The sequence below is a fragment of the Falco cherrug genome, chromosome 4 (genome assembly GCF_023634085.1).
Source record: "Falco cherrug isolate bFalChe1 chromosome 4, bFalChe1.pri, whole genome shotgun sequence".
Classification (NCBI taxonomy): domain Eukaryota; kingdom Metazoa; phylum Chordata; class Aves; order Falconiformes; family Falconidae; genus Falco; species Falco cherrug.
The window spans coordinates 27,798,452-28,058,235 of record NC_073700.1 but is presented as its reverse complement, the minus strand read 5'-3'; the positions used below and the strand labels follow the sequence as shown (position 1 = coordinate 28,058,235).

At 52.9% G+C, this 259,784-nt stretch overlaps 15 protein-coding genes across 39 annotated transcripts in view; 9 read left to right on the top strand and 6 right to left on the bottom strand.

The window, feature by feature from the left end:
- Positions 1 to 5,239: 5,239 nt before the first annotated feature.
- Positions 5,240 to 29,388, top strand: MYO15A (myosin XVA). The gene is made up of 64 exons (XM_055708468.1): positions 5,240 to 8,347; positions 9,318 to 9,400; positions 9,624 to 9,687; positions 9,794 to 9,903; positions 10,138 to 10,212; positions 10,417 to 10,507; positions 10,634 to 10,639; positions 10,974 to 11,077; positions 11,611 to 11,674; positions 11,761 to 11,874; positions 12,085 to 12,246; positions 12,342 to 12,455; positions 12,567 to 12,625; positions 12,891 to 13,014; positions 13,103 to 13,198; positions 13,290 to 13,421; positions 13,868 to 13,993; positions 14,167 to 14,244; positions 14,639 to 14,793; positions 14,954 to 14,999; positions 15,115 to 15,239; positions 15,491 to 15,608; positions 15,697 to 15,872; positions 15,942 to 16,026; positions 16,316 to 16,369; positions 16,553 to 16,634; positions 16,724 to 16,854; positions 17,594 to 17,689; positions 17,782 to 18,017; positions 18,461 to 18,639; positions 18,763 to 18,835; positions 19,011 to 19,202; positions 19,357 to 19,451; positions 19,548 to 19,636; positions 19,731 to 19,857; positions 20,016 to 20,077; positions 20,198 to 20,261; positions 20,365 to 20,503; positions 20,802 to 20,892; positions 20,977 to 21,073; positions 21,330 to 21,451; positions 21,572 to 21,631; positions 21,885 to 21,960; positions 22,331 to 22,446; positions 22,530 to 22,648; positions 22,753 to 22,894; positions 23,160 to 23,271; positions 23,421 to 23,495; positions 23,888 to 24,093; positions 24,165 to 24,298; positions 24,377 to 24,443; positions 24,603 to 24,675; positions 24,906 to 24,979; positions 25,063 to 25,145; positions 25,361 to 25,491; positions 25,633 to 25,727; positions 26,126 to 26,203; positions 26,448 to 26,544; positions 26,629 to 26,789; positions 26,891 to 27,024; positions 27,109 to 27,242; positions 27,724 to 27,857; positions 28,194 to 28,334; positions 28,415 to 29,388. The coding sequence occupies exons 1-64, from the start codon at positions 5,258 to 5,260 to the stop codon at positions 28,514 to 28,516; spliced, it is 9,870 nt and encodes a 3,289-aa protein (XP_055564443.1). The 5' UTR covers positions 5,240 to 5,257; the 3' UTR covers positions 28,517 to 29,388.
- Positions 29,389 to 29,516: 128 nt separating this feature from the next.
- On the top strand, positions 29,517 to 48,417 carry ALKBH5 (alkB homolog 5, RNA demethylase). 5 transcript variants are annotated; one of them, XM_055708469.1, is made up of 5 exons: positions 29,521 to 29,832; positions 30,054 to 30,873; positions 37,388 to 37,468; positions 41,811 to 41,966; positions 43,673 to 48,417. In XM_055708469.1, exons 2-5 carry the CDS (start codon positions 30,152 to 30,154, stop codon positions 43,854 to 43,856), a joined length of 1,143 nt encoding a protein of 380 aa, XP_055564444.1. In that variant the 5' UTR covers positions 29,521 to 29,832; positions 30,054 to 30,151; the 3' UTR covers positions 43,857 to 48,417. The 5 variants fall into 5 exon arrangements, with proteins under 5 accessions (XP_055564449.1, XP_055564444.1, XP_055564446.1 ...); XM_055708471.1 differs by having other exon boundaries at positions 30,051 to 30,873; XM_055708473.1 differs by having other exon boundaries at positions 29,572 to 29,593.
- A 1,268-nt stretch (positions 48,418 to 49,685) lies between these two features.
- Positions 49,686 to 62,386, top strand: LLGL1 (LLGL scribble cell polarity complex component 1). 2 transcript variants are annotated; one of them, XM_055709813.1, is made up of 23 exons: positions 49,686 to 50,013; positions 52,768 to 52,865; positions 55,012 to 55,093; positions 55,182 to 55,297; positions 55,711 to 55,869; positions 55,947 to 56,109; positions 56,199 to 56,334; positions 56,423 to 56,477; positions 56,633 to 56,790; positions 56,872 to 57,089; positions 57,167 to 57,234; positions 57,552 to 57,705; positions 58,114 to 58,218; positions 58,436 to 58,728; positions 58,801 to 58,954; positions 59,034 to 59,187; positions 59,284 to 59,567; positions 59,829 to 60,093; positions 60,206 to 60,320; positions 60,427 to 60,521; positions 60,634 to 60,757; positions 60,853 to 60,932; positions 61,169 to 62,386. In XM_055709813.1, exons 1-22 carry the CDS (start codon positions 49,933 to 49,935, stop codon positions 60,929 to 60,931), a joined length of 3,156 nt encoding a protein of 1,051 aa, XP_055565788.1. In that variant the 5' UTR covers positions 49,686 to 49,932; the 3' UTR covers position 60,932; positions 61,169 to 62,386. The 2 variants fall into 2 exon arrangements, with proteins under 2 accessions (XP_055565788.1, XP_055565786.1); XM_055709811.1 differs by having other exon boundaries at positions 55,182 to 55,312.
- A 412-nt stretch (positions 62,387 to 62,798) lies between these two features.
- On the bottom strand, positions 62,799 to 72,566 carry FLII (FLII actin remodeling protein). The gene is made up of 30 exons (XM_055709810.1): positions 72,438 to 72,566; positions 71,544 to 71,654; positions 70,293 to 70,364; positions 70,037 to 70,117; positions 69,451 to 69,536; positions 69,131 to 69,292; positions 68,923 to 69,026; positions 68,642 to 68,817; positions 68,402 to 68,559; positions 68,205 to 68,289; positions 67,759 to 67,906; positions 67,517 to 67,650; positions 67,186 to 67,398; positions 66,925 to 67,104; positions 66,770 to 66,852; positions 66,617 to 66,691; positions 66,294 to 66,377; positions 66,054 to 66,225; positions 65,866 to 65,970; positions 65,446 to 65,637; positions 65,116 to 65,304; positions 64,876 to 65,015; positions 64,565 to 64,790; positions 64,229 to 64,383; positions 64,054 to 64,114; positions 63,830 to 63,958; positions 63,626 to 63,732; positions 63,276 to 63,381; positions 63,104 to 63,169; positions 62,799 to 62,944 (listed from the first exon to the last, which is right to left on the bottom strand). Exons 1-30 carry the CDS (start codon positions 72,498 to 72,500, stop codon positions 62,810 to 62,812), a joined length of 3,798 nt encoding a protein of 1,265 aa, XP_055565785.1. The 5' UTR covers positions 72,501 to 72,566; the 3' UTR covers positions 62,799 to 62,809.
- A 133-nt stretch (positions 72,567 to 72,699) lies between these two features.
- MIEF2 (mitochondrial elongation factor 2) lies at positions 72,700 to 77,179 on the top strand. Of its 2 annotated transcripts, XM_055709823.1 has the most exons (4): positions 72,700 to 72,944; positions 73,087 to 73,239; positions 73,724 to 73,901; positions 74,762 to 77,179. In XM_055709823.1, the coding sequence occupies exons 2-4, from the start codon at positions 73,093 to 73,095 to the stop codon at positions 75,778 to 75,780; spliced, it is 1,344 nt and encodes a 447-aa protein (XP_055565798.1). In that variant the 5' UTR covers positions 72,700 to 72,944; positions 73,087 to 73,092; the 3' UTR covers positions 75,781 to 77,179. The 2 variants fall into 2 exon arrangements, with proteins under 2 accessions (XP_055565798.1, XP_055565799.1); XM_055709824.1 differs by lacking the exon at positions 72,700 to 72,944 and having other exon boundaries at positions 73,110 to 73,239; positions 73,705 to 73,901.
- A 1,143-nt stretch (positions 77,180 to 78,322) lies between these two features.
- Positions 78,323 to 90,157, bottom strand: TOP3A (DNA topoisomerase III alpha). Its single transcript, XM_055709814.1, has 20 exons — positions 89,981 to 90,157; positions 89,328 to 89,568; positions 88,111 to 88,170; positions 87,621 to 87,694; positions 86,939 to 87,014; positions 86,271 to 86,379; positions 85,824 to 85,967; positions 85,114 to 85,284; positions 84,786 to 84,886; positions 84,575 to 84,649; positions 84,375 to 84,457; positions 84,049 to 84,256; positions 83,692 to 83,877; positions 83,131 to 83,260; positions 82,601 to 82,714; positions 82,355 to 82,520; positions 81,776 to 81,919; positions 81,363 to 81,485; positions 80,352 to 81,070; positions 78,323 to 79,304 (listed from the first exon to the last, which is right to left on the bottom strand). Exons 2-20 carry the CDS (start codon positions 89,511 to 89,513, stop codon positions 79,126 to 79,128), a joined length of 3,048 nt encoding a protein of 1,015 aa, XP_055565789.1. The 5' UTR covers positions 89,514 to 89,568; positions 89,981 to 90,157; the 3' UTR covers positions 78,323 to 79,125.
- Positions 90,158 to 90,204: 47 nt separating this feature from the next.
- On the top strand, positions 90,205 to 100,121 carry SMCR8 (SMCR8-C9orf72 complex subunit). 3 transcript variants are annotated; one of them, XR_008732155.1, is made up of 3 exons: positions 90,205 to 92,889; positions 95,093 to 97,879; positions 98,063 to 100,121. XR_008732155.1 is itself a non-coding variant. In XM_055709815.1 (2 exons), exons 1-2 carry the CDS (start codon positions 90,548 to 90,550, stop codon positions 95,544 to 95,546), a joined length of 2,796 nt encoding a protein of 931 aa, XP_055565790.1. In that variant the 5' UTR covers positions 90,205 to 90,547; the 3' UTR covers positions 95,547 to 100,121. The 3 variants fall into 3 exon arrangements, 1 of the variants encoding a protein (XP_055565790.1); XR_008732156.1 differs by having other exon boundaries at positions 95,093 to 97,883; XM_055709815.1 differs by having other exon boundaries at positions 95,093 to 100,121.
- SHMT1 (serine hydroxymethyltransferase 1) lies at positions 99,969 to 106,683 on the bottom strand. Of its 6 annotated transcripts, none has more exons than XM_055709819.1 (12): positions 106,611 to 106,683; positions 104,970 to 105,094; positions 104,308 to 104,453; positions 103,870 to 103,985; positions 103,620 to 103,780; positions 103,376 to 103,457; positions 102,974 to 103,186; positions 102,585 to 102,701; positions 102,101 to 102,223; positions 101,690 to 101,806; positions 101,395 to 101,505; positions 99,969 to 100,890 (listed from the first exon to the last, which is right to left on the bottom strand). In XM_055709819.1, exons 2-12 carry the CDS (start codon positions 105,069 to 105,071, stop codon positions 100,721 to 100,723), a joined length of 1,458 nt encoding a protein of 485 aa, XP_055565794.1. In that variant the 5' UTR covers positions 105,072 to 105,094; positions 106,611 to 106,683; the 3' UTR covers positions 99,969 to 100,720. The 6 variants fall into 6 exon arrangements, with proteins under 6 accessions (XP_055565794.1, XP_055565791.1, XP_055565792.1 ...); XM_055709816.1 differs by having other exon boundaries at positions 106,576 to 106,675; XM_055709817.1 differs by having other exon boundaries at positions 106,591 to 106,675.
- A 270-nt stretch (positions 106,684 to 106,953) lies between these two features.
- On the top strand, positions 106,954 to 110,947 carry LOC102046123 (chemerin-like receptor 1). The gene is made up of 2 exons (XM_005435707.3): positions 106,954 to 108,034; positions 108,599 to 110,947. Exons 1-2 carry the CDS (start codon positions 107,987 to 107,989, stop codon positions 109,700 to 109,702), a joined length of 1,152 nt encoding a protein of 383 aa, XP_005435764.2. The 5' UTR covers positions 106,954 to 107,986; the 3' UTR covers positions 109,703 to 110,947.
- A 2,237-nt stretch (positions 110,948 to 113,184) lies between these two features.
- On the top strand, positions 113,185 to 134,539 carry PRPSAP2 (phosphoribosyl pyrophosphate synthetase associated protein 2). 8 transcript variants are annotated; one of them, XM_055707884.1, is made up of 16 exons: positions 114,096 to 115,229; positions 115,366 to 115,475; positions 117,452 to 117,502; positions 118,052 to 118,612; positions 118,722 to 120,958; positions 121,039 to 121,158; positions 121,751 to 121,901; positions 123,037 to 123,089; positions 123,210 to 123,276; positions 124,253 to 124,425; positions 125,388 to 125,503; positions 129,065 to 129,120; positions 131,490 to 131,638; positions 132,405 to 132,475; positions 133,184 to 133,330; positions 133,852 to 134,539. In XM_055707884.1, exons 7-16 carry the CDS (start codon positions 121,783 to 121,785, stop codon positions 134,008 to 134,010), a joined length of 1,110 nt encoding a protein of 369 aa, XP_055563859.1. In that variant the 5' UTR covers positions 114,096 to 115,229; positions 115,366 to 115,475; positions 117,452 to 117,502; positions 118,052 to 118,612; positions 118,722 to 120,958; positions 121,039 to 121,158; positions 121,751 to 121,782; the 3' UTR covers positions 134,011 to 134,539. The 8 variants fall into 8 exon arrangements, with proteins under 8 accessions (XP_055563856.1, XP_055563859.1, XP_055563853.1 ...); XM_055707881.1 differs by lacking the exon at positions 114,096 to 115,229 and adding an exon at positions 113,185 to 114,081 and having other exon boundaries at positions 118,052 to 120,958; XM_055707878.1 differs by lacking the exon at positions 118,722 to 120,958.
- Positions 134,540 to 137,077: 2,538 nt separating this feature from the next.
- SLC5A10 (solute carrier family 5 member 10) lies at positions 137,078 to 178,445 on the top strand. Its single transcript, XM_005435679.3, has 15 exons — positions 137,078 to 137,198; positions 137,909 to 137,980; positions 138,825 to 138,929; positions 139,557 to 139,616; positions 139,807 to 139,911; positions 146,078 to 146,183; positions 147,597 to 147,677; positions 151,274 to 151,479; positions 153,808 to 153,943; positions 173,342 to 173,449; positions 173,903 to 174,053; positions 176,368 to 176,536; positions 176,897 to 177,112; positions 177,290 to 177,371; positions 177,559 to 178,445. Exons 1-15 carry the CDS (start codon positions 137,085 to 137,087, stop codon positions 177,723 to 177,725), a joined length of 1,878 nt encoding a protein of 625 aa, XP_005435736.2. The 5' UTR covers positions 137,078 to 137,084; the 3' UTR covers positions 177,726 to 178,445.
- Positions 151,497 to 169,099, bottom strand: FAM83G (family with sequence similarity 83 member G). Its single transcript, XM_005435678.3, has 5 exons — positions 168,447 to 169,099; positions 161,678 to 161,845; positions 157,938 to 158,062; positions 155,660 to 157,106; positions 151,497 to 152,003 (listed from the first exon to the last, which is right to left on the bottom strand). The coding sequence occupies exons 1-5, from the start codon at positions 168,939 to 168,941 to the stop codon at positions 151,584 to 151,586; spliced, it is 2,655 nt and encodes an 884-aa protein (XP_005435735.1). The 5' UTR covers positions 168,942 to 169,099; the 3' UTR covers positions 151,497 to 151,583.
- GRAP (GRB2 related adaptor protein) lies at positions 178,064 to 184,988 on the bottom strand. The gene is made up of 5 exons (XM_005435682.3): positions 184,767 to 184,988; positions 183,471 to 183,568; positions 182,082 to 182,204; positions 180,609 to 180,777; positions 178,064 to 178,907 (listed from the first exon to the last, which is right to left on the bottom strand). Exons 1-5 carry the CDS (start codon positions 184,842 to 184,844, stop codon positions 178,722 to 178,724), a joined length of 654 nt encoding a protein of 217 aa, XP_005435739.1. The 5' UTR covers positions 184,845 to 184,988; the 3' UTR covers positions 178,064 to 178,721.
- An 85-nt stretch (positions 184,989 to 185,073) lies between these two features.
- Positions 185,074 to 249,659, top strand: EPN2 (epsin 2). Of its 5 annotated transcripts, XM_055706747.1 has the most exons (10): positions 201,741 to 201,904; positions 212,981 to 213,090; positions 223,479 to 224,252; positions 234,482 to 234,594; positions 236,105 to 236,197; positions 236,462 to 236,618; positions 239,697 to 239,870; positions 241,475 to 241,567; positions 242,499 to 242,714; positions 245,111 to 249,659. In XM_055706747.1, exons 3-10 carry the CDS (start codon positions 223,658 to 223,660, stop codon positions 245,446 to 245,448), a joined length of 1,779 nt encoding a protein of 592 aa, XP_055562722.1. In that variant the 5' UTR covers positions 201,741 to 201,904; positions 212,981 to 213,090; positions 223,479 to 223,657; the 3' UTR covers positions 245,449 to 249,659. The 5 variants fall into 5 exon arrangements, with proteins under 5 accessions (XP_055562723.1, XP_055562722.1, XP_055562721.1 ...); XM_055706748.1 differs by lacking the exons at positions 201,741 to 201,904; positions 212,981 to 213,090 and adding an exon at positions 185,074 to 185,211; XM_055706746.1 differs by lacking the exon at positions 212,981 to 213,090.
- A 6,659-nt stretch (positions 249,660 to 256,318) lies between these two features.
- The window catches only part of B9D1 (B9 domain containing 1), a 4,920-nt gene continuing 1,454 nt past the window's right edge, over positions 256,319 to 259,784 (bottom strand). Inside the window, exons 5-7 of the mRNA XM_055706751.1 lie at positions 259,735 to 259,784; positions 258,414 to 258,481; positions 256,319 to 258,225 (exon numbers count right to left, since the gene is read on the bottom strand). The exon at positions 259,735 to 259,784 is cut by the window's right edge and continues 13 nt beyond it. Of these exons, the coding sequence (XP_055562726.1) occupies positions 258,080 to 258,225; positions 258,414 to 258,481; positions 259,735 to 259,784 (264 nt within the window). The 3' untranslated portion in view covers positions 256,319 to 258,079. The remainder of the gene's footprint in view (positions 258,226 to 258,413; positions 258,482 to 259,734) is intronic.

Below are 259,784 nucleotides of genomic sequence, written 5' to 3'. Positions count from 1 at the left end.
TTGTAATTTGCAGTTAAGCCCTTGCTTTCTGAGGAATCAGCATAATAAATACCCACCGCATTACAGCAGGGACGTGTCTGCACGGAGGAGAAGGAAGCGGAGGTTTTCCCGGGTCGGGTGGCGCAGCGCCTGCGGCAGGATGCTCTCATTGCCCCTGGCTTTGGGAGAGCCGTGGGCTCCATCGCTGCTGGAAAACGGTCCCCGGGTTGGGGTGGGGTGGGAACCCCGTGCTGGGGAGGAGGAAGCTTCGAGGCACTCGGATGCTTTGTGAAGGGAGGCGGGGATGCCCTGCACATCCGAGGAGGAGAGGGCAGTCCGGTGGTGTCGGGATGGAGGGTGTCTAGATCCCTTCTCTGTGCCTGGCCTCAGGACCACTTGGTCCCAGCCCTACTTTGGAGGGGGGGTGTCTGTGTGTCCACCCCCATGTCCCTGTGAGTTCTTCTCCTAAACTTGCACCCGTTTGAGGGCAGGAATGGGTCAGGGCCATTCACCAGCTGCTCACATCGAGGGCTCGTGACGCTGCGAGGTGGCACAGCTCTACCTCCTGGGAGGAAAGGGGCTGCAAGGCTGTCCAGCCGCATCACCAAGGGATGAGGACCAGGCTGGGGGGCACCAGAGCTGGCTGCCCCTCCAGCCGCTCCCTCCCTGATGCTTCCTGGCTCTGCAGAGGGAAGATTAGCTCTCATCCCTCCGCTCATGAGTGGAGATGAGAATAATAGCAGTCATCAAATATGCATTGGATGGCAGCAGCCTGCAGCTGCCACGCAGCAAATATGGTCCCGTGGCTGCCGGGGGAGTGACGGTCCCCGGTAGAGAGCGAGGCCGAGAGCACGGCGCTGGCAGAGCGGGGGGCTTTGGGCAGCGCCGAGCTGAGCCGGTGCCATGCGGGTGAGCTAGGGTACCCCAGGTGAGTGGCTGTGAGCCCCCCAGCTGGGCGGCACGTTGTCTCTTGGGCTCGTGGAGGCTGTGATGGGAAGGACCAGGGAGGGACCTTGGTGTGCAGGGTTGGTCCTTACGGAGACACTGGCGTGGGGCTTGGTCCTCTGGGTGCGAGTGTATGGTGTCCTCATCTCTGCTTCTCCTTGCCTGTCTGCTCGCTGCCTTTAGGTCCCTTATCTCACCTTCTGACTTGCACCTTCCTGACAGTCCCCGCATTCCCACTGCCCTCCAGAGCAAAGCTTCCCGCCCTAAACACCCCTTTTTCCCCAGGAGCCTCTGCCCCACGTGTTCTACCACCCTGTCCCCAAATTCCTTTTACCTTGGGGCTCTTTTACCCCAGGACAGCTGCCTGGCCCCGCAGCTGAGCTTCTGCAGGACCCCTGGGCTTGGCTCCGGGGCCAAGGTGGTGGCATGGGGCTGTGACCTGGCTCCGGGGCTGTCAGCCAGCGTTCCTGGGTGCACGCCAGCACTGAGCCCAGGACGCGTCATGCCCAGCTGGTCTCTGCTTCCAGCATCTGCTCCATCCTCTCTCCTTTCCACAACACCTCCCTTGCGGGCAGCTCTCGGTGTCGGGCAGCAGCTGGTAGGCAGGGACGTGGTGTGCATCACTGGGAGGTGCTGGGTCCCTGTCCTTGGTGTGGAGGGTGGAAATTGGCCAGTTCAGGGGGGTGATGGGTGCTCGGGGAGGGGCAAGGGGAGACACCCTGCAGTGCCTCGGGGGCTTGGAGGGCCACGCTGCTGTCATACTGCCCATTGCTGGAGGTGTCCAGCCTGTCCACGTGCTCCCAGCGTCCCAGCGGCTCATGGCTGGAGCAGCGAGAGCTGTGGTGGGGCTGCCCGCTGGGCACGTGGGTGCTTGGAGGTGGGTGCACAGCAATGCAGAACTGGTGGGTGCACAGCAATGCAGAACTGGTGACAGGAAGGGGATGTGATGAGAGGTGCCGCAGCTGGGAGGTGCCTGGCCAACTGGGCTGGCTCCTTGGGGCTGGGATGCAGAGTTCTCGTGAGACACAGCAGTGGTGAGGTGGCATGGTGTGATGTGGCTGGCATGGCACGATGTGGTGGCACAGAGCCCTGCTCTAGCTGTAACTGGAAACAGGATGTAAGCGGACCCGGGGCTGGCTGGTGACCGCAGACCTGCCTGGAGACGGCAGAGCTGCCACCCTGGGAGCTCTGCCTGCCGATGCCGGTGTTCCAAAGGTACAGTCCCAGGCAGCTGTGCCAGGCTGGGGCGAGCGAAGCAGAACGCTGGTGGCCAGTGTCCCTCCCCTTTCTGCACCCAGCTGTGGCACAGCCCTGAGCTGCGATGGTGGGACAGGGGCTGCCCTGGACCACATCCCTGGGACGAGGGGCTTTCCTGGCTCATCCATGTGGCTGGAGCTGTTCAGGGGTGACTGGATCAGAGGATGTTCTAGGCACCTTCTCCCAGAGTCTTGGTCCCCATCACCACCCCAGGGAAGTGCCCTTACTGCCAGGTTTTGCACCCAGGGTCCCTCCCCTGTCCCGCTGCTGGATGCAGCTGTGCCCAGACACCCTGCAAACAGCTGCCAAGTGTGGGTACCCCACGGTCTGTGGTTCATGGTCGTGGGTTCCCCCACCAACCCCCAGCATCTGCCACCATGCCACTGTGCCTGGGCACGAATGCCCCTTCCCCAGCTCTGCCAAGGCAAAAACAGGTGAACGCTGTGCCCATGGATGAAGAACCTGGGGAGGTGTGTGTGGGAGTCCAGTATGGGGACTGGGACCATGGCAGGCAGCCCCTGCGTGGGTGAAGCGCTGGGCAGACGCCAGGCTGCCCCCTCGCTCTTGCTCTCCCTGGAGAGCCCTGATCACAGGCAGGCACAGCCATGGCAACGGCACGGAGAGCCATGCCAGTGGCGCAGGGCATGGAGAGCACTGCCAGACCCTCCTTTGCCCTGCCCAGCTTGGCTGAAGATGGCGGGGACCAAGGTAGGGACCACTGAGGGCAGTAGGATGGAGATGGGGATGGTACGGGTGGTGGGACAGAGGTGGGGACTTGCAGCAGCTTCTCATCAGCTGGGTACCCCTGTGCTCCAAGGGAGGGACTGTGTCCGTGTCCGAGGTGGTTCCTCGCCACATCGTGGTGCCCAGGTGTTGCTCTGGGCATCCATGCTGGGAGGAGGGATGGTGTGGTGGCATGGGCAGAGCAGGTGGCATCAGCCCCGCAAGGCACAGTGGTGATGGCAGACCTGTGCGTGGCCCATGCAGGTGCTGTGGTGGGGCTTCTGCGAGGCAACGCTCCCCGCACGGCTCAGGCTCTGCTGATGCTCTGTCCCACTGATCCCATGTTTGCGTCACCTCATAGACCCTCTCCTGGGACCTGCTGGGTGCCTCTCCTCCTGCTCCGTCCGTCTGCTCTCCTTGCAGCTCCAGGGCAGCCCTCCTCCGTGCAGACCGTGCTGGGGTGTTTCCAGCCCAGAAATTAATGCAGGGAGGGGGCCGAAACCATCAGATCATGGTGATACCCCACCCCCACTGCAAATGTGGCAGGGAGGGACCAGGCTCAGAGGAGACATTGCCACAGGGTGCCAGCCGGGGGGCTCTCCTGGTCCTGGAGAGGGCCAGTGGGTTCAGTCCAACAACTGCTGCTGATTCTTGGGTTCCCCAGCTGCTGCACAGCTGGATGCTGCTGCTGCTCCTCCCCTGTGTCTCCCCAAATACCCCCTGCAAGGGAGTGAAGCGGGTGCTGCCCCTGCCTGCTGGCAGCCCCTGCCCGCAGCCGTCCTGCTGCTGCCCACAGGTGGTGCGTGCAGGGCAGCAGTTCCCACCGCTTCTGCTTAAACTTTTATGAACCTGCAGCAGCAGGAATCCAGCCCTGGCATTAACATTTGATGCGGTCACCCCACGCCTGGGCACATGTGTGTGCAAACACGCTGCTGGCACTGCCACGGGGGACACGTGTGGCACATGCGACTCCCCTTGCCGGCTGCATGTGGGCATGTGTGGCATCCTGCACGCATACGCACCGTGTGTGGCTTGGCATGGGGGGGACCCCTGTGGGCTCCCAGCTCCTCTCCGCTTCCCAGTGCGGCTGTGGGATTTGCTGTGGTGTTGGGCTCCTCCCCAGTGGTGCTCCCCTTGGCCATGCTCCCGGTGCTGGGGCAGCGCATGCCTTGGGCTCTGCAAAATTGTCTCCTCTCCCTTGATGCTTGGTGTGTCCTTGGCTTCATCCTCCTCTGCGCTGACCAGAGGAAGAGGCTGATTCTCCAGAGGAGAGCACAGGGAGCACCATGGTGCGGGGAGGTGGCAGGGTCTGGTTTTGGGGTGTGATGGTACCGTGTGCTGTCCCCCTGGGGGATGCTCCCAGCAGCAGAGGCCCCTTTCTGCTGCTTCGGAAAAGTCTCCGGCCGGTGTGGCGCATCCCTTACATTATTCATGCCGCCGCGAGCCCCGGCGGTTGGGTTACAGACAGAGCCCAGCTGCCAGCACTGCGCTGCCCAACTCGCGGGGTGCCGCGGGAGCAGGAGGCAGCTCCCGCCGGGCTGCACCAGGGCTGCCGTCCCGCCGCCCCAGCGCCATGCCAAGCTGGGGGCTGCCAGTGGCCGAAGGAGCCACGCACGGGCATGTGCCTCGCCACAACCCAGTGCAGGTAAATACCCTCCTGGGGCAGGCTGCGGGGTCGGGAGCCAGCCGGTGTGCCGGGAGCTGCCTCGTGCCGGCGCGGGGCACCATCTCCCAGGGCCCCGCCGGGGCTGGAGCATGAGCACCCACCACCACCGGGATGGCTGGCAAGAAGGGGGAACCCAAAAAGGATGCGGGGGGCAAAGGGAAAGGGAGGAAGGGCAAGAAGGAGGCACCCAGCGAGTCGGAGGAGACCTCGGATGCGGAGCTGCTGAAGGTGGAGGAGAACGGGGAGACAGAAGCGGTGGAGGAGAAGGAGGATGAGGAGGTGGTGGCTGTGGAGGAGGTGGTGGCTGCAGAGGAGGCAGCTGCAGAGGAGCCCAAGAAGGGCAAGGGCAAGGGGAAGGAGAAGGGGAAGGAGAAGGAGAAGGAGAAGGAGAAGGAGAAGGAGAAGGAGAAGAAAGGGGTGCTCAAGGGCATGGCAAAGAAGCCAGGCCGGGGTAAGAAGGTGCAGCTGGAGCCAGAGGCGGAGGAAAGCGAGAGCGATGCTGCACCAGCCAAGAAGAACCTGAAGGGCACCTCCAAGCTGCTGATGGGGCTGGCGCCCAACAAGAAGAAAGGGGCCAAGGGCCAGCCCAAAGAATCTGTAGAGCCCGACCTGGTCAAGGAGGAGGCGGCGGCGGCAGCACCGAAGGCTCCGATTCACCCGGGTCTCCGCAGCACCTCGAAGCTCTTCATGGGCTTCAAGAAGCTGGGGCTGCGTGGGCCCAAGAAAGGGCAGTTCAAGAACACGTCCCGCTTCTTCTGGGGGCTGCAGAAGCACAGCACCAAGGGGCGGCGGAAGAAGAAGAACAAGGCGGTGCTCAAGTCCACATCCAACCTGATGGTTCGCTTCAAGCGCGTGGGCAAGAAGAGGAAGGAGGCAGCCAGCGATGCCCCACTGGCGAAGCCATCCTTCCTGCTGCTGCGGCGGGGCGGGCAGGCGGCCGAGGACGGCGTGTCCCTCTTCCGCCGGCGCCCGGAAAGGAAATTCAAGCCGCGGGCGCAGGTGCTGAGCAAGGCGGCTGCCGCCACGGGCTGGCTGGCCAGGAAGGTGCTGTCCCGGCGCGGACGGCTGGTGGGGGGTGGCCGGGCAGCCGATGCAGCCTGGCTTTCCCGTATCGGTGCCAGAAAGCTGCCGTTCCCTGCAGAAGACGAGATCCTTAGGCACCGGGCCAACATGAAGCGGATCCCCAGCGGCAGCGGGCTGTCAGCCCCTGGTGCTGCGCGGCACGTCCAGGAGAGACGCAGCAGCACAGTGCAGCGTCCATCCCGGCGGCGTTCCCGGCACGCGCCTGCGGAGCCACCGGTGCCGCGCTATGGGTGGGCTGAGGAGGAGGATGGAGCCTACAGCCGCCGGCGAGGCTGTGCCAAGGAGGAGGATGGAGACTACAGCTCCCGCCGCAGCTATTGCAAGAAGGAAGATGGAGACTATGGCCCCCGGCGTGGCTATGCCAAGGAGGAGAGCAGAGCCTATGGCCCCCAGCATGGCTACGCTGAGGAGGATGGAGCCTACAGCCCCTGGCGTGGCTACACTGAGGAGGAGGATGGAGCCTACGGCCCCCAGCATGGCTACACCGAGGAGGAGGAAGGCTACATCCAAACCCCAGCCTATCCACCAGGGTACGGCTTTGAGGATGCAGTGCTGACCCCCTACGCTGACTACCCCGGCTACGAGGCAGATGAGGAGTACGGCTTCTACAGGGGGGTTTGGGAGGAGGATGACCCCCTGGGGCACCCCTACAGCTACGCGGAGCTCGAGGATGAGGGACCGTTTGGCGGTGGGTACCCCGTCACCCTTTACGACCCTTACAGCAGTGACCCAGAGTATGGCGAGGAGGTGGCGGGGCCCTTCGGCTACAGGGAGGACCCCTATGAGGACTTTGGGGAGCCCCTCACTGGGGGGTACCCTGGGGGCGAATACCCCGAGCATCGCATCCAGTACAGCGAGGGGGGGTGGGCACCGCATGCCCAGTCCTCCTGCAACCCCTACGCTCTGGCCCTGGAGGAGATCGCTGAGGCCGAGGAGCCCGAGGAGTGGGAAGAAGAGGAGGAGGAAGACAAGGAGTATCCCCTCTCCATCCTCAGTGCCTCCTCCCTCCGGGGCATGCGGGAGACGCTCTCCTCCAAGCTCTCCCTCAATAGGAAATTCAGGCTCTTCCCCAGGCCCCAGGTCAAGATCTTTGGCAAGGACCGCCTGGATGTCCCCCTCCTTCCGTCTCCCCACCTGCCTGCCGCCCACGATGAGGATGACTACGATGAGTACGAGCCACCGCCAGCAGCCCCCAGCCCCACGGCACCCTCAGGCCGCTGGGTTTCAGCAGCGCGGGCGTGCGGGAGCCCTCTGGGGCAGTTCCTCCAGCGCTCCCTCTCGCAGTCGCGCAGCCGCCCGCCACGGGGTGTGGGGGCACTCCGGGACCCCCACGCCCCCCAGCCCTCCTACAAGCGCTCTGCCGGCAGGCTGGCGGGAATGGAGAGCGCTGGCTCGGGGGGCCGGGATCCCCTGCCACGAGCATCTCCAGCTGGTGGCATGGCCGCGCAGCGGCTGTCGCTCCGTAACCCCTTTGCCAACCCTGGGCGCTCCCCATCGCTGCCGCCAGCCCGGCAGCGCCCCAGCAGTGTGCGGGGTGAGGGGCTGCGGCGATCCCCCTCCCTCGGTACCAGCCTCAGGCAGCTTGGCCCCGAGCCCCCTACCCCGCCGCCAGCCTCCCCCCGCTCCCCGGGACCCGTGGGGAGGCGTTTGGGGGTGCCGGCGGCGGGGTCGGGGAGGCCTCTGTCATCGCGGCGGAGCAGTCCCCCCGGGCTGCCGCTCCCCCAGGCCTGGCCCCGGCTCCCTGAGCCCCCCACCAAGGCTGTGAAGCCGCTGCAGAGGAGTCCCTTCCTGGCACCCAGCCCCCGGCCCGGCAGCCGCCGCCTCAGCCCCCCAGGCCTCTCCTGGGACCAGGACCTGCCCCCCTGGCAGGGTGCTGCACGGGGTCGTGCCAGGGTGCCGCCCCCCCCCAGCCCCGCTCCTAGCACCCCTAAAAGCTTCATCCAGCGCATTGGGCAGCCCCTTGCTGGGATGGCCCCCCGCTCCCCCCCGGTGAGGCCATCTGCTGCTGAAGCGGGGGGCCACAGCCGCTCCGTGGGGCAGTCCTTGGCATCACTGCTGGTGGAGAGCATGGCCCCTGCTGAAAGCCCTGCGTCCCCCCCACCTGCCCGCCGACCTTCCTCCCGCTCGCCCTCCCTGCCCCGGCACCCGTCCCAGAGGAATGGCAGCTCTGGCAGATCACCAAGCCCACCGCTGGGGCGCCAGGGCTGGGCTGACACTGGGCGTTCCACCCTCCCCTCCATCCCGTGCAGTGACCGGAGCCCCTCACCCCAGCGTCGCCCCACTTTCCTAGCACCCCGTGGCCAAGCCCCTGGCTCGCCGGCCACCCACCGCCACGGTGCCCGCGGCCTGGGGCCAGCGGAGGCCATCGAGGGCGATGGGGCAGCCGGGGAGGAGGGCGCGGGGCGCTACGCGGTGGTGACGCCGCAGGTGCAGAGGTTGGGCTCCTTCCGCCGGGCGTCCCGCATGTACAAGCAGCACTGGTCCACGCAGCACGTCGTGCGGGTGCGGGAGATGCCGGACGCCTGGACGGCTGAGCAGGGTTCCCCCCGGCAGCCCTCCCAGCGCAGCCGGCGGTGGGCGAGCCAGCGGGGAGCCGGCATCACCCGGTACCTGAACCAGGCGGCGGGCGGCTGGCGGGACAGGCACCCCTGGGCAGACGGGTACCTGGGCACCAAGCAGCCCTGGCACAGCAAGGTAATGCTGGCGGGGAGGGGAGCCCACTGTGGGGGCCGGCGGTGGGACGGGGACGGGGGGCGAGCCAGCAGCTGGTGGGACCCAGGGTGGGTGGCATGTTGATGTGGCTGCTGGCTCGCTGCGGCACAAGACCACCAGTGCTGGGGGGTTGGCAGCACCCGCGGTGGGGGGTAAGTGGGTATGGGTGCACTGGGTGCTGTTGGGGGTCCTGCCGCAGGAGGTAGGCTGGGGGGGGACGGTCATCGCCCATTGTGTGTCCCCCCCATGCACGGCCCCCTTGGGGACACTTGACTCTCACATATGGAAATGCTGAGACCCGATCCCTGGCTGGGGCGGGCGCGGGTGGCACACTGACCCGACGGGTGTCCGCTTTCCTGCCGGCTGCCTGGCCACCTGCCAGCATGGGCTCCTGCATGCCACCCACCCGGCATCCCCCCCTGCACGCCACCCACCCGGTGTCCCCCCTGCACATGGCTGTGGGGCACGGTCGTGAGGAGCAGCTCCCAGCCCTACAGCTCAGCCTCCTTCTGTCATCTCCCCTAGAGGTGCCACCCTGCTCAGGGGTCTCCATCACCCACCTCTCGCAGCACCCTGTGGGGGTAGGGGTGAACTGTGGCGTGTTGCGGTGGGGGGTGGCACAGCCGCCTCTGCCTGTTCCCACCTGCCCATGGTGAGTGGGACTGGGGGTCTCTGGGACCAGCCTTTCCCAGGACAGTCCCCACAGATGCCTTGGTGGCCCCACGTCCCCCCTTTCAGCACTGCTGCTCTCCCCTAACACACAATACTCTCGGTGGGGAACCTGTTTAGGGGCCGTGTGATACTTGCTCAGGGTCCCTGCCGTCACTGGCTGTGGGATCCCTGGCTTTGTCACAGATGGTGGTTTTGGGGTGGTGACGGTGACGGGGTGGGATGCCAGAGGGTGTTGGCACAGCCCTACCGTGACGAAGCTGGGCTGGGCTGCTCTGTGCAGATGCAGTCGCTGTGCAGCCTGCCCATCGTGCGGTACCAGGAGGCACAGGAGGAGGATGGGCTGGAGGACATGACCCAGCTGGAGTGAGTGTCCCCATCCCCTTTGCCCACCCACCGTGACCCAGTGCCACGGGGACCAGCAGGGCTGTGCCCTTTGCCCAGGCACCCTACAGCCCCCACTGCTCCCACCCTATCTGGTCCCAACACAGAGTCTGCTCTGGCCTTGTGGGGCTGGGGACATGCCTGGGGACAGAAGACACCTCCTGTCCCCCTGCCACCCCCTAAGGCAGCCTCTGCTCCATGCCAGGGACCTCCAGGAGGCCGCGGTGCTGAGCAACATCCGGACGCGGTTCGAGCGCCAGCTCATCTATGTAAGCTTAGGGGTGCACAGCATCCCCTGAAGACCCTGGGCGTAGGGACTTTGGGGGGGTCATCGCACTCCAGGAGCTCACAGCCCCAACCCCCGCTGTCCCACAGACCTACATCGGCAGCATCCTGGTGTCAGTGAACCCGTACCGTCTCTACAACATCTACGGGACGGAGCAGGTGCTGCAGTATGAAGGCAGAGCCCTGGGCGAGAACCCGCCGTGAGTACCAGGCTGTCCCCAAATGCTCTGTGGGGACAAGGGCACCCCTACCCGCCATCACCCACCCCTGGGTCCTACAGCAGCCCCCCGGGTGGTCCCAGGCCCTCGAGGACCCTGGGCTGCAGGGTGCTGGATCATCTGTGTCCATGCATAGGGATGCTCGGGGCGCAGTAGTGGTCCCTGTGCTGGGGTGACGTGGCACCACCCCCCCCACCTCTGCTTCCCCCCCCCCAGGCACCTCTTTGCCATCGCGAACGTCGCCTACTCCAAAGTGATGGATGCCAAACACAACCAGTGTATCGTCATCAGGTGGGACAGGGCTGTCCCCACACACAGCGCTCAGCTCTCCCTGGGGTGGCCCCAACCAGAGCTGCCCTAATGGCCGGTTGCAGGATGCTGCTGCCACCCTGGGGCCGACGGGTGGCCCTGGGATGGGGCGCTGGGTGGGTTTGGGGTGGGTGCACCCTGCTCAGCTGGTGGTGGCCCCGGCCATGCTCCTGCTCTGCATTTCAGTGGGGAGAGCGGCTCAGGGAAGACTGAAGCCACCAAGCTGATCCTGCGTTACCTGGCGGCTGTCAGCCAGAAACGCAGCACAGCCCCACAGGTAGGGTGCTGTCCTGGGGATGTCACTGTCCCCATCCCCTTGTCCCACCTCCCTGCACTCTCCTTCACCCCCTGCTCATGGTCTTGCTCTCTCTTTGTCCCCACGCTTCCACCCGGACCATGGCAGATAGAGGTACCGGGGGGGACACGTGGGCTGGGACGGTTCAAGGGGACTGAGCATCATGATGGCATCTCTGTCACGTCACCCCAGCTGCGGGGGGATGGCAGGGATGGACAGCAGGAGCTCGGTGCATGCACGTGCATGGGGTCCTTGCGCTCTCCCACATCCTTGTGCATCCTGGCTGCAGTGCACACCTCGAATTTTGGCAGCCATGGGTGTCTGCATGGGGCAGGGGGTGGCAGGGAGGGTGGCAGGGTCACAAGGGGGGCTCATCTGCCATGGGGACAGCCCGTGGTGCGTTGGGGTGGCCGGGCTGACCTCCTGGCTCTCCCCATCACTGCGGCAGATCCTGGAGGCGACCCCCTTGCTGGAATCCTTCGGCAATGCCAAAACCGTGAGGAACAACAATTCCAGCAGGTTTGGGAAATTTGTGGAAATCTTTCTGGAGGAGTAAGTAATGCTAAACGACACCCGCGTGCAGCCGGCCCCCACCCCCTGTGTGTGTCCCCTGCCCCAGGGGTGCCCAGCCCAGCCCCAGCCCTGCTGCCAGGCTGCCCCTCGGCTCTGGGGTGGGACACACGTGGGGACACTTGGGGACAAACCTTGGTGGTTGAAAAGCGACATCACCTGAAGATGGGCAGCGTTTGCTGTCCCTGGGGCAGGGGTGCTGTGCCCTGGGCTGACAGCCTGACCACTCCCAGTCCCTGTCCCCATGGCCTGTCCCACCCTCACTCAGCCCCACTGATCCCAGTTTAGGGGGGTGCCCAATTTCACGCTGGGGTGCAGCAGCTCCAGCCCTTGCTTGGGACCTGGGTGCAGGCACCTCTCCCTGTCCTCCCATCCCTAGTGCGGGGCACCTGGGGACCAGCACTGACCCCAGAGTTCCAGGGGGAGCATCGGGGCAGGGGTGGGCACCATGACAGCGGGCACAGACCCTGCCCGTGCCAAGGTTGCCAGCTGGGTGCCTGCTCTTGCTCCCGCAGTGGCTTGATATGTGGTGCCATAACCTCGCAGTACCTGCTGGAGAAGTCCCGTGTGGTCTTCCAGGTGGGTGGAGAGAGGGGTCCCAGGCTTTGCCCCCCACCACTGCCCCCTCTGCTGCCCCCGCCCCAGCTTGGTCCTCTGCTCCCCAGGCCAAGAGCGAGCGCAACTACCACATCTTCTACGAGATGCTGGCAGGGCTGCCCGCCCAGCAGCGGCAGCGGTACTGCCTGCAGGGCGCCGAGACCTACTACTACCTTAACCAGGTAGCAAGCCCCCTGCCCAATCCCCCCCCTGCTGCCTCCTCTTTGGAGGGGCTGGCCAAGCTCAGGGTGCCAGTGGGTTCCTGAGTTCTCCTGGATTCTGTGTGCGGATGGGGAGGGTGCTCAGGGTGGGGTGTCCCCCCACCACCTCTGGGTGCTGCCCCTGGGTGCTGCTCCCCGGGACCCACTGATGCTCCGAGGGGGCCATGCCAGGGTGGGAACTGTGAGATCCCCGGCAAGGACGACGCGGAAGATTTCCGTCGGCTGCTCAACACCATGGAGGTGCTGAGCTTCAGCGTGGAGGAGCAGAACAGCATCTTCCGCATCCTCTCATCTGTCCTTCACCTGGGCAATGTCTACTTTGAAAAATACGAGGTACCCTATGGGGAGCCAAGCCACGTTCCTCGGGCCTGATTTGGGATGTGGTGGAGGAGGGTCACTGCATCCCACCGCCTCACCATCTCCTGCAGACCGACTGCCAGGAGATCGCCACAGTGGTGAGCGCCACAGAGATTGGGACAGTAGCTGAGCTGCTGCAGGTCTCCCCTGAGGGCCTGCAGAAAGCTATCACTTTCAAGGTGACGGTGAGTGCAGGGGGGGCACAGGTGGTGGTGGTGGGGGTCCCTGGCCCCTAGGGACCATGGCTGGTGTTGCCAAAACTCCATTGTGCCGTTGGTTTTGTGTGCTCCAAACAGGAAACGCTGCGGGAGAAGATTTTTACCCCTCTGACTGTGGAAAGTGCCGTGGATGCCAGGTAGAGGGGAAGGGGGCTGTGCTGGGGGTGGGGCGCCCCTGGGAAATGGTTGGGAGGGGCAATGCCAGGCTGGGAAAAGGGATGGTCAGGTCCCCCAGTGCAGATTAGGCTCTCTAGTGATTAAAACTGCAGCTCTAAGGGCTGCCCCATGCACTACATGGGGCTGTGATGAGTGCTGGCCACGGAGGGTGGGGGTGTATGTGGTGCCGTGCCATGCTGTGCCACGCCGGAGCTCCGGCACTCTGCTCATCCCGCCTCTTCCCAGGGATGCCATTGCCAAGACCCTCTATGCCCTGCTCTTCGGCTGGCTCACAGACCGCATCAACAAGCTGGTGTACCCACGTCAGGAGGCCCTCTCCATCGCCATCCTGGACATCTACGGCTTCGAGGTGAGCAGGATCCATCCCTGCTCCATCCCCCCGGCTGCCAGCCCCAGGACTGTGGGCTCTTGGGCTCCACGGACCTTCCTTCCCGCAGGACCTCAACTTCAACAGCTTTGAGCAACTGTGCATCAATTATGCCAATGAGTACCTGCAGTTCTTCTTCAACAAGATCGTCTTCCAGGAGGAGCAGGTGAGCCAGCAAGCAGTGCTGGGCTCTGCCCCCACGCTGAGCATCTCCACGGGGCCAGGGGCATGGGGCTGACTGGGTGCTGGCCCCGCAGGAGGAATATATCCGGGAGCAGATCGAGTGGAAGGAGATCCCTTTCAGCGACAACCAGCCCTGCATCGACCTCATCTCCCAGAAGCCCTACGGCATCCTCCGGATCCTCGATGACCAGAGCTGCTTCCCCCAGGTGAGGGGCTGCTGGTGGTGAGGTGGTGAGGATGGCAGCACTAGGCAGTCACTGTGGTTGGGGAATCGCTATGGACAAGGGCTGCTCCGCTCCTGTGCTGTCCTGGACAACCTGGGAGATGCTCTGGGTTTCTCTAGGCTGGACAAGCCCTGAGAGGTCCCAGGTTGGTGCCACAGGAGCAGCATCCCCCAGAGGACTTGCTTTTGCAGGAATTAATGAAAAAAGCCCTCTCAGCTGCCCTGTAAAAGAGGGAAGGGTGGTTGCACCCTCTCTGACAATGGGGAAACTGAGGCACAGAGCAGCAGATACCCATGACTGTGCAGCTTCTGGGTGGCAGAGCTGACAGCAGGGTCTGGACAGTTGTCCAGGCATCCCCATCCCGGTGCTTACATTCCCAAGGCTGCTGAACTGCTTGAGCCATGTCTCACCCCTGTGCCCGTCCCCAGGCCACCGACCACACGTTCCTCCAGAAGTGTCACTACCACCATGGGATGAACCCGCTGTACACCAAGCCGAAGATGCCACTGCCTGAGTTCACCATCAAGCACTACGCAGGGAAGGTGACCTACCAGGTATGTGGCAGTGGGGTACCCAGCTGGGGTTTTAAGGAGGCTTAAAAAGAGCTTTATGGGGTTGATCCCTGGGGCAGGTGGTCCAGCTGGGGCCCCTTATCCTGGCCTGGAGCTCCTTGCCTCCCCCCACCACGCCACCCGGCTCCTCACCATGAGGTTTTGCTCTTTGCCAGGTTCACAAGTTTTTGGATAAAAACTATGACCAGGTCCGTCAGGACGTGCTGGACCTGTTCATCAGCAGCAGGACCAAGGTAGGGCCCTGCCTGGTGGTGGCTCTGCTGATGGGACACCAGGCACTGATAGCCCCCTGCCGTACACATCCCTTTTTATGTCCCCAGGCATGTGCCCCATGGCCAGTGAAGCCCAGGGGGACCAGAAGCAGGGGATGCCTCCAGCTTCACCCTGTGCCCTTTTCCCACAGGGTCTTCTAGGCTTGACCCCTCAAGCATTGGCACCAAATGGGCACATGGGCTGCCCTTGTGCTCCCCCATCCCTATCCCCATCCCTGTTCGGGGAATCCAGCCACAAATAGGGGATACAACTCGCTCAGGGCTGGGCAAAAAGGCAGCAGCTGGTCTGGGAAGCCAGGAGAGCTGCACCATCCTGGTCACCTTCCTCCTCCCTAACCCTCGCCATCTCCCCAAGGTGGTGGCCAACCTCTTCTTCGGCCATGCCCAGGTGTTAGCCCGGCAGAGGAGCCTGGTCAGGAGGAGCAGCACCAGGACGCGGCGGTACAAGGCCCCCACCGTGGCTGCTCGGTTCCAGCAGTCACTCCTGGACCTGGTAGAAAAGATGGAGAGGTCAGGGCAGGCAGGGTGGGCAGTGCGGGCAGGCTGGGCAGCCAGGCCATGCACTGGAGCTGGCAGGAGCAGGGTGGACAGCCAAACCCAAGCCCGAGGTGGCCAGGCTGGCTTTGTCCCCTGTCCCTGATGGCTGATGGGGTGGGTACCTTTGACACAGGTGTAACCCCTTCTTCGTGCGCTGTCTCAAACCCAACAACAAGAAGGTGAGAGCTGCCAGTGGCAATGCCAGTGCTGCCTGCCCTTGCTGGCACTGGGGGTGTGTGGTGGGCAGGGATCTGCCTGCACGGCTGCCGATGCTTCTCCCCATCTTCTCCCCAGGAGCCAGGGCTCTTTGAGGCAGACGTGGTCAGCAGCCAGCTGCGGTACTCGGGTATCCTGGAGACCATCCGCATCCGCAAAGAGGGCTTCCCCATCCGCATCCCTTTCCTCGTCTTCATCGACAGGTGCCTGGGGGATGTGGGTCGGGTACCACCATCCTGGCATGGGGACACCACAGAGCTTGTGGATGTTTTATGGGGCGGTGTTTGGCCCAGGGTTCCCCCATGGTGGGAACTGGGAGCCGCCTGTTTTGGTGCACAGCACTGGGAGAAGGTGCTTTCCCAGGCGTGGTGCTCATCACTGCAGGGAGGGTCCATGCCGGTGTCCCAGGGGGGATCCCGTGTGGTGATGGTGACAGTGTCATGGGCTCGCCCAGGTACCGCTGCCTCGTTGATATGTGGTCCAGCGTTATTCCCAATGGGGCCAACTGCGTGGAGATGCTGAGGAACCTTTGCCCCGTCAGCCCTAGCATGTACTATGTTGGTGTCACCAAGGTACTGTCCCACGCTTGGCTCTGGTGATGCCCAAGGGGAGGGCAGCTGAAGTGGAGGGCTCACAGCATCACCCCCCCCACCTTCCCAGCTCTTCCTGAAGGAGCAGCTGTACCAGGCGCTGGAGAGCAAGCGAGCCCGTGCCCATCACCTGGCCGCACTCACACTCCAGCGCTACGCTCGCACCTTCTTCATCAAGAGACGCTTTCGCTCCCTCCGCCGAAAGATCATCCTCCTGCAGAGCCGGGCACGAGGCTACCTGGCCAGGTGGGGGTCCTGGGGGGGCAGTGGGTGGGCACTGGTGGGTGGCAGAGGGTGATGAGTGCCCTCCCACAGGCGGCGGTACCGGCGCATGCGGCGCACGCTCATCAAGTTCAGGTCGCTGGTGCACATCTATGTCAACCGCCGGCGGTACCTCAAGGTGAGGTGGGGAGCTGGCACATCCCAGGGGGGTCCCGGGCACCCAGTCCCACCCTGCTGCATGTGTGGTGGTGTGTCTGGAGAGGGCACAGTGGCACCCCCAGACCCTGAGGCCCCCCAGACACCATCCCCACCACCTCCTCCATGCCCCATGGGGCATGGGCAGTGCCTCTTTGGGGTGAAAGCCTGGCAATGCTGGAGGGGGCAATGGCACCCAGGGGGGTCCTGCTGCCTCTGGGTCTCCCTCCTTTGCTCCCATCTGGGGCTCAGTGTGGCTGTTCTGCTTGCAGAGGAAGGAGGACGCCCGCCGGCGGGCAGAGGAGGAGAAGGAGAGGATGAAGCAGGTAATGGGGTGCAGGTGGGCAGCATGGGGGTGAGCACACGTGTGATGTACATTGCAAACCGTGTTGCTGTGCTCTGGTCCCTGCCATGTGCTCGCCCATCCCTATGCTGCCAGCTGAGGCACCTATGGGTGCTGGGGCAGGGAGCAGCGTGGCAGTGGGTACATCCCTGCGCTGTGCCACCAGGAGCTGACGAGGAGGGAGGTGGTGGATGTCACCCACCTGGAGATCCCAGCCGAGCTGATGGGGCTGCTGGAAGCCGCTGCAGGTGAGTGTGTCCTGCACTGCCGCCGGCACCACTCCCAGCCCCTTGTCCCCATCCCTGCGGCCGTGCCATAGCTGCCCGCTGTGCCGTAGCTGCCCGGGAGGTGAATGCCGGCTGTGTGGTCCTGGTGCCACCACCGGCGCTGCAGCCCGACTCCCAGCTCACCCTCCCACTCGACATCAACGACTACCCCATGGCCAAGTACGTGCGGGGCCACTTCCAGGTAAGGTGGGCGCCGCGGGCTGGCGGCGGGGAGCCTGCCCCAAGGGGCAGCCAGCTTTCGGGGGGTCCTCGATGCCTCGGTCGTGGCTGAGCGGTTAGGTTCAAGGTCCCCGCAGTGGCTCTGCCCGGCGGCTCCCCGCACCATCCCACTGTTCTCTGCCCCGGCTGTGGCCCCAGGGATGCCGCGGGGTGTGAGAGGGGCCGGATCCGGGGCGGCTGTGGTGCTGCAGGGAGCCGGCCGCCGCCTCCCTCCCTCCCCGTGGGTTCCTGTCGTCTCCAGAGGCCGGGGGGACCCCGCTGAGGTTATCGGAGAGAGACCCGCCGAGCCCTCCTGGACGCCCGACGCGGGGCAGATCTTGAAACGCTGGGGCGGGAGACCAGGTCGCTTTGCTCCTGGGACCCCGGCCCCATCAACGATCGCTTTACCCCCTTCCTCCTCCTTGCCCCCTATTTTTTGCCGTGTGTTTCCCAGTCCCTGGCATCCCCAATGCCAGCACTGGGGCCGGATCCTGCTCTCAGCCTCGCCGAGGTGCTGGCACCTGTGGTGCTGGCAGCACAGCTAGAGCCCGTCCCCGTCCTGCTGCCAGGAGGCTGCCGGCCCCATCCTGCACCCCAGCCCTTTTGCAGCCCCATAGTCCCCATTCGGCACCAACGCCATGCTCAGCGCCATGGGGCCGGCCCCTCGTTTCCTGGGGCTGTCCCCGGGGCCTGGGTAGCCACGGGTGCGGGTGTCACCGCAGGAACCGGCGTTCGGGATGCTGACGGCCCCACTGGCAGCCCCCCTCACCCGGCTGGACGAGGAGCTGCGCCACGAGGCGCTTAGCCTCTTCCAACTGGTAGGTAGGGTCCAGCGCAGGATCCGGGGCTGTGGTCCCCTGCCCGCTCCCTGGCCGGGACTGGAGGGAGGACCTCGCTGTCCCCGCGGCAGATCCTGCGGTTCATGGGGGACCCGGGGCTGGGCGGCCCACAGGAGACCCTCTTCGGCAACTACATCGTGCAGAAGGGGCTGTCGGTGCCGGGGCTGCGGGATGAGCTCCTGGCACAAGCCGCCAACCAGGTCTGGCGGAACACCAACGTCAACAATGAGGAGCGGGGCTGGCTGCTGCTGGCCGCCTGCCTCAGCGCCTTCCCCCCGTCCGCCACCTTCGAGAAGTACCTCCTCAAGTGAGCTGGGGCTCGGGACAGGGACGGGGACCGGGGCTGGCTGGGACTCTCAGGGACAGCCTGGCACTCTTGCCTGGGGATGCTGTGGGGGCTCTCCAGGGGCTCCCCGGGCCAGCCTGGCACATGTGCCTGAGGATGCTGCCCAGGTCCCTCCAGGTTCCCTTGGGTCAGCGTGGCACACGTACCCAGGGATGCTACCCAGGTCCTGCTGGGGATGCTCTGAGCTCCTCCGTGGGCCCCAGGGCCAGCCTGGCACATGCAGCCAGGGATTATGCTCAGGTCCCTCCACGATTCCTCTGGCCAGCCTGGCACAAGTGCCCAGGATGCTGCTGAGGTCCCTCCAAGGATGCTCTTAGTCTCTCTGTGGTCCCCTGACCTGGCCTGGCACACGTGCCTGTGAGTGCCACCCATGTCCCTCCTGCAGCATTCTTCCTTCCCCACAGGTTTGTCTCCGACTACGCCTTTGCTGGCTACAAGCCAGTGTGCCAGCGCAAGCTGATGCACGCCATGGCACAGTCGCAGCTGGGTGCTGCGGCTGCCCGTGCCTTCCCCCCCTCACTGCTGGAGTGGACGGCGAACCGGCAGCAAGCCAGCATGGCACTCGACCTCCACTGCTTCAACGGTGCGGGGTGGCACGGGGCTGAGGGCACGGTGGCAGCAAGGGTCGGTCCCAGCTTGACCACCCTGCCGCTGTCATGGGCAGAAGGGGACTGGTGGGACTGGCTCGTCACCTGTCCCTCCACAGGTGACCAGTTCTCCTGCCCCATCCACTCCTGGAGCACGGGCGAAGACCTGGCAGGGCATGTCCTGAAGCACAGGTACGCGCTGGCTCAGCACCCACCCAGCCAGCACAGTGAGCACCGGGCACAGCATCACCCTGGGGCTCTTTCAGGACCTGGGAGCCGGGATGCCCAGCTCATGGGCAGGGTGTCCCCCCAGAGCCAGGGCACCGCTGGCAGCCCGTGCCTGTCCCCAGCGTCCCGCTGTTGGCAGGGGGCTGACAGAAGGCTGGCGTGGCTGGTCCGTGGCCATGAAGGCGGGTGCCCAGTGGGCCGAGCTGGCCGGCCACGACTATGTCCTGGACCTCATCTCTGACCTTGAGCTGCTCCGGGGCTTCCCCAAACAGAAGTCCTGCTTTCTCATCGCATGGGAGGGGGCCGAGAGCCACGGCGGGGACAGCTGGGCGTAGGTACCCGGGAAGGGACTGGTCCTCTGCTGCGGGGCTGTTGAGGGAAACACCAGCACCAGGCTGGATGGGTGCTGGCAGAGGTGTGGGGCAGGGTCCAGGGGGGTCTGGCACCCAGTGGGTGCGCAATGAGCGCATCCTCCCTCTCTGCAGGGTGCTGGGACACAGCCTGGACTTGGATGATGTGCCTCCTCCCCCAGCTGTGAAAGCCCCCACGCTGCCATCCACGGAAGCATACCAGCCCCATGGTAAGGGATCACCCTGCCGGCCCCTCGGAGCTGCTGGCAGGGCTCTGCCGGTGAAGCCCTGCTGCCGGCAGCTCATCACTCCTCGTCCCCCAGCAGACGGGGAATTTGGGGAGCCACGCAGCCAGAAGGGTCTGGACCGGTATCTGGACAGCCTCTTCGACCCCGTGCTCTCCTGCGGCAATGGGGTGAGGGGGACATCCCTCTGCCTTAGGCAGAGGGAGCCCAGCGTTTTGGGGGTGCAAGGGGCTTGGCCTCCATCCCCTGACACCTGCCCCCCAGGAGCTGGAGAAGCCGGCTGCCCTCTCACAGAGGATGAAGGGAAGAGGTGGCGTGGGAGGTGGGGACAGCAGTGGTGATGCCAAGCGGAGCGGACCCCCCGTGCCTGTGGAGATGCGTCAGCCGAGGGGTCAGCACCTTGATCACTTCTGCATCCCGACGCAGCTCCCTGCCTCAGTTTCCCCACCTGGTCCCTGGTGTGAGGCACAGCCCTGCACCCAGCACCCCACAGCTGTGATATGGGGCTGCAGGACGCCCCGGCTGAGCTCTCCTCCTTTGCTGTCGCAGCCCCGGAGCCAGCCCCATCCCCGCAGCGCCGGGTAGATGCCAACCAGCTGCCTGGGCCCTCGGTCAGTGGGGCAGGCAGGGTGTGTGTGTGTCAAGTCTTGCAGTCTCCACTGCAGGGCAGCTCCCTAGGGATGGGGGCATCTGGGGGGTGCCAGATGCTGACAGCGCAGTGTCCCTTGCAGGGAAGAGCAGCGGAGGGGACGCCAGCCCGTGCCCCCCAGCCCCGGCCCTACTTGCAGAAAGCTGGTAAGGGGTCCCAGCTCAACAGGGTGGCAATGGGGACTTGTGGCACTGAGCCAGGCCCCAGGCATGCCTGGCCCCTGCCCAAGATGTGTGCTTGGCCCCACAGTGCCCGTGGGCCGACAGTGGCCGGGTGAGTTGGTGCAGCATTCCCGGCTCAACTCTGAGCACTTCCCACGGCCCACGCATGACATCCGCAACATCATCCGGCAGTGCCAGCCAGCCCCGCGTGGATCTCAGCCCCCCAGGTACCCACCCCAGCCCCCAGCTGAGCCACCGGCCTCTCCTGCCTGTGGGTGCGTATGCTGGGGTACAGGTGATGCCAGGTCACAGGTGATGCTGGGGATGCAGGTGATGCCAGGCACAGGTGATGCCAGGGTGCAAGTGATGCCAGGGTGCAGGCAACATCAGGATGCAGGTGATGCTGGAGGTGCAAGCGATGGTGGGGTTGCAGGGGTTGCCAGGTACAGGCAATGTCAGGGTGCAGGTGATGATGGAGTTCAAGTGATGCCAGGATGCAGGCAATGTGGGGTGCTGTCTTTGCAGCAAGCTCTTTGGGAAGAAGCTGGACCCCCACGAGGAAGCCATGCAGATCCTGAAGGAGCAGCTCTCTGCAGCCCGGGTCCCGGCAGCTGTGGTAGGGATGTGACCACCCTCGTGTCCCCTGTGCTGGGCTGGGGGAGTCACCGGCCCTGGTGGCAGCCAGCTCTCTGCCTCGCAGGGGCCCAAGGAGCCGGTGGCTGCGGTGAAGCCGGTCACCAGCGGCAGGTACCAGCTGCGAGCACCAACAGGGCGTCTGGCAGCCACTCGGCCCCCAGGTATTGCAGGGCAGAGCTGCAGCACTGGGCGGGGCGGGCAGGGCAAACTGATGCCCCTCATCCTCCCCAACAGCACCGGGCGATGCCTGATGCAGCCAGATGTGGGTCTGGCTCTACAGCATCCTTATGGGATAACTGCTGTGTCCAGCTAAACCCTCCCTGCCCCACAGCTGGACCCTGTGTCTGTTTACCCTGGTGGAGGGGGGCTGTTCGTGGTCCCCCCCAGGGATGTGCAGGGTTTTCTGTCCCTTCACAGTCTCTGTCTCGCGGGAGCTCCCATCTGAGGCACAGCAGGTCCAGACCCAGCTGCACCGCAGCTGCAGCGAGGACTTCTACACCTACCACAATGTGCCCTGGAAAATATACATCCGCAAGGAGGTGCGGGGTGCGGGGAGGACAGGCTGGTGTCCAAGGGGGATAAAAGAGGCTTTTCGCCAAGCCTGAGCCCCTGCAGAGTGGGTAACGCCAGTAATGCTGCACTGGTCTCGCTCCTGGCAGGTTTTCTACCCCAAGGACAACATTAACAACCCATTGCTGCTCGACCTCATCTTCCGGCAGGTGAGGCACCGAGCTGGCCCCAAAGCCCCCCTGGGGTCCCCCGGGAGCTGGGGGGTCCCCCCACCAGGGTGATGGTTTACTCATCCCACTATGGCTGTCCTGTCTTCCCCTGCTGAGCTGCGGTGGAGGAGCAGAGGGTGTCCCTGTCGGCTGTCCCAAGCTGGGGGCCGGGGGGAGGCCAGGCAGGGCAGAGGGGCTGGAGGGCACACTGCTCCCCCCACACTGCCCCACTGCTCCTCACCCCCTTCCCTAGATCTTCAATGACACGCTCTCCGGCACCTGCATCCGCATCAGCCAGGAGGAACGGCTCCGCTTGAAAGCCCTCTTTGGTAACCCTCGCCTGCTGCTCCTGGGCTGGGGGCTCACACCTGGGGACCCCAAACCTGGGGGACTCACACCCAGCTCCCCCGCCTGCCCATCCTCACCTCCTGCGTATCTCCAAGCCACAGCTGGCTCTGCTGTTTTGGGGTAGTTTTGCCTCCAAATACAACGAGCCCTCTGTGGTTTAGTGCTCCACAACAGCATGAGTTGTGTCAGGTCTCAGCCAGGCTTGCTGCACTGAGGGGGACACCTGGCTCTCCATCATGGTCCTGCCAGGCTTGGGAAGGGGATGAGCATCCCTGCTCTCACTGTGAACCCTGTGTCTGCATCCCTCCTGGGGAGGGGGGATGCTCACGAAGTGGGTATTTCTCCCCACAGCGGAAAACAAACTGGACTCCTTCAGCCCCGTGGCCACTGAGAGCGTCAAGAGGGAGATCATCGCTGCAGCCCGGGACAGCTGTGAGGTGTATTTCTCGCGCCTCTTCCCCGCCACGGTGAGGGTCCAGCTACAGAGCAGGGCAGGGTGGGGGGCACCGCAGCCCCGAGCCCGCAGCTGAGGCAGCGTGCCGGCCCGCAGGGCAGCGTGGGGACAGGCGTGCAGATCCTGGCTGTGTCCCACGCTGGCATCAAGCTGCTGCGGCTGGTGAAGGGCACCAATGTCCCTGGGGAGCAGCTGCGGGTGCTGCGGGTGTACAGGTAGGGATGAGGAGCCTGGGTGGTCAGGGTAGGATGGGTGCTGTGGGTGCTGGGATGGGTGCTGTGGGTGCCAGGTGTTACAGCCTCCCCTCACCCTGCCCCAGCTATGCCGACGTGCTGTTCGTGACCACCCCGTCCAGGAACATGCTGGAGCTGAACCTGCGCAGCGAGAAGCTCATCCTCTTCTCCCCCAAAGCCCCCCAGGTCAAGGCCATGGTTGACCACTTCATCACGGAGCTCAGGAAGGTGGGGAGGGGCTGCCCCAGGGCCAGGGGGCTGGTGGGGGGCACGTCCTGGGGGCTGTACCCTGCCTGTGTGCCCACATTTGGGGGGCTGCGGTGAGCAGTAAAGGCACCCTGCCAGTGGGACTGTCTGGGGTGGGCATGGGCACCCTGGGGTGGTCCTGCAGCCATGGGTGCTTGAAACCCCAGTGCTGGTGGGATGCAGGCGTGCGTGGGTGTGCATGCATGTGCCCGCGTGCACGGGCTGTGCCAGCCCCTGCTGTGCCCAGGACTCCCAGTACGTGGTGGCCGTGAGGAACTACAGCCCGGAGGACGGGCGCCAGCTCAGCTTCCACAAAGGGGACATCATCCACCTGCAGCCACTGGAGCACCCAGAGAGAGGTGAGCAGCCCTGCCACAGCCCCCTGTGCCAAAACACCCTTGATGAGGGGCACAGGGGCAGCAGGACTGGTGGCTTCCCCAGCCCCCAAGGTGGCTGTGCCCTGGCCTCGCATCCTGGGACACCCTGTGTCCCCATGATGTCCCAACAGACCACTACTATGGCTGTGTGGTCCGCAAGAAGGTGATGTACCTGGAGGAGCTGAAGACAGGCACCCAGGATTTTGGTGGGTGTCACGCTGTCCCTGCGTGTGTCCCTGGTCCATCTACACTGCCCGCAGGCATGTCCCTTCCTGGGGCTGGGGCATGTGGCAGTATCCTGTTTCTGTCACCCCTCAGCAGGATGATTTGGGCTCCTTTTGGTACCAATCCAATGCAGAGGGATGTTCCCCTGCCATCCCCACCCTGGGTGGCACCGGGTGCTGCCCCACGTGCCTGCAGGCAAAGGGCTTTGTGGCCCCTGGTCTGCACCTTTACCTCGAGCAATGCTCAACCGCAGCCGTCTGCAGCCAAAACCTGCAGCCAGACCCCTGGAAAGGGCTCGGGGAGCAGAGGCTTTTTAGGGGGTGACCCACGGGGCTGCCAGCCTGGGGCCATCCTCACCACCTGCCTGGAACAGGGTGGAAGTTCGGAGCCATCCATGGCAGGTCAGGGCTCTTCCCTACTGAGTATGTCCAGCCCGTCGCGGCCCCTGACTTCGTCCATTTGCCGGTGGAGAGGAAAGAGGAGCCCAGGGACAAGCAGGGCAAAGTGGCAGCTTCGGCGGCCGTGGCCGTGGCTGTGGCTTCCACCGCCGTGGCCCAGGAGCTGGACCGGAAAACCGAGGTGGGTGCTGGCCTGGGGCGGTTGCCAACACGGTGCCGGCTGTGCCTGGCGCCCACGGCCCCGCTTCACAGGCATCCCAGGCCAGCACCGCCTTCGTGGAGGGTCCAGGGGGAGATGGGGGCGAGCAGCTCAGGGATGCCGCAGGGACCCGGCCCATGCTGGCTTTTGCCCGGCAGTATTTCCGCGTGGCACAGCACGGGACCACGTGAGTGCCCAGTAGTGGGATGGGGACACCCCGAGGTGGGGACACCCGTGCCCAGCTGCTCCCTTGTCCCTCTCCTAGGGACTTGGGCGAGATGAAGGCCAGGAGAGACGTGCCAGGTGTGCTGGAGATGCTGACATTCACCAAGGTATGGGGAAGCAGGGGACCTCGGGGTGCCCCTGCCCTGCTGTCACCTGCAAGTCCCCCTGAGGTCCCAGCGTGCTCGAGAGCTCCCCGAACGCCACCCCAACAGCCAGCCCATCCCTCTGGCTGCTCCCAGGAGCTGACCCTCTTGCCCCATCCCCAGATCCCCATCCAGGAGTCGCTCATTGAATTTGTGGATGGTGGCATCAACAAACTGGCCACTGAGGCTTTCCAAGGTAGGTGGGGGCACGAGTGCCCCGACCCCCTGTCCCACAGCCACCCCCAGCCCCGTCCTTGGAGAAGGGTGGGGACAGGACCAGGGTGGGCAGATGGGGTGGCCTGGGGGGGGTTTAGCTCCTCTGATCCCACGCCCTATGTGGCCGAGTTGTTGCCCCCACTCAGAGGACCATGTCCCTGGGGAAGTAACAGGGTGAGCTGTGTCACCGTGTGGCTTTGTTGTCCCCAGCCGTGATGAAGTTTATGGGTGACCACCCTCTGCGGGGACAGACGGAGCTGGATGCTGTCTGCACCATCCTCAAGGTAAATCCGCCACTGGGGCGGTGCGCCTGGGGGTGGCTTGGGCAGGGGGTGGCAGCCATGTGGCAGCCATGCCTGTCCCCCAGTTGTGTGCAGAGCACGAGGTCCTGCGGGATGAGGCATACTGCCAGATCATCAAGCAGATCACCAACAACACCAGCTCCAAGCCGTGAGTCCCTGCACCCGTGCCATCCACCCCAGCTGGGACAGCAGAGGCTGGCACTTGTGTCCCTGGCCAGGCTGAGCTGCCCCAGCGTGGGGGGAGACCAGAGACCCCCATCCTGGCAGCAGGCTGTGCTGCTCCCTGGGGCGATGGGTGCTGTTGCAGCCCACCGCAGGCACCCTTGCCCTCCCTGGGGGCTCAGCCTCAGCTCTTCCCGGCAGGGACAGCTGCCAGAAGGGCTGGAGGCTGCTCTACATCCTCGCTGCCTACTACAAGTGCTCCGAGGTGTTCAGGCCCTTCCTCTTGGCCTTCCTGCAGGATGCCAGCAAGCACCCGGAGCTGCCTTTCCATGGTAGGGGCTGTGCATGCCCCAGGGTGCTGGGTGCATGATGGAGGAGGACACCCAGGGCTGTCATGGGGCTCAGGACGTGCTTTAGCAGAGCCAGCATCACAGCTCTTCCCCGTCCTTCACCCTGGTCCCTGTCCCTGCCAGGCATCGCCAAAGCCTGTGAGCAAAACCTGCGGAAAACCCTGCAGTTCGGTGGCCGCAGCATCTTCCCCAGCAGCATGGAGCTCAGGGCCATGGTGGTGAGGCTGGGTGCTCATGGGTGCCCATGGGCGTGGGGCAGGGCTGATGCCAGCTTCGGATCCCCTCGGAGGTTCTGGATCCCCCCATGGGCTCAGGATCCCCCTGGGACAGCGCCCTGGAGCTGAGCTTGCTGGCACGGGGAGCACAGTCCTTTTTGGGGTCTGCTTTCCAGGAACACCGCTTTGGGGGTGCCCTGAGCTTTCTGGGGTCCCCAGTGGGGATGCAGCTCTAGGCACATGGGGTGTGGGGTATGATGGCTCACTCGAGCAGGGTGGGCAAGATACAGGATGATCCCCATGGGATGGTCCCCACGGGATAGCTTAGGGGCTCGGGGTGTCCTCTGGGGTCTTGCTGTGTGAAGGGCCCCCCTGCACCCCAGCGTGTCCTCCCCACGCAGGCTGGACGCAGTGCCAAGCGCCAGCTCTTCCTCCTGCCCGGTGGCATCGAGAGGCACCTCAAGATCAAGACGTGCTCGGTGAGTCAGAGGGAGCAAGAGGCTCGATGCACCTGGTGACCCCTGGCTGTGGGCGCCCCGAGGGTGTGGATGCTGGGGGGCTGCACCCCTTGGCTGTCCCTGAGCTGGGGGACTTTGTTCTCTGGGAATGGGAGATCCCTCCCTGGGGACCTGCATGGCATGAGCTGCAATGCAGGACCCGTTGGTGGCCCTGAGCGTGGCAGGGGGATGTGGCCACGTCCCAGCTGCCTGTCCCCGTGCCCAGGTGGCTCTGGACGTGATCGAGGAGCTGTGCTATGAGATGGGGCTGCAGCACCCCCAGGCTTTTGATGAGTACATCCTCTTCGTGGTGACCGACAGAGGTGAGGGGCTGGTGGGGACGGGATGGCCATGCCACTGTTGGGTTCCATGTATGGCAGCCGTGCTCAGGCTCCTGGGTGGCGCAGGGCAGAGCGTGCGGCCACTGACCCGCCGGGAGTACGTCCTGGATGTGGCCGCCGAGACGGAGCGCCGGGATGCCACCTACACCTTCTGGTGCCGCCGGGTGGTCTGGAGCCAACCCCTCAAGTTTGACAATGAGCTCTACGTCACCGTCCACTACAACCAGGTCGGGCCACCCCTCCAGACTCCCCCGGAGCCACCTCCCTGGGTCCCCCCCCAGAGCGTGCCCCATCCCCAAGCCGTGTCGCTGTGCTCTGCCTCCCTCAGGTGCTCCCCGACTACCTCAAGGGGCTGTTCACTGTCCTGCCGCCTGCGAGGCCGGGAGAGCAGCACTTCCTGCACGTGGCCAAGCTGGCTGCCCTCCAGCACCGCGCCAAGGACCACCACCAGCTCCCCACTGCGTATGGCTAGGGTCCGGGGGGGCATATCCCATGGGGTGTGGGACCCACTGGCCGGCGCCGGCCCTGACCCCTGGCTCCCTGCAGGCGGGAGGTGCAGGACTACGTCCCCCCGCAGCTCTTCCGCCTGCTGAAGGCCCAATCCTGGCTCCAAATGGTGACCCAGCACATGCAGCAAGCCCAGGCGCTCAGCACCCATCAGGCCAGGGCACAGTTCCTGGGTGAGTGGGGATGGGACGGGGACAGGGAGGTGATGCTGCTGGCGAAGCGATGCTGCTGAGGATGCAGTCCTGCCAGGGATGCAAGGCTGCTGGGGATGTGGTGCTGCCCAGGAGGCAATGCTAACGAAGACGAGATGCTGCCTGGGGTGTGATGCTGCTGGGTGGCTCCTCCGTGGGGAGCCTGGGACAGGCAGACCTTGGCCCCATGTGGAGCCTGGGTCGCTGCATGGCCAGGGGAATGCTGCACACGGAGGACAGGACTGCAGGGGCAGGACAGGGCAGGCAGCTCCCAGGACCCCTCGACTGCTCCTGGGTCCAATCCTGTCCCTGATCCAGAGCCTGAAGTGGTGCAAGGCTCTGGGGGCTGACCCAGCTGCTGCCAGGCATAGGGATGGCAAGGACCCTTGGCAGAGCCCCCATGACGGGGCCCGGGCAGGAGGGGGTGGCAGCAGGTGCTGAGCCCCCATCCTCCACCTCGCAGGGCTGCTGAGCGCCTACCCCATGTTTGGCTCGTCCTTCTTCTACATCCAGAGCTGCAGCAACAACGCCATCGTCTCACCCTGCATCCTGGCCGTCAACCAGAACGGCCTCCACTTCCTCAGCAAGGAGACCCATGTAGGTGGGGGCTGTGTCGGGGATGGGGTCCCGTGGGCACCACCTGGCCAGGGCACCCCCCGCTCCTGCCCCCACCCCGATCTCACTGCGGGGACAGAGCCAGGCACCCCGTGGGGTGTGACAGCAGGTGGGGGAGTGCTGTCCCTCGCCAAAGCGGGCAGGGGTCCCAGGTCTGGCCCCAGCTGGCCAGCTTTGCCTGCCCGCGCCCACCCTGTGCACGGGGCTGCAGCACCAGCACCCTCCATCCTGCCTCCATCCGCACCCGCTCCCATCTTCAGTTCCCTCGCTGGGGTCCCTGGGGCACTCGGGCCACCCCTCCTGTCCCCCCATCCCCAGGAGCCCATCGCCAAGTTCTCGCTGAAGGAGATCCAGTCGACGCGGACGCAGCGGCCGACAGCCGGATCCAGCTACCCCTACGTGGAGATCACGCTGGGTGACCTGCTGGCCCAGGGCATCACCCAGCTGCAGCTGGAGCAGGTGGGGGGGACCCATGGGGGACCCCCTGCCGGGAAGCCCACAGCGGTTGCCCGGCCACCAACAGTGTGTCCCCTCGGCAGGGCCTGGAGCTGTGCCGCGTGGTGGCCGCGCACATGGAGATGCTGCTGGGTGCCCGGGAGAAGAGGCTGACACTGCCGCCCAGCGAGATCACCCTGCTCTGAGCCTGCCGCGGGGCACGGCGATGGCGGCCATCCTGGGGTGGCCCCAGCTGGGCCCGTGGCTGCCGTCCCCCGTCCCCTCGGCGCGGCTCACCCTGCGCTGTTGTTCTTGGCTTTTATACACCCGTCAGCCCAGCCCGGGGCGGCCTTGGTGGTTCTGTGCTGTGCTTGCTGCTGGGGGGGGGCTGCTGTCCGCTGTGCCTCAGTGTCCCCGTGCCTCAGTGTCCCTGTGTCCCCAGACCTCGGTGTATCTCTGTCCCTGCACCTCAGGGTCCCCATGACTGTGTCCCTATGTCACATACCTCAGTGTCCCCATGCCTCAGTGTCCCTGTGTCCCCAGACCTCAGTGTCTGTGTCCCTGCGCCTCAGTGTCCCCATGACTGTATCCCTATGTCACCATGACTCAGTGTCCCCATGTCCCTATGCCTCAATGTTCCTATGTCACCATACCTCAGTGTCCCCATGTCCCCGTGCCTGTGTCCCCACGCCTCAGTGTCCCTGCACCTCAGTGTCCCCGTGTCCCCATGCCTCAGTGTCCCCATGTTCCTGCGCCTCAGTTTCTCCTGCCTCAGTGTCCCTAAGTCCCTGTGTCCCCGTGCCTCAGTGTCCCCGTGCCCCAGCCCCTGCAGTGCCCCGTCTCCCCGCCCGGGGTCTCGGTACCGGCGGTGACTCCCAACCGGTTGTGCTGCACCTCCCGCCCGCCAGGGGGCGCTGGCGCCCCGCCTCCGCGCTCCCGCCGGCACCTCAGCGGCCACCCCGACCCCTCGCCGCCCCCCGCCCCTCCCGTTAGGCCCCCGCGCCGACCAATCAGCCGCCGTCTCGTGCCGCTCGCGCTCGCCCCTTCGGCCAATGAGCGCCGCGCCGGGAGGCGGGGCGGGGCGGCGCTGCCGGTACCCGTTAACGGCGTGAGGCGAGGGCGGAGGTGGCGGCAGCCGGGTGGGGCGGGGCGGGGACGTACGCTACGTCCGGGGGGCGGGACCGAGGGGGGCAGCGGCGGCGGCGGCGGGGCGCGTGCGCGGCGGGGCGGGGCGGTCGCGGTGGGCGGCCCCGCGGCGATCCGGGATGTCGGGCTGGCTCCTGGTGACGTAGCGCGCCGCGGGAAGGGCCGCGCGAGACCCCCGGCAGCCGCCGCCCGGGCCGGCCCCCTCCCCCTCTCCGTACCCTCCCTCGCCCCCGCCATGGGCAGCGCCGCGGCGGCGGGAGCGGGCAGGGTGCCGCGCAGCGCCGGGGCCGCCGCTGGGCATGTGCCAGGCCCGGCCGCCGCGTGAGCGCCACCGCCGGCACCGGCAGCATTGTCCGCGCCCGCCCCGGGCGAAGCCGTGAGTGTGGCGTCCGCCGGGCCGCCCCCAGCCCCACGGGAGAGGCGTCGCGGCGGGAGGGAGGGGGCGGGCGTGAGCCGTGCCGCCGGCCGGGAGGGGGGTCCCGTTTCCGCGGGGGTGGGGGGGGTAGGCGAGCGGAGCTCCCGCGGGCCGGGTCGCGGTGCCGGTGGTGGGGGGGGTCCGGTCCTCACCTCCCCGCTCCTCCGGGGTTCTCCCAGCAGGGCGGCGGGTGCCATGAATAGCAGCTGCGCGTCCCCCGCCGCCGCCCGCCGCCGCCTGCAGCGCCGGGATCGATAGAGGCGGGGGCTGCGGACGCACTATGGCCGGCAGCGGCTACACGGACCTGCGGGAGAAGCTCAAGTCCATGATGCCCTACCGGGACGGCCACAAAGGCGGCGGCGGCGGCAGCCTCCCGCGGGAGCCCCCCGAGCCCCCCTACGATCGCAAGCGCCGGCACCAGGAGGACTCCGGTTCCGAGCCCAGCGACTACGAGGAGCAGAAGGAGGAGGAGGAAGCTCGGAAAGTCAAAAGCGGCATCCGCCAGCTTCGCCTCTTCAGCGCCGAGGAGTGCGCCAAGATCGAAGCTCGGATCGAGGACGTGGTGTCCCGGGCGGAGAAGGGGCTCTACAAGGAGCACACGGTGGACCGGGCGCCTCTGCGGAACAAGTATTTTTTCGGGGAGGGCTACACCTACGGGTCCCAGCTGCAGAGACGAGGCCCTGGCCAGGAGCGCCTGTACCCACGGGGAGAGGTGGACGCCATCCCCGAGTGGGTGCACGACCTGGTGATCAGGAAGCTGGTGGAGCACCGGGTGATTCCCGAGGGCTTTGTGAACAGTGCCGTCATCAACGACTACCAGCCGGGAGGCTGCATTGTCTCCCACGTGGACCCCATCCATATCTTTGAGAGGCCCATCGTCTCCGTCTCCTTCTTCAGCGACTCGGCGCTCTGCTTCGGGTGTAAATTCCAGTTCAAACCCATCAGGGTCTCGGAGCCCGTTCTCTTCTTGCCGGTGAAGAGGGGAAGCGTCACGGTGCTCAGGTAACTCACCCGCATCGCCAAGGCCTCGGCCAACGTGCCGGGGCTCGGTTGTGTAACGCTGGTTGTGAGGCACGCGGCTGCACACCCCGACGGTGGCTCGGGCTTGATCTCACCCGCCTGTAGGCGTGCAGGGTCTTGCTGCAGCAGAAGGGGTGAAGGAGGGATTGGCGGGGGGAGTCGTGCCGCTGCGGTGGATGGCGATTTGGGTGGATGATTGATTCTGGGGGGGTGCCCGCTCCATGTGGCTCAAGGCGAGTCTGGCGGGAGCGTGGCCACTTGCGGAGCCGGGCTTTGCCATAGTTCCCATAAACAGTTAAAATAACGCATTGAGACACAAAATGGATCCTCTGCCCAGGAGTGGTCAGAGCGGAGCAGCTGGTTGGGACGGGGCTCCTGGGTCTATTCTTAGCTCGGCCGGTGCCTCCACGACCTGACCTTAAGCGTGGAGAGGAGGTGTGAATGGCCTCGTCTTCCCAGTCTGTAAACTGGGAATACTAAACCTTCCCCTGCCCGACGCTGATAGGGAGACCAGAGTGCAGAGCCCTGCGGGACTGTCACTTGGAAGCATGGCGGGTCACAGGCACGAGAAAGGACTTGACATGTATTCTCGCAAGCGGGGAAAGAGCTGTGGAGGTGAAATGACCTGCCCAAGGTCATGCAGCTGGTCGGTGGCAAAGCTAGGATTGGCACTGGGAAACGCCTGCTTCCTAATCCCGGCTGCCTCCCGATATGCACTGGGCAGGCAGAGCAGGCAGGTAAGGGGGCAGGCAGGGTGCGCGCAGCCCGGTACGCACGGACCCACCGGCGTCCGGCTCTTGGGGAGGCAGCTCGAAGCCCAGCGCTGGCTCTGCCCGGTTCGGTGAGCACCAGTCCCTCGTGTCCCTGAAGGTCAGAGTGCTGCCTGCCAGGCATGGGGATCGGCTGGACTCTGCCAGCAGTGCTCTGCACTACCAACTGTATCCTCATTTGGGGTTTTATTTTTTGGATCGGTGAAGTTCCAGGCTGGTTTTCAGGGCTCCCAGGCCGTAACACAATCCCCTGCTTTGGCTTGTAAAGTGATCGCCGCAGGGTTCGGGAAGGAATTTTTTCCCCCCACATACACACAGCCTCACACCGTTGACTAGTGCATCAATAATAAATGCTGAGATCTCGCGTAGCTTTTATCTTGGAAAAGCTGCACAAACATTAACTAATCCTTGCCGTACCCCCGGCGTTAGGTAACTTCTGTGGATTAGCGAGGGGTGAGGGAGGCTGCGGAGGGAAACGGCAGCGGCACTGAGGACGTTTTCTTGTTCTCTGATGGCTTGGCTGGGGCAGGGAGTGTGTCGGGGTGTCGGGGTCAGGGTGATTTTGTGAAATGGGACCGGGTGGGACCTGTCCTGCCCTGTGTCCTTTTACTGCAGAGCAAGCTCCGTCCCCAGGGATGAAGACTGCTGGGAGGGAGCCGCTCGCTGACTTTCCTTAATCGCCAGGAGAGAAACTTTCTACCCTAATTTTCCTGCTGGTGATGTGAACCCCTGTGCTGCCTTTCCGTGGCAGGCCTGGAGTAAATAGTTGTGCTTCCTTTCACAGCCAGAGGTCTTTTTCTTTTTTTCTTTTTTTCTTTTTTTTTTTTTTTTTCTTTCAGGACTGAGAGTTTTTGCTTGTTCAGAAGCATGGTGGCAGAGCCCTTAATGCAGGGTCAGCCTGAAGTCTTGTAGTCAAAGCCAGTAGGAGAACTTGTGGCCTTATGTCTGAAGGAGGATTGGGACTTTGCAGTGGAGGATGGTGGGAGGAGGGAGAGAGGGAGAGGTGAGAATGATGTTCTCTCGTCTCAGACACTCACTCTTCCCTCAAAACTGCCGGGAAGACGTGGGTGGCTCAGGGCTCCGGGAATCGCAGTGGGGTGTCTCTTGGGCCTGTGCATTTGGGTTGTTGGCCGGCATCACCTGGGTGCAGTAGTCGGTTTATTAATGTGGCTGAAGCAATCATACGAAGTAATCCTACAAATCAAACGAAGATACCTTTCCCCTCCAAATAGAAGGGTTGCATTCTGACTGACCTGCCCCAGGCATTTTCTAGCTTAATCCACGGTTAGATGTTCTGCTTTCTAGCAGATAATGGACTTTAAAACGGGGATTATTTCAGTTTTGGTACAGCAGTTAGCAGATACTTAGCACTTGCTTAAGAGAGATTCTGCCGAAGCGATTGTTCTGTGATGATAGGATGCTGGCTGGATTCTAGTTCCTCGACTCCACTTTGCAGATCTCCTGGGAGGAGCAGGGAGAGGTGCAGACTTTGGTAGGCCCTCAGGGATGTACCTCCAAAATCCAGCCCTTGGTCATGTTTAAGTTAACTCCCCAAACTTGCCTTTTTCTCCTCTCAGTAAACAGTTGCTGAAGGCAGTTGCCCTGGAGATAGGGAAACGGCGCAGATAGAACCAGCATGCTTGCAACGTCTGTGATTCAAATATTGCTGGGTCAGTGGCTGCTGCTGGCGTGCTGCCTTTCTGGGGAAGTCAGGGGAGCTGCGTGTGTTTGGTTACCTTGTGGAAATCGTGAGGACCTGAAGAAAGCTGTTGGATCTCCCTCTTTGCCCCCACGTTGTTCTTGGGTTGTCCCCAGATCACACGTGTCCTGTTCCTGCTCTCAGCAGCCTGTTCCACATTGTCCTCCCGGTTTTGTAACCACCTACCCAGCAGGGAGTTTGCAGAGGGGCTTTCCCCATGTCCTCCGCTTGATTTCATTGCCTACTGTGAAGCAGGCTGTGGTGTTTGCAAACACTGAACCCACCTCGAATTCACTGGAAAATACTCAGACCTCAAAGGACACAGGTTAGTGTTTAAAAGGTGGAATGGAGATTCTCCTGGCTGGGCTGTGCGCCTCTGCCAGCAGGACAGAGGCTGAGCCACCCTGTGGCCTGATGATGAGCCCTTCGGTTTTCAAGCCAGGCACTTACTCCTCTCCTTATGCATCTGCGGTGAAGATCTGGCCTTGGAGGTTTTGACCTCCTCTGGTCCCCTCTTCTGCTGCAGCCCCGGCAGGTGGGTGCTCCTGCAGGTTTGTCCTGCTTGCCAGCCCGGCCAGGAGAAAGCAGCCGCAGCACCTCAGTCTGTGCTGCTCCTCTCAGGCACTTGGCGTTAAGCTGGATTTCAGTCCTGTGGGCCAGCAGCTCTCTGTTGGGGGCTGCTGGCTGGACCGTGCTCATGGGGTTTCTTTTTTTAACAGTAATTTGATAAGCATCAATCGATAGAAGCAGCAGGGAGGAGAGGGAGGAATTTGCCCATTCAGCTGGGGAATACGTGCTGTGACAAATGCTTAGGCTGGAAAAAAGGGAGGGAGCTGAGGGGGGGTGCAGAGCTAGCCAGGGCAGACCCCTGCAGCTTACTGTGCCCCACAGGCGCTGTCGTAGGTAGCAAATCTCAGCACCGAGCCAGCTTTGTATAACTGCCGGGTGCTACGTCTCAGCACCATCGTTGGAAATTTGGAAATAGTGCAGCTGCAGGTAGCCAGAGGAGCGAATGACCAAAGGGAACGTTTCCCAGGTTCTGAGAGCTTGCATGCTCTACGGGCATCCCTTCTGCAGCTGGTGAGTGCTCCAGGTTGTCCCCCCATTGTTTGTAACAGCAGTGGAAACATCGTGATGTTTGTCTCTCCTGTTGTCTCGAGGCATGCCCGATGGTAGCATAATCTGAGCTGGCTGGAGTCTCTGGAGGGTGAACCTGCTTTCTTCCCAGCTGGAGGAATCTCTCTGCAGCTGCCTGAATTAGATGCTTTTCCAGAAGAGCCTGGTCCTTCAGAACAGGCCGTTGGTGCAGAGGAAGTTCTGCATGTGCGTGCCAGTGGTGATGAGGCAAATGGATTTTTTCAAGCTCTGCTTGAACTGGTTGGTGTCACATCCGTGGTTTGTGGCAGCAGCTTTCCTGAACAAGTAAAGCCTCGAGCTGCTCAAACCCTGTTTGAGAGATGGGCTCTCTGCCTCTGAGCTGGCCTGGCTGTCGTCAACCCCTAGAAATATTTCTCATCAGAGACTCTGCAGAACTTCAGGGCCTCCTTTCTGGTGATGTTTGTACAAAAACATCTACTTTCATCTTCACGTGCATCGGTTATGTTATGGCTCAGCAGCAGCTCTTCTGGACTGAGGAAGAGACTTGGGGAGGAGATGGGGGTGTAAGATCCCACAGGTTAGTTAGGAGTTGGGGTGTTAGTTTGAGGAGTGTGTGGGTAGCATCTGCACCTCCCTGTGTTCTTCTGGAAAATACTCTAAGGTGGAGACATGCTCAGGTGTTCTCTCAGGCAGGAATTTAGGATTTTGTTTACCAAGTTAGCTGTCGCCTCCTGTTTTGGGTTTGTTCTCTGGGCAAGAAATCTCTGGGGTAGACCCTTGGTACCATTACGGGTGTTTTGTTCCAGCCTCTGCCCCATCACCCATCATCAGGATGCGGCAAGGCCAGGCAGTGGGCAAGAAGTTCATGCTGGCATGAAGTGGAACAAGCGTGACACAACCAAATTATCTTTTTCTTCCATTTCTCTGCCTGGTGTCTGTGCACACCCTTTTGCTGGAGGGCCCTGCATAACTATATCTGATGTGGTGCATGCTAAATTTTTCCACACCAGCATGGCACTGGTGCAGACCAGTGGGTCCCCATTAGGGCCCCAGACTGGAGTACTGGGGCTGTTGCTGTGGTGCTGCCCGTGTGCTCTGCCTCTTGCCGCTCTGCAGGTGAGCCAGAAGGCAGGTTCTTGCCTGGGGAATGGGAATGAGTGGCCAGGCTGACATCTCGTGATGGAGAGCGCAGGTCTGGAAGCAGACCTCGTCCTGATGTTCAGGGTGTTGCTGAGGATGTGCTGAGTTGAATGTTAACAAGTGGGTGATACTAATGAATTTGCTGGAGCTTGACACGGAGATTCCTGCAACATAATAGAGCATCATTATAAACCCCTTAGCATAACACTGTCTTGTTCTGCAGTGCCCCGGGGGGTGGTGGTGGACATCAGCCCCTGTTTTAACTGATCAGGTCTTAGACTCTTACCTCTTCTCAAAGCAGTAAATCTGTCTTTGAGAGGTGTGCATTTCTCAGCGAGTGGGTGGGTTATCTAACCAGATAAAGGAAACCCGGTCCCCTCCCCAGAGAAGACTTGCATGTGAGCGATCTGTTCTCTGCTCTGAGTGTCCTGAATAACCAGCAAGCCGGTGACCCGGGCTGTGCCCCGGGAGGGCTGGCTGGCAGCTGGCATGGTGGTAGCTTCACGGTAAAGCCTCGTGGGGAGAGTGGGCTCAGTGATCTCCACTTCAGGTTAAACCAGCGTGGGGGTGTGCTAGCTTTGTGTGGCTTGACCAGCCTTCCCCCAAGTCCCTTCAAAGGTATTCCTGTCTTTGTCAGCTGTTTCAGGAGGCTCTGAAGGTGTTTAACTTCTCTTTTCCCCATACTGGACTCTAGAAGGCTCTTTTGTGAACAGACACTCTCCAAACAGCAGGTAGAGGGCAGGACCACCTCTCGGACCTGCTCAGATGTGCTCCTGGCAGGGTGGTTTCTGTGTTGGAGCAGCTGTGATAGCAGCTCTCCACGGACCCGCCGTGACCTCATGTGCTGCACTGGACCCCAGGAGTTGTGCTGAACAACAGAAGCAGCCACAAGAAAACCACTCCTGTGTTTTGTGGGCAGCTGGGGCCCTCATTGGTGTGGCTTTTCTGCTGGGAACTTGGGGTGGGTGAAGTCATCTCATAGAATGAAACACTCCTGCCGAGAACAGCTGCTGTGTGGCTGTGTAGCTGCTCAAGCCTGGTGTGGTTTTCCTTGGCCCAGGTGGCTGTCTCGCCTTGTGAGCCCTGTGGCAGGGAGGTTTTAGGGGTGCAGCTTGGTTTGCAGGTCTGAATGTGAAGGTTAGCCCGCATGCATTGTGTTGGGGTTGGGCTGTGCCGGGGGGTGATGTTTGTGTGGTGGCTGAGGACGTGCCACGTGGGGGGTGGCAGGGAGGGTGAGCATGCTGAGATGGCAGCATCTGTGCCCAGGTGAGGGGGGCGACACACTCAACTCTTACCTCCGCTAGCCCCCTCCTCAACTAACAAGTTTCATCGATCCTGGTACATGTTTGTATCTGGGTATCTCAGCCATGAGAGATGGTTTTTGTCAAGAACACGCATGAAAAGATGCTTTGGTGCAATGTGCTGATTTTTTTTCCCCTGTTGCTCTCTAATTTCTTGATAAGTGAACCGGCTGAATTTACACTTCATAAACTTATTTCCTAGAGGTCTTATTTCACGGTGTTGTGGCAGGTGGCAGTTTCCTCTGGTGTATGTTAAAAAATTGAGTAAAAAAAAAAAAAAAAAAAAAAGTCCTGATTGTCCTCATTCTTTGTGAAGCTTCTTCTTTCCTATAAGTCTAGCTCCCGTGTGCCTGGGGAACAGTGTTTAGAGGAGGAATTCCTGGTGGAAGTTAGGAGGTGACTGGCCAAACTGAGTTGTTGAGGATGGCAACCACTTTCTACTTCTGCCTGTCATCTTTCTCACAGTGGCTTTTTGTTTTTGTTGTCAGTGGATATGCAGCCGATGAAATTACACACTGTATTCGACCACAGGACATAAAGGAGAGAAGAGCTGTCATCATCCTTCGAAAGTAAGTGTTGAAGCCCTCCAGACAGTAAGATAACCTTGGATGTGGCATTGTGGTGTTTCCCAATGTGCTTCTGAAGAAACACTTCAAAACTGCCTTGCTTGTTAATTTGCTGGCTCGATCTTCTATCTTGATTTAGGTGTCATTCTGATGCTTACTTGTGTCTTGCCGTGGAAATAGAAGGAACTTGTTACTGCAGAGTTAATCACTTCTTGGCTCTGTGCAGCAGCATTTCATTGTAATGTCTGGGTTTGCAAGCCCTGTTCATGTCCAAACACCTGGCTTTCACTGCCTGCCGAACTCCAAACGTCTAGGGTTTCAAACTGTCTTGTTTTGGGCTGTGTATTCAGGTGTCATGATCATATGATCATATGATACCCACATGCTGCGTGAGTTACCTGGACAGTCCTTTGAAGCTGATGCTTATGATGAAGAATCTCCTATAAAGCAGATAGTTTTCTTTGTAGCATGGCTTTTGTCTCCTGGGGAGGGAGAGGAAGATGCTGGCTTCGAAGGGAAGCGAATGCAGTGAATTTAGCGATCACTTTACAGAGTATGTCCTTCAAGTTGGTGTTGGGATGTCAAGCTCTGTGAGCTGTTTTAAAAGATTACGCTGTCTTGATGGCGTCTTACCAGCTAGTGCTTGTTCCTAAAGCTCTTAAGAAAATGGAGAAAAAGATAAACTAACCCCATCCCAAACTCCCTCAGTGTAACCTTTTGTTTGCTGAGAGACAGCCTCTCTCATCAGTTCCTTCTACTAGGCTACCAAAAACTGTGACTACCACACGTTGACCCATGTCGATTGCTAACACTTTCTGAGGCACAGTAATTCTGCTGTCAAGAAACCTTTTTGCAAGTGAAATCACACAACTTGAGTCCTGTAAACCCAGCCGAAAGCATGGGCATTGGTGGTAGGGCTGAAGGTGTGGCCCAGGCTGGCATAAGGCTAGCAGGCAAGCGGTCTAAATTCAGATTTGCTGAGCTTTCAGGTGGCTTAGTTCGTTTCAAAACAAGTCTGGCAACGTTACGAAGATATGGCACAAAGCCAGTGGAGTGGAGTTGGACATCTGGTTAGAGAGACCCATGAAATGAAGGTAGCAAAACCAGCAGCCCTGAGGCGTTAGCCAGGCAAAATCAGCTCAGACCCAGGGAGCCAGGATGAGATGTGGCAGGTGATAGAGTGGGATGAAAGAAAGATTATAACCAAACCACCCAGTCACTGGTTATTGCCACGTGAGGCTTAAGGTGAGAGTTGTGATAAGAACTAAAAGGCGGTTACATTCACATTGTTGTTTACTGCAGCCAACAAAAAGCAGCGTGGGCACTGACGAGCATGAGTGGAAGGCATTTCCAAGTCCTGTAGCTGCTTTAGTTGGGCTTTGGGGTAGAGAAGCTGCCTGTCCTAGGCTGTGGAGGAGTTTCCTAGGAAAGACAGACTTGGCTAAATAAGCCAAAGTTGCCCAGACTGGTGCAGATGTCTAACATACTCCTTTAAACTGGCTATATCTCTTGCTTTTGCCAGCCTCTGTAAGCTGAGGCTGTTGAGTTATTTCAGCCTAGCCCATCTGCCCTCAAAATGCAACTGGGCAAGCACCTAGCTCTGGCTCAGATGCACCTGGCTGACCTGGTGCATCACTGCTGAAGAGACAAAGCCTGTTAGCTCCTAGCAGAGTTGCATTGGCTGTTTGCTTAGCCATCCTTTTGTGGCAGCGTGTCCTTCTGTCTTCCCCTGATTTTAGGGGCCGGATTTGCTTAGTGTTTGAGCCGAAGTGTCTCTGCCCAGTCATATGCAGACAGCAATGGGCTGACTTGACTGGCAGGCTGAATGAAACCACAACAGGATTTTTTTCTCTTGAGCAAAGTGGAAACCCCCTGGTAATTATTTTTGTGTAATCTCCGTAGAGCTTAGCAGCCCTGGTGAATACATGGCAATTGCCCGTTTGCCAAAGGGTGCACTCTGCTGCCAAATAGAGCTTATTAATTGCTGCTTATCCCTTGTGACGGCAGCCATCTCCTTGCCGAGTCCCATGTGCATGCATGCATGCACAGCAGGGCTGCGGTGACCTTTGTCTGTGCTTGCATCCCCGCGGCATGTATTGCTGCAGCCAATGCCATTCCCTAGCCCTGTATCATGCGACTTTGTGTAGTCTGAAATAGTGTGTTATGCAACCAGGAAAACAGCTCCTTCCGCTGGTAGCCTGCTAGCACGAGAGGCTTGGGAGCAGCCAGCGGCCGTGTAAAACCCCGCTTCCTCATCTTCGTGGTAAGGCTCAGCCCTGAGCTTTCCAGCAGGATCAGATCAGCTGGGTCATAGAGCAGCCTAAACTTTGCTGCAGCTTGGAGCTGAGATATTCAGCTCTGAACAGGCTGCCAGAGCCTGCTGAGTCCCAGACGTTTGAATCTGCTCTTGCCTCTACTCTGTGTGATTCTAGAGACAGTTTTTGCTGGCAGCGGCAGGAGAACAAAGCTGGGCGAGCTGGAGAAGTGGCTGGGTTTCGCAGGATGCTTGAGAGCGGCGTGGTTACCAAGTAGGTCATAAACACTTCAGTGTTGTAGCGTGGCGATATTTACAGTGTTTCCTGCGTATCGGAGTGCAGGACTGCGGGGAGCCAGCAAGGTTTGGAAGCGCTTGGAGCAAGAGGCTGGGAGGGGGGAAGAATGGTGCTCTCGATTTCATGAGATGCTGAAAGAGGTGGGAGGTGGGGACAGAAATGAGACCTATTGAAGCGGGTCTTGAAAGTCATTTTAGAGGGCTTGTGCTGCCATTTGTAAGCACGTCTTTGTAAGCAGTTACATCAGGGAGTTACTCTATTGAACTTGAACTTTGATAGGTAATCGGCTTTCCATTTTAGTAGAGCCTCTCCTCGTACCTGCTCCTGCAGCTCATACCTGCGTTGCTCTGTGGACAGAGTGAGTGTGGCTTGTGTTCCCTTGCCCTTGCAGTATATTTGGTGGTTTGTTTGTTCTAATTGCAGGCCTGTAGTTGCTGTTGTATTTGAGAGGTGTTTAAACCACCTAACTTGTCCAGGGCAGGATCCACAATGCCTTCGGTGTTGTAGCTGGACTGGGTCCAGTCCTGGAGCTGAGAACAGCTCAGGACAACAGCACTGTGGACTTGTGCAGCCTCCAGCCTGGTATCTGCCTGTGGAAGTTCCTTGTTTCTGGCACGCTGGGCAGACTTTGGCTGCCCTGCCCAGCTTCGCGTGTGCCAGCCTGGCATTGTCCTGATTAACTGAAGAGGTGGTGGTGGAGAGGAGGAAGCCTGGCAGCTGGGTCTGCTTCCTAATGGGAGTTTAGGTTGGGATTCTCCTGTGGAAACCTCCCTCAGGAGTTCAGTGCTAGAGAGCAAGCAGTGATTCTTCCCTTTCTTTCACCCAGACCGCTTTCATATTCACCCATGATCCCAAGGACGGAGACAGGCTGCAGCAACAATGTCAGGGTGCCTTTCCTTCTGGGAAGTGGCTTGAATCCTCCTGAGATCAGCAGCTCTGGAGCACCGGCACCACCTTTTAGCATGTTTTGCCCATTCTTAGGCTTCAGTCTGTGTTTTAAAATAGACATTTAGCAGAGCTTGTAAGTTGAGACTGGTAACTGTGCTGTGCTTGGAGATGGTGATAGCACTGCGATAAGATGCTGTGCTGTTGAGTTTTCGTTGCTGCTGCTCAGCCTGCTGCCTCCCTCCACGTGTGCATGGCTACAGTTGTGCCTGGGCCAGTGACAGTTCTGCTCTGGGACATGCTGTGCTTGCTCTCTGGTGTACCTTGAGTGTGTGCTGCACTGCTGGAAGGGATGTGGTACAGCTTCGGTTTGCCAGACCTTCTGACTCGTACTTCAACTCTTTAAACCTCTTAGTCAAGTTGAGAAATGCCTGACCCCGTGAGATCTCTAGGCAGTAGGGAGTTTCCAGATAGAAGCAGTTGTTACTGTTGTAGGTGATGATGGATTTTGCAGGGCATCTCCCAGGTGGCTTAACTGGAGCTACGAGTTACTGACGAGTCACTGTGATTTCATAGGATTTCACAGGTGCTCAGTGCCTCTACTCTGTATCCCATAACTGGCATTGCAGTGAGCCTAGCGCCGTTTGCGGTTGCCTCATGACTACCTATGTCCCTAAACCTTCCTCTTCCCTCTAACTGAGGCAGCAAAGGTTAAAGCTGAAGCTTCAGGTACCAGAAAAGCTGCAGTTTGTTCTGCTGTTGAGTGTAATAGTCCTGACCTGCTTCCTGAGCTGTGTGGCTGGGATTGAGGGTTCTGCTTCAGCACATCTAGGACAGACGTCTGCTGCAGCATGCTAATAGTTCTGTCGAAACTCCTTGCAAATTCTTTTCTCTTTAAATATTTGCAGAACAAGACTAGATGCACCTCGATTGGAAACAAAATCCCTGAGTAGCTCTGTGTTGCCACCAGGTTATAACTCTGACCGTCTATCAGGAAGCAACCGGGACCAGATCCTGAAACCGAAGCGGTCCCATCGCAAAGCAGACCCTGATGCTGCTCACAGGTAGGATGGATGATCTCTCCAAAGAGCCATGTTTTGGATGGTATTTCTAGGTCAGTGTGTATCTGAGGTTCCTGGCCTCTGACAAGAGGCTGCACAGCACACTTAAAAACACATTAGCTTGCACCTCTGAGGTGCTTTCTGTGGGGTACAGATCTGTTTTATCAGAATGAGGTTCCTTATATATTCCTCCTAGGCTTGTGGAGGCTAATCTCTGGCTGTAAGCAGCTTACATTGTTTATCCTGTGAGTGGCATAATGAAGAAGCAATAGATTTGGCTGGCTTTTGATAATGCAGTCATTCAGAACAATAGTTTCCCTGCAGCTAATTATTTTTGACCTCTATTGCCAAGCAACCTGTGCAGCTGCGTTAAACTATATTATGAAAACAGTCTTGGGAAGGAACGTGAGGTTTTGCTATCTGGGAAAGGTGAAGGCCGCCTTGGGAAGCTTCTTAGACCTGTTTTGGTTCCAGAGCTGCCTGTGTATATTTTTGTGTGTGTAACCAGACCATGTGAATGTGTAAGCGTGACCTTCAGGGTTGCTCCTTGCTGGGGTTTCGGACAGCTTGAGCTCTGCAGCAAGGCTTCCCTTAAACACCACCTTGCTCTGTGTGAACGTACTGATAGCTGTCAGCGATAGCCAGCCTGCCAGCTGTCATGCAGCGTTGCTGGTATTCTCCAATTCCAAAGCTTCCCAAGGATCAAGACTGTTCTCTGCACATCATGTAAAAACCAGAAGTTGGCTTGGTCCTGGGGCTTGGCTGCAGTGCGGTCCCAGCCCGTGTTTCAACCTGTCCTGGAGGGAGGAGGGTGGGGATGGCTTGTTTATGAGCAGTGTTCATTCACCTGGACTCGGGCTGGCTGGGAGGATAGATAGAGAAGGGAAGGTAGCCTGCAAATGGAAGCTGACCTCTGAGCACGCAGTGGGCTGGTGTCTGAGTAGAGAAGCGATCATGCAGGACAAATTTGCAGATCTGAGAGAGCTGTTTTTCAGCTTGATGTGACCTTACAGGGGTGGGGGAAATCGCATAGACTCCTGCAGCAGATAGGTATCAAAACCACGGTTTTTTCTTCCTTTGGCCTCAAAGACTCCAGTGTAACATAGGCAAACAGCTTTAGAGGAACTTGGCAGTTGCCACCTAGGATAAAATAAGTGGTCTGTGCAGCCCACCAGCCCAGTCCTGCGAAGGGATCACAGGTGTGGGCAGAGGCAGCTTTGCAGAAGTAACAATTGCAGTGTGCTCATGTTTGAGAGAACTAGCGAGAGGACAAAGGAGTTGGGAGCTGTGGTTTGATCCTGCACCGCAAGCACCTCAGCAGCTTCAAGAGGAGCTCAGCTCTGTGCTGCAAATTCTGCTGTAGGAGAGACAGACCTCTCTGCCCAAGGGATGTTTCTTGGGGCCACCAGCTGCACTTAGAAATAGGTGACTGGGCTGTTAGGAAGTGTTCCTGGTGGAGGTAAAGACCAAAGCTTGCACTGGTAAGGGGAAGGACTTGCGCCATGGAAAGCAAAGTTCTCAGCCTCCTCATGGGAGGTGCAGCTTGGTGATCTGTTCCTGCTCTGCTGAGTGCCCAGCACTGGGAAAGCAATGTGGAAGCAGTTGGTCATATTGCTCAAAGTAGGCAAAACTACAGATATTGTCCATACAAGGAAGGTCTAAATCCTGCTGTGAATGTACTCTCACTCCCTCTTTCTCCCTCTCCTTAGGCCACGGATTCTGGAAATGGATAAAGAGGAGAACAGGCGCTCAGTCCTCTTACCAAAACATAGGAGACGGAGCAACTTCAGCTCCGAGAACTATTGGCGAAGGTCTTATGAGTACACAGAGGACTGTGACGAGGAAGAGGAGGATGGCAGCCCAGCCAGGAAAGTTAAAATGAGGCGACACTGAGGATTGCACTTTCCAGGATCGTGGAGCTGATGAGATTGGCCTCCAGTCTGTGAAGACTTTCTCCTCCCTCTGGCTATCTTCCATCTAGCTTCAGTTTTGGTTTTTCCTTTCAGGCTGAAGAGTAAACAGGAAGGATCTAGCGATTTGTTTTTATGAATGGAGGAATGCTGAGACATATGTAAGGATGGAACATGTCCAGTGCACATGGTGTCCTGAGTCATGGGTCAAACGGGCATCTCTCCCTTAGGAAGCAGATAAAGTTATGCCAGGCTGTCTGTTGGGATTTCTTTTAAGAACACCAAAAAGTTTAACTGTTTCATTGCGCAAGGTTCAAGAATTGTATTTTTGTTTTTTTTGCTTTAACTTTCTTCCTTTCCAAATGTTCTAAATATGATGTTTGACCCCAGGAGCTGAAACTTTGTGGTGGCCTCATATTCCTTGTTTCACCAAAGGGCTCCTTGGTCTGTTCTTACCTAGTTGTTGTTGGGTTTGTTTTAAGGGTGCCCTGCAGTAACTGGAAGTCTAAAGCTTTGCAGACCCCTCTTACTGCGATTGATTTCAAATGATTTAGGACGTTTTTGTTGCACTTTAGTACCAGTTTTAAATGCCGTAGGTTTCCTTTCCAGTCCCTTTTCCCAACCCAGCGTGGGCTCGCAGGCTTGTGTCCCTGTGCTGCCCTCTCCGAAAAGAATGTACTTGAGCTGAGCTGTGGTTTCTCAGTGCTGATCTGGCCAGGCACGTGTTTTGGTTGAGGAGGGAGGAAATGTGACTGGCTTCAGAGGCTGGCCCAGCATCCACCCGAGGTCCATACTGGAGCCTCAGGGCTGCCGAGTGAGCGATCGCATTGAGTACGTGCTGCTTCCCAGAGCTGGAGGTAGCAAAGAGGAGTAGGAGTGATGCTGTTCTTGTGAGGATGCTTGCCTTGGGACCCCCTGAGAAGAGCCGGGGGGACTGGCTTTTGGCCGCTGCCCTTTCTAGGTATAGAGATTTGAGACTGCGCAGCATCCCGGCACAGCATGCCATCCGAGGGACTTGGCTGCACTCCGCCAGAGCAGGAACGGATGCTGCCGTGGCCTTGGGGGAGCCGGGCAGCCAGTCCCCTCCGAGGCTGGCTCTGGGAGTGGGGACACTGCAAGGGTCTAGTGTGGCCCCAGTGCAGTGCATTCAGCAGCTAGTGCTGCAGTGGTTGCCGCCTCCTCCTGGCTTTTTCCTGCCCACGTTCCTGGGGTAAGGAGTTTTCTGGTTGCTACAGAAAATGCTGAGAAGAATTGGGCGTTCGGCCTTGTGGAGCTAGTGTTAGAAAGCCTGCCTTCTTCCTCCTCTTCTCCCACCCGGTTTGCATTAGCCCAGACCAAAGCCTCGGCATTTTCAAAGTTTGGGGCCCAACAGCATATTTAGAACCATACTTTTAGGAAAGTTCCTCCAATTGATACTTTGAACCCAAGTGTTGGCAGTTGTAAGGAGTAGTTCTTATTTTAAAATTTTTACTGCTTTGCCCTCCCTCAAAGTGTAGTTTTTCTTAGTGTTGTGTCCCCCACACACTTCATAGTCTGCACGCTTGGCAATAAAAAGATGTAATATATTTTGAAACCCATTTGCTGCTGTCTTGGGGGGCTCCTGGTCAAAAAAACCCCAACAAAACAACAAAAAAACCCCCCAACCCCAGGCATTGTTCCCTGGAGCGCCATTCCTTGGTGACTGAGCACGTTTGTTGACATCTGGGTCTCAATGTACTTTTCCTTCACCACCAACTTATGCAGCTCCCACCACTCGTCTGTTGTTGGGGTTACTGCTCAGGCTGGATCTAGCGGTCGCATCAGTACAAAGGAAATGACAGTCACCTTCAGAACAGCGTTGGCTGTGGGGGGTCGTAGGTGAGGTCCCCCAGTACCTGTCTGTGATTATCCAGTTGCTTTCCTGGTGAGAGCTGCTCGTTGGCTCTGTGCGGAAGTACAGGCACAGCCTCCCGGCCAGGCTTCAAAGGAACCTCTTGTCTGCCCAGAAATCTGAAAGTTCATGCTTCTGTTGCTTCTGAAACCTTTAAAAAGCCATTTTCAGATCACACTTAGCATTTGAAGTGCTGTTCCTCACTCTCCCAGCGTTTTGCAGATTCCGGGCCAGCTCTTAGCCTCAAACCCCCTGTTTGGGAAGGCTTGGCATTCCCCTAATAGCAAAACCTGGTGCAGGGAGCAGCGATCCCTCTTCCTCCTCCTTAAGGCTGGTGCAGACATCTCCAGCAAGCTAGAGACCTGCTAGCAGGATGCCTAGCAATGGCTGTTTCTAATTGTCTTTCTGGATTCATCCTGGACATGCCCCGTGCCCTCCATGGTGTCGGGCTCTGCTGTGGATGCTGCTGATGGTGGCAGTGGTCACTGCCAGAGGTCTCAGCTCTGCGCAGCCTGCTCTCCCCCTCTCCCCTGCCAGCTCCCAATGTTACGCCTACCTCTGCAATACGGATACCGTACCCTGCTATCAACTCAAAATGAAGCTGGAGGCAGGCTCCAGGGCTGCTTCCCAGAGCAGGACTCCCATGGGACAAGGTGTTGGCCCTATCTCCACTGAAGGCTGAACAAAGCATCATGAGGTCTTATCTCTAGCCTGGTACCAACCATCATCTCATTCTGGTCCTTGTGCGGTCTGTATGTGTGCCAGTATCCTTCCTCTCCTAGTTTATTTTGGTATTCTTGCATGCCATGGTTGGGAGCTCTCCCCTCCTGCCTTCCTGCCTGCCCTGCATCGGTGCAGTGTGTCTGAGCTGGCAGCCATGGCTGGAGAGGCAGGAGGAGCTCCTCACCAGAGCCGCTCTCCAGTCACTGTCTGTTCTTGCGTGCAGTTGGTTTTTAACCTGACTGGTTGGGGCTTGACACTTTGGAGAGTGAGTGGGACGCAACCGGTCTGACCCATGGCATCTCTTGGGTGAGGAGTCCCCAGCATGTAGGCAGGCCATCTCCCCCACTTGTACAGACATTTTCTATAGACACGGATGTATATGTGTAGATAACATGGTTTTTTAACTCTTTTGCACTGAACAACATCGGAGTGAAACCTTGATTTGAAACCAGAAGACACATTTTACATGTGGATCCAGATGTCTAGATCCCTTACTGTAACCTGTCTGGTGAAACTGTGGCACAAAAATACTGGCAATGCCTGTACCTGTTCTCTGTCACCGGCCGCACTGGGCTGCCTGCAGGCTTCGGGTCAGGCTGGTGGCATGGGCCTGGTGCAGAGGATGGAGAGTGGTGAGCTCTGGTTCGGAGGCAGAACTCCCCATCCGCTCCATGGGATGGGCTCATGCACAAACCTGACCCTGTCGGCTTTGTCGTGTCTGGTCCAGTGGTGCGGTCCGACCTCCTCTCCATCCACCCCACCGGCTTTGTTCGTGTAACCTGCTCAGCCCAAAACTGGGAATAAGGCTATGTCCGACGTGACGATCCCATGCATCCAGACCCACAGCCCAGACCATGAGAACTATCTTTCCTAAGGAAGCAGGAGGAAGGGTCAGCCCTGCTTTGGTGGGATTTGTCCCTGCTTTTCTGCCAAGAGCAGGAGGAGTTTGCGTTTGTTACTGTTGCCCGTATCTCAGGAAGGCTCAGTGATTGAACTAAAGCTCTTGCATCAGTCCTGTGGGCTCAATAAATCCGTAGGAAGAGAAGGAAAGGCTGATTGCTGGCGGTGAGAGGTGAGCTGGCCTAGGGAGGGGCTGCTGGTCTGCGAGCAGGTCGGTGCCCGGCTGGGCTTGGCAGGCCAGCTGCCCGCAGCAGGGGAGCACGGGTTGCCACATCTGGTTCCACGCAGCTCTCATCTTGCTGTTTAGTCAGGCAGGAGCCGTGGTGCCTGGGAGCTGTGATCCCGATACTGAGGCTTGGCTCATCGCAGAGGTCGGGGGGTTTGCTGGGGCGCGGCGCTGCCAACCTGCTCTCCGGGTGAGCCGGCATCAGCATGAGCCGGCTTCTGCCGGGGTGAGAGCTCAGGCCTTTGGCTTTCAGTGCTGTTAGTACCTAGCGCTCACCACTACCTGGTCCGAGGCCCATGGGTGGAAATGGCTGCCATGCTTTGAGGGGGGCCGGGGTCTGAACCCCTGCCAGTGGCAAATAGTCTTTTATCTGCCGAAAGCGTTCCCTTTCCCAGTCAGGAGAAATGTTCAGCCTAGAAGTGTGTCTCTGCTCCTTCCCGTGCCCCTGCCCACACTTACAAGTTCCGGCTGACTTCAATTTTGTTTTTTAAAGATTCTAATTTTTTTTTTGTTACGAATAAAAATAAAAAAATAAGAAAGTGGCAATATTTTTTTCTGTAAGCTTTTCCTAGGAAAAAGCGTGGTTTGTAACAAAGTTGTACAGTTCTGAAGTTTGAGATACGAGAAGTACTGTGTGAAACGCTGTAAATGGGGCAGAGATTATTTTATGTACAGTCTGACATGGGGGGAATCTTTTAATTCTGGTTGATTCTTAGGAAGAATTTGGTTCTTCACTGTCAGGGTTTGGAATTTCATGGTTTCATTATTATTATTTTTTTTCTTGTATAGATTGCTGCATTAATTGAATAAAAGCAGAAAGCATCACTCTGCCTGCCTGTGTGGTGGTGCTGGTGGCTGGGATGTGTGCCTCGCTTCACTGCTGGCAGAAATGAGGTTGCGGGGAGTGGGGAACAGCTTCTAAATAAAGGGAGTCTCTGACTCCCTGGGGACAGGGTGGCCAAATGCAATGTCTGTTCCTCCTGCACTGCCCTAGAAAGCGGGGACGGGGCTCGCTGCTGGCTCTTCTCCTTTTCTCTCCCTCCCCAGGGGCTGGGGAGCAAATGTGGATATTTGCCGTAGCTGGTGCCTAAGTGCCCCAACGGCCCCAGTTCGCTGAGGGGGGACTGCACCCCGTGCTTTGATCCCATGTGGAGCTCCTTGCCCTCCCTGCCCTGCACCTTCCTCCTGCAAGAGGGAGATGGCAGTGGATGGGTGCCAGAGAGGGGATGCCATGGCTGGATGGCATCTGCTGACCTGGCATGGTGGCCTTCTGTTTGCCAGCAATGAGCTCCTGTCCTGGAGCCCTAGTGCTGCATGTGGGGTTAGCCCCCTACCCTCCATCCATCTGGAAGCCCATTGCTAGGGCATCCCCTGCTCCCCCCAGGCTCTTTTCCCACCCCAAAGGCTGCGTCACCCCAGTGTGGCATCTTCCCTGGGGCTGGGGTTAGTCAGCAGGGAGGGGAAGCCCTGCCCTGCCTGGGGTGACTCACCCCAAACCCGGGCGCAGGGCAGGGTGCTCCCCCACCCTGGGCCACTGCTGTGGGAGAGCAGGGCATGGCGGTGCCAGCCGCTGTGGTGGGAACAAGCAGGTGCCAGCCGGGGGACAGGGCCCGAATACTAATGGTGGGAGCCGGCAGGGTGCTGAGCACGGCCCCGCTCAGCATGTCTGCTGGCACAGGGCCCCGTAGCCAGGGTGCCGCCATGTCACTGAGGCGCCCCATGGCGTTGGGGCCCATGGGGCAGGATGAGGCCCTGAATCCCCGACACCTCATGGCTGTGCAGGCCCTGTGGCTGGGAGCGATGGCCTGGGGGTGCCCTCGCTGTTCTGGCCCGCCCCACCCCGTACGTCAACACCATCCCGGAGAGAAAAAAAAAACGGAAAAAAGAGCTAACAACAACAACAACAACAACAACAACAAATAAAAAAAAAAAAAAAGCGCCCACAGAGGGCGCCTCAGGGTGGGAACTACATATCCCATCGTCCCCCGCGGCGGGGCATGCGCAGCGCGGGAGGGAGGGGCTACGCCGCGCGGTGTGCGTAGACCTACGCTGATTGGTGGTTCGATCTGTCAATCAAGATCGTGCCCCGCCCCGCCGCGGCGGTGCCTGCCCGGGCTCGGCGCGCGGCGCTCGGCGCTCGGCGCGCGCACCGGGACCCCGCAGCGGGAGCGGGACCCGCACCGGGACCACCCGGCCCCGCCCCCCGCCCCGGCCCCGCCCGTCCCGGGAGCGGCCCCGCCCGTCCCGGGAGCGGCCCCGCCACTGCACCGCCCCGGCACCGGCCCCGGGATCGCCGGCCCCGCCCGCCCCGCCCGGTACCGCGCCGCCACCGGCCCCACCATGATGAAGTTTCGGTTCCGGCGGCAGGGTGCCGACCCGCACCGCGACCGCCTCCGCCACGACCTCTTCGCCTTCAGCAAGGTGCGTCCGGGGCGGGGGGGCACGGTGCCGGAGCCCGGGCTGGGGGACACACACGCCCCCCCCCACCGAGAGCCACCGGGGGGGTCGGGCAGGGTCCCGGGAGCGGGGTGCGGGCAGCTCCCTGGTGGCGCAGGCTCCGGTACCCGGGGAGGGGAGCAGCGCACGGGGCACCGCCCCCCCCGGTACCGGGGTGCAGCGCCGGGAGGGGGGCGCGGCGCACCGGGCCCCCAGCTCCCCCGGGAGCAGCTCTGAGGCCGGGCAGCGGCCACCCCCTGGAGGGGCAGCGCCCCGGCTGCGGGGGACCCCCGGCTGCAGGCTGGAGGGACGCCCCGCGGGGGATGCACCCCCCCGGAGGGGTACCGGGACCCCCGGGGGGGCGCGCTGGGGGGCTGCCCTCCTCCTCTGGGGCGCAGTGGGCACCCCCGCTGCAGGGTGCAGCCCCTCCTGCACCCGGGGGGCTCCCAGGGGCAGGATGTGACCCCTTCACTGGCACAGCACCCCCCTTCTCCAGCCCCCCCGGGGCGGGGGCTCCCCTGAGCACCCCAGTGCCCGCACTGCCCCTGCCCCGGGGCTTCCCCAGGCATCGTTCGCCGGCAGCAGTGTTTTGGGGTGCCCCACGGCCCCCCGCCCTGTCTGGCCCCGGAACACCCCGGGCTGCAACCCCTATGGGAGGGGGGCTCAGCCCCTCACCACAGCCCTTCCAGGGGTGGGATATGGTGGGGCTGGACCCTTGGTGCCAGAGGAGGGGCTGTGGTGATGGGGCCTGGGGCTGGGGCGTCCCCTTGCACCCCAAAGATGTGTCTCTGGGGGGCTGGAGGCATTGAGAGCCCAGAGCTTGGCCCCCCCTTGCCGCTGGCACTGGGGACGTTTCCTGCTCAAGTCCCATGATGTGTTTTGGGGACCCCCCCGGGATTGTCAAACAACCAGGGAGGGACCCTGTGAGCCCTCGGGTGCCGGACCCTTCCCTCGGCGCCTTGGCACAGCGGTGGGTGCCCCCCTGGGGCTGGGTGCGCCCCGTCCCGGGAGCCCCGCGGTGTTGGGACCACCCTCCTGCCCTGGCCCCGGGGCTGAGGAACTGGCCGCGGCCCCGGCTGAGCCCAGCCCGTGTCCGTCCATCCTTCGGCAGCATCCTGGCACCGGCGTCGGGCGCTTGCCCAAACTCACGGTGGGAACTGTGGCATGCACCGGAGGGACCCCCGGATCCCCTGCAGCGCAGCCGGGCCGGGAGATGTTCGGGTGTGCCGGGGGTGGGTGGGGGGTCAGAGCCGGCACCCACTGCCTCAGCACAGCCCTGCCCCCCCACACTCACCGCTGTGGGCAAGGGTCCAGCTGCGGTGCGATGCTCAGCCCAGCCGGAGCCCCCCCTTGCTTTTGGGGACCGGGGTCCCACGGTTGGATCCTGCCTGAGCGGGCACTCTGGGGGGTCTGCACCCTGGGGGGCATCCCGGGGGGGCCGGGAAGCAGCCCAGCTCCGGCCGGCCCAGCTCTGGGGCCGCTGGCTGCCCACCTGCCTCCCATTAACAGTTGTTTTTCCTCCCGAGCTCCAGATCTGCCTGGGATTTGCTGTAATTTGGCCGGCAGCGCGCCTTGGCTGGGCCGGCACAGCCTGCCGGATGCGGCCCCGCTGCCGGGCGGAGGAAGGGCTGCGTGTGGGGGGCTGCCAGCCGGCTCCCCGCTCCGGGCTGGGGGTGCAGGGCAGTGGGGAAGATGCTTTTAGGGGAGTGCTGCTGGGTCTTCGCCATCATCGGCGTGTTGGTCCCCAGCCTAAAGCATCACCAGGGCGTCCCCACGCTGCTGCTGCTGTCCCAGCTCCCGCCGCCATCCTGTGGCGCAGCGTGCATCCCCGGGGGGATTCGGGGTGACCCTGTGTGGGGCTGCCACAGGGATCGGCACCCACAAGCATCCACTGACTTGCCCCCCAGCCTGGCTGGGATCCCCTGGATGGGCTGGGGATGTTGGCACGCTCCTGAAGGTGGCCCTTCGGAGGGGACCGGGGAGCCACAAGGGTGATGGTGGCTGTGCCGGCGGGTGTGAAAAGCCACCCCGCTGCGCCTCTCAGCCGCCCCAGACAAAGGGAGCGGGTCAGGATCCGGCCAGTCTGGCTCCAGCGGCCTCCGTATCGTCTGATCGCGCCGCGGCTGCTCAGCGTAGCTGCCCCCGGGAGCCCCGCGGTCCCCTCGCCGCGGGCCAGGGCGGTGGGTGCCCCCCGCGTCCCCCTGCTGCCAGGCGGGCAGCCCTTCCCCAGCCGGCAAGCCCGGGCACGCCGTCACCGGCCGGGACTTCCTTGGGAAGGTGCCTGCGGGCCGCATGCGGCTCCGGCGGGGATGTCCCTGGCGCTGGTGGGTCCCGCTTGCCTGGTTCTGCCACCCTGCACTGCGGACCCCTGGGGATGTGTGCAGTGGGGTCCTGCCTGCTTGTGGGGGGCAGCTGGACCCTGCTAACCGCGTCCTGGGGCACCCGTGCCTGGGGCAGGGGGTTTGGAGTAGGGGGTCCCTTCCGCAAAGTGGCAGCATGTGCTCGCGGTGTGGCTGTTGGGTTTGGTCTGGTTTGGGGTGTCAGGTGGAAAGTGGGGGAGGAGTGATGTCCCCCCCTCCCCGTGGACCCCCTTGGTGGCAGTGGGGCACGAGGCAGCATCCTCAGGGTTATCCACCGCAGGGGTGAAGCTCAGGCTGGTGCAGGATTGGGGCCGGGGGGGCTTGGGGGGGGGGTCAGGGGTTGGGGGTCCCGGCTCTGACGTGCCTGTCCCCGCGGCAGACGGTGGAGCACGGCTTCCCCAGCCAGCCCAGCGCCCTGGCCTACGACCCTGTCCTGCGTGTGATGGCCATTGGCACCAAGGCGGGAGCCGTGAAGCTGTATCCTTTTCCCCCTGCCAGGGCAGGAGGTAAGGACCCCCCCCCCAGATCCCCCCATCCTGGGGGATGCCGGGAGATGTGGCCATGCTCCTGCCGGCCCATCCAGCAGCGCCGTCCCCCAACTCTGCTGGCTGCTGTCCCTCCGTCCAGCTGGGCTGCAGCTGGGGAGGGGGTGGCCAGTGGAAACCCCAAAACGCCGGGGGAGCAAAGGGGCTCGGCCACCCCGGGGGGCATCCTAGGTGGCGGGTGCTTCCCACTGTCACCCCCCTTTTCCCACCAGACTCGTGTCCATCCTGGCCTCCTCCGTGCAGCCTTTGGGGAGCGGGGCGGGGGGAGCAGCGGGGCCTCTGGCCAGCCTGGCGCCGGGGTGGGGGGCTGTGGTGGGCGCAGAGCCTGGTCCCGGGTGGGGGGTTCGGGGGGGCTGGACGACGACGACACAGGGCCCGGCTGGGCTTTGTTGCCGGCGGCGTGCAGGGAGACTTCAGAGGGCTGCTGGCGGGCGGCCAGGGCTGGATGCGGCCGCGCTCGGGGGCCCCGCGCCGCAGGAATGCGGGGTGGGCGTGCGGGGGGGCGCGGGGGCGGCTGTGCCCGGGTTGGGGTCAGGGTAGGGGGGGGCCCGCTGCGCTCCCCCTCCCCCAGGCCAGCAGCTCGCCGCCTTCTGAGCACAAAGATGGCGATTTTTTTTTTTTTTCTTCCCCCTGCCTGGGCCGCCCCAGTGCCAGTCCGGCCGCGATGTCGCCGGCTGCTCCGCTTGGCCGCCTCGCCGTGGGACGCTGGCTCCAGCCACCGCCCCCCCCCCACCGTTAAACCCCCTCGGGGGTTGCGGAGCGCTGTTTTGGGGAGCTACGTGCCCTGAGCATCCTCTGCGGGGATGCTTTTTGGGGTGGTACCCGGCTCGGGGCTGGCAGTGGGGTGGCACTGTCCTGCCCGTGGCACTGCAGCTGGTGCCCACCTGGCCCCATGCCGGCTGCTACTAAGAAGATGCTTCTGGAGGCTCATGGTGCCGGGGCCAGACGAGGCAGCAGCTGGAGCTGGCTTGACTGGTGCTACTGGTTAGTGGGGGCACCCATGGGTGCTCCCTAGCCGGGCTGGGTGGATCTGGCTGCAGACAACCTGGCATCACAGGGCTGCCAGCGCCTGAGGCATCTCCTGCAGCATCTGGGGGTCCCTGGGCTTGGACCCACATTGCAGTGAGCTGGTGCCACCAGCATTCCCTGGCCACTTGCCCTGAGGGCTGCCTGCCTTTTGGCCTGTGGCACCGTTTTGGGTGGGGAAGGACCCCAGGGCGAGCGAGGCTGGGTGGCATCCCCTGCCCCCATAGTGCCCAGAGCCCCCTGTGCACTCCCCCTCAGGTGCTCTGTATCTGGCCTTCCCAAAGCCTCTGTGGCTCTGGCCCGGCACGGCCAGCCAGCTCCTGCTTGTTGGTCTGGGCAGAGCTGCCGGGCTGGTTGCCTGCGCCGAGGGCACCGGGGTGACTCTTGGTGGCGAGGACCACAGGGGCTGGCTGGCATGGCTGGCAGAAGCCCCCGGCACACTGTGTGCCGAGCCATAGCTGTGCAGTGCACCGGCGACGCCGGGCTGGGTGAAATAGCTGGCTAGACCTGGGGGTGTCGGGGGGGTGACAGGTTGGGGTGCACGGTGGGGTGCTGGAGCTGCTGCACGGGTCCTGCCCCAGTTCCTGCTGAGCAGCGTTGCCGGCGGAGGAGCTGGGACCAGTCGGGTGAGTGAGGCTGTGCCGGTGCATGCCGAACCCCACCCTGCTGCCCGTGTGCCGGGCTGGCCGGGGCTGCTGGCGCCTTTGCACAGCCATGGCCCCGCGGCCGGGAAGAAGGAGTTGGCAGAGGGCAGGAGCCAGCTTGGCCTTGCACACCCACCCCGGCCACGTGTCGGCCGCATCCTGACCCGGGGCGTCGCGCTCGGAGGTGCTGGGTGGATCCCAGCTTGGGATGGTGGTACCAAAGCCGGCTCCGGCGTGGCATGCCGCCAGGGATGCTCTAGCCCTGCCTCTCCCGAGGGCCATGGGGCTGAACTGGTGCCTGCTGGCAGAGCTGTGTCCTGGGGGAATTTTGGGGGGGTCTGGGGGTTTGCTGAGGGTTGGGGGGTGGGGTGGGCTCTACCTTCGTTATTTCTTTGACGGTCCCCCCAGATACGGTGCGCCGGGCGTGGAGCTGACGGGTTTGCACAAGGAGACGGCCACCGTCACCCAGCTGCATTTCCTCCATGGCCAGGTAGGTGGGTGTCCCTGGGGGGGCCTAGCAGCAGCCCCCCAACTCCCCCACCCACCCCACTGTTGTGTGTCCCCCCCCCCACCCCCAGGGCTGGCTCCTCTCGCTGCTGGACGACAACACGTTGCACCTCTGGGAGGTCTGCCAGAAGGAGGGCTGCTCCCACCTGCAAGAGACCCGCAGCTTCGGCCTCCCGGGACGCCCAGGGTCCGACAGCGCTGAGTACTTGCCTGGGGGGGTCCCCACCGCTCCCCCGCGGGGCTGCGGCTGGGAGCGATACTGATGCCGGCTGGGAATGGCGCGTGGGAGCAGCCGTCCCTGCTTGGACGGGATGGTGGCCAAGGTCCCTTTGGTGGCGGTAGTTTCCTCACCGGGACGCTCCTCTGATCCTGACTGGGATGCTGCGGGGGGCGGGGGAACACAGCCCCGGGACTGTTATAGGTGCTGGCAGGGCCTGAGGGTGATTAATGGCTCTAATTGCTATTAGCGCTGAGGCTGTCCCTGTCCTCCTGGGGCAGGGGGGTTGGGGATGCAGCATCGGGGCAGGGGAGGTTTGGGGTCTCTCTGCCCTGCCCCAGACCCAACTTGGGGCTGACGCAGCCCCCCGCTCCCCCTTCCAGCTGCTCCCCCGGCATCACTCGTGTGACGGTGGTCCTGCCGATGTCCACGGGCGCAGTGGCCTGCCTGGGCACCGAAGGCGGTGCAGTGTACTTCCTCGCCCTGCCTGCCCTGACGCTGCTGGAGGACAAAACCCTCTTCCCAGATGAGATCCTGCAGAGGTGAGCCCTGCCAGCCCCACACCCCCTCCTCACCACCCCCAGCGCCCCCTCACCTCCTTGCGTTGCCCCCCCTTCAGTGTTCCTGATGACTACCGCTGCGGGAAGGCGCTGGGGCCGGTGGAGTCCATCCAGGAGCACCCACGCGACTGTAGTCGGCTCCTCATCGGGTACAGCCGGGGGCTGGTGGTCCTCTGGGAGCAGAGCACGCGCGCCGTCCAGCACGTCTTCCTGGGGAACCAGGTACCGGGGCTGGCAGGGGGCTGGCAGGGACACGGCCTCATGTCTGTGTCCCCCATCCTGGGTATCGAGCCCCCTGTCTGCCCCCGCAGCAGCTGGAGAGCCTGGCCTGGGAGCAGAGCGGGAAGAGCATCGTCAGCTCCCACAGCGACGGTGGGTACATGGTCTGGGCGGTGAGCGGTGCCGGCCAGAGGACCCAGCAGCCCGTCATGTCCACCATCCCCTATGGTACGGGGGTCAGCTAGGGGAGTCGTGGGGTTGGGGGCCGGTTGCCCTGTCCTGGTGCTGTAACACAGGGTGGATGTTTTCGTTTCAGGTCCGTTCCCTTGCAAAGCCATCAGCAAAATCCTCTGGCGGACCTGCGAGTCGGGGTATGTCCCTGAAGCATGGGGGGGATGCTCTGGTGGGCACCTCCCCAGCAGCCAGGGTGGGCTGGTGATGGACATGGGGACGGGGGGCACGTGGGCTGCAGAGAAAGTGCCGTGTGAGGTCTGGAGTCTGATGGAAGCTGCTTCATCCCACCCAGGAACCCCTTCATCATCTTCAGCGGGGGGATGCCGCGGGCCAGCTACGGCGACCGGCACTGTGTCAGCGTGCTGCAGGGCCAGACCCTGGCCACGCTTGACTTCACCTCCCGTGTCATCGACTTCTTCACCGTGCAGAGTGCCGAGGTGCCCGAGGGAGGTACGTCCCGCTGGGGCGGCCCTGGGGAGCGAGCGGTGCGGGGGGGTCTCTGCTAGCAGCAGCTGTCTCCCCCTTGACCAGGCTTTGAGAACCCCCGTGCCCTCGTGGTGCTGGTGGAGGAAGAGCTGGTGGCCATCGACCTCCAGACACCGGGCTGGCCCACCATCCCTGCCCCGTACCTGGCGCCGCTCCACTCCTCTGCCATCACCTGCTCCTGCCACGTCTCCAACGTGCCCCTCAAGCTCTGGGAGAGGATCATCAGTGCTGGCGAGCAGCAGAGCCCCCGGCTCTCCTCCGCCGTGAGTGATGGGCATGGCGGGGAGGGGGGATCCCCAAGCCCCCCAGGACAGGCTGACTGGTGAATCCCTCCCTCCAGGCTTGGCCTATCGATGGGGGGAAGAACCTGGCCCAGGAGCCCACACAGAGGGGGCTTCTCCTCACTGGGTGAGTGACCTGGCAGTGGGGAAGGGGCCTGGGAAGCCCAAAATGTGCCGGGGAGGTGGGGGGATGCACATCCTCAGCCCCTTCCTGCGGTGGGGAGTGGGATGGGGTTGGGGGGGGGGGTGTGTGTCCAGCCACTCGTGCTGGGTGGGCTGACCCGCTCTTGTTCAGCTTGATGGCTGGGCAGGAGTGTGTCATCCACTGCGTTATCCCCCTTGTCCCCCTCCCTTCTGGCACGGTGGCCGCCAGCACACAGGCGGCTCTTGTTAGCTGGGCAGATGTCAGGGCCCTGCGCTCACAGGGCCTCCCCCCCGCCCCAGGCACGAGGATGGCACGGTGCGGTTCTGGGACGCCTCGGGGGTCTCCCTGAAGCCCCTCTACAAGCTGGGCACCGCCAGCATCTTCCAGATGGACTGTGAGCACAATGACAGCCTCAACCAAGCGGGCGAGGAGGAGTGGCCGCCTTTCCGCAAGGTGAGGTCCCTGGGGGGACACTGCTGTGGACCCCAGCATCCCCCTGCCTCTGCCGTCACCGGGAGGGGGGCACAAGCCCGGAGGCGGGCACAGGGGATGCACCTGCCGGAGCCATCCCGGCTGGGCCCCGGGGACGTGTCCTGGGGCTCGGGGCACAGCTGCTGTGTGATGCCCCGTGGGGACACAAGGGACATTTGTTCCACATGCCCTGTCCTGCCGGGTCTGCCCCGGCACGGGGGGAGAGCTGGGGGACACGTGGGGACAGACCTTTCCTGGGTGCGATGCCCGGAGCAGCCCGTGCGCCACAGCCGGTACTTGCCAGCTGGTGGGGGGATGTGGGGGTGCACCGGGGGGTTGCCCCACAGCTCTGTGAAGGTGCCAACGCCCCCCCCCCCATCCCTTCCGCAGGTGGGCTGCTTTGATCCCTACAGTGACGACCCACGCCTGGGCGTGCAGAAGATCGCGCTCTGCAAGTACACAGCCAAGATGGTGGTGGCCGGCACGGCAGGGCAGGTAGGGTGCTGGGACGCAGAGCAGGGGGGCTGCTGGGCACCTCCTGGCTCCCCACCTTGGGACCCACAGGACAACGGGGGGCTACAGACCCTGCAGAACCCCACGCCGGTCCACGAAGGGCTCCTCCCTGCTGGGTTTAGCCCCTGGCTTGCAGTGGAGTGGCTGTCCTGGGTGGGTCTGGCATGTGTCCCCCGCTATCCGTGCTTGTCCCCTGCAGGTGCTGGTGATGGAGCTGAGTGACGAGAAGTCAGAGCATGCGGTCAGCGTGGCCACGGTGGACCTGCTGCAGGACCGCGAGGGCTTCACCTGGAAGGGCCATGACCGGCTGGCCCCCAGGAACGGCCCCCTGCCCTTTGCCCCCGGCTTCCAGCCCAGCGTGCTGGTGCAGTGCGTGCCCCCCGCCGCTGTCACCGCCGTCACCCTCCACTCCGAGTGGAACCTCGTGGCCTTTGGCACCAGCCACGGCTTTGGACTCTTCGACTATTACCGGCGCAACCCCGTGCTGGCCAGGTAAGGGGGGATCTCGGTGCCGGGGGGCGACGTGGTGGGGGTCCGGGTGCTGAGCGGTGTCGGTGCCTGCAGGTGTACTCTGCACCCCAATGACTCGCTGGCCATGGAGGGGCCCCTGTCCCGCGTGAAGTCCCTCAAGAAGTCCCTGCGCCAGTCCTTCCGCCGCATCCGCAAGAGCCGGGTGTCGGGCAAGAAGAGGCTCAACGCCAGCAGCCCCTCCAGCAAGGTGGGCAGTCAGTGGGGGCCGCCACGGCTGACCCCCATCCCCGCTGGGCAGGGGCTGACCCCCGTGTCCCCCTCCCCAGGTGCAGGAGGCCAACGCGCAGCTGGCAGAGCAGGCAGGACCCCCTGAGGTGGAGATGACACCTGTGCAGCGGCGGATCGAGCCTCGCTCAGCTGACGACTCGCTCTCAGGGGTGGTGCGGTGCCTCTACTTCGCCGACACCTTCCTCCGAGACGGTGAGGCTCCCCCCTCCCCGGGAAAAGCCCCCAGGCTGTGTCTGGCCGGTGCCACGCTGTGGGGAGGGGGCTCTGACGCCGCTCCCGTCGCTGCAGCCGCGCACCACGGCCCCACGATGTGGGCAGGCACCAACTCCGGCTCAGTGTTCGCCTACGCCCTGGAGGTGCCGTCGCAGGAGAAGTTTTCGGAGCGGGCGGTGGAGGCGGTGCTAGGGAAGGAGATCCAGCTGATGCACCGGGCACCGGTGGTGGCCATCGCGGTGCTGGATGGGCGAGGGAACCCCCTGCCCGAGCCCTACGAGGTCTCACGGGACCTGGCCAAGGCCCCCGACATGCAGGGCAGCCACTCCATGCTCATCTCCTCTGAGGAGCAGTTCAAGGTGAGCGTGGGGCTCAGTGCCGTGCCATGGCAGGGATAGGGCCCACCACACACACGTGTCCCATGTCCTCTCTGGGTGTCCTCTGGGTGCAGCAATGGGGCTGGAGATGACTGGCCAGGTCCCGGGCACCCCTGTGCCTGTCCCCAGGGTGCTGCCCTTTGCCAAGGGTTTCCACTGCGGGAGGCTGCTCGGGTGTCCCCCAGAACCAGAACTCTGCAGGTTCCTGTTCACCCCAGCACCTGGCTCCTCCTGCCCCCCCAGGTCTTCACGCTGCCCAAAGTGAGTGCCAAGACCAAGTTCAAGCTGACGGCGCACGAGGGCTGCCGGGTGCGGAAGGTGGCCCTGGTGAGCCTGGCCAGCGCCGGCTCCGAGGAGCGGCTGGAGAACTGCCTGGCCTGTCTCACCAACCTGGGTGACATCCACATCTTCACCGTGCCCAGCCTGCGGCCCCAGGTCCACTACGGCTGCATCCGCAAGGAGGACATCAGTGGCATCGCCTCCTGCGTCTTCACCAAGCATGGCCAGGGTGAGGGCACCAGCCCGGCGCTGGGGGTGATATCCCTTGTAGATGGGACGTTGTCTCCAGCTGCAGCCCCACGAGGGGGTCCCTGAGGCTCTTTGTTGTCCCTGTTCCTTAGGTTTCTACTTAATTTCACCGTCTGAGTTTGAGCGCTTCTCGCTGAGTGCCAGGAACGTGACGGAGCCGCTGTGCCGGCTGGAGATCGCCCGGCTCCAGGACACCTCCTGCTTCAGGTGGGACGTGCCGTGGTGGCATGGGGGCTTTGCTGTGGCAGCACCCCTGTGCACCCGCCCTGCAGCACCGGCTCCAGCAGTAACTTCTCCCTGTCTTTCCTTCCAGCAACAGCTTGACCGTCACACCGAAGCTGCCGCAGGCGAATGGCACCCACGTCCCACGCAGCCCTGAGGGCCAGCACTCCCCCACCGACAGTGACCGTGAGTGACCACCCTGTCCCAGCCATGCACGCTGCATCCCCGTGGGCCCTGCTCCAGGGGTTGCCCCATGTCGTGGCTGCCCCGCAACACTTCTGTCCCTGTGGCTCCCCAGGGTCCCCCGAGGAGCACCCAGACACCTTCTCGCCCGGCCCCATCGACTCTCCCAACAGCAGCATGGAGAACCCGCTGGACACCACCGGGGACATCACTGTGGAGGAAGTGAAGGATTTCCTGGCGTGAGTGGGGGTGGAATGGTGGGACCAGTGCCCACGGCCAGCGGCAAGGGGCTGCAGCGGTGTCCCCGGCTGCCTCTCACCCTGCTCTGCCCCAGGTCCTCAGAGGAAGCGGAGAGGAACCTGAGGAACGCCAGCGAGGATGAAGCCCGGCTCACGGGGATTCTCATCAAGTGAGGTGTGTGAGGGGCCGGTGGTCCCCAGGGTGGGCACAGGGCGGGGACATGGCTCTGGCTGCAAACCCTGGGGCACGTTGGGGTTCGGAGCTGGGACCCCAATGCAGCGCCCCGGCATCCCCGTCCATCACAGGGAGGATGGGGCGGTGGTCCCTGGGACTCGTAGAGGAAGGGGGAGCGGGGGGGGATTATACCCTGGGGCCCCCCAGCCCCTTCTTAAGGGCTGTGTCACCCGCAGGCATTGCTGGCCTCCCCGACCCATCTCAGTGCTCGGATTCCCGGGACGCGCGACTCGACTGGACCCCCCCCACGCCCCCTCCCCATGTAACGTAGACGTGCCTCTTGTCTAACATCCACGCTGGCTGCCGGCTCGCCCCGGCTCTGGCTCACTCCCCCTGCGCCCCCCTGCCCGGCCGCCGGCCCCGGCCCCCCTGCTGGCCCCGAGCCGAGGGTCGTGATGCACAAACTCTTCCCGGGGAAGATAATTTTCTTTTTTATACGTGGTCGAGTGTCACTGTCCCCTGCTCCAGAACCCCCTTCCCGCGGGATGCTGCTGCTTCCCTGGCTCCGTGAGGAGGGCTGGGGCTCGAGGACCCTCCTTGTCCCCTGATTCTGGTCCCTCGGGGAGGTGGGGGGCTGGGAGCCCCCAGGCACGGCCCCCCACTACCCTGGTCTGTGTTTACATGCCCGGCTCCCTGCAGTTTACAGCCCCGTCCCTGCCCGCCGGGAGGCTCTGGCTGCTGCACAGGGACTGTCCCCTTCCCAGGGGAGCCCAGCGTGGTCCCCCTGGCTCCCAGGTGGGCACTGGAGGGCTTGAGCAGCCCGGGGAGGGGCACGGTGGGGGGTCACAGGTGGCCTTTTTCTCAGTGGCTTCTCCAAGGGCTATTCTCCAGGTTGGGCTCCGTGCCTGCTGCTCCTTTCTGACACTAATTCCTGCCACGGGTGGGTTTGGGATGGGACGGTGCTGCCGGGGACGTGCCGGCTCCTGCCCCTGGACCGTGCTGGTGCTGGGGGGGGTGTGGATGGGGCATGGGGCTGCCCCAGGCCGGGCTGCCCGCCCCCCCCCCCCCCCTTACCCCAGGGTGTCACTGTGCCAAATCCCCCCTGGGCTCCCCTCACAGGGGGCTGTGGTGATGCCAGCTGTCCCCCAACCCATGGCGGCTGTCCCTATGTGGCTCTGGGGCTCAGCCTGGCACCTGCCCCTCTCCTTTTTGGGGACCTGTGGTCATTCTGGACCCCCCAGGCTCTCTTGCGGTACGTGTGTGGCGGGGGGTGGGGGCCAGGCAAGGCAGTGCTGCCCTGGGTGCAGGCGCTGCCTGCTGAGGCCGGGGCTGTAGTGTCCCTGGTAGAACCCCCCCCCCACCTCATCCATTTTTTTTGGTAAGATGAATTTAGCATTGTTTAGATATTAAAAATACTGGTTTTTAATATTGAAAATAAAGCATTTAATATCAACTGCCCGGGCTGCAGCTGTTCGGGGAGCCTGGGCGGTGGGCCAGGAGCGGGGTGGGCGCCAGTGCCCCCTGAGCTGTGGAGGGGCAGGATTGAGGTGGGGGAACCCCCACTTCGGAGCGAGACAGGCGCAGTCAGAGCTTGGCACGGCCTCAGCGTGAGAAGTGCAGCCTTTATTGATATGATACTGACAGGCTGGGCCCCTCCTTGGGGGTCTGTGCCCCCGCAGGACAGCAGGGCCAGCTGTAAGGCCCAGGGCTGAGCCCCCTTCGCCCCCCCCAGTGCTCTTTAGCAAAGCATCCTCCCACCCAAACTGGGAAACACTCCTGTCCCCCAGTTGTAGGGGGAGCTCAGCACTAGCCTGGGGCAGCATCATCCCAGCAAGGTGTAACAGGGGCCCACACCACCATGTATGCGCCCCCAGCCCTTAGGCAGGCGGCTTGCGGAAGACGCTCCAGGCGTGGAAGCAGCGGGTGAAGGGCCAAGGCTCGTTGCCTTTCCGCACCAGCCGGAGCTTGCGGGGACGCGTGGGGTCCTTGGAGCGCATGTGCTGGATGTAGACCTAGGGCAGAGCACAGCTGTGGCGGTCCCCAGCGCTTGCGCACCTCCAGGGCTGGTGCTCCCATGCACCGCCGTCCACGGGGGCAGGATGAGGGCCCCGAGGAACAATGGAGATGCCCAAATCCTCACCCCGCAGCAGCAGGCAGGAGGGAGGCCCTACCTGGCACGCCTTGAGGCTCAGCTTGATCTCCACCTGGCTGGTCTGCGTGCCCACCCACATGTAGACCTGTGGGAAGGATGTGCAGCCACGCTCAGCTGATGGAGCCACCGGCAGACCTGGCCCCCCGCTGCGTTGTCCCTGGTCCCCTGACAGCCTGCCGCCCTCTGCTCACCTCCCGCCCGTTGTCGAGCAGCATGATGTCGTCATCAGCTAGATCGTCCTGGCAGAAATCAGAGCACTTCTCTGACACGGAGAAATAACCCTTCTCATTGGAGCACCTGTGGGGAGAGGTGGAAGGTGGTGGCATCGATAACAGGAGTTTGTTAGGACTCAGCTTGTACAGAAGGAAGGGAGATGACGGAGCAGTTCTGTTTCGGCTGGATGATGCCTGGGAGATGTGGGAAACTGCCCTGGCTAGCTTGGGAGAACCGAGCCCCTGGCAAAGGCCAGCATGGCCTGGGACACTGCAGGAGGATAGGGAACAGCACGGATCGGACCAGCCCCTCCTGGGCCAGGACCCACCTGAAGAGCCGGGAGTGCTTCATATACTCGGCGTCTTCATCGTAGGGCTTCTGGCTCCCAATGCCCACCCAGAAGAAGTTTTCAGGCTCTTCTCCCTCATTGATCACCTGCAAGAGCAGGGACAGGGCTGAGCGCGGCTGTCCCCTGCTGCAGGGGTCACAGCCACCCAGGTAAGCCAGGGCCCAGCCCCGCTGTGCTCCCAACCTGCTTGCTGTAGGAGTCATCAAACATGTGGTTCATGATGTCCTCAGCCAGCTTGGCCTCATCGGGGTCGGCTGCCCGGCCCACCCAGGTGTAGACGATGCCCTGGTTGTCCGTGCTCTCAAAGGGCACCTGGGGGAACACAGAGAGGCAGGGTGGCCCAGGTTGGGGGGGAGGGGGGGCCAAATGGCTGAGCATCCCCGAGGGGGCTCAGCCACAAACACTACCTTGAGGATGAAGCAAAACTCCGAGTTGAGCAGACCAGCATCTGTGTTGATCTGGATGCACCTAGAGAAACACGAGGCAGAGTCAGCCAGAGACCAGGCAGCTGCACGCTGTACCCCACCAGCAGCCTGGCACCCATGGGTGCTGCCCGGCCCGGCGTGGCCCCCGGGGGCTGACCTGGTGCAGAGGGCCCCCCCGTTGGTGCGGATGTGGTAGAGGCTGGGCTGAGGTGGGCTGGTCCTCTCCTTCCGCTTGCCACGGTGGATGACAAACCTCCTCTTGAAGTGCGAGAGGAACTTGGGGTTCTCCTGCTGCTGGGTCATGCGCACGACCTGGCCAGGGGTGGGTGTCAGCAGGGCCGGGGGGGGGGCCCAAACACAACCCCAAGCCCAGCTGCACCCCTCTGCCAGTACCCCCTGCCCTTAGCCTGGGGGGCAGAGAGGGGATGGGGGAGCAGTGAGGCAAAGCTGGGGGACCCCTGTGTCACCCCCCAGGAGCGTGCAGTGGCGTCACCTCCAGCTTGCCGGGGAAGAGACTCTCAAACTTCTTCTGGAGGCTGAAGGTGAAGGTGAGCCAGCCCATGTTGGAGGCCTCCCGGCCTTGCCAGAAGTAGACTATGCACTGGAAATCTTCCTCAGGCTGCTTCTCCTCCTCCTCTTCCTCACATTCCTCCCCTGCTTTGCCTTCACCCTTCTTCTTCTTCTCCTCCTCTTCCTCATACTCCACTGGCACCCAGTACCTGAGGGCAGGAACAGGGGATGATGTGAGTGATGGGGGAGGTTGGGGGTCTGGGGAGGAAGTCGAGGGGACGAGGTGGCTGTCACCTGCAGAGGAAGACGTAGCAGTCATGGGTGTGGAAGTGGCCAAATTCCTCCTCGGGCAGGCGAGCGAATTTCTTGCCCTCCAGCACGAAGCCCTCCATGCCGTCCAGGTCCTCGTTCCACTCCTCCATCAGCTGCTCTGCCTGTGGCCCCACGTGCTGCATCAGCCAGCGGCCACCCAGCCCCTCTGTCAGCATCCGGCCCAGCACCGCGGGGGACGCACGGGATGGTCCCCAGCCCTACCTCGCTCAGGGCCATGGGGGGCTGGCGGGGCAGGAAGAGCGCCGTGAGGTCGGCCTTCATCTGGTCCTTCTTCTCAGCATCCTTGCGGACCTTCCCGGCGAGGCCGCCCTCCTGCAGCACCGTCTCAGCATTGCGGGTGTAATCCACGCGCAGGACGTCGTCCCAGTTCTTGAACTTGGACTTGAACACCTAAATCGGAGAGCAGGTAACACCGCTGGGGCCACAGCACCCTCCCCAGCACCCTATCCGAGGGGTCTGTGCCATCATCTGCCTCCCTGGCACTGCTGCCCAGGGGTCCGTGCCCCTTCACAGGTACGGGGGCTGCCCTACCTGGCACTCTGTGCCCTCCAGGTTCCGGGTGACCATGGCGTGCTTGGGCCGGTGCAGCATGCCGCACAGCTCCTGGCTCAGCTTCAGCGCTGCCGCCCGCACCAGCCGCGGCGACTTCCTCCCAATCCAGATGAAGACGTCAGACCAGCAGTCCAGGATGTACACGCTCTTGGTGTCCAGCAGGCTCTGCAGCTGTGGGCACCGCAGGGAAAAGGCGGGGAAGGGGGGGTCAGGCACCTGCAGGCTTTCCTGCCTGGAAAACGCCCTGCCTGCTCCCAAAGAACAGCCAGGAAGAGCAGAGCATCCCCCAGCTGGGCCCCGCTGGCCAAACCTGCCTCTCCCAGGGCTCAGCTGGAGGCAGAGGGGGCATGAAACCAGTCTCACTCGTCAGACTGGGAGAACCTCCCCACCCCATCCTACCAGGCGCATCTCCGGCATCAGATCAGCCTTCAGCCTCTTCTTGTGCTCCACCGAGAGCCTGTAGTTGATCTGGGGCAGCTCCAGGTAGCCCAGGCCCAGGCCGACCTGCGGAGGGGATGGAGACACGGGTGAGGGGGGCCTGCGGGGCGCTGGCAGCTCCACCAGCCCCACAGGTGGCAGCTCCCCACCTTGTAGAGCTTGGGCTTGTGGGGCTGGAAGTCATCGGGGACGCAGGGCCGGATCTCCTCGGGCTGCCCCCCCAGCGCCTCCCAGAAGTCGGGGGTCTCCTGGCCCTGGGTGAGCAGCGTGATCTCTGCCTTGCCCTTCCGCTCATTCTTGTTGATCTTCTCAGCAAACAGCCTGCGGCAGCAGCGTGTGAGATGGCAGGTGGGGGCTCCCCGCACCCCCAGCCCCCTGACCGGCCCTACCTGGCCTTGGTGGTGCTGCTCAGCGTGGCCTGGCTCCCGCGCCACACGAAGAGGTTGAGGCCATGGTCCAGGAGGAAGACGAACCTGGTGGATACGGAGGTGAGAGGACAGTCAGGAACGGGGTGCACCGAGTGTGCTCCCCACCCGGGGGGTCCTTAGCTGCTGGGGCTGCCAAGTGGGGTTTGGACCCACATCCTTGTAGGAAGGTGCTGGCATGGCCAATTTTCACCATGGAGCTGCAGCTATGAAGTCTCGGGTGGACCCTGCCAGCACCCCGTCCCCCCGCAGGGACCCTGTGCTCCCTGGCTGCTCCCCCTGCTCACCGGGGATCCAGCGATGTCCCTTTCAGTGCCACCGGCTCCAGCTTGACATTCTTCTTCCCGTAGACACGATACAGCCTGGGGGAGAGACAGCCACGGTAGGACACGGGGCACCCCCTGCCCCACACATCCCCCAGCCCCATGTCCCAGCGGTACCTGGTGATGTACTGCGTGTCCTCGACAGTGAAGAAGCCGCTGGCCGTGCCACCCTCGATGTAGGAGATGTCATTGTCAAAGACCTAGGGACAGGGACAGTGTGAAGGTGGGACAGGGAGGGCTGGGGGCTATGTGGGGCCAGGGGTCAGCCTCACCTGGAGGAACTCATCGCTCTCATCCCCCATCTCTTCGCGGATGCTGCGGCACTCAGCCCCCAGGTAGTTGCGGAGGTTGACGGCATGGATGGCGGAGCAGGCCTTCTTGTCCAGAGTGGCCTCCTGTCCGATCCAGTAGTAGATCTCCCAGTTGAGGGAACCGTTCTCATCCAGGAAGGTCTGGGGAGGTACAGGGTGTGAGATGGGATGGCTGCAGCCCTGGGTTGGGGATGTGAGGGACCCTGGGTCCTCCCCACATACCTTGAGCACGATGTAGCAGTCGGCCTCGTAGAACTTGCCGTGGAAAGCCTCGTCCACCAGCGTGGGCACAAAGTTCTCGATCTGCCAGACGCAGAGGCCAGGCAGCTGCCCCACATCCTCGCTGAAGAACTCAGAGTAGTCCAGCTGTGGCTTCTCCAGGCCCTGGTCCCAGCGGCGCGTCTTCAGGTCTGGTGCCTTCGCCTCCCCGCTCTCCTGTGGGGATGGGGACAGGTCACCAAGCTGGGGGCAACTAGGTCCCTGCCAGCACCTGGGTGGGCTGGGGGCACTGCTGTGATGCCGCTCGGGGCCCCTCTCCCACCCCAGAACTCACCTCTATCTTCTTGTTCTTCTCCTGGGCCACGTCTGACATCCCTTTCAGCACCTGCTTGGCCTGGTCGTCCTGGGCAGAGTCCTTGCGCCGCCGGAGCCGCATCTTGCGGGCCAGCGGGTCCTTGGTGCCGCTCCCTGGGGACACAGGGACAGGGTGAGAAGCAGCCAGGACACCTTGCGTGGGGCACAGCTCATTTCCCAGCTGCTCCCAAGGTGCTGCCCCCCACATCCCTGCACGCTCACCTGCTGCAGCAGCCGCAACAGTGGCCGGGGAGGCTCCGGCCAGGCGGAGCTGGTTCTGCAGGGAGAAGTCGATGTTGTACCACTCCGACGTCCGATCCACCGGTTTCGGGGGCATCACCAGGTTGGGGTTCTCCCGCACATCCAGGATCTGCCAAGGAGAGGGGACAGGAGACCTCTCACTGCTCTGCAGCATGGGCTCGTGGGGACACTGAAGATGTGGGGTTGGACAGGAGACCTCTGGAGCACCCCGGGCTTTGCTGAGGGGATGCAGAGGGAGGCCCAAATCCACCGCCTGCCCAGGCCACACCGGGGGCCAGACTGCATGTGTTGGCCCCAAGACCCCCTTGTCCTTACCTCACCCATCCCACCCTACAGCCCTGGGATCCCAGGGACATGCTGGGGCTCTGGTGGACCCAGCCAGGGTGGAGCAGGCACTGGGCTCTCACCTCCATGTCTGTCAGGAAGTGGATGGCTTCTGGCAGCGTCACCAGGCGGTTCTTGTTCAGCACCAGCTTCCTCAGCTTGGAGCACCTGTGGGACAGAGACACTGGTGAAGGGCCAGGCTGGGTGACACCCTGTTACCACAGAGCCTCCGCGTCCCCTCTTGGGGACAGAGCAGATCTAGCTGAGGGCTGTCCTCTACCTGCACAGGCTCTCGGGGATGAGCTCCAGGTTGTTGTTGGCCGCCATGAACTCCTCCAGGTTAGCGAGCTTGCCAATGCCTGAGGGGATCCCGTCAAAGTCGAGCTTGTTGGAGTTCAGGTACATCTTCTTCAGCTTGGTCAGCTTACAGATGGCTGACTGGGGAAGGAGATAGCGGGGTGAGGGACACCCAGTGGCATGGAAGCATGGGCAGGGACACCATGTACGGGCAGGGACATACAGGCAAGGAGGTGAGCTGGTTGCGGGACAGGTTGAGGGTCTCCAGCTGGGTCCACTGGTCGATGCAGAGGGACAGCTCCGTGATCTGGTTACTGCTGAGGTTGAGGCGCCGCAGGCTGCCCAGGGTGTAGAGGCACTCAGGGATGCGGATGAGGTCATTGCAGGACAGGTCCACGTCTGGGGGAGGACAACAGAGTGACACCGCCGGCCGGACCCACGCCAGGGCTTAAGAGAGCCTGTGGAGGGCCCCACGCACCGTGGGGCTGGGCACCCCAGCCCTACCTGCCAGGTTCACCAGACCCTCAAGGCTGGTGGGCAGATTGCTCTGTGTTCGCTGGGTGTTCCTGAGGTGGAGGGTCTGCAGGGCCGTCATCGCTGGGAGCTGCCTGCGGGCCATGGAGAACCACGGGGCAGAGACAGGTCAGGCCTGGAGCAGGCACCTGGCCCAGCCCCGGCATCATGGGATCCAGCCTGGAAAAAGGGGCCTTACCGGAGCTGCGCGTGCAGGAGAGGGTTGTTGTTGAGGATGAGAGTCTGGAGGTGGACCAGGCGTCTCATCTGCGGTGGGAGGCTCTCCAGCTTGTTGTCGCTCAGGTCGAGGTAGAGCAGGTCTGTCAGGTTGATGAAGAGCTGGTTGGGGATGGTCTCAATGCTGTGGGGATATGGGGATCGTCAGGGCTGCCTGGGACCTGTACCAGCCCCAGGTCTCCCTTGAAGAAGGGCAGACAGCAGGATCCGGAGTGAAGAGGAAGGTGGCGGAATGGAAGTGGCCATGGCTGGGGAGGGATGGCTGCTCTGGCCTGGACCTACCTGTTGTGGCCAAGGTTGAGGACCAGCATGTTCTTGGCATTCTCCAGTTCCCGGGGACATTCTGTGAGCTGGTTGTAGCTCAGGTCCTGGGACAAATGAGAAAGCAAAGGAAGGATCCCCCTCTGACCTGCCTGCAGCAACCGGCACCCACACCTGAGGACAGGGGCACCACCAGGGACGAGGTTGCCTGCAGCCACACTGCGCCCTGCCCTGCGGACCAGTGCCCAGCAGCAGGAGCGGGATGAGTGTGTGGGAAACCCAGCCGTGGCATCAGCCTCTAGAGGAGACATTGCCACAGGGTTATCCTGCCCGCAGCCAGCTTCCCCAGTGCTCGGGCACAGGGCCGGGACTGGCGCTGAAGGGGCACAGGAGCTCTTGCTGCAGGGAAGTTAGGTATGGCCTGGGCACCTGAAAGTCAAAGCGGACCAGGCAGCACTGAGCCCTGATTTACTCGCTGCACCTTTCCCTCAGACGCTCCTCAGCCCCACTGAGTTCCCCAAGAAGCGTGAGGGGCCACCAAGGTGTGGGAATGGGACCCCAGAGCCTGAGCTGGCTCCTGCGCTAGCCGAGGAGGCTCTGCACCTACCAGCACTGAGAGGTCATCCAGCTGGAAGATATCATCGGGGACTCCCGAGTTCTTCAGGCTGTTTGCACGAGCCACGATCGCCTAGAAAGGGGAGGGAGAAAGAGGCACGACTGCAGCTGGTGCCAGCTCGATGCCTGCTGAGCCCCTGGGGGTGGCCAGGCACGATCCTCACGTGTCCCCAGAACCAGGGGCTGGCCAGGAGGTGCCTAGGGACACCAGCCCCGATGCAGTTGGGACACACAAGGGGGACACTTACCCGGAGGCAGGGCAGGCCGGAGAGTTCCCCATGGAGTGTGGTGAGGCTGTTGTGACTCACGGAGAGGTGTTCCTGCAGGGAAGCCCCAGACAAGCTCCAGTGAGCAGAAAGAGCAGCCGGGGCTGCCCAAGGCAGCGGTTGGGCCCCCACACCAACATGGGGGCTCCTCGATCCCAGGAGAGTAAGGGCCTTGTGGAGGCATGGGGTGAGCTCAGCCCTGACCCACACAATGTGGCTGCTGGGACACTCTCCATCTCAAACTGGTTGGTTGGCCCCAGTATGCCCACGCTGCCTCCACACCCCTCGTAACTTGGGGCAGAGCTGGCTGAGACACCCCAGCCCTGCTGCAGGGTTTGGGGTGCTCTGAGCCGCTGCTGAGCCAGCTCGCAGCACTCCCGTATAGTCCCCGAGCAAACAGACCCCAGTTCTTGGGAACACTTCTCACTGGGTGATCTGCAAACGGGCAAATGTGTGGGGACCAGCAGGGTGGGAGGAGGGCCCAGGGGAAATTTTTTCCTCTGGACATCACCAGCCCAGCTGTTACCTGCTCTGGAAAAGGAGGAACTGTCAGGCTGTGGGCAAGATGCCAGGCTTTAAGTCTAGCCGTGGCCCCTGAGCATCTGGCAGGGCTGGCAGGAGCGTGGCTTCGAGCAGCACGGAGGGCTTCCCCGCTTGCTCCCACTAAGCAGGGCGCACCAGGCACGGTGATGAGGACTTTTGGCAGCATTTAAAGCATTGCGTTTGTCTACGCCAACTGAACAACGTCCGTAACGTGCTGCAGGACACTGCCAAAGCAAAGCTTAGCCACGGACTCCACCAAGGGCCTGGTCGTGGACAAAATTCGAGCCACCCAAAAAACAAAGCCAGGCAACTGCCAGCTACTGCTCTTTGTATCTTTAGCAAAGGAGGAGAGAAAAAAAAGCCCCAAAACCTTAATCCTCCCCTTACAAAACCTTCACCTTCCCCTTCTATTAAAGGGCAGAGGATCTAAGCATGGTTTTTAGTCTGGTTTTCTAGGAAAACAAGGTGAAACCGAGTACAAGCCTGTCTCAGCCCTACTCCCAACAGCTCCTGCATCCAATTTCAACCACACGTAGCTCAGCCCTATTATTAGACACCAGAGCATCCGCTGATGAGCCACGAGGCTGGCAGGCACCAGGCTCTCGGCACTGGCGTGCAGGGCCCCATCCGAGCCCGCAGCCCCACTGTGAGCCGTTGCGACCCATCCCCTGCCCAAAACGTGCCACTCACCAGCTTCTGGAGGGCAGCGAGCTCCTCGGGCAGGTAGCAGAGCCCCGTGTGGTTCAGCTTCAGCCAGCGCAGGCTGGTCATCGCCTTCACGTGCTCTGGGAAGTAGCCGCCCTGTGAGGAGGAGGAAGGTGAGGAAAACACCTGGCCCACAGGGTGAGGGGTCTGGGGACCTGAGTCTGACTGACCCTGCATGGTCAGGGGGTGGTTTGGGATCGCCTGGCCCTATGGGATTGGGGGCTGGGGGCTGGGATTGCCCAGTCCCATGAGATTGAGACCTGGGGGAGCCTGGGATTGACCTGGGGGTCCTGGATCACCTGATCGTATGGGACTGGGACCTAGTAAGCCGGGATTGCTTAGTCCTATGGGACTGGGACCTGGGGGTCCAGGATCACCTGGCCCTATGGGACCAGGACCTGGTGAGCTGGGATTGCTTAGTCCTATGGGACTGGGACCTGGGGGTCTGGGATCACCTGGCCCTGTGGGACTGGGACCTGGTGGGCTGGAATTGCTTAGTCCTATGGGACTGGGACCTGGGGGTCTGGGACCACCTGGTCCTAAGGGACTGGGACCTGGCGGCCGGGATCGCCCGGGGCTGTGGGACCGGGAGCTGTGCGGGCTCTCGGGGCCCCGCGGGCTGGGAGCCAGGGGCTGCCCAGCCGTAGAGGCCGAGGGCCAGGGCCCGCCAGGCCCCACAGCGCTGTGGGGTGCGGTCAGATTCCGGGGCTGCCCTGGGCAGACACCCCCGCCCGGGGGCCGAGATCACCCCGCCCCGCGGCGCCGGGGCCGGGCCTAACCAAGCCCTGCGGCCTCCGTGCCCGGGCTCGCTCGGGGCCTGCGGCCGGGCTGCCCCCCGCTCCCGCGGCCCCCGTTCCCCCCACTCCCCCCGCCCCGCACCTTGAAGTCGTTGCCGCTGAGGTCGACGCCGCGGACGAAGGGCAAGACGCCGGTGGCCGCCATGGCGGCGGAAGGGCGGGGGGACCCGGCGGCCGCCCGGCCACGCCCCCGCCTGACCACGCCCGCGCCTGGCCCCGCCCCGGCGGTGATGCCCTGCGGGGGAGGGTGGAGCCAGGTTCTGTTTCCTTGTGCCGGTGGGCGGGGCCGCGCCGCGCTCCAATTGTCTGGGGCGGCGGAGCGGGGCGGGGCGGAGTGGCCGGGCAGTGGGTGAGTGCGGGGCCGGGAGTCGGCCCTGCCCTTGAGCGGCTCGGGGGCCGCCCGTGGCCTCGACAGCGCGGGGCTCTCCGCCCCAGCCCTTCCCGGGGGCACGGGCCGCGGTACTGTCCCCCCCCGCGCCGCCGCTTGCCCCCCAGACGGCTGCGGCAGGGCCGGGCGAGGAGCCGGTGATTCTTGCCCGGGTGACCCTCGCTCCCCCGCCGCGTCCCGGCGGGACCCTTTGCCCTGGAGGTGAAGGGCAGCGGCGGGGCGGGCTCCGTAGGGTCGGGAGAAACCCCAGTTCCCCAAAAAGCTCCCAGCCGGCGGGCTCCGCGCCCCCCGGGGCGGCTGGTCCCGGCGCCGGTGCCACCTTCTGCTGCTCTCCTCTCCGCAGGGCACCATGGCCGGGCTCGGGCGACCGCGGGGCGAGCGGCAGGCGGGCAACGGGCTGGGCAGCATCCTCGACGTGCTGTTGGCCAACGCCAGGCTGGTGCTGGGTGTCAGCGGTGGGGCTGTGCTCGCCATCGCCACGCTGGCCGTCAAGCGGGTAAGGCTGGGGGCTCAGCGGCGGGGGGCAGCCGGCCATCCCACGGAGGGGAGCTGCTTTGGTTGTGGCTGCAGCAGGGGAAGATGCACCCAAGGCCTCACCGTGCGGCAGAGCTGGTGCTGTGAATCAGGAAGGCTGGTGCTGGGGGCACGGAGCTGCCCACTCCCACCCTGCAGGGGCACAAACAGCCCCACGCCCCGTTAGCCCAAAGCAGCACGTGCTTGGGGTACAGTAACCCACCTAGAAAGGCATTTTGGGCTTAATTTACATTTGGACGCCTGGTTTCCGCTTAAAAGCCTACAGGAAGAAAATATGCACCTTTGTGGTCCCATAAAATACATGTTTTTGCAAGCAGAGGCACCGCATGGGGCTGTATTACCCCATGTGTGTACCAGAGGGGCTGTTGTCCCCCTTAGTTCAGGGTGTGACTGGAGAAATGCCACAAAGGCAGTAAGTTGTCCACAGGGGTTTTTCTTTCCTCCAGCTGATAGACCGAGCCACCAGCCCTCGCGATGAAGGCGACCCTAAGGCTGAGCAGAAGATGCTGGAGGAGAGCTGGCAGGACTTGGCCTTGATCAAGGCAACACCAAAACCCCCCAAGAAGCAGAGAAGGGAAGACCTCAGCCAGCCTCTACTCCCTCCGGTTCAGCCACCGGCACCAGGTAAGGCTCATGGTGTATGTGCCAGCTCCCACTGCGGTCGGGAAGATCACCTTGATGTGCTCTGGGTTGGCTGCACCGCTGCTTGTGGCGGTCTTGGAGCTCTGCGTTATTTTTAGCTGAGTGCCCCGAAAGCCGACCTGGTGAGCCTCCCAGGAGGGCAGGCTCAATAAGCCACGGCCCCTTTTTAGGCAATGCCTGTGGTAACAGCACTTCTGATAATGTCCAAGGCGTCTCGGCCACCGTGGTGTGGTGGAGGCTGTCGGGGCTTTGTTTCCTCTGAAGCGGTGTCTGCTCTGTTCATTTTCTGGGTCAGCTCTGCCTGGAGGAAGGTGTGCTCAGGAGCTGCTGCAGACAAAGGCTGCCTTGTCCGGCTGCCTACGAAGGCGGCATTTTTCCAAGTGGGAAAGCAGCCCAACTCAGTGCAGTGCAGGTCCTGAGATTCTGGGCCAGGAGCAGGATTGTTTGCAGGACTTGAGCGATGAGGCAGGCATTGGGGTGGGCTGGATCAGCCTGAGCAGTCTGTGGGGCTGAGGCTCGTAGGGACCCTGGCAGTGAGTTGAGTCCCTTGCCCAGCTGCTGGTGCTTAGCCTGATTTACCCATCTGGCTGGGAGGTAAGGCCGGGCACTGTTGGGTTTTGGGGTTAGTTTGGGCTCTGCCTTGGCTGAGAATCACTGTTAACATCAGAGGACCACCTGGCAAGGTCAGTCTTGTGTCCAGAGGCGGGCTGAGAGCTGGGCGCCCAGCTCACACCTCTGCCTCAGCCGTGGCAGGAGAAGCTGCTGCTGTAGGTTGTAGACGATCTGCTCAGAGCTGTGACTTCTCTCTTCCCTCTGCCCCATCGTCTGCTCTACCTCTCCAGAGACTCCTCAGGTCAAATCCATCTGCCTCACACTGCAGGAGAAGCTCCTCTCGCACTACAGCAGCTGGCTGGCCGTGCCTGAGGTGCAGGTGTCCATCGCCCCACAGCTGGCCAGGAGCATCGGCACCCAACTGCAGAACTTCTTGTGGAGCAAGTGCCCAGAGATGCCCTTTGGCAGACTCTTCCTCAGCGGTCCTCTGCTCGATGGCCTCGGAGCTCTGGCAGCTGACCATATCCACCTCATGCTGCCGGTGGTCCTCGACACTGCGCTGTGGAGCCTTATCCCGGGAGAGGACACCGTGGTGAGGAACCCCCAGTACTGGCTGATCAAGAGGACTGATCTGGAGTATTTCCCTCGTGGGTGCAGCCCCTGGGACAGGTTCATCGTGGGCCAGTACCTCTCCTCCAATGTGCTTAATGAGACCCTCCACAAGATGCTGGTGGCCTCCATCAACTGGCCTGCCATAGGTAACCTGCTGGGGAGCGTCATCTACCCGGTCGTGGCCTCCCAGGAGCTGAGGCTGGAAGTCAAACATGATCAGGTCGAGCTGAGCATAACCCTCTTCCCAGTGGTGGAAATGGAGGGCAAGGTTCTTCTAGCTGTTCCTCCTGAAGGACTGGTGGAAAACCTCTGGCTTGAGAGCTTTTACAAGGCAGAGGTCTCAAAGGTGAAGGAGCTGGATGCAGCTGATGCTGGGGCTCGACAGCACTGCCTCCGCATCCTGAACGGCATCTGCAAGAGCCATCCTGCCCTGCACAAACTGAGCGGCAGCCCCTTGACCCATGTCATTCTTCACCTCAGTGCCACCAGTTCAGACTGGGCAGAAGAAAGCCTTGCTGACAGGTTCCAGCAGGTGCTTGAGGAGCTGGTAGGCTACCTGGAGAAAGGGGTCCTGCCTTCCTATTTCAACTGCAAAATCAACCTCTTCTGTGAGCTGTTGGAAGAGGAAATCGATGAGATGGGCTTCCTGCTTTACAGGGCCATATCGGAGCCAGAGCTCCTGCTGAGGGAGAAATGACTGGGGTGTTGAGAGCTCCCGAACACGGGGTGTTCCTCGCCCATCTGCTGCTCCTCGCTGCGAGGATTGTGATGGTTCTAGTTGAGTAGTCAGTAAGAGGCAAAGTTCTTGCACTTTAAGAGAAAAAAAATATATTTAATGTTTGAATAAAATGTGTCTGAGTGGAGGTGAGCGTTGGCGTATGGAGCCTCTGGCTGGGAGGCTCCGCCAAACCCGGGGTGGGTGCAGCCCATACCTCGAGCACCTTCAGGTGAGTCCCATCCACTGGGCATTGCGAGCCAACACAAAGCATGTTTGGTCTCTGGTTCCCAGTGTCCCCTGCCTGTCCCAGCCGTCAGGTTCCCCTGTGCTCTGAGACCAGCTGGAACTGGAGAAGAGCAGTTCCTTGCTGCTGCTGTGTTCTGCAGCATGCTGGGTGGGTCCTTGCACCAGCACCCAACCGGTCTTACTGTGCCATCCCCTCAAGCCAGCCTTTGGGACAGGGTGGGAGCCTTATCCTTCTGTAGCATGTTGCCAATCTGAAATAAAGCCCCAGCGATGACCTGGGTGGTTGTCTGGGCACTTGAAGGTACAGCCATAGCAAGCGGGGCTGGGGGTTTATTCTTTGGAAACCCTTTCAGCTGCCAAAAGGGGCGAGCTGAGCCCTACCTCTTCATTCTGCCAGTATTGGCTCTGTCCCGAGGAAGGGGCGTGCTTCCAGCACGGACCTGGGGCTTCGTGGCCTTTGTCCCACACGGTGTTTTGCTGGAAGATGTCCTGAAAAAGACGGAGGCAGGAAGAGAGCTGCTGACTCCTGGGAGGCTCCTGGAATTGGTCCCTTAGTGGAGGCTGCAGCAGTGCTGTGTGTCCCCTCCCCGGTAGGTAGGTTGCTGCCAGCACCCATCTGGGGGTACTCGCTGCTCTGCAGTGTCCCCTTCCAGTCTGTCCAGTGACCTTTTCACACATGTATCGCTGCTGTCTTGAGGTCCTGTCCTGGAGCTCCAGGGTATGGGGCAGGAAAGTAGGACAGAAACGATGCTCTGAGCAGAGCACTTGCAAGAACTGAAACTGTTCATGCTTTTTATTAAGAAGGTATGTTTTGTTTGGGTATTTTGTTTTGTTTTTTTCCTTTGAGTGGCTGCTAGTAAGCTTTGGTTCTGGCCGTAGCCCCAGGGAGATGAAATGTATTCATGTATTTAATGGGAAGAGCTAGGTTTGCACAGTGGTGGAGGTGGAGAAGTCCTGTGGACTTCAATGTGAGCAGCTGTTGCGGTTTACTTTTCTTTACAGCTATCATCTTGTTTATGGGAGGAAAAAACGCACTGCTTTTCTTCCCAGTCTGAGGATTGCTTACTTTGTTCCTCCAAACCACTTCCGAGGTGTTAGTGATGAGAATAAACCTTCCCTGTGTATATTGGTTCTCTTGTGTCACCTCTGTTTTGTTTGCTTTCCTGTGATCAGGCTGAAGCGATCCCCCAGCTGTGCTGGCATGCCTGAGAACCACCCAGCACTGCCCAGGGCATCCCCCGCTCTGCGTGGAGAGCTTGGTGGCAGTCAGACCCCATCCCGCAAGGTCTTCCTCCTCTTCCAGACCCCTATGGCTGCAGAGTGCCTGGCTGCAGTACGTGAGCTGTTGGGACACTGAGCTTGTGCCGCTGACCCAGTGGCTGTAACCAGCTGCCTGAATGCTGACCAGGGTTAGACCAGTAAAGCTGGTAACAGCTGATGCCATCAGCAATGCTTAACGTGCTGCCTGTATGCTACACAACTGCATTCTCCTGCTGTTGCCGTTCAGAGGCTGCTGCCCGGGCTTTTGCCAGCTCAGTGATTGCATTACAAAGCCTCATAATCCTGTTATTTTAGCCTGTAGGGCTGTATTTTTAGGCCACAGCTGTTAATCGTGGGAGTGAGGGGTACAGGGAAATGCAATCCGAGCTCTCCTGACCTCACTCCATAGATTTAGGCCTGATGGCAACTGTCTGCTGCAGAATTAAAGGCTCTCTCATGCAGACCTTAAAGCGAACTGGTGCTGCTGTGGTCTCCTTTGCTTCAAGCTAGCCTCTATAGAATGTGCTTCAGGCTCCTGCCCACCCTGGCTCCATCTGCTGCATGTCACCTCAGTACTGACCCAGGGAACTGCTCTGTGCCCAGAAGTAGGGTCCCAAACATCAGAGGCCCCAGGGAAAAACTGAATGCTGTCCCCTGGCAGCAGAGGACACAGGAATCTTGGGGGTCTACTTTCTTTGATGTACAGAGGAAGCTCCAACAGAGAGGGAGGAGGTAGCCTGGCTTCCCAGGGAGTTGTCTAAACGAAGCGCAGGAAAACAGAACCTCTGTTCAGTTCAGCCAGCTGGCTGGCTGTCTCTGGGCAGCAGTGCTACAGCAGATGCAGCTGAGGAGATAAAACCACTTTCCCTACTCCTCTGCAGCTCGCTTCTAAATAACTGCAGGGAGTTTCTGCCAAGAAAGCTTCCATATTGTTTGAATGAGTGAGTGGAAAGAGCAAGATTTAGGTGAATGCTTTTACAGTAATAGCCTAACTATTTTAAGTAAGAAGAAATAATACGGCAAGGTTAAGATAATTAATTATTAATAAAATAATCTTTTAATAAGAAACTTAATAGTTTCACAAAAGTAACTTCCATTAGCTAGCAGCATCACAGAGGCATGTCTCAAGGTTTGAGGAATTGCTTGGTTTCAAATTCAGGAACTGTCTGAAGTGAATGCTCTTCCTCAGCACTGCAGCTGAGCTTCCTTGTCAGGGCAAGCACCAGACCCAGCTGCTCTGCACTGGCCCTCTTCCACAGGCAGGGACAACCAAGGCAAGGGGTAGACGCTGTGACCAAAAAGAAAGGGGAATGTTGCTCAGGTAATGTTAACTTAGAAAAGAACTTAAAATGAAATTCCACACTGTGGAAAGCCAGGGACTGAGAAGTGCTCAGCAGTGCTGGTGTCTGTCCTTGTGGCGACAATCCACTTCTGCCTCGCGTAGAAAGGCTGCGTACAGCCACCGCTGTGACAGGAGCTGCAGGTGGACTAGATCCAGTGCTGTTTTCTCTGTAGGTTCAGTTTCCAAATGCTTCCTTGCAATGTTCAGACTATCCCAACTTGCTCAGCAGAAGAGCAACTGAAAACAAAGGCTAACGGGTAGTGGGGCCACCTTTCAAAGCTGGTTGAACGCTTGCTGCCCTGGCACGTAATCGTGTGTGAGGGTGGTACCCCTTGGCAGGAGCAGCCTGCAACCAGCCCTTCCAGAAAGCACTGGACAGACTTGTTTCTAGACCCCAGTTCCTGTCAGCAGGAGTTGCTCCTGTAGCAGCTCACAGCCCTGGACCTTTCAGGCTCTCAAGAGATGTCCATCCAGGCTCAGTGGTTTTGAGGGCAGGTTTTTCTAGTGTGGCCAGGCTGGTGGCAAATGCTACAGGTCCGTGGTTTCTTGGCAGTGGCTCCTGAGGAGAAACTGTTTGGTCTCTTGGCTTTACTTCCCAGCTCTCTTGAGTATTCACTGTTGCCAAAGTGGTTCAAAGAGGCATCTCCAAAAGGGCCTAGAGAGAAACAACTTGTGTGTAAGTACCTTTGAAAATATAAGCGGGTGACAAATGGAAGATAAATTCAAAATGGCAGATCAAGGATTTTACTATCCCACCCTCTAAGATTATTCCTGAAGTTACAACAGCTTCAGATTTGTCTGAACAGTTAAATCTCACCCATCTGTCTTGCAGCATTAGAGAAAAGTGGGAACGGAACAGGGGAAACTGATCTGCCTGGTTGCATGCTCTGGTCTACAGCTGAAGCAGAAACAACAAAATATGCCAGAGGAAAACTTGGGTTTTATGTAGTTTTGAAAACTTGATTCTACCCTTTCAGGCTCAAATGTCTGAGGGGGAGGCAGTGTTGAAAATCTCTCTCAGACCACATCTCCACCTCTGTGCTTTGCTTACTGTCCCTTTGTGTCAGAGCTCTTTCTTTCACATCCTTATTTTGTGATTATTTATTTTTTAATGGGTACTTTTTTTCAGCATTTTTCCACAGCAGCCACACTCAGTTTCTCAGCTCTAATCAGAAAGGCTTGGCCTTTCACTGCATTCCTGAACCTAGGGCAGAGGGAGTAGCACCGTTTCCTTGGCATGACAGAATGGGGTTTAAGATCTCCAGAAGTGGTGCTACCACTTCAACTCTATACCAAGTCAGTGCTTGGCTTTGTGAGAGCTGTTACTCTAATTTGGGAGGACAAACTCCCAAAGAGACTGTTGGAAAGAGTGCTGGGCTTCACCCAAGTAGTCATGGACAGACACTTGAGCTTTACTGCACATGGAAGCAAAGCATCCTACTCGGAGCTCAGCAGATGTGTGCTATGAGGACATATCCTGCTAACACTTGGAAAGGTAAGCCAGACTCAGTTGTTACAAGCAACATTTGAAATGCTATAATGCTGCTGACAGAAGTTCTAAGACAAACGAAGTCTGTTAAATATATGAGTTGTTACAAGAGCTCTCACACCGTGGAAGCATTCCACATGTGTGAAAAGTGTGTTCAGTTTAGCTTCAAGAATAGCCTCCAACCCTTGTGTCTCACCCCAAGCCCAGTCTTACCCGGTGCCACATTTTCATCTGCCCACTGGAAGAAGCCACACTGCTGCTCTCGGGGTTTAGAGCAGGTGTGGAACTGCCGTCCTTTGTTGGGCCCATCCTTTTGGACCGTGCGTGTGACGGCTGGCTGGTTGCACTTGCAGACTGCGCCGCCTCCTGAATTGGAGCTGTTGCTTCCAAAGAGTTCTGGGCCTCTCCTTCCTCCTGGGCGCTGAAATCCTGCTGGGTCCCTTCCTGCAAAGGGCTGGGGCAGTGCAGAGCCCTGTGGAGCCATGTTACTTCTGTCCTCTGACTGCTGATCAGCCCAGAGAAAAAAGTTGCAGGTACCGGCATTGCATTTGTAAAACTGCCTGCCTTGATTGGGCCCTTCTTTGCGCACCGTTAACAGCAGGGCTTCGTTCCCACAGTTGCACACCACTGCGTTGTTCCCATCATCTGGAGCAGGCCTGGGTGTTCTCGTTGAGCTCAAGGAGAATAGATGTCCCGGTGCCGGGTTTGTGGTCCCCCGCACATGCCTGGTTTCACCGCTACCTCTGTGAAAGGAGTTGTTGACCTGCACGTGATTAGCTTGCTGGCTGGCTGATGATGTGGATTGGGACGACCTGTGTAAATACTTCAGGTCCAAGAGCTCTTTTAGCATGTCGTCACAGCCTCCAATGCAACCAACAAACTCCAGGGGCATAGTGGGTGGAACACTGCCTCTCTTGAATTTAAACTTCAGTCTAAAAGGAAAGGAAGAATAAAAGTATCCCAGTTTATATAACTTCTCATCATCAGACCTTGATTTGGAGTTGCATTTTTATGTTTGGTTGTTTTTTTAAATTCTGCTATACTTACACCGGTTTCCCCAACCCCTCTTCTTTCTATCCCCAAGCCATGAGTGCTGCTCCAGCTTTCCAAGACTGGAATGGAAAATGGTTGCCCAGCCTAACCCATGGACATTTCCAACCCTGAAGGCTAACACACAGTGTCTGAAGAGCTGCATTTCCCCAAAGGACAACTGGTAGGACCTACTTGTGAACTGGATGTGGATTACACACAGCACAGATGCTCTCGTCCCTGGCCACGTCCAGCACGAAATCAGGAAACCAGACGGCAGTTTTACAAGCTGGGTAGCCCATACAGCTCAGATAGAACCTGCCATGGGGCAAAAGCACCGGATGAGGAAGAGGCAAAGTCAAGACAGTCAGTGATCTGTTCTGCCGTCTTCTCAGCCATCAGAAATTGTCAAAACAACAATTTTTAAGGGCAAATATGTACTTGAGAGAGAGGTTCAGCTGAGTCCACACACCTTATGTAGCCGGTGGAGTCAGCTAACTGCAGCCCAAGTTTTCATGCTTGCTGCAGAGGGGAGGTAAACTAAAAATGCCTAGAAACACACAAACCAGCAGAGAAGGCTATTTTTTACAACAGGGAAGATCACCAACCCGCCATTCTTCCTGGTCTTCAGGACCATGTCATTGTTGCACTGTGGACACTTCCGAACAGAAAAGGGCGTTGCTGGGTAGACCTCCTCTTGCTCTGCAATTTCTGTGGCTTCTCCAAAATACTGAGCCAGGGCCTGGTCCAACCTATGAAGAAACAAGCAGAGCATCCTGTGTGTCTCATCTGCAGTGATCAGGTAGGGCAGTGAATTAGTGCCTGCTGCTCTCTACACAGCCCCTCTGAGCTTCTGCATGAGTATGTTGATTCAGTACCATGTCTCTGGAACAGGCTAGGTGCGGGTTCAACGTGAAAGGAGGCAGTGCATGCTGCCATCTCCTTCAGTCAGCTCTGGATTTAATCTTAAGGATTTAAACCAAGATGAGCAGTTAGTTGGCACCAACCCTAACTTGTTGTGTTATGTGCCAGGCTGCGAGTCATCCCTTCCCATGAAGTGCCTACACACGCTGGGCAGAGCTCCAGGGAAAGTGTGACAGGATCCCACTCCAGGCTGAGCCTCAGATGAGAAGCTAGTACCTCCCAGAGCAGCAAAGCAAATAGAAGAGGGCAAAGGCAGGGCTCACTTGTTGGCTCTAGCCACAGCTTCGATGAAGACTTGCTTGTACTTTTGGAGCTGCTGCTGCAACACTGCATATTTGTCTTTCTTCCCCTCACAGATCAGTTTCAGATCAGCCTCCAGCTCAGCTCGAAGGTCAGGCTTGGACATCTCGTAGCCCATGGAATCATAGCCTGAGGAACATAGTGCATGGTAAGCGAAACAAAGGAGCAGGTAAGGACCTTGCCATCTTCCTTGTGGGCACTGCCCTTACCTTCAACCAGCCCCATGCCCAGGTGGCCTGGGAGGAATCGCTGATCTGCTGTAAGGCCCACATACATCCGCGTCTTAATTGTCTCAATGTGCTCGGCATGAGTGGCATCCGTCCCTGAAAGCAGACAGGTTATTTAGTCGAATTAGGTGCCAAGAAGTGATTTCCCCTGTGCCTAGGGAAGAGTGCAAGGTGGTAAAGGGACAAGGAGACAACTTTCGGTGAGAGGCAGCACTGCCCTCATGTCTCCCACTGGCACTGAGGCCAACAAGGTGCTGGCAGGCACACCACAGATCCTAAACTGCATGTCTCCCTAGATACTGGAGACACTGCAGACTCCTCAGGATCTCCGGACCTTGCCTACAGGCCTCTACTAACCCTTTGTTCTGTGCATTTAAGTGATTTTTTTTACCTGAAGTGACATTTAGAGCATTCCCTGCTCTTGAGTGTGGGACAGAACTGGTGTAAAAGAAGCTGAGAAGCTTATGAACAAAGCTCTCCCAAAAGCAAGAGGCCACACTGCCAATACTGACCAATGCCATGTTTCTCCATGAGAGCAATGAGATCCGCTTCTGTAAGGAGCAATGGAGGGCTGGTTTCCCCATCCACCATCTCCACTGTAGTAGGCTGAAAGCGAGACCCTTTCTGATACAGTGGGATAACCTGAAGGGAAGGAGAATCTCTTTGAAACTGCCTTCTAGTTCATTCACTGAAGACAAAGTGTCACACTAACGACAGGCCCGTGCAGTAACAGAGCAGCACCCTGTTCTGGAGGAGATCCAGTCCCAGGATCCTTGGGATTAGCTAGTAATGAGCTCCCAGACCACGGAACAGAAATTTCAGCTCCTAGTGAGTAAAGCCAACCCCACAGCCCTGTATGGTCTCTGCTTTGGTATCAGAAGGGGAAGAATCTATCCAAGGCTGGCACAATAAAGCTGCACAGGTTTTTAGCAGAGAAGGCTCTGAATGAAACAGCCAGTGGGCCAGAAATTGTCAAAGGACCTTCTGTACAGGGGTCTGAAGCTGGCAGTGAAGTGCTGTCTCAAACTCCAGGTATTTTAGCCTCTCCTATCTATGTTATTCACGTGTATTACCTTATCGCTCCACTTCTCATAAGGATAGACTTCCAGATAATTTCGGGCCAGGATCATTAGTCCTTGAGCAATGAATCGCTCATTAGCAATGTCGATCTCCACAGTTGTTTCCTGTCCTTTGGCATCTTCAGAGCAACAAGCCAAAAAATGGCGCACAATAAATTCATATAGTCTCTGCTCATTGCCCTAATATCAAACAGTAAAAAAGAGTCAGTGTCCTCCTGTGTTAATGATATCAAGAAATATTAGTGAGATCTCAGATGAGTATACTGTGTAATGACCATACTATTAAGACTTCTATTTTTATTTATCAAGCAATACAAACCATCCAGTTACCTCTGCCTTCATTAAACTCACCTGCAGGTTAGCAGTGTATTTTGTAGGGTGGATGGGAGGGTGAGCCTGATCCGATTTGTTTCCACTCCGAGGGGTTGGCCCACCCTGATCCAAAATCCTCTGTGCAAATGCTCCCCAGTTTGGGTCCTGTATCTGCTCTTGTACTAAAGCAGAGAGGTTCAGCTCCTTGGGGAAAATGTTGGTCTCAGTTCGGGGGTAGCTAATGAATCTTAAGAAAGACAGAAGAGCACTTTAAGAGGTGCGCTCCAAGATGCTTCCCATTTTGAACTAAAGGCACTTTACTCTTGAAAGAATTGAGTTTACCAAGCCAAGTCTTGCTTTCTTACCCTTGAGTATAGAGTACTTCTGCTATTCTCATGGTTTCCTTTGCATTTATTTTCAGTTTGCGGGAAGCCAACTTCTCAAGTTCCTGTGTTGAGAGAAGCCAGGGAAAAAAGAAAGTATTTGTGCATAATTCAGAGTGGTGAGTAAAATATCTGTTCAAAGTTTCTTTCAGATAAGTCCTTTTAGCATAGTTCAAACGTACCACAGTGTCCAGGGGCAGGGGCCTCCATTTGCTTTTTGGCTTGCTCCCAACCTCAACAACAGTTGCTACTGGATCCTAAATGCAGAGTAAGGAAAATGCAAAATCTCCTTTAAGAGTTTATGTAAACTGTTCTTGAAACATCTTGAGCAAGACAGATGCAGGAGATGTTTGGCTGATACTGGATTATATAACTATTCACAAGCTTTCCTACCTCCATACACATGTGGTAAAGGACCAGGCATGCTGTGTGATTGAAGAGCCGGTTCCTCTTCCAGTTGAAGACCACGTTGCCGTCTTCATGATCATGTGTCACTGTGTTGAACAACAGATCTCAGTGATAAAGCAGTAATACAGTGGAAATATAGCAGAGTCAGTGGGGCCACACTGTTGGGAAACCTTTAATTCCTGCTTAGTGGTCAAAGCAAAGGAAGACGAAAACACCTCTGCAGCATTATTTGTTTGTTGCCCCGATGTTTTCCCTTTCTATGCACATCAAGCCCTTTAAGATGGAGCGCAGGACTCGTTTTCCCCAAGCATACCTTTTATTTTATAGAAGGCTTCAGGAACAAAGGCCTGGATGGCTTTAAAGCGTTCAACTACAAACCCCAGTGTTGGGAACTGGCAGCTACCATAGCTGATCAGCTGATCTGCTAAAATATTGGGAAAGATCTTCCGGAGCCTCAGTGTTTGGAATCTGGTGAAGGCAGCGCCTAAGAAAACAAAATGGGCACTAGAACTGAATACAACAACACTGAACAATAAACACAACGCTTCAGATGGTTCTTTTTAGCATTCTGAGTGTTGATTTTACTCTTAAGTTTAATACTCGGTTGCAGAAACTTGTCAGTGCTGCATGAGATATAAACCCAATATTTGCTTCAAATAGCACATTTCCAGTAAAACATGAGATGTGATTTAGTTGCATCTGATCTAAAAATCCGATTTATGACACTACAGAGGACATTCCTGTCTTGTGTGGAGGATACAGAAACAGATGATTTCTAAACACCCCTCGCTGAGCTTTAACAATGTGCATTCATTGTGGTTAGGCGAGAAGCGAGGAAGAGCCTGATGGATGGCCATCTCATTTGTACAGCAGTCTAAGGGAGTATTTATAGACAGTAAGCTATACACTGAGAACAAAGCTGTCCCCTGCCTACCACACTCTTCCTCACTTTCTTTTAGGAGAGGAGTATGCAGCAGCTCAGGCTTGGCAGCCTGCTGTTACCCCCAGCACGTGTTTACATACCTATCCTGAGGTCCAGCTCCTGCCTGACGTCAACAGCATCACTTGTTTTTTGATCTGGTTGGGTGAGGTTCTCGCAGGCTGTTCTGACGGCATGCAGTGTAATCTCTGAAAAACGGGCTCGGAAAACCTGGAGGTTTGGCTTTACTGTCAGATGCACACAAAAACCCCACAAAAAATCAAAGAGCAACTCAAACACCAATGGAAAGGAATAATTAATAAATAGCTATCTTCAAAAGAGCATGCTGTCAACCTATTCTGTAGCTTTCCAATAGCTGAATATACTTCTGGTCTATCAGAGCCACGTATTTATCAGAACTATATTAAATATATTTCACCTGGACACAGTAAGATTGAGAGTATGCCTCTGTTAAGAGACCTCTGAGCAGTGATACCTGTTAAATCAGTACTTTAATGGAACTCAGGGTGATGAATATGATGTCTACGCACCAGCTTTGCAAACATGAATTATCTCAAAGCCGATGTTCTCTCCTTCTCGATCGCAGTCAGTCCAGATCACCAGAGCTTGGCACTGCTGGATTTCTCGTTCAAGGGTTCTCTGAGATGAGAAAACAATGCAGAGTGAGACGCACCAGGCCACTCTGTCATTTTATTTTAGAATGACTCACTAATTGAACATGAAATGCAACGTGTATCCATAGAGATAGATTGTTGCAATAACATTTTGTAATTGTGTGTCTCATGAGATTAGGCAGCTTTCAGAAGAATTGAGTCATTTATTTGTGTACATATGAGTACATCTAACTCTGCAAAAAAGCATGGCTTGGATTGGATTGCACCACAATCTGTTTTCTGAAAGTGTCGGGTTTTTGTAAAATTGAGATGCAATTAGCAATTCCACCTTGTTGAAAAAAAAACATTTCTACTTTTAGCAAAGTAGTTGTTCCTTTACCGTGCTAATTTTACATGAGCAGGAGACTTCCAATGTCACAAATGAACAGCATATGTAGACCTAGGAAACGCAGGAGGAATTTGCTAAACTCTAGAAACTCAGACGTTAAGGACAAAGGTACAGTTGTCCTTCTGTCTGAGACAATATTTGTAGAACTAACCTGTGAACTCAAGTGTTTCAGGAAAACTCTTCAAAAACAACATACCTTGATAGCCATGTAATTTTCAGGGCAATACTTCTCGATTTCAGCATCAAAAAGAGCTAGAGGGTTGCAGCCATACCTGGTAAACAGAGGATGAACAGTGTGAATAACAAAAGCGAAAACATACGTTGTGAGACACTAACTGGTGCTGTCTTGTGAGGAAGTGCTGTTCAAGTACTGGAATTCATAATGTTTTATTACAGGTCTCGTCTTAGTCAACTCAGGATTCAGATCAAATGCCAAGTTACACTTAAAAGCAACAGAACCAAAACGCAACCAGAGAAAACAGCAGATCTGCAAGGCCACCCTGAACAAGCAACTTCTCTTATTCCAAGCATAGAGAACAAATGGGAGGGAAGCTAGAGAAAGCACCTCATATCCCAGGACAACTCCTGGTTGAACAAAGAACACAAGAACATCAATCAAGTTTTGGAATCAGTTTAATTCCTTGCATCTGCCTTAATGTATTTTAACCAGTATTATGACCTTGGGGTTTTTTAGTGCTCTGAAGACAGTAATTTGAAACAGTATTTTAGCTATTCAGTGTAAAATTTGGTACTCATCACGCTGCTCTGCAAGTGATGTCAGAGACCCAACGCTTCGAACTCGCGGTGCCCCCCTCATCTTAGGGCTGAAAGCGGAAGATGACAGCCCTCCTTCCTGTGAGGGGCTAGTAAGTACTAACCATTTGCGAAATGGCATCTTAAAATCATGAGCCAGTAAGTGTCCCGACACAGATGTCATCACCATAGTAACGTTCTACAAGAGACAGAGCAAGGTAATTAGTGCCTATCATTTGCTAAAAACTGCCCACAGCCCCAAGATCTTCATGCAGTTCTCAATTTACACCACCAGTGACACCTTCCTCCTGCTAATGCATCGTAACAAGCTCTTCTCTCTACTGACAGCTAAATCTATGGCCTTATCCTCAATTTTTGTAGGAGGTACCCTGTTCTAAATAGCAACATATTTTTGACGAATTTGACAAATTTTGACATTTGAACCCAGAATATTCAAAGACTTAAAGCAACAAAACAGGTCAGTGGTTGACCCAAGAAAAGAACATCTGACTTCCCCGTCACTGGATATGTGTTTCGTAACTTCTGACAAATGGCTTTTAATAATTAGTATTTTGCATGTCTCTAATCCAGCAGTAGAATGAAAGAAAACTCTACCTGGCCAAACATCTGGTAGTCATATTCGTAGATCTTGTTGAACTTGGAAAACCCTTCTCGCTAGAAGGAAAAGAACAACTGCTGAGTTTCTGGCTTCTAACAGAAACCAAATGCATTTTGCCTCACTTTATACACGCTCTTATGACAGAGCACAGAGAAGTGTGGGGCAAGTGAAAACCAGGTACTGTAGCTAATGGAAATTACAGCAGGATGAATGGAAATTGCCTGTATTGTTTATGGAGACATTGAAGTGGCACTTTACAACGTAAGAGTATTTTAAACTTGTCTGAAGGGGATGCCAGGGTTAACTCCCCATGGATAGCAACAACATTGAAGAACAGATTTGTTTTCATGGGGTTGGCCAGTTACAGTCCCAATAAACAAATGTCCTGCTCCAAATGACAATTAGTGTGCCCGCTCCAGGTCCCCAAGACTACGCTCCACATAACTGAGATTTGTGGAAATTTCTAGATTGTGTATTTGCTGCTTTTACTGCAGAAGCAGGATGATATCTTCCTTGACTGGGACTGTCAGCAGTCAGGTTCTCAGTAACACCTTCCATTCAAATACAATTCTGGTCTAGAAGCATCTTCGAGCTCCTTAGCTTGGAAATACCAAGTAATTATGCAAACTGTTAAAGGTCACCCAAAAAAGCAAGAGATCTTCGAACTCCTCTTCTCCAAACCACAGACCATCTTGGCTTTATTATGTGAACTTCAGCAAACCTCTGACACTTGCTGATGCTGCAGAAGCAGTGCTTTTTGACTGGGAGATACACGCCAACAGATGGTTTCAGTTCCCAAAGCCTTCTGCATACACTGCAAATCTAGGAATGACACTGGGAGCCCTCACGGTGGAGTCCAGCAGAAGTGCAGCCGGGGAGCTGAATTCCAACAGGAATTAAGTCACAAGGAAAAAGGGGTCCAAGATTCTCAAATACATTTGGGCAAGTGGTGTTTGTCCACGAAAAAAAGCCATTCTTGTACCCTTAAGCAGACAGAAGTGGCCAGAGACAAAAACAGCGTGAGATGTTGCACATGCCGATGTGAGATGCCCGTGCCAAGCACTGCCGAGTGTGCTGGTGTGGCCATACAAGACACAGACTACACCCAAGACCTGGACTGTGCTGCACAGTGACCCTGGTGACCCTCTGCAGCCAGCTGAGCCGGACCCGTATGCCTATCAGGAACCTGTAAGGAGATGCGGTGCATTCCTACCCGTCGCATTCTGCTGTTGGAGAGCAGATCTGCAATCCCTCGGGCAGCATCATTCTTCTCAGCCACGCACAGGACCTTCCGGATCCTCTGCAAAGCCATATCATCTGCAGCCCGGGAGTAGAGACGCCAGGGCTGCAGCAGCATCCTGACCCTGCAGCTAGCGAAGAACCTGGCTTGAAAGTTCATTACAAGGGATGGTGACAGCTCCCGCGGAGCCAGGGCATGCTGCTGGGGCCGGATCCTGCCGGGGGTGCAAAGCGATCGCTGAATGTCCCGCAGGACCCTGATCTGAGTTTAACCGTTGACCGCGGGAGGCCCCTGGGCACCCTCTGCCCGGCTGCCCCGGCGCCATTCGCAGTGCAGCCCCCTCAGAGCGGCAGGAGCTAGAGGCGGCTTCTCCCCCCGCCAGAAACCCCCACCCGGCGGGTGCTGCCCGACCGCCCCGCTGGGCCCTTCCCTCAGGCCGCAGGGCAGCCTCCCGCCGGCCGCTGCCGTGCTCCCCCTCGCCCGGGGCAGCCCCACCCCCCCCGGCAGGGCTCTCCCTCGCCCCATACCCCCCAGCAGGGCTTTCCCTTGCCCCGCCCCGTCCCCCCCGGCACGGCTCTCCCTCGCCCCGTTCCCCCCCGACCCCCGGCAGGGCTCTCCTCACCCACCGCCCTCACTCCTACGCTCGCTCTGTCGCAAAGCGGCGGGACGCGGCGCGCTTTCCCTCACTGTTACGTCCTGCCATAAAGCGCCACCGTGGCGGGAGAGAACTACCGCTCCCAAGGCGCCGCTCGGCAGCGCCCCCCCGCCGGCCCGCCACCATTTGCCATTGGCCCCCGCCGCCGGGCTCGCCCCGGGTTAGGTAACGTCAGGGGATGGGGATGTTTAAAAATAAACCCAAAACAACCTCAGAGGGCTGAGAGGAGGTGACGGCTTCGCTTCCGGGTGTCGGGGTGAGAGGTCGTGGCGTCATGTGACCCCAAGATGGCTGCGGGGCTGCGGCGTCCGTGAGGGAGGCGGCTGAGCGGGGCCCGGTGGGCAGCGGGGCCATGGCGGCGGCGTGAGGCGGCGGCGTGAGGCGGCGGCGGCGGCGGCGGGAGAAGGGACGACGGCGGGGGCCCGGCGGCGGGCGGGCCGGGGCCGGGGCTGCGGCGGGGCCTCCCGCAGGGCCCGGCGGTGGCGGGGGGGGCTGGGGGGGCCTCGCTGCTCCATGTCGGTCCCCTCCTGCGGGAAATATGATCAGCGCCCCTGACGTGGTGGCCTTCACCAGAGAGGAGGAGCTGGAGGATGAGCTGTACAGTGAGCCGCCCCTGCCCGAGGAGTACTCGGTGCCGCTCTTCCCCTTTGCCGGCCACGGCGCCAACCCCTGGGCCAAGGTCGCCAGCTCCAAGTTCACCCGAGACTTCATCCTCATCTCCGAGTTCTCGGAGCAAGTGGGGCCTCAGCCCCTCCTGACCATCCCTGATGACGCCAAAGTGTCGGGCACTTTTGATCTCAATTATTTTTCCCTTCGAATCATGTCTGTGGATTACCAGGCTTCCTTTGTGGGTCACCCTCCCGGCTCTGCCTACCCGAAGCTGAATTTTGTGGAGGATTCCAAAGTGGTACTGGGGGATTCAAAGGAAGGAGCCTTTGCGTATGTGCACCACTTGACTCTGTATGACCTCGAAGCCAGGGGTTTTGTGAGGCCCTTCTGCATGGCCTATATTTCTGCTGATGAGCACAAAATCATGCAGCAGTTTCAGGAGCTCTCTGCTGAGTTCTCCAAAGCCTCTGAATGCCTAAAGACGGGGAACAGGAAAGCTTTTGCTAATGAACTGGAAAAGAAACTGAAAGATCTTGACTACACCAGGACTGTCCTGCACAACGAAACTGAGATACAGAAGAAAGCCAATGACAAAGGGTATTACACGACCCAAGCCATCGAGAAGGCCAATGAGCTGGCCAGTGTGGAAAAGTCTATCATTGAGCACCAAGATCTGCTGAAACAAATCAGGTCATATCCCTACAGGAAGCTGAAGGAGTCTGACTTTCACCCCTACGAGCCGGAGAGTGCGCTGGATCACGCCAACGTGGGCTGCAATCAGGACCTGACTACCTCCGACCTTGCTGAGCCTGGCGAAACCCACCTTTACACCCACATGCCATCCTATACCCCCAAGCTCATCAAAGCAAAATCTGCCAAATGCTTTGACAAGAAGCTGAAGACACTGGAAGAACTCTGCGATATTTATTTTTTCACCCAAACCCTTGACCAGTTGCATCAGATCGAGAGGACTTTCAGAGGGGATGTGTGCTACCTCCTGACAGAGCAGATCAGCAGGGCACTTTTAAAGCAACAAAGCGTAACTAACTTCCTCTTTGAGGATGTATCTTTTCTGGATGAAAAACAGTACAGAGGCTGCCAGGGCCTCAGTCAAGATGCCATGGATAGGAAGTGTTCAGAAGAGTCCCCCGCTCCTAAAGTGGTCATCAGCCTGGGATCCTACAAGTCCAGTGTGGAGTGCGTGCCCATCAAGATGGAGCAGGAAATCGAGGACTCCCAAGAACCAAAAATGACTGAGTCTGTGACATTCGAACACCAGGAGAACCTGGACTATCTCGATGCAGATATTAAAGGCAGCATCAGTAGCGGTGAGAGCATTGAGGTTCTCGGAACGGAGAAGTCTGCACCTGGCTTGACAAAATCGGAGAGCCAGGCCAGCCTGCCTGTCAGCCCCAGTCCCCAGGCAGGCAGGAGCAAGGTGGGCAGCCGGCGGACCGTCAGCGAGGACAGCATCGAGGTTCTCAGTACATGTCCCTCAGAGTCACTCATCCCGGAAGATTTCAAAGCGAGCTACCCAAGTGCCATTAATGAGGAACCTTATGTGGATGATGAAGAGGGAGGCCTTCATTTCACCCCCAAACTAAACCCTGACAATGCTGATGAGCAGGAAGACATTTCAAAACAGGAAAACTTAGTGCAGGTGGATTCTGCCTGTTGTATCGGGAAGGAGAGTCCCAACTTCCTTGAGCCTTTGCCTGACCTGGGACAGAAGCCCTGCGATGACGACGGGGTGGTCAGGATCCCCCCACAGCCATACCGGCAGGCTGAGCAGGGGCTGCGCGGGAGCTTTGGGGGCTTCCCCTCCCACGATGGCATCTCCGGGGGGCTTCTTCCCTACGAGCTTGACCCTCGCTACCTGACGGGCAGCAGGGAGGTCAGTAGGAGCAGCTTGGACGAGTGCTCGGACTCCACAAGCTATATCAGCAGCGCCGCCTCCACGTGCTCCGACAGGACCCCTTCTCCTGCTCACTTTGCCTGCCAGGCGAGTGAAAGGCACAAAAAAAAGGCTGGCCAGAACGCACTGCGGTTCATCAGGCAGTACCCCTTCGCTCACCCCGCCATCTACTCCCTGCTCAGTGGGAGGACCCTGATCGTGCTGGGGGAAGAGGAAGCGATAGTCAAGAAGCTTGTGACGGCGCTCTCGATTTTTGTGCCGAACTGCGGCATTTACGCCAAGCCTGTGAAGCACTGGGTCACTTCCCCTCTGCACGTTGTGGATTTCCAGAAGTGGAAGCTGATCGGACTCCAGAGGTAAATCAAGGATCTTTGTGCTTTATTGGTGTCAAGATGTATGATAAAAACCTCATCTCCTAAGCGGGAATTTCAGAGGGGCATGGGTGTGCAGCGGGGGTCTCTGTCTAATTACCTACACAGCTGCTGTGAATTTCTGCTTACGGGATATATTTTGAAAGGGGATAGATTTGTCTGTCTCTTTATATCTAGCCTCACTTGAGAGAGAATACTTCAAACATCTGCTAGGAGGTTGCTGCCTGGCTCATGCTAGTTATTTGGCCAGGAGGTTTCCTTCTGGTTTAAGCCTTAGCCTGGCAAGCAGGAGTCCTGCTGGTTTCATGGATGATTTGATAAAGAGTGCTCCTGGAGTCCCTTGTGTGCTCTGCTTTCCCCCCATCTCCTGCTGAAACTCTTCCGGATTTCTAGCTAGAATTTCGTTTTTTAAATGGATGCTTTGATATAGGGAGTATTTTTCCTTCTGGACCTTGAGGAAGTGATGATGCACTGTTGATGAGATTGGTAGCTCCAAAATTGGAGTGCCAGCACCTTGGGCTGTGTTGGTGTGCTGGCTGGGTGTTGTGGGGAAGGGCAGAGGCGCAGAGCCTGCGGAGCTGCTGGGATCTCTTCAAGGAGGTGTGGATGGACAGACACTTATTTATAACAAGCCTTAGTGCAGAAAAAAAGGTCCATGGAGCTGTGCAGGCTGCAGTCTTGGGATTGCAGTTCAGATGCAAAGGAAACTTCTGCTCAGGGTGAGGACCATCACAAAAGCAAGCACCCAATCCTGAAACATGGCTTCATAGTTTGCAAATAGCAGTTGCTCAGCTCTCAAGATTTTGGCCCTGCCTTTGTTGCTGTTATGAAAAGGTTTTTCTCTGTGTGTTACCAGGATGTGTTTGGCACTTTGGGTGCAGGTATGACAGGGAATGGCCATTGCTGTCACCAGTGTGGAGAACATGAGTCAGAGTGGCAGCCCATTGCTCAGAGCCAAGCTGGAATAGCTCCTGAAAGAGTGTTTCTGAGCGGCATGAAAATCAAAATACAGACATCTGCTTTCTGGGCTGCTGGGTATTGTGTTGTTGGAGGTTGTGGATGATGAAATTATCCAAAGCTGTGAGTTTACCCTCATTCCTGTGCTTGTGAGGCAGGATGACAGCTCTGCCAGCAGCTGCTCCTAAACTTCTCTGTCTGTCGGTGAGGTTTTTAAAAGCCCAGAGTGTTTAGTCATTGCTCAGTGTTTGTGGTTAGATGCAATTTTTATAAACAAAAGTTTTGTTGGGTATTTTTTTTTAAGAACTGCTTGTGAGATGTGTCAGTCATTCAGACTCCTCTATGGAATGTTAAGTGTTGAGTTTAATGTGGGTGCTCGCAGCAAACCATTTATACAAGGGCTTTGGAAAGGAATTTCCAGGCTGAATTAATTATTCTGGTAAGGGTGCTGCATTTCCTAAGGCCAGACGCTGCCTGGGCATGGGGACAGCCCTTACACCAGCAGCTGAGCTCCTGGTTTGAGGCTGGGAGCTGTGTCTCATCTGAGCGACCTTAACCACGCAGAATCAAGGAGCAGAAGGTAGAGTTTGCGTAGGCTTGTAATTTGCATTTAAATAACATTAATTTAGACTTGTTGGATAATCGTATGTTGTGAACATGCTGTGGGTTTGCACCTGAGTGAAAAATGCCCAGGCTCAGCCAGGGAATGTTCTGGTTTAAGGATGGCTTTGTTAAAGGAAGGGCAGAAGGTTTTGCTTTACTCGGGACTTCGACCACCTCGGAGCAGCTCCCTCCCGAAACAGCGATATGGGGGGAAAGTGGAGCTCTTGGCAAGGGGGAGCTGGTTTGGGTTTCTGAGGCCTGTTTGTCACATCCAGGAGCTACCAGCTGCTGCAAGATTTGCTTCTGTTCACCAGAGATGTCCTGTCACTCCCTCTCCGTGTCACTGAGGGAGGAAGCTGCCCCGAAGCGGGGTGGTTTATGCAGTAGTGCACACATGGTGTGGATCAGTGCATGTGGGGATCCCAAAGAAACCTTGATCCCCTGGATCTGGCAGGCTGGAGAGACTATTTGGCCATTCTCTTCCATGCTAGGCTTTATTTGCCTGCAGAGGCTCTCGCATCATCTCATGAGCTAAAGGGAAAATAAGTGCAATACAGGGGCATGGACACAGTCTGCTGCTTAACTGTCGGGTTGCCTCCAGCTGTGACCTCTCTCTTTGCTGTTTCAGGATGGTGTCGCCTGCTGGGGTGAATGTGCTGCACACCCTGAGCCGATACAGCCGGTATGTCAGCATTCTGGACGCTGACAGTAAGACTCTCCGCTGCCCGCTTTACAAAGGTACCTTGGTGTCCCGGCTGGCAGACCACCGCACACAGATCAAACGAGGAAGCACCTACTATATGCACGTCCAAAGTATTCTCACCCAGCTGTGTTCAAAAGCCTTCCTCTTCACCTTCTGCCATCATTTGCACCTTCCCATTAGCGAAAGGGAATCGGAAGAATCCATTGTGAATCGCAGGATGAACTTCCTGAAGCTTCAGCTGGGCCTTGCCAATGAAGATATCAAAATTGTACAGTATTTAGCTGAGCTGCTGAAGCTGCAGTACATTCAGGAACCCAGCCAGGGGGTGAACCCTATGCTCAGATTTGACTATGTTCCCAGCTTTTTGTACAAAATCTAGCCTTGCGCAGGCTGTCTGCCTGCGTACCTGGAGTCTGACAAAGCTCATCCATGCTTGACATTGACACTGTCCGCAGTAGCTCTCATATGTCGGGAAGGGGTGAAGAAGCTAATGCGTTCGCAAGAGTCTCTGCTCCACAGAAATCAGTGTCTGAGGGACACCAATTCTGTGTGGTTCCCTGTAGCCAAGAATGTAGATGTTCCATCACATAAAACACTGGGCACTCTTTTTTTTAAATGTTAGAAGGGGCGCTAATAACATTTGAAGAGTATCATGGCAGCATCCCAGGGGGATTATGGCATGGAGAGAGAGGTGGGCTGTCTTGGGGATCAATACTAGTGTGCAGCCCCTGAAATAACACAGTGCTCTGCATGCTTCTGCCAGAACCCTGAACTGATGGTCCCTTCTGTGGAACCAGGGTGGAGACTAGAGGGGAGATGTAAAGGCCACGTGCAGTTTTTTAATCCACTGGTGTCTCACATGAGTGTAGCTCTTGGAAGCTCCCTGGCAGGGTGGCAGCTTGCAGTTACCTGTCTGTGCACAGTGGTAGCGGATGGTGTCCCTTCCTGCATTTTTCTGAGTTTCCTGGTGCTTCCCAGGAAAAGGTTGTCCCTGGGTGGGTGGGAGTGCAGTGGAGGCACACGTGCTTCTCTCCAGAAGGTGTTTGCCAGTTTCTCTCAGTTTTGTTAAAATCTGGAACGTGGAAGGACTCCTTAATGCTAGCGAACACCGAGGCACCCATTGCTGTGAATGTAGAGCACTGTGCCTTGTTAATTTGTCATGTCCTATTTGCTGGGCCACCTCCGAGAAGGGGGGGTGGGAGACTGGGAATCCTCAAAGCGTGTGAGGTCGAGGGTGGCCTTTTAAGGAGAGAGAGGAACTGACCCCTCATTTGGAGGTGCTTTTTGTGATGGGGAAACAAACAGTGCAATTCAGCTGAAGCTACGCGGTGAGACAGCAGGCTGTTAGAGCAGGCTGCCTGCCTGGTGAGATACGAGCACTCAGGAGAGATCGGGGGTGAATGTAGTGGATTCCGCGTTGTAGCCGTAAAGTTTCTTCTCTTTTTAGTTTTTTTTGTTGCTGTTTTTGTTTTTGGGGTTTTTTTTGGTCAGAGAGTTGACTTTTGTGCTTTGTGGTAAAGCAGGGTCAGCATCGCTGCATGCTGCTTCTGGCCAAGCCTTCGTCGTGTCTCAACTACCTCTCCCAGGGCGCTCCTGGGTAGCTCTGGATGGGGCAGAACTGACACTCTGAGCCTGGATGCCAAGAAGCTTCCTTTCAAAGCTTCTATGCTGCTGCCTGTGCCATAAAGGTTGTGCTACCGGCATGGTGACACTCCCAGATTGTTCCTGGCAGTGCTGAAAGCTTTGTGCCCAGGCACAGTGCTTCCCTCTGGAGTCTCATAGGAGATGCTGCTCCTTGGCCACCCGTCCTGGGCTGCGGGCTGCTCTGCCCGGTGCCAGGTGGCAGCAGCAGTCCCCATGGTACTTCTAAGCAAGAAAAGCCTTGCTAGGAAAGATAGCCTTGTTTTTATTTGTTTTTAGCACTCTTCTGATTATGGAGTGAGAACAGCTGAGATTGTACAAGATGAGCCAATGTGTTGTTTGGGTTGGGTTGTGGTTGTTTTTTTTTTAAACTTCTGTTTATTCTGATGATGTGAGGCAGTGCTGGAGATGAATATGATGTTCCTTCTGTGCCCAGGGAAGTTCCTGTGTACAGACAGGTGCGTCAGCGTGGCTGAGACCCCACTGAAACTTGCTGTGAGAACCACGCTGCTCTGAAACCTGTGTCCTGAAGGCAAGGAGGCTCTGTGGGGACATTGTTGTCTGGCACCAGCATCTGCGCTTCCTTGCTGCTGCTGCCCCTTTCTCTTCCCTGGAAAGGGCCCTCTGGGGTAGCGCAGGAGGTACAAACCAACTGGGCAGAAAGGCTGTTTTAAATGTTACTGTTGTTTCTGGTGGCGTACGGTGAGGCCAGCTCAGCTGGGCAAGTTGAGCTCGTGGTACGGTCCAGTGGGATTTCCAAGGTCAGGGGTTGTTTGTGATGGTGGTTTTAGGTTGCAGTTGGGAAGCAGTGTGGCATCACCCTCACAGAAGGTGAGCAGTGTGCCTGTGCGTGGGGCTGCGCACTTTTAAAGCGTGTTTTAAGGCCTTTTCCTTTCATAACTGTGCCCTCCTGTCGCATGCAAACTAGGTATGCTGGTGAAAGACTTCAGTGTCCATCCAAAACACCTGCTTTCTGAGGTGACTTGAGGTGTCTCCTTATCGATTCAAGTGCACCCAGATGGCTTCCACACTAAAGCTGAGGAGAGATTCCCTGGGGGAAGAGGCATCCCAGTAAGTGAGTAATGCAGGTGACACCGGGCAGATGAAAGCTCCCTGCGTCCTGCCTGACACAGCTCTGGAGAAGTGCTCAGCATGGGAGCTTGTTTCCTGCTGCAAAACAACCTGATGCTATTTGGGGGTTTGAGGAGGGAGGGGCGAACCTTTTTCTGCTGCCTCACTGATGTCTTCCTCCAGGCTGACAGCGCAGGGCGGTGGAGCGGGATGGATGGTCTCTTAGACACACGTGGTCTCAACCTGTGGTGTTCAGCTGCATTCAGAAATTGATAAGTAACTCAATTCTTGTTGCTCCTTCTATCAAACCTGTAGTATCTGATATTCGAGGCTGTGTTGAGCAATACTTGCACTATATCACCTGTCTGACCTGCTTCATTTCTTCACCACAAAGCAGCTCTGATTTGGGAGGGTGCCCTGGGGGCTTTGCTGGGACATCACCCATTTCAAAACCGTGTTATCTGCAGCTCAGCTCTTAAGCAGGAGCTGTGGGGAAACATGCCCTGGAGCGCTCATCCTCCTAAAGCTGGCTCAGGCAGGGTAACCTCTGAGCTCAGACTCTGGGAGGAGGGAGTTACATCAGGCTGTGGCACCTCGGTGCAGCCGGAGCCCGGCCTGCCCTTGCTGCTTGTGCTGCCCATGATGGCAGCAGAAATCGGGGGGAGTCTGAGCACAGCTGGTGGTTTGGGAGCTGAATTCCTCTTTGCTCAGTAATTTCTCGGTCTGATCTTCTGCTCCTGTACAGTAAAGATCCCTGTATTGGCACTTTAAGACTTTTTCCTCATCTTCACTGTGTTACCTCACTAGTTTCTGATATTAGCAGACTTACAACAAGTTACGATCTTCGCACTAACAGCTCCCGCAATGAATCTTGGCATGTGTGTTTGTCGGCTTGCACCGCCCGAGCGCTGCTGTCCAACCGTCCTTCCACCACAAGCAGGGCGGGTTCCTCGCAGCGGCGGTGCAATACTCACCAGCCCTCCTGCACCAAGCTGCCAGAGCCAGCGGTGCTGTGCATGGCTGTCGCCTGCTTCTGTGAGTGCTACCAGCATGCTCCCGCCTCCCGCATGGCTGGCTCTGGCTCCCTCCTCTCCCTGCTGGCTGCCAAGGAGAGGAGGCTTCAAGCCTGACCAAGAATTCATCAGAGCAAAAGTCTCCCCCAGCTGTCTGCTGCCTGGCCAGGAGGGCAGGGCTCCCTTTTCTTACTCCTCCGCTTTCCTGTGCTGCTGTGCTCTAGCTAGTGCTGCTTTCCGATCCCACCCTGAGGAGGGTCAGCCATAGGAGTAGGCAATATTAACCCTACACAGGTTTCATTTCTCAGAGAATAGTGCTCGGATTTACTTTCATCCAGTAGCAATCGTTTCTAAGCAGCTCCGAAGCTGCCTTGCCTTGACTAGGGAAGTACTGCCTATACTCTAGCAATATTCACCATTTTGTAAGGGGTGGGAGAGGCGCTTGAGGGGTGCGAGCTGACGGCTCCGTAACCCAAGGCCAGTTCTTTCATTTTCATCGAGCTAGGAGGCCCTGAGCCCCCGGTCTGGTGTTGGTGACAGCCCGTGCTGCGGATTCAGCGTCTCGGGGAGCTGGGGCTTGTAGCAGCACTTTGAAAAAGCTCCTGTGAGAAGGTGCAATGGGAAATGCAGGGAGCGGCCCAGGCTGAAGGAGTGCCTGCTCCGCACGGTGCCCTGGTAGCACAACGTCAGAGCAACAGACTGTACCCCAGTATTGGAAGGGTCACAGACCCACTGCACACTGGTCCCCGAGATGTGTTTTAACTGGAAGGCAGAAACACAGGGTACCTGGTCCCGCTGGCCGCCTCGCTGCCGGCACGGGGATGGGGCTGGGCAAAGCGCTGCCTCCAAGGGGTGCGAGGAGGCTGTGATGAATTCTCATCTTATTTTAAAGCACTGTATCCTATTACTGCATGTGGAGTTACGTGTGTGTGCCTGTGCGTGCCGAATGCTTGCGTCAGTAGTTAGTGCGAGTGTGACCGGGAGAAATCAAAGAAGCATGTCTTAGTGTCGTGCTGTAAGTGTTACTGCACAAGAGTTTAACAGATGTTAACACCAAATGACTAGTCTGAGAAATGTACTTTTTAAAAAAAAATTATTTATTTGGGTTCAGATATTTTTGAAATACAAAAAAAAAAATTGGTTGTATTTTTTAAAGCTTATAATTCTTGTCATACATTGTGGTTAAATTCTTAATTTTACCGTGCTTATTAAAAAATGGTTCTACCTAAGCTTTGTGCTCAGAGGTGTGAGGAAATACCAGAGCTGCTGGCTAGGATGGGATGGTGATCCCAGGAGGGCTGTTAAGGCCAGACCTTGTCCCTGTCAAAGCCTGTGGAGGCTGGAAGGGACAAAAGGAGAGCAGGCTTGTGCGCATGAAGGCAATCCTCAAGGCTGAAACCGGGGAGGCTTTCAGCAGCTCTTGTGCAGCTGAGCACAGTGTGTGGGACTGCAAGCCAAGGACGCCCAAGGAGGTGGGCCCCCACGACCATCCTGGTGCTGCGGGCAGGGGTGTCCGGGTGACCGTGGGCAGGCCTGCCTAAACCTCGTCTGCTGCTTCCCCAGCCAGCCAGCGCCGCGTCGGAGCCGGCTGTGGGGCTGAGGGTTGCCTGGTGCTTGGTTCCAACTGTAACACTGAGTGGTGAAAGGGCTGGTTTCCCTGCGGGGGGGGGCTGTGCCCCGAACGGGAGGGGAGAGGTCAGTAAGAGCCAAACCAGGAGCTGCTGCTGCACTGCAGCCAGTGTCAGCAGGGAGAGGAAGCACCGGGGTGCGAGTGTGCCGTGATCCTGGGTACTTCCTCGGCTCCTGGCACAGCCAGGGGTACCTCCCCTTACAGGACAGGCAGCCCCGGGAGTGGGAAGGTCGCTGCAAAGGCCTCAACCTCTTCCTTCAGTGACTTCAGCTCCCTCCGGTATTTCTCCTCCTCCAGTTTCTCCTTGAATTCCTTCAGTGTGGCCTTGGGGCTCATGTCCTTCTGCACGCGCAGCGTCAGCTCGATCCCTGCCAGGATGGGAGATGGTCAGCCCTCGCAGCGGCAGCACCTCTGCCTGCATCCCACACTGCAGCTGCCGCATCCCACGGCTCTCCCAGCCCTGCTGCAGGGAGCCTGGGCTGCGGGCTTAGCCCTGCACATGCCGCAACAGGGCTGAGGCTGGCCCCGAGGCATGTGGGAGGGAAGGAGCAGGGCTGAGAGGGACCTGCTGCCCCGGGAAACCAGTATGGGACTCCTGAGGACAACTGGAACAAGATTGCAAAAGGTGCAGGCTTTCAGCCCGCTGCCTGTGCAGTGGGGAGGGTTTGGCCAGATCCAGCTGTGGCCAGATGTTCTCTCCCACATCCAGATGTGCAAGTGGGACAGTTACTCCTCATTTGTGCGTGTGCGCTCCCTTGGCAGCTGCTGGGGAAGCCACCCAGCCTGGCTCAACTGGTGCCTCCTGGCCCTGGGGTGCTGCTGGAGCTGACTTGGCCCTGCGTGCCCCAGCCCGAGCCTGGCCCTGGCCTCACCTCTGTGGATGTACTGAGCCACCATGCGGAAATCATCCTGTCGGAAACCGCGGGAGGTGAGAGCCGGTGTCCCAAACCGTAAGCCACTGGGGCGCAGGGCGCTGACATCACCTACACCAGAACAAGTCACGTGTGACCAAACCCAGTACCAAAACTGCTATGCATGGGATTTCAACCTGGTTCCCAGCATCTGGAGTGGACCGAGAGCTGGGAGCCCCACGGGAAGCTCTGCATAGGCCGCGGGAGATGCCCAGCGTGCGGGGCAGGACACAACAGAGCTTGTGGGATCCCTCACCAGGGCACGTGTTTTTGTTGCAGGCGATGGAGCAGATCTCCAGCACCCGCTCAGCCCGGCCTCCATCTGTGCCTCTGCTGCGCAGGTCCAAGAGAATCAGGTGGTTGTCGGAGCCCCCTGCAAAGAGAGGGGTTTGGTGGGGGACGTGGGATGGGGGTAAATGCTGCTCCCATGGGAAACCAGCGCAGAAGGCTTGGGACTGCGCTGGGGCCTGCCCCCTGGCTTTGGGGGCAGAAGGGTGCTTGCCCTTGGGAAGAAGGGCTGCTTCAAAATAGTCGTGTGGATGCCCTGAGGAACTGATGGCAGAGCCCTGCCTGTCACCTCCCTGCATGTGCTGCCCTCACAGCCTGGGTCGGAGCCTGGGCCACACACAGGGGTCAGCCCCGTCCTGCCACCGAGACCTGTCCTCACCCGTGACGATGTCATAGCCTAGCTCCATCAGTGTTGCCGAGAGTGTCTTGCAGTTGGCGACCACCTGTTGCTGGTAAGCCTTGAACTCGGGCGTCATGGCCTGCCGCAGCGCCACAGCAATCCCTGGGGGGGAAGGCAGACAGCGTGAGCTTCTGGGGGGCTCCTACCAGCAGCAGAGCTCGCAGAGATGTGTGGCACCGCCAGCAGAAGTCATCCTGGAAGCTGAGCAAACTGACAGACAGTCCCTTCCCCTAACCAGGCTGGCAGTGGCACTGTGAGCCAGGAGGCAGGATGGGACCAGCCTGGTCACTCCCTGGGCAATGCTAGACCAAGATGGCTGCTCTTTGCCATGGCATCTCCAGGCTGCAGGCCCCTCAGGGCAGCGGGAGCCCCCTGCACTGCTGCTGGGGCTCAGAGCCCAGCCAGGACACCTTTGCCAGCTCCTTTTGCCATCCTGGAGCTGCTGGCCAGCCTGGATGCGTACCTGCGATGGCATGGTTGTGCGGGCCTCCCTGCAGCCCAGGGAAGACTGCCTGGTTGATGAGGCTCTCCAGGTTGTAGAGCGTTTCTTTGCCTGTCTTGGGGTCCACGCTGCGGGTGCCTGCGGGAGGGGAGGGTGGGGTCGGTCGTGAGGCAGCATGGCTGCCCTTCTCCGTGAGCTGCTTTCACCCCCTGGCCACACAGCAGGGATGGTGGCTGTTCCTCTTCAAATCTGGGCCACAGTTGGCTCTGGGAAGCTCCCCAGATCCTCCCAGGAGGCCTCAGACCTTCCAGCCCTCCCTCCTTCCCAGCTAAAGCAGGAAGGAGCTTTTCACTCACAGCCCCCCGGCCTGGGGTGAACATTTCTCCTAGCTCCGTGGCCAGGTCAGGCACCTTTGCGGTAGAAGATCATGCCAGCTCTGCAGCCCCGCAAGGTCTTGTGTGTGGTGGTGGAGACAATGTCACAGTGGTCGAAGGGGGAGGGCACCACGCCGGCGGCCACCAGCCCACTGATGTGGGCCATGTCAGCCATGAGATATGCACCATTGGCGTCGGCAATCTTCCGCATGCGGGCATAGTCCAGGTTGCGTGAGTAGCAGCTGACACCTGCAGGGAGATGGGGGGGGGACGGGGCAGGAGCAGATGCGCAAGGACCCTCAGACAGCCCCGGGTCCAGCCCTACAACGGGGACACACAGGAGCTCCTGCCGGCGTGGATGTGTTAGAGGTCTCCTGCAGCATCCACGGGCTTACCAGGGTGTGTCACCAGAGCGGTCAGGAAAGGTTTGATCCTTACCTGCTATGATCAGCTTGGGGTGGAAGAGGCGGGCATTCTCCTCCAGCTGGTCATAGTCAATGTAACCAGTCTTGGGGTTGACCTGGGAGAGGAAGAGGAGGGTTCAGCCACCTTGGTATGGGTGAAGATGAGCTGCAGCACCATCGTGCAGAAGCGGGTGCCAGGAGCCCGATGCCAGTACTTTAAGAGGCACCAACACTTATGACAACCGCCTGCTGGCTCCAGCTGGAGCAGCTCTCTGTACCTTGTAGGGCATGGACTCAAAGAAGACAGAGGTGGCAGAGATCTTCTTCTTGTCTGTCATGAACCCGTGGGTGAGGTGGCCCCCATCGGGCAGGTCCAGCCCCATGATCCTGCCGTGGGGTTCCACCAGGGCCGTGTACACCGCAAAGTTTGCGGGTGACCCTGCAGCGAGGGCACACGGGGACAGTTATGAGTGCTGGGATGTGCGGAGGCCAGTGAAACTGGCCTGGCTCTCCTTAGCGCCCCATTACCTGAGTAAGGCTGGACATTGACGCCCCACTTCTGGGGGTCAAGCCGGTACGCCTGCAGGGCTCGCTTCTGGCACAGCCTTTCCAGCTCATCTACAAACTCTGTCCCACCGTAGTACCTGCCAATAAAGGATGGGGCAGGGGTTAAAACCAAACTCGTTACTCAGAACGGTCCAGGTGACCAAGCTGGGGAGAAACCAGGGTGGTGCCATGTTTGTGGCAGCCACTGGGAGAGAAGCTGTGGCAGACATGAACCTCTGAGCTTATCCCACGTGTGGCCAAGGGCAGAAGCAGAGATGATCAGATCCTGCCCTGGAGGAGCTTGGCTCCCAGCACAAGCACTTTGCTTCCTTCGCAGAGGTCCAGGTCTGGCAGCATGGATGGTTCCTCTCCCTCCCTGTGAGGGTTTGGGTTGAGTGGGACTCAGCCCCAGCCCCATACCTCTGTCCTGGGTAACCCTCGGAGTATTTGTTGTTCAGGCAGGACCCCAGGGCCTCCAGGACTGCTCGGCTTGCAAAGTTCTCTGACGCGATTAACTCCAACCCCATCTTCTGCCGCTGCTTCTCCTTCTTGATGATGCTGTGCACCTTTGGGAGGGGAGAAAAGCAGCTTCATCCATGCCGGCTCTGCACAGTGATGTGGATGTTCCACCACAGGGGATGCACCCTCAGAGGGCACAGAGTGTGGAGAGGGGCCTGGAAAGGTGCTGGAGAAGGGAGACGAGATCCCTTCTTGGTACAGGTGATTCCAAACAGTTCATATGTCCAGTCACAGGCCATGTTTTGGGTTTCTACCTGCCAGGAAGGAAGCTGCCAGATAATTCAGCTGTCATTTGTGCTTGAGAGTCAAGGGCAACTGCTGTATGGCCTGGTGGGCTGGCTGCTCTGGTGTAGACATTAGAGCTTCAGGCAGAGGGGTATGAGCAATAGATGCAAAGTTATGACTATGTTATCTGCAGATGGTTGGAGGATGCCCTCCCTCTCCACCTCTTGCTGCAGGACTGTCTGCCTGCCACATCCCTGGCTCAAGGAAGTCAGCATCCCCACAGCTGTCCGGGAGATGGATGAAGCAGCTGCTGGGCAGGGGCCAGAAGGGGCTCTCACCTCTGGGTCATTGGTGTCAAGTGGCTCCAGTACCATCCTGTTATGGGAGCACCAGAGTTCTGCACTGGGGAGGCCCCTGTCACCCAATGTTGAGTTTGCCATCCTTCTGGTGGGTCCAAGATCACCTGCCAGTGGAGAGGGGAGTTTTTGGGATGGCAGCAGGGCTGGATGCCATTGCACTGCATCCCTCAGTGCTGCCTGCTCCCATCCTGTGTCTTCCCTGGAAACACAGAGGGGCCAGCCATAGGCTGGGGCCCCTTGCGTGAGGAAAACACAGATAATTGTCAGGTTTCCCCCACTGATCTAAGACCAGTTCATTAATGATAGTGCTTTGATTATTTCTGATACTCTCTCATCACCGCCCTGCCCTGCCTAGTTCTGCAGTGCCTGGCCAGACACCTGGGGACGTGGTGAACCTGTGCACGGACCAGACTGTGTCAGCAACATGAGCAATGCCTTTCCTTCTCTCTCCCATATATCTGTGAGTCTTAGGGCTTCTAGGAAATTCTAGCAAATGTCCTCACAGACAGAAAGGTGTCTCATTAAAAGTGCTGTTTCCTTTCAAGGGCAATGAAGCACTCATACCCATAGACCTCAGTTTTAATGCACCTTGCATTCCCCAGCACACTTAAACCTCTCAGCTCCTTTTCCTTGTGTGTAGCTACAAGGGCAAACCCCAGCAGGTCCTGCCCCAAACCCTAACTGAAGCAAGCACGCCTTGTGGAGCAGCAGCTCTGCTTCAGCATGATGCTCAGGCCTGGCAGCAGCCCTCCAGCTCCATCAGTAGGACTGCTGCTCCCAGGCAGCCGGAACAGCGCAGCTACTGCCTTGGCTGAAAACAATGGACCTTTTTACTCATTAACCCTGCAAGGCCAGCAATGGGCCGTGAGCAGGTTGTTAAGCAATTGCACTTTGTTTGCTTGCGCCAAGCTGCTGAAGTCCGTTCAGCATGGGCCTGTTGTGTGCTGCCCTTGCTGGACAGGGATGCTTGGCCGCCCTCCTGCCCAAGCCCAGGGCCTCACTGGCAGGGTGGGAATTCCCATTGCCAGAAAAGCTGGGTTAGAATGGGGAAAGCGCTGCAATGGACAGGGCACAGCACAGTGCTCTGGCTTGGAGCAGGACGCCTGGGTCCAGTCTGTCCCTTCACTGCAGGTCGCAGCTGTACTTGCACCCAGCACTTCTGGCAAACCTGCAGAAGGCTGCGGGGGGACAGAGCTCCCTGTTCCCCAGCCAAGATGAAACATCCATTTTCATCCTCATGGTGGGACACCACTCCAGCCCTGCCAGTTTCCCCGCTGCAGGGGTGAAGACCACCCCAGAAGCTCCAACCCTACCCGTCTCTGCACCCCCAACACCCCGGCTCCATCACTCCCCTCCATCCCTGAGAGGGTCCCACTGACGCACTCCCCCTGCCCTGACACCGGTGGTGGAGAGCAGCGCTGTCTGCCCGGCTCCCACCCTGCAGCAGCGTGCCTGGCTCCTACCCTGCCCTTCCACGCACCGCACCGCACCGCACCGCACCGCACCGCACCGCACCGCACCGCACCGCACCGCACCGCACCGCACCGCACCGCACCGCACCGCACCGCACCGCACCGCACCGCACCGCACCGCACCGCACCGCACCGCACCGCACCGCACCCGGATCCCAGTCCCGCTGCACACCGCGCGGGAGTCCGCGCGCCTAGCATAGACCGCTCAGACACGCCCCCTCCGCGCCTCGGCCAATCAGCGCCTCCCTCCGCCCCTGTAGGCCGGCGGCGGGAACACGCTCCGGAAGTGCCTGGACCAATCAGCGTCGTGCTTTCCCCCCTCCCCGCATCCTATTGGTCCGCACTGAGGCGGGGCTGCGGCGCTGCCCGCACGTGTCTGTCGGGGCGCTGGTGACCTTGGCCGGGGCGGGCGGCCGGCAGGGGCTGGGCTGCTGTCACCGCTCTGCCATCGACCCTCCACCATCACCCCTCCTTTGCCATCACCCCTCCTTTGCCATCACCCCTCTGCTGTCACCCCTGTACTGCCCCTCTGCCATCACCTCTCTGCCGTCGTCCCTCTGCTGTTACCCCTCTGTGGCCGCTCTGCTGTCACTCCTCCTCTGCCATCACCCCTCTGCTGTCACCCCTCTGCTGCCCCTCTGCCATCACCTCTCTGCCATCGCCCTTCTGCTGTTACCCCTCTGTGACCCCTCTGCCGTCACCCCTCCTCTGCAGTCACTCCTCTGCCATCACCCCTCCTCTGCTGTCACTCCTCTGCCGTCATCCCTCTGCTGCTCCTCCACTGTCACCCCTCCTCTGCCGTCACTGCTCTGCCATTACCCCTCCTCTGCCATCACCCTTCTGCCATCACCCCTCTGCCATCACCCTGCTGCCATCTCCCTGCAGCTCTCCGGCCCTGCCTGCCACTGCCTGCTGTGCACCCCAGGGGACCTCTTCCCCAGCCCCGGGGTGCTCCCTGCACTCCCAGCCCTGGGGTGCCTCTCGCTCTCCCACCGGGCCGAGACCAGGAGCCCCCCCCCCTGCCCTGTGCCAGGCAGGGAGCACTTCCAGCCACCCCAAGGCCCCCCTGGCCGGGCTGCTGGCTGAAGCCATGTCTCCAGGCGAGCAGGTGTGCTGGGCCTCGGCACAGGTTGGTGGCACCGGCATGGCACCACTGCCGTGGGGAGCAGAGCCTGCCCCGTCCCCCAGCTGCAGCAGGGCAGCCCCTGCACCCAGTGGGGTGTCCCGGTGCTGGGGAGGAAGGAAGCTGCCTCGGGGGGCTGAGTGGTGCAGGCAAGAGAGGGGCCATGTCTGCTTCCTACTTTGAATCTGGGTTAGTGGGTGGGCTTGGCCAACCGGCCTGAGGGAGCCTGCGAGCGCTGGGGCATCAGGGGTTAAATCAATGCACCACAAATTGAGGAACAAGATTAGGGAATAAAGTGATCCTACTAAATTCCTCGTGATCCCAAGCCATGGGAAAATGGGACGAGGCAGCATGAATCACTCCAGGGAGGAGCAGCGTCTCAAAGGGGAATCAGCCAGGAGATGAGACCACCTACTGCGGGCAGAGCAGCAAAGGAGCACGGTGCCGCGGTGAGTGCTGCCAGGACCTGCTAAGGCAGGGTGCTGGGGCATGCAGCAGGTGAGGAGAGGAGAACCGTGGGCTGGCCAGGAGGGTGGTTTGTGGGTAAAGGGCTGAGGGTTACACCAGAACACACCTCGGGTATGGTCCTGCTGGTAGAGCGCACCACCCAGGAAGGAATTTGTTGAAGGAGTAGTCTTTAAACTTAATCTTTATCAGTCTAGATGCTTTTTGCTATCTTAATTTGTCATTGGTCATCTGATGAGGACTGGTCACAGCTGTGGCATTTGTGTTTCCATGGTTGTCCTGCTGGCTCACATCAGACTGCAGCTGTAGGCCCTTTATGGAGATGCTCTGACAGCACCCACACCAGCAGCAACACCTGGGTCATTTCTCTGGCAGTGCTGGTTTCTCTTAACTTGCAGATCCTATAGAGAAGGACTTAATATTAATTATATATTGTTATATATCTGACTTTGTGTATACATTTTGTGTGCAGTTGCTAGCAAAGATTTTCACCTCTTTTGAGCTGTAGGAGCTGCAGGTAACAACGGTGTGTACTGTTATGGTTTCAGGACTCTGGCTTGCAAGCGATGGACAGTGTCTCTTCTTCCCCTTCACCCTTCTCTGCCAGCTCCCCCACCACACAGTTTGAGAATGCTACTGCCGAGGACTACTACTCTGGCCTCCAGAAGAGCATGCACATCCTCTCCATGGTGGTGTACAGCATTGCCTGTTTGCTGGGGGTGACAGGGAACGGCCTCGTCATCTGGATTGCAGGCTTTAAGATGAAGAAGACAGTGAACTCTGTCTGGTTCCTCAACCTGGCCATTGCTGACTTCATCTTCACCTTTTTCCTGCCCCTCAGCATCACCTACACCGCCCTGGGCTTCCACTGGCCGTTTGGGAAGCTCCTGTGCAAGCTGAACAGCACCATCGCTTTCCTCAACATGTTTGCCAGTGTCTTCCTTCTGATGGTCATCAGCATGGACCGCTGTGTTTCTGTGACCTTTCCCGTCTGGTCTCACAACCGCAGGAGTCCAGAGCTGGCAGCCAGGATCGCGCTGGGGACATGGGTCCTGGCTCTCCTTCTCAGTTCCCCATACCTTGTTTTTCGGGACACTGTGGTCAGTTCCAGGAACGTCACCAGCTGCTATAATAATTTTGCACTGTCGGATGACTACACATCCGAGGCAACACGGAGGCTGTGGAGGATGCGGCATAAAGTGATGATTGTAACACGATTCTTATTTGGGTTCCTCATCCCTTTCATGGTGATTCTCATCTGCTACAGCATTGTGGCTGTCAAGCTGAAAAAGAGGCAGTTAGCCAGCTCTGCGAAGCCATACAGAATTATCATTGCTGTCACAGTCTCATTTTTCCTCTGTTATTTCCCCTATCATGTCTTCTCCTTGTTGGAAATATCCAAAAACTCTTCCAGTCATGAGATGAAAATGGCCCTTTACATAGGGATCCCCTTGGTTTCCAGCCTTGCTTTCTTCAACAGCTGCATCAACCCCATCCTGTACGTATTTGTGGGGCCGGATTTCAAGGAGAAGTTTCGCCAGTCCATCCTGTCGACCTTTGAAGGGGCCTTCAGCGAGGAGTCGGTCCTGGGCAGCCTGACCAGCAGGCGAAAGTCCAGGTCTGCTTCGGAAGCGGAGGTCCCGAGGGTCTGAGTGGGCACTGGTGTGCAGGGGGCAGTTCTTTTCTCTGCAATTTCCCCTCATTCCAGAGCTATAATCGCAGGACTTTGGGCAGCAAAGGGTTGTGCATGCTAATGAAGATTTGATGGTTTAGAGGTATCTCAGATATACTATGACTTAATACACTATGGAAATGAAACAACTTGCTGGAGCTGCAGCAGGGTGGGTTGAAGTAGCAGCATTTTACTCCTTGTGCCACTTCCTTGGCTGCCTTGTTTCCCTGTACCATTTCCATCCTCTATGATCCGTCACACCTGGAAAAATGTCTCCCCGGCTGGCCGTGCTGAGAGGGCAACCACAGCCTGGGGGGTGGCTGCGTCATCAGACTTGGCTGCCTCAGTGCTGCTGATCTGTTCCAACTTCCAGTTTTTAACAGGGGATCCTTTATAAAATTTGCTGGGTTTGTGACTCCACTGGCAGAGCTCCCTTTGCTTTCCTATCCTCCTGGCTCCCAAGGAGGGAGCCCTTAGGTGCTCTCCACACTGCCCCCCAGCCCAGGGTCACTTTGTACACTCCAGGGGGAGGCATCTGGGGAGAAATTCTTTTTGCATGTCTGTTGGGTTCACCTGCCTGCAGCGCTTTTGCACATGGTGAGCCGTGGGGAGACCTGTTCCCTGCCCTTACCAGACTTCCTGGCAGCTCATCTTTCCTGGGGTTCCACTGGGGACAAAATCAGGTGCAGCTGCACAGGTGGAGTAGAGCTGTGGCAGAGGTGTACGGCTGCACTGGAGGCATATGGCTGTGCTGGAGGAATACAGCTGCACCAGCATTTTGGCTGTCCAGAGGGGAAAAGGAGGGAGGGGAATGATATTCCATAAATCCCTTGTAGTTAAATGAGTAAAGAAAATACAATAGTTTCCCATCTATCATTCCATGTTGGGCTGCTAATGCTTAGGGAGAAAATAATTAAAAAAAAAAAAAAAGCAGCTTGAACGTGCAGTGGGATCCATCCAGAGGCACTGTTACACTAGTATCTTTTAAAGATATAGGGTTAAAGGAAATGGCTATACATATTTTTGTAGAGTCTGGAATAGCTACCTCACCTTTTCTCTCCCCAGATGTGTGGTAGGACAAATTATTGGTTGTGCTCCAGTTACTCAGTTTGATGTACAGCATAACTATTTCTGAGCAATGCTTTGTGTTCGTGTTTGACAATGTTTCCGGCCCTCAAACAGTGGAGATCTGACATTTTGTACTGCTGGTGAATGAATATTAAATCCCAATAAACTTATGTAAAACATACCCAGCCTGTTGTGTTGCCTGTCTGATAAAACACTTGTTGATCTAACCTGACTGAGCATGCTCATCCTTGGTAACAGAACAATTAGATAAAAAGATAAAATACCCAGAATTTGGAAACAAACCACTGGCATTAGGAGCAACTCTAATGACTGAAGCAGACACGACTCGACCTGGATGTGAGGACTTGCCTGGGGCACTCTGTCCACGTGAGCCTGATTGCCAGACTGCAGTTTTGGCTTATCGTTGGGTTTCAGACCTTCTGGTACATTTGAAATCCAGTGGTTCAGAGAAGAAAGAAGAGCAAGTGTGGCTGAGCTGGGCCTGGTCAAGCTTCACATTTGCAGACTGCTCAGGATGAAGATGGTGGGGGTTTTCTTTCCAGGCTTTGCCAGCCTCTGAAACTCTTGGATTTTATTAAGCAGAAAACGTTGGTCACATAAAAGGGAATGGCAGTGTTGAGGTGCTGCCATTCCCAGCCCATCCCAGGCAGCTGAACAAGCCAGTAACTGTATCACACCTCCCTCTCCTGGCCTGCCCAATCCGCCTGTAAAATGGCCCAAGCTACCGTCTGTCCATTCATCCTGCCAGAAATCTGCCCCAGAGCCTTACTGCTCTGATAGCTGGAAAATCTCTGACTCCCAGCCGGAATGTACAAATTTACAAGTACTTCACGGTTCTGCATGGATGACATTACTGAGTGAAAGCTATCATTTGAATGTGTTAGGGATTAATTATGGGTCTGTTGGGCCATGCAATATTAAATGAAGGTCATGATCCTACAGGCATGCATGCACTTAACCTTAAATTCATGCATAAGCCTGCTGAGAACAGGGAATGTAACAAGACCATCCATATGTCAAGCATGAGTGAGGAGAGAGATTTACCTTTTGCCACAAATTACTGCCTGTCATCAGATAAAACTGCAATGTTTGCTATGCAGCATGCAATTCTAGGGCTATTTACTTGCTCCTGGTGGTAAACTACAACATCGATTACCATGTCAAGGTTGTGCAGACCAACGTTTGCTCTTTCTGTTTTTCCTTGTCTGTTTGCAGAGCCCACGTAATTCCTTGTGACAAGAGCCTTTGAGAGTGTTGCGCCAAGGCCTTGGACTCCTGCCATGCCTCTCTCCTCACCCCAGCACCCTTGAAGGTCAGGACTTGAAGTATTGACATGGTTTGTGGTAGGAAAGCAAATAATTTTCTGGGTCATATGGACATCCAAGGTGGGTACAGGATTTCCATGAGACAACATGACTTGAATGCAGCAGAGCGTCTGGGTGATCTAAGGGATTACCACTGGAATACCAGTAGGTAATTAACTACAGAACACCATCTCCTCCCTGGCATCCTAGCCAAGCGCAGCATGCCTCCTGCACCGCAGCTCTGTTTCATCAGCTCACCCCATTCAGCTCCAGACCTGAGACCAAGCTGCTCTTTCTCTCTCCCTCAATAACCCTCCCAGAAGTTACTTCCACTCTAAGTGGCATGTTATTATGGCTGAGCGAAACAGCAATTCTGTACAAAGCTGAATGTCTCTCTGCCTGATGGGGAAGGGGCTGAGAAAGCTTTTAAACAGCCATTCCTGAGAACGCTTGCCAAAATACTTTTGGGAGAAAAAAAGAGGGAAGTAAATCTTTTATCGATGGTAATGGCCATTGCTGTATTACAGGATGCACTTGAGATATGGGTCTGCCATGCCGGGTCTGATCTCTAGCCTTTGTGCAGTGAGAAACCGTGCTGACATCAACGCAGGGTCAGGCTGCCAAGGGAGTCGTTCCAAGATAAATCCCCCATTGTACTGAATTCCCTCATATTCTGACTATCTCATTATCACAGCAATAGTTGTGATAGTCCCTTATTCCCAACCAGGAGGCAGGCTGTTCATTCTCTCTGATACTTGTGCATGTCATCCGCTTATCTAGAAAAGCTTGAATGAAAAAAGAAAAAAAAAAAAAGAGGAGGAAAATATTTTCCAAAGGCATGCAAACAATCCAAAGAGGTTGAATGACTCTTTTGGCAGCTGTGCCCCCCTCTGACGCAGCTTTGCTCTCAAGGCTCTTTCAGATGCGATCGGAGGGGTGGAACAGCCTGAACCCCCCAGTATTTGCAGTCATTGGGAAAGGTGCTGAACCTGCTGCCCCGCTGGCGTGAGGCCCTCATTGGTCCCGCTGAGGGGCCGATCCAACTGCCCCGCTCATACAAACTGCGGGCAGGGATGTGCAGAGCTGTTGGGGCATGCGGGGTTCAGGCTGTGCACGGCAGAGCCTCAGCTGACAGAATAAGCAAGTTTTGATAGTCAGAGCATTTGGTATGAATTAGCAGGCTTTAATACTTTGGTATTGAGCAAGGTAGATATGGAATCACCAAAACATCTTGGGGAAGAGCTCAGAAAGACTTGGCAGGTGATTTTTGGCTAGAGGTTTTGTCACAGGATGTGTCTTCTGAGTGCAGAAACTGCGCTGGCTGGAGCTGTGGTCCAGACCTACCTTCCAAGAAAGGTGGCAAGGGACAGTGACACTTCACTAGCTGGCACAGATGAGAAGAATCACGTCATGGGGCCAGTTCGGGTGATGGATGACAGAACTTTGTATGCTGAAAAGAGAATTTGCAGAATCCAATTACAGACTGGTTGTGTCCTGTACTGATTCAATCACAGACCTAAGTGGCACTGGATCAGCGTTACACTTTTGGTCAGACTAGGGTCTAGCAGATGGTAAGATATTCTTATACTTTTAAGCAAGTGAAAGTAACTGTGTTTTTTAATCATGCTGAGGGACAACCATGGTGTAAGTGGATCTTGCAACAGAGCTGCTTCTGTAACAAAGACAGGATCTTAGATGATGATGTATGAAGAATCTCAAGGAGTTAAAGTCCTTGGGTGAATCGCAGCACACAGTGGGTCCTCAGCCTCTGTGGATTATTGCTACGTCTGGCAGTTCTATGCTGTTTTAGCAAGCACATAAGTCAGGGATCTCAACAGGAGCTGTTGCTGCCTCGCTTTGGAGGAGAGAGCGCAGCAGGTGACTCTGGAGCTGGGAGAAGCAGCAGAGGTATCAGGGAGGAAACCAGCCAAGAAGGACGTGGCAAGCAGTAGCTCAAGAGGAGAAGGTATTTTCTCCTTGGAACCTGGATGAAAGCACGGAAATAGAAACTGGGCTTAGAACATTAAAGAGGGAGGAAGGAGTGGGAGCTGAGACAGCCTTGAAAGTACCAGCAGCATGATGGTGGGTGCTAACGAATGGGAGGGAGACTGCAGCAGATGAGGAAGTTCTCATTAAGGAGAACTTAATGAGACAATAAAAGCCTTTGTGAAACCTAGTAGTTCCCATGCCTTTCCTCTGGTGAAGCTCTCCTAGTAGGTAAAACTTTTAAGTGTCCTACTCTTGAGCTTGGGGAATCAACTTGCTAGGTAAGGTCAAGCAAAAGATAGTGCATGAAGGTCTGACAGCAGAACCTCTTCCAGATCTTGCCGAAATCAGTCAGGTAACAATATGGCAAATTAGAGGACTGATATTAGTAAAGAGCTTCTCTATGAAGGAGAGATGTTGATAATAGTGTTAGTAAGTGGTGCAGGCCAAGTGTTACCCAGGTCTCTACAGCATTTCTTGGTGTAGCAGCTGGGTGAGGGTCCCACCCAGCATGGGAGTTAACCTGCTATCACTCATCCAGGATTGGTCCTGATGGCACCAAACCGGGAAGGGAACAGGCTGCTCTTTGCTGGTTGCACTTTGCTTCTTCCCTGCACCTCACTCAGCTTCTGTTGAGCTGTACAGGGCAGAGTTGGTACCAAATCTTTCTTTATGCTCCCTAGTCTGTCTGTGTGCATGTAAAGCACTGGATCTTTTCTCCCGTGCTCCTGAACTCTGGTTTAATTTGCAAGCTTGCTGTACAGTGACCAGTGATGAACTCAGGCCCTTCCTGTGTGTTTGCTAAATGCCCGTACAGGGCATGATGCATGTGTGCTCTCTGTTCATAAAGGAACTGTCGCTTAGTGCAGTAAATGGAAAGTCAATGCTGGGACCCAGTAGGTAGAGCAGAGAGGAACAGGGCACTAACCTAGTGTTTGGCTCTAGCTGTGTAGCTGTTCAAATTCCCTAAAACGACATGACTTCGCCATCCAGTTCAACTGCTTTTGACTAATGGCAAACCATATCCGTGAACGGAAGGTGATGGATGTTAACTGGATGTTATACAGACTTTGCAGGACAGAACGGCACACAGATGCAGCAAAGCAGAGAATCTGAACAAAGCAAGAGGTGCTACTGCTGGTTCTTGTTTCAGGGTAGTGTTTGTTCAAACCCTTGCCCTCTCACCCAGCCTGAGAGGTTTGTCTGTGCAGTGACCTGTTAAATGCTGGGTATTCTAACAAGCCTCTTGTCTCTTTGTTTGAAGGCTGGTTGGAGATAACCCCGTGTTGAAGCTGATGCGGCAGATCTGTTAGTCACTGCAGACTGACCCAGAACTGAGAGCGTGGTTAGAAACAGGAAAATAAACTGAACTTGGTGAGTATTTGGTCAAAGCCTTATGACTCAGGAGGAACAGACTGTAACAGAGTAAGTCTGTGCCTATTTACTGCAGACAGCCAAGCCATGGCTAGGCAGTAATATTTGATAAAACAATAAGAGAGTGCTGTCTGCTTACCGAGCCCTTCACAAGGGTAAGACATGTTCTCTGCTCCAGGGCCTTTTTTTAAGGCACTTAGATTCCCAGACATGGGGAATGCTATTTTCCAGCTGACTCTTCAGAAATGATAAAGCTACTTTTCCTTCCCTTGATTCAGAAATGCATTTATAGCTGCTTTGAGTTCTGCCTCCCTAGCTGGATAATATCCAAGCCATCATCTTCTAGAAATTAGACCCGGTTGTTCCCAAGACAGTAAAGCTCAATGCAGGGAAGAAGGGAGGTGGTGGCTGTTAGGCTGTGCTCATCGTGGAGGTGCCAGTATGCTCCAGAATCCCCCAGCAGGCTCAGAGGGGCTGTGTAGGGTAGAGGACACTTTTAGGATACCTCGTAGGATCAACCGTTGAGAGAGACCAGACCTATTCACACAGCTCTGTTGGATTAAATAAAAACATTTCTTTAGTGTACTATGTCTGATAATTCTCACCATCAGGTGGTTTGGTAAAAAAAAAAAAAAAAAAATCCACTTTTTTTTTTTTAACCCCCGCTTCCCAGCCCGAAACAAACAAAAAAGCCAATCTGGCTGAGCAGTGTGATGGATGGAGCTCAGGAAACTGGAAGACAGTAACATTTGTCTTCTCTCAGGTGACAGATGCAGGCTGTCGTCCAGCCAAGCACTGGATGAGCAGTGCCCTTCACCTTGGCTGGACTAGGTGCAGGGGCTTGTTTTGTACAAGTCTGCTTGCCAGGGTTGCATCTGGATTAAGAACAAGAACCAGTATATTCACACCCAGCAAATTTTCAGAATTCCTTAGATGACCAATTGATTCATTGTAAATAAAGTAAAATCTGGGTGTTCACTCGAAGCAACTATTTCTTAAACTCCTAGCATTTGGATAGCATATTGTAAAATTAACAAATCCCTCTCCCTTGGGAGTGGAGATTTAAATTCACATTCCTCTGACCAGGAAGACAGAGGTGGGAAAGAAATTGATTTGCTCTGAGAAAACAAAGGCAGTAGCCTTATAAAAAGGATCAGAGGATAGAATCTTTTAGTTCCTAGTTCTGTGGTTTGCTTAAGCAATGTCAGGAATTTGGGGCAGCACAAATCAAATAGTCAGCAAATTTTGGGTGCCCTAGGGTATTGAAAAATGCTTCTGGGGAAGGCTGCTAATTGCATTATGGGTCAGTGCTTCACCATGTGTTGTTTCTAGCTGTTCTGCCTTAAACTGCTCTGCCATACCAGCCTGTAGTGAAATCCTGTGATGAAGACTGATGCTAAGAGAGAAATCTCTGCTAACAAAAAGTTCAAAACACCCTTTCCCTTTGTCCTAAAACCCCCAAAACAAAAAAAAAAAGAACTTACTAGGGTCAATGACCCCAAATCAACTGTGGAAGCACCAGCCATAAACAGAAAAATACAGACTGAGAAGGGTAGGGGTGGTGAGGTGTTAAGAGAGGTCTGCTCTCTTACACCTAAGCGTAGTTCAGAAGAGACTCTAGGCAAGGCAGAGGATCGTTGTTGCATCTCTGTGAGGGTACAAAGAGGCTTATGGCCTCTCTGCTCACATATTTCAAACAGATGTCTTTGCTTTGTATGAGTGCTGCAAGTGGAGTGCTCTACATCTGGCAGCTGCCCCGCAGCTCCAGGTTAAAGTGCTCTCCTTCCCCATCTCTGAGTCTGTTGAAAAAGCAAAACAGGAGACAATTCATGCAGTCTTGGAAGGCATGAAGCAATAAGCAAATATTGTGAAATACGGGGAAACACTGGCCTGTGAATATCTCAAATGGAAAATGCAGCTCATAATGGCAGAAACCGCAGTTTCAAAATATGAATATAAACGTGGTCCTTTTGCAGGCAAGATTGGAGAGCAGTCCCGGCAGCTGTGGCATTTCTTCCTCTTTCACGGTATGACCAGCACAAACAGGGCTCTCTACGGGGGTGCTCAAGGCCTTGCTCCAATGCACCTTGCAGTCCGGCAATAACTAAGCTTAAATGCTTTTTGTCAGAAAAACTGCAACAGAAAGTACCCAATTTGTACCTTTACGCTAAACGTTAAAATTCTGATCCATAACATGCTGTTCATCTTGGGCATACTGAAAAGTGTAATTTAAAACAGCTTCTAGCTACCCAGGTAGTGGGAAAACATGGTGCTTGGTTTTTTATTTAGAAGGTGGTGGGCCCTGGCAAGAGCTTTGTCCTCCTGTGTCTGTGCAGGGTGACTGTAACTTCGTCAAAGCAGTGAAAGGACCCAACTTTTATCGTGGGTGCTGTCCTGCGTATAGCTGGGCTTTTAAACAGGGCAACTAAAATAAGTGTCTTGCTGCAGATGTCAAATGCATCTTCATCCAGTTTAGCCTATGTATATTGCAAGGAGGGCCCTGATATGTATCAGGGCCAAATGACGTATGCTCTTGACAACTGAGACCACTGCTTGTTTCTCTTCTTTCTTTCCAGAAAAGCTTCCTTCTCCACAAACACCGCTGGGCCCGATGGCAAAGGCGGTGCTCGGCGGGGCTGGTGAGGACCCACCGCTGTGGTGGCGGTGCCCGGAGCAGCGCGGCGCTCGGCTGTCCCTGACAGGGACGTGATGTGGGACCTCCGCTCCCCGGCACCCCGCAGACTGGTTTACTCCGTATAGACTTTGCATCGGAGCTCTCCCAACCCTGCTGGGGGGCCTTACCCACCCATCGTGCTCTTTTCTTATTTTTGGGGGGGGTAGGTGGGAAAGCTGAACTGCGGCTCTGGTACTGGGTCCCCCCAGCAGGTCGGAGGCCGGGGAAAGATGGCGGCGGCTCCCCTCAGCCGCCTCGGGGCCGGGGCGGGAAGGGGGGCGGGCGGGGGGGAAGGAGAGCGTCGCGTCGCCCCCGCCCCTCGCGTGCCCGCCCTCCCTCCCGCCCTCGCCGCCATCTTGCAAGCAGACAACCGGAGGGGCTGAGCTCCGCTGCTGTCTCTGCCTCTCCCCCTCCCCTCCGGCCGGGCTGCCTTCTCCCGGGGCCGGGGGGCCGGAGCCGGCAGGTAAGGCCTTCAGAAAGTGGCACGCCCGCCCGCACAGCCCACTTCAGCCGGCTGTGTGAGGGCAGGACCATCCCCCTTCCCCAGCGCCTCTCTCCCCTTCCCCGGACAGGTTTCCGCCGCCTGAGGAACGGGCTTCGTCGCCCTCCCCTCAGGGCCCTTGTGGGAGGGGGCACTCTCCTTGGCGGCCCCTTTCCCGGGCTGCTCCGGGCTCCCCGCCGGCCGCCAGCCCTACAGGTGAAGGGGAGCGGCGTGCGCGGAGCCACGCCGGGGGCTGCGGCGTGCCCAGGCCTCTCCCTTCGCAGGAGGGAGCGGATTGTCAGGTACCTCGGGGAGCCAGGGCCGGCTTCCCCTCCCAGGGCTGTGTATCCCACCTGGAGCAGCTGAAGGACTTGTAGGGAGGTGTGGGGTGGAAGGGTCTGCCCTCTCCGTTTAGCCCAGGGGGACAGGTTAGTGTGGAGGGCCCTTCAAGGCCAGGGAAGTTCCCTGTGGAAAGATGGGTGAGAGGGTTGAGCTTCCCTCCAGCCCGTGGGCATCAATTCTTTAGTACCAGGGTTATCCTGTACAGTTATTCCTGCCTCTGTTGCTTTCTGTGTGAATGTGCTCCGTTCATGGAGGTGTAAAAGCCAGTAGGAGCAGGGCATCATGCGTACCCAGTCCAGTAATTGTCATGTTTATCATGATGTGTCTGTGTAACTGCAGCTCAAAAGAAAGCATGGGAGTTCGTGGGCTGCAGCCTGCTCTGGTGCATGTGTTCTCCCAGATTTGATGCAGGCTTGGAAGATTTATCCACCTCAAACCAGAGGATTATGGTCCCATGTACCCTTGTGGAGTCATGTCTTTACACATCTAATAAAGTTTTTTGAGCTTGCCATCATCCCAACACCTGTTTCAAGGCTGATACATCAATATTACTCTACAAATGCCACTTCTTCCCCCGCCCCCATCTGTAGCCCGCTTGTTGCTGCTGAAGTACATCCACGAGGTAGTCATTGGCCTGTGGTTATCTGAAGAGCTATGTTCAGTGTTGCTTGTGAATATGTCAGTATCTTATTGTGGTGTAAAATGCACCCTGAACAATAATCAGGAACTGACAACTCTTGTCTTTCAGCAGATCTCTTAATTCTCCTCATTTCCCTAATCCATGGAGCAAAGACAGTAACACAGTTGGAAAAAACTGTCTCCAAAACACCATATGAATGTTTTTAGTAACATTGGAAGTTGTCTCTATGCTGCTCCCATGTAACCACACAAGCAGGGTGCTTTCAGGTGGTGTTTTGAGACCTAAATGCATTTTTAGTGCATACTCACTTCGTTGGATTTAAGATGTGTCTTTAACACCATTATGAATATTTGATGAGTGATGGCCATTAGTTAACAGCTGGGAGTTATGGAGAGTAAGTGTGCAGCAGAACAAAGGAAGAAACACTAGCCAAGGGATGGGTTTCTCCTTAAATCGTTGGGTACTTAGTTTGGGGGGGATATAGTGATATAGTTGAGCTTTAGACTGGATGCCTGTAACCATAACTGCTTTCTGGGATTTTTTTTTTTAAATTGTCTTGTCTGAAAGAAAGGGGTGAAAGGGGTAGAGTCTTGCTTTAAGTGGTATAGGGGGTGCCACCAGGTTCTAGTAGAGCTGAAACATCTAGGTGTTCAAATTCTGTTACTAATGCTCTCTTTGTGCGCGTTTTGGAAGTTTTGATGACAAGCAGGTTTTCGTACACAGCAGTTGAGTGTAGCTCAGCCTCTTCATGAAGAGATTTGTTGTTAGGACGTTCCTGACTTCGCTTTGGCTCTTAATTGAGAGTGAATCGGGTGCAGTTTCTGTGGCAAGGTCAAACTGAGCAAGAGTGTGTGTAGTTGCAAAGGTGGGCTGAATGAGTTTCTTATATAGAGCTAGCCAGCTGTTCCTGTAAGTATGAAAACTTGTTTTCCATTTAGATGCTGTTTTGGAGTACGTAATAGTACCATCAGTTTTTTATAACAGATAACCTGTGACTATTGGATAATTATATTTCTCAGCAGGGGGATGTTTACCAGGAAAGAAGCTATTGGTTTATCTAACTTCCCTTCACTTTGTTTTGAATTATGCCACTTGTATTTGATATTTTCGGTTTCACATGTAATGCTGAAATGGATGATGAAGGAGTGGGCTATTTATACAGCAGAAGTGAAGTGCAGTAGCCTAGGAATTTTTGAGTGGAGTGTTACTTTGATCTATCAGTGGCTGCTGGTCAATGTGTTGGTTTTTTTCTTTTATTTGAATAAAATGTTATAGTAGAAGAAGTCATGAAAATGTGATGTTACAAAGGATAAAAGGTGTCAAGATGGAATCCCATCAAATCCTTGGTGAGATTAGTGGTTTGTGTCTTTATTTGGAAAAAAAATTGTATATATTTCCTCTTGATATTTTTCTCCTGTTTTCACAGGAGAAATATTAGTATCAAAGAATGACAGCTACTGCTTCACCAAGTGGATGCATTGTGCAAGAGGTCATTATTTACAGCTACCAGCTTTATTGAACTCTTCTTTACATTTCATCCTTATTTGTAAGTTTATAATTTATTGCAAAGTGATGGAAAGATATGCAGCTATGGAAATAGACTCTTGTAGCCAGTTTAGCAGAGCCAGGACCCAGGAGCTCTGTTCAGCTCAATTCTACCTCTGACTGGCTTTGTGATCTTGAAAAAGTCAATAAATGTTGCTGTGTTTTGGAAAATGAACTGGACAAGTTGATGGAAAAGAGAAACAGTATTACTAGATGGTAGGCTGAGGAAAACATTTTAAAAAAGGAAAAAATGTTGAAATTCAGAGGTTGTCTAGGGTGGGGTTTGGAGACCTTGAGGGAGGCATTCTGGTGGAGGGCATGTAAAGCTTGGGGGCAGGAGAAGGAAGGCAAGGCAGGCTGGAGTCCCTTTCTTTGTGCCTTATTGTTGGGTACGCTGAGCTGGGTCAGTAAACAGTATGGCTTGTAGGTCACAACATTCTGTCTGGATATATTCATGGTACTGTTAAAGTGGTGATAGATATTAAAGGTGCTGGAAAATACAGGCTTATGAGAAACTCATCACTTTCTAAACAGAGCAGATTTGTTTTTTGTTTTTAACAATGTGGCTCTAACAGACCTTTGATCTCTTGCAGTCTTTTAGAAGCGGAAAAACAACTTAGGTTTGATGTTTTGTGTGTCATCGACTGAAATTGGGGCCATCATGAATATAACCAAGGGTGGACTGGTGCTGTTTTCAGCTAATTCCAATTCGTCATGCATGGAACTATCGAAGAGGATTGCTGAGTAAGTAAAATCTCCTGCAGGGCAGCTTAGGATCTTGGTGTTGTTATGATGGGACTAATTTTACTAAAGACTGATTTCTCTGTTTAAGGACAGTTCCATGGGGAAACTGCCATGGTTTGCAAGAACATCTAGTGTGCTGTATTGCACAGTGTGTTTCAACAGGTCAATAACAAAGGAAATAACTTGTGTTTAAATTGTTTGATGGCAGGTTGTGATTGGCTGCAGTATTTTAGACACATGGGAAGGCTAATGTTTGGATAGCGTTAAATAGTCATGGCAGAAGTTTTTATCGTTTACTTATTCTATATAGCGGAATTTTCTTAGATGGCAAAACTGCATCCTGCTCACTGTGTATTTTAGGTGGGAACATTTGTTGAGCTTTAAATGCATGAATAGCTTCAGCAAAACTTTTATGATGTAAGTAAATTTTTACCATGCTACTGTAATGGTATTAGGATGCATAACATAACCAGGAGTCTTGCACGTGATAGTTTCTTCCTGAGGCTTATGTACCCATGGCTAGGTGTAGATAGGAGGAGAAAGGAGAGTGCCAAGGAACTCAGGTTACGCATGGCAAGGATTTGGGCATAAGTGCACAGCATACTTGGCTGTCTCCTTTGTTTAGTGATGGGGGTCTGTTCTAGTACTAAAGTGGAATAAATACAGCAGACATTAGTCTTCCATTATTCATCTAGTAGAGCTCAAAAGTATTTCCTATTCTCTATGTTGATGTTTTTTCTATAGAGAAGAGCGATGTAGAAATGGTCTTTTAAGCATTGTGTATGTTGCCATGCATATGTACATATCTATGGCAACATATATAGAAATATGTATTAAAAAATAGAAATTGTTACATGATTTAGTATTCATTATTTTTTTTCTGCTGCCTGTTCTTCTGAGCTTGACTTGATAACGAGTTTAGCTTAGCCTGCAGTGGAGCTTCTGGAAATTGTAGCTGCTTTATTAAGAGGTTTTCACTATAATTACTGGTTTTATGGTGTGGGATTTTCTTCCCTTGGTTTTCTTGTATGAAATACAGCCTTTTCAGTAATTGTTTTGTTGTACGGGCTTTGCATTTGTTTTGCTCTTCATATTCCCATATTGACTTCTACTTTTCTTTTTTGTGCTCCTGCAGGCGCTTAGGAGTGGAGATGGGGAAGGTTCAGGTTTATCAAGAGCCAAACAGAGGTGAGCATTTAACTGGCAAACCTGGAACTTGCCTAACTGTGATGTGCATGTATTGGCTACCCTTTTCTTAAGAGTTTGAGTTTTGCTATTGCAGATATTACATATTTCTCTTCTTGGCAGAAACAAGAGTGCAGATTCAGGAGTCTGTGAGAGGAAAGGATGTATTTATCATCCAAACGGTTTCAAAGTGAGTAACTGTTTAGACACTGTGCTAGCATTTTGACATGGACTGTACATAGGAATGCTTCTGGTTTAGATTTTCTTCGCATTTTATGTATATGATGCAGTATAATAAGCTTAGATTACCTAGATAGAGGCTTCTCTGTTTTTTTTGTTGTTTTGGTGTTTTGGGGTTTTTTATATGTTCAGAATGAAGACTTCAGCATAAGCTAACTGCTCTTGTTTTAGTTTTCAGTGACTGTGTCAATGAAACTTTTTCCTGGGTCTCTGCATTCATTTGTTAAGTGCATGCTTTTGCTTATCTTACTCTCTTTAAATCCTTTCCTTTTCAGCTATCCGTCTCCAGCACCATTACAAAACTCTAAATATAGGAGGAGCATTTCCTAGGCAATGTGTCCTGTGATTCAGAAAAAAACTTTTTTTTTAATGTGAAAAGAACTTTACAAATTCTAAGTCTTTTTTTAAATGGCAACAGAAGTAGCAGGTCTCTTAGTTGATGACTAGTTCTTATCTGAAAAGATACCCTCTCAATCTTTCCATTTAGGGCAGAAAATGGATAGTAAATATTTAGCCTGCTGTTGGCTTGAATAAGAGGAATGTGTTGTAAAATGTGAAAATTTTTTTTTTTAAAAAAAGCTTATCTATATCAAAAATACATACATACTGGTTTGTGCACGGTACAAGGAGATGTTGGAGATAAATTACAGACTACTTTGTTACAGCAACACAGTATAACAAAAACTGCTGAATTGCCCAAAGTAGCCAAATGAAAAAGTGAATGAAGTGTAATTCTAGTGAAGAATTAAAATGCTGGGCCCAGGGCAATTACCATCCTGAGGTGCACAGCTGGATTCTTAGTGAAGATTGCTCAGTCACTGTAGGCTCCACTACCCAGGAGTGAAATTCCTGGAGTGGGTATAAGTACTGTGTTGAATACAGGATTTTTATGCACGAGATACAGAACTAGATGCTTCTCGTTCCAGGGATGTGAATACTACGATCATGGAACTCCTCATCATGGTGTACGCTTGTAAAACCTCCTGTGCCAAAAGCATTATTGGAGTGATTCCTTACTTCCCGTACAGCAAACAATGCAAGATGAGGAAAAGGGGCTCCATTGTCTCTAAATTACTGGCTTCAATGATGTGCAAAGCTGGTAAGAATGCAGGCTGTTATGAAATAATCAGGGCAATGGGGGCTTCCGCTGTCACCTTGCAGGTTTTGAGAGGTCTCTGCAGAGAGGTTGTTTAAAAATAACTGCCAAGTTTTTTGTGCATTTAAAACCCACATAAGAAAGGAGAATGTAATTAGAAATGTTTCCAAATTACAAATTTGTAAAAAAACCCCAAACTTGTAACAGCCATCTTCCATTGTGTCCCACTAAGCTGGCAATATCAGTCTGCTGGACTCTGCTGCTTTGGGCCATGGTATCCATCTCTCATAATACTGTTGTCTGCCTTTGTGACACTCTCAAACAGTTGTGCCTTGTCATATCTATTCTTTTTTTAAACTATTGGGTGAATGCACTTTGTTTCCATCCTTTACATTTGAGATAACATGGGAGAATGGGATGATTCATTTTCACAGCCTTCTAGCACGTTTTCTGCTCCTTTCCTTTTGCTCCTGTCCCTGGGAAAAATGGGCAGCTACAATGGACACTGGGATCTGGTTTCTTATTTGGAGAGAAGTGTTTTGATGATTATGATTTGGGCCCATTTTTCAGGAGTTCAGAACTCTAATGCTAGCTGTGCTGGGGTCTTGCTATGTGGCATAGGACAATTTATCTTACTAGTGCTTCCATTTTGTCATATGTTGAATGGAGAAAGATCTTACCTGCCTCAGTGTGGCACTACTGAGTCAGTTATGTAGTGTTCTGAGGTTCTTTTAAAAGCAGCACTGTAGAAATCTTGAAATGTGATAATGCTGCTGTACTTGAGGCACACAGTTAATATGGTACATACATTCACTAAGTATAGTATTCTTGTTCTAATGCAGTTTAGAGATTTTGTTCTGGGCAAACTTCAGTGAAACTTTATAGAGAAACAGAGTGTATCTATTGTTCTCTCTTACTTTTCTTGACGAGCTTCTCCATATGTCTTTTAATTTCTTTTTTAAAAGGACTGACTCATCTTATTACCATGGATTTACATCAGAAGGAAATACAGGGCTTCTTCAATATTCCAGTTGATAACTTGAGAGCATCTCCATTTTTACTACAGTACATCCAAGAAGAGGTGAGGAGGGCCTGCTGTTACAGTTGCTTTTCTAAATCATTTTTTTGTCATGTCTCAAGGCTTCTGAAACAAAGTCCTCTGAAAAGACTAACTCTTCAAACAGAATTTTAAAGGGGGAATGGTCATGTTGGGGTAACTGGTTCTTTTCTTCCCCACAGGTTTAAGTTTTGCTTTTGTGAAGAACTGGCATTTTCTTATCCATGCAGTGGTGCTGTTCTGTCTTCTTACATATATTCCCCTAACCAGTATTAAAAAAAAAAAAAAAAAAAAAAAAAGGGATTTTCTTGCTCTTGATGTCCCCTTCCTTTCCTGTTTCCAGTTTCCTTGACATTTATAGGATGGACTGCTTGTGTAGGTGTAATTTATACTGCATTATGAAAACACTTTGAAAGTAAAGCTGTAAACTATGAGAGGGCCTATCGGTCATGCTCTGAAAGAAAGAACAGATGACTTCTTGTGTGGAAATCTACACGTGCTGTTTGTTCAGCATGCCTTGACTTGAGGAGCTTAACTTCTGATGTTCCATACGTCCATTTCTCCATTTTATTTTTATAAGTACTTTGAGAAGTGCCACCAGTAGATTCATATATACAAATTGTGCAAGTGATAATTGTAGGTATAAGATGCGTATTACACTTCTGACTAATGAAAACTTGGAATAAAGCAAATGCTTTTTTCCTGGTGAGAGAAAACATTTAGCTCACACTTGAATCCAGGTTATTTATTTCTATAGAGATATTAATGTCTCAATTTAAAAACAAACAAACAGAACCAAACCCAAACCCAAAGCAACATGATTTTATTATGACAGTGTTAACATCTGTTTGGGGAATCAGTTACCATTTGAATCCATTGTTACAATTTCTTTTGGTAATAAGAGTCAAAGAGGATGATAGAAAAAAACTCCAGGCTCTGCCTTTGCCACAGTCATTCATCATGTATACCAGGAGAGAGGAGTATTGCACACTGTAAGCACTTCAGAAGTTAAAAAAAGAATAGTGGAAAACCAAGTATGCAGACACAAGCAAGTTGTGCCTTTATATGTTGCTTGAATGTATGGAGTATGGTTGTTCACAACATCATGGTCCTGGTTTAGTCTGGAAGCACATTTTGATACATGAACTCTTAATGGTTTCCAAAGAATTGTTGCAGCTTTGAGTCTGGCACTGCTGTGCAGTCTAACAAATTAACATTTGTAGAGATCTGCTGAGGTATGTGTAGAGAGGTCTTAAAAGATCCTTTCACATTTTAATTTCTTTGTTCCTCTGCTTGTCCATGAGACGACTTGCTAAAACTAGAGTTGACTGAATGTATCGATCACCTGGGATCTATATTGGCAAGTACGTACGTTCACCAGACAGGTCATATCTTTTGTTAAAAGTTTCATCCAGCGCTGCTCAGGAAGAATGTAGTGTTTATCTTAAGTTCACAGTGGCAGCAGCTTGCTGTATGTCCTGCACTGTGGATGCCAAAGCATGAAAAATGTTTCTAATAGGAGTTGTGATGGGGTATATTGAGTAGCATGAAATAGAGTCCAGCTTGATAAGAATGAAGGTCACTTAAAAGGGATTTAACTGAAAGGTAAGAGGATGAGGGCTTGTAGTTGTTCCCTGTTGGAAATTTATGCATAGGTGTAAAGAGAATTCCTTGGTGTTCTGGGATGAAGACAGGCCAATCAGTGAAATTAATGTGGTGTAAAAATAATTTGGTGTTTCTCCTTTGTATGCTTAGCTAATGTTTGATACTTAGTGACCTCTCTCTTCTATGTGTACATGTTAATCTTAGAGTGATGTAGCTCTTTGTTACAAGGAGTTGTTGATGTCTTACTGTCTTTGGATGACACTTCTAGCGTTCTGACTTCATTTTTGAAGAGCTGAGAACAAATTTGATAATTTGGCAGGGGAAAAATGAGGCAACTGTCTGAACAAGATCAAAGCGCTTATTATGTCAAGTGACAGGCCCTGCCTTGTCCATACCTTCCATCATGTTAATCTTTATAGCCTGTTGTATAACTAAGTGTTTGTAAAGGACAGAGCATGCTGAATTCCCAGTATTATAGGTGGAGTTAGTAACAGTCGGGATTATTAATGTTGCCTGACATGTCCTCAGAAAAGCTCTTGTTTTCAGTTGGTTAGGCCCATGCCCAAGTTCAGAACTTTTCCCACAATGTATTTCAGGTAGAGTACTTTTGGAAATACTCAGCCAGTGTGGTTTGTATGTTTGATGATAAGATTGTGGAAGAATTTACCTTGCTTGTGTTTGAACAAAACCCAAGTATTTCTATGCTCTGGATCTGGTATTTGACATCTGACAGCAAGGCGACGAACTGCATGTCAGGGTATCATCTTCAAAAATCTGTGAAATTACATTTGTAACAGATAATCTGCAGGTATTTAATAAAGAGTCTTCTGTCCCTTAACACTGGGATTCTGAGGATTGGATCTGCTCTGTAGGACTTTGCTTGCTATTGCAGCTGAGAGTGGCTGTGAACTATCGTTACAGTGACTGATAAAAGGACAGAGGTTCTCTGTACGCTCTGTGGCAGACAGGTTGTCTCAGGGCAGCACAGTGAAGAACAACACTGAGTTTGCAAGGAAGGGGGGTAAGAGGAGATATTGGTAAGACGAGAGATTAGAGGGAGCATAGATTGCTGCTGGAAAGGAGGACTGACAGGGCAAATGGTGGAATACTTGAGAGTTTAGGGAACAAGGAAACATGAGTCTGATGTGGAAGATGTGGAATCAGTGTTGGCAGGGAAAATGGAGATGAACTTTTGAGAGAAGGAGACTAAAATGGTGGCTAAATGGAGATGAGGAGTCTGGAGTGAAAAGCCAGTGTGAGAATGGGGCAGGACAGGAGCAGCAAACTTTGGAATGGATTGTGCTTGTGAAGACTGACTGAAGGACCCATCAGACCTTGAAATGAAACTCTTGACTTCTTGGCCTTACCACTTTGCTGCTGTTGGCGTTTGCAGCAGCATCCTCTAGTGCTGGCTGGTGCGGAAGCCGCTTTGCAGCAGTGTTAGACTGTGATGGCAGGATCAGTGCAGCAAATAGGGGATTTTTATCCCTTTTGATAGTCGATATGAAGAGTCACTATGATGTGATGGATAGGCATTACTTTTTTTGGTGTACTCTGAAAATCAATAGGAAATAGATGAAATGCTGTGTTTTCAAGTGATTAAAGACTGCCATGGGTGCACACAAGACAATTTAAGTTGAACTGGAAACTTCTTTCTTTGATGGTTTCCTGTTTCTTTTAACACTTGTCAGTGTAGCCCTGATGTTCTTTTAAAGCAGTTACTTTCGTGTGATCTACAATATAACATGGTGTTTGTGAAAGGTACAGTTTTTAAGTTAATACCTGAATTTCCTAAATACCTGTTTTTACTGAGCTGTGAACTCTGATCATGTACCATGGATTCTTGAGGTTGCTTTCTTATGTTAGGTGGAATGTTCGATGCTTAAAATTCTTCTGGCAAAATAAAGTTCTCTGATTCTTACTGAGTTTAAATTTGTCTAAAGATATGAAGTAGACATTGCTATCTGTTATTTACTACAGATACCAGACTACAGGAATGCTGTAATTGTGGCCAAATCACCTGCGTCTGCAAAGAGGTGGGTAAGATCTGCTCTCTTGTGTTAGAGCAGGAAATCTCTATCATGATTTTGTTCTTAGGATCAAGTGAAGGACAGATACCTGGTAATTAGAAGATGCAGCCTTCAAATCCCTCCCAATACTGTTAGATGTGTAGTTCTTACATCATTGTTATAATAAATCTAAGGAGAGTAAAAACCAAACAAGTGAAAGGATGAGGTAGATCAATTTGGCTCTTAGGATAAAGGAGGTATTTAATCATATTATATTTCTGTGCTTTTACATTATAAATTTCCTCCTGTAAATGAAGAAAAATTGCTGGAAGTATAATGCCATTAATCCAAAGTATTTGCTTAACATGGTCGTAACTTGGAACATGGTTGATCAGACCCTAAATACAGATGGCTTACCATTTCGCATGGTGAAACAGGATTTGATGTTGGAGATTATTTTGACTGTGAAGTCCTTGTTGGCTGAACGACTGTTATTAATCCATGAAGCTTTTTGGTTGACTGTTCCTAAACTCTTTGGGATTACACTGCTCTCAGCAGGTGGTGAAGAGTTGGATGATGGTTTAAGAGATACTGTATTTGCTGTGGTGACAAACCAATAGTTTGTTGAAAAGTTATCTAGACTTTCCTGCCAAGGAATCAGGGTACTCTTTGTAAGAAAGGTTTTTGTTGATTTTATATAACAAATCAGAGAGACTTTAATTTGTAGAAGTATAGTGAGGGGAACAGTCTTTGTCATCTTTGTTTTCCAGCAGTACTTTTAATGTGATTTCTTTTCTTTTGACCAGTTATTTTACATTTGCTTGTCTTTGATGGTTTCTTTTACTTGGTGTCCGTATTGCCTCTTGGGTGTAGGCTGGCATTTGTTGAGGCATTTTCATACTCGTCAAGTAATTGTGCATGCCAGCAAATAGTCTACACATAACCTTTGATCAGACAGATAGGTTGCACACGTAACTGATTTGTGTAGGAGAGGATCCCACAGCTGTATTGTTAGCTTCTTCATGTGTACATGTGAGCATTTAAGAGCAGTATTTGAGGAGGTATTTTGTATTTGGAAAAGGGTGATTGAATGTTTCAGCCTAATCAAGGAAAACACTTTTCAGATGAATGCCTACTTGTGAAAGAGAACCTATGCTTGCTGAAGTTCAGAATGTTTCTGTAGTTTCTGAGCTTACTGGAAAACGAATAAATCATTTTACAACATTTGAACTTTACTCAGTTTAATGCTGCATTTTAAAGTAATTATTATAGTTTCGTTGATAGGATTATGACTTCTAAGTTATAACTTACTGTTTTGAATCATAGTTTATCTGTAATTAACTACTTGGAAAAAATATCCTAACTGTATGATAACCACAGGGCAGAAGATTCTTCATGTTTAATTAACTGAGCATCATGATGGGCAAATTATTCTCTGGACTTCGAGTTGTTTGGATAGTGAAACAGGGCTTAAGTGTAAAGGAGGTGATTTAGGCCACAGGTCTTAAATGCTGATATTAGAATGGAGTGACTCACTGTAGACATAATAGAGGCTGGCTGGCTGGCTGGCTTAGGCTGGATACCAAAATCTTTGGTGTGCAAGGTAAGGTAGGATGAATCTGCTAATTTTTACTTGCTGCTTCCAGTATTTGGGATACAAGCTCTATCTGTGCAATTCCTATTTTCCTGACTCTACTTTCCCTACTTCCCCAGATAACCTTACACTTTTTTACATAGATTTCTAATTTTAGTTGAAGAAATACAACATGGTGAAGGAACTTCTTGTAAGCTTGTAAAAATCCAGGCTGTTTAACTTTGAAGTGTGGTTTGTCAAGTGTGGCAAAATGATCGTCTGGATTCTCTTTTCTGTAGGATTTCTAAGGTTATGTCTCAGAAGTTCAGGGATACTGTCCTTAGTGCCCGTCTTGCTTAAAAATAAATAGGTGGACACTTGTTTCTGTTTTCATGTGAATATTTTTTTCCTATTAAATGTAGACAATCCAGGCATCTAGGCTATTCTTGGCTACTGTTAGATGAGACCTGCTAAAGTGTGGGTGAAATCTCAAGAATGCTGAAGGCTAGGAAATGTTTTTCTGACTGGGCAAAACAGAAGGGAGTAATCAGAATTATGTGACTTGCAGCATTTATCCTTTTGCTTCAAGGCCAGTATGGGTCCTTTCAAGGTTATTCTGACTCTCACAAGCCTGGTGAAAACAAGATACTAAGGGGCAGGTGGGTTCTTCTGTGTGTGTTCCTAAAATTTTAGGATCATTCCATTTTTCCTCTGAAACATGAGAAATAAAATGGAAATAGGTTAGGACTGCATGTATGTGAATTATTTTAAATGTAACGTATTTCTGGTTTTGTGGTTTTCTTTTTTAACCCTTTCCCTACAGGGCACAGTCATTTGCTGAGCGCTTACGGTTGGGAATTGCTGTGATTCATGGGGAAGCTCAAGATGCAGAGTCTGACATGGTGGATGGTCGGCACTCACCACCTACGGCCAAAAACGTAGCTGCTATTCATCCCAGTTTGGAGATACCCAGTAAGTAAGTTTGTGTGTGAAAGTTTTCACCTGTTGTATTTTGTGGGTTTGGGGAATGGGACTGGCAGTGATGGACCATCAAAAATGAGTGGTTCTTTAGGGGGAAAAGAAGATTATTTTTTTCTTAATAGGGAGAAAAAAAGATTCCTTTTTGATGCTTTATCCTTGGTTTTAGTGCTAGGCTGTATGTGAGTTCTGTGCCCTGGGCAGGAGGCGCTGTGTCATTACAGGCAGTCAGAAAAGCCCTTGGCAGAGGGTCCCACTTTTTTGCCATTTACTTTTCCTGTTGGAATTTTTCTGGGACACAGAGCTAATAAGCTGAACTGAAACTGTTTTTGCGTGTGGCTGTAGCTGTATAGTGTCGTGGACCTTGACAGAGTAACTTTGCTGAACGTGGATCTATAGCTGTGCATGTAAAACTTCATTGCATAAACCTTAGCATGGATCTCAGTAGGGTCTGCAGACTGGTTGTATCTGCAAGCTGCTATATTCTCTGAACTAAAATTAAAAATTAATTGAATTGGTTGAAGAATGTGGGTATAAATGAATGTAGTTAATACTTTGGCTAAGCCTAAATCATTTATGTATTAAAATCCTGCTGATTTTTCCCAGTAATGCTGTGATGATTGAAATAGTTGTTGCTTCTTTTCTGTCTGTAACAGTGATGACCAACACAAAGTGTATGTTTCCATGCTTGAAGTAAATTGTATAAACTCTCTCTTTATTTCTCTTTTTTACCCCTCTAAAAAAATTTGCCATGAATCAGTGCTGATTCCCAAGGAAAAACCACCCATCACAGTTGTGGGAGATGTAGGAGGAAGAATAGCTATCATTGTGGTAAGTAAGATGCTGTCACTTCTGATAAATTATATTAAAATGTTAAAGTTGCAGGAATCAAGTAGGTACTCTGCTGTATCAGCAGCTAAACTTTTGTTGATGGTGAACTTTTGATACTGCGCTTTTTGTACCGTGAGGCAGTATTCTGCAGTCACTGAAGCTGACTGTGTGAACTATGAAGTGATCCGTGCTGAAAACCAGCATTTGGGCCTTGTTGCTATGAATAGACCAGATGAAATTCTGTTCAAGTGCTTGCCTGAAGGTGAGAAGTTTCAGGTGGTGCTTACACATCAGATTAGGGGGAAATTACCATGTTTCTATTCTGTGAATTTAGAAATGCCAGTGAAGTAGAGATGATGCAGTTATACTGTTTCTCCAAAGCAGAGTGTAATCTCTGGGCTTGTCACAGAAAAGGGCAATTTTCTGTGAGTCTGGTTTTTGAATGAGTGTTGGTTATTTTGGCTTTTCCCTCTTCCCCTCATGGAGCAATCCTTTGGCCCCTTGATGTTGCAGTAGTTTAGGACACTCTTGTGCTTTTTCGCCCTCACCATCTAGCTCAGGTCTCAAGAACAGCATGAATAAAAATGTCTGTTTTGCATCGGCTGTAAACCATTACACTTGAAGAAGATGTGATATCGGTCTGGGTGTGCTGTGCTGATCTGTCTGAAGACGTGGTGAATCTTCACTAACTCAATCTTACTTTGACAGGATGACATTATAGACGACGTTGACAGCTTTCTTGCTGCAGCTGAGACCCTCAAGGAGAGGGGGGCTTACAAGATCTTTGTAATGGCCACGCATGGCCTGTTATCTTCAGATGCTCCCAGGCTGATAGAGGAATCTGCAATTGATGAAGTAAGCACGGATTCTGAGTTTCTGGTCCAATGATTCAGTGTTTTTTAAGCAAGCAGTTTTCTCCTGACTTGATTATTAAAATGTACTGGTATTAAGAATTTAGCTGGGAGATTCCTGGGTTCAGGCTTTTTTACCAAGGAATTGCATGTTAAGAGTATTAGCATCTCCGTGTCCTTAAACTATAGCGATGGGAAACCAGGGAAGTAGTGAGCTGACAGATGCCAGGATTAGCAGACTTTTCTCTTCAGTGCAGGGGATATTTTTCATACCTTCCTTTGGGCCTGCGCGGCAGAATGAATGGAAGGAAGGGACAGTGCCATTAGTATCCATGGATATGTGCTATCCTATAGCAACACATGGTTCTTCCTAAGATTTTGACCCTGACAGTAATGTAAAATCTTGTTCTTTTACCAGCAAGGGTGGCTTCACAGGATCTGGTGCGTGTACATGCCCTTTTGCAGTTCTAATATGGGGAGGAGGAAAACATAACAGAACTTTCCAATCATTTTTTCTTTCTGTAGGTGGTTGTTACAAACACAATTCCACACGAAATACAAAAACTCCAGTGCCCTAAAATCAAGACGGTGGATATCAGCATGATCCTCTCAGAAGCCATTCGCAGGATCCATAATGGGGAGTCCATGTCGTACCTTTTCAGAAATATAGGACTGGATGATTAATGCTTCTTTAGTCTAAAGAAACATCCCGGGCCAAACTGGAAGCGAACAGATAATGAGCTGTGAAGCATCATGCTTACCTTAATATTTCTATTGAGCCACTTTTTATTTTCTCTTGGTTTAAGTATCAAGGTAGAACAGTTTTTAAGAGCTTTTTTTTTTTCTTTGCAGGTGGTTATTTTTTTGGGGTGGGTGGGTGGGGAATAAACATTTTACAAAAACTGTTCTAGTTGCTTTTAGGTTAGTTGCACTATATACATGATGGAAAAAATCCACAAAACACTTGAGGCAAGAATTTGGCTTCTAAATTAAGCATTCCTTTTCCAAAGCTGCTTGCTACAAGTGCTTTAAAAGATAATAAAATGAAGTGACTGTATAATATTTTCATTTTAAAAGCCAAAAAGGTTGTACTGTTGTATGCAGTTCAGTGATTTTGTAGGAGTGCTTTTATAGAAAAGCATATGAAATATGCACCTGTATTTATTTTCTGCGACAAAGAATAAAGACTTGTTTTGTGTGAGCTTTCTAAAAATCTTCATGTACTGGTCACTTGTCTTATAAAGTGTGTCCCCTTAAAAATGATTTGCAGGTATGAAAGAATTTGAGGTGAATTGATTCTTTTATGCTAATGTGTTACTTTGGAGTACGAACAGGTTTCAGGCTTCTTGGCAGTAAGGAGAGTAATGTGTGTTTTGCTTGTTGTTACAGTGAAATGCCTGCAGAGGAGGTGTAGAGGCTGCTTTTCCCTAAAACTGATACTCGTGGCCATTTTTCAACCTGTCTTCTGCTGAACAGTCTTGTAAAATGCAAAATGCAACCTTTCACCATCCAGTTGCAGGTGCTGTTGAAGTGTTTTAGGTTAGTTGTAATTTGGCAGTTACGGCACACTTCCAGTGCACTGCTTTGCTTTGGGGAATGTGGGAGGGAGTGAAATCTGTGGCTGGATGTCAGGGAGCAATGGGGACTTGGGAATACTGGTGGGGCAGAGGTCCCAGCTGGTAAAATCCGAATCGGCTCATCACAGGTAAACCTGTTTTTTCAGAGGTTTCTGGCCTGGCCTTAATGCATGAATGAGCTAAAAAATATGGCCATAGTGCAGTGCTGAACTTGTTCACGTTTGTTTTTCCAACCGTCCTTATGTACGTGCAAGTGGAGTGGCCGGCTAGCTGCCAGACTGAGCTTCCAGCCTCAGAGACTTGAAGTTCCTGACCTGTTGTGGAGAAACCAATGGTGGAATTAACGGGCGTTTAGGGGTGGCTTGGTCTAATCTCTCCATCAGAATGGCCTAGAAATTAGTATAAAACTTTTGCCATGTTCAAAGCCAGAAGTGAAAATTAACCTTTGACACGATTTCTCTCTGTTTGAGACAAACTTCCAAGGGCTTCAGAAGGTTCATTTGCTTTTGAAGGTAAAACCTGGGGTTTTCTTCCTTCCCTTGTCTGTCTTGGTACAGCGCCGGGCCCAGTGGAGGCATGTGTCTGAAGAGCTAGATATTGCTAGTAGATCTATAATACTTGATCTTGGTGCATTCAGCAAGTGAGACGGTGATTTTGTTTAAGCAGCTGCACGCTTCTGTTCAGATAATGCTGTTCTTCATTCCGTGAACTTATTTTTCATAAGGTTATTTTTTGATTTTTGCAGAGTCCTGTCCAGAGGGGTATGTTCTGCCTCTCTGAAATGACCAAATGCAAGGCTGTACCTGGTTGTACTTCAATGACAGTCAGTTATTAAACCATTCAGCGATGTTAATAGATATACCAAGCTGATGTATTAACACTTGTATGTACTTTGAAAGTGTTAATGCAGGTTAAATTCCAGCTGAGCAGTGAGGGAGACCTTCAGTTCCTCTCCCAAGTGTACAGACCTGCTCCTTGGTGCGTTGGCGGCTGTTTCAGAGAGAAATATGCTGAGCTGTCTCGGTGATGGGCATATTAGTTGCAGTGTCTTTATTTGTTAGTGAGACCTTGTGATACATGGTTGGAAAGCGTGCTGCCACTTGAAAATGCGCCAGCCAAGCATCCAGTGCAGCCAATAGTATCATTACTAAATACCCCAAACCATGACATTGAAAGGTAGTTTCCGGCTGCTTGGTTTGTGTTGGCTGTTGGAGGAACAGCTTCATCTCTTCTGTAAGCATTTCTGCTGGCCAGCCCTCACTGGCATGCTGAGGCTCCGCCGTGTAACTCCTGTGTTCGATCGTTGCTTTAGCATGTAGAACCCCCCCAGGTTTGCCTGGTTTTGTGCAGTGTGATTACTGTGTTGTTTAGAACTCAAGAATTTGGGAACAAGTTGCACTCCTAAGACGGGGTTGTTGGTCCTTTGGCTTTTCATGGTGTTGGGAGTGGTTGAAGAGCAAAGCATGTGCATCTTCACTTGGACGGTTTTTCACACCCCTTTCATTGCAGCATACAACTGCAGAGCTACCTGATCTCTACATGCTTTTTTCAGAAGCAAAATCAGATCACCAGAAATGCTAGCTATTCTTAGAGGTATTTCTCTGAGAGCCTTCAAATGTAAAGAACCCTTTAAAACCTCTGCTTTATTCAGCAATTTCTACAGTAATTCACAAGTCAGAGGATCGTGCAAATTCTTTCCAGATTTAGCATCTGCAAGGAAAATATTGGGGTTTGGTTTGCAGTTCATAGAAGGCAAACCTTAGCAGTTTCTTGTCCAGCAATAGCTGGATTTAAGGCACCTCTGCAAGAGGCTGCTGGGAGCCCGTGTCCCGAGAGCCTGCATTGCAGAAACGCGTTGGTGGCTTGGGCTGCAGCCGCTGCTCTTTGGGGTCAGTGCAGAAGGAACAGAAACCCCCAGGGAAATGGGGATTAAGTAGCTGCTTGTTTGTGAGACACTAAAATCAAGAGATGCTCGCCTGAACTGTGTGCGCCTGGGGTGCTGGCGGGAAGGGCGGTGGGGAGGCTACAAGGGGAGGGAGGCAGCGGACAGCCTGGCTGCCCACCCAAGCGCCTCTGGAAGGAAAGCTGCTGCCGACTTGTTTAATGATAAATGCCCCTGAGCCACTGACGAGTTACTGATTCAGTGACTGTGAGGCTGAGGATGAAGAGGGAGGCAGAGGGATGATGGAGGGCAATTCCACTGCTGGATCCTTTACGCCTTCGCAGCAGTTCAGTGTTGCTGACCTTGTCGTCATAGTGGTTTATTTTTCCTTAAATGTTGCAGTGGGAATATGGGTAAGAGTATTTCCTCTTGTTCCTTTCTGCTTTCCTTTTTTTAATAGTTATTTTTTTCTTTTCAGGGCTGGCTTTTCTGTGTGAAATACTTTGAAAGCCTCTTTTATTTTCTTGTTGTAGTTTGCGCTTGTTTGGGTATTTTGTGTGTTGTGCTGCATTTGCTCTGTGCTGTTGTACAAACCCTCTGCCTCTTTCACCCCCTATAGAGGGACTCCTGTAGCCTGAGAACGAGCTGGAATCAACCACGGCACAAACCTCTCCCCCGGCCGCCAGTCTGCTGGGTGTCAGCAGATCTGCTGCTCGTCTATTAAAGGGTGCTGAGACAAATGCCCTGTGTAACAGAGAGAGCCCTGGGCTACCCACGGTTCCAGACAAAGGCTCTCCAAAGCCATTTATTCTGCCTTGCAGAAAAATCGTAGCCAAAGCCAGGCCCTATTAGCCATCCTGTCTGCTCGGGATGGCGGTAGGCTGGGCGCATCCTCCATGCTTCCCCCTCTTGGGGTGCCTCCTTTGCTATTCATGGCTCCAGGTACTTGGGGTGGCAGCCGCTGTTCCGTGTAATTAAGCTTGTGTTGCAGAGCTCCCATTAATTATCCAGAGTCTCCTGTCTCTTGGCTTCTTGTCTGGGAGACTTGGGTCTTGGTTTCTTGGGGTGTCTTGTCTGGGTTTGTAGGGAAAGGGTGCTCTGTGCTGATCTTTTCTCCTCCCAGTCTTCGTGCAGGGTGAACAGGAACACGATCAGTGGCTATTTCCTTGCTGGCAGAGACATGGCGTGGTGGCCAGTAAGTAGAGACCTCTGTCCCTCTTGTGACACCCTGGTCAGCAGGGACACGTGGCACCACTGTCCCACCCAATTCCCTCTTCCACACCCCTGCTTTCTCCACCACGCCCATGCTGTATACCCCCTCCTGCCAGGATTTGTGTCCTCAGAGCTGTTTCCCTTACTGCACGGTGGATGCTAGAGCCCACCTGGCTGTTGGGTCTCCTCGTAGGCTGCTCTGAACTTGGGGAGGGGTCATTGGGGTCAAATGTCTATCTTCACCGGCCCCGTGTATTCCTGGTGGCTTCAACAAGACATGGGTGTCCCAAGGTTCCTTTTTTCCCTCCTCTTATTTTGGTATGATCTTGACAAACTGGTTGTAGGTCCTTCCTGTGTCTGGCCCTGGCTCCTTGCCACAGGGTCACCTCTGGGCAGGGTGCGTGGTCACTGTGGCAGATGCAGCATCGTGTGGCTCCTCCTCATACTCCCTGAAGACAAAGTCCATCCAAACCCACCAGGGCTGCCCGGATGAGCAGAACACGTGGGAGCACTGGTTGTGGGGCGCATGGCTGCCTGGCTCAGAGCCTGTCAAGGTTTTTCTTGCAAAATACATGCACGTCCCTCACCACACGTGGTGTGTCTTTGGTCCCACTTTGCTTTTAGCAGTGGCAGGAGGTCTGCGCTCTGCTGCTCCCGTTCAGACATTGGTTTTGCTGCCTCCTCTTTACCGAGTTGCCCCCTTGGGGCTGAGCTGCTGGGGTAGTACCAAAGCTGGTCCAGCTGGCACAACTGCTGTGCCGTGCAGGGGGGGCCGGCGGCCAGGCACCCCACCTGCCGGCACCCGCAGCGCCTCCTTCCCTCCGCAGATCGGCGCCTCTCTCTTTGCCAGCAGCGAAGGCTCGGGGCTCTTCATTGGGCTGGCTGGGACTGGTGCTGCTGGGGGAATTGCTGTCACCGGCTTCGAGTGGAACGTAAGAAACGTGTCGTGTTATTAAGGAAATTAGTTTCTCGAGCTGTGTCATAGCAGATGGCCCATTTCGCAGCAGCGTCGTGCAACGTCTAGAAAAGGCTTGGGAGGAGCTGTGCAGGGGGTAATTAACACAACCCTGCTAACTCAGCTTCTCCAGCTCGTGTCTAGTGCACATATGGTGAGTTTAGAGTCAACACAAGTCCACGTGCACAGGGAAACGGACATTTCAGAGCACAGCTTCCTAGTCCAGACCCCACCAGTAAGATGGCTGAATAAGTCACCCATTCCCCACTTCCCCACACCTTGTATCCAAAGTCCTTGGGTTCTGCAGCAAAAATACGGCATTTGACTGGTTTGGTGCTCAGGGAGTTAGTGGGAAATGTCTGGTTAGGAGCTGAAGGGCTGAGGGGAGTGGGCTTCTGCTGGCAGGGTTGTCGGGGGGGGTCTCCACCATGGCCTCGTGCACCCGTGCCTGCTGTCTGAAGCCATTTGGGGATGTAAATGTGCACTCGAGGGTGAGCCAGGGCTGGGTCAGGGCTGGTGGACGGGGTCCAGCACTGCAGTCAGTGTTGGGCCGCAGCAGGATGAGTGTTTTTTCTGGCTGTGCCATGTTCCTTCTTCCCAACAGGCGACTTACGCTCTTCTGGCACTAGCCTGGGTGTTTGTGCCGGTCTACATCGCCTCTGGGGTACGTACAGCTGCCCTGAGCCTGCTGTGTGGCCCCAGCCAGGTCCCCTGCTCCCTGGAGGGAGTCACCACTGTCCTTTGAGATTCCTTTGAGACTCCTAAGCCCTGCTCTGGGAATACAGCTGTCCCCTTGCCTTCCCTGGGGGAGGGGGCCTGGATAGGGCAGCCATCGCTCTCTTTTCCCCTGGCAGATCGTCACAATGCCAGAGTATCTCCAGCGGAGGTTTGGAGGAGAGAGGATCCGGATGTACCTCTCCAGCCTGTCGCTCCTGCTCTCAGTCTTCACCAAAATCTCTGTGAGTAGCTCCCACACAACTCTGACAAATCCACAACCGATTTCCAGCAATTCAAAGGTTATTTTGGGGCTCAAGCCTTGTGTAGCCAAGTCAGGGGAGAGCAGCTGCTGCAGGATGCTGCAGGAGGGAGCAAGATGAGAGGTAGGGATTTGTGGGCAGATGCTGCCTGCGACAGCAGGTGGGTAGATCCAGCAGCGATGCTTATATCCAGGGGGCCCCAACAGATGTGGGGCTGCGTGTCAGGATTCCCAAACTCATGGTGCACTTGCCTTGTAGCAGCAGTTGTGGGTGAAACTGAAACGTGCTCAGAGGCTGGGTTGCATTGTCTGGGTTTTTCTCTGTGCTCCAGCAGCGATGCTTTCCGGCATCCCTGAGGGAGCTGGCAGAGCTGGGGACTGAACTGGGAATGCATTCATTGCTTTAGGGCCCACGAGTTTTCTGAGGAAAGGAAGCCTTGCTGCAGCTGTAAGATGCCCAAGCCTGTACAGAAAAGTGCCTGGTTTTTAGGGACTTTTCCACAATTTCCGCCCATTTTGGCCTCATTCGCAGTTCCCTGTGTGCAGCCTCTGCTCCTGCTGCCCACTTGGTAACTGTTGGAGAGTTTATCTGAGGTAACACAGCTAAAAAGCCTGTGACACCAAGCCTAGGGCGAGCAGGAGAGCTGGGCACAGACAGCCCTGGGGAGCTGGAGGCAGAGATCAAGAGCGAACAATTCAGAAACAATCTGGAGAAGAAAACCTGCCGGGGGGAGCAATCCTGCACCATCGCCTCTGATGGAGCAGGTGGATCTGACCTGGGGTCTGCTGGGGCTTCTGCATTTCACTGGCTCAAAGAAATATGCTTTTGTAGGTGGCTGGCTGCAAGGAATGTGCTTTTGCATGTGGCTGGCTGCAAGAAGTGGCTGGCTGCAGAGCAGGAGGGCCGGTGCTGGAGCCCGTTCCCCACGGCGAGGCGCTCAGCACCTGCCTCTGCGCTTGCCAGCTCCACAAACACCAGCTTGGCTGGATGCAGCATCGCTCCCTGCACGGGGTTTCTGCCTCCTCCATGGTGGCTTCACAGCCCCGTGCCCTGGGCTGAGCTGCGGGGGGCGCGGCGGGGGGGGGGGGGGATCTTCTGGATCTCCCTCCAAGGGATGCAGGGGATGGAGCAGCCTGCAAACAGTGCTCGCTGTGCCCATCCGTCAGCGCTTAATGCAAAAGGAGAGGCTGCACACGCCTCGGACAGACCCTAGCGCTGCGTGGTGTGGTGTCCCCGGCTCCAGGAGATCCCTGTCTCATTCCTGGGAGCTGCTCTTTGACCTTGGGCAAGACACTATGCTTCGGGTTGTAAAAGCAGGTTGCAGGGGAGATGACAGCCCCTCCCGTGTTCCTGCCGGTGCAGAGCTTTCAGTGTGGTGGAGGTGATGCTGGTGACTCCGTTAGTGCAGCTGCCGCCCCTATTTCCCCCCACAAAACCGTAGCCTGTCATGCTGGAGGGCATTCTTCTTACAAAACTGATATTCTTTATACCTTTGTCATTTATGGTGTTGAATATCCTATGGCATTTCTTCTGAAGTTAGCCTGGTGGCTCCTGGAGCGCCAGTTCAGTTTGCAAGTTTGGGCTGTGACATTTGGATTGTTCCCTGATTGTTTTAATGTCCAGCAAACCATTGTCACTTACTCCGCTCCTCTGTGCCGCTCGGGAAGGCCATCTCTCCCTTGCTCCTGATGAAGACCCAGGAGGAGCTTGAGAGAGATGCTGGAGCATCTGTGTCTGTGGTGTTGGTCCCCGGGATCTGTGTGAATCCCTGCTGGCATTTAAAAGGAAAGGTTGGAAGCTGGACTAGGATTTCTGGTGGGGTAGCTTGTTCTTCCTGGTCTGAATTTGAAGAAAGAAATTACTGAGGGCTGGTTTTCTTTGAGTCTCCTTCCAGACTGTCACAGATGTCACTTCTCCTACAAAACAGTGCCCTGGCATGCCATGGGGATGGATGTGCTTGCTCCCTTGGGTTTCCAGTCTCCGTGGCTTTGCCCAGAAGGGACGGGTGTCCTACAAATTCATTCTTAGCTTGGGAGACCGTTGTGATATCACCCCTTGCCTAACACCAGATCAACCTGTAGATGACCTCTGCAGCTCTCCTGACCCTTCTCAGCGCAACCTTGTGTTTGGAGCCTGGTGGACACTCCCAAATGCCTCTTCCTGTGCCTTTTCTCAGCCACTGCTGGAGTTTCTTTGGTCTGCTGAGTTTTCTCTGATCTCTGAGTCACGCAGGATGCAACAGAAGAGGAATCAGCCTAATAAGGGGATTATCTTGGCATCTGGCTCCATTCAGGGTGAATCGCACAAACAATGGTTGTTTCCAGCAGCGGGTTGGGGTGAATGTCTGCGGACACGAAGGGTGTCGCCATACTGGCCCAATGTCCCGTCCCTGGTGGTGACTGCAGCCGGGAGCCTGGGAGGAGAGTCTCAGAGCAGTTAAGCAGGACTGTCCTCCCCGTGGGGGTTTTCTTTGGTCCTCACTGGGGGCTGCCTCAAACCCTGGGACTAGCTGGGCTTTTCCTGGCCCCCCTCTCCCTGCAGACACTGTGTTTATGGATGGATCTCTACTTCATGTTCTCCCCAGCTGAGACGTGGCATCAGTGTTGCTCTCTTGGCCCTTCTTTTGGGGCAGGGGGGATGTCAGTCCCTCCTCTCCTGGAATTTCCCCTTTGGTGGACCCCAACCTTCCATGTTTCATGGCAGGGTGCAGCAGGGCAGCCCAAAGTCCCGCTGAGACATGGTGTTCCTCCTGGCTAGGAACACCTGAGGGGTTACACAGGCATCCTAGCCTTGGCGAAGAGCCCCTGGAGACTCCTCTATACCCTGGGCAACTTGTTCTACTGAGGCTTTGGCTTCACCGATTTTTAAATCTAAGCTGTCTCTAAAGTCAGCTTTCATTGGGAAGGCATCAATGATGTTGCGTAAGAACGAGTTTCCAAGTGAGGTCACTGGTGGAGGCAGGGATCTCACTGGATTATGAGGCCTGACTTCAAAGGCTTCTTCTCTCCTTTTACAGTTGAAAGGACTTATTTTATGAATAGGTCATGCCTGGTTTTAATTAGCTTGTTTTTGTATTTGGGATGTCTTATTAACGACTTGGTCACATGCACTTTTATTTTTTCCCACCCTAGCAAAATTACCAGGAAGGGAGGTGGAGATACCTCTGCTTCCTCATAGCAAAGGCTTAGACTCATTTGCAGACGACTGCAAAAATGATTAAGCATTGAGAAAGTCAGGAGAAGCACGTTATGAAATATCTTGTCCAGGGCTGAATCTTCGCAGCTGGCCTCTGTGCAAGAGTTGTCGGAGGAGCAGGCAGTCACAGGGGGCACTGCTTTCTGGCTGGCGCTGAGATGACAAGTGATGGATCCCTCCAAGGGACACTGGGAGCTCCAGAAGATGTCACATGCTTGGCTGGCACTGTGCTAGGGGGGCTCAAAGTATTTGGGTTCCTGCTTCAGGTTGCATTGGGAGGAGATGGCTGAGGGCCCCTGGTTGGGGCTTTGGTGCCTTGTAGCCAAAGCTTGCACTGTGCAAATGGCTTAGTTGTCCTCCTGTGGGGCTGCTTGGTGGTCTCAGTGGTATCAGGCTGTGGCTGGATTGCATCAGAGGAGCCACTGATAGAGGTTTTGGTGTGGTTGCCCATGAGCTGGTTCCTCTTCAGCAGGACATTCCAGGACTGAATTCTCGGTGCTGGCAAGGGCTCTCCTAGAGACATGGCCAAGCCCAGGTGCAGCTGAGGACAGGTAGTGACTCCCTTGGGAATGCCAGGCATGACTGTGGTGTAAAGCCTGGTCCAGATATTGTGGAACAGTCTCTGAAGTAGGATACTCGAGATCATGGTGTAAGTGCTCCTCTGGTTGGTTTGATTTGTGATTTAATCAACCTTATGCCTAACGGTGTGGACTCATCTGCTAGGGAACGGGCTTTCGCCTTGTGCTGAAGCTGGCTGTGTGCTCACCTACTGGGGTTGTGCTGATGGAGCCCTGCTAGGGAACATACACCTTGGCTCTGCCACTGTGTGATCCTGCATGGCCCCTCTCCATCACCTGATGACAATCCCCAGCTCCTCAGGGCGAGCTTGCTGGAGCAGCGCTGGGAGGAGGAAGGGAAGAGTTGGGAGAAGGAAGTGTGATATGGGAAATGGCACCAGTCCTCCACGTTACTAATCCCAAGCGACTGCTCCCACATGACTGGGCAAGAAAGCCCTGCTGTCTAGGGGATGGTTTCTGGGAGGTGTGTGAAGAAAGATGTCAAATCTGAGCTGATGTCTTGGCTGTGGGAAGCTGTCACGGCTCCGGGCGAGGGTGCGGAGCCAGCTCATCTTGCCTTTTCCTGCCCCTTCTGGCCTCGTTTCCTTCTCCAAACAGGGTTTTTGTGAAGATGGCCCAGCCGAGCGCTGGGGATGGCTGGATCTGAGCTGTGGGTGGAGACACGGTGGTGGCATGGGCACTGCCTGCTGCACCACGTCCTTTCCTCCTGCGGCATCGCTGCTCTTGGAGGAGCTGCCCCAGCTCACTTGGAGTCTCTGCTTTACATTTCATTCCCACAAGACCGTGGCCGGGCCTCCCTCTGTGGGTCCGGCCCTCCCACGGGTGGGAAAAGTTGGTAACTTTGGGGTGTCGGTCATCTTGAGGGAGTTTGGTAGCTGAGCGAACTGCAGGCCTGCGCACGCTCCTCCGGGCAGAGGCGTGCTCCCAGCGTCCCTGTGGGACATGGTGCGGGGACAGGAGATGCTGGAGGCAGCGTGTTGACCACAGAGCGAGTCTGTCCTTCTGTGGCCAAGCAGAAACCCCAAGCCTCTTTCAGGGCCTTTGCAAGGGGGGCTGCAAAGGTCAGGGGACACGTTGGAGGATGCATTTGTGCTGGTCCGTGGTGGGGTGTAGGACTCCTGGGCTGCTGCTGCTTTCTCGGGGCCAAAAGAAGCTTCTGCCGCTTGCTCATGCCTTGGTTTCCCCATCTCTGCAAAACCAGGAGGAGATATTTTTCCAGGGGTGCTCAGCAAAGAGGTGGCTGCTTGTTGGAGCAAGGCTCAGGAACGGCATCCTTGGCGTCTTGTGCTCCACCCTGGGGCTGCCCACATGTGCTCCTCATTGCGGAGGGGCTGCAGAGGCTGCAATGCTGCTGCAGCCCCCAGCGAGCAGGACAGCACCCTGCTCTGCCCCACCAACACCCACCCGAGCACCGCGGAATGGCTCAAGCGACATGGCACAGAGCAGCCCCATCCATCGCTAAAGGCATGTCAGGTATCAGCGAGTACCTTGAAAAGTCCCTTCACCCTGGAGGAGGTCTCCTCCTACCCCCAGCAGCATTTTTAGGCTTGCTGCCACCCTCCTGACTGGTCGGACGGGCCAGGCTGTTGAGCTGCAGCTGGGGAGGGGGAGCAGGTCCCTGGCAGGCTCCTTGCCGGCAGCATGGCTGCCAGGAGGGAGAGTCCTGCCAAGCAGAACGTGAAATACCAGCTACAGCCACCCCCGTGCATCGGCCCAGCCGGGGCTGTTGGGGTGCAGCAACAGCATGGGTACGCTGCCTGGGGTGGGGGTGGGCTTGGGCTGCCTCTGGGGAGCACCCAAGGGTGCTGGTGTTCGGGGGCAGCACAGCCCCTCTGTGTGTACCAGGTGCCCCACCTTCAGGGCTCTGCAGAAAGCATGGTGAGATGCCACCTGGAGAGCAGGGCAGTGCCAGTGGGGGAGAGAACTGGGCACGCTTGGGGCAGCAAGGAGGTAGCTCAGGTCAGGGTCTGATCCTGCACAGGGCTGGGTATCTCTGGCTCCCTGCTCTGCTCCCGAAGGCTGTGGCAGCACTGATGCCCTGGGACATCCCGTTTCTGACCCTTACATCCCACTGTCTGCATCCAGCTGAGCCCAGCTCCAAGTGACTGCTGGAGCTGCTTGCTCTGCTCTTTGGGGGCTGGGGGAAGGTGGCCTGTGGCACCCACCTGCAGTGGGGACACGGCCACTCACATGGGGCCCTGGACTGCAGTGCTGGCTTCAGGAGGTGTCCTCCTGGCATGTGCAGTACAATGTCCTCGCTGCACCCACAGTGCTGCCCCTTTCCCTGCCGTGCCCTCTTGCAGGAGCCCTTGGGTGCTGCCTGGCCAAGTGGATGTCACCTGTCCCAGCCCCTGTGTTTCTTCTTCCCCGCACAGACGGACCTGTACTCGGGGGCCCTCTTCGTGCAAGTCTGCCTGGGCTGGGACCTCTACCTCTCCACCGTCCTGATGCTGGTGGTCACGGGCCTCTACACCATCGCAGGTAGGTTGTTCGGCATCTGCTGGCCTCAAATCTTTCTTCTTTGGTTGAACCACACTACTTATGCTCCTGATTTGTTTTGTTTGGTTTGTTTTTTCTCCTGGAAGGTCTTTGGGGATTTATACTAATGGCATTTATATTCTCTCGATGCCTGTCCAGCCAGTATCTGAGCATCCTTCTTGAGTGTCAGCTCAGGCAATGACTCAATGCATGACCTCTCCCGTGTCATTACAGCTTTTCATTTGTAATAACTCCTCCTCCATCATATAGTTAAATGCTTTCTTGTGTGTGTACCTATTTGTCAGAGCAATAATCAGGGCTTCTCCTATTATGGGACTATTACTATGGAATCTACAGTCTGAGTGTCCTTTACCCAACTCGTTTCCCTCCCACTTGCCCTGCCTGCAATTCAGCTTGCTGCCATCCTTCCTGCTCTCAGGAATATTTCTTGCCCATGCTTCCCCATTGTGGGATCAGCTATTCTTGCACAGGGTCAATCTGTACGGCTCTTTTGTGATCTGGAGATGATGAGGTTTTGATGCTGGAGCTGGAGTTGGAAATTGCGGGTTCCCACTCTGAGACCGTGGGACTGTGTATCCCTGCCAGCCCCTTCAGTTTTTATTTGGGCTGGGACATTCCCTCCCTGGTAGTGCCAGTGGAGACACTCGGCAGCAAATTCTCCCTCACTATCTCCTCCCAGCCATCCAAATGGGAAACAGTTTAAGTATATCGGAAACATGGTGGATTTTGCAAGACTTTGGTTTTAAGCAAATCCCATCTCGGGTTTTTTTCCTGCCCACAAGGCTTGTTGTGACGTAAGGCATTTTGGAGTGAGCTCAGGCAGAGGGTGTGAGCATTGCGTCACCCTGATCCTGAGAACATCCCTCCAAATCCCAGGCATGGCCAGGGAGTGTGCAGCCCTGAATTCCTGGGATGTGAGTCGGTGACTGGAGTTGAAACCGGTTCAGGTTTTGACCCATTTGCTTTAGCTCCGCTACTTTTTAATGCTTTTGTTTATGTGCTGAGTAATTGCTTTCTGGCTAGGTAAGCAGGTCCTGCCTACGTGGGGATGTGGGGCTGCATCCCTCCCGCCCTGCCATCCCTCAGCTCCCCTTCCCTGCCCCGGGTGAGACTGCAGCTGCTGTGGCTATCGGCTGCTCCCCTGACCTTATCTGTGGGGGTGCTGTCACCCCTTGACACCAGACCCACCGAGAGGTTGTTCCCCCTGCACACTCCCGCTGCAGCCCCCCATCGCCGCAGTGTTGGCAGGACGAGGCTGGTGGCAGGCACATCCCTGCGAGCGCAGGCAGCTTTATTGGAACTTGCTGGGGTTGTCAGCGGGGGTTGAACCATGACAACAACCGAGCGAGCCCGAAGCCAGCGGTGCTCCTGATGCTGTGCCTTGTTCTTGTGCAGGGGGGCTGGCAGCCGTCATCTACACCGATGCGCTGCAGACGCTCATCATGGTCCTTGGAGCCATCATACTGGCGGTGAAAGGTAAAAGCTGGGACTGCACAGATCCTTCTTCCAGGGGGACCTTCTCTCCCCACTTGAGTGGTCTGGGAAATAAATAAAAAGGAATTCAGTGGCCAAGATGTCCAGCAGGACTTTGGCCTATAGCAATCACCTGAAGAATGTCTGTGGTCCCCCTGTGTCCCATCTGCTGCTGTGCTTCCCCTCTGTGCTGTTCCTCTGGGTGAAGATGCCATGAAGCATCCCTCTGGTCCTCCATGTGGGGCTGTCCCCAGCACTGGTGACCTTCCTGCGGTCATCACTGCTCTGCATGTTTGCCTCTAGTCCATGAACTCCAAGAGACTGATGAAGCATTTGACACCAAAGCAGCATTTCCAGTTTTGCTCCGGGAAACTTGCAGCAGCGTTGTGTCGGGCTCTTCAGATGGGATCCCTCTGCACGGGGATGTGCGTGGTGTGAGGGGGTGGCCTGGGAATCCAGAGCCTGGTGCTGTGCTTTCCTCTTGGTTGGGGTGAGCACGGTTCATCACCAGCCCTTTTTAAGCGCTTGGTGCTGTTGTGTCTTCGTGCGTTTCGCCGCAGAGCACCCTGGTGAGGCTGGGAGCTTTCATCAGCCTTGTTCTGCCATCGGGGCTTTGGCCCTGAGGAGCAGGAGGCAAAAAGTCAGGTCCCAGTTCAAAGGCAGGTGTTTAACTACAGAGGAGGATTTCCAGAGGCACTCCTGAAATGATTTCCACCATCTCCTGGAGAAGGCTGCTTAGCAGGTGGGTGGGAGAGACTTTGACCCGGTGCTGCACGGGAGCTCTGCTATGGGGATGGAGCAGCTCCAGACCTGCAGCCAGCCCGGTCCTGCGGCTGCTCCCCTGTGTGAACGCAGAGCTGGCTCCTGGGTGAGGCCGGTGTGCAGCAAGATATATTTACAAAACCCAAATGAAAGGACAGCTACTTCCTGGAGAAGGGACAATAACACCAGCTCCCCCAGCAAAAGCCAGGAGCTGCGGCAGGCAGAGGAGCACGTTGCCTGTGCAAGCAGATCTGAGCGGTGGCTGCAGCCTTTGTGCTGGGCGAGGTGCTGGGGCGGTGCTGAGGGTTGTCTGACGCTGCAGTTGCCCATGGGGCTCGCTGAGGTTTGTGTCTGGTGAGCTTGGCTGGGCCGGAGTAGGAGGGTAGGGAGGCAAGGTCTGGAAGATCCCCGCCAGCAGCAGCAGAGCCCAGTTTTTCTTGGCTTTGCCAACCTGCAAGCGTGGCAAGGTGTGTGCAGGGAGGTGAGGGCGCCCAGGAGAGGGGCTGATCCAGGCGAGCCAAAAGACGAGGTGCTGGTCACACAGGCTTTTTTTAACTCGGGTGTCTGGAGACCTCAGCACCTGGAGGCTGGTATGGCTTGAGGATGCTCGGTTTTCTCCAGCTCTTGCCAAGCTCAGGTAATAAAGGATACTCGCCATGTTTTACCTCGTTCATATCTTCAGACCGTGACAGCTGCAGCAGTGATGCTAACACTCACCTGCTGCACTGCAGCTGCTGCGGACCCCCTCTGCCTGTGCCATCGCCTCTCTGCTGCTGCTGAAGGGATGAGGAAGCGCATCGCTGGGCTCTGGACTCGCCTCTCCCGAGGGAGAGCAGGAGGCTCGTGCAAATCCTGTCGGATGCAACGCTGGGCAGAGCAGCCTTGAGTCTGACAACAAGCGGGTGCCAACCAAGGAGCTGTAGACAAATGACTTTGCTTAACAGAGAGCTCGGTGGCTGTTTCGGCGGGTGGCAGTGCCGGCGGTGGCTCTGCTGGCTCCGGCATCACAGATAACAGACTGTGCCACCCTACGCCCCACCTGGCATCCACCATGGGGCTGTTAATCCCGGCGGAGCCTGCGGGCTGCAGCCTGGCATCCGCAGGCTCAGCTCCCGTTGCCCTGAAGCTTTTTCCCCGCTCTTCCATCTCGGTAGGCGTAGGTGTCGTGACTTGCCGGCGAACACCTTTGGGAAGGGAGCAGGCCCACACCCCCGGGCACAAATCTCCGCTCTCGGTGCTCGCCCTCTGCCTCTGGAGAGCCTTTGTTGGTGCCCAACGCCCATGCAAAGCTTGGGAGTAGCTGGTGCCCGGACAAAGCGGGTGCTGGAGGGAGGCCAGGGCTGCTTGCACAAGAGCGGGAGGAGCTGACAAATGCTGGCTCCTCGTGGCATACGAGGGGCCGGTTTGCCAAGGGGGGGCACAGTGCGTGATGCCCCTTTGCAAGCTCCCCAAAACGCTCAGCTCAGGGGTGCCCTGTGGTGGGGAAAGGGCTGCAGGTCAGCGATGGAAACGGAAGGGCTGCAGGAAAAACAGCTGTCCTCAGGCAGGAGGGGACAACGAAGCGGGGTGGCTGTCTTGGAAACTGGGATTTGCTCAAGCTGGCGCTTGATGGTGATCCCAGCATCCAGCATCTGATGCCTGAGGGATTTGCTCTTGGTCTCAGACAGCAGGGCGCAGGAGTGCCGTCCTGCGGGAGGGCAATTTCTCAGGAGCGTGTTCCCACCTCACGCTGCTCTGTTGGAGGGGGCCGAGCTGAGGGTCCGGACTGTGGCCCATGGGCAGTGGTGGAAGGGATGCAGGATGCAACAGCTGGACCAGATGGGGAATGCCACTGAGGGATGCTTATGGGTCTTGGTTTGATTCTCCCCTCCACGAGACCCATAGAGGCCCCAGAGCCTCCTCTCTTCTCCCAAGCACCTGCAGCTGCTGTGGGTATGGGGGTGCCAATGCACCTCCCTGCTTATCTCCTCCACAGCCACTGCATGGGTGGCCGCAGCACGTGGGGGCAGCGGGGTGGGTGCCTCCCATCCCTCCCTCCTCCAAAAAGCAATGCCTCTGGCTCCAAAATTCTCCTGCTGGAGTTAGCGGGGGAGCTGCAAGGAGCGTTGAGCCAGTGCCCCCCAGGAGCAGGGAGGCGATGGTGGGTCAGGGCAGAGCCTGGGGCTGGTTGGCAGCTGCTGGCAGCTGCGGCGCAGGCAGGAGGAGCACCAAGGCAGCTGCCAAGGGCTCAGAGGCTCGCTTGCTAGGGCTTGTTCATGGCACGTACTCCTCAGGCTAAAACCCAGACCTTGGATCCCATTTCCTAGGAAAAATGCCGTGAAGAGGGTCTCTTTTTGTGTATTGTTTTTGTTTTTACTGCTTGCTGGAGGTTGGGGGATGGAGCTGCGTGGGGGGTGCTGCGGAAGCACTGAAAGGGGTAGAAAACGTTTGGCCGGACACTTGTGCCAAGGCACCTTGAGCTGTCGTATATCAAGTCAAAGGCTACCTAATCTTGCATTTTAATAGTCCTAGGTGAGTTTCCCCTGTTCTGGGACTGGGGAGCTTTAATGAACAGGTTGCTTTTACAGTACGAGGTCAAAAGAGGAGGGTCCCTTGAGCTTTTGTCCCAGGACACAGGTCACCCTCTGAAGGGAGGGCGGACTGCAGTGGGACCTGCTGTGCAAAATGTTAATAGAAGAGTCTCTTAAATAACTAGAAGACAACACGTTCACGAACAAGCCCTCCCTCTCTGGGCAGCACTTCTGAGTTAACAAGTTGGCAAGTGTTTTGCCAGCTGATCTCACAGGCCACCGGGTTTTGCTCGACTCTAACCAGCGTCTCCCAATGATGCTTTCCAGCTTTTAATGAGATCGGAGGTTACCCCAACCTGGAAGAGGCCTATTTAAAAGCCATACCATCCAAGATTGTTCCCAACACTACGTGCCACCTGCCCAGAGCGGATGCAATGCACCTCTTCCGAGACCCAGTCTCTGGAGATCTGCCCTGGACTGGGATGACTTTTGGGCTGTCTATCATGGCCACGTGGTACTGGTGCACCGACCAGGTAAATGTAAACAAGAATCCCCTGCCCCATGTAACACAGCGCTGCCTGGGGTCCAGGCACGCTCTACTACTGCTCTTGCCCTGGAAGTCCACCTTCATCGGTGCCTAGTGCTCCTTCTGGCTGGTGGTCTCGGGAGGCTTCTTTTTGGAGTCAGTAGAAGCACCTGGGGTTCCCGCAACCCTGTTCTTGAGGTGCTTGGACTGGGACAGTTTAGAGAGCGGGATGCCGAGGGGTGTCCTCATCTCCTCAGTTGTCTTCTGGCTTTCCGGCAGGGAGGTCAAGCGTTTGCTGGTTGCTCTGGGGTTGCTTGGTGAGAGGTGGCCGGGCTGTGTGGGCTTGCTGGGGCTGAATGCTTTGCTCTGCCAGTAGGGCTGGCTGCCTGCAATGGTCTTTTTGGGTTCGGCTCCATCCCCTCTGTATTTGGTGGCCCCGGGGGGTTTCTCGTGCGTTGGGGAGCAGGAAACCTCCTTGACTTGTTCTCTGCCTACGGGGTTCCGGGGTCGGTAGCGGTAGATGTGTGTCCCCTGTTTGTTAGAGAGCAGAGAAAGACATGAGCCATTGCTGTCGTAAAGGTGCTGCTGCCCTGCAAGGACACCCCTTCGCATGGCTGTGCCACAGACTTGGTCCTCATGGACAAATCCCTCTGCCACTTGGGGTACGCCCTTGCCCAAATCCTTCTGACACTGGTGACAGCTCAAAACTGCCTCAAGTCTTAACCGTCACTGCTCCTCCCATTTCTTGCTCTGGCAAGGCACTGTCCCGCACATCGCAGCATCTCAGCGGCTGCTGCCCAGGCAGCCCAACAGCTCAGTGTCCTGAGCCAGGTCACTGCTGCCTGGAGATCCAGGACCAAGGACACGAGCGGCATCTCAATGCCTTCTCTCCAGCAGCAGCCTGAACACCTGTCTAAATCATCTAAGTGCTCATTTCAGGCCCAAAGATCATTCAGTCATCCGGACCCAACCTGCGGGATTAGGTGGCCGCTGAGATCAGATGAAAGGAGGGAGGGTTGGGAGACGAGGTGGGATCAGGAAACAACAGTGAGCTGCAACACTACTGCGGGGGTGGCTCTGATTAGCTGGGTTGAGACACACGTTTGGGTCAGGTCTGAGCACCATTAATCTTAATTTTGGACTGGGTAAGGCCTTAATGCACGGCTGTGGTCACCAGATATTTATCTGCCTCCTTGGGTGTGTCTGCACCGCAATCTGGAGGTGTGATTGCACCCTGTGCAGATGTACCCGGGTGAGATTGGATCTGGCGAGCGCAGGTGCTGAGGGCAGGATGAGCTGGGGCTGGGAGGCTGCGGGGCTGGCTGCACCGACCTGCCCTGCCTCTGCCGCGTGCTGCCAGCACCACATCTCCACCATGCTGTGGGCATCGTCTTGGCGTTTAGTCATTTAATCCCGATGTCCTGATGACCTCTCTGGTCCTCGAGCAGACACCTGCTTTGACCGGGAGGGCTGCATTAAAGCAGTTTAGCTTAGGTAATGCTAGGTTCCTTAAAATCAGTGCTAAAGTCTGAGATGTCTTCAGGTGGGAAGGGGTAGGGGTGATTCAGCTCCTTTCTCTTCAAGGTCATCATGTGTCTGATGTGGTGCACATGGTGCCTGAGCTGGGTGGTGGGTCCTGTGGCTCCTGACATGTTCTAACTCTCAGGCAGAAGTTAAACCACAGCTTCCTTGAACATCCCACCCCTAGGAACTGGCACCTTGTCCTTCCTGCCCACCAGCGGCATAAGCCAGGGGGCTCAGGAGTGGCTGAATCCTGCCAGGTGCTGAGCAGTTCTTTGCAAGTCTTTGGGGAGACTCTAAGCTCTTTTAAAGTCAGCGTTTCCTACGGATGTTGCCTATTTAAGGGAAATTGCCTTAAAGCCCAAAGGCTGGCTGCGCGGTGGATGAACCGCTTGGCCAGAGCTTTGAGGTGGGATGGTTTGAGCAGTGTGAGTGGTGGAGCTGTGGTAGGAGCAGGCTGGGCTCGGTGTCCATTTCATTGTGGTCACTCTTTGGGGAGGAGATGGAATAGAAGGGGCAAGAGGGGAGAGGGTTTTGGTGGGGAATGGTTGACACTGGCGGGAGGACACCCTGCTGTGGGTGCGCTGGGCTTTTGTGGTGCTATGGCATCACACCAAGCGGTTGCTGGTCTGGAGAGAAACCCAGCCCGTGAGTTGGGTACACATCTACACCGCATTTGGGAGATGTGTTCGGGCCCTATGCCCAGTGGCTCCAGCATCTGGAGATGCTTGGGATGCAGTTTGGTAAGGAGAAAGCTGATGTGGAATACAAAATGTTGGTGGCTGCTCAGCTGTCCTGTCTGACTCTCCCACAGGTCATCGTCCAGCGGTCGCTCTCTGCAAAGAGCCTGGGTCACGCCAAGGCTGGCTCCATCTTGGCCAGCTACCTGAAGATGCTGCCCTTGTTCGTTATCATCATGCCGGGGATGATCAGCAGGGTCCTGTACCCAGGTGAGAGCCCCTCTGTGTGGATGTGGAGCTGGCAGGGTGGGTATTTTGCCTGTCTCTGAATGGGAGGGGGACTTGTCTGGAAACTTCTGCTCTGCACAGACCTGGGGGCTCTGCAGGAGGGAGAGGGACAGGAGAGGACCCGAGTGTCCCGGGCGTGCTCCTTGTGCCTGGTGTGCGTCAGCCAACGCTACTGTACACTATTAACCACGCAGCCAGGTGTGGGCAGGGTTGCGTGTGTTTAGGCAAGGCGATGCTCCAGGGGTAACTTGGGTGCTGTGTTCTCAGTGTGATGGAAAATGTGATGTTTGCCCTGCGTGAGCCTCCGCCTGTGGCTTGGGCTGCGCTGGGCTATGGGCCAGCGTGTGGGAACCGTGGACCCAGAATAAAAGTGTTTGGTGGGGGTTGATGGTGGTTCCTGTTGGATTCAAGGTTTCTAGAGAGTTAATCAAAGGTTGCTTATATTTGTTGGGTTTACACATGGGAGAAACTATTCTCTGTGCATTTGCATCAGCTGAGTGCTGGTTTTCCTAACCCTGACGGCGTGTTAATTATCTGCCTTTCATGAAAGGGCCAGAACAAGTTATTGCAGGAACACCAACATACCTGGCCACCCTGAGCAAGGTGGCACCCAGGACCTGGGTGACAGAGCATCAAAGGGCTCCGTGCTTCTCACCCTGCGCAGCTCTGCAGGGCATGAGGGGACATTTGATGTGCAAAGGATTAAAACCCTGCTTTGAGATCTGTGTCACTGGCTGGGAAGGGAGAAGCAAGTGGACTCTGGGCTAGTAAATTTAATTCCCTGTAAATACAGATTAGATGCTCAGCTGGGGTAACCTCAGGTGGCTTCAGTGATTTCAGCTGCTGATTTAGTGCTGGGGGTTTGAATGCCCCCAAAACAGCGGCTGGGGAGCCTTGAGAATGCTTCGTCGTGGTGCAACAGTCTGCAGCGCTTGGGTGGAAACAGGGGACTGACCCTGCAATCCCCCTGCCTGGACAGGGTGATGCCCCTGCTATGGCGGGGACGGTGGCACTCACCCCCTGCTCTAGCAGTGGGGACGGTGGCGTGCACCCTGTGGTCTGTCAGTGTGGTGCTGGCATGCTCCCCGTGGGGTGACAAGGTCTGGCGTCACTCGTGGATCAGCCACAAAGCTGCTGACTGCAGCGCTCGCCCACAGAGGCTGCTGTCCCTGTTCCTCTGCTGTCTTGCTCTGCCTAATTGTGTGTCCGAGTGCTTTTACTTTGATACTAATCGCTTTTGCAAGGAGCTAGAAAACATGCCTGAGAAGGACACGCCTGCACGCACAGTCTTTTCCTGGCTGGGCATGATGCCACCGCTGACGGGCTGTGGGACAGAGCACAGCAGCTCCAGGCTCAGCTGTACAGCTGTGCCTGGAGCTGCTGGGCTCCATCCCATAGCCTGATGCCATGGGATAATCTTTAATTTCTCAAAATCTCCCCTTTACTAGCCATTCCCATTGCACTCCCAGACACCAATACGGACACCACCTTCCTGACCAAGAGCACCTCTTGGGTGACTCCTGCCATCGCCACGCGTAGGGCGTTATTCTCCCGCATAGGAAGCCTGATCTCAGCATCTAGGACGCGACACCAAAGCTAGGGATGATGCCACACCTTGGCTGAGCTGGCTGGGTCACCTCCAGGTTTGCAACCTTTGTAGGGTGGAGAAACAGGGAAGGTTATAGCAAAAAGTCCTACCTGCGTGGTACTGCTGGGGTAGGAGCTGTTGCCATCCAGAATGGTGCGGGGCAGCACACACCTTATCTCCACAGCGTTGCTCCTCCTCTTCGTCACGTCCTCCATGCGGACATGCTTCAGGGACGGGAGGCTCCCCAGGGGGCTGAGGAAGGTGCCCCGGCTGATGTGAGGGTCGCTGAGCTTCCTCTGCATGGGCAGGATCTCCCCATTGTGGGTGACATCTGAGTTGGTTCGTCGGAGTGGCCCATAGCGATCCCTCACCTCAAAGTACTCATCTGAGATGGAGGAGGCATTGGAGCGTCGGTAGCTGTGGTCAGCAGAGCTGCTGGAGTAGCTCTCCTGGTCACTGAGAGTGATGTACTCCTCTTCCTCCTCCTCCTCCTCTTCTCCCAGCCCATTGTGGGCACAGGGAGGCCCTTTGTCTTCCTGTGGCCCTGCCACTGGCTGGTCTGGCTGCAGATAGCAGGTGTCAATTGAAGTTCTGTTGGGGTTCTCCTCCGGTTCCTGCTTCACAGCTGTCTGGTCAGCTGGTGGTGGTTGTGTGTCACCCTCCAAGGCAACACCACTGTCACAGGGCGTAATGACTTTGGTCATAAGGATGCCAACAGGGACAGTCCTTGGCTTTGGAACTGGTGGCTTGATGTCTTCTGTTGTTTCCTCTGGTGGCTTCAAGCGGTGGCCCAATGGTGAAGCAGTAAATGTTCCTGCTTGCCTCATTGTCCAGCTGGTGCCTTCGACGGGGCTGGTAGCAGGGGCTGCAGGAGCTTCCATGGTGGTCTGTAGGGTCTGTCTTTGGCAGGGGGACACCAGAGGTGGCTCTTGGTCTGAGTTTTTCTTGGTCTCCATCTCCCTGTTCTTCAGCATCTGCCGGTGCTGGGCACTGGCCTGGGAGACATCACAGACTTTGATGCGGTTCATCTGCGAGAGCTTCACGTTCTTTATCTTGGGGTCAATAATGTTGATGTAACCCAAGACTTCGCTCCCGGGCTCAGGGTCGGGCTCAACCCAGGTGGGCAGATAGTCAAACATGTTGGCTTTCTCCAGATTCAGGAGGCCGGGGTGGATGAGCAGGGAGAGGTCTGCCATGTCGCCGTGCCTGTCGCCTCCCTGGCCCTCAGGCAGGGCTTTGCCTTTGTTGTCTGTCTTCTGGTTCTTGTCCTGGTTCTCGGATGAAGTCTTGCTGATCTGGTCGGCGCTCTTGGCCTTCACCAGGGCGTATTTAGGGTTTATCAGCTTCTTCACCACAGCGTTGGCAGGGGTCACTGGCACGACGGAGGGCAGCGTTACGGGCTCGGGCTCAGGCTCTTCACCCATGGAGATGGACTTGAGGCTCACCCCCTTGGACATGAGGTAGAGCTCCTGGAACTGCTTGTCAAATGCCTCCACCACTTGGCCTGAGAGGACTGTGATGACATTTCGGTCTGTCCTCGCCGCAGACCAGGTGAAACTGGAACAGAAACACATTGGGAACTCTCTGAGTGCTCACTGGTAAATAACACGCCTCTCCCCAGCCCTGGCTTTCGGCTTTCCCCGAGGGATTGATCGTGCTAGCAGGGACATGATCTCACTGTAAACATTAATAATAATGAGATCGAAGAAATAGCTCTCATTCCAAATTAGAATGAAGGGTTGAAGTCTTGAGCACCCTGGAACTTGAAGTAAAAGTAGAAGGTGTTTGCTGTTGGCCAGGTAGTTTTTTGCTTTACTGCTGGCCACTTTTCCTTTCTCAGTTTGGGCTCGTTAAGAAAAGCGACTCATAAACGGACGTAGTTTTTGTTGTGGCCAGAAAGTAGGAAATGTTTCAGTTCCATGTTTGTGAAACTTGTTCTTTAGAGCTGAAAAGCTTACCAAGACTGACTATCTCTACCAAAGTAAATTTTCATTTGGACAAATTGGAAAATACTTTGTACTGGGAATGTTTAACTGGAAAAGCTGAGGTCAATGTAAGAGCTAGGACTGGCTGCAACTGGGTGCTTTTGTCCTTCCTTGTGCTCATCACATCTATTGGCAGAAGCACTTGGTGTGTCCCACCACCTCCGAGAAGAAGGGAAGGGGTGTCCTAGACCTGGCTGTGGGGTGGTGGAGACCCCTTGGGTCCTACTCCAGATCTCAGGTGGAGCCTTGCAAAATCATCTCCTGGTTTAGGAGGAGGGGAGCATGCCTGGGACAGGGTCCTGGGGCCATGCTGGGCAGGACCAGGAGCTGGACCATGTGGGTCCATGTCGGCCCTTTGACCAACACCTCCATGGGGTGGGTAAGAGGAGACACCACTGATTACCTGTAGGATCCACACATGGCCCGGTCCCCGTCCACAAACATGAACTTCTGGGCCAAAGCCCCTTTGAACTTGGTGGCCGAGCGCGTGAAAAACTCTGTCCCCCCTGTGCTCCGGACTCGCAGGTTCTGCAAAGCAAAAGCACAAGGGTGAGCAGGCACAGGAGCGAAGAGCTGGTCTTCAGAGCATCATTCACCAGCATCGGTGCCCCCGTGGATGCTCCACAGCCCCTCAGAGGACTGGGGAACACTCTTCATGGCCAGCTCAGAGCTGGCCACAGCGATGGGAAGATAACTTGCCCGAGGTCACCCAGCAAGCCATGGACTTCAGGGATTTCCTGCTCTGCCCAGGTGTTGGGCAGTGTTTCCTACGTCCTGCACTCAGCGCTGCCTGCATCCATGGGCAAGCAGTGTGTGATAGCGCTGCCAAATGCTTTCCACCTCCTGCAATCTATGCAAATGCCGCCATGGGAGAGGTGATGCTTCACCTCCTCCCTGGCAGGAGACGTACAAGGGGCTTTAGGGGGAGGTGGTGACCCCAGGACAGCGCACGGGGACCCAATGGCAGTGGGCTTGTCCTCCACCGGGCTCCCTCCTTGCTGTGCTCCTAAACCTGAGCATCCAGCCCTGGTTGTAGGGGTGGCTGGGGAAAAAAAGACAGTGGGGCAACATCTTTTCACCCCTGGGAAACAAAACTGGAGGATGTGGGCCAAAAGGCAGCAGGTCCCTGCGGAGGTGGCTGGGGAGCGGCGTGTCCTCCCCCCAGGGAGACCAGGCAAGGAGGAGAGGCTCCAGCTCTGAGAAAATGGGTTTTGTCTTCAGTCTGGCTCATGCCTCCGTGCATCTCTGTGGAGGGCACGGGCACATTTTTCAGTGGAGATAGCATCTTTGACCGCAAATGGTCTCCCCTGGGTGGGGAGAAAATATTTTCTTGTGAAAGTACCTGCATTCCTCCTGTTCCTGCTGGGATGTTGGTAATGCTGTTGCTAAAGGCACTGTGTCGTCACTGGGTCATGCCCTCCATGGCTGGTTGTTTTGTGTTTGTTTGGTTTTTTGGTTATTTTTTGGTTTTGTTTTTTTTTTTAAAAAAAAGCACGAAAAGTATTTGTCTCCCTGGCCTCCAGCTTTCCTCATTTGCTTCCCTGGGGTCTCCCCTCTCCCTGCAGGCCATGCCCTGGTGCAGCCCTAAGGCTGGTCCCCACTCCTGCGTGCCTGGCAGGAGGGACGGTGATTCAGCACTGGTTTTAGCGCGATGCAAAAGCATTCCTGATCGGGTTTCCAGGGAAGTTTTACACACTGAATGGAGAAGTTTGGGTGGGGTTTCTTTTTGTGCATTTCATTTTACTTTTTTTCTAGCATTTGCCTTTTTGCCTGGTGTGGCTGGGGGGAAACTGGTGCTGAGCACCACAGTGGGCGGCACTGGGGGTGCTGGGAGGTGCTGGCAAGCAGGTTGGGGTGCCAATTCCCATCCCTGTCCTGTTGTCCCTACACATGAGGCTGCCAAGGGCGGTGGTGGGGTGCACACTGGCCTGCTGTCGAGTACCGCTTGCACCCAAGGCTGAGCCCCCTGCCCGTCGCCAGCCTGGGCACCCCCAGCAGCTCTGCCAGGGCTCTAATCTCCCCCACTTGGAGCTGAACCTTCGCACAAAGGCACGCAGCAGCCATGGGTTTTTCTCAGGTAACACCCAGGGGAACAAAGCTCCCTAGAAGCAAGATGCCAGTTACCTTTCCCTTCCTCCTTGCTCCTGGCGTATCGCTGCTGTTAAGTAAGATCTGTTTATTTAATCTCTCCCAAGACAAACGCGCAGCAAGCAAGCACCCAGCGGGCTGCCGAGCCCGGGACAGGGTGAATCACTCCCCAAGCACTTGCCATTGCTCAACGAAGCGACTGCCTTGCCCGAGCCAGCTTGCTAATTGCGAAGTGCAGAAGGCGCTGAGATAACGACGTAGGTTTTGTTAGCATCTCCTGGCTTACAAAGCAGCTCCCAGACACTGCCCTAGTTTCCTCACAGCCTCCTGCCCTGCTGCATCCCATGCCAGCAAATTGGCTGCAATATGCGGCAAATCCTAACTTCTAGGCATTTGCCGAGCTTTGCAGATGTTCTCCTGCTTTTCCAGTCCTGCCGCTGGGCTGCTCATGCATTAAAACACCGGTGTGCGTCAGCTCTGGCTTTTCTGGTCTCGGAGCCACAGCAGTCTGCAGCATACCAGACTCTCCGGGGAGTTTGGACTCAGCTGAGTCTGCTTTAATTTGTTGTGAGCACCAATTAAGCTGGGCTGGCGGGCTTGGTGGCTGGGCAAGGCATGCGGCTCGGGTGGCTGGTGCTTTCGGCTCCCTGGGGTGGGGGTCCCCGCGCCCCACTCTGTCCCAGCCCTGCCGCAGGCTGGTGTGAGGGTGTCGTGGCTCCTGCGTGTTCCTGCTCAGCTGGGGGTTTGCCCTCACTGTAAGCACATTTGGCGAGCTTGCCCAGGCACGGGCCTCCCTGCCGGCCATTTGGCAGCCAGCACACAGCTGGGTGACGTCAGGCGTGGAACCATCACTGTTCTGCCAAGCAACAGGCGAGGCTGAGCGACTCACAGCCGGCGGGGGAAGTACAGCTGCGAGAGGGGTGTCTGCAAGCCCCAGAGTGAAACTGCTGGGCTGCTCCGGTGTGTTTGCATCCGATGCCGCTGATGGGAGCATCTCGCCCAGCGGAGAGCCTGGGACTCTGTCCTGCAGCTGGAGCGAGGGTCCTTGCTCCTGTTGTTGCTCCTGTGGCTGATACACCCCCCCACCCTCTCCTCTGCCCCTTTGTTGTCTTCTGCCTTTGCACAAGCACCGTGCCAGGTGATTTTCTCTGCACCCCATCATGCACAGGGACATGTAAGGGCTTTGGGGCACTTTGGGCTGGCGATGGAGCCCCTGTGCTGCCAGGCATCCTCCGTGCTGTTCTATCTTCCCTTGTTTCAAGCAGGATTCGTGCACAGGAGCAATGTCACGTGCAGCTGCCAGCACCCCCGGGGCCAGGTGAATGCGGCATGTGCGGGCAAATCAGTCCCACGACTGCGCTGCCCGGTGTGGGCATCCTTGGCAGCTGCCGGGGCCGCGGGCAGCGTGGGTGCCTCCCTGCTCTGCTCCGAGCCCTGTGCTGGGGCGGAGGCTCCAGAAAAGGGGAAAATCAAGTTTTTTAATTCCTGCCTCTGACTTGCAGGAAAGCCCGAAAGGAAGAGAACTGGCCAGCGATTGCTCTTGCCAGTCCTGCCCCTGGGGCGGGAGCCAGCGTGGGGCTGGTGACAACGTGGATCCAACCCTGGCAGAGCATCTGCCTCGTGCCTTCCCTCTTCCTGGCTTGTTCACCAGAAGGAGCTGAGCACGTAGCTCTGCCCTGGGCTTTGCAGTGCCCTGCTTGACTCCTGCCTCACCCCGTGGGGCTGCAGCTCCCTGAATGCCCCCTGCCCCAAAGCTCTGGCTGGGTACCAGTAGCCCCCTGGGCTCTCCGCAGCCAGCTTTGCTGGGTGGAAATCCACGTCTGAGTCTCTCATCCGTTCCCCTCCATCCTGCTGCCTCTGGCTTTGGGCATCACTTTCAGCTTTGGCTATAGGAAAATGGACTAAACTCATCTAGCACTGCCCAAAGTTTGGGGGCTGCGATCCCCCCAAGGCAGGACTTGGTAGCCCTGTTTCTCAGGGAGAAGGGCTGGTAGATCTGGTCATCTCCCTGTGTGGAGGGGGTTACCCAGCCCCGGCCCTTCGGGCCAGCCTTACCTTCAGGTGTCCAGCGTGCATCTGGGCTCGCTCGCACATCTGAAGGAAGTGCTTCACGTTGGTTTCATCCAAAATGATGTAGACTCCCACTTTCCTCTTGAAGCCTGCGTCCAGGAGGTCCTTGAAGATGTCTACATCGGTGAACATGTCCATGACCACCGCAATGACCTGGAGAGGGGAGGAGAGACATGAGTCTTGGTAGCATGGCCCAGTGACAACCCCAAGATATAGCCAGCATTTGTTTTGCAGGAGCTTCTTTCTCTAGAAGGTCAGGATTTGGTGTGGGGGAGCCTGGGCTCCCCCCTTGGCTCTGGCCAGCCTGAGGGTGGAAAGCAGGAGCCCCCAGACCCATCCCTGTGCTGTCACTATGGGAGGTTTGGTTTCTGCTAGTGGCCTGTAACATATACATGTGAAAAATTGATTTATGAGGGTGAATCTAACTTTCATGCCTTTAACAAGCTCCGCAAATTTTAGAGTCCCGTTTTGGGCTGAGAAGTTTGGTGTCCCTTTGCTATTGGTGCTGCCCCTGGCCCCATGGCAGGGAGCACCAGGAGGGGAAACCTGCAGTGCAATGATGTGTCTGTCTGTCCGAGGGCACGTTGCATGGGGTGGCTGCTGTCTCTGGGGTTACCGTGCATGCTGTGATGAGAGAAGTGGTATAAAAAATAGCTGAAAGCGATGCTAAACTTGGTAGAAAGTACCCGGATACCTCTGAGGTGCATTCAGGAGCTAAAACGACTTTTAAAAAACAGGTCTGGGTGGGAGCTGACAAGGTTGCTTAAAAGCAGCCGGCAGTTTGCAGCTCCCAGCACCTGCGACCGCCTGCTGTTCCAAGTCCAGGCTGCTGCTAGCAGCGATGTGGCTGCGTTCAAAGTCAGCTCTCCACCGTGAGGCCGAAGCAGAGCACCGGGGGCAGGCAATGTTTCTGTCATCGGGGCTGCTGACATCTCTCTCTGTCTCGCTGCTTAGCCCTTGCATGGCTGGGAGCCTGGTGGGTGCCTGGGGTTCTGCTTCTTCCTGCCGGGCTGGTGAAAGCAGGGCAGAGCTGGGCTGACAGTGCCAGTGCTCTGTGCAGCGCCGGTAGGGTTTGGCACGTGGCAGTGTCACCATTCTTTGCAAGGCAGAGCTGCCTTGTACCCAGGGTGTTTGTTGCTGGGGCGAGTCCCACATGCAATAGGAAGATGCATCTGTGCTGCATCCAGCTGCCCTGGGGTTTTGCTGGGATGGCTGTCCCAGCATCAAAATTCACTCCATGCCCATGGATTTTGCCTTCCTGGGGATGGCATTGCCCATGACAGTGAGCAGCAGCGGTGCAGCACGGGACAGGTGCAGGCGAAGGGGCTGGAGGCAGCTGCTCGTAGCCCAGCTGAGCATCTCGCTGCAGCCCCTGGGGTAGCAATAGGGCAGCGCAGCCCCACAGCATGTCTGCCTCCCCTCATCCCACACGGGGTGGCAACAGCCATGCAGGAAAGTGGCTTGTCATCAGGGCACTGGTATGTCATCCATCATCCCATGCTTGGAAACCCATCGGTGCCCCCATCTCTGTGGCTGTCCCTGGAAGGTGCCCTGGGTCAGGGGGAGGTGGGTGCTCTTGGCCCATCGCCTTTCCAGGGGGGCTCTGCTGGCCACAGCATGTGGCCAAGCCCCGAGGACACCAGCATGGGAGTGTGCATGCCATGGGATTACACAGGGAGACCCTGGGGTGCTCCTCCCTCAGGAGGGAAGAGATCGGGATGGGGCCGGGCACTTGCACACTCAGGCACGTCCAGTCTGGGGTTCTCAAAGCACCAAGCTGCCTTTTAATTAGTTTTGTGCCACAGGAGGTGGAGAGCTCTAATTAAGAAGAGGATCATGCATTATGACACTGCTGGCTCTTCCTTTTCTGCAGGCGATGGGGTGAGGAGCAAGGCTGCGTGGGGAGCCCTAGCCTGTCTCTGATGCTGCCCTGACCTCCCCAACGCCAGGGGAGCATTTTGGAAGGTGCCAGTGAGCCATTTGAGAGGGGACAATACGTCTCTGCCACTCGATTTTAACTGAATTCCCATTTATCCTCACCTGAGGGCCTCTCAGCAGGCTTTGCCATGAAAGGATAAATCCTCACTCCCTTGTGCACCTGCTCCTGTGTTTTGCCCATTCTTGTTGTTCTGGTGGGGAAACTGAGGCAGAAAACCAGGTGCCAGCTTTGCATGGGCTGCTTGCCTCACCAGTGATGTGAAGCGGGACAGGTTCAAAGCTACTCTGGAAGCTCAGGGCTTGGCTTTTCCATTTACAGCAAGTAGCTGGTTTGGAGCTGTGCTGCCGCAAGTCCCGGGTGAGGGGTACCTGAGCTGGGATGGCGTCTCCGCAGCTCAAGGAGGTGGGTTTGGTGGCAGGTTGGCTCCTCGTGGCTCTGGTGGTGTCACTGTGCCTGTGCACCACGTTTTCTCCAGGAGAAGCTGAGGGCTTTTCAAATGGGGATGAGAATAGTACTGGCCTTCATTTGGGGAGGAAAAGAGCATTTTCCCACTGCGGTCCTGGCATTCCCTAGACCTTGGCTTGCTGCTATGGCTGTGCAGACAGGAAGGTGCTTTGCGGGGACGAGGGCAGGGCACGGTGATGTCCCCCATCCCAAGCACCGCTCAGGTGGGGCTGGCGAGCAGGCAGCACGCTGCGGGCAGTTGCCCAGGGTGGCTGGCTTGGGCATTGGGGAGGCAGCCCGGCTTTCACCCGCTTACCCACGTTTTCAACCCGATTCCTCCTGCTGGGCTGGTGCATCCTGTTGCCACTCAGCGCTTCTGCTTCTCTCCCCGCCGCGTCTTGCCTGCGGGACAGGCTTGGCCTCGGTTTGTCACCCGGATCTCATGCCAGTGTGCCAACGCGCTGCACTGGCACAGAATGGACCGGTGAAAGCAAGGACAGTGCTGGCAGCGCTCCCAGTGCGGTGACTGTCCAGGGACCGCAGGGGTGAAATCTGCTGCTGCCTGTGCTTCAACCTCGGCTGGGACCGGCTGCGTCTGTGCCAAACCCAGGTAGAGGGTTTAATCTGCAAAGGATGGAGGTCGATCTGCTCCGGAGAAGTGAAATCCTGTGTGCTACTTGTTTCCCAGCCTGGAGAATGGGAGTGCCTGGAGCAAACCGTGCTGCAGGGAGTGAATCTGGCGTCCTTGTCCCCATCACCTCTACCAGGGCAGCACTCAGTGCCCCATGTGCTCGGTGCCGGGGAGGTCCTTGGCAGAAGAAGAGATGCATCTCTTCCCAAAGCCCCTCTGCCACTGCATCATCCCAGCTTTGCTGTCCTTTTGCCATTCATCTGGAGGGTGTGGAGAAAACCAGCCCCAAATCTACAGCCAGATGCTCCCAGAGGCCAAGCAGGTGATGCTTTCCTTCCCAGGATCCCAGGAGCTGCCAAGATCTGCTGGACGCAGTGGATGTGCAGGTGCCGGGTCCCAACACCTCGAGGAGCAATGAGCATTGCAGCCCCTTGGACCCTGGGCAAATGGTATTGGGATCCCTCTGAACAGCTTTGATGAGCAGACAAACTGCAGGATCATGTTTTATAGAGGAAATTACAGCTCTTTATTAGCTCAGTCTGAATCATCAGATAATGACTTTTGGGGCGCACCACGTGGGCATCTAATAAATTAGTCAGGCACCAAGGCACAATTAGAGGAAGCGTGTTGGGATGAGGGAGAGGTGGGACAAGTAACATTAATAATTGCTCTCCCCTGACGACCCTTTCATCCAGGAACGGCAGAAGGTTTTGTAAACAGTAATTAATAGGGCCTCCCAACCTTTGCTGGAAGTTGCTCAAGGTAATTATATCACCACAATCCCAACCTGGAACCTCAAGTGCAGAGAAGAGGTCAGACTCACTGCTGTCTCTGGTGGCTTTGGCCAAGGTCGGTGTTTTCAGCCTGCTCTGGTTTCTGGTCAGATAGAGCCAAAATCTAGAGAAGAGGAGAGGACGGAGATCTTCCTCCCTACCCATCCTGTGAGCTTTGCAGCCCGAGGGGATCCGTGTCAAGGGAGAGACAGCCGTGCAATGGCTGGACCTGGTGAAGGTCTCCAGGGTGAAGCCCGGTGGTGCACCACATCCCTGACCACCTCTGTTCGTTGGCCACAAAGATGGGGATTTGGTGGGAAAGCAGGGACGTGGCTGCAGGATCCTGCCTCTCTTCTCTCCCTTTTATTCCCAGAAAGAGGAGGGGATCATTTGCATCCCCTGCTCTGGCTCGCCTGGGGCTGCCTCTCTGCAGAGCAAAGCAGAGGCTTCAAACTCAGCAGCGTTTGGCCTCGTTCCTGCAAGCAAGTAGGTTCATCTGCACCATCAAAGGGGCCTCACATCTCAGCTCCCAGCTTCCTCGCCCCAGCTCTGAGCTGCTGTGAGCCTGCCCAGCGTCAGCAGCGTTCACGTGGGCTCTGAACTCTCCTCGGCCAGGCTGCCTTTCAGGTGAACTTTGCTCTTCTGGCCACGAGACAGCAACCTGCACGGCGCTGTTTGGTGTTTGTCATCTTGAGAACATTTTGGACCAAGTGCCTTTGATAGTGGCTGGAGCAAGGGTCATCCTCTGGGGTGCCACGCTGAAGCTCTCCCAAGCCCACGCTCCTTCGCAGGCAGATGAAGAGCATGGCCATTGCCTGGTGGGATGGGACAGGGATCTCCACAGGATGACCCAAGGGATACTGCAGAAGGACAGGGCACATGGCCAGCCTACATGACATCTGAGGGGGTGGCAGCTGGACTGCTCCTCTGTCCACTCTTGGCTTCCTCAGCCAAACCCCTTCACCTCCGAGCTGCCCTGAAGACCTTAAGCCTTGGCTGAACTCTCTGGGTGCAGAGGAGGGTGCTTTAGCCCAGTGTCCCCACTTAGTGGCACCCACACCAGCCAGTCACCTGGGCTCAGCTGTGTGACAGCAGATTCAGCTGCAATAGCTATGGTCCTCATATACGGGGTGGGAGACCTCTGGAAGAGCCCCACTTGTCAGACCCCCTAACTCCTGCCACCCCCAGCCCCTGCAGACTGCAGGTTTGAAGCACACACCCATCTTTACATTTCCTGGGGTGTCCCAAGCTCCAAGCAGGCTCCTGCATGTCACCAGTGGTGTCACCACGTCTCATCCCACTGACAGGGACCACCTGGACTAGGAGGCAGAGCCCAGCCCTCCTCATGGGACATCAAGGTACCAGTGACAAGCACGGCAGCATCAGCTGTGGCTGTATCCCTGCAGCTTGGAGATGCTCCAAGGCGAGGTGGAGATGGTGCAGGCAGTAGGGCCGGGCAGCTGCCTGACTCAGCCCCTGGCTCTGCTGAGCAGGAGGAGGGAGGCAGGATGACTCAGGAGATACCATTTGCGTGGGGGCAGGTGGGAAGCGGTGAGTAGGCAAAGCCAGGCAGGAGCTGCAAGCCTGGGTCAGAGGCAGCTGGGAAAAACCCGAAGATGAGACATTATTTGTCGTGGGGGAGTTCTCCCATCCTCCATCCCATGGGATTTCAGCCTTCTCTTCCCTTTGCCCTCACTGCAAAGCCCTTTGGTCGGAAAATGTGACAGGTAAGGACAGGTCACCTCAACTTTTGCAAGGTGACAGTGGCCAGAGATGGCTCCTGCCTGCAGCCCCAGCACCCCGCATCAGCCGTCCACGTGAGCTGGCTGCCTCGGATGCATCGGGACATCAGTTCTGCTGCCTAAGCTGGGGCTCTTTGTGCTCAGACCCCCGTCCCTTTGGTCCTGGAGAGGCTCTGATGGCTGCATGCCCCAGGCTTCCCTCGCTCCTGCCAGGATCTGCGAACCCCAGCACTGTCTCTGGCCCCAGCACAGTGGTCTCTGGAGCCACATGGACCCACCGCATCCTAGCCTGTCTCCCTCTGCTCCATAGCCACCCTGGTAAGGATCTCCTCATTTTCCTGATGGAGCATCCCCAGGGTTGGGTCGTTTCTCCATTGGATCTGGATTTCTCAAGGGAGTGGACACACAGAGCTCAAAGGGCTTCAAATCACTGCGAGACTGACATGTACCAACCCTTCCCGTCCTTCCCAGCTGGGACTGGGTCACTGCAAAATACCAGCAACTGCTGGCCTTCAATGCATGTCATCCTTCTCCTCCTTCCCTGGCCCTCCTGCCCATGACACCAGCCTGACCCCATCGCTCACACAGCCCAACTCCCTTGCTTCTTGGTTTGATGCCACAAGGAGAGCAAGTCTCAGCCCAAATCCCCTTGGCACCTCCGCAGCCTTGTCCTGCCCATCATCTCATGGTTTTCCTCTTAAAGGCAGGATGAGGCCAGCTCAGAGCACCACAGCAATCTCAGGCCAAACTTGACCCTCGTATACGTCAGCACCAGCCGGTGGCTTTGGCTGCTTCGCCCCAGGGCTGAGTTTGGCGGCTCCGGTTCCTGCGTGTTGCCACATGCAGTCACACAGGGCTCTGGGAATAACGATCGTGGGCTGCCTGGGACCATGGGCTCGCAGCTGGGAAGCAGCTCAACTCATTTCTCTCCCTGTGATTTTCCCCACAGCCCCATAGGGACCCTGGGATTAATGATGCTGCCATACGGATCATGGGAAGGGTCGCGCTGCTCCCAGCGTGTCGTACCAAGTTGACGGCATATTCAGCAAAACCTGATCCCCAAACACTGAATGAACATGGAAAAAACTGAGCGCTCGACCCCGATGCCTTTGCAGGGGCAGAGCTCCCCACAGAAGAGGGATCGCCTGGCTGAGCAGGACCTTAGGATCTGTCCTCGGCAGGACAGAGCGGGGCTAATCCTGCCCTGTCCCGCAGCGCACCTCACCTTCTGAGCCTGGCAGATCATCTTCCGCACCACCTCCTTGATGTGTGCTTGCCCCTCGATGGGCGGCTGCATGTAGACGGTGGCGCGGGTGACGCCGCGGTAGGCAATGGTCTCGGGCCAGCCGAGGTCCAGCTGGGGGATGGAGCGGTCGGACCTCTGGGGCCAGTACTCCAGGGAGGGAGCCACGTCCTGCTCGTCCCCTTGGCTGTTGCGCTCGCCTTCGCTCTCCCCCGTGTTGCTGCCGTGGTGCGGGATGTACTCGGAGCCGGGGTCATACGTCTCCAGCGTGTCCAGGATCTTCTTTAGCTCCAGCTCTGAAAGGAAGTCCCTGATGTTCTCCTTCTTCAGGACCTCATAGAAGGCATCGGGGCCACGGGAAGCCAGTGCCTCCAGGGCCAGGCGTTGCTCCTCGCTGTAGAAGAACTCTGGTTTGGACTCACTGGACCTCCAGTTGACGTGACTGTCATCCAGGCACTGCACCTGGGAGAAAGCCATGGTGACCGCACGTGCCGGTCCTCTCTCCGAAGGGAGCTGTGTACCCCCAGCGAGCGCTGGATGTCGACAGTAAAGAAGGAATTAATTATTCCCCAGCCTTTAAATACGCGTTTTGCTTTACTTTGCCCTCCCCGGCTCGATGCACAGCTGGGGAAACACGCCGCTCCCTTCTCCGCCTGCTCCCGACACGCCGGAGCTCTTTGCCAGGGAGGAGGATTCTGTTTCTTGCTCGCTCCCAGCTCTGCGTGGCAAGAGGGCTCCAGGCAAGGGAAACCTGGAGCTTCCCACCGCCGGGGCAAATGTGCACCGCTGGGAGGGTCCTCTACCTCCGGGTCCACACTCTGCTCATCCTCCGCTCTTTCAACGTAACAACAATACTGGATAAAATAAGAAGTGGAAGACAAACGAACAAAACCCCAGCTTAATAAAGGGCAGAGAAAAGCAGGATTTCTCGGCCCAAACGCCGTCCCTGGTTATCGTTCCTGGAGAACTGGGTCAGCCGGTGGGTTTCGTGGCGGCGAATGTCTCCGTCAGCCTCCGGTGCATTGCCCTGGCTGGCAGGCGGGTTATCGTGGGCTCCTGCCAGCGCAGTGCTGGGGCCGGACAGGTAACAGCAAGAAGTGAAAAGAGGAAAAGCAAAAGAGTGATTCATCACTCCGCCCTGCCCCACCTGCAGTCACATGCTGCCTTCACACATTCCCAGCCCTGCCTGCACATTAACTCTTTCGGCTGATGCCATCCTCACACCTCTCCCCGGCCCCAGCATCCCCCTGGGACCATGTGGGAGGTCAGTGGGGGGCTGGGGAGGGGTTGGGTGTTTGTCTAAAAAAACACCCAAAAGTGGCTCCCCCCTGAAATCTCCCCCCTCCTGCTATGGCAGCTGGTAAGTCACTATTTTCCAGGAAAGCAGCTCTGCCTTGTGGTTAACCCCTCCTATGCCGAGTGCAAGGACCCCGTGCTGGTGCCGAGCTCGGAGCCCAGGTGAGTCCCGGGGGCAGCACTGGGTCAGAACTGCCGTGGGAATGGTTCAGAGCTGCACCAGGGGAGCTTCAGGCTGGACATGAGGAAGCATTTCTTTACTGAGAGGGTGGTCAAACCCTGGGACAGGCTTCCTGGAGAGGCGGTCGGTGCCCCAAGCCTGTCAGTGTTTAAGAAGCATCTGGACAACGCGCTTAATAGCATGCTTTAACTTCTGATCAGCCTTGATGTGGTCAGGTAGTTGGACTAGATGATCCTTGTAGGGCCCTTCCAACTGAAAATATTATATTCTGTTCTAAACACCCCTCTCCTTTGGCATGAGATTTGCAGCATGGACATGGTCACGTCGCTAGATCTTGCTATGGCAGACTGTTAATAACTGGGAGGTGGGCAAAAAACCCACCCTGCATTCCTCAGTTGGTGCTCACAAGCCAGAAACATGGAGCTTTTTGCTTGAAAGCTCAGATAAAAATGAGTTTCAAGAATCGGGGTCAGATTCTTGCACTGATGCAAAAAAGGTAAGTGCCAGGGGCTGCGTCTCGCTCCCTGGCGTTGGTGCAGCTCATCTGGATTTGCAGCTGTGTAAATGAGAGCCCCGCCTGAGTCAGGCTCCTGAGGCGAAGCCACCCGTTGGCCTGGGTGCTTGGCCATCAAAGCGCTGCTCTCGGTAGACACGGTGGCCATGCAGCGTCCTGGCCACCCCATCCCCAGCTGGGGCTCGCAGAGTGGCGAAGTGCCGAGCCCAGGGTGGGTTTAGAAGAAAAGCCGAGTCAGAAACATGCAGAAAGGGGAGAAACTCCAGGGAGTCTTTCTCCAGGCTAGGCTGTGATGAGGAGGGGCTGACACCCGCTCAGCTTTAAGTTGCAGTAATGGGCTGCTTTGGGGAGCCGTTGGCTTTTCTCCCCTTGCATTGGATTAAAGGGGTTTATGTGAGTGCACGGCAAAGGCTGGCAAAATCACCCCCCGCCCACCCCCCGGTGTGGAATTGTGCACTGGGCTGTGCTTAGCCCCGGTCTGTTGTGTGCGGGAGGTGGCAGTGAGGCGGGGATGCACACCGGGATATGGGGATGCGACAGCTGTGTGTTGGGATCAGAACATGAAGAGGAACGAAGCATTCGGCTCCTGCTGCCTATCAGTTCAGGAGGTGTTTGAGATGGAGCTGATGACTTTATGTAAAGGCTGCGCTGCCCCCGTGGTGGGATGTCACCTCCACATGGTGGCCTGGGCAGCGAGGGGTGCAGCAGAGACCGAGGGTGCTAGAGCCAAACCTGGGTATTTGGGGTGAGGTCCCAGCCCTGCTGAGCTGGCAGGGCCCCTTCCCCCCTGGCTGATGGGGTTGCACCTGGGACAGCAAATGTGACAGAGCCGAGCGCCCAGCCACCACCCACAGGGGAGCTCCGGCACCTCATCCCCCGTTGTTGTCCCCCTTGGGTGGCCCAGCCCCGGTAGGTTGGGAGATGCCCTGGATCAGGGCAGGCGCCTCCAGCGTGGGTGTGCATGGCGTGGCTGGAGCGTGCTGCGGTTGTACCCACCTCAGCCACCACTGACTGCCCTGGCTCCATTTTCATTGTGCAAGGAGATTTATGGTCTCTTTAGTGGGGTGTGTGTGCTCATGATTTATTACACAGCGGCATAAATGTGGCATCCCATCCATCGTGCGATGTGCTGGCTCCTACAGCTGCGCTGCTGGGCGGGGATTGGGACCACAGAGCCCACGCCTGGAGCATCGCCTGACCCTGGGTGGGGTGAAGATGCCGGGGTCACCTGTCCCCAGTCCCCTAGGATGGAGAACCCAGAAGTCTTCACCCCACGTGGGGAATTCAGCCCCTGGCTTGCATGAAGCCCGGTGCAGGGGAAAAGCCGGCAGGTCCTTTGTGATCCCCTGCCTGTCTGCAGGGACAGGTTGCTGTGGCTGAGCAGGTTGGTCCCTGCCATCACAGGTGTCCCCACTCGACCGCCACCAGCTGACCCAGCCGGACAGGCAGCACCTGGCGCAGACACAGCCCTGCTCCCACAGCCAGCACCAGGGCCGGCTCCTCCCGGCTGCAGATGGAAGCATTAATTACAAGCTCCTAATTAATTTCCCATCTCTAGCAGAGGGCCTAATGACAAAGCAAAGCAGCGGGGTAGGACGCTGGGTCCTGCTCCTGGCTCAGGGGCTCCGGCTGCCCTGCTGGGCTTGGCTCCTGCTTCCTGCATGCTCCCGGTCCCACTGAGGGGTTCAGTGACAGAGCTGAGCCCTGGAGTGGGTGTTTCAGCTGGGCTATAACGCCCAGACACTGCTTTGTCCTCTGAAGCATCTTCCACCTGCCTGCCGCCAGCCATTTGCATGCAGCCGCACGCAACGTGGTGTTTTAGAGAGAGGGAAACTGAGGCACAGAGCGGTGATGGCAGCTTTACTCAGCTGCTGGAGGGCAGAGTCGCTGGAGCCCCAGTGCTGACTCTAACCCTGGGGAAAGACAGCCCAAGCTGGGCTTTTTTAGCGTCCTTGGGACGTGCTGAGCATTGCCTGTGGTTTGCTGCCTGCACCCTGTGCTGCATTCCCATCGCATCCCCATCGCAACCCGCGCTTTTTTACTGAAAGCCCCAATGTGTTCCCAGCTAGTGTTTGCCTTCCCCAGATGCTGCTGCTGGGGGGCTGAGGGCTGCACCCCACTTTGGCAGCAGCCACCATGCAGGGGGGCTGGGGTGACGGTCCCAGCTGCGTGCAGAGATCACCTGTGCTGCTCCCTGTGCTTCTCGCCAGGAGCATGCCGACCGGAGAGCCAGGCAGCCCATCCATATTTATGCCTGACATTAATTTCCATCCATTTCAATATTTGATGAGCATAACAATAAAAAAAAAGGGTTCAGCACTCGTTGAGACATAGAAGTAATTGGGCGTTGACGATCCTGGCCAGCTGCCACGCGCGTCCTGCGAAGCTGCTGGGTGCTGCCCATGCTGGGGTAATTGCTGCAACGGTGCATGAACCCGCCTGGCCCCGTGCGTGGGGAGGGCAGCGCCTGCCCGCCGGGCTCTGCCACCTCCGGCCAGAGCCCCAGGTCCTGGTGGGGCCCATCTCAGCTCTGGAGGTCCCCCCCCCCGGGGTGGCTGTCGCTGGCTTTAATGTGGAGAGGGCTCGGTGGGGGTAGGTGGGACTGGAGCTGGGCTGGGTGCAAGAGGGTGGTGCTGCTGGGCTGGATCCTGGCTGTGTTGAGGATGATGGAGGGGAACCAGGCTGGGGGGGAGGCAGAAGTGGATCTCCATGTGGGATGTGCTCCCTGTTCCTCCACCCAGTCCTCTGCCGAGGTCTGGACGTTGTGACCATAGCAAAGGGGCAATATCTGCCCCGGTGGAAGGGGCTGCCAGGGGAGGGAGGGGGTGCTGGGCTGGCCCCTGCCCCAGGAGGGGTCCTGACACTTCACCTGCCTTTGTCCCTTAGACACCGTGGCCTGCGTGGACCCTGAGGAGTGCACCCGCGTGTGCGGGACGGCCGTGGGCTGCTCCAACATCGCCTACCCCAAGCTGGTGGTGGAGCTGATGCCCAGCGGTAGGTGGGTGGGAAGGGGCGGCTCTGCCTCCACCAGGCTTTGCTGCAAATGTTTGTGTAACCTATGAAATGTGATGTGCTAAGTTTATATTATAAATACATGACGTGCAGCTCGTCGCAGCTTGGATGTCGGGGAGGGCGGGGGAGGGATGGGATGACCCCGTGGACGGTCTGGATGGGTTTGTGCCTGGGGTGGCCCATGCAGCCTCTCCAAGGGTGACTCTTGAAGTGAGGTCAGGGGATGTGGGTGACCCCGGGGCAGCGCAGGGTCCCAGCATCCCGAGGTGCTGCTGGGTGTCCCCAAACCCTGTGTTTACCCCAGGGAGAATCCCAGTGTGTGCATGCGGAGGGGGAGGCATTACCCCTGGGTGAAGCAGTGGGGCGGTCGCATCCCACCCCATCCCCTCCCCTCCCCCAGTTCAGCTGCTCCCTGACAGTCCCTCTCTTCCCCAGGACTGCGGGGTCTGATGATTGCGGTGATGATGGCCGCGCTCATGTCATCCCTGACCTCCATATTCAACAGCAGCAGCACCCTCTTCACCATGGACATCTGGAGGAAGCTTAGGCCAGGGGCTGGCGAGCGAGAGCTGCTCTTGGTGGGCAGGTAGGGAGCGGGGTTTGGGAGAGCCCCTGGGTTTCAGGGAGACTGGTGGGGCTGGGCTGGCCCTCTGACGTGCCTTTGCGCCTGGGAGCCTGCAAAGTGCCTGTGCTCAGCCTGGCTTATGAAAGGAAAGCCAGCCCTGGGATTAACGCACGTCTGGAAGCGCTGGAAGGGCAGACGGGGTGCTCGGGGCGCTTGGGGGGGCTGAGCTGTGCCCAGCGTGAAGTCTGTCCCTCGCCACCTCCACCCCGTTCTCCAGGGGAAGCCAGGGGCTGCTCCCCGCCGGGGTTGCAAGCGAAGCACATGGGAGACCTCGGCCGAGCCACAAAGCGCAGCGCTGCCTGCACATGCCCAGCTGCTCCGGGGGCTGGTGGGTGCCAGCGGGGAGCCCGGGACCCTGCCCGCAGTGCCACGCTCGGGGCGGTGGAGTCAGCGCTGGGGAATGCCCGGCGTGGTGCCGGGGTGCGCGGGAGTGTCCTCGGCGCAGGGCAGACAATAACAAGGAGGGAATCTGGGTCAGGGCTTTGGCTGGGCTCTGCTGGGGCTGCGGGGAGGGCTGGCTGGGCTGGCGGCTCCAGGAGCAGCCGTTCCTTGGCATCCTCCGTCTCCGCAGGGTGGGAAGGGGATGGGCAGTGATCCCGGGGAACTGCAGTCCTGCACGGCTCCCCCGTGGGAACCAGTGGGGTGCGTGTCTCGGGGCCTACCTCGCCCCTCCCTGACACTGGCTTTGGTGCTGTGACAAGGGGTGTAATAACGCTGGAGAGCTTTCCCGGGGATGGCTAATGAGTATTTGCAAAGGGCTTTGCCTGCCCTGGGCGGGAGCCGCTGCTGCGGCCGATCCCGGGTGATGCATTAGTGCATCGGGTGATTTGTGCAAGCAGGGCGCTGCGCATCGCTGCCAGACGGCCCTGCAGGGACACAGCCAACCATAAATGTTTTGGAAAGGAAAAAAAGAAAAAAAAAAAAAGCTGCTTAAGTTGTTTAAGGTTTTTCCACCTGCCAGCACAGGGATAGGTGGCGTGGGGTTATTTCTGGGTAGCTGTCCCGGGGGTCCCAACCATCCCCTGGACCTGCCAGGGTGGGGGTGCCCTGGGGCTCAGCACAGGGAGGGAAGGGGTTTGATCATGGACCTGGAGAGAGGTCCCAGTTCCTGGACCTGGGGGCCTGAGCTCCTGCCATGGCTGTGCCATCAGCTGGAAAACCCTGCTGGTGTTTGATGCATGCTCTGTGCTCAGGTGATGGCACAGTGATGAGAACACCCGATCCTGCCCGAATCCCCCCCAGGCTGTGCCAGGCTCTGCCCCCATCCCTGCCCGGATCCCCACCTCAGGCTGTGTGCAGAGCGGGGTACGGCCACGCAGCACCCCCAGCTCACCGCCATGCTCAGACATTCCGGTATTTTTCCCATGACCTTTTAGCATCTTCTGTGGCTTAAAGACATACCAAGCACAGGGGTTTCCTCCTGCCCTTGGGTCAGGACACGCATTCTGTGCTCAGGCTGCTTCCTCTTTCCAAAGCACCAGGCAGGCAGCGGGGGTTCTGACTAGAGATGCTTTCATTGCTTTTTTTTTTATTTTATTTTATGTTATTTTTTCTACTTCTGCTTTTCGAGGTGAGCAGATGGAGATATAGGTAATTCTGCAAAGCTGTAAACAAGCCAGGCAGAGCTATAAATACAGCAGCTTGCAGGACATGTCCTGCCCAGCCTGCTCAGATTGGGCCCAAAAAGCTGGGGTCTGGCCAGCGCCTCCCGCTTCGGAGGAGGGTGATGCCGCAAGATGCGGCTGGGCTTTGGGTGAGGATGGGGACAGGATGGTGTTGGGGGACAAATGCACCCCTCCGTTGCAGCCAGGCTGGGGGGAGCTGAGCACGAGGCAGCTCAGCCCACGTCCCTGGCTCTCAGCTGGGTGCTTTGGCTGGATGCGGGGGTGCTGAGGGCATCACCCAAATCTGGCCAGAGCACCCAGCCTCCACAGCTGGGGACTTTTCATAGCAAAAGCACCCATTGCCCAGTGTCTCCCTATGGGGGTCCAACTTTGCAGCCTCTGGGGGTGGATGGGGGCCTGGGGAACACTCACCTGCCTGGGATGGAGCCTGCACTGGCATAATTAGCATCCTCCACAGCCCTGGGGATGTCACCTGGCAGTGAGCATCCTCCTGCTGACCCACCTGCATCCCCTGGCCAGCTTTTCTTCACCGGTGCTGGGACCCAACCCCTGACCCTGGGGAACCCCCACCACCACGGTGATGCCGCGGGTGCAAGGAGGTGTAGGTGGGACAGGTTCATCACCCTGCAGAGCATTGCTGCTGCTCACAGGGTGGTCACGGTGGTGCTGGTGGCTCTCAGCGTGGTCTGGATCCCCATCCTGCAGAGCTCCAGTGGTGGTCAGCTCTACGTCTACATCCAGGCTGTCACCAGCTACCTGGCTCCCCCTGTCACTGCTGTCTTCATCCTGGCTGTCTTCTGGCCCCGAGCTAACGAGCAGGTATGTGGTCGGGGTGGCCCTGGGGATGCTTGTGTACATGGGGTGGTGCCAACACCTCCCTGCCCACCCTGCTCCCAGGGACTCAGCAGGGTTCGGGGGGTTGCTGGAAGGAGAGAGGTGATGCTGGAAGCACTGCAAAGAGGAACTGAGACTGGCTGGTGTTTCCCCAGGGAGCTGGTGGGTGACGAAGAGGAGGAGGAGGAGGAGGCAGGTGCCACCATGCATGGCCACCAAGTGTAGCACAGCTGATGGTGACATCCCCTGCGGAGGGGATGCAGGATTAGGCCAGGGGTCAGCCAGCTGGGGTGCAGAGTGACTGTTCCTGCTCCAGACATCCCCCCATAGACCTTTGCTTTGCAGGGAGCTTTCTGGGGCCTGATGGCAGGGCTGGTGCTGGGACTGGCCAGGATGGGGCTGGAGCTGGTGCACCCCCCACCCCGTTGCGGAGTCCCTGACAGGCGGCCCTGGCTGCTTGCTGACATCCACTACCTGCACTTTGCCATGCTGTTGTGCGCCGCCACGGGCACCATCGTGGTGGGGGGCAGCTTGCTGACCTCCCCACCACCTCTGGCCCAGGTCAGTAGGGCACCCAAGACCCCTCACCCTGGCCCCCACAGCTGCATCCACCCACTGGACCTCCTTGGCCAGAGACACTGGTGTCACCCACGTGCACCCCAAGCTCGGCCAGAGGGGTCCCCATGGAGGGGTCTGGCCTGTGGGTGTTTTCTCACCAAATTTCATCCTGGTTTCTAGCTGAAGGATCTCACCTGGTGGACCCTTTCGTGGAAGCCCCCCAAGCCCTCTGTGGATGGCATATCCCAGGGACCCCCTGATGGTGAGTGTGTCCCTGGGGGTGTCTAACAGGGGAGACATCTTCAGTGCCCCCAGCTCCCTGCCTGCGATGGGCAGCAGGACACCATGGATGCCCTGTGCCTCAGTTTCTCAGGGACTGTGCCACCCCCAAGGAGGTGGCTGGTCCCCGTGGCCTTCCGTTCCCCACACTCCCCGTCCTTCTGTGACAGGTTCCTGCTCAGCCACCCCGGGCAGCCAGCAGCCGTCAAAGGCAGAGGGATCCTCGGCCATGATCCTCAAGGATGCGACGGAGCCCCCCTTCTGGGCCCGCATCTGCAGCATCAATGCCGTTATCCTCATGTGCATCAATATTTTCTGCTATGCCTATTTTGCCTAGCGGCCTGCCAGCCCCCAGGGGTGGAAAGGTGCTGGGAAGGGGAGAGAGATGGGAATTTGGGTGATAGTTTTTATCTCACATTTGGGATACAGGATGTTTAAATCCACTGGTGCAGTGAGCTGGGTGTTCTCAGCAGTGTGGACCCTGAATACATCCCATGGGGCTGTGAGATGTGGGGGGCACCTGCGGGGGCACTGAGTCCCGCGGGGGGTCTGGGGAGAAGTATTGGGGAGGGTGAATAAGGGCTGCAGGGGAAGCAAAACCACAGCAAAGCAGCAGGTGTGTGAGTGCGACCACAGGATCCCCGAGCTGGTGGTGGAAAAGGAGCAGCCACACTCGAGGGTGTCACCCAAACATGTTTTACTAGCTCTAAATAAAAAAAAATTATATATATATTTAAGAAGAGCCACAATTTGCAGCTATGAACAGCACCCACAGGACTGAATCCCCCCGGATCAGCCTCCCCCTGGTGCCCTGAGCCCTGGCACCCCTCTGAGGAGGTACCAAGCCCGGCTGTACCCTGGCTGCCTGCAGCCCTCCCTGGAGCCCGGGCTTCACTTACCGGGTCTGGCGAGGAGCAAAGGTTTGGGGTACATGCTCTTCACCTCCGTTGCTGCCACCTGTTGGGTTGTGGCTCTGGAAAAGTTTTTATGGCCCTGGTTTGATGCTCTGTGCTCCTTCCCAGGGGAGCGCCGCTGCCAGCCCGCAGCAAGAGGCAATGCCTGGGCTGGAAGCGGTGGGGGTCTCCTGGGTCGGGGAGCAGGTTCAGCCGTCGCTGATGCTTCAGAGCACCAGAGCTGGGCAGCCCTGGATGGGGATCACCACCAGCCTGGCCTCTACCTCCAGTACAGCCCACACGGCACCAGGACCTGGTGCGCTGGCAGCCCAGCGTGGGGACAGGCACCGTTCGTGGGGATGCAGTGCAGTCCGCGGGCAGGCACAAAGCAGCTCCGGTGAGTGGGGGGCAGCGGGGGGACCCACAGCGCTGGCGGCAGCTCACTTGCGGATGGGGTGGACGTAGTTGCGGGGGAAGAGGCCGACGCGCCCATAGATCTTCCCCTGCCACCAGTTTGGGTCGGGGCAGTCCAAGACCTCAATGATGTCCCCACGGAGGAAGGGCAGCTGGGAGCCGTCATGGGCTGAGAAGTCAAACTGGGCTTGCACGAATTTGGGTCTCCTCACCTGGCGGGAAGTGGAGGGCAGGGGTTGGTGGGGGGAGAGGTCTCCCCATCCACCAGCCCCTCTGCAATGCCTTGCACTGCTGGTGTCCCCAGTGTGACAGGGATGTCATGCCACTGCGTGGCAAGGACCAGCCTTGGGCAGCCAGAACGTAGGTGTGGGGGGGCCTGAGGTGCCCGCTTTGAGGATGAAGGTTTGGAGCTAGGGAAATCCTGCCATGGGAAAAGCCACAGTGCTAGGGACAGCCCTGAGTGCAGGGCAGAGCCTGGGGTGCAGGAAACACCCTGGGGTGTGGGGGAACACCCTGAGGTGCAGGGAAGAGCCTGGGGTGCAGGGAGCACCCTGGGGTACAGGGCAGAGCCTGGGGTGCAGAGGAGCATCCCAGGGCACAAGACTCCCTGTTCCTGCTTCCCAGGAAAGCCAAGATGGGTGCCCGGGGGAGCCCTGCCCCGCGGAGGCAGCTGGCACCCCGCTTCTTCCCAGGTCCTTCCTGGGCCCCCCTGGGTGCTGGAGCTGCCCCCAGCCCAGCTCCCAGGGCCCAGTTTCACGAGCTCCACCACCACTGCCCCAGGGCTTGGCTTTGTTGGAGCTTGCCTGAAGCTGCCTGCACCCTGTCCCAAGCTGGTCGGGCTCTGTCACCCGCCCTGGGCATCACCCCTGGCCCGAGGGACAGTGGTATGAGCCCGAGGTGAGCTGCCCTGCCCTGCGCTGCTGAGCTGCACCGGGTGGCTTTTCTCCACCCTGATGGCTTCCCTGCAGCACTGCCTGTCACCTGCTGTCGCACCCTCTCCTGTTTGACACCACCTTGAAACAAGCCTGAGCACAGGGACAAGTGCCAGCCAGGCACCTGGGATGTCCCTGTCCCCCTGGGTGGGGACACCGCAGCCAGGGGGAGCTGAGCCTTGAGGGGGCTCACGGAGGGGTTTGGGTCCGGACCCCCAGGATGCTTCGTGTGAGGGGAAGCCTGCACCCAGGGGCTGGAACCAGTCCCAGAGCTGGGCCATTTGCTTCCATTCCACATTCCCCAGACAGGGGCTGTAGCCAGGTGGGGTCGGTCTCTTCTCCCAGGTAACAAGCGACAGGACAAGAGGAAACAGCCTCAAGTTGCACCAGGGAGGTTTAGATGGGATATTAGGGGAAATATCTTCACGGAAAGGGTGGTCAGGCACTGGGACAGGCTGCCCAGGGAGGTGGTGGAGTCACCATCCATGGAAGTGTTCAAAAAACGCGTAGATGCGGTGCTTGGGGACAGGGCTTAGTGGTGGGCTGGGCAGTGCTGGGTTAACAGTTGGACTTGGTGATCTTAGAGGTCTTGTCCAACCTAAATGATTCTGTGATTCTGTGTTGTTGTCCCTCTCTGTTTCTTAGCTGTCACCAGTGTCCCGTGGCTGGCAGGGAGGAGCAGGAAAGGTTCAGGCAGGAGGAAACCCCTGTCCCCCAGGAGCTGCAGCCCCGTGATGCCTCCCTGCGAGCACAGTCCGGGGCAAAGCGAGACCATGGCAGTGCTGCTGACCCACCGGCCTGTCCCGTGCCTCAGTTTCCCCATGGACCATAGCAGGGTGGTGGCAACCCTGGTACCAGGGGAACAATGTGGGATTCCAAAGGGGATCAGAAATGAGCTCCTAGCTGGGCCCTGCTGCCAGCCATGCCATCACCCCACACCCCAGCTCCGTGTGTCCCCACGGCCCCATCCCCTGATGGTACCTCCTGGGTCTGGTCCTCATCCCGGAGGAAGATCTGCTGCTTTTTGGCAATGGTGGTCGTCCTGTAGAAATCCACCAGCTCATTGAGGGAGTTGAACTTTTCCTCCCAGAGGAAATACTTGCCGTTCCTCTCCCTGAGCACCTTGAAGTGCTGGACATGCTGCCCATAACTGTGGAAAGAGGACAGATGTTATTCCGGCCTTGGGATGCTGGCAGCATCGAGACCCCATTCCAGCTGGTCAGGCTGTGCGGGGTCCATCTGCGCCCACCGGTCCCACTACACCCATCCTGCCATAGCCAGGGGTGACAGTCAGCCCGAGGGGGTCCTCAGCACATACAACAGCCCACAGCTGAGACCTGCCACAGCTCATCCCAGATGCAGCTGAAGCTCAGCACCCAGCCCCGGCACAGCAGGATGCTTGTGGGCTTGGGGCTGGCAGCATCGGTCCCGTGTAGGGCAGGTGGCTTTGTCCAGGGAGCAAACAGGGGCCATATCTGAGGAAAGTGTGGTGAGAGCTGCAGGTCTCAGCTCAGCACGTACCAGGAGGGGACTGCAAAGGCTGGGCTTAGGCTCCTAAATCCGCTGCACCCCTGGGGACCCCCAAGCCACGGGAGGACGTGGTAGGTGGGGATTTCCCTCGTCAGCCCCGCATGCTGGCACCCCTCGGTGTGTGCCTGGGGGTGGCAGGTTGGGGTGCCCGCACTGGCATGGGGCTGCTGCAGCGACTGGCTGCTGCCAGGCCCCCGGGCAGGGGCAGGGACCTGGCCATGCTGGTGACGCACTGCAGAACACTCTCCCTTTCATTATGGGCAAGAACCTCCTTAAACACTTAATTAGAGATTAGCAGCGTGAGAAAGTGCCTGGTTGGCCTGGGGCTGGCTCCTGCTACCCTGGCCCCGGGCAGGGAAGGGGCAGCGGTGGGGTGAGAAGCCCAGAGGGCACGCTCTGCCCGGGGGGCACGCTGCCTTCGTACAGCCCTGGCCGTCGATGCCGAAACCATCTGCCCCACTGCACTGGGATGCCGAAGCCCTTGGTCCCTGGGGATGCTCTGGGTAACTTGCTCCTCCAGGCCACGCCCCCTGGGCTGTGCTGGCGGCTTGGCCCCAGCCCCATCGTTACCCGTGTGGCTGTATTTAGGGGCGCCCCAGCGAGGGACACTGGGCAAAGCAGCGATGCAGCCCACTGGTGTAGGAAGGGAGCAGGAAGCAGTGGGGGTGGAGGCAGAGCATGAGGCTGCAGAGGGAAGAAGGCGGCCCTGTGCAAGACTGTGCCTGGACGTGTTGGGGGACACGGCTCTGCAGCCCCCAACCCCTTCAAAGCAGCCGGAGCAGGGCAGGGCGTTCATTCCTTCCTCGGCACCGCAGCAGGGAGCACGCACAAGGGTGGCCTGATTCCCTTGGTCCCCAAAGCAGGGGCTGCAGGGGTCCCTTGCCCATCCTGCCACGTGCCCATCCGCATCCCGTGGCCACTTACTTGACGGAGATGGAGAACTCCCCTGGGGCACTCTCGCTGTCGCGGATCAGGAAGGCTCCCAGGTACTTGCGCTCGAGGAGCCGCTCCTCTGCCAGGTGCCGGGAGATCCTGCCTGCGTACCACCTGCCAGGGGCACCGGGCTCAGCCATGCAGCCACCCCTCGACATCCCAGTGCTGCATCCCCACCCCGCGGGATGGAGGCACCAACAGCCCCGGTGCCGGTGGGAGCGGGGTCCCTATCGGGTTCCCCATGGGGCTGGGACCCCCTGGCAGCGGTTTCTCCCTTCCCCTCCTCCCCGATTTACCACAGCACTTTTGCAGGGGTGGATCACAGGGTGCTGTGGGTGCCGATGTGTCCTCATGCGCTGCCTGGGCGAGTGCAGCATCACCAACAGTTGCAACCGCATCCTGTCACCCACCTTGCCGCACCACATGCCTCATCCCCCACTTGGCTGCCTTTCCCCCTACTCCTCCCACATGTCCCACGGGGACTGTGAGAACAGCCCTGCAGGTGCTACAGGGGGGTTCACAGAGCAGGAATCCCTCTGTGCCAGGATGAAACCCTTCCTGCCTGCATTGCTGGCAGCTGCCAAAATGAAGTGGAGGAGCAGAGTCCCCACCTCCTGTCCCTGCCAAGGCTGAGCTGGTGTATTTGGGAGCCCCAGGCCATGGAGACTCTTTTAAAATAGCCTCGTGAATGATCAGGCATGGACTCCAGCACAGAGCAGCTCCCAGTGCCAGCCCTCCAGGTGCTGCACAGGAAGAGGTCGCGTCTTGCCCATCCCGGCTTGTTAACTGAAGCCGGAGAGGCAATGGGATCTGGGAGAGGCAATGGGATCTGGGAGAGGCAATGGGATCTGCCCCAGGCTGCCCCGAGCCCAGCATTCCTGCTCCCCAGCCGCAGCCCCGAGCAGGTTTTGCTATGGCATTTAAATGTGATTTACCAGGGATAATGATACATAAAACACAGGTTAAAACAGGGGTGGATTATGCTGGGCTTTAATAACACAGTAATAGGATTGTGTCTAATGCAGTCGTAATCCCATAATGCTTTGTTGTTCCCCAATTATCATTTGTTTAGCGGGCAGCCCAGCGTAAGGGTTGAATTTCTGTGTGTTGGGGGTACATGGGCATGCTGCTGTCTCCCATCCCCTCTGGCTGTGGTGGCAATGGCAGAATGACCCGGCAGGCAGACCCCATTGCTGCTGCATTGCCCTGTGACTCAGTTTCCCCATGTGTGGGACTACCCTGGCTTGTGGCAAACCTTTGGGCATCGGGATGCACCATTGGGATCGCTGCCTGGGTGGTGGGAGAGGATGTCCTGGAGCTGGTGGGTGCTAGCAGAGCAGGGCTTTGAGCCACCCTTCCCCACAGTGGGATGCTACTTACGGATGCGGCTTGACCTTGATGTAGTTTTTGGGGACGAAGCCCTCACAGCCGTACAGCTCAGCCTTGTACCAGTTCTGGTCATCTTCCATGTTGAGGATCTAAGGCAAGAGAGGATCAGGGAGGGGTCAGCCCAGCTGCTGTCTCCCTGGGAGAGAGGCCAAGTGGGACCCCCACTGCTGCCCCAGACCTCACACCCCCCACTGAAACCTGGGGAAAAGGGGGCTCTGACAAAGGTAACATGTTTTGGGGGTGGTTGGGGCACCTGTACCGAGCTGGCTTCTCCCTCCAGCCTTCCTCGGCTCACAGTCTGGCTCAACATGGGTGCTGGCAGCTGGGGGGTGCCCAGTGTTACCCCAAACTCCTGGCCAGGGAAGAGGGTAAATTCTGTCCTTGGAGGAGCTGGGGTGGCAGCCAGGCCCCTGTGTCCCCCTGGGGTGGTGGCAGCTGGGTGCTCCGTGGGAGGAAGCTCCCTGGTGCGAGCAGGGGCACTGACACCCATTTCTGTGCGACACCATTTTCCAGCCTCCCACGCAGGGGCCCGCGGGCCGGCACAGCTGTGCAAACAGGATCCGAAACCCCGGGGCACAGCGCCGGGGCCGTGGGGAAAACACGCAGGGACGGGCATGGCGGGTCTGGGGCCCTGGGTTACAGCTGGGTCATGCCCTCCCCCTCCCCAGGGCTGGCTGTACCCCTGGGGGGCTGGAGGGTGCTGGGGGTCCAGGAAGAGCTGCTGGCTTTGCAGCATCAGCTCCATGGAGAAGGGTGAGTGGCTGGGCAGCGTGGGCCAGGTGGCCCTCACCCCCATCGCAGGGCTGCAGTCCCCTGGGGATGTTCAGAGCCCCAATGCAACTTTTTGGGATTCCCAGGTGGCATCCAAGAGCCTGTCCCGATGCCAGCACATGGGTGGGCATTTGGGCACATGCTCCCTGCCGCTGGTTCCTGACGGCCCCCAGTGCCTCTGTGGGGTGGGGAAAATATGTTCCAGCCCTGGCGGGGCTGCTGCAGAGCACAGCTGGTGGCACTGATGGCCAGGGAGGCCACATGCCATGTCCCAGCTGGGTCCTCTCTGGAGATGTGACTGGTGGCAAAGACAAGCGGTACCTACTGCTGCTGGGGATGCTGCCCCACACCCTGAAAACCTCAAGGATGGCTCCTTACACGGCACAGAAAGTCCCAAAGAGGCAACAAAGGTGCAATGAAAGGGCCGGTGTCACCCCCATGCTGTGTGACCACTCTGTCCCCCAAAGCAGCAGCATCTGACCCCCTCCATGGCTGGTGACCCCCCTGCCCTCTTACCTTCAGGGTGTCCCCTTTCTGAAAGGGGAGCTCATCCTTCTCCGTTGCCTGGAAGCTGTACAGAGCCACTGACTCCATGGTCCTGGCTGTCACAGGGTGGTTTCAAGAGGTCCTGGGGGCTCACCGTGCCAGAGGTGTGGGGCTGCCTGGGGCTCGCCGCCCCACGGCGTGCGGCTGTGGGGGTAACAGGGCGAGCACACGGTGCAGAGGTGCCGGCAGGCAGGAAACCGCGCTGATGTCAGCAAGCTACTGGGGCGAAACGGTGAGCACCACGCGGGGATGCTGCTGGCGGGCACAGCTGCCCAGATGTGCTGGGAGGAGGGGGGAGCCTTGCCAGCCTGCCTGGATGCCAGGGCCCCCCATCTGGAAAAGGACCCAGGCACGTCGGCTGGCAGCACAGTTTGGCATCACCTCTGCCGTGGGCAGCAGCATGGGCATCCACAGGGTAAGGTGGAGGTGGGGCTGGACACACAGGTTGAGGATGTGGGTGAAGCATGACTGGAGAGCATGGCTAGCAGGGTGGTAGTGCTGATGGGGGAGTCTCTGATGTCTTGTAAGGGCTGAGCAGCCAGCACAGCCTTTGAAAGGTGGCCTGGTGGGAATGGCTGTTTTGGAAAAAAAAAACCTCACAGAGGGTGGCATGGGCAGAGGTGCAGGGAGGCAGGGTGGGTGCACACACCTGGTTTGTTTGGAAATCTGACCAAAACCTACATGCCAGGTCCCAGCTCTGAACAGCGAGGTTTCAGCACAATTGTTAATGGCTTTTTGGGTTGTGGCCCTCAGAGGGTTGATTTTTTCCAGCTCTCTTTTGCAGGGCTGTGGCAAAAAAAACACCCTTTTAGTCTAAAACGACTTCCTGCAGCTCTCGTGGAAGTCAGGCACTGAGTCTGCAGGGCTCGCACGCAGGGCATCATTCCCAACAGCAAGGTCTGCTATGCTGTGCAGCCTTCCCGTCATGCGTGTGGGCCGGGGCATGAAGCGCACAGAAAATCCGCTGGACACTGACTTTGCCTGGCTGTGAGGAATTAAACTGGGGACAGCTGCAGCTCAATCCCTGCCCATGGATTTGGGCATTTTCCAGCAAGGAGCAGGACGCTGCCATCTGCCTGGGGAGGGATGAGCTGTGGTACTTGCAGGGCCTCTGTGGGGACACCATCTCTGTCATTTGCCTCCTCCCTAACCTCGCTTCCCAAATGTATCCGAAAAGCAAATGCCATTTAACACCCCACCAAGGTTATTTTCAGGGTCCCAGTGCCCATAGGAAGCAGAGAGGAATGTGTAGGGTGGGCCTAGGTGTTCCCAGACCTGGCAAGGCTCTGGTCCCCAACCATTATCCCCAGCATGGCCCCAAGACCTGCTGGTCCCAGGGGAAATGGAGATGCTGGGAAGGCCGGGGAGGGCAGGGGGGGCCGTGGGAAGAGGCTCGGTATGTGCATGCCTGTCACGAGGAGGACTGGACTCAGCAAATCTCTGTGGCCCAGCAAGACCCTGGGCTGTCTCAGGGCGAGCTTCCTCCGCTGCTGGGCAGCCTGGGTGAGAAGCGGAGCTGGATGATCCCTGGAGAAACCAGCCCCAGCAGCGCTGCTGCTCCAAACCTGCTGCCAGCCAAGGGTCTGATCCTGTCCCTGCGTCTGCCAGCACAACTGAGATGATACTCAGCCCGTGCTCAGGCAGGCTGCTTGTGAAGGGTGTATGATAAGGTGGGGAGTGAGCTGGGCACAGAGGTGCCTGAGCACTGGAAGAGGGGTGGTGTGGGGGAAACCAGCAGCCCAGTGAGCAGGTTAGAGTGGGATGAGGACCTGCTGTGCTTTGGGTGGACACCGGGAGCAGTTTTGGGGCTCGGCTTCCTTGGGCTCGCTGCAGGGAGGCTTGAAGGGCACCCTGGGGGGTCTGGCCAAGAGCCATGCATGGTGCCATGTTGCCCTGTGTGCCCGGGAGCAGGCCACAGGACAGTGGGGTGACAGGGGGTCCCCAGGCCTTGGCACAGTGCCTGGACTCAGGACCAGAGCAGGATTGGGACCTGCCAGCAGATGGCAGCACAGGGACACTGGGGACACTGGGGACAGTGCCACATGCCCCATCTAGTCATGCTCTACCAAAGCAGGCAGCTCCTTTGGCATCTCTCTCCTGCCACCTCCTACATCACATCCCCTTCCCTGTCCCCTCTTCCCTCACCTCCATCCTTCCCGCTGCCCTGGCTGACGTCCCTGCCAAGGGGCCAGGTCCCTTCTGCTTGCTCGTGCTCGTGGCTCCTTGTGGTCTGCTTATGGCTTGCTGTCTCTGGCTATTGGCTGAGCACATGTGGTCACTGCGGGGGTGACAGCAGCACCCAGCACCTGAGAAGTGAGCTGGGCGGGATGGCGGAGCAGTCTGTAGCCCCATTTCAGGGTTGTGAGCCAAAGACTCCTGCATTCAGCTGGTTTCTGGATGCCCCATCCCAACTCACTGCCATGGAGCGGGATGGGATGCCCCGATACCAGGAGGGAAACAGAGCCCAGCATGGTGGTTGGTACCCGTGCAGCGTCATGCTGCCTCCAGGTAACCCTCGAAGGGACCACAAGCATCCTGGTACTGCAAAACCAGAGATGCCCATCAGATCCTGTCCTCCAGCTGCTTAATTCCCTGGGAAAACCTTTCTGCTTATTCATGAGCAGCCCCAAATCCACCCCATCTCATGCTCTCCAGAGCCCTCAGAAGAAGCCTGGGACTGCCCTGATACCCGGCTGCCAGCCATGAGGCTGTGCTGCAGAGCCCTGCAAGGCTCGGTCTGGGAGCCAACGGCTGACTAACCACCGGCCTGAGACATCCAAGAAACACAAAAACAAGTTTTCCCCCCCCCCCCTCCCCATCTTTCCTCTTGTGCCTTGTCAAGTAGCCATGTTTTGTACAGCACACGCTGTACCGGAGCCTGTTCCTGCAGTGCCAGCCGTGAGCGGCAGGTACTGAGCTGATGCCTGGCAGGGTGTGATCCCAGGGGGTCTGTACCCCCACCCCTGCCTCCTCTGTGTCGCCAGTATTCTGAGAGGCCCAGGAGGTACCACACGGTTGCTGCTGGTTGGGTGTCAAAGCCTGCAGCCTGGAGTAAGGTGCTTGGTGCTGTGCTGTGAGCATCAGCCCAGCTTGCCAGGAGATCCCAAGGGCCATGGAGGTGCAGGGGCTCAGCCAGGGGCGCACAACCAGGGAGCTCACCCTGCCCTGGGTTTGACCTCAGCCCATGCTGCCTCTCCCTCCACACAGGGTAGTTTTGTGACCCTGGGGATGGCAGAAGGGGGTGCAGCCAGCTCTGGTATCACCCATTCCCCTCTGTACAGCCGCCGCTGGGCTGCTTGGTGGGCGCTGGGAGTCCTGCTGACTCCAGGGTTGCCCAGTCTGCGGAGCTCGTTTCATCAACATCCTGTGTTTACCTGGCTGCAAAATCCCGGCGAAGGAGGGAGGAAGAGGAAGGAGGGGAGCCTCTTCCCCTTCCACTGCAGACCTGAGGAGCTTTGTTAAGGAGGTGACCAGGGGCTCCCCAGCTCCTCTCCAGCCGGTGCCCCCTGCAGCTCCTCGCTGCGCCATGGCCCACCGTGCTGTTTGGGGTGGACAGGAGGGGGGGGTGTGTCTCAAGCCTGGCTTTGGCTCCCATGGAGGGGCTGTAAGCTGGGCCTGGGTGGTGGCAGGGCTGGACAATGCGAGCTGGCTCATACCGCAGACCCCAGTGTGTCCAGGGGCTTCACTCCTGGCAGTCAACAGGCAAAGGGACGGGTCCTGTCCCTTCGCACAGTGCTGTGCCCGCAGGTCGGCAATGCAGCACAGCCCAGCACGCACCCTGCTTCCCCTCTCACCGCTGCACAAGGAAACCCACAGCATGACACCACCCTGAGTGAGCTGCAGAGAAAGGGGCTGCTGTGACGCTACGGGTAGTTTTCCTGAGAAGAAACCCTGCAGCCCGTTTGCCTCCAGCTCTGCCCGTCCCTGGCAGCAAAGCACTGCCTGCCGAGCCGAGGGGCTGTGCAAAGCGTACGGCAGGCTGGTTGCGGTGGCTGCCACGCTCTCCGCACACCCACGCACACAGTCTGTGCACCAGGCGTGGGGCAGCTCCTCTTGCCACATTGGGAAGGCAGCTCCGGCCCTGCTGAGTCAGCGCTGCTGGGTCTGCATTTGGCTGGGGATGGAGCTGGCGAGATGAGGTGATGGGGAGGAAGGGTCAGGGAAGATGAGGTGAAGAAGGGAGGAGAACGGCTGATCCACTGCACTGACCACCAGCTGCCCCCCAGCAAGTGCCTGGAGACCAGAATAAATGCCCTGCACTGGCACAGAGAGTGGGGACAGAGTAGGAATACTGGCCTTGGGCTGCTTGTTGGCAACCAGCTACTCCCCGGGGATGCCAGCAGTGCTGGGGCATGGAGAGCGAGGCAACAGGGCAGTGCACCCCGGCAGCAGGGCTGGCCTGGGGGTGGCTGTGGTGATTCAGCCCGACTTTAAGCTCACACCTGAGATGCTGCATGTAGATAAAGCCAGGCACACAGGTCAGCAGCCGGCGCCGCTGACACGTGCGCTGTGCAGGGCTGTCACGTCACCGGTAGCTGCCTGTGTGCCTGGGGACCAGCCTCGACCCACGCCTGGGGCACGGGATGTGATGGGGATCCTCTGCCTCTCAAGGAAGCGGGTGCCCCGCTGAGGCCCCACATGGAGAGGAAGCAACATCCTGGGCTAGAAAATGCCACGTCAGTGCCTGTAAACAGGATTTCAGAGTCAGCACTTCCCCTCTGGAGCAGAGGCCACATCAGTGACTCCTGAGCATCAGACTTGTCCTTGTGCGTAACCCTACTTCTCTACAAATCCCAGCCCACAATGAGGAGCTTGCATCACTGTTTACACCCTGGTGTAACTGAGAGCAGAGCATGGTTGGCACTGGGAGGGTCAGACCCCTCTGAACCTCTCATTATCCTGCAGGACCCATAGAAAAACAGGAGGGGTGGCTAGGAGACCCAGAGCCAGGTGGCCATGCTCGGCCCAACGTGGCTGTGAGAGGTCCCATGAAGCGCTGGTGGCATCCAGCCATGGAGCCACATCTCCTTGGGGTCAACATGGGTGGCTGAGGCTGGTATTAGGTTTTCTAGGTGAATAAATCAGAGCGGGTCTTGTTTGCCCATGGTGTAGGTGGGATGTGCACCCCAGCTCCTGTGGGGGAAGCCTGAGGGCAGGAGGCTGGTGGTGGGACCTCACTGTCAACACGCGGGGCTGTTGATGGCTCTGGAAAAAGGATTGGAAATCCTGAAGTCTCAGGTGTGCAATTCAACCCCCAAACCTGCAGGAAAGGGTCACTTGAGGAGGCAGGTCATCCCAAACAGCCTCCTCAAGGGGTGTGCAGCCTTGGACGGTGGCTTGGGACCAACCTCCTGGGAAAGGGCCAAACAGCATTTTCATGAGGAGGGAAAGCCCAGACACACGAGCAGCAGCCTGAGGAGAACTGACATAAAGTGCTTCCCACAAGGCTCCCAGGACTCCCTTTTGGGCTGATGGATGCAAGCGGTGCCGGTGCCTGGCTCTGGGGGCAGGCACTGCCCCTGTTTTGGTTCAGCGACATGGCTGTCCTGGAGACTCAGGTGAGGATCATTTACAGAGATGTTAACCATTAATGTGTTAATCATCAGGGCCAGCAACAGCTGAAGGCTACTCAGCTCCCTGGGCCCTACAAAAGGACATGAAGGCCACTAGCAAGGCTAGGTTTGAGGAGTGCTCTGTTTGTGGCTGTGTTTTGGAGATGTTGGTGAGGTCCTGTTGTTCTCTGGGACTGTTCAACCATGGCAGCCTGGGACACCCCAAGAGCAGAAGGTGGGCTGTCCCTCTGTAAGGTGTCCTCCCTCCTGCTGCCTGTGGCTTCCTTGTGTGTGACCTGGAGAGGACTGAGCTGACCTGGATCAGGCACTGGGTGCTTAGCTGGAAGCAGTTCTTTTGCGCTCCATGGTTGCGGTATGCTGGTCCTGGGGTTTTACTGTGGCCACTGACGTATCTGGGGGGAATTCTGAGACCTCCTGGGTGCTCTGATCCAAGTTAACCCAGGCTCTGCTTTAGGCTGTGTGAGCAATGTTTTCTGCTGAACCTGCCGAGTGCTGCTCTGGAAACATCTGATGGAGGCTTCTGTAGTGAGAAACTGCTCTGGCATACGGTCTCCAATCTTCCTCTTTGGTGTTGGGCTGTCTACATGGGTTATGGGGAAGGCAAGGTCTCCATAACATCATTATTTGGGTAGAATGATGCTGTGGCATGTACGGGAGTGGGGACTTCCCTGCTATCTCTTCTGGGTCCTCTGGAGCCATCCCCAGATATTTGGGGCTGGAAACCCACTGTGCTGCATGCCGTGAGCACAGCATGAAGGTGAAGAGGGTCACATCACTGCTTTGATTTGCGCAGGAGAGAAATCAGAAGCGTCCCTTTAACTGAAAGCTCCAAAGAAATCAGGCAGGGAGGCATGGGGTTTGGGTGTGGAGGCTATTTGCTGGCAGTGTTTGCTGTGGAGGAAGGCTCCTCACCCTGAGCAGGCAGCATGGGGTGGCATGAGTAACCACCCATGGGCAAGGGAGCTCTGCAGCTCCCAGAGGGCTTGTTCTAGGGAACTGTTTGGTCATATCCAGACACAGCCTGGTGCTTGAACAGATTCTGAGAAGCTCCCCCTCAACTACAGCATCTGTTATTTTTCTAGGATTTAAAAAGAAGAAGCCAACCAAGCAGCCTTGCAACGCTGTGTGTAGGTGAGGGGACCATGCTGTCACCGTTGTGACTCACTGGGGAGGTCTGCAATTTCCGAGAACAAAAATGATGTAGGGAGAAATTGTGAATGATTGCTTGCGGAGGGGTGGCTGAGCTCTCTACCAGAGAAGTAGTCAAATTTCAGTTCCTCCTTAGGGCTGGCTTGTTAACAAAGAAGTTATTAATAACCAATTAAGCCAGAACTCACGTCATGCTTTCCTCTGGAATTGTGGCAAGTGTCCGTGGTTCCTCCTTTGGCACTGTACCTACCCTGCTGCTTGGGCTGGAGGCGTGCGGGGGCCTTCTTCGGGCAGGTGTCTTGTCACCACAGGGCTGCTTGCGCAGCATGTGCCCAAGTGACACTTCCCAGGCAGGGATGTGGGGGGGGGCACGGGTGCAGAGGTGACTTGGGACTTGGCTGTAGTGTGTTTGGCTCCCTTTGGCTGAGCTCGTGGCACTGAGGGGAGCGGGTGTGTGGAAGAGGAGCCCTGTGTGGCAGGGTTTTGGTCAGTGCCAGGGCAGATGGTGTGAGTCAGCCGTGGGGACAGCCCGGGGCGGAGGGCCAGTGGCTGGGAGGAGGCTCGCTCGCTTGCTGCTTCCTCGGGCTGAGGATGTGCGTGTTGCTGCATCCCTGGGCAGGCTGGCGATGCGCCGGGCAGCGGGGAGGAGGCAGGGAGGCTGCTGGAGCAAGGCCCGCCGGGATAATGCATGGAGCGCCGGATGTGCTGTAAAACCCAAGAGAATCCGGGCACTGTGCTCCTCCTGAAACCGCCTATTCAGGGGAAAGATGGGGAAGAAAAGAGGGAGGAAGCGGAGGGAAGATGGAGCACTGAAGCCCTCTGTGTCTGGCTGAGGACGGATGCAGGTGCAGCTGCGGATTCCCCGGATGCTCTGGCTGCTCTGCACCGCCCTTTCCTGCAGGGAAGGAGGAGATGTGCTCAGGAGTCCCCCCCAGGCTCCCAGAGCCCCCAGTTCAGCTTGCACTCTGATTTATTCCTGTTACTGCAGTGTCCAGTACGGCCTTTTTTCCTATAGAGCTAGGCCCTGAAGTGGCAGGCCTGTGTGGATTCTCTGAAGTCTGATACAGGGTTGAGCTGTTCCTCATTACTATGACCCCTCTTCCCCCCCCCAGCTGCCCATCCTCAGGAAATATTTAGAAATTACGTAGCTGTAAAAACTCTGCCCAGCCTGCCATCAGCTTGTTCTGAAATGAGCAAACAGCTTCAAAGGTTACAAGGGGGAACCCACATGCATGGCCTCGCCCGTCCCTACCCACACAGTGCTACTGCATCTGCTTCCCTTCTCTAGAAAACCAGGCTAAATAGAGCTGCTGTCACTGCTTTGGCGGCATAATGCTCTCTTGCCATCTTCCTGAGTGGTGCTTTTGCCTGTACAAGGCAAGAGGAAGGAGTGAGCAAAGACTTTTTTTGGGGAGGCTGCAATAAAACTGCCCTGGGGCTGTGTTGGACTGTGATTTCTGACACATCAGCTGTGGAAATGCAGGGTAATTTCACTGAGGCCTCTCCAGATATCCTCCTGCGTAAATGAGATCAGGATCTGGCCTTACTCTTTTAAAGAAGCACTGCCTGTGGGTTAGCTCAAAGATGTATGCTCTTGCTTTCTGCCTTTTGGCAAATGCTGCGTGCAGCACTCCTACAAGGCAATTCTTCATTTTTAAATGGAAAGTCAAGGCACTGCTTGCTTTGGAAACATTCATGCAGTGCTGGAAATGACAGTATTTCTTTCAATGAAAGAGTTTGAGATCCCCAGGAAACTGGGGACCTGGGCCACCTCCCTGTGAAGGTGATGGCAAAGAAACAGTGTGGCTCCGGCAGGGCTCATGGGTTGAGTGATGTAAGGTACTAACATTAACACAGGTAATAAAAACCTTTTCCCATGTAGGTGTATGTATGGTGCATGCATATAGGTGTTCTTGCCATACCTAGCAAAATATATAGCAAAATACTGTTATGTAGTGGTTTTTTTTTTTCAGCAAGCATCTGAAAGGCAGATTTGCTGTCTTCCTTCCCTCCTTCTCTCAGGCTGAAAGAGGAACTGGGTTTGGGTTTTGCTGGCTTTGGGGCTTTGCTGAGTTGCTGTGGCTGGTTGCCAATCTTGGTCACTACAGGCTTTTGCAGGTCTGAGTACCTTGCCACCTCGTGAAGCTAACTGTTAAGCTGCAGCAGGATGTAATGGTGTGTTATGTCCTCTTGTTGTCTTGTCATATTAATGTTACGTGACAATGTCCTGCTGCACTGGAGACTGGTTTGGGAGGGGGATCCTGAGTGCATCACACTGAATGGTCCTGTCAGTCCTCCCTGCTGCAGGGACTGGGATTTCAGCTTCTCTGGTATTGCCTGGGAGCAGGGTGTTGGAGGCACTGCAGGGCACTGGATTCCTTGCAAGGGCTTAGATGAGCACTTAGGGCAAAAGTGTGATCCTGGGCAAGCTCCAGCCCTAAGTGGATCAGGCAGAGCAGTGTGCAGGAGAGCAGGGCTGGCCGCTGTCCTTCCCTGGTAGCAATGTGGAGGAAGAGGCAGCATAGCGAGGTGGCTGAAGGAGATTGGAGAACCTGTGGAACAGCAGGAACTGCCAGGATTGAGAGTGCTGGGCACAAAGGACTGGAGTTGCTTCTGGGAGATCCTCAAAGACAGCTCAGGAAAGGGGTACAGCCCCTCTCCAGCTTGGGCATCTGTGTCTTGCTCCTCTGGAGACCAGGGGACGAAGTCAAGATCTGCAGCCCAAGCTGGTATCTGCTTGCTGCTTCCTTAGCTGGGATCAGCAATGCCACCTCCAGTGGTCTGCAGCCGTACTGTCCTTGGCTCCCTGGGGCAGAGGTATTTACTGGTTCAGTAAATCATTTTAGCGTATGTTTAAATCTACTGGTGTAGGACAGGCTCTGAGCACCCGTGGGTGCTGAAGGCTTAAAAAGTATGCTACCTGCCTAAAGGCTTAGTAGAGGTTTTGGCCTCAAGTGTGTAAAACATGCCAGTTAATGGAGCATTCCAGGGAAAGGCACACAAGGATGGAGCTTTTGGGAGAAAACCATGACAGCCTGTTCAGAAGAGCTGAGAAACAGCATGTGAGTGCTGCACTTGGCCTCTGCTCTCAAAGATGATATACATGCAGGCTTGAAGCATGGAACTGGGAGCCAGCATGTGGGAAGATAAGAGCATCCATCCTGCTTAAAACCAAGGGTGTGCAGTCCAGAATCCCAACACCAGTAGTGGTTGACAGTGAACGCTGGAGGACAACTTCTGGAAGTGGGAGAGCAAACAGATTTCCTTGTTATGTTCTCCTAGGACCTGGCAGCGTAGGGCCTGGACACCTCCTGAACCACAGCTATGTCTGTAGATGCATATTGAAAGAGGTGGCCATGAACGATAGCATCTGCAGTTTCCTGACTTCCCTGCCAGGTTCTGATCTCGGAGCAAAATGGGAGGTCTTGCCCTGCCTGGAGGGAAAATACTGGAGTTTCTGTTTCATGACAACCAAGTGCAAGCTGGAAAGGCTGATGCAGACCCACTTCTGTAACATGCCTGTAATGAAGGATTGCAAGCAGAATAATAGAGAGCAAGATGCACAAGGTGTTTGTGTGGAAGCATCTGTCAATTTTCTTTTGAGGGTCAGACTGGTGGCTTCAGTGGAGGAAATCATCTGCACAGCCCTTCCTTTCCAAGTGGTTAAGATCCTGCTGAGTGTAAAGCACTTGTAAGCCTAGCTGTGCAGGTGTCACGAACTGTTTTTCCGGCCCACTGGTGACAGATGGAGTGTTTTCAATACATCAGACAGTTCAGGCTTATTTGGCTTTCACCATCACTGATGGGGTTATTCAGTTTACGCATCTCACCGAAGGCCACTTTCAGTATTGCTAAAAATCTATTGTGGGTGCACCATGGTTTGCACACATACACCTCAACATGCTCTGAGTGACGTGCAAGCATAAAAAGAGGATTCTTGAGGGACAGAGGAAACCTACTGTCTGTAGCAACTTGCTGTGCAGTTATTTTTGATTGAGGTTGAGGCCGTTGTGGTTTGTGCCCCAGAAGAAACTGGGCTGTGCACTGTCAGTGCCCAGCAGTGCTGGTGTTTGCCTTTTACCTCTCTGATTGCAGAGATGTTTCATTTCTAAAGATCAGAAGGGAATGAGTTCCTTTGATTTGTTCTAATGTTCACAAGGTCAGGGAGCAATCTTGTATTTCTCAATCTCATTCAGTCCATAAGAATGTGGAAGCTTGTAGGAGTATTAATTACAGCCAATTAAAACCTGCTCAACTAGCCAAGATGCTCAAATGGCTACTGAAACCTGCTGTCATTGAAGATGGATGTTTTTCTTCAACCAAGGAAGCCTTCTGGTTTTGAGGAGCTCGCAGAGCAGTCCAGCAGGACTGATCTGTGGAGCAGCTTGGTTAAATAGTGTTAGAATGGAACACGTTCCTGAGAAATTCTTGCCTGCAGTGCTGTGCAGTTTGTTTGCTTTGTGGAGTCCTGATGGCTTGTTGTGAATCTCTTCTAGTCCAGCTGGTGAATTTTTTAATCTGCTTGTTGATCACACAGGGACCATGTATTTACAGCTTTGTGCTGTTTAGGGTTTTTTTTTTTGCATTATGAAAACACCTGGAAAGCCCTGTTGAGGATGAGGTGCTCTTTGTGATGGGGCAGCAGCGACAAGCTCAGAGTCACGACCATGAATGCAGATATGAAAGTTGCAACAGGATTTGTGAGCCTGGGAATGGAGGAAGTCACTTGCAGAAGTGGGAATCGGAAACCTAGAAACCGGGCCAAGTAATTAAGCGACTGGCTGGGTGCTGTGAAAACACAAACCAAATAGACAGCCCTCAGTTTTCATCTGTCAAGGGGAAAAACAACTAGCTTTTCAGCTGTGATAATCAGTGGTGGGCATCCAGCTGTAATCCAGGGACATGGCAGCACTGTGTTACCAATCCCTTGGTTTAAAAGAGACAGAGCTCAAAATGCCTGCAGCTTCCAGCACTTGGTCTGCTTCAGGGATGTCCTGTCTTTGCTACTATGACTGAGAACAGTGTTGTGAAGCTTGAGCTAAAAAAGGCTGTAGCTATACAGTTTAGTTCCCAGGGTTATAAACTGAGGTGGCTTTTCAGGCATAGCTTGCTGTCAGGTGCTCTGGGAGCAGCATGCACATGAAGGAAGCTCCTGTTGACCAGATGATGCCCCATGTCTCTGTGTGGTGTGATAACGCTGATTTCAGTCTTGGTACCCGATTCACCCCAGCTAAGTGGTAGATGAATGACTGCACCCACCTCCTGTGGGCCAGGTGGTGTTTTTCTCCTGGGTCCTGAATTTTTGTGCTTAAATGTGAAACTCTTTGTATTTGAACGCACCATGTCCTGTGGTAGCGGTGACCACTGGATGGCTGCTTGGTTGTAGGTATGCTTCATTTCCCCTGTTCCCTCCTCCTGTTAATCTACAAAGTCTTTTGCCTCCCTCTCCAGCCAGATAGGACCAGACTAAACTGCTGCCCCAGCCCCCAGGAGGAAAGCAGACCCAATTTCCAGAGGATGCTACAGAGCTAGAAGCACAAGTCCTCTTGCTCTCCTGATACTTTCCTCATTGGGAGCCCCACAGGGCGGTTTCCCTCCAAGGTGAGAAACAGCTGGGAGGAGTGAGGATAATCCCTGGCCATGTGAGATCCTTGTGCAACAACACAAGTCATCCTGAGGTTTGGCTGTTATTACGAAGCCTTGATCAGTCTGATGATGGGCCTGGGGCGAAAGGGAGGGCCTGATTATTTGGGAGACATTCTTTGGGTGGCTGCAGGAATGATGAAGAGGAACTCTGATGGGTGATGTTGTCCATGAGCTCCTTCCTGGCAGGAAGTCCTCTTGTCATGGCAAGGAGGAAGTCAAGAGGGATAGTACAAACTGTACTGACCGCAATTCTTGTACTGACGAATTCTTGTCCTCCAGCATAGGCTTATGGGCTCTGACTTGGTGATTTGCTTTGGGGAACCAGATGGCAATGCTGAACAAGCCCATCTTCACTACAAATGCCCTGGGAGCCTGCTGCTCGAAACCGTCCCAATGGGTGAGTGCTCCCAGCCTGGGAACAAGCAGCAAATCCAGGCTCTTTATGCCAAATGTGCTGTTTGTCTTATTAGACAAGAAAAATACCTCCTCACCAGCCAGTGAGGCATTGCAGTGGTCCTGTCCCCTCCTTTCTGCTGGTGTGTGTGCTCATCTGACCTCCTGGTGAGCTGGTTCAGAGAGCTAAACTGGCTGAGAAGTAACCCTCCCCCCCAAAAAAAAGTGATTAGTCTTCATCACAGATGGTATAAGCTGGTGTTGATGGTAGGGAGGGAATGGGAATGGATGGTGGAGGTCAATTAAAGCTGTTGTGGAATTTCACCCTGAGGCTTTAGTGGGATTTAATGTAAGCAACGCAGTAGCCTTGGCTTCTCCATGTGGCATGGGGAGAAACTGCACCTACAGAGCAGTAAGGAGAAAGGAATGAGGGAAGGTGCCCACAGATGAGAATGGCTCTAACTTCTAAAGAAGCACAACACTTGGTAATTACTAGAACTAAGTGTGTTTCAAACATCCCTGCCTCTTGCACTGTCAGTGCATATTCATTTTGAGAAAAACAATGTGCTGGGGTTGCAGTCTCTCTCTTTTCATGAATCTGCTAACGTGTTCAGAAAAGGTCTGTTTTGAAAGCCCATGTTAGAGGTGTATTAATTTTGAACTTGACAAAATGAACACTTGCATTGGAAATGGTTCTACAAGTTTGTCTGCATCACAAACAAAACTAAAACCCTCATGCTGGCCACAAGCATGCTCTATTCTGATGAAACTTGGGTCAATTCCAGCTGAACTCAGGCACAGGCTTACTGGGCTGTACTCTTCCCTATTCACCATCTTTCTGATTTTGTTCCTTGTAACTACACTTAAAGGTGTTAGAAGAAATCGGACACATCACTTTGTACAAATCTGAATATATTCTGTATCACCATTGGCAATGCACAGATGGCTCAGAAAATTCAGAAGAGGGCCTGAGCTTGCTGAGAAATGTCTCACTCCTTTGGCTTTAAGGACAATAATGATTGCATTTGCCCAGATTCTCATTTAATTAGCAGATTTCCAAAATTGGGCACTTAAGGACTTAAGTCCCCACTTACCCCATGTGGAAGCATGTGGCTTCCCAGGGAGGCTGAGAAATGCTGGCTCCCACCGGAGTCAGTGCGAGTGGAGGGTGCCCAGCCTCCTGAGACATGAGGAAGGTTCTCACTTAGCTACTGAATACAGACCGAAGTGCTGAACATTTAACACACCTTTGTTAGATGATGCTGGTCTCTGTTTTTGAATTGATTCCTCTGAAGACCTATAGGCTAGGAGTGGGAAGGAAAATCGGTAATGGAGCAAAAATGACTGCGATTTAGAGATCGGATTGCATCCAGCTAGAGCCATGCATCAGGATAATAAGATTCAGTCTTGTTTGGTTACAAGCACTGGAGGCAGAAGCAGAAAACGTGATCCACCAAGCCAGCTCTCAGGAAATGAGAAACAATAGAGCAAGGAAATCAAATTTCAAACTGCAAGGATATATTTATCAAGTTTTCCTTCGAATTTTTGCAGAGCTCTCTGGTGTTCTCTGTGCAGCTTTTTTTTTTCTGTATCTTTTTTGGTCAGCCAACATATGGCTGGAGGATTAGATCACTGTAAAGCACTGTTGTTTGTGACCTATTTGTTAATGCAAGGCTGGGGTCAGCAAGAAGAGACGAATGTACTTGTCATTTTTCAGTGCTTTTCAAGTGCTGTTCCTGTTGTCACTCACACTGTGGCTAGACATTTGGAACAAACTCATTAGCTAATTAGTGGTGTGCTCGGCCCCACGTGGCAGTAGTCACAGTGTGGGCGATATTCACATTATGGCTGCGGAACAGGCCCTCCTGTGGCTTCCTGGCAGCTGCTCTTCACTAGGTTAGTTGGGAGGGCAGCTGTGGCTGGGCAGAGCTGGAGGAGGTTATGCCTGTCTTATTTTTGCAGGCAGTGTCTCCTGCATACCAGACGTTGCACTGCACTACTGCTCCTTGCCATGCAACAATCCCTCTACTCCCACCTGCTGAATTTGCTGCTGCCATCTGCTTTCTCTGTATGGACTGCTCTGTTGCCAGTGTGGCTACTGGGGACATGCTATGGCTATCGGCTTCTGATGCCAAACTCGTACTGCAAATAATGGCCTTGAACTGTGGCTCTGCCAACGCAGCTGAAATGTTGTGGGCTGGGAATGATTTGATAGGGTGGCTCGGGTCAACATCCAAGGCGTGGTACAGCCTGCTCAAAAAAGGGATGGAGCAGGATGTGGACAGGTTTCCTACACTAACTGCTGGGTTTAAAATCACAGAACAAATAGCAGTGGCCTTCTGTTGCTAATATGAAACAAGGGCTATAGATTCACTGCCACAAGTCCCCCCTCACTGTGGGTGTCGTCATGGGACCACCAGAAGGGATGGCCCCTTTGCAGCCTGAGCAGATCTCTGCTGGTGTGGCTGTATCAATCAGGTACCTGACCAGTGTAACAGGAACACTGTGATTTAAGGCATTAATGTGAATGTAGTAAAAAAAATAAAAATAAAAATAATATGTAATTTTACCAGGCTAGCTTGTTTTGTTTGCACTAAGTGGCTTGATCAGGTTGATGGAAAATACAGTTTTATTGATAGAGGTGTGCTAGCTATAGGAGCTCTTTGCTGGGTTCATTGGTTTGTACACTTATTGCTGTAGATGCAGACACCTGAGATGGAAGTGGGAATGAAGAGGAAGCTGCTTCCTGCTTTGGAGAGTTGTCTGTCCAGACCTGGAAGGAAGACACCAGGAACAATCTTGTTCTTCCCATTTTATTTTAACCAAAAGCTTTCTTCTCGTTCTTTAGAGCTGTCAGCACCTAATCATTAGGATTAATGAACATGCACAGAAACATTAGGCTTCCATCATAGCCATTTTCTTCTAAAGCAGAAGAGAGGGAGGTATTCTTTCAGCTCCTACTGATACAGAATTGGCATGCATCTGATTCTATGTTTTTCACCTATAATTTAATTCTGCCTAGCTCTCTGAGCTCAAGGTTAACAGCTAGGCCAGCATCATAACTAGCTGCAGAAGAGTTGGTTTCCCAGCTAGCAGATGGTATTCAAAGCATTTGAACTTGCAGCGTTTCTAAACAAGTCGCTTTTAACGCAGCTTATTCAGTATTTCACTGCAGTCCCTGTTCTCCTGTATTTAAACCATGATTCCGTGGCAGTTTTCCTACCAGCTCCACAGGAGAAAGGGCTGGGTCCTAAGTTTGCAGCACTTGGTCTGACCTTCCTTTTGCTTGAAAAGCAACACCTTACGAAGTGGATTTTGCTCTGAGTCTCCTTTGTTTTGTTATGCTTGAGTAAGGCAACATTCCTCAGGAATTTGGGTTTTAAATGACCAGTAGCACTACCCAGAGCCAGCTGTTACAGGAGTAGAGCTCTGCTAGCCAGCTTCTCCCTCACCCGCGCCTGCCCTGGCTGTCTCCCCATCAGCCATGTCCCATTTCCTTGAATTGTCTCACCATTTTACGAGGGGAACAGAGATATTCAGGATGAACTATGAGGCCACTGAAGTTCTTCAACCTGCCACCCCTGTGGACGCAGGTTAGTCATCCCTGGAGGGAAGGACATGGCTGCCATCCCACCCAGATGGCCCAGCTCCCCTCAGATCGCCGTCGCCATCCCCAGCTTCCCGCCGCCTGCAAACACTGTTGTTCTGTGTTGGCGGGGGGCAAAGGCGCAGCAATGGCGCTGTGTGAGGCGATGGGAGTGCCTGGTGACCCCAGGCTCTGTATTTTGGGGGCTCTATTTTTTTGGGGAGGGGTCCCCTCTCCCGCCTGGAATATGGGGTTTCCCCTGAGGTGTGAGGAGGAGGGGGCTCCCCTCGGCTTCCCAGGCATTTTCCTCCCCCGAGGCGTGGCCGCGGGCCGGAGCAGGAGAGGGGCCCTCTCCTGGGCCCGATCCTGCCGTGCTCCCCACTGGCGTCAGCCCTCGGCGCAGGGGGGCGGCGGGCCGGGCTGCGAGGAGCCCCGGCAGCGGCCTGCCATGGCGAAGGCCGTGAGGCGGGCGGGGAGGGCGCGCAGGCCGCCGTTCCCCCCTCCCCTCCACCGCATCCTCTCGCGCCGCTCCCGCCCGCGCCGCGCCCGGGCCGGGGACGCGCCTGAGGGGCGCGCGCGGCAGCCGGTTCCGCCTCCTCCGCCACCTCCCCCCGGCCGCCGCCATGTTGGATGGTGCGTGTGGGTGTCAAACCCAGGCAGAGGCGGCGGCGGCGGCGGCGGCCGGGCAGCGGGACACCCCCCTCCGCGCCTCCCGCGGCCCCTTCTCCGCGCTTCTCGCACCGCCTGCACTGCAGCGCCAGGTCAGTCCGGGAGCCGCCGGGTGCGGGCAAGGCGCGGGGGGGAGGACGGGCTGACGGCGGCGGCGGAAGAGCCTCCCCCCGCCTCTCCCCTTAGCAGCGGGGTGCGGGGTGGGCGCGGGCAGGGCCCCCCGGGGCTCCGGGCCTCCCCGCGGGGAGGGAGCGGGCCCGCCGGCCGGCTGTGGGGCGGCGGCTGGTGGGCCACGGGCCCGGGGCAGGCGGGGCGGGGGGCGCCGGTGCGGCGGTGAGGGGAGGCTGGGGGCCGGCGGGGCAGCCCCGGCGGGGGGCCGGGGTGGCCTTTGTTGTCTCCGTTGGGGGGGCAGCAACAGTTCCTGCCCGTCGTGGCAGCCCGGCCGCGGGGGCAGGGGGCGCGCCTCCGGGGCTCCGCCGGGCCGGTGTTGCCGGGGGTGGGGGGCGATCGCCTCGGCTCCTGGGCCGTGGGCTCCGTCCTGCTGGGGGCCGGCGGCCGCCGGAAGGCTTTTGGCCGCCAGCCTCCGGCCGAAAGTTTGGGCCTGGCTTCCCGGCCGGCCGCGTCCCCGCCAGCCACCTGGGCCGGGGCTGCGGGGGATGGCGGCCTGCTCCGGTGGGGGGGTCCCCGGCCGCGGGGCCCTGCCCGCCGCCTCCCCTCTGCCTTACTGACCTGAGGTGGGGTGCTGCGGGGTGGGTTTGTTTTTTTTTTCAGCGACGTAGTCGGTTTGGAAGATGTGTAGTAGTGCTTTTAATTATTTTTTAAAGGGCTTTTTATTTATTTATTTATTTATTTATTTATTTAAATCTTCACCTGCAGTACCTTTGATGCTACAGATTGGTCTTGGGAAGTCAGTGTGCTGCATTATATTAAGCATTATTGTTGTGAAGCATATTGAAACAAGAATTATCATAGGCTACCCACAAAGGAAGTTCCCAATTTTAAAGCCATAAAGTCTATTGATAACGTTTGGTCTCAGCTTTATCTGGCCAAGGGGTATGTAATGCTTCCCCCCTCCCCCTTCGTAAGTACCGTGTCATCAGTGATCTGAAAGGCAAGGTCTGTTTAAAACTTACGCGGATTGGATGTGTTTCTTCATCTACTAAGAAAATACCCTGAATGATATACATACATACACATTTTCAACAGGAGGCCTAAAATACTTCTTTGGATTATTAAGTTGTGTTGCGGATGTTACTGGCTGTCGAGGCTGATTTTGGGGGTTCACCATGCAAATCAGGCCACAAGATTAAGTTTTCTTATTCTCTTCACTGGAACACATGTTTTATGGTAATATGGAACTCTTGCATAATTCCAATGTATTGCTGTGCTTTGTGTGAGACAAGGTCATAGAAAAATGGATTGTTAGGATGTAAAATAAGGGATGTTAGAATGATTTTTGATTAAGAATATAAAGATATTGTAATGATATCTGTACCAAAATACTGCAAAATTTAGGAAGTACTTCTAAATATGTTTGTCTTGGCTGATTCTCAGACACATTATTTTTGAACAAACTGATATTTAATGTTATATTGTGAAGAATCAGAACTTCTGATAAATTTTCTATTATAAACTCAAAGTAATGGTAAACTAGCTAGATAGAATTTTGAAGATAATCTTCCGTATATTAAATATTTAACTATGTTATCAGAAATTATCAAGAGCAAATTAACCATGAGTATGCATTCCTGAATGTGAATTCTGATAAGGCTGAACTGACTGCAAGTTATACTTCAGGAAGTTTGACTTATGGGTGCTGATTGTAACTTCCTTGATGCCATAAAGTAACTATGCGACATCATCCTGCTGTGATGAGGGTTCTCCTAAATGGTAGCTCGACTTTTACATGGACTGACAAATGAAAATTAGTATCTGCCTTTAAGAAATGAAATAAAATGAGGTACTTACATGATGGAACTCTTGTCTTTAGAAAAGATAACTGACCTGTTGCTTAGGTAGGAGCTAAGTAGAATTGGATAATATTTGGGCAAGAAAAGTCCAATCTGCAAGTTGCCTCATGGTCCCGTCCTAATAGGAGAAGAGATACCCGAGACCTGGCTGTCGGGTAGCCTGGATGGTAATGTTCGCGTTGTTTTTCACGTCCATTATTCCTACAGTCATTTTTAATGAATAGTTGACAAACATCTGATGTCCAGTACAAGCAGTGCTGTATAATGCAATGAGCATAAATGAATTCAGCTTGTACTGACCGCATCATTATTTACATAACTGGTTAATCATGCTAATTTTGTTCCAGCTGTCAGCCATTTGATTGCTTTAAAACTTGGAGCTTTTAAGAAGCCTCAAATCTTGGATCACTGCTGTGAAATGCCAAAGGCCTAATTTGCTACTTCATAAAAATGCTGATAGTCTTTCTTTCTTGATACAGAAATCGGTGTTTTGTTTTTGTGGGTTTGTTTTTTGGTTTGTGTTTTTATTTTTTTTGTGAGAGAAATCATTAAATGATAATCTGTTTTAGGAGAAATACATTACAGAGTAGTTACGATATTCATGATCTTGCTTTTTTTAGGTCGTGTACGTAGGATGGGGAAATGGCTATTGGTTTTGCCTGGTCTAGAAGAATATAAGTTACTGTAAAATCTTTATTTAATGACTGGTACTCAGGAAGCAACTTTCCAGTCTTCCAGTGCCACATTTGCAGAGCGCTAAATTGTCTCTTGGGATCTTGCTAATAGAAAATGAAAGGTGCCTGGTTTGTGTGAAGGTCTGTAATGTTCTTTTTCCACTTTGCCTTACTCTGATCTATGCAGAGAAAGTATCGAAACGTACTAGTATCCTGCTGTCTTAAGTGCTTCAAAGAACAGCGGGTTTTTTTTGTGTATTTCAGTAGCCTGGCTGCTCATTATGAAGGCATGAGATGCTGTGGAGGAGAGCAACATGTATGCTGTCCTCCAGAATAAAACCTGCTAGGTCTAATTGTAGGTCTGCTAGCATTGATATACTTCAGTTTGGTTACATACTGGTACGTGCTGAATAGTAGACCATAAAAAGTCCCAGAATTAATCGGTTTAGGTGGCTGTTACAGGGTTGCTTTTCTGTTCGGGGCGGGAGGGACGCGCGTGTGTGTGGAATTTAGAATGCTTGTATGTCATAATAAGTGAATTCAGAGACCATAAGCTTCAGGATGAATCTAGAACTAGGTTGTTGCAACTGAGCCTCTCGGTGAGTAGTGCAGGAGGTAGAAAGCTACAGAAAAGCTGGTACTGCTTATTTATCATTTTGCAAATCACAGTTCTGTCTTTCGTTTTCAAATTTGGGATTTGGTTGATTCTATGACAGTGCTCCAAATGATTGATAAAAGGCAAAATAGTTGGATCAGACAGTTCTAAGATGTGTTTTGTAGGTAACTAGAAGGTTGTAGGCAGTTTTTAAGGAGAGTAGACTAAATGACTGAGTTCCTTCAAACTGTAGTGTGTATCACAAGAAATTAAATGTGTGTAAATATCTAGTATGATATGATTATACTGTTTAGAAAACTATTATAAAAAAGTATTTTGTGTTTTCTAGCTGCAGTGTCACTGGCAGCTGGGGATGTTTACCAGAATTTGGTTTGTCGTGCATTTTTATATGGAAATACTGCTTTGAATCACTATGCTTGGCGAAATGCTTTTTGTCTGTATGGGTAACTTTTTGATCAATATTTTGGGTAGTATTACAAAAATTGAATTTAAAAATTGATCTCAGAACCAATGCCCTGTACTGTGTTAATTGTTAATAGTGTGTCTATCTGTTTACATGTCATCCAGGGCTGTTAACATAAATACCTCTAACTAGTGCCTTGAGCTTGTGTTCAAGGTCAGGCTTGGTCTGTTCGCACTGCCTGTGCCTTGGCTTGCATGCTGACTTCAAAAAGCCAGCTCTTCCCAGGTGGGGAAACACGAGTGCAGAGCAGGGGAGAGCTCAGGCATGAACAGGTCCCCACTGGCAGTGTGAGTGCGGCTGGTTCTAGCAGTATGACTGGGTAAAACCAGGCCCAGCCCAGAACTAGATAGGTATCTGTGTTGGAGGCTCCCCTTATCTACATTTTACGGTGGAGGTAGCTGGGTAAAGTTTTAAAGAATCTCAAATGCAGTATGTTTTGTTGTCCTGATGCATGCAATTTATTTTCGAGCAATAATTCTCCTTCCACAGTCAGGAGGAGAGCTCCCAGAGCTGCCTAAAGTAATTAGCTGAAATTTTTGCATGAGGCCTCTGCAGTTTTCTTCAACATTGTTGGCTGCTCCTGTCTTTCCTCCAAGTGCTGTTTTATTAATGTTGTCTGCAGTTGCTGAGTCTTCTGTCATGTAGCTGTGTAATAAAGACTAAATATACAAGGCGTGAGAAGTAAAATGGTTTTGGAGGGTGACCCACGCAGGAGAACACTTGCATGCTACAAACCTGTCTTTTGTCTTTTAGACTTCTGTCTCCTCCTACTTTCTTGCCTTCATAATTACCTTGTACTTCGCACATGTATAATCTGGTTTAGTGTTGATTTGAATAACAGTCCTGGTTCCTCTCTCTGGTCGGGTCATATACGTGTTTCCTATGGCACAGGTTTGATCACCTTTAGACCAAATGCTTTGGTGGATGTTCTGTTTCAGTGGAAATTTCTGTTATCGCTTACGGTAAAACATTAATCTGTGAATCATTTTCTTTTTCATGCTTACAGTGCAGCACTCAATGAATGATACTTTTACAAATTAAGTAATTTTTTTTTCAAAGTTTGAAGCTGCTTATTAGTTTAGAAACATACCAGACACCTTACCTAGAGATGTTTTAGGTCCATCCTTCAAGACAGAAATCAGAAGACTTGCTTGCCTCGTTTGTTGTTCAGTGTAGCCATAGTTATTACACTCATGGCCAGTTTTTGGGCCTGTTGTTCTAGAAGGGACTACTTAGAGATGGTGCAGTCTGGGGCTCATGGCTAAAATGCCACATCTGTTTCTCCAAAGAAATTCAACAGCCAGACATTGATTTAATCTCTCTGCAGTATAACCTTATGGAGACTTTCCCGCCATTCTGAAGATGTCACTTGCATAATGTAATGTCTTCTAAAATCAAACTGGTAGTTTTCATTGTTTAAAAGCAGAAACCCAAGCAGACCAAGCTCAGTACTTTTGTCTGTTTGGGCTGTTCTCTTTGGTTGAGTTTTGCCACTGAGAAATGCTGTAATACACGTTGTACTCATGCTAGTTGGAAATGTCAGCATGGGCGACAAAGACACTAATGATGTCAGGGATGTTCTTTTACATTTATTTCTTTACTTGCTTTGAAATCATATTAATTTCTAGACTTAACATCAATTTGGTAGTTTCTGAACCTTTACAAGGGCAACGGTCTTTTCATAGCTTTGCTGGAACAAAGACATTTTAAGAATCTTAATAGAGAATCGTATAATCTTATTACAACTGCTCCTGACTGTTTAAATCACTTCCTTGTACTTAAATAACAATCTGTCACCAGCTATTTCTTGATTGTAGTTTTTGTCAGATGCAATTTACCCCCCTCTGTGTTTTTGTTACATTTTTTTTTTCTGATTGTGCAACTCTTAGGTTGGCAAGAAATTTCTTTCTCAAACAGTTCTTCTGACTTCATTGGGACTAATTGCATGAGTAGTTGCTCACTGGTGTAAGGGTTGTATAGTTCACAGATAAGACCTTTGTAGGACCTCATGGACAAAAACGCTAAAATAACTGATACGTAAAGTTCTAGTATTCCTTAGGGAAAGGCAAAACAAAGTATTTTTAAAGGTAACTTCCTCCCCTGAGACGTGGGCACGAAAGACTCCCTCAAACATGTTTCCTTGTAGGTAGGAAATCTGTTCGCAAGTGACTAGTTGTGTGTTGCTTGCTGGGTGAACAGGCCACAAACAGCATTTTAGTTTTGTTGTTCTCCTGCCTTTTTTTTTTTCTTCCCCCTTTTAGTAGTGAGGATTTCTTCAACTAAATCTGTTGACCCAATTGCTGCCGCAGCTGCCTTTCTGCTAACTTTCAGCTCTGTTTGGACAGGGATGAGGCTTGCGACAACAGCAGTAAAGCACAGATGTTTGATCTAACCCTATGAAATCAGCCAAAATTTAAGATCATTAATTAATTCCTATCCTTTGGTTCTAAATAGAACTATTTTAACACGCCTGCCTGTTCTCTGATGGATGGTCAAGCAGAATGACTCTGCCATGTACTATATGTAAAGGAAAGCGCTTCAATTATTATTTGAAAAACAGAACTTTAATGTTTTTAATTATTCAGTTAGCTAATTAATCAGTGAAACACCCTACCATTTTGTGACATTGCTGGAATGTGACTACTAATGTTTGTTTAGAGAGGTCTGAATTGTGCATTACCAGCAATATTCAGGGAAGATCTGGTCAATCTTTAAAATGACCCTGTCCAGATACTTCATAATTTGATTAAAAACCTCTTTCTGTAATGACCATTTGAAAGCATAGGACTCACATCTACTCTGTTATCTAATGAAATATTTGCCTTCTGAGCCCATATTGGCTTATTGCACGGTTTTATGATTACTTCTTGTAATACTATGCTCCTTGCAGTGATTTTTTAATCATTATTTTTTTTTAAGGGTTTGGATTGCTTATTACTGATGAGAAGTGTTACTATTTTTTTGCTGCTGTTGTTGAGCAGAGTTCGTTTAGTTAAACTTTGTCTACCAATTTAGGAGAGTGTTTCTCAGAAAGTAAGATAATGCCTCTGTTGGAATGTTTTTAGATAAATAGCATAGGTGGCACCATGTACTTTCCTTAGAAGTATGTAAATGCAGATCAGAAATCAATATTTAATATTGTAACTGTAACTTTTTAGAATCTATACAACCTGCTTCTGTGTATTTTTAAAGCAGAAATGTCTGCATGCTACTTCAGAAGAACAGGAAGACTGTCATTGCACAGGACTGCAGTTATGTAGCCCATATTTTTTTATACTTTTTCAGCAAAGCAACTGCTTTCTGAAGATTTTAAAAAGATTGGTACATGGGTGACTCCTCTGAAAGATATTTGTGTTTATATGTTTACTGATTCTTTTGGGAAGATTTAATAAGGAAGTACTGTAATTTTTAGTCTGTAATTGCTTTTACTTGGCTTTCAGAATTCTTAAATTTTAGAGAAACTGAAGTTTAAAAGCTCGTGTGATGGCAAATTCACTTTTAAACTGCTTTATTGCAGAGGAGCACTGAAGTATGTCATCAAAGGATGCGAGGGTTTTTTAGTCTGCAAAACTGCTTAAGTGTTGCATTTAAAATTTACAAGTCGCTGACTCCTTTGTGAAACATTAGGACAGACTGAAATGTCTGGCTCTTTTTTTTTTTTTTTTTTTTTTTTTTTTTAACGTTTGACTACCTAGTGAATAATCTTCTTTTGCCTGGCCTGCTGGTTTAAGCACACTGAATAGTATAACTAACATTTTGGTGTCTGTCTGCCAACTAATAATGTCTACGTACATTTAATTTCACAATAATATGAATATATGATGCCTCCAAGAGAGTATTTACATGGGCTTTAAAAGACAGAGCATGTTATACAACTGAAGATGTGTAATACTGGGGAGTGCATGGCAGGAACTCTGCTTATGTGGCAGGCTGCTGAAATGTTGGAGAGGTGAAGAACAGCAAGATAATTTTGTAGGCTGTCTACATAATACTGTTTCTAATATGCGTTCTGAGGGGTTTCTGTTCTGCACTTCATGGTCTGGATCAAGCGAAGTATGTCAGCGAGTACTTCGCCTTGAATGTGTGAGGGATCTGTTGATCTGGAACTGGTCATTGACTTGCAGTCAGTGCCGAGCATGGCAAGTCATTGTTTAGTACTGTTAGCTTTCCAGGTGTAAATGCAAGAAACATGCTTGGACATCCTGAATGCAGAAATATTTTTGTTATGTATGTGTCTACACAAAATCGTGTCTGGATGCCTTGGGACAGAGCTAGGTTTTTAATCTCCCCCCCCCTTTTTTTTTTCTGGTCAGCTTGCATAGTGTATAGAATACTATAGTGCCTTTTTCTGTCCCTGGAAATGCTGATTTTTAGTTTCATTTTGAGAAGGGACTTCTCTTTCTTATTCCAAAGAAAAATAAACTTTAAGAAAGCGAAAGTGTGCTTCGGGTTTTTTCTTGTTTTTTTTTTCTTTTCTTTTTTTTCTTTTTTCTCTTACACTTTATGGGAAGGTCTGAAATATGCTGTCAAAACTTTGTCTCTTTTGTCTCAGAAATTCAAAGTTTAGAGATTGAGCAGGGGAAGGTGAGTAGTGGTTGGTGTTGAAGTAGTTGGAAAAGAGAAGGGGAGAAACACGCTGGTGTAAGTTGCCTTGGTAGTAGCACAACATGCTCACAGTAGAACTTCTACTGGGTAGCAGAACTAGTAAATTACATGTACGTCTGTGTCTGTGTGGATGCATGTGTATATAAACTGGAGCTTTAGCTGACTGAATTTATGATGGTAATGCCGTTGGTACAGGCAAAGCTTCACAGTTAAAACCACGTTCAGTGCCTATCAACGTGTGAAATGGATGTGTCTCTAGATGCTACAAGGCTTATGCTTCCATCAAGCTCAACTCATCTTTTGTCAAAACAATTTTAACTATTTTATTAAAAATATGGTGACTTCTGCATTTTCTCCTTTCATGGGAAACCAGAGTAAAAAAGAATTAAGCCCCGCCTGCTGCTTACATGCTAAACAGATGCAAATAAGAGCCCCTCCCTCCAAGTTGAATCCTTTCTCCTCATGGGTTTCTACATTGTTTTGATTAAAGCAGTTCTATTGCCAACTCCCAGCCCAGAGGGCAGGTGAGAGGAAAAAAATCCCTGATTACAGCTCAGTGATTAACATATCTTTTGGAGCTTGTAATGTCATCATTTCACAGAAAACAAAGTTCCAGCAGCTTCACAGAGTATAGGGTTGTCAGAAAGGCAAACATCAAAGTGGAAAGAAAAGAGTTTATTTAAAATATGGTAGAAAGACTTAAAACATTTGTGCTAACCTATAAGAGCTACTAAAAATTAAAAAAAGCCTTTGAAGCTAAGCATTAAAGATTTAATAGTATTAATTGAATTAAGCCGTGGGAGTTAAGGATATGTAGACACATGTGTAAGTGTTATGTATTCTAAGACATTATCTATATTAAGGAAGCTAAGGTATTGAGAGTTGAATTAATTGTACTTGGTTTATAAAGGTTACCTTAACAAAAACCTTTTTATTCTCGGACTTAATTAGAGTAGATGCCATTATAACTCAAAGTGTAAACAAAAGTGCAGTGTACTTACTATCATTTTAAAAACTGCAGTGGAGCAGAGAAGACTGGACTTGGCATACCTGAACAAGGCAAAGCAAGCAAAGTAGTTTCTAATCTACACTTTAAGGATATCTTTGTTTCTTTATATTATTAAGTCTGATTGAGATATATATATATATATGAATAAATACCTTTTCCTTTCACTGTTATGAGAGTGGTAACTTAATACCGGTGTACTCCATAATAAGGTTTCTTCCCTTCCCTTTTACTCCATGATACTCTGCCTGTAGGTGTGGGGTTTTTTTGGTAGCTATGCTCTCATGTTAGTTCATAATGTATTTTCTCTTAAGAGTGGCTGATTTTGGTAGCTTTTCTCTTTTCTTACGTTTAGAACTTATCACTGTTATGAAAACTTCTTGCTGGTGGAAGAATGTGGTCAGTTCCTCCATAGCTTTGTAAATAGATAACAGAGAAAAAATCAGTCAAGTCCTTAGCACTGTAACAGTTGCAGTAGCCTGGTGTTGAGGAAACAGTCTGTGTGGGTGTTTTGTATTTTTGCTCTTTGCAAAACGAGAACTCACTGCAATACTTAACGTATTTGACCTGAACGTTAATAGGCAGGGAAAAGGCAGGTCCTTAAGTCATTTGCAGAAAAATGAGCAATGAAGGCTTCTTGCACAAATGTGCAGGTGGCTTGACAAAGGAAGCTGATGTCCAGAGGGGAGCAATATCAGACAGGATTTGATTGGTGTGGAAATACTGGTGTGTAGAGACACTACCAACCTTGTCAAGAGGGATAACGAAATTGAGGGTGATCTTAATACATTCATTTTTCCTCCTTCAGGAAGATGGTTGCTGACAGTGTAAGGCAGGTTGTTTGAGCTCTTCTTGCTGCAAATGTAGTTACTAAATGATTCAGCATGATACTGTACCCACGCATTTTAGCAGTATTGATGAATTCATTACCCTTCTGTTAGCTAATGGATGTTAATGGGCTAGAATTTCTTCTGTGCATTTGGGCTAGATGGAATGCTTTTGAAAAAAGATTAGAAAATGGAGTGGGTGAGTTTTTAAGTCACTTTCTTGCTCTGTTTATAAATCTAAACAGAGAGAATGTTTTTAATGACTTGCATTAATAGTGGTTAAAAGAATCATCAGCAGTGCAGGGATACCAGGCAGCTATGGGAGTACAGATAGTAGTAGTACTACGCAGGGAATTTATTTCCATTTTTTTTACGTGTCCCCAAGCTGTAATCAGCTGCTTCAGAGGCTTGAGTTTTGGATGACATACCATAGGTATTGTCTCCTGCATGTGGACTCCTTACAGGACATACGGAGTTCCGAGGACGTACATGGAGTTGCTGGTTGTAGAGTATCGAAGCTAAAAGCGCTTTGTTCTTTATATATGTTCTCTGCAAGAGCTGAGTGGAAGAAAATGACCTTTAATAATGGAACAGGCACAGATGCTTTTGAGTAACAAGTCTTTGTCATCCTCTTCGAGAAGAGCAAGCTAACTCCCACTCAAATGATTTTCCGTCTAAATATCCAGAATAGATAAGAGAGTAGGTAGAATATTACTGCTGAAGGGTGGATTCAGAAACTTGAGGAATTGTTCCAATGACAGCTGAAAATTTGTGTATATCTGCACGGGAGAATGTGGGATTCACTGGCATCTTCAAGCCATTTTTTTCCCCCTAATTGCACAAAAATCAACAAAATAATAAAGCAAAATAATAACAAATCTTTGCATTTGTGAATAGGGATGATTCTTATTAATGCCTGAATGAAGGAATTGAAAAGTTCTGAGTAGCATAATGTGGAAAAAAGTCCTTATAGCAAATGATTTTATTTTTATTTTTTTGTCTTCCAGTGATTCATTTCCATCAAAGATGAACTTAGGAATATAGCTCAAAATCAGGAACTGGGGCAGCACGGAAGTAGACCAAAGTGGCTGGCAGTATTTTTGAGTGCTGTTTCATGGTAAGCATAACCCAGTCTAAATCCAGGCTGCTGATGGCAGGGTTGTCGTGCCCTCTCCTCTGGCTGCACGTACTTTCTGCCCAGCAGAGCTCCTTTGGATGGAAATGCTTTTCCTTCCAAGGTGGTAATGCTAGAGGTACATTAGACAGCTCTTTTAGGAAGAGGGAAAAGAAGTAGGACTGTTTGGAAAAAAATTTGTAAACTGTGTGGTGTGTGCAATGTAAAAAAAAGGTAGAAGATATGGAGGAATAAGAAGGTAAGCTGAACAGCAAGTGTTGCAGGACAGATAGCTAAAATCAGTGTGTAAAGTGGACAGGGCCAAGATTTTGAATTGTTAGCCAATTTTGAAAGAGTAGAGGACCAAATTTATATGGCTCTTCAACATGAAACAAAATGATTGTATTGGTGTTACTGGCACCTAGGTAGTAAAAGGTGATTTCCCAGAAAACCTGCTGTTTACAGTTCTTGTGCTGTCACCTGCTGAAAGGAAGCCCAAAATCTAAACCATCGTATTTAACTTTACCATCAATTTGAGCTTTCAAGGTGCAGCTTTACATTTTGCCTGGTGAAATGTAACTGTAGATTGCTGTTGAAATGGATGTTACTTCCCTTATTTGTGGTGTACTTTAAGGTAATTAGAGTGACCTTGGGATTAATTGCTTTGGTGACCTGATCGGTCAGAAATGCCAGCTATCCATCTTCCCCTCACCTCCCCCGGTTTGTCAGATCAGCTCACTGAACCGATTCTATCTTGAGATCTGGCATGAGGGGCAGGGAGGTGGCATGTGACAGCAGAGCAGGTAGGAGCAGGTTGCTGCCTTCAGAAGCAGCCCTCAGCCATCTGAGAATGAAGTGTAACGTGAAGCCACATCCTCTGTTCCTCTGCGGCCCGACTGCTGAATAGTAAAGCCTAGTGTAAAATCCTGGGTTTTGGCCAAAACATTCCTCCGGTGGGTTGCACAGAGGATTTTAGGATATATGTTTCCCACTGTATAGTTTTAAGGCAACTTAATTAGTCATGAACATACAACTGCATGTTGCTTAATTTCTGAGTGTTAAAGTAACCTTATGTTAACTGTTACCAGTTGTGATAGTTAAGACCATGTGTTGACTTTTCAAGATGAATGCAGGATGGCACTTGAAGTTTTATACCATGAATGGGCGTTGATGAATATAGGTAGGATATTAAATCAATCTTCATTTTCCTTACAGGCTTATAGTTTGTGCTAGCAACCAGTATGCTTAACAATTTAAACTGAAGAAAATAGTAATGTTTTGGATGTAGGACGGATACGGCTTTGCAGATCTTGCACTGTTCCTTAAACAGTCCTTTATTTTACAACATGAATTTTTAGTGAAAAAGTATTAATTAGTCTCTCGGCTTCTACCAGTAGTAACATGGAGAGTTAAACTGTTGTTTTGTACCCCTAATCTTTGTAATGATGAGCATTTGCCTTTGGCCTACTGAGTTTATTACTGTGGTTTCGTGTCTGTAGTGTGTAGGCGGATAGGAGAAACTGCACATGGTGATGTCTGCTTCATAATAATAAAATGCAAACTGAATTTAGTTAATAAAATCATTGGGTAATTGTAAGTAGCAGGTACCTTCTCAAAACATTGTCTGATACGTGAACACAGATATATATGAATATAGTAGTTCTTGTCAGCTTTGAATTTTAAAAATTGCATTTGTATAGGAAAGCACTGTGGCATAAAGAATATAGCTAACATTTTGTGGTCTTGCAAGCTTTTACATTGTATTCTTTACAGTTCCTCCTGTCTTCAAGCTGATCAATCAGGGCTCTGATCTGTTATGAGAGAGGATATAATGGCTTCCCTTTGGTAGTTGTCTGTCACCAAGTAAGCAGCCTAAGTGACAAGGCTGGACTTTTCTAATTGACACACCTTCTGGCAAGAATATCAGATGTCTTCCTCCCTTCCAAAATGAAAATGTGGAAGGAGAGTAGTGTCTCCTGCTGTTTTTAATTCAGTTGAAAACGCTACTCAAATATACCTGATAAACTGAATTTATTCCAGATTGTTACCTTTTTGTAAGGCACACATTGGGTGATAATTTTTTTTTCTACTCTGTTTGTGAGAATAAGACTTAAGTGCTTTCATTCAAGTAGGTAATCCCCAGCGAACAAATTCCTTTTGAGAGTTTGGGTAGGTATTTTCACTGCCGTGTTGGATTAATTTGCATTTAAAATTTCTGGTTCAGTGCATAATGGCTTGACCTTATGCTGTTTTGTAATTCTGCAATATTGTATTGGGTGTGTAATGAATAACACTTGCTGTATTACTAGTGAAAAATAAACTGAGATCTGCTGCGTAAAATGCAGGTGGTACTGTCAATGACATTTGACCTAGCTGTAGAAGGAGGAATGTGTTATTTTTAAAGAGATGTTGACAAAGCTTGTAATCCTAAAATTAGATCTCCAGTGTAGGTCGGATTTGGATTGTTTGTGGTGATCTGTATGGCTCTTACAGAGGCTGTCCCCTTTCGCAGCACTTCAGAAGCATATTTGCAGCTGCTTCCCACGCTGTCAATAATTCCAGCTGTGTTATGGGCCGTAGAGTCAAATGTAACTGCAAATGTCAAAGCACCAGCAACTTTGGCTTGGCGGGTCCTAAGATAAAGTGGCCAGGTAATGCTGCCATGTTCTTGGCTGCAAGCTGAAAGTTAGATTTCTGCTTCTTACCCGCCCCCCTTCCCCCTTCCTGTAGACTCCGAGAGTAAAGAGGTAAGCTCTCCACTGAGCTCAAATACTGCCCTGGTAATTTAAGTATACATGTAGTAAGAAGAGGTGTTACAGAGAGAACTTGAGCAAATTTGTGTCTGTAAATCTGTTACATGGCTAAATGGCCATACAAGCTGGAGTTAGTTTTTCTCTGTGAGTCTGAGGCACGACTGTAAAATCAGTGTAGAATCTAACCTTGGGATTCATGAATATGCATAAATTTGAAGGAGAGTTATCTTTCAGCATTAACTCTTTAAATAAAGAAATAATTTGGCCACCTGCTGTCTGTGAAAGCTGACCTTGTTCTCTCATTTGTAAAAGGGAGTGGAAACCTTCCAAAACTTTTAATTTTGAACCATTTCCTCTTCTCAGAGATTACACTGAAGAAGACAAGCATTTAAGCTGTGAAAAATGGAAATTAAACCTTTCTTCTGGAGTTAACCCTGTTCTTCAAACCATTTGCCAGTCTGTATTTGTAACTCATTTCCTAAATAATTCTGAAGGTTGAGGAAGGACATTGATGGTAATTTCAGTGTCTTCATTTTACGGTTTTATTCACATGAACTGCTGTTTTTTTTCTGCCATATAATAGCAAGAGAGAGCTAATAAGTATGCTGTTTGTTGGCTTTTATGTATAGTGCCAAGCTGCTTCATTTCTCTTAGTACTCTTCTCCAAGTGACCACAATATACAGTTGCCTCTTCCTGTTTCGTTTTGGGAACAAAGTTTGTATTGCAGTAGGATATTATACTGTAGGCAGTATAATGATATCCTCTGGTGGTCCAGTTGTTCTGTAAGAATTATTTGTGAATGGGGAGGGGGAGAGGGATGTGAAAGAGAATTAATTAAGTTTGAAAATGTCTCTAGCAGTGTGGGATCCAGCATCAGAAAAATGTCTCTGCTGTAATTTTTTCTGGATTACTATATTCCGGAATTTTAAATAAAGGCTTGTGCTCAGTTTTTTTTGTCAAAGATTTCTGCTTCCTTTTTGTGGAAAATGAGACTTTCTAAAAGCACAGCGGGTTTGGGTTTGTACATGTAACAAGCTATCACAAGAAAACTAGGATGTGAATTTACAGTGTCAGGCAATAGGAATCCTTTTTCTTTGCCATAAATAGAAGCTGACTTACTCTTAAGATTGGGGTTATGTTTGAGCGTGTGCTTTTTGCTCTGTGCAGGTGCGGTGTCGGTGTCTGTCTGGGGGAACTTCTTCCTTAGTCAGAATCTGGCAGTGCTTTTCCCTTAGCCTGGTTCTTTGCAGACTGGCAAGAAGCGCTTTCCAGGCCCTGGGTTCTCCTGATTTATCCTGGAGTACAGGTCCCCGAGGATTATCTGCCTCTCTCATTCCACCCTGAGAGCAAGGAGAGCAGTTCTCTAGCTATTTTATGTATTCATGTCTTAGAGGTAAGGCACATGCTTTGGCTTTGTAACATGTTGGAAGGTCTCATAGCAGCTGCTTCAGCACTTCTTGGGTAGGAGAGGCTCTTGGTGTCTCTTTAAGGCTTTATATTTCACTTACGTTCCTTTGAAATTATAATGGGGTGCAAATATCCTGGATAGTGCTGTTCGAATCCTTGATACTGAGGATGTGCTTTCATAATACAGGGCTGCCTAGTTGCATGGCTGGCCTGAGATAGCCTGCCTGTGCCCCCAGTATTGCAGCATTTTGGGGTCTCGGTTGCCAGCATAGCTGTTGAGGACTGTCCTAGGATCTGAGTAAAGGAACCTGCCTGAGCTTTTGATTATATTTCCTAGTGATGACCAGAAAAATCTCTTTGTGTAATTGCAATATAAATCTCAGGATGTAAACTTGTAGTTATCTTTCTCAGTATTTTGTGAAAGGGAGGGATATTTTTATGTAGATTAAGATGTCTGTAGAGACTGCCTTGAAATCACAGAATAAATTAAGAAGTTTTCCAAAATTCACTTTTTATGCATGTTACTTACAGTTACTTGTCTAATCTAACGTCTATATTTTGTCTGTAACACTGTTCATTATTTTATGCAAATATCTGGTGAACTACTTATGTTTAATATTAATTTTCACACTTTTTATTGCCCACTAGGTTTTAAAGGCTTTTCATGTATTTTTGGTCCATACTAAGCTGGACTATGTATATATTTACCTTCAGGCTTGATATAAAGGGCATTTTATCAGTGCAGACAAACCCTGGTTTGAGTTCTACGTTCCAGAGATCTGAATGAATTCTGCTGAAAGCCTGTATATAGGTGGATTTGTATGGTTGTTTCTTTGAACTAAGTTTATTAAGGACTTTGTGGCTTGGCCTCATTTCTGGGTTAGTCTTAGCAAATTAAAGATGGTTTCCTCATGTAGATTTCTTTTACTGAATTTAATCTCTTGTGAGAGAGAGCTGTTGAGAAGTTCAGACAAGAATTCGTTCTGTCTGTACACTGTATCTAGAAAAGCACCATGAGAATTCATCAGGGCTATTTGTATAATGAAACTATTGGAATAGGAAAAAGGAAATGGGACATTTCCCCCCAGGTTACCTTTGTTAGCACAGGTAAGCTTCACCATCTTGTCTACAGAATTGTATGTTTCCTTTTGTATCTATTTAAAGATGACAAACTACTTATAAAACAGGGACAATGGCTTGTAGGGACCAAGGAAGACAAAATGAGGAAGGCTCACCTAAACTGAACAAGACTTAACAACTCCCTCTTCCCCTCTTTGTTTAACCTTTTAAAGAAATCTGTTCAAGCTGATAGGCTTTTTCCTGTTGTTAGCAAGGAATAGCAGCTTTAATCAACTAAGTCTTTTCTGTGTTCTTTGCAACTTGTGTTAAAAATGCAAACTTGGATTTTTGCTGAAGTTGCAAGTGCATTTTACTTCATGTGGTTTGTTGTGAGAAGTTAATTCAGTGAGGTCTCTGGAAAAAAAAAAACCCAACCTCTTAAACTTTCTATGCAGGTTCATGTGTTACAAATGGTTTCTCACTTTTATGCAGTAGGGATATTCGTCTTTTTGATCATAATGTAGGCTGTTATGGTGCTCCAAGACTTGCAATAATCAAGTAAAATGCTTCTTTTCTGTGGTGTGGAAGCAGAGAGTTTGTAAAGCAGATACAGAAAAGCATACAGAGTTCTTAGTGGAAGTTACTGCCACTGCCAAAATAGTTATCTCGAATATTGGTACAACTGGGGGGTGGGGGGTGGGGATAAAAATGCCATCATTTTTCACTCCAGTCATGCTTTGTGTTTTTAATGGAGTAAATAGTGTAATATGAAGTTTAGAACAGATTGCCTTCAGCAGGTTAAAAGTAGAATAGATTTAGAAAACATATCTTTATATCAAAAAAAGGAAAGAACAGACATTAGTATGATTCTCATTAAATTCTTTTGTTTTCATGAATCAAAGATACAAAGTTAAAGAATCATGGCAGCATTAATGTATTGATGGTCTTCAAGTCTGTTACAGAATGACAAGTGAAGTCTTTAATTTTCTGGAAGAGTAAAAAAAAAATGCTCATTTCACTTAATCCAGTGCGTTCTCTTCTTGAAATGCTTGCTCTATGTTTGTTTTTCCAAAACACTACTCGAGACAGTCTCTGCTAGTAGCCTTCTTTGAAAGCTTCACTCTAGCAAAGCTTCCAGTTTGGGGAATGGTGCTGCCATAACCGGGGCCTCCTGCACATGTAGGTACTCCAAGTTCACTTGCTTTTGGGGTGCACCTTTGTTGGTAATTCAACTAAGTCCTAAATGTAAACCTAAGCATTTCCCAAATACAGGGTTCTCACCAAACCATTTCTGCATTTGGTGAGGCTATACTTCTTATTCTGCTTCTTGCTTATGCTTTACAGCAAAACCATGAATATTTTTCCTTCATTTAGCTACAGCCTGTTTGGAGAGCACAGCAGGGCCTTGGGTTCTGCCTTTGTTCTTTTGGTTTCTTCTCTGAAACCAGGCACGCGGGTTCCTAGTGTGTGTGGTGTCATTGGACGGGAATGAGGACTCTTCACTTTCTGGTGCTGTTTTTTTGGAGCTTGACAGCTTTAGGTTGTGTTTAATAGGCTGCTTCAAATGTGAGGTTGGGGTTGGGTCATTTTTACTCTTCTCGCAAGTCTGACTTACAGCAAAGCTTGTGACCGTGTGGCTGTGCAGCCTGGTCACCTCACTGATGTGACAGAAAACAATCCAGTGCTAAAAAGTTAATTTTCTGTGAGAGTTTTAGGTTGATTAGTTCTACTGTGCTGTTGTGTAATTGCTAGATTTGATGCAAGAGAGGGAAAGGGGAAGTGGTTGAAAGGTTGCGAGGCCACTGGGTTTGGTGCTGGCTTACAATTAGCTTGGCAAGGCATGAGAAATTGCACCCTGATTGTCTGTGTGCCTGCTTATATTGTGATTATGATTAGTTCTTTAGATATTTATTTCTTTGGCAAAAATTGGTGATGTTTAGGACTACTAGGTGTTCCCATGTACTGTAAAATTTACCTTTCCCAATATATTGTTTGGTATTAAAATTTTTTCAAAATCTCGTGAAGTTGTAAGAAGTAATAAAACTAACTTTGTTTTTTCTTTGGTTGGGGAGGTACATGTAGGTGAGGCATTTGCTTGTATAGTGTACTTCTAAAAATATTTTGATAAGGCCTTTCATCCCTGGCCTTTAGAGAAACAAAACTCTTACAAGACAAGAATGTTTTTCATAATTTACAGCAGGTTAAAAGACAGGAAACTGGGTTAGGGTTAAATGGCTGGTTCTCACAGTGAAGTGTCCTGTCAAAGATCAGTGCTCTTGCAAAATGCTCCATTTCCTAGATCGTTTCTAAATAAGGTGGCCAAGTTGAACCAAATCGGTCAAATTTGAAACGAATCTTAAACTGAAAGGAGGGGTGCAAGATTGAGACCACCTAAGTGATAAAATAGCAGATGAAATAGCTTCAACGACTGACATAGGGAGAAGAAATGACCCTGGTTTCATGTGCAGGGGTAGAGGCACAACTAGCAAAGGGCAAATATTTTTAGAAAGTATTTGATAAAGAATGGGAAATCCTAAGCAGTAAATGACCATGTTTTTATACAAACTTTTGTTACTGCCAAATCTGAAATGTAGAGTGCTTGGAACTATGTATCTCTCAAGAAATGGAAATGTAATGCATGCATGGGAAGACATCAGGGTTGATTGGAGTTTTGCAGCAGCAGCTTCTAAATAGAGGGATTCAATTTCAGGAGATCCTCGGTTCAGAAGGAGATGGCCAATTTCTATAAAATCATGAGTGACATAAAGAAGCTGAAGGTGACTTGTTCTTTCTTCAAAAGCATGCCTCCTGTCTACAGCTTGGGGAACAAATGTTCAAGGTTAAAATAAGCTGAAGTACTTGTTTGTGTTGTGTGGTCGCTGCAACCGCTGCTGCATAGATGCTGAGGCTGAAAAAGGAAATACAAGTGGCTTCAAAAAAGGGGTTGGTAGAGACATTGTTGGCTGTAGAGCCTCCACCACAGGTTGCACCTAAGATGCCTAAGCTGATGATAATATAAGGCAAGGGAATGTATATATTCTTTTCTCATACACTTTACATGAGGATTTGTGGCTGAGGATGTTGGGCTTGGTGGACTTTTTATCAGAGTGCTTTAGGAGGTTTTGTAGTTCTCATGGTTTTGATTTTTCATGTTACTTACTGCTCTTCTGGTTGGGTGACACACTCAGTCCTTATGGGGGTGTTGTATTCTTCTGATCTGGGATCCGTATCATCAGTGTAGTTGTGTCATGATTAGGCTGGTATTTGTACTGCTGCTGGCTCTGGCTTTACCAGCTAAAGAAGTTACTGCCTGCAGCCTGCTCTTAGTTTTTTGTCACCATCTTTCTACCAGATGCTGCCACATCCTTCGGTAATTTGTTTCAGCTTTGTCTGTGAACTTACTTTAATCTGTTATTGACAAAAAGAAATGGTTTAGATTAAACAAGATGCATGTATTTGAGGGTGGTGGTGGTAATTTTTTTTTTTTTTTTTAATTGGTGCCTTACCTTTTGAGTAATGCATCAGAGTGATTGCAAGAGCAGGTGAACCACAGATTTGGACAGTGTTAGCTTCGGGAGTGAAGCAGCGATCACGGATACCTGGAAACGTTTATATAGGATCAGCCTTTCCAAATTCTGGATTTATAATGCACAACCCTGAGGATGCCCCTTTTTTATTCCTTTGGCTACTAACCATCTGACAACAGATCAACATTCTTCTACAGCTGGCTTTAAATATTGGGAAGAACAGCAGGATGGTACAGTTTACCTGAAGTTCAGTGTTGATCTCACTTAAAGTTAATTTTCCGTGATGTCGTAGGAGTTTTTTATCCTGTCAAAACTTAAGCTTTAGTGGAGCAAGATAAAATACAGTAATGCATTGGACCTGCTCTGTGGTAGTTTTAACTTGCCCAGGATGGTTTTCTAGGAAGGGTATATGCCTTGATGCTGGGAAAGTTGTGATAGAGCTGCTCGTTGTCCAAGTTGACTCTTAGTTCTGCTTTCATTCTAAATTGCACCACAATAATTTGAAGAATTATAACAATTTTAGGCTTGAAATCTGTGCTTTACTTCTCTCTAGTGTCTTTTGTGATAACTGTTGCTTCCTTGGAGCGTTCGGAGAAACATTATTAGAGGACATCTTGAATATGCAATCTCTATTAACATGTCAAGTTCCATTATGGAATCAGTGCTTAGTGTTCATGCAACTGGTGAATATCAAAGACTATTCCAACTGTGTTAATGTAATAGCAAAATCTGCCATTTAGGAATGTATTCTGAGCTTAATAGCTCTCTGTTTACTTGAAACAATGACCTTAAATAAATAACTGAAACAGCTTTCCAGCTCCAGAGCTTGTCCTTGGGTTTTCTTGCCAGTCATTTTGATTTTACAATTCCATTTTCATATAATTAAAAATTTTTCTGTGCTGTGTGAAAGACACACAGAGCAGAAACTGTGGATCTGATGAGTGTTGTCAAACGTACAAAGTAAATGCATTTGGAAAAAAAATATTTCCATCTAATCTGCTTAACATTAAAGGTCACCCTGAGTTGGATTGTGTTGTTCTGGTGCTCATTTCTCTTCCCTAGGCCTTGACTGAATGCAGAACACTGTTTAAGGTCCCTGCCTACAATTAAGTGTACTTTAAATATACCTGAGGTTTCAGAAGTAGCTTGATTAAATTTTAAGGAAGTTTGCTTATTCTCTTAGTATGCAGATTCCCGCAGCAATGGTAGCAATCTGCAGTGGTCAGCTGTTAGAGGGAAGCTAATGGCTGCTAAGCATGGAATTTCTAGTTTCACCTCAGCTCTGCAAGCTAGCGTTGTAATTTCTGTTATTAAAAATTCTAGGTAGGTTTTACCTTGTTGGAAACTAAACCCATAAGTTATTTCTTGGACTTTGTTTCTGTTTTGCTGTTAAAATTTTGCGTTTGCATCAGTGGGAATATGTTCTTGCTTTTGTCTAGTTCAGCAGTTTAGGTTTTTGATATGTAGTGTTTAATATTACTTGTGAGAAGACCAAGTTACTTTCAAAATCAGATGTCTTGAGGAAATTCAGGGAGAAAATTCATCAGATACACTTTTGAGAAATTCTTCTAAAGTTATGTAGATGCTTTCCATGTAGGAATAATTAAAGACAGCTAACATGCTTTGTTTTCTTCCCTTTCTCAGGTCATGATTTTCATTTTCTCGTGTCATTCTCTCGAAGAGGGGAAATGATTGTAGTGGAACGTGTTACAAATAAGCCACAGATACGGAGCCTTTGCAGTTCAGAAACGTTCACAGAAGAGCAAATATAGCCCTTTTTTGTTTGTGTTCTGGAATCTGTCTTGTTAAAAAGGGAAATAAAAATGACGACTTCATCTATTAGACGGCAGATGAAGAACATTGTGAACAATTATTCAGAGGCTGAAATAAAAGTTCGGGAAGCAACCTCTAATGACCCTTGGGGTCCCTCCAGTTCATTAATGACTGAAATAGCAGATCTGACTTACAATGTTGTGGCCTTTTCTGAAATTATGAGCATGATCTGGAAACGACTGAATGACCACGGCAAGAACTGGCGACATGTATACAAGGCCCTTACTCTGTTAGATTACCTGATCAAAACTGGTTCCGAGAGAGTGGCGCAGCAGTGTAAAGAGAATATTTTTGCTATCCAGACGTTGAAAGATTTTCAGTATATTGATCGAGATGGTAAAGACCAGGGCATTAATGTGAGGGAGAAATCCAAGCAACTAGTGTCTCTTCTGAAGGATGATGAGCGACTCAAGACAGAGAGGGCCCAAGCCCTGAAGACCAAAGAACGCATGGCTCAGGTGGCCACAGGAGTGGGTAGCAATCAGATCACCTTTGGCCGAGGCTCCAGTCAGCCAAACCTATCCACCAGCTACTCAGAGCAAGAATATGGAAAGTCTGGAGGATCCCCAGCATCTTACCATGGCTGTAAGTACAAGCAAACACACATAAAAAGTTCCTTTTCCTTTTCTTTTGAGAGATTTTGTATTCTGATTTGCTGTTAGATGTGAGAGTAAGTGGTACCTGCTTGCATATACGCTGCATAATACGCTGACTGCAAGGAGCTTTTTTGCAATGGCCCAGTCTTTGTAGGTCTGCTCTGTGGCACTAATGTCTCTTTGAATGACTGCTTAAATGTTTGTTTTGGAGAGGATGTGAGTATTTACGTAAATCAATTTAAAAAGCAGTTGTTTACTGTTGATTCCCAAAGGTAGCATTGTTAAGCTGCTTTTGTGAACATGTTCCAATGTTTGACGTGATAAGCCCCCAGTCTCAGTAGGGAGGTTGTGAATGGATTTTTTTGTTTGTTTCTAGTTTTAAAAGAAGTGCTTGAAAATTTGTTGTGTTGAGCTTTTTGTTACATAGAAGTAAAAAAAAATAATACAGGGTATTAAAAAAAAAATACAGAGTATTTCCTGGATCATTTTGCTACTTTATGTTGCTGCTATTTCACTTTGGGAAGAATATTAGTATTTAATTTTGTTTATTGCTTGCTCAGTAGTTCTTAGAGTAGTAATGCTTTGAATATGCCTGTGCCTAAATATTTATACTATCAGCATATGGTATGCAAGTATCAGTACTAAATACTGTATTTCATTCTTAAAAAAATAATACAGTGATGTGGAAAGAATGGATTCTTTATACCACAGCTTGGGGGAACTCCCTGTCATGTTAGGAAGAGGTCTGATTTGGCACTAAATCCTTCTTAATATAAGTAACGATCTGATGAAAGCTGCTTTGGCTGGAATGTCAGTGTTTGTGGTTTAATTCTGAAGGAAAATCTTTTCTTTAAATGAATGCTTATAGTGTGTGGAGGACTGTAACTGAGCCAGTGTGGTGAATCGATTGAGCACCAGTTTTAAGATTCGTAAGTTTGTCATGTCCTGTGTCCTAAAGAGCTTCTCAAATTATAAATACGAGAATGGTGTCAGTACCCCTATTGTGTAAAGACATTTTCTGTGGAAGGCAGTAGGAGGTAGCAGGACAAATCAAGCTAGGATGAAGAAAATCTCTGTCCATTTAAAGCTATGGAGAAGAGCAGGAATTTTTTTTTTTTTTCAAAAGGAAATATTTTTAGGATTCAGGGTTCAAAAAAAGTGCATGAAGTTTTCCAGGTATGAGAAATTTTATCTTGTCTCTTAATTAGCAGTGGAATAACAGATATCTTAATTTTTCTGTAGTAACTGTACTTGAGCATTGATTCAGTGTGAATTTTCGATCAACAAGATATATGTTGTTATCACAACAGCCATTCTTCCTTTACAACAAAAATTCTTAATTTATAAGATAGCTTGAAATGTTGTTGTTTTGAATTTACACTGATGGACTGAAATAATAATGCTCAGCATACCTTAGTGACATCTTTGGTTTGTTCCACAGGGTTATTTCTTCACCAGCTCTTAACTTTAATTAGCGCATGTCACTGTTGTTTGTCATGTTAAATGCTACCAGAAGTTTCCAACTATTCCTCACAGCAAGGATTGAGCAATGCAGGCTGTGTTTCTGAATTGTAGTTCCTTGGACACTTCAAGAATTTTCGTGGGGGACTAGATATCAAGAAGCAATTTTGGTTATTTTTTCAGTACAAAGTGTTGATTTACTGGATGCTCTTATTTGCCTGCATATGACTTTGCTGTATATCTCTATTTGCAGGATTGCTTTTGAGGTAATGATTTCTTAATCTTTTTTTTTTCTCCTCCCCCATAAGCATGTACCTAAGAAGCTTTAGAAATCTCAGGCTGCAGAAATTTCAGGCTGCTTTTTCTTTTTTTTTTCTCTTTAGGATCTTCTTCTGTTGTAGACTTTTGTGGACTTAATTATCATCAGCAAAAATACAGATGGTTGTTAGTTTTTATGATCTGTATCTTTTGAAGCTTTAATATGTTTCTGGTATGATTTAATTGAGTAATAGCGAAGCAACACCACCTTACGAAGCAGCTGTGCTAAGTGCTTCTGATAATGGAAAACTTTGTGGAGAGCTTTGTCCTTTATCCTAGGAAATGAGGAAGGAGTTTCATCAAAATCCAGACATTTAATCTGTTACATAAATGTAGGGTTATTCTTGTGCCTTCTAAATTTAATGGAAAATATGATTTTCATTATTTAAAGTGAAAGAGATTGTATCCATCATATTTTCTTTTATTCTATAACGATACCCTTTTGTTCTGAAAATACAGACTTGGTAAAATATGTAAAAGGAATTAAGTTATGCTTAACTCCTGGGAAATACTCTCCTTAACAGTTTTAAGATGCAGTTGCTGTGCTGTGTATTCTGGTAGAATTGTCTTTTATTCCTCTGAGCCTTTGAAGAGGAGATCAGAGGCATTTAGATTTGCAAACTATAGCATGAGATTTGCCTATTAAAAATGTACATCCACCCTCTTTGCTAAATATTTAACATGTCTTATTAACATTCAAATATAAATAAAGTTTGGGAGAGCATAACAGCCTTTTTATCAACATACCTAAATGAAGTGTTTAATCTCCCAGTGTTTTGGTATTAATGCGTTTTACTTTTGTTCCTTGCTAGATGCAATGGGTAGGGATTGCAGATTTTGAGAATGCATTCCACTTACTTGAAAAAATTGTGTTTGGCTATAAAATCTCCTCATTTTTTGATACTTTCTGGCAGAAGAAAAGAGGTCTGAGATGGCTGAGAGAGCTTAATAGTTACTCCAGGACAGATCACTAGGGGAAAAAGTGACTTCCAGTAGATAATGTGTCTGGATTATGCATGAGGGATCTCTTCCGCCTTCTGTCAGTTAGTGAAAGTGCCATATTGGATAACTCAGTGGACCCTTTTTTGTTCAGTTTCTTCAGAATGTTGAATTAGCTGTGCTCTACAGCATCGACTGTAAACACTGCAATACTCTAACCTAGCTTCTTAAGCATGGGTGTAGGTTTGTATCTGACAGTGCATGTAAGAATTGGGTTTTGCTTTTGATGTTGAGCCAGAATTTTTTTCTTGTAGAGCTACAGGTCTTTGTGTTCCAGATTTATCCTTTACAAAAAAATAAAAGCAGTATTGATAGCCTGTGTAGCATGAGAGCATTCAAGATGGAAAAAGGATCTCTTGACTGATGTACCACTATCCCTCTGATACAGGCAAGACACACTGGCAAATAAGGACATTCTTCCCTGTTCCCTTGCAGATATTTTCATCTCTAACAGTCCTTTAGAAACTGTGGAAAGTGAAATGGTGAAGCATAATAGTTTTTAATAAAATCCTTTCCCCCAAAGCTTTGCCTTAATGGCTTTGTTGGCCCTGAAGATCTCTGTGCTGTAAAGCTTGTATAATTCTAGGGAATACATTAAGCATGTGAATATTACTGAGTATTGATGCAAACATTTATAAAAGTATTAGTATGGTTTTGCTATCTAGACTCATAATCTGTAAATGGAAGCCAAGAGAGGTACTGTAAAGCTAAAGCAAAAATAAAGCTCCTCCCAACCTCCATCTTGTCAACAATATCTGATACTGGGGACAATTGGCTGTCTTCCAGCTTTAAGCCAGGGGCAATTAATGTTCAGATTATGAGCTATTAAGTATTTAATGTCAAAATACATAGAAATTTTTATTTATTTTGGAAAATATGTAAATTGTTTTATTTTGTGTTAAGGGAATGTTCTTACGTGGTGCTGAAACTAAACCTACTGAGGAGAGGAAGGAATGCAAGGTCAATATTTGAAGTATTTTGGAGTAGTTCCCTACCCCAATCTGTCTTTTTGTTGAAATACTGTCTTTATGCTAGATCAGTCACCCAATTTTGAAAACTTGTTCCTAGCCTTGTTTCATCTGCAGCTGCCAGTGACCACTTCCAATAGGATTCTGGATTTGTGGCTGCATGGGGAGAAGTAGGGTGTTCTTAATATAGACCTCTTAAGTCTGAACTATTATACTGTTTCAAGCCTTGGAGTGCATTTGTTGCAGTTTATTGGTCTTGATAAAGCCGTTCATGTACTCTCTTTTAAGTATTCTTTCAGCAGAGGCTTACACAGGAGTATTACTCTGTCGCTACACTGGAGGGGTCAGCGTGGCAGAACTGTAACCCACAGTCCCTGCTGTGTGGCAGACAGTTCAGAGTACCTGCAAGATGCTGTGGTTGGGCACCTTGGGCCTGCAGAAGCACTTGGGAGAGGGGGCAAGAGTGTAGGGACTCGGATTACTTTGTTCTTTCTCACTGTCTTGGGAGCAGGTTAGTGGTGTGGTCTTTAGCAGACCTATCTGGGTTGTCACAGTTGAGCTATGGCTGCTCGTGAAGTGAGCAGTGTAGTCTGCTGCAGCTGCTTGTGGCTGGGATGGTTGCAGAAGTTGGAAAAATTATGGAAAAATACTCTACCTAGAGGGAAGTGACTGACAAAGCCAATTCCTTGGCACCCCTGCCCCCCAGAAGATAGTGCGTTTGAATTAGTTTCAGCTTTGAAGGATCCCTGGAAAGTGCTTGGTCCTCTCCCTGGACTGCCTTCATCTTTTAAAACCAAGTTCACTAAAGCCCCACTTTTTAGATAGGTCCAGTCCTCTTATGCCTAAATGAGGACCTACCTTATTATTTGGCATTGTACACATGTCGTTTGCTTTAGCCATCTGCTGCCTTGGGTTTGGATTGCACTTAGAAATGTTGGCAGAGCAAGACTGGTGTGCGTTTTAATGTCCTGATTTCATTTACACAAATGCAGCAGAGTACGGAACAACGCAACGTGCACAGTGTGACCTGATTTTAGAGGGGCACTTTGCCTGGAGGTAGGCTGGTTGGCTGAGAAATCATATTTATTATACATACAGCCTATTTCATAAAAGATTGGTGAAAGATGGACTGAAAAGGGTTTTTATGGATCTTGTGAAATGCAGTCTGTTAACCTTACCTATAAAGATTTTTGGGAGCAATTTTCTTTAGCTGAAATAATGAGGTTTTATATTTCCAGTCATTATTCACATTAAGTTGACTCATTTAGAAGCAGTTCTGTGAAGCGTCAGCAAGTTTGTGTTCACTCATCTCTTTCAGCTTTGTCTCCCCTTTTGCTTGGAGTAGAAAATAATTCAGAGGAAATACTGATGTGGGTTTGACGCTATAGGAGATTCATAACACTACTGTCTTTAACATTATTTTTTTTTTTTTATAATCTGCTCTGCATCTTTGCAGGTTGGAATATATTTCTGGCCTTCGGCATATCATCCAGTAATGAGTCTAGATGAGCTGTATGGATAATTTCTGTAGTTTGAGTGCTGAAGAACGTGGTAGACTCCTGTGTTAGCTGTCAGATGTCACTTGACAACTTGAGTTAATCCTCTCATCATACTTTTTTCTGGTGTTCTAAGTAAAGGTGGGAGATGCCATTCATGTAACCCGGCTCCTATAGTTGCAATAAATTACCCAAGTCTATTAAGATGAGCATAGGGATCACCTGAGAGAAAAAATGCTCTTTAACCAAAATGAGCCTTAAGGATTTGTTCAGTATTAAATGAATTTCAAAAGTGCTGTCTGCTTCAGTGCAGTTAGAAAATCATGCAGTAAAGCTGATCAGCTCCACTGTGTCACTTTAATAGGTGCAATTAATTCTCTTCTTGTATTTGAAAGATCTCTTTAATTCCCAGTGGAAAGGTGGATTACACAATTCCAAGATTAAGCAGTTTGCACATGCTCTTTCATAATATGAGAGGTTAGTTTGGCTTTTTGAAGTACCCTATCTTTATTTGAATAGTCTTTCATTTGAAGACTAACAAATGGGATCTCCACTTGGTTCCCAAGTGAATTGCTGTCGGTTTGTATCATTCTAATTTTTTAAGTCAGCCTTGGTTTTGCTTATCTTTTGTAGGTGTACCAGTTGAGTGAGGAGGCAACTTTTCTTTCTGAACAAATGTGACTAAGAACTGAATTTAATTCTTAAGAATGCCACCTGCTGGGGCTTATTTTCCATGGTGCTCTGTGCCATCACATGGTCTAGAGTGACATTTTAAAAAAATCCCCAAACCAACAAACAACAACCCTAAAAAACACCACCAGCAACAAAAAAGACCCACCCAAAACCAACTCAAAAACCCAAACAGATGCTTCTGAATGAAAATACCCAGTCTGATTTTTATACTGGGACTGATTTTTATCATTAATGTAGGCAAGGACTCTGCTTTCTAGCTGTGCACTGTATATACACATCAACTCACTAACTTAACCAAACCTATAGACATCTACAGAGGGCTTTTAATATAGTTGAAATATAGTAGATTACCCATAGATATGTATCAAAGACGTCATAGCTGGTACTAGAGACAGATGGTGGAGCTGAATCCTGCTTTAGTGATTAACTGAGGTTGGAAATCATTTCCTTGCACTGCAGCTAGAGTCTTGATGAGAAGACAGCCCGGTGGCTTGTCTCCCTGCAGAAGCAGATACCCACGCAGTTGCTTCTGAGCAGCCTAGGCAGGCTGGGATCTCCAAATTCTCAAAGCAGCAACAAAGCAGGGCTTAGCAGGTCAGAATTGATCTATTGAGTCCCATCTTACATAAACATCTGAGTTAACTGTCATGTGCTGTGGGATAAGAGATTCTTTGTGTGGCGGCGATACTGTTACTAAGGCAATAACCTTTATGCTAGATCCTCGCAACTAAACATTAGTGCAGGATGGGGCCAATACAGAAGGGTAGTTATAATACTGCAGGAATTTAGGAGTGAAGGTGCTGGATAAAACATGTCAGATTACTACCAAGGACAGAGTTTAGAATTTCCCTTAATTCTTTTTCAAAAGATATGCTGGCAGCTATTTAATGTAGATGGTTTTATAACCACTGTGGAAGTTTAAATGTAAAATAGGAAAATTTTTTATCATTTTTTCTTTGTAGTGTGAGGCCCAAGGAAGAATGTAAAATTGGCCATTTTTTTAAAATTTTTTTTTTTTTTGTAAAAGGAGCTCTGAAGTGCCTTTAGAGTTAATAAAACCAAGTAGAATGAATTGCTGAAAAGCCTAAAAGTGAAAATCAATAAGCTATATCTGTGAGACCCCTTATTATCTGTGTTCAGATCCTGGAGCCACTGAATGCTGGTCTCTGTTGGGAGCTGTGAGGTAATGTAGCTCTCTGCCAAAGCAAGCCTGCGATTCCCCTGCGCGGCTGGGAGGCGAGGACCCACCGTGGGAGGGCGAGTGAGATGCTTGGAGCAGGATGCGGTCCCTGCTTCTTGCAGCTTTTGAGTGCAAAAAAGCTGCACGCTGTTAAAAGATGAAACTGATGAGCACTTTGAGTAAGCAGTTCTTCTTGTGGAAATGGGAGGAAAATCAACATTGAGTTAACCCATTTCACATCATCTTAAAGTCATTCTACTATCAGCTTCTAAGTTGTTATGGAATGTAGTTCTGTCAACAGAGATGGAAAAACTCGTATGCAGAAAGTACAGGAAATCACATTCTTTCTCACAATTGCAGTTCAAGAAACAGAAGACTGGAGGGTACCTGCTTGATCATAGCCCAGTTGCCATCTGTTCTCAGGTGACTGTGCTGGTGTCCCATATGTACGCTTATCCAGCTTGGTTTTTAAACCAGTTACGACTCTTTCCTTCTATAATTCCTGCTGGAAAGCTGCTTCTATTTGTCACTCAGCTTTACTCATGGTCAATTTCTACCGTCATTCGTTCTTGCCCCTTTATCTTAAATAGCTTTTCTCACTCCATAGTATTTGCAAGCCTGATGTATTTAGCAACCATAAACTGCTCAATCTTCCTTTGGTGAAGATAAACACGTAAAATATTCTCTGTGCTCAGAAGGGAAGTGTTTCTACATACATTCTGTTTTGAAATAGTCTGTTGTGGATTTGAATGACTAGAATTGGATTTGGTACGTCTGAATTCCATCTAATGCTTTGATGCAGTAGTGCTGATGTTAGCAATAGCTGGTTTAGGTTGGTGGCTGGGAGTTACCATGTACTAAAGAATGTTCTCTACATCTCTGTCACTTGCAATTGATGCTCTCAGTTAGTAGAAGGTGGTTGTCAAAGGAGATATTTTTCTTTCTCTGTATCATTCCATTTGCCTTTTCATGTTTTTTGTTTGGTTGTTTGTTTATATTCCTGTTTCTCCCTCTAGTTTAACAATGCTTCTTAGCATTATCTTTGCACCTTCCCATAACATCCTGCATTTGTTTATTACATACTTTTTCTTAAGATTGGTCTTGAAGCCAGTTCTTGAGAAACTGTTACTAAACTTCCTTGGTGGTAGGCAGCATGATGTAATCCCTTCAGCTGGTTTTGTACCATTTCAGTTCTTACACTACTCTCTGTTTAACAGTAACATGCTATTGAGCATCAAAAAATGCTGTGCTGAGTCCACATAAATTAACTTTACTGCTTTTCCTTTTAACTGTCAAATTGGAGAAGGATCTCCATTTTTCTGTCATGGGCTACCTTTTGGTAACTTTGTGTTGAGTTTTATCCTGTTTAAAATTTTCTTTATGTTCATATTTAAGAATATTCAAATTTTACAAGCATTTTAAGGTTGTATTTTCTGTGCTGTCAGACATCCTGTTATCTGATGCCCTGTTTATTCCTACTCATAAGTCTCTGATAGTCCATATAATGTATTGGAGGGCCTGTCTTGAGACTGTTGGAGCAAAAAGTACTCATGAAGCAGGCTTAATTTAGATAACTTATATGTGAAAGTTTGAAAAAGTAATAGAGTTGAAGTACAAGTAACATCTTTATGTGAAGTAAGGAGCTTGTCTGGTTGGCTTGAAAACTACAGGATCAGCACAACCTGGAAGAATTGTTCTGGGCAATTAATTTGTCCCTTTAGAAATGGAGTGGGATGGGATGTCACACTGGGTGTATGGTAGAAAGGGAGGTCATTCCTCATTTACGGAGTGTCACCTTTCTTCTGGCCTGCCAGGTGAGAGAGAAGGTTGCACTTTTTATTTCGTAATATCATTTTGGCCTAAAACTGAGGAAGAACAAGAACAAGTCTGGGAAATATTTGGAGGATGAACGTAGTGACTGAAATAGAGGTTTTTAAAATTACAGTTTGGCACTCTAGTTTTTACATGCCCAGCTGACCTATCAAGAAGGAACTTGATTTCTTTGAGCTTGACATGCTAGTTCAGACATATGGTTCCTCTTTATTAATATGTCAATATATATTTTGCCAAACTGATTTTCATTCCAACCATTAAATACAAACTTCCTTGCCAAAGGAAGACAAAATTTCTGTGTAAATGATGTGGATGGTAGAGAATTATCTGAGAGAGCAAGTGAGCACAAAAGTTGTTTAAATACTGTGTAGTTATACACCTGCTAGTGTTGTCCCATTGAGATGGGAATTTCTGCCTGCTACCGTAGTGAAAACATCAGTAAAAGAACATTTGTGTATTAGGAAACTGTGTATTCTAGCTGTTAAGCTGGACTGTTACTCGAGGAGGAGTAGGGCAGATTAGCAGCTAGTTCTCAGCTAATAGAGGCCTTCATCCAAAGGAAGACCAACCAACCACAAAACCCAAACAACCCTCTCAACCTATATACCAAACTTCTTTTAAACAGAGAATGGTAGAGTATTTTTTGTAAATTTGGAGTATGAATAGCTGTCTTGTTTGTCTCTGAGCCTGTTTAGCAGTTAAGAATAGTTCTTTATCTGTCCCATTAAGATGGTATTATTTTACAGAAAAGTGGGTGGTATCCAATTTTACCCTGGTATTGGCCAACTCCCAGCAAATCCTTGCCAACATTGGAAGATGTAAGAAATATCAACAAATATTTTCTTGAATGATTAATTCTGTAGTTTTTTAAATCAGTGTCCTGCCCCTCAAAACTCTGATATGCTGAGACATGGTACCCAGCATTTATTGGTAATACTTCTTGATATTACAACCACACTGACACAGAAAGCCTTTGTTTTCCAGGAATGTTTTTCCTTTAAAGAATTGAACTGTCTTGCAGAGTTCTTCCTGCTTAATTGTTCTGGCTTGTTAACCTCAGCCTTGGTACAGGCTTTATCCTTGACAGTTGAGGGAGCTGATGGTGGTCAGCAAGTTGTTGACCTCTGGCTCCCAGGTAGCCCGTTGCTGGGCTTGGGGACCTTTGAGAATGGCTGTCTGAAAGTGGGGTGGTCTGGTCAGAGAAATAATGAAACCTATATCTTCTGGGGTTCTGGTGTGTTAAATTTGCTGATCTTTTTTTCTCCAACAGCTACGTCCCCTCGAGTTTCCTCGGAGCTCGAGCAGGCCCGGCCTCAGACAAGTGGGGAAGAGGAACTCCAACTGCAGCTTGCGCTGGCTATGAGCCGGGAAGTAGCAGAGCAGGTTAGTTCCTGTGTAGGTTTTCCAAAGTGTCCATGCTTTGATAGTTGAGACTACAATCCTGTTTGGTTGGTTTTTTTCTTTTCCAATGGCAGCTTGGCTTTGTTCCAGGTGGAACAGGGGGAGAGAAAAGCCATTTTGGAAGATACTTGTTTTATTTTTTTTGTTTAAATCTCTTTTTAAAGTAACTTCAGCCTCCGAGCTGTTGAGGCTAGTGGAAGATGACAATCACTTTGCAAGAAGACTTTGTGTGGGAGGATGTTAATCATCACATTACTGAAGATGTTTTCAGTTAGGAAGAACTGAAAACATTACTAGTCCTTAAAACCTTCATTAATGGGGACAGCATAAGAAATGTCAGTGAATTCTGATTGCAGTGAAATGGAATGATGTGTTCATTTGGTAAGACTGTCTGGAACAGAAGGGTGACCTGATGCAAAGTACTGGAATATGTAAAGAACCTGGTTTAAGTAACTTGGCTCCTAATCTATCACATGGGTTATGTTACTGTGATAATTCTTAGGAGGTTCGTTCTGAATCTGGAGTGAATGCTGTAGTGGTCGATATGATTTACTGCATGTTAATATGGAACAAAGTTGTTGAATCTCAGCTATGAGTGAAAATTCAAGTCAGCAGTGTTGAGTGTATGTAATATTTTAGAGGCTTCCTGTGACAACTTTAGCTAACTGCTGTATATTAAGCATTAGTATCCCTATGCTTGGAAGGGGAGACTATCACCCAGTAAACTTTGTCATTGTTGAGCAATAAAGTTAAAGAAAATAAAAATCAGAATCTTATTGATTGAAATGGCTTAAAAAAAAATCACAAGGGAAATACCAGCTGGGGGATTAGTCAACCTCTGAAAGATGATGCAAACAAAGATATTTAAAGTAGTTGAATGTACCACAAACATGGTAGTTTACAGATGTTTAAAACCTACATAATATACGTGGAGTTGGCTAGATTAATTCACTTAGCATTCTTTACAACAGTTGCATCGAGTGTGGAGGGAAGCTGAGAAAAGCCAGGAAAATGAAAGTTTAAATCACTACATACTTCAGTGGTGATGTGAATGCTTAAAAACGTTACAGTAATTTAGAGGTGGGATATTTACTTTGTCTTTAAGTTCGGTGGTGTTTCTAGCATTGTAACTGAATTTTGGAAAGAACATTTCATTTATAGCTTTCCCATTAGAAGTAAAACAACACGAGGGTAAATTTCAATCAGCAAAATAGATGTTACGGTGTTACAGGGTCAGCGTGCTCCTGACCTCTGTTTGAAGCAAGAATCACAAGAAAATTTCCCCCCCACACTTGTGCTATGTACAAGTTACAGCAAATAACCCTGGTAATCCCACTGTGCGTGCCTGTGGTGCACATCGCTCCTAGGGTGGCAGGGATTACTGCCCAGGCCTTCCCTGGCAGTGTCCTGCCAAGGGGGCTAGGACCTGGAGGGAGCAAGCAGCACAGTCTAGGCTAATGGTCTATATCAACAGTGTTGATTTCCTTTGCAGGAGGAGCGCCTCAGACGCGGAGATGATCTGAGATTACAGATGGCTCTGGAGGAGAGTCGCAGAGACACAATTAAAATTCCCAAAAAGAAGGAGGTAGTGCCTTCGACTAAGAAATTCCCGGTTATGCTGCCAAAAGCTGAAATACAGTAACACAAAATAGCTTAATAATGAGCTCTTTTATGCTTTTGGGTTTGCTTTGTTGTATAGCTTAAAGCTTCTTCCATGTGGGTTAAATTTCAAAATACTAGTCAATGCAGGTGTATAAAAGGAAAAAAATAATTGCTTCTTCACTCTCATGGGTTTTTACTTCAGACTGGTAATGCTCTTGATTAAAGCTCAGATTATTCCTGCCCTCAGCATACCACTTTGTTGGACCTAATGGATGCCCTGCCCTCGTCGGCACCGGCCCCGCAGAAAACGGAGCCTTGGGGACCTCCTGCTGTTGCAAACCAAACTGATCCCTGGGGAGGATCCACAGTTGCAGCTACTGCCTCTGACCCATGGCAATCATTTGGTAAGTATAAACTGCCAGAAGGAATGCTTCTTTAAAAGTTTTTGCTTTTTAATGTTGAGCTTTTCGAAGTTTCTCAAGGTACAATGTCATGCTTGATAACGATGGTGTGTTAGTCCATTTTGTTTGTTTCCCATACTCTAGAACTAACGTTCCTCTAACGCATTTCCAAGCAGAAACAAATGGAAATTGCACTCTTTTTAAGCAGCTGGGTTTTTGTATGTGCATTTTGAATCTTAAAGAGGAAAAGAGCGAAGCTTCTGTCATCTTTATACAGCAAAAAAATTTGTCTCAGCGGGAGCATACTCATGCTTTGACTGCTAGTTGTGTCCAGTGTCATGGATTTAGACTCTTGTCAGTACGTAAGAGTACTTAGGCACAAGGTGCTGTAGTTAAGAAGGCCATAGATCTGAATTACCGTGTCTTTAATTGCTCCTGGTGAAATATGATGTGTATACTGTCAGTACCAACTGGATTATTCTTTAAATGGAGATTTTTATACTGAACAAAATTGAGGTTCCTATTTTAAATACTTACTGTGTTCCATAAGCTTCTGATGCTAAATTAATGGAATCTATTTCTGAAGTGAAAGATCCAGTCCTTCACACATTAGAGAGCAATTAAACCCAGTTTTTTGCGTGTTTGTGTGTGTTTTGCTGCCTGTGTAGTGTGCTGTTTTATAGGTTAGCCAAGGTCTGTCCAAGGAGTTAATTCCTTTGCATAAGAAAGTTGATGATTCCTCACAGTACTTGTTAAACTTGCTATATCTGTGGAATTGGAGCTGGATCTAATTTTTGTTGGCTTTGGATTTTTTTCTTTTTGGAGGGACAGGGGGTTTCTGTGCAATGGAAGCTATTTCATGAGGACTAACAGCTTAGTTCTGCAAGTCTTGTTTCATGCTGGTGATTCTACAAGCTCTGCTATAAAGTGCTTTGAAGTCATTTGCATTAGCATTCAGCACGCCACTATAGAGATTCCTGATGAAAATTTTGAAGTTTAGTAATGAAATGCTGCTTCTTCCCCCCTGGTGGCATTAAAGGCACCTACATAGTTACTGGGCCAACTACAGTTCATTGTTCTAAGTGAAATCAGAAAAGCCCAAGTTTTTTTCTGTGGTTAAAAAACAAACAAAACCCACCTTCTTCAAATACCGTGCTCGATCTATCATCCTCTGACAAGATTTTTCTTGTATCAGTTGCAGCTGTAGCATTTCCTCTCATGGCTCCCAGCTTTATTAACGCCATAGAACAACCCCTTGTTCCAGCTTGCTGGTTACTTGGCTCCCAAGTAACTTGAGGGAGCTTGAAGATGTAAGATTTATGAATTGGACTGCTAATAAAAGAGTGGCTCATTAAACTGTATTTCTCAAATCCTGCATGTGTTTTGGCATTTCAGTAGAGATAATGGAAGCTACGGGAAGGTATCTTCCCAAGTGCTCTAATTCTGTGCACTCTTTTTTTATGAAAGAAAAGACTTTTCTTTTTTTTTTTTTTTTTTTGAAAGCTTCCGTTTATGGGAATGCTGTCATTAGCATTTCTTGTGTGACATTGCTCGTAACTCAGCACTAAGGGTAGATAAAGGAAATGTAAGTACTGGTGTGGGAATAGTTGGACTTGCTATGAGAATTGCTATGAATAGCAATTGCTACAAATAGTTGGACTTCCTACGAGAATTCTTGCTTGGAGAATTTTAGCGTTGCCTCGTCTGAAGCTGTAGCAAGACCATGCTGCCTGTTGATGAAACAAAGACCACATTGCAAACTGGAATTTGTGCCACTGTGTATAGCATTGAATTATTTTTCAAGAAAATTGTGATGCTGGGGGGTTTGTATGTATTTTTAAAAAATAAAACAGTACTCATTTGTAACTTGAAACCCACATGGTGGTTAAAGATAATAGCTATGTACTACATGGGTAATTCTGTCCTACTCATGGATTATACAGCACTCCTTTAGTAACTAAGCCATGACTAGTTGGGAAGTTTCATTGGGATGGGGGAATGTGTTTGCATGTGCTATCTGACTTGAAGGTAATTGATCACCGCAGAGTTTTCAGGCTGTGCGTTTCAAGTACTGGGTTCCCATTCCTGCACTGTGGTGGGTGGGGGGCAGCGGGGATGAATGACATGGGAGCAAAGCAAGACTGATACCTTCTGACAGAGGCCTGGCCCACTGCAAATCTGAAATGTAATTTGTTAAGCCAAAACAGTGTTATTTAATGGTGGAAGGAAGAAGTCATCGCCTAAGCTGAAAAGCAACAAATTAGTAGGCTAAGGAGGAAGAAGAAAAAACTGGCAGGAAATTGTTATGTAGTGAGGCAAGTTTCTTTCTCTTTCCTTCTCCCTTTACTGCCTTAATTTTCTACTTCCCACTAGGAAGACCTAATCTTGTGCAGAACCTGGAGCAGTTTGGTAGCCTGAATTTGTAGGAATGAAGAGTTTTCAGCATCTTCCAATAAAAATGGGAATCCTGAACATAAAGGCATGAGGTTTAAAAGAAAAATACAGGAAGAGGTATTAGTGGACAGCTTAGATCTGTGCCAGGAGGAGTCTTACAAATGGGAATAAAAAGCACAACTAGCTCAGGGAAGCTGATTATATTTTTATAAAATGACAGTATGGTTAAAAGAGTTTGAAAAATATTCCCTTTGAATCTTACATATTTCTGTTCTTTGTCCAAGCCTTAATGTTGTGTATTTCATACCTTTTACATATAGACTTTTTAGAAACCTCCTTTCCCATGAGTTCATAAATTCACCCTGTGATTTAGGTCATCTTCAGTCAGATGTTGTCTATTGTGGTGGCAGCGTAAAAAAAGCAAGTTTTCTTGTTGGAACTGCAGATTTTTTTATTCAGCTTCAAATGGGAGATTTTATTAATTTCTTGCACAGAATTTACTTGTGCTTGTTGTTCAGTATGTAGGACAGAAATGCTGAGACATCAGTATTCCTAATATTGAACTGCTTCGCCTATTTATGTTTAGTATTAATTGGCAGTAATGGCTCATAAGAGAGATTAATCTCCAAGGAAGGGTTTCCAAAATGAAACTGTGCTGACTTGTATTCCTGTTGGCTTTATTTGCAGGTGCCAAACCAGCTGCTTCTGTTGACCCTTGGGCAGCACCAGCAGGATCCACAGCTCAGTCTCTGTCCAAAAATGTTGACCCTTGGGCCCCTGCTCAGCCATCTTCTACTGCAGCAAAATCATCTGTGGATCCTTGGGGACCAGCACCTGCAAACAAACCTCTGTCTACTTCTGGTGAGAAATGGTCTCATCCCATATCCATATTATTTGAGTAATGAAAGTGAAATTTCTTGCATTGCTTGGTTAAAAGAAGCTGTGTGCTGAACAATTTGCAGAACTGGTTGGTAAAATAATAAATGGGAGTTGTAATGGCTAGCAGCAAAAAGAACTTAAGATGTAATTATTCTGACTTGGAGCTCTGAATCCTTGTTACTTCTTCAGGCTCTGTCCCTTGTATGTTCTTTCATTGGTATGTGTGGATGCATGCTGAGCACTTACGGCTGCTGCTGCTGTTGGTTTTTAAATGGGTTTTATCTTTAATTAGACAAGGACTTAATTTCTGGAAATGAATGATACTATAATTTTACCTTTCATCATGATAAATAGCTATGCAGATGGATGTCTCTGCACACATAGATTGACAGGTTGAACAGCTTCATGCTCTGAGGAGACTTTTAGAGGTGCAAATGTTAATTCAGACTGAGGGTGTGAAAGCTATCCCTAAGTCCTTGTGTAGCAAGATGCAGAAGGTGCTGATGTAATTGTCTATTCATGCTCTGTAACTAATGCAACCTTGATGAATCTTAATACCTGGTATTTTCATGTTGGCACCGTGGCTAAATGCATCCTAAATGCATTTTCTGCTAGTCATTCATTTCAGTGCATAATAAACAAAGGAATCTGAGTACTGCAAAAGGTTCTCTCATCAGCTTTTCACTGGGCAAAGGGCAATAACTAGATCATTATGAGAATGATTCTTGAACTATGGTGGGTCTTTGTTCTTGATAAGAAGTATTAGTGATGCACAATCTTCACTCATTCTCTTGGGATTTTGTCTTTTTGCCCTTTTTATGGAGCTAAGCGGTACTTCCATTTGCTTGAAATGTGGTGGAGGTTAAAACTAAATTAGAAAAACATTTCAACTAATTAAAAAAACCCAGCAAACTTTAAAGCTGTTCAGGATGGTGATTGCTGTTCATTTAGGTGTGGTTTTTCTTCCTCCATTTTGAGGTGAGTGTGTCCACGTTTTGAAAGTGTTAACTTTTTCATTGGTTGCAAGCTATGGGCAAGTTCTGGTGCTTTAGCTAACAGGGCCTTACTGTCTCTACATGGCATAGATAACCTTTTCTGTTGCATTACTCCTCCTTTTAACTTGGGAAGCGTAAGTCAAATCATTGCTTAAGTTGTAGCAATGCTAGATTTGTCCTTGGAACCGTATTCAGGAGTGTGTTTTACTTGAGGGCTGTTTAACACTTTATAGTTTAGGCTGTAAATTCGTTGCTGTTGTCTTTCTCTGCAGCAATATCTGCCTGCCTATAAGTCTCTCTAGTGCAGACACTCAGTAAAAACCCAGCATGCTAAGGTGTGCCTCGCATTGTGATTTAAAAGCACATTGCTCTGAATTAGTTGGCTAATACTGTAAGAAAGGACAGTTCTCTGATGTTATCCTTCTCCCTGGTCCTGGGTAAGAGTAGGAGCTGATCTGAACTGCTGCCCTGGATCCTGACAGAGCGGCTTCTTGGTAACGTGAATGGATTAGCAATTCCTTTCAGTAGGATCAGGTGTGTGATGCAACTGAAGATCTGTTAATGACAGGGCTGTCTTGTTGTTTTGAACAGGAAGTACATCTTTTGACCTCTTCAGTAATTTGAATGGTACAGTTAAAGATGATTTTTCTGAATTTGACACACTTCGAACTTCCAAAAAGCCAGGTATGAATCAAATTCTTAGCATGCGGACAGTTTGGGTGATAGTCTCAGCAACAAATGTCTCTACTCTTAAATTTTATTTTAAAAAAAATAAAAATTGACTTTCACAAAGGAAGAGACTAAAACTGGTGATGATGCAGCAGTAAAAGCTTGTTAGCATTTTGGCCTGTGCATGAACTTACAGGGAATAGGCCTTTTGCATTGTAGGCCATAGAATCTCGCTCTGTAACCTTTTGCTGCATTGACCCAGAAATCTGTTTGACTTCTAAATTTACAGTATCCAGTGTGATTGTAGCATGGCTCATGCTCAGAGTGTCACACAGAACAATGTTAACTGAATTTGTCAAATGTGTAAATTCTAGTGTGTAACAATAGCAGGAAGATGAGAAAATACACTTCTATGAATGCTTTAATTTATCTTTTATTTGGTTGTTAGGCACTATAATAAAAATTGCCAGCCCTTAACATATAAGTGCTGTGTTCTTTCAGGATGGTTCTGCCTGAAAGAATGGTGACTAATTCAAAGCTGGGCTAGGCTTCTTTAACACAAAAGAGAGAACTGGGTGGAATTTAGCTAGGAAGGGTGCAGCAGTGGTGTAGTGCAAGGGCAGAAGCAAAGGTGTTTGAATATCTTTTCCTTGGAGACTCTTAGTCCCATCTGTTGCAGCATAGCTGTGAGAATATTTGTCAGGGCAAATCAGGTAGCACCTTCAGTAGAGCACTGCAACTCTTAACTGTAGCTTCTTCATACTCTTCTAAAGAACATTTATCTGCTTGCATGCTATAAGGGTGTAATGTGTACTGAAATGTATAAATCTGACTAATACAAACAATAGGTTTTAAAACGTTTCTCTTGTCAGAGGCTTCAGGGTTTCTTTGCTTGACTATGTAGATTAATGAGGTAAATTTTGTTTTTCTCTTTGTGTTGTTTCAGCTGAATCAGGTTCCACTTTGCCATCTCAGCATAGCGGTACCACAAGTCCTGATCTCTTTGATTCCCAGCACTCAAGCATGACATCAAGCAAACAAAGTGCAGCTCGGAAAACCCCTGAGTCTTTTTTGGGCCCCAATGCTGCTTTGGTAAACCTGGATTCACTGGTGTCTAAGCCACCGCAACCTGTTACTTCACTGAATCCATTCTTGGCACCAGGTCTGTTCCTGCACATTCCTTCAGTTTTCTGTTGTAGCTTTCCCTTCCTATAGGAAAACTCTGCATAACTCAGTCCTATTTGATTTAATGTCAGTTAGTTTGGCTTGTTTTTCTTGATTACTTCAGCCAACAGATCATGACTGTGAGCAGGAGGGCAAGGCATCGTGGTTTCAAGGCATACTGCGGGACCCTGAAAGCACAGAGTTTTTGCTCTTGCCTCTGCAGCTGATCTGCTGGCTGAGCTCTGTTCAAGCAGTTTCTCTTCCACTTTTACCCTTGCTCTCTCAAAATTATTTGTGTTAGAAGACTTTGGGTTATTAAAAATGACTGAGCTAAAGCTGACATTGCAAAACAGGTAAGATGTGAAGTTGGGCCACCAGAGAATCCCTTGGGAAGGTAATAGGTGGTAGGTTCCTGTGGAACCAGGTAGGAATTGTGCTTTTGCTTGTGCTGCAGCAGGCGCAGTAGCACCTCTGACTGCAGCCTGAGGTTCCAGATAGCAAACTGCAGTGTAATTTAGTGGGTTGTTAGTTAGGCTGTCTTTAGGCTAGCTTGACAAACTAGTTTTGATCAAAACCCACTCTCAATGTATTTTGGGGGGGGGGGGGAAAGAAAAAAAAAAAAAAAGTAGGTTGTTACAGTTCTGTAAGTTGGCCTGTGTGATAAAGTGAGCTTGTACTTAGAGCAGCCATAGATAGTGACACTGAGCACATGGAAGATGTATGTATTTTCTAAAAGCTGTTTGTATGCACTGACATGTCTATGTGATACTAGCATGGGCAGATAAAGTGCTATTTCAGTATTTATTTTCTTCACTCTTCCAATGAAAAAAAAAAAAAAGACGGTTTATTAAACTCCTTGGGTAGGAAAAAACCAGTAATTCTGGACAACCTTGGCAGTGTTTAGCAAGAGGAAGTCTGTGTATCTGCCATTACCGGTTACTACAAGAAGTTTATAAGGGGTCACTGGGCCATCCAAATAACACTATACATATATGGTAAAAGGAATTTGTAGTGTTGGCAGCAGTCCAGAGAACCTCAAACGCTGGGAAAGTTATTCTCTGATTTCTCTAGCACCGCTGTAATTCGGAAACAACTTGTTTACTTTACGAATTCTTGTCAAAACTCAGTGCCAGAAACATGTACAACTTCTAAATGGAGTTGACTGGATGAGATCTTGAAGCAAACGCACAAATCTGCAGTAGTCAGATTGCAGTAAAGGAGTACAGAGAGCCTGCAGTTCTCTTCTGCAATGCAAATTTGAAGTAGCATTTTAAAAAATATAAATTGGTGATCTGGATGTAACCAAATTTAGAACCTGGCTCTCCAGTGACCACTATCAGAACTGGAAACTGTTGGTCAGCAAAGGGATGTTTTGTGGCATTGGACAGGCTGGACTGATGGGCTGAGGCTGATTTGTATGAGGTTCAACAGGGCTCAGTGCCGGGTTCTGCATTTGGGTCACACCAGCCCCAGGCAGCGCGACAGGCTGGGGGCAGAGGGGCTGATGAGCTGCCTGGTGGGAAAGGACCTTGGGGTGCTGGTCAACAGCCGGCTGAACAGGAGCCAGCAGTGTGCCCAGGTAGCCAAGGTGGCCAGCAGCATCCTGGCTTGTGTCAGAAACAGCGTGGCCAGCAGGACCAGGGCAGTGCCCGTCCCCCTGTACTGGGGGCACTGGTGCGGCTGCCCCTTGAACCCTGGGTTCAAGTGTGGGGCCCCTCACTGGAAGAAAGACCTTGAGGGACTGGAGCATGTCCAGAGATGGGCAGGGGGCTGGGGAAGGGGCTGGAGTACAAGTCTTAGGAGGAGCAGCTGGGGGAACCAGGGCTGGTTTAGCCTGGAGAACCTTATCACTCTCTACAGCTGCCTGACAGGGGCTGTAGTGAGGTGGGGGTCGGTCTCTTCTCCCAAGTAATGAGTGATAGGACAAGAGGAAACGGCCTCAAGTTGCACTGGGGGAGTTAGGTTGGATACCAGGAAAAGATCTCTTCACTGAAAGGTTTGTCAAGCACTGGGACAGGCTGCCCAGGGAGGTGGTGGAGTCGTTGTCCCTGCAGGTAATAAAAACGTGTGTAGATGTGGTGCTTAGGGCTGTGGTTCAGGGGTGGGCTTGGCACTGCTGAGTTAGCGGTTGGACTCTGATCTGAAAGGTCTTTTCCAGCCTAAATGATTCAATGATTCTCTGATTGATAGGTTCAAGGAAACAGACTGTACTTGTGCACCAGTGCAGCCCCAGTTTGCTGAATGCGTCCACGCAGGTTTCTCTGCAGGGTGTTTTGGGGTTGGGAGCACGTGGAGATGGCCAGGAGGGGATTTGCCAGAAAAGATGATCTCCAAAATCTTGTGTTTATGGTGTGCGATCTCTTTCCCTCTTCCCGCTTCTTGTCTCAAAACTAGGCGCCGCTACAGCACCAACTCCAATCAACCCCTTCCAAGTGAATCAGCCTCAGCCACTCACTCTAAATCAGATGAGAGCGAGTCCTGTGATGGGAACCAGCCCTTCCTTCAGTGCTGTGCCACCGATAAGCATGGAGCCAATACCTCTGTCTTCCATGGCCCCAGTGCCTGTGGGAATGGCACCGATACCAGCTATGGGCACTGTGGCCTCTATAACAAGGATGGGCCAGGGGCTGAACGTGAGCATTGCAGGATCAATGACCCAGCCTCTTCACAGTACAGGAATCCCGCCGTCAGCATCCCAGTCTACAAATACAACTAACCCTTTTCTCCTATAAAGACCCAATTAAAGGAACTTTCTTTTCATAGTGTTTCCAGGCTGAAGTCTTTACAGCAAAATGAACGTGGCCTGTGTGGACTGAACGGTGTGTAAGAGACTTGGAAGTAGATTTGCAGTTTACAGTTATGATCTTTGAAGAGTTGTCTCTACTTACCAGTTAATCTAAATCTAGTCTTTGCTACAGATGGTACCTTACTTTGGCTTGTTGAGCATTATGTGAAATGTTCAGACTTTTCACCAAAGTTAGATTCTGCCCATTTTGTTACTTTGTTAATCATTTCAATACACTTTCTAGGGAGAACCTGCCATTTTAAACTCCGTGGGCTATTTTGTAGATGTCAGATGATGTGCTGGATCCTGAAATTACTATTTACCTGCATATGTCACTTCTTATGCCCATATGATAGACCTGAGATTCAGAGTGCTAGTGAATGTTTTGCACATAACTATACACAGTTCTAGACTGTTGGTTCACCCATAGTCCTTACTCTAGAAGAGAATGATTCGGAGGGCCCAGGTGGCTGGTTTTTATGCATTAAACATTGCAACGCAAAATCACACTGCTTTCGTATAAGAGGTTTGACCGAGAAAGCAAGCTTGTCTCAAAAGCAAAAAAACAAAAAAACCAAACTTCCCCAAAAAACCCAGACAAAAAAAACCCCCAGAACATTCTCAAGTTGTCAAGTATAACGTGTGCTGTTGTATGCAGTGTTGAATTTGTACACTACTCTTTAAGGACTCCTGAGGAACTCTCTGTGAGTGGCATGCTGCACTCGTGCTGAGTGAGTGTCCTGCTCTGTGCTTGTCCAGTACCAGCTTCGTTTGGAAGTTAACGTGTATTTTGTTTTTATTTGACTTACAATGTGAGTTGAAAGAAAAAAGAAATACAGTGGGACAACTCTGAATTCAATTTCACCGGGGCAAGCTTTAAAACTAATTCAGGCTTAACCTTGCTATATGCAGTTACTCTTGTATACTTTTGCACATATTTTGTTTAGTACAGTTTCATATTTGAGTTTGCAGAGTTACCTAATAGTCCTTTTTTTGCTAATTTTTATAATGTGGTTCTTATTTAACTGTCTGGTTTTGATAGATTTATCAAGTCTGGCTGAAAAATTAAGATATTGGCAAATGTCATTTTTATGGTTTTAATGCCCTCTTATTTATGGTTTTAGCTCTTTGTTTCTGTAAAGAGAGTTTAAAAGGGAAGATTAACACTAAAATATTTACTTTTAAATGAAGTATTCATAATGCAAATCAAAACAAATTCTCGTGACTAATTATTTTTAGATGAATTAAATTTGAGCATAACATGATTTAAGACTGCATTAAAAAGAAAAAACACTAAAGTCGCCTTTCCCTTGATTTGTTCCCGTTTTCCAGTTACCAAAATGGACAGACGTTTAGCCTTTATGACTGTCGGAAGAGAGGCTGTTTTTTCTTGTAATACTTGAGATGTTAAAAATTCTAATGTACAAACACGACTCATTAATTTTATTGACTAATTTTTCTTAATGAAAGGTGCGCTCCATATTGATAACCGGTTCCATTTACAACTATTAATTGTAAGCTGAACTATTACATTTTAACTTGCATGCCTGGACTCATCGGCACTAAACCACGCTCAGGTTCCAGCCAGTGTTTCTGGTGGAAACCTGGCCTTCTCACAGATGGCAACGTGTCCGAGCTCTGCTTTCACAAGCAACGCAAACACCCGCAGAGCATGTGGAAAGGGATGTTCCCGTGCTTGCTACTGCCTTGAGGGCGTCTCTGTGAATGAACTGATGCATCTTGGTGGCCTTTCCCTAATGACAAGGAGGGGAAAACAAAACAAAACAAAGAAGATGAAAGAAGTTGTCAGAGTTGTGTGTTCTGGTGTAGTGATGCTGTGTGGGACTGTGCCAGTCTAGGGTTGTGTGCCACAGGAGAGAGGGGCTGGCTGACGTGGAAGGGACTGGGTTATATCTTTTGGTGGGTAGGGGAGGCTGAAAGACTATCAAATCTAGGGTACAATCACAGATTTTAGCTGTGTAGGTCAGTGTAGCTCTATTAGTGTACGGAATGCTAAGTGTGTGGATGTTTCTATGCAGATTGTTCTATCCTCTTGAATACTATTGAATTTGCAAGTAGGATTCAGAATATTCATCTGCTCTTGTTTTTATATAGGAGGAAAGAGAATTGCTGTCCACACCCAGTATGTCTTTAAAAAAAAAACAAAACAAAACAAAAAACCATTCATGTTGCCTTTCAGAATAAGGAAAAATACTTTACTTTTTTGTTGTTGTTGAAGTTATTGAAAAGTGTAGACCAGGAAGGGTGTGATTCTTGCAGATGGAGGGGGGGTGGGGGGTGGGGAAGTGATTTCCACTTGATCTGTGGCAAGATTTATCCATCATTATTTTTCCAATTTAATTTTATCAACAGTGGAATTGAGGTCACTTGATGTTTTTCCCTTGGTCTGTCACCTGAATGCATTTGCAACAGTTAGATGGGGCATGGTCTGTTCAGCCAAAAATGTGTAACCGCATCCTGTCGTTAAACACTAGGTAACATTTTGGAGGCGAGGTGGAGTTTGATAGTAAGTATTCAAAATGATAAAGTTATCTACGGTTCAGAGTCACGATTTGTCACCGTGAATGATAAAACTGTGCTGTTGGTCTGGTAGGGAGCCCTAGCTTAATGAAACTGCTGAATGGCAAATTGTTGCTTTCACCAAGCCACTTCTGTAAGAGCTGTATTACTTTATACCTATCTATGTATAGATATATATCGCACAATAAACCAGGACAGGGCACTCTGAAGAGCGATCGGCCCAGACTGTGCTGCTGTAAAGCTTTAGGCTAAGGACTGACTGTGCCGAGATTCCCAGCCTGGCGTGGGGGTTGTGGCAGGAGCCGAGTGGAAGACGATACGAGCTGGTTTGGTGAATGTGCTTGGTTCCTGGGCTGGAGGTGCGCCCGTGTCGCAGCTTGTGCAGGTGTGGGGCGCTGTAGCAGTGACGCTGAACGGTGGCTGCTGTCCTAGCCAGGTGAACCTTCAGTTGTGTCCAGAATGGTCAATCTCTTTTCGCGATGATTTAACTGCTTTCCAGAATAACTCTTCCTCCCTCCTCGCCCTCCCACTTCTTTTTGCATGGAGGACACGTGCGTATCCGATCACATCTGCTCTGGCATATTTCTCCAAATGCATTTCCCTCTCCCCCTTCTTCTCTCACTTGCAAATACTAAAAGTGCTTTTGATTTTTAAAATGTTAGTATCCCAAAATAGCCTTACTGGTCAAATTGACCAAAGATAAAGTGTTAAATATTTTGTAAAAAAAAAAATAAAAAAAAAATCTTGGCATAATTTTAAACCCAAAATAAGCTCAGTTATTTATTCAGTTTTATACTATATAGAAACTAAACTACATTGAGGGGACAGGGAAGGAAAACCATGGTGGGTTGTGGTGTTTACAGTCTTTTTGAAGTCCCATAGCTAAGACAACTATTCTTATCCATCTTCCCTTTTGCTGTTACGGTTTCTAATGTGTACTGTATGTATTAATATTGCACAAATTGTGGAGAAATATATGGTTTATTTTTCACAGCAGAATCTCACAAGACTTGCTTCCTTTACAACTGTTACAATTTAAATATTTACCAAACTGTTTTCATAATACTGGGAGCCGGCTGCTTTTTATGAATTTGTGCTGACTATTGACATTATTTACTGTATAAATAATTTATCATTTGTACTATTGTATCATAATGTCTGTATCTTTGTGTCATTTTTCCCAAGCGAAGTCACAGATGTGATATTTAATAATGCCATCAGAACAGTGGAAAGACAAGGGGTTTGTAGGTGACTGGTCAGAATTAAAATTGTATTGCTTATATTCCAGCCGTGTTGCTTCTTCAAGACTCTGCGTAGTGTTTATAACCCCATTCAAAAAAACTGTTGCTGCCATGCTTGGTTTGGTTTTCGAGCAAGTTGATGGCTTGATTGAGATAATTTAAGGTTTGTGCTAAAAGTCCTAGGTGCTAGGAGAAATCTAACCGTTACGGAGAGTAATGCTTCTTGTACATTGTCAATGTGATTTCTTCGATGCTTTCATCACTTTCCTGGGGCAGGCCTGCTCTTACTATGAGAAAGGAGAGTTTCTTATAGGTCACTTAAATCGGAATCAGTTGAGACCTTACTAACTCAATAAAAATGAAGACTTGTGTTGCAGGTGACTGAATTGCTTCTTTAAACCACATAACCCTTTAAACAGCACTTTTGGAGGGGTAAGCAAGGACTGTCTCGTGGAGGCTTCTGTGTTTATGTGAAGACAGAAGTCTGGGGAAGGTGTGACTTAAAGCCAGCACTTGTGGAGTAAGGGCTGGGGAACTGTGACAAAACGTCTTCGCTTCCCAAGTTTGCAGTAGTTCAGTCTTGCCCTTCCTGCAGGCTTGGCTCCGTCCCCTCGGTCAAGTGGCCCGGCAGATGGGTAACAGGGAGCCTGGCTCCAGCAGGGAAGTGATTTCAGCTTCTAATTCTGGACGGTTTAAGTTGAAGGGTGCTTAATTAGCAGGCTATTTCAAGAGCTACCTCTCCAGAGCCCTTCCAGGTTTTCTGTAGTTTGCTGCCAATCAGGCTGATCACTAATTGAAAAGTTAATTTCTTAATGCTGACACTGCAGTGGTGCTAAAGACCCGACTGTCAGAAAGGTGGCCACAGGGAAAAAAACATCTGTTTTGGTTTCCGATCCGTGGTACGGAGCTGGCTGGGGGTGTTGTGCAAACCGGCCGCCCCAGTAGCATGCCAGTTTCCCTGGAGAACGAGGCTGGCTCTGGTCAGGTCTTTGATTCGTTTTGCTTCTGTGTTTGGGCCACTAATAAAAAGAGGAAAAACGTCCTTTGCCAGGGTGGCAGCCCAGATACCTGTGGCTTTTTGTACCTCTCATTTTTACAGAAGGATGCTTTCCGCTGCTGGGGGGTGGGGTGGGGGGCTCCTGTGCGTGTGTGTTGCTCTGGCTGCTCGCTCTTCCTGTGTGATCAGCACTTCTGCTCTGGTTTACTCTGGCCTCTTGACATCGCATGTTAAATAAAGCTGCTGGTTACAGGAAAGGTTTAGGAAGGACTCAAAGTGGAAACGTGGGTGATGACTCTGTGATGCTCCTCAAAAGGAGCTGAATGCCGCAGGCTGGGCTGGCCGAGGGGCTGCTGGAGGGAGCCGGAGCTGACAGGGCCTGTTGGGAGCTCTGGCTGCGGCCGAGCCTTCCTCTGGCCTTGGGCAAGCTGCGCTGCCCCGACCCGGCTCTCCTCTTCCTCTTCTGTGAAGTGGGGCGGTGTTTGCCCACTGCGGAGGAAGAGGCTGGCTGGATGAAGCATTATCTAGAGCCTTGCCCTCATCCGCACCAGTGTTGCCAGAGTGTTTCTGCTGAATGCGTACGTTGCCGTTACCTCTTGTTTGTGCTGGCCCGAGTGACGTAACTTGGCTCTTCCACTCCTTTTCGTCGAACTGTGAGAAAATGGTTTGAGTCGGCTTGTGCCGTGGCTTTGGCAAGACTTTTGCAACTGCCTGCCATCTACATTGCAGAGAACCAGTGTGATTTATGGAGCCCTTTGTGTTTAAAACTTCTGCCTTGTTGAAGTTAGCTGTCATCCACCTCCCGGGTAGTCCCTGTCCTGGGAGCTGGGACATGGACGAACGCGGATTTCATAAAGGCAAACGTTTGGGAGCTCAGGATTATAAATGGTGAGGAGCCGGGGTTGTACGCTGCAGTAATGATCCTGTCTTTGCTGTCAGTCGATTGTACCCTGTAATGGGTGAAGAATTGGGGTTTTGATGAGTCAAGGTTCCCTCTGGTGCTTCAGACATCCCTGTCAATTACCCATTAGGGCGGTTAATTGGCAGCAGTCTGGCGATCGATAGGGGATCGGCATCCTACCCGTGTAACACAACCTAGTGATTTGCAGCGGTTGAAGTAGTAATTGATGAATGGGGGAGCATGGTGATGCCTTTGCGGGGAGATAGCGCGGCCTTTGGCTTTGCTAGGGGGAGCCCAGAGCTGTACCAAACCTGGAGTGAGCAATGGGACCCTCAGATCCGTGGTAAATTTTAAGATCGGAGATAATCTGTCCTTCCCCCAACAGCTGTTTAATGGGTGGGACAAGGAGGCGGTGCAGACTTTATCCACAAGTAAACTGGTGACCAGCAGGATTGTTCGGTGTGATGTGCATTGAAACTCGGCTCAAAAAGGCTGCTTAAAGCATGTGAACGTCTGCATGGCCAGCGGAGCGCGGATCCTGCCGTGCCGTGCTGAGGGCCGCAGGCAGCGTGTGCTGCTGGAGGTGGATGAGATGCTGGGCTGGAGGGAGCGGGTGTCTGTCAGCCACTGTGGCTGTTGAGCAGCACTTAGCACGTCCAGGCTGCTTCTCTGCTTGATCCGTTCTCAACGTGTTGAGCAAATGTGTTCCTGTTCTCAGATGAAAGAAAATAAATGACATTTCAAATAGACAGAATAAAGCTGTAGTATAAGGTAGAGTCTGTCTTCTCAGCTCCCTGCCTGCTGCTGCCTGACGTGAAGCCTCACTGGGACATCAGCACTCCCAGCTTTGCAGTTTGATTGCTTAAATATGCTCTAGGAGATCCTCACAAGCCAGTATCATGGTTTTAAGCCCTGTTTAAACATCTGGAGCTGCTGTAGATCCGATCAGGGCTCGATCCAGCTCAGGGTCCTGCTTCTGGCGTAGAGCCCTTCGTAGAGCAAAGGCGTTGTGGCCAGTAGCCACCAGTACAGCTGCCGGACGGGCCCTTTGTGAAACCGCCGTGTGTGGGCTGTGGGAGCAGCGTGGCACACGGCTGCGTCGGGCAGGGCTGGAGAACGCCATGCACGGGCAGAGGTGAGGGCCGAACAGCCCCTGCGGGACACCGACTCCGCGTGGAGCTGCCCCACTGGCTGTGCCGTTGCTGCCCCACATGGGATTCCCCGCAGCGCTGTGGCCGAGCCACCTCTAGTAATTTCTAAGATGGAAAATCGTGAGATGCTTTGCTTGTGTCCCACCGGGGTGGGAACGTGGAACCCGTGAAAATCGGGCAATGTGCTCCCTGTTCCCCTTGAAGGGCTTTTTGGCCAAGGAATGAAAATTGGGTGGTTTAACCAAGCCTGAAGGGAGCCAGTTCTGCCTCGGTGTAACAGCACACACGGCCTAGGAGACCGTGGGCTGGCTGGGGTTGTGCTGGCTGATGGCGGTGGGGGTTTCTTTGCTTTTTTAAATGCCTTCGTTAGCAAGTCTGGCACTAAATGTGGTGATACTGAGGTGAATTTAGGTACTTAAATATCTTGGCCTGAATAGAGGTATAAAAATAGAAACCTGCAGCAGTTACATGCTTCTGCTGATCATCCCTCTGAAGGACGAGAGACTGAATCCCTTGCACCCCGCCGTGAGAGCAGGTTCTGTTGCACTCTCGCTTCTCTGCAGCCTCCCTCCTGGGGGCTCGGGCCTGGTTTGGTGGCCGAAGGACCGGTTTCTAACAGGATTTGTGCCCTAAAGATGGCCACGTACTGGAAATTTGTTGTCTCGAGCCCAGCCCTTGTAACCTGCTGTCCTTGTGCAGGGCAGGCTCTGGTGCGCTGTGGAGGGTGCTGGGTGTGCTCTGGTGCACTGTGGAGGGTGCTGGGTGCGCTCTGGTGTGCTGCGGAGGGTACTGGGTTCACTGCGGAGGGTGCTGCGGACGTTGTTTCTGGGTTTGCAAACACCCATGAGTGCCTCGGCTCTTGGGCTTTGAGCTCAGCCACATTTGCCTCCCAGAGGACTCCCCACCTGATGGACAAATCCTCGTGGGTCCCCTCTGCAGCGTGTGCCCCATGGATGAATAGGACTGAACGTCCCCTGCGGGGCAGGCAGCCTCTGGTCTGCTCCTTGCTGGTTCCTGCTCAGGGGTTTGTGGGGTCTGGGAGACACTGGGAATTGCTGGTGGCTGCTCCAGACCGGCACAGGTTTGTGCGGCTGGACCCTGGGTCCCAGCTGGGCTGGGTGGTGGGTGCAGGAGGGGGGAGTCATCATGTTCTCGTGGGGGTTCGCCTCCTGGAGCACGTTTTAGGGGCACCCTGGAGACGTCCTGCGTGGGCTCTGCCGCAGCCACCCGCTTGCCCAGCTGCTGCTCCCTGCCAAAATGGAAGAGCCCCAGGGGTCGGTGGCTCCTGTTGGTGCTGCAAGGCCCCGTGTCCCCCCAACACTGGGGAGCTGGCGGTGCCTGGCCAGACACGGGCTCTGCACTGCAGCCTTAGGTGCCAGCCCGGCTCTGTCACCGCTGATGCTGTTTGTTCTGTGTGACCCCCATCTCCCACCCAGCTGCCCCATCCTGCTACTTCACAGCCCCATGTCCGGGACTGTGGGTCCGGGGCGTTCAGCCCCCCTTATCTCCTGGCATCAGGTCCTGGCATGATGCTCCGGTGACCTCGGCACAGACGGGTCATCCTGGGGCTGGTCTGCAATGGGCTGATACGCTGCTGGTGATGAGCCTCGGTAATGCTGGAGCCAAAGCTCTGCTTTTTCTTCAAATCTGGCTGTTCTGTGATTTTGTGTTTATTTTTTTTTTCCTCTTTTGTTTTCCTTTGGAGTATTTCACAGGAGGCTCCTGCTCCTAAACCGACACTGCTGCCGGCGAGCAGCTGCTGTCAGCTTTAATCCATTTGCAAGACTCACTTTCAGATGGAGACACCTTCTAGCTGCTGCAATACTGCTGCTGTAAACAGCCTGGTGGGCCCCAGGGCAGTTTCTGGAGTGCTCGCTGCTGCCAGTTTCTGGCTCGGTCCCACTCCCTGTGAGGCAGCTCGGTGGCTTGTAGCACTGGGAGGCGCTTGCCCCATGCTCGGGACAAGGGGCAGTGGCAGGGACGCTGGTACCATTGCACTGAGCGATTTCCATGTGGGAACAGGAAAAACTTGGGTGTCCTTCATGCAACCTTGTTCGCCCGCTGTTACTAGTAACCTCCAACGTCTTCCTAAAGGTTGCAAACTGCCACGAGAGGGCAGGAGCTGATGCTGCTATTTCTAGTGTTGGTAGAAAGGGCTGCAAATACCGGTTCCTAAAGACTATCCAAACGATTTTCCTTTTTCTGGAGGGTGTGATTCACAAGCTGCTGCTCAGTCCGTGTCCTTGGCCGTCTCCCTCCCAGGGTGGCTTCCACAGTGATGGCAGGAAAACTCTGCCATGAAGCGGGCACGGTCCTGCTGGGCAGCTCGCTCCAAAGCTCCTCCAGAGCCGGGGAGCAGAGGAGGGCTTCTGCAAAGCCCCCAACTATCTCACATTTTCCTCTAACAGGTCTCTCTTGTTTTGATGGCCTTGAACCCTCATCTTGTGTCAGGACACATGTTCTGAATGAAGATATTTTATTTTCTTTCCTCTGCCCATCTTGAATTAGGAGGTTAATGGCCAATTTCACTGTCTGGGAGAAACTTAAGCGTAACAAAACAGAAGCTACAGTGCCAGCTGACAGCCTCATGCTGCCATCTGTGCTACAAGGGCTTGGGAACTTCAGTTTTGAATAAAAGGGAGAATGATTAACTAGTAAACGAGCAGGGTGGTTACAGCTGCCTGAAGAGTGGGTGAAAGGAAATTACTTTGAGACTCCACTGTAACAGGGCTGTGTTTTTCTGGGTTTTGGCTGTTCTTAAAGCCTGGGGTTCTTTTAACCTTTAACACTAACTGCAACCACCATTTACGTGTCATAAATCCCTTCCTTATGAATGTCACCTGGTCTCAGCAGCACAGTGTCATGTCTATCCGTACTCCTCTGCCATGAGTAGAGATTCTCTGCAGGGTGAAACAGCTGCCAATGCTCTGCCATGCCCAAGTACCAGAGACAGCTTTCCAGAAAATTATAAAGGCAGCAGCGAGCCTGTCTCTGGGAGAAGAGTGTGTTTGTGAGAGATATCAACAGTTGCCTTGGAACAAAGGAATGGCATTGAACTCAGGAAACACACTGAAAACATCACCCCCACACGTGCCCTTGTGTAAGGAGCAAACTATCAGACTGAAAAGCTCCTGCAGTGAAATGCTCACAAGCTAAACACATTAAGGCCTTGAAGAAGGTATGTGAGGTTCTTCATAAACATGCTCGGGACACTGAGGAGTCAAAAAAACCCCCAAACAAACCCACCAAAACAACCAACCAAACCAGAGAAAACAGGCAAAAAGCCCTCTTAATGCAGGTAGCAGCGGCGGGGATCTATAGACTTGCATATCTTCAATACTGTTCTATGGACTTTGGGGTTTTAAATTTTTTTTTAAACCCTTGCTTTTCAGTTTTCTTTTAACCTTTCTTCTGAGGGTCCCTGCAGCTCAGCTGTGAACAGCGAAGCTGAGCAAACACACGTGTTGGTTTTGCTCAGTCTCAGTGTGTTAAGCATCCAACTGCTCATTTGAAATCGGTGCAATTCAGGAGATCAGTTGTAGCACCACACTGCAAAGCTGCGCATGAATAAATTCACTGCACCCCTGTGGGCACAAAGTCTGGGCTTTATCTGGGTTTAACAGGTTTCTCATGACTAGAAACTCTGCTGTGCAGTTGGGCTGCAATTGGAATGGGGGCAGGTAACTGTGCTCAAGGGAAAAAAGATATTTAAATGGTAGCAGGTTTAATGTTTGCCTTTCAAGTATTTCAAACACAGATATTTATCCTGCTACTGTAGGTAACAGCTTCCCAAATGCTTTTGAAAAGGAAACAAAATTCCTTGTGTCTCCTCTGAGCCAACAGGAAATACTTACTAATTTGGATTCCAACATGACTCAGTTCAGAGATTACAACACTTGCCAAAACAGCTGGTGGAGGAGCTTACTGGAAGCATAGAATCAACAAAAACAAGATCAGAAAAAAAGAAAGAGATGAAAAGTCATCTGTAACCACGTTTGGAAAGGTATTTATAAATAGTATAAAAGCTGCTAATGCTCACAGCAAAATTACAGTGATCGCATTATCTTTCCTGAAATTATATTTATTCAATCATACTGCTCAGCGTGACATAACGACTGCCCCTAACCGGATGCTCTACTTGATAGGTGTCCTGGAGGCTCTGCAGTTCTGTGTGTTACTACTTGTATCTCGACAGTTTCAAGGTCTTGGTATCGTGTTAAGTCATTCTTACAGTCATCTCTTGGTGTTCGCAGTCAACACAAGAGATTACATGCCCAAATTTAAATATGAAAATGACTAAGCAGTTAGTCATTTCACTGTAGCATACACCTCTCTCTCTTTTGTACCTGTAAGAATAGCAGATCTGGGATGATCTAGGCCTTGGAAGCATCCCTTCTGGCACAAACAAATAAAAACCCTAGCAGCAGAAAGACAAACAGATATATTTAGGCAACTGGGTTTATTCAGCCTAGAAGACACTCGCTCAGAGAGGCACTCACTGAGGCCACGATAAGACATCAGAAGCTCTTCAGATGGTGGCCAGCTCGGCCTGCCTCACGCTGCAGCTATCCGAGAGCACACACTGGCGCTGGGGCTCCTGTCGCACACTGCTAACAACCAGCAGCGCTTCGGTCCTTAGCTGAGATTGTGCAGCGGGAAAGAAAACCTGAGTCTAGCAGACTAGATCATCACTATGCTGCTGTTTTACTGCCTTTCTTTTGATTAAAAACAAAAAACCCAAAAAAACAGTGAAGGGAAGCCATGGTGTTGTGATGGCTGGAGGGACTCACTGAAGGGAGATGGTACTTTCTGCTCCTCCCCACGCTCCTGCACAGAACTCGGTGCTGCTTGTGACTGCACACAGAGCTGGCTTAGTAAGACTCTACTTTCTTTGCAGAGCCTTCTCTAAAGCTTATTTTTTAATTAATATCTGCATTTAAAACGTAATTTGTTCTAGCAGAAGTTAAAACCATGCAGCAAAGATTTGTTTAACACCACGGTCTCTAACTCCTCTAAAGTATGCTGTCCTCTTCCCCTCTGGCCCTTACTGAAGCTTGATGCAGAAATAAAATCTGGAAGTGGAAGAGTTGTCATCTTGTTCTAAATGTCAAAACCCAGGTTGCTTCACTGAAAACTGTGGAAAGGTTTGTTTCTACAGTGCATAAGCTATTTTAATTAGTTGCATGAACTCTAAAGGACTATGTGGGATTATAAAGAAAACTGCTGTTGCTTTTGCGGAGGGAAGCACATGGCACAGAGAAACACATGTACATTTTACTGGAACATTTCCATATTCCCTTCCTTTTAAGAAGGTGCAATAATTTCAATTTCCCGTTTCTACCACAAAAAACATTAGTAAAAAGAACTGAGTTTGCAATGATGTTTTAAACACAGGAAAACTGCTACAACTATAAACTTACCTGTTCTGAAGTATATAAAGAGTGTACAAAAGGCTGTTACAAAAAATATTTTTTTTTACAGGTCTTACTTTGAGATACTCTGATATTACTCAAAAAATGCTAAATATTATCCAATGACATTAATTTACACAATACTTCAACCTGTTTGCTTACTGAAAGGATTACACTCGGGTAGTTATTCCAAAGCATCAAGGCGTTGTGTTTCTTTTGGAATAATGGTCCCCACTGATATTTTCTCAGTTTAGTCAGATACTCATTTCCCATTGCCACAAAAAGCCCCAATGTGCTTAACTTCTCTGTGAGCCTCTGAGTATCTCACACCCAAGTTCAGTACTTATGAATCCCTTCTGTAACAGGCACCAGAGCAGAGTTCTGCATGTCGCTCGGGCTCACATCATAGCCCAACTTCTTCATGTCTTTGGTCACTACATTGAAGGAAATGGTCACAAAGCCTTGAGATCGCACCCTCGTTACTAGAAGAAGGAAGACGTGAATAAAACCGGTTAAGAGATGTTTTTGAGTAGTTGTTGAACTCCTTATACATCCAGGTAGGACTTTTCTCAGCAGGAACAACTTGTCTTTTTTATCAGCAGAAGATGGGTGGCCAAGCTGTGGCCTGCTGTCATGCAAGGGTTGCAGTTAGGAGCTCCCAGGGACTTACCTTCTCTTCCTTCTCCCTGTGCTACCACTTTGGGGTCAGTAAATTCTGGACGTCTCCCTGTGAACCAGCTTGGAGAAGAAAATAGAAAATAATTAATTGGATACATTCGCTAGTGTTTGGATTTGATACAGTTCATGATATGCATATTAAAAAAGCAAAGGGAAGGTTTAATGAAACTCCCAGCTTTTGTTTGCAGTAGAGGGTTTTGAAGACTGACTCACTTTATTGCCGATCTACTTTGATCAAAGATAAGTTTGTCTCTCTAAGGAGAAAAATATTAAACCAATTTCACACACATTATGTTAAATTCAAGTTATTTCTGGGCTAGACAGAATCTTTTTATGGCAAAGAAGTCTGAAACTAATTCAGCTCCTGATTACCCAGAGTGATGGAGGGGCTTGGATACTCTCGATACATCAGAGGCGCACGTAATACAAAAGTGAGTATTACAATATATATCTGTATACAATACAGATCAGAGTGTAGATCTACAAAAAGGACATCGTAAAGAGAAGTAAATCAGTGGAATCCTGACCATCAGGCACAGACTCCCATGCTGCCTCGCCTCTGACCCAAAGTGCTCAAGTACCACAGGACCAACTCTGCAAGGGCAGGCTCTGCTGGTACTGGCAATCCACCACCGAACAATCAGCTCACAGGTCATTCAGACTGTACTCAATACAATGGAAGGAAAAAAACTTAATACACTCAGTTGCTGTGTATAGACTGCTACTTTGGAAGGTGTGTGTGTGTAAACAAGACAAAGGCTGCAGAAAATGCATTCCAGATGGAAGAAAAGGTAGAACTGGGAATTGTTTTTCCATGTTGCCTCTGCTTTCCAGGTTGCTCTTAATGTGGCTGTCTTTCAAGAAAAGCCCCCAGCTACAGTAAGATTTAGGGATGGACTGCAGCATGCCTCCTTAGAGTCCAGTGGCAACTAAAATGCTCAGTAAAATGAGCTTTAAGTAGTGCCTCTGCAAGTCACATCACTGACGTGAATTGACCTGTGGAACATAGAGCTACCACTCAGTACAGGAACTCATGTACCAGTCTGCTCTGCTGAAATCAGTGTTCAAATGTGAGGATGAAGAAAAGATGAGTCAGCATTACTGCAAGCAGGTAGTTAGCATGTTTTAAGAAAGCTCCTCAGAAGATCTAGACACCTAAAAATGTGATTTTACTTACAAAACTCAAAACTATCTGGTTATGATACAAAGTATTCACATGTATGCACCAGTGAGTAGCTGCATATACCTTTGTGACTAAGAGCAAAAGGACTTAAAAAAAAAAAAAAGAAAAGAAAAAGTCTTTTAATTATTACCTTGTAAACTTCTGCAGCCTAGAGGTGGACTCTGGAACAAACATAGCAAT

Bases quoted from the DNA above. Each gene is read 5' to 3' on its own strand.
- SHMT1 (XM_055709816.1), bottom strand. From the start codon at position 106,660: ATGCTAGGCGCGCGGACTCCCGCGCGGTGTGCAGCGGGACTGGGATCC. The intron at 103,781-103,869 runs GTAATGGGGCGC...CCCTCGCTGCAG, and splicing joins CAATGTCCAGCCTTACTCAG to GGTCACCCGCAAACTTTGCG. The intron at 102,224-102,584 runs GTACGCATCCAG...CTTCCCCCCCAG, and splicing joins GCACAACCATGCCATCGCAG to GGATTGCTGTGGCGCTGCGG.
- EPN2 (XM_055706748.1), top strand. From the start codon at position 223,658: ATGACGACTTCATCTATTAGACGGCAGATGAAGAACATTGTGAACAAT. The intron at 224,253-234,481 runs GTAAGTACAAGC...TTTCTCCAACAG, and splicing joins CCCAGCATCTTACCATGGCT to CTACGTCCCCTCGAGTTTCC. The intron at 239,871-241,474 runs GTGAGAAATGGT...TGTTTTGAACAG, and splicing joins CAAACCTCTGTCTACTTCTG to GAAGTACATCTTTTGACCTC.
- ALKBH5 (XM_055708469.1), top strand. From the start codon at position 30,152: ATGGCCGGCAGCGGCTACACGGACCTGCGGGAGAAGCTCAAGTCCATG. The intron at 30,874-37,387 runs GTAACTCACCCG...TTTTGTTGTCAG, and splicing joins GGAAGCGTCACGGTGCTCAG to TGGATATGCAGCCGATGAAA. The intron at 41,967-43,672 runs GTAGGATGGATG...CCCTCTCCTTAG, and splicing joins GACCCTGATGCTGCTCACAG to GCCACGGATTCTGGAAATGG.
- TOP3A (XM_055709814.1), bottom strand. From the start codon at position 89,513: ATGAACTTTCAAGCCAGGTTCTTCGCTAGCTGCAGGGTCAGGATGCTG. The intron at 86,380-86,938 runs GTATGTTGTTTT...TTCTCATCTCAG, and splicing joins AAAATTACATGGCTATCAAG to AGAACCCTTGAACGAGAAAT. The intron at 81,486-81,775 runs GTTGGTGATCTT...GCCCCATGGCAG, and splicing joins AAGACCAGGAAGAATGGCGG to GTTCTATCTGAGCTGTATGG.
- GRAP (XM_005435682.3), bottom strand. From the start codon at position 184,844: ATGGAGTCAGTGGCTCTGTACAGCTTCCAGGCAACGGAGAAGGATGAG. The intron at 183,569-184,766 runs GTAAGAGGGCAG...CTCTTGCCTTAG, and splicing joins AGAAAGGGGACACCCTGAAG to ATCCTCAACATGGAAGATGA. The intron at 180,778-182,081 runs GTAAGTGGCCAC...CTCTTTCCACAG, and splicing joins GAGTTCTCCATCTCCGTCAA to TTATGGGCAGCATGTCCAGC.
- LOC102046123 (XM_005435707.3), top strand. From the start codon at position 107,987: ATGAGACCACCTACTGCGGGCAGAGCAGCAAAGGAGCACGGTGCCGCG. The intron at 108,035-108,598 runs GTGAGTGCTGCC...TTATGGTTTCAG, and splicing joins CAAAGGAGCACGGTGCCGCG to GACTCTGGCTTGCAAGCGAT.
- FAM83G (XM_005435678.3), bottom strand. From the start codon at position 168,941: ATGGCTTTCTCCCAGGTGCAGTGCCTGGATGACAGTCACGTCAACTGG. The intron at 158,063-161,677 runs GTAAGGCTGGCC...TTTGCTTTGCAG, and splicing joins TGCACGCTGGACACCTGAAG to AACCTGCGAGTCCGGAGCAC. The intron at 152,004-155,659 runs GTAGGACTTTTT...TCTAACAAACAG, and splicing joins ACCCCAGCAGTACCACGCAG to GGGACACACATCTACCGCTA.
- LLGL1 (XM_055709811.1), top strand. From the start codon at position 49,933: ATGATGAAGTTTCGGTTCCGGCGGCAGGGTGCCGACCCGCACCGCGAC. The intron at 60,094-60,205 runs GTGAGGGCACCA...CCTGTTCCTTAG, and splicing joins CTTCACCAAGCATGGCCAGG to GTTTCTACTTAATTTCACCG. The intron at 60,321-60,426 runs GTGGGACGTGCC...CTTTCCTTCCAG, and splicing joins CAGGACACCTCCTGCTTCAG to CAACAGCTTGACCGTCACAC.
- SMCR8 (XM_055709815.1), top strand. From the start codon at position 90,548: ATGATCAGCGCCCCTGACGTGGTGGCCTTCACCAGAGAGGAGGAGCTG. The intron at 92,890-95,092 runs GTAAATCAAGGA...TTGCTGTTTCAG, and splicing joins AAGCTGATCGGACTCCAGAG to GATGGTGTCGCCTGCTGGGG.
- MIEF2 (XM_055709823.1), top strand. From the start codon at position 73,093: ATGGCCGGGCTCGGGCGACCGCGGGGCGAGCGGCAGGCGGGCAACGGG. The intron at 73,240-73,723 runs GTAAGGCTGGGG...TCTTTCCTCCAG, and splicing joins CCACGCTGGCCGTCAAGCGG to CTGATAGACCGAGCCACCAG. The intron at 73,902-74,761 runs GTAAGGCTCATG...CTACCTCTCCAG, and splicing joins GGTTCAGCCACCGGCACCAG to AGACTCCTCAGGTCAAATCC.
- MYO15A (XM_055708468.1), top strand. From the start codon at position 5,258: ATGGGCTTCAAGAAGCTGGGGCTGCGTGGGCCCAAGAAAGGGCAGTTC. The intron at 12,247-12,341 runs GTACCCTATGGG...CATCTCCTGCAG, and splicing joins TCTACTTTGAAAAATACGAG to ACCGACTGCCAGGAGATCGC. The intron at 12,626-12,890 runs GTAGAGGGGAAG...GCCTCTTCCCAG, and splicing joins GAAAGTGCCGTGGATGCCAG to GGATGCCATTGCCAAGACCC.
- PRPSAP2 (XM_055707881.1), top strand. From the start codon at position 121,783: ATGTTTTGTGTGTCATCGACTGAAATTGGGGCCATCATGAATATAACC. The intron at 124,426-125,387 runs GTAAGAATGCAG...CTTTTTTAAAAG, and splicing joins TTCAATGATGTGCAAAGCTG to GACTGACTCATCTTATTACC. The intron at 125,504-129,064 runs GTGAGGAGGGCC...TATTTACTACAG, and splicing joins TACAGTACATCCAAGAAGAG to ATACCAGACTACAGGAATGC.
- SLC5A10 (XM_005435679.3), top strand. From the start codon at position 137,085: ATGATGGAGGGCAATTCCACTGCTGGATCCTTTACGCCTTCGCAGCAG. The intron at 173,450-173,902 runs GTAGGTGGGTGG...TCTCTTCCCCAG, and splicing joins GGTGGAGCTGATGCCCAGCG to GACTGCGGGGTCTGATGATT. The intron at 177,372-177,558 runs GTGAGTGTGTCC...CTTCTGTGACAG, and splicing joins ATCCCAGGGACCCCCTGATG to GTTCCTGCTCAGCCACCCCG.
- FLII (XM_055709810.1), bottom strand. From the start codon at position 72,500: ATGGCGGCCACCGGCGTCTTGCCCTTCGTCCGCGGCGTCGACCTCAGC. The intron at 66,853-66,924 runs GTGAGGCTGACC...CCCTGTCCCTAG, and splicing joins AGAGCGATGAGTTCCTCCAG to GTCTTTGACAATGACATCTC. The intron at 64,115-64,228 runs GTCAGCCCCCGG...GTGTTTCTCTAG, and splicing joins GGGGGGGCCCTCTGCACCAG to GTGCATCCAGATCAACACAG.